This window comes from Rana temporaria, chromosome 6 (assembly GCF_905171775.1).
Source record: "Rana temporaria chromosome 6, aRanTem1.1, whole genome shotgun sequence".
In the NCBI taxonomy this organism is placed as follows: Eukaryota; Metazoa; Chordata; class Amphibia; order Anura; family Ranidae; genus Rana; species Rana temporaria.
This window is the reverse complement of record NC_053494.1, coordinates 97007080-97250872: the sequence shown is the minus strand read 5'-3', so window position 1 is coordinate 97250872 and position 243793 is coordinate 97007080. Positions and strand designations below refer to the sequence as shown.

Genomic DNA, 243793 nt, shown 5'->3' with positions numbered 1-243793 from the left:
GAAAATGATGCAGTGACACCACTGATGCACAGGCATTTCTTTCTGTCCAGTGACACCACCGATGCAAGGGTATTTATTTCTTCATGACTGTCTGACCCATATTTTACTGCCGGACAGTATGTGCATGGCTATTATACTCTTCAGCTAGCTGCACTGTGCCCCAACCATTACATGTTTTGGCACAGCACATGGCTATTGACCCTGCCCCCTGACCCACCCTAAGAGGGGGCACAGTTTAGGATCTTGACCCTGGGTACTGATGACCCTTCCCAGGCACTGTCAGCAATGGGAAACCTATATATTTTTTCACATGACGACTTCCAAGACAGACTCCACATAAACCAGCACAGATTTCTAGGTAGATTATCACACACTAATAAACCCTACAGCTTACTAACTGCACATGTTCCGTAGTGTATCTGTACCACTGCATTGAGTACTCACTGCAAATAAATGACTAGATTATTTACAAAATTACAGATATGTTCCAGTTTCCAAAACCATACTTGGGAAAGCTTGAAGTGTCCTAAAACATTCATTTATAAAAAAAAAAAATATTCTGTGGGCATTCAGCTTTGTTCTTTCACAAAACTGTTCTTGCATCTTTTTTGTTAAATAAATGTGGTTATCCTCAAAGTATGTAGCATGGCATTTAGTGTTATTTTTTCTGAAATCGTTCTTTTCCACTAGTGGCTGGAAAATCTCATCCTGGAGAAATAGCTTTTCATCTCCTCAGTATCGACCTCTTCAGTCCCAAGCCCAATCACTGTTCCATTACTGATATCTTCCTTTACCCTCCTCTTAGATACAGTCAGATTGCCTGGGTTTTCCATCATTTCAGGTCCTGTGATCAGAACATAGCAGGCATGCCGGCTGCGTTCAAACAAAGCCACTTTCGAGACAAAAGTAAAAAAAAGATATATTAATTTGCTTTGCCTAATTTTGCATTGATAAACAGTAACAAAAAGAAAAATAAAACCTTAAAAATGTTAAAGACTATAACTCTTTCCGCAACTCCTGACACTTCTGAAATGTGTGCAGCTTTGCTGGGCTCCCCCACAGCACATCCACATCATTGATTCACATAGATCTGTAAATAAATATACTAAAAGCTCCATCAGCAACCTACTCCATGGAACACAAGCCTGGTGAACACAGCACAAGTAGTCCACTGACACTTCCTCCAGCTTTCGAAATGTTAGTCTGTACCACGGTGCAGACAGGGAGCTGGAGAAAGAGTCTGTAGGATAAAAAAGAAAGAGAGAGCGGGACTTTAAATGAAGCATGTGCAGGGATCAGATTACAATGGATAGGGGGAAAATAATAAATCTGGAATAAGTTATTAATTTCAAGACTTTCAAATAATGCACCGTCCATGACTATATTGCATTATTAAAGAAATTTGGTAAACATATATATATACTTGACAGAAAAAGCTGGGGTATTTAATATAGAAAAAAGGGGGGGTTTACTTGGCTTGCTGATTGGATGGTAAGGAGGAACCTGGTTAGAAATGTTTATTGCTTCACCTGTATTTGAGTTTGTCATCTAATTTATAGCCCCAAATAAACCCCCCCTTTTTTCTATATTAAATACCCCAGCTTTTTCTGTCACGTATATATATATGTTTACCAAATTTCTTTAATAATGCAATATAGTCATGGACGGTGCATTATTTGAAAGTCTTGAAATTAATAACTTATTCCAGATTTATTATTTTCCCCCTATCCATTGTAATTTGATCCCTGCACATGCTTCATTTAAAGTCCCGCTCTCTCTTTCTTTTTTATTATACAACCAGGGATGGAGGTGGTTTACTAACCACCTCATTTAAAGTCCCAAATTTGAACCCCCCCCCTTTATTCCAAAATGATGAGGGATGGAAGCATGCGAGTTGTGGGACTCGATTGTTTAAAACAGGTGTCTGCATTGATTTTATCTATTGCTGCAGTTTCTTTTTGTGGTTTTGTTTTTTCATTTCTTACCAGGCATAGGTGCAGGTGGGGACACACCCCCCAATCACCTGTCCTTCATCCACCCATCAGTTTGTACATGCCTCCATTGAGGAGACTTTAAAAAATGTGTAGTCGGTAGGAGCCTGGCACTGCACCTATGATCCATTGATCTAACTTGTAAATAGTGAACTTACCTTAACCACTTCCCGACCGCCGCATGTATATGTACGTCCACAGAATGGCACGTACAGGCAAATGGGCACACATGTACGTCCTTGCCTTTCCGCGGGTCGGGGGTCCGATCGGGACCCCCCCCGCTACATGCGGCGGTCGGGTTCCCTCGGGGAGCGATCCAGGACGACGGCGCGGCTATTTGTTTATAGCCGCTCCGTCGCGATCGCTCCCCGGAGCTGAAGAACGGGGAGAGCCGTGTGAAAACAGCGCTTCCCCGTGCTTCAATGTGGCGGCGTATCGATTGAGTGATCCCTTATATAAGGGAGACTCGATCGATGATGTCAGTCCTACAGCCACACCCCCCTACAGTTGTAAACACACACTAGGTGTACCCTAACTCCTACAGCGCCCCCTGTGGTTAACTCCCAAACTGCAACTGTCATTTTCACAATAAAGAATGCAATTTAAATGCATTTTTTGCTGTGAAAATGACAATGGTCCCAAAAATGTGTCAAAATTGTCCGAAGTGTCCGCCATAATGTCACAGTCACGACAAAAATCGCTGATCACCGCCATTAGTAGTAAAAAAAAAAAAAATTAATAAAAATGCAATAAAACTATCCCCTATTTTGTAAACGCTATACATTTTGCGCAAACCAATCGATAAACGCTTATTGCGATTTTTTTTACTAAAAATAGGTCGAAGAATACGTATCGGCCTAAAATGAGAGAAATTTTTTTTTATATATATGTTTTTGGGGGATATTTATTATAACAAAAAGTAAAAAATATTGCATTTTTTTCAAAATTGTCGTTTTATTTTTGTTTATAGCGCAAAAAATAAAAACCGCAGAGGTGATCAAATACCACCAAAAGAAAGCTCTATTTGTGGGGAAAAAAGGACGCCAATTTTGTTTGGGAGCCACGTCGCACGACCGCGCAATTGTCTGTTAAAGCGACGCAGTGCCGAATCGCAAAACCTGGCCTGGGCATTTAGCTGCCTAAAGGTCCGGGGCTTAAGTGGTTAAGCATAATACAATAAAAACAATATAATGGGTCACAGCCATTGCCAATGTACACAGCCATTCCTACTATAAGGCCCCTTTCACATGTCTCATCCGCTTGCTCAGCGGGGATAGCTCCGTTGATCCCGGCTGAGCTGGCAGATGACAGGGTGGTCCCCGCACACTGTGCAGGGACCGCCCTATCAGATCTCCGCTCTCCCCTATGGGGGGATCGGATGAACATGGACCGTCTGTCCGTGTTCATTCGATCCACTCTGCAGACGGAGGAAAAATAGGATTTTCCTCCGTCTGCAGAATCAGAGCATAGCGGACACCGATGAGATCGGGTATCAGTGGATGTTCATCCGCTGACACCCACTATCCCATAGGGATACATGTATGTCCGTATTTCATCCGAAAACGGGTGGATGAAATACAGACATACGGTCCGCTGGTGTGAAAGGGCCCTAAGTCTTTCATACTCTCTTCTTATTAATGGTTTCTCTCTACCTTAACTCTTTCCTGCTATCATGTTAACTATGATAGCAGAATATGCCTATTTACAGCACACCAGGTAACCCTTACAGCTGCTGCATTTTTTCCAATTTTTACCTTAAGCAACCATGAATGTTTATGACAGTGGTGCCTGGGAACCAGTCGTACAAATGACTGCAAAGCTGGTTCAAAAAACAAGATCAATATCTTGCTCATGAAACACAAGGCAGTGGCTGTTATACTCTGACATAGGGAAGTATCCAAACTAGGTGTTTGAGGTTTGTATAGGCGATCCCTTAGAGTAGCCTTTTTCAACCAGGGTTCCCTAAGGTTTTTTCAAGGGTGCTTTGGCAAAATGCCTAAAAATTTGTCACAAATTGTATACAAGCCAGCAGGTGCCTTTTAAGTTACACAAAGCCACAGGTTTTCATTATACACCATTACGACTTTCTAGACACTGGCATCCTAACAACTAATGATGTCAACCGTTAATAAGGAGGAGTTTTGTTGCCTCCACAGCATCTTTGTTTGACCCTCTCCCTCAGCACTGGGGTCACATTAGCTGTCTGATGGAGAAAATTGAGGGAGAAGAGAAACATAGGAATACTAGCCAGTACCAGTGTGCAAAAGTGTATTTTCTTTGGAAGAATAAATCACCTTTACGTTGGGTGTCTTACGTGTGGATGTTGCTGCATTATTTGTATATAAAATTTTACATTTTAGAACGGGGTGCCTTGAGACTGTCTATAATTTTAAAGGGTGCCTTGGCTGATAAAAAGGTTGAGAAACACTTCTTTAGTCCATTTAGTCCACTGCTTTAACCATAAACTGAGCCCTTGGGAGTAATGTCTTCAAATAAATGGAGAAGAAAGTGTTAAAAGATTTTACGGTCCATAAAAAAGTTTATTAAATGCAAGTCCTTTTGAAATGCCAACACATTTAAGGATTCAAAGGGTCCCATTCATTAAGGCTACCTATACAATTATAGGTATTTTAATTATAAAACCTGTCTTATATGTCCATGTCGTTGGTCCCTATATGGGTCTAGGTTGTCAGCGTCAAAAGGTGAGCCTACCTCTGGAGAGGTTTTTTCGAGGTCTGGGAGTTTATCACTCTGCAGCTAACTACACACATTGCACTCAGTGCCAAGGTTTGTGACCAAGCAAGATCCAGTGCCCCAAGCAACATCCCAGGGCATCTCCACAGCGTGGGGGTCCAGTTATGGTTTCCAAGGTATAACTAAGGTTACACAAATCCAGATTGAACTGCTTCTAATGTTATAGTAGAAGGCAGTAAAGAGATGTTTTAAGAATCCAAAATAAAAAAAACTAGTTAACCATAGAAAGACTTCTTCATAAGGTAGAAGAGGTCCATCATCCATTGACACTAGCACAAAACGAAGGTCTCACAAAGTGGGGTAGTGCTATAGGCGTATAGAGGGGATTAGCGCATTATACTACTAATATACTGTTTGTTTGATATTGTGCCAGATCTGAGTGTTCCTTCTCTATTTTTCTACATTTTAATTATGCACCTTGGATTACGAGTAATGCGGTTAACGAGCGTTTCGCAATACGAGCACTGTATTTTTAAAAATCCTGACTCGGTTTGCGAGTGTTGACTCGCAAAATGAGCAGGATTCAAGCCACAGTGGTGTGTAGTACCGTGTTTGGCCTGGGGGGGCGTAGCCGATCGGAGCCGTTTGGAAATGCTTGTAAAACTTTAGAAATACTCAGTTCCCGAGCCTTTGAGTTCAGCCTAGCTGTCCTCTGGCCTTTCCGATCGTTTCCAAGGCTCTCCGGCACCCCGCACCTCTGGCCACATGCGGTATTGCATGCCATTGAAGTCAATGTGGAACAAATTATTTTCGTTTCCATTGACTTCTATGGGGAAACTCGCTTTGATATGCGAGTACTTTGGATTCCGAGCATTCTCCATCAACGGATTATGCTTGTAATCCGAGGTTCCACTGTATAATTATCTGACTTTAAAAACAGGAATGTGTTTAAATTGTAGTTTCTTAACTAAAGACGGAATCTACAAAACTGCTAAATATTTCCTATATAAATGTGTCTCTATTCTGATTCACATTTTAAAAACGTTTGCACTTGTAGTATGCAGTGCATTTCTTCTGCATGCAGACCTACAGTACTTAAAGCGGGAGTTCACCCATAAATGCTGTTTTTACCCTTAGATGGATGCTCATTTAGTCTAGGGGAATCGGCTAGTTGTTTTAAAATCCGAGCTGTACTTACCGTTGTAGAGGGCGATCTTCTCTGCCACTTCCGGGTATGGGTCTTCGGGACTGGGCGTTCCTTCTTGATTGACAGTCTTCCGACAGGCTTCCGACGGTCGCATCCATCGCGTCACGAGTAGCCGAAAGAAGCCGAACGTCGGTGCGGCTCTATACTGCGCCTGCGCACCGACGTTCGGCTACTTTCGGGAAAATCGTGACGCGATGGATGCGACCGTCGGAAGCCTGTCAATCAAGAAGGAACGCCCAGTCCCGCAGCCCATACCCGGAAGTGGCGGAGAAGATCGCCCTCTACAACGGTAAGTAATGCTCGGATTTTAAAACAACTAGCCGATTCCCCTAGACTAAATGAGCATCCATCTAAGGGTAAAAACAGCATTTTACTGGTGAACCTCAGCTTTAATATTATTCTCACATTGCCAATATCTAATACTGTATATAAAAGTTGGAGCTCTCATATCATATCAGATAGCAATTTTTTTATGCTCTTGTTGTTGAGCAAATCATAGCATCTCCATTACTACTCATGGATTGTAAAGAAAGCTAGTTTTAAACTTACCACCAAATATGATGATGTTTTCAGTGTGACTGTTTAGATGCACAAGTACTTTTGGCTTTGATGAATGAAACATGTACAGGTTTTCTTTTGGCTCCATCTACAATGAAGAAGGCAGATGTTATTTTTGTCATTTCTAAATATTTGTGCAATATACGGTATTTATTAGACATTTGGGGCCAGATTCAGGTACAAATGCGGCGGCGTAACGTAACCCGTTTACGCTACACCGCCGCAAGTTTTCAGCGCAAGTGCCTGATTCACCAAGCACTTGCGTGTAAACTTACGGCGGTGTAACGTAAACCCGTCCGGCGCAAGCCTGCCCAATTCAAATGGGGCGTGTACCATTTAAATTAGGTGCGCTCCCGCGCCGGAAGTTCTGTGCATGCTCCGTTCGCAATTTTCCCGCCGTGCTTTGCGCGAAATTACGGTGCCCCGACGTGTTTGTGAATGGCGACGTGCGTAACATACTTACGCCAAAAAAAAAATTCAAATTCGACGCGGGAACGACGGCCATACTTTAACATGGAGGAGTAATTTTACACCATGTTAATAGCACTCTTAACTTTACGACGGGAAAAACCAACGAGCGACGACGTAACGAACGCGCGTACCTTTGTGGATCGCCGTAAAAGCTAATTTGCATACCCGACGCTAGAAAACGACGCAAACTCCACCCAGCGGTGCCCGAAGTATTGCATCCTAAGATCCGACAGTGTAAGTCAATTACACCTGTCGGATCTTAGGGCTATCTATGCGGAACTGATTCTATGAATCAGCCGCATAGATACTCTCAGAGATACGACGGCGTATCAGGAGATACGCCGTCTTATCTCTTTTGTGAATCTGGCCCTTAATGATTAAACATGTGAAAATGTGCAGCTATTGTAAATAAAGTAAAATCAAATCACTGTAGAACAAGGTATTTTGCAAACTACTAGACTGCATGCTTGAAACAGTGAAAGTGGCGTTGCTGCTTATACAATCTATGATAGGACAAATTACTTGTAAAGTGAATTATATCAAACAAGTTGTATATCCAAATGTGGAAAAAACTGAAAGCAGTATTAAACTCAAAAGCAAAATCATTTATTATATTGCAGCTTACCAATTCTAATGCCCTGTACACACGATCACTTTTTGTAATGAAATAAAATGACATTTTTAAAAATGTCAATTAAAATGATGGTGTGTGGGCAAAATGTCATTTTATGTCTTCTGAAAAATGACAAAAAAAAAATTCGAACATGCTTAAATTTTTTATGTCATTTTTTAAAATGTCATTTTTTGTGTCATAAAAAATGATCGTGTGTGGGCAAAAATGACGTTTTAAACCCACACATGCCCAGAAGCAAGTTTTGAGACGGGAGGTAAAACTACCATTCATATTGGAGTAAGCACATTCATCACGCTGTAATAGACAAAAAAGCACAAATCGTCTTTTACTGAGGCCCCGTACACACGACCGGATCTATCCGCTGGGATTGATCCGCGGATCAGTTCCAGCGGACAAATCCGGTTGTCTGTACGGCCTAGCGGATATTTATCCGCGGAGATTCCTCGGGCCGATCGATTTCAAGCGGATATAAATTTCTTAGCATGCTAAGAAATCTATCCGCTTGAATCGGCTCCAGCGGATTGATCCGGTGGTCTGTACAGACTCACCGGATCAATCCGTCCGCTCCCCACCCTCGCATGCGTCGTAATGATTCGACGCATGCGTGGAAGTACTTACCTTCCAGCGTCGCGCACGTCATCGTCGCGGCGAGACACGTAACCGCGGATGAATTCCGCACGGATTTGGATCCGATGGTGTGTACAAGCCATCGGATCCAAATCCGGAGGAGGAATCTCCGCTGGAAACGATCCGGCGGATCGTTTCCAGCGGAGATCCGGTGGTGTGTACGTGGCCTAACAAGTAACCAGCTAAAAGCAGCCTCAAGGCGAATAGAACTTCCCCTTTAGAGTGCCGCCGCTTTGTTCATCATTTTTCAAAAACGATGGTGTGTGGGCAACATCATTTTTAATGATGAAGTTGGAAAAATTTCATTTTTTTTCATGATAAAAAATGTCATTTTTTTTCATCACAAAAAGTGATCGTGTGTATGCGGCATCAGATGTGATGGCTCTATTAGTTTCCTTGTTTGATGCCACGTACACACGACTGTCTTTCGGGATGTAAAAAATGACATTTTTAATGGTCTACACACGATCGTGAAAAAAAATGCTCTAGCAAAGCGCGGTGACGTACAACACGTACAACGGCACTATAAAGGGGAAGTTCCATTCGGATGGCGCCACCCTTGGGGCTGCTTTTGCTGATTCCGAGTTAGTAAAAGACGATTTGCGCTTTTCAGTCTGTTACAGCGTGATGAATGTGCTTACTCCATTACGAACGCTAGTTTTACCAGAACGTGCGCTCCCGTCTCATAACTTGCTTCTGAGCATGGGCGTTTTTTTTCACATCGTTAAAGCCTACACACGACCATTTTTTACGACGTTAAAAACGTAGTGAAAAATTAGAGCATGTTCGAAATTTTTAATGCCCATTTTTTACATCGTGAAAAATGCTCTGGAGCCCACACACGATCGTTTTTAATGACATTAAAAAAAAAACGTAATTTTTTACAACCCGAAAAACGGTTGTGTGTACGCGGCATTAGGCTTTCTTTGTTCTATTTTCATCTGATGGTTTTCAACAGCAAATCTGTTTTTCAAAAGCCCAAGCTCTCCAGCAGAATGTATAAGTTTACATGGATGAGACAAACTACTTAAAGCGGTGGTTCACCCTAATAAAACATATTTTTTTTTTCTATATCATTAAATTAGGCATAGTAGCGCAAGCTACAGTATGCCTGTATTTATTTTTTTAGCCCGGTACTCACTGTGCAATCCTAGCGAGACGATTCCGACTCCCCGCGGGGAATGGGCGTTCCTATCCAGAGACAGCATGATTGACGGCCGGCTATGGCGCGTCACGCTTCTCCGGAAATAGCCGAAATAGGACTTGGCGCTTCACGGCGCCTGCGCATAGTCTGTGCGCAGGCGCTGTGAAGAGCCGAGACCTACGGGGAGCGTGACATGCCATAGCCGGCCGTCAATCATGCTCCCTCTGGATAGGAACGCCCATTCCCCGCGGGGAGTCGGAATCATCTCGCTAGGATCCAGAGTTGTGTCTCAGTAATACAGAAGGGGGTAGATTCACGTAGGGAACGCGTATTTGTGTGTGGGCGTAACGTATCCTATTTACGCTATGCCTCCGCAACTTTGACAGGCAAGTGCATTATTCACAAAGCTCCGTAAGTTGCGGCGGCGTAGCGTAAATTGTCCGGCGTAAGCCGGCCTAATTTAAATCTGTAAGATGTGGACGTGTTTTCTGCAAAATCATCGTGACCCCACGTAAATGACGCTTTTGACGAACGGCGCATGCGCCGTCCGTGAAAGTATCCCAGTGCGCATGCTCCAAATGAACCCGCAAAAAGCCAATGCTTTCGACGTGAACGTAAATTACGCCCAGCCCTATTCGCGAACGACTTACGCAAACGACGGAAAATTTGACGCTGGCCCGACGTCAAAACGTAACATTGGCTGCGCCTCATATAGCAGGGGTAACTTTACGCCGGAAAAAGCCTTACGTAAACGGCGTATCTGTACTGCGACGGCCGGGCGTACGTTCGTGAATAGGCGTATCTAGCTGATTTACATATTCTAGGCATAAATCAGCGTACACGCCCCTAGAGGCCAGCGTAAATATGCAGTTAAGATACGACGGCGTAGGAGACTTACGCTGGTCGTATCTTAGAGAAATTCTGGCGTATCTGATTCTTTGAATCAGGCGCCAAGATACGACACCTCACACTCAGAGATACGACGGTGTATCTGGAGATACGCCGTCGTATCTCCTACCTGAATCTGCCCCAAGGTGTTTTACTGGTCATATCACCAGGTGAAAACAAAGGGGAAAAAGCCAAAGAAAACAAAACTACCACCACATCTAATGATTGGTAAATGGTAATATAATCCATTTTTAGTTTTGGGGTTAATGCTGCTTTACTACATTCTTTCATCATCCTCAGTGGTAATTCTATTGATTCAACTAAAACCTTCACATTTAAAGCGGGGTTTCTTTCAAGAACATACTTAAATATACATATATTTAAGAATGGTTTAACCTGCCAAAGTTTTTACCCCTTTAGACAGCACAGCCTTAATATCAATTGGCATTGTAGCAGAAGCTAAGCACAGCTTGTACGTCATATAGAACACTAGTCAAAACATGCCTCAACATCTGCTAGTTGGACAGTAAAGGGGGGGCTGAGTACAGGAATTATATAATAATTAAAAAATATATATAAATTACAAAATTACACCATTACTGATACATGTGAAACATTAAAGCGGTTGTATACCCTCAAAAAATAAAATAAAACCGTAATGCCGCGTACACACGGTCGTTTTTTGTGATGAAAAAAAAAACAACATTTTTAAAAACGTTGTTTTTCAAAATCTCGTCTTTTGTGTCATAAAAAATTACTGTGTGTGGGCTAAAACAACGTTTTTAAACCCGTGCATGCTCAGAAGCAAGTTATGACGCGAGCTTGAATGGAACAGAGTGCCGCCGTAAGTGCTGTACGTAACCGCGCTTTGCTAGAGCTTTTTGAAAAAACGTTGGTTTTTTTCATGATAAAAAACGACGTTTTTTTTTCATCACAAAAAACGACCGTGTGTACGCGGCATCAGGCAAAGGTATAATAAGCACTTAGTAGGCACAGCATACTAGCTCATTGTAAAATACTTACCCTAGAACGGAGCGTCTGCATCGCGTCCCGGTCACCGCAGAGGGAGCCGACATTTCCCCCTCAGTGTTTCTTCCCGGTGCGCGCCTCCGGCGCTGTGAGTGTCCGGAGCTGCAATAACGTCTTTCCTGCGCATGTGCGTGGGAGTCAAAGTTCTGGCAAGAATCTCTGATTTTCCGGCAGCATCCTCCGGACCTTCAGAGCACATGCGCCGCTGACGTCAGCGGCTGCATGGAAGGTGATATTAATTTTATCTACAGGAAAGCCTTATTTTATATAGGCTTACCTGTAGGCAAAAATGTGAAAGCGCAGTATACAACCACTTTAAACATAGTTACTAACTAGATTGATTGTCTTTCAATGGGAGCTGTCATCGCCTTTTGCTACGTAACTATTCTTAATGTCAGAAAAACTAAATACAAAGTCACTCCTCACGTGACGAGAATCTTAAGATTCAAAGACTCAATATTGTAGCGGCTCTTTAGATATGAGACATGACATAAAATTATTAATACAACTGGCATGCACAGCTTCATTATCATCTGCAGAGGTACAGTTTTCAGTTTTGGTTGTACTATTGCATATAGATCTTCTCGGGTTATTCAGTTCTAAATACTGTGGGGCAGATTCACGTAGAATCGCCTTACTCTGCGGCGGCGTAACGTATTACATTTATGTTACACCGCCGCAAGTTTTACGGGCAAGTGCTTGATTCACAAAGCACTTGCCTGTAAAGTTGCGGCGGCGTATCGTAAATCCGCCCGGCGCAGGCCCGCCTTCAAATGGGGCGGGGACCATTTAAATTAGGCGCGTTCCCGCGCCGAACGTACTGTGCATGCTCCGTCCCTAAAATTTCCCGACGTGCATTGCGCTAAATGACATCGCAAGGACGTCATTGGTTTCAACGTTAACGTAAATGGCGTCCAGCGCCAATTACGGACGACTTACGCAAACGACGTGAAATTTCAAATTTCGACGCAGGAACGACGGCCATACTTAACATTGGCTAGACCACCTAGAGAGCAGGTTTAGTTTTACGCCGCGTATCTCTACGGAAACTACGTAAATTTACAGCGACGGGCAAAGCGTACGTTCGTGAATCGGCGTAACTAGTCATTTGCATATTCTACACCGACCGAAATGGAATCGCCACCTAGCGGCCGGCCTAGAATTGCAGCCTAAGATCCGACGGTGTAAGTCACTTACACCTGTCGGATCTTAGGGAGACCTATGCGTAACCTGATTCTATGAATTAGGCGCATAGATACGACCGTCGTATCTCTTTTGTGAATCTGCCCCTGTATACGTGACCAGTTGAACCAGTGCATACAGGTGAAACGTTGCCTATTGTTTTCATCAAAGGACAAGAAAATCTTTTAGTAAAAGGTACACTAATGCCCCGTACACATGATCGGAATTTCTGTCAGGATAAACTCTGACGTATTTTTCCAACGGAATTCTGTTCAAGCTGTCTTGCATACACTCTGTCAGACCAAATTCCGACCGCCAAGAACGTGGTGACGACGAGCCAAAATAAATGAAGTCCAATGCTTCCGAGCATGCGTCGACTTGATTCTGAGCATGCCTGTTCTTTCCTCCATCGGAGTTCCATGCAGGCGAATGGAATTTCCGATAGAATTTTTTTTTACGAAAATAAGAGAACATGTTCTCTTTCTAAGTCCGTCGGAATTTCCGAAGGAAAAACTCAGATGGGGCACACACACGGTCGGAATAGCCGATGAAAAAATTACGTCTGACATTTTTCATCAGAAATTTTGATCGTGTGTACAAGGCAAAGGTCTCCATTCCTAGCCAAACTATACTAGAAACAGTGCAGCTCTAAACCTATGCAGACAAATTATGAGAAATATTACTATACAAAAGTAAGGCTTGTTCACAACCCGCACAGGAAGTGAACACGCCTGAGCTCATTCTTATACAAAAGCACTTAGGTTCAAAGTGAAAAGATCTTTACTATTTTTGCAATTAGTGACAATCACAAGACACAAGACAATCAGTGAAATGACAATACACATATAAGATGTCATTCGTAAAAAATCTCCCAAACCTATATTAATTGTTCATACATGTAGCATAATGTGAACAATCACAATGTGCATAAGTTCACTCTAATAGAACCAGACTTCTTTGACACGCTATGAATGAGTGATCATAAGCGCTTGTGAAATAAACCCCCAAAATATCAGATATCCTTAAAGTATTTGTTAACCCAAAAAAATAAAATACAAATTCTGTTCCCTTAAACCATGTTAAAGCACAGTGCTTGTGCTGTGTAATTTGGCCCCCTGTAACACCTGAAATACCTGGCTGATCCTGCCAGTTTTTGCCCTCCCCTCTGTAGGCTGAGTACGATATATCAGGGCTGCTGAGTCCTGACACCATGGTCAGTGTACATGCCGATGTCACCCGCAGCCTGCTCTCCTGTGTTTCCCTCTGTCCTCCTCCCCCCTCCCTGTTCCCTGCTAGTCAGCTCCTCGATCCTCCCCTCCTGCTCTAAACAAAACTGTACTTTTTTTCTACAGTTCCCACTGATATACAACATTAAGCTCCCCAGTGGATATCATTTATAAAAATATGCGGTATAATAGCTTACTTCAGAGCGCCGTTTGGTGCTTACATGACGGCCCGCCAGTCTCCTCTCCCCTTCCCGGCTGACTTCAGCTAGGGTTTCCCAGAACCTCCCCCTGCAGCTATTGCATCAGGAGAGGAGACCAGCAGCCAGTCAGCTAAGTAAGCTGAAAATATTGTCCGTTTGTTTATATTTTATTGTGAGCTTGGTTCCATATGATTAAAGTGTTGTTAAGGTAAACATTTTTCTTCTATAGTTCCCTTTGATAAGCAACCCAGTGGATGTAATTTATAAAAATGTCCAAATTGGGCCCAAAGTGTCAATATTTTGTGTGGCCACCATTATTTTCCAGCACTGCCTTAACCCTCTTGGGCATGGAGTTCACCAGAGCTTCACAGGTTGCCACTGGAGTCCTCATTTAGATTTACAAAAAACATATATTATGAGGTCAAACCTAAAAACTTTAATTGTTTGTGCAATCAGGCAGGTTGTTGCACTACATGGATGAAAGTAAACGTAAGGGAAATTGAACAAGAAAATTGTATAATGTATGGCCAGCTTTAGTGTAGTTACATTTTTAATTCAGGCACGACTAATTATTTTTATTATCATTCAGGATTTATATAGCGCCAATAGTTTACGCAGCGCTTTACCATCTATCCATCAACTGGCTTGGGTACAAATAGCATGTCGGATTTCTAGCCTTTGATTATTGTCAGCAGCAATAATCATTGTGTTCTCCCCAGAGGGACGGCTCTGAGTCCCCATTAACACTGGCTGTTTTGATGGAAGAGTCAAGCAAATTCCAGGCTGCAGGAAAGAAAATCGCATTATCTGTGGCCACGTAACACCCTCCATGCACATGAGATGTGTGTCAATAGTGTTTGTGGAACCTTAAATTAGATAGGGACATTTAATGGTAAGGCTAGCCCGAGCCTGGAAAATAAATGTGAAAGATGAATCCAGAAACCCTCTCTTGAAAGGTCTAGGCTGTAAGACAGAACCAACAGGCAATTTTCATCTCTTTAATAATTTGTTACCCTGTAGCACAGCAAGTGAACTGACAAGTTTAGCTGTAATTTGCAGAGGGTAACATACTACCGTTTCATAATTTAATATATGGTCTATTTAACCACTTGCCAACCGCCGCCTGTATATACAGTGCCTTGCGAAAGTATTTGGCCCCCTTGAAATTTGCGACCTTTTGCCACATTTCAGGCTTCAAACATAAAGATATAAAACTGTAATTTTTTTTGAAGAATCAACAAGTGGGACACAATCATGAAGTGGAACGAAATGTGTTGGATATTTCAAACTTTTAAAAAAAATAAAAAAAATGAAAAATTGGGCGTGCAAAATTATTCAGCCCCCTTAAGTTAATACTTTGTAGCGCCACCTTTTGCTGCGATTACAGCTGTACGTCGCTTGGGGTATGTCTCTATCAGTTTTGCACATCGAGAGACTGAAATTTTTGCCCATTCCTCCTTGCAAAACAGCTCGAGCTCAGGGAGGTTGGATGGAGAGTGTTTGTGAACAGCAGTTTTCAGTTCTTTCCACAGATTCTCGATTGGATTCAGGTCTGAACTTTGACTTGGCCATTCTAACACCTGGATATGTTTATTTGTGAACCATTCCATTGTAGATTTTGCTTTATGTTTTGGATCATTGTCTTGTTGCAAGACAAATCTCCGTCCCAGTCTCAGGTCTTTTGCAGACTCCATCAGGTTTTCTTCCAGAATGGTCCTGTATTTGGCTCCATCCATCTTCCCATCAATTTTAACCATCTTCCCTGTCCCTGCTGAAGAAAATCAGGCCCAAACCATGATGTTACCCCCACCATGTGTGACAGTGGGGGATGGTGTGTTCAGGGTGATGAGCTGTGTTGCTTTTACGCCAAACTTAACGTTTTGCATTGTTGCCAAAAAGTTCGATTTTGGTTTCATCTGACCAGAGCACCTTCTTCCACATGTTTGGTGTGTCTCCCAGGTAGGTGGCTTGTGGCAAACTTTAAACAACACTTTCTATGGATATCTTTAAGAAATGGCTTTCTTCTTGCCATTCTTCCATAAAGGCCAGATTTGTGCAGTATACGACTGATTGTTGTGGACAGAGTCTCCCACCTCAGCTGTAGATCTCTGCAGTTCATCCAGAGTGATCATGGGCCTCTTGGCTGCATCTCTGATCAGTCTTCTCCTTGTATGAGCTGAAAGTTTAGAGGGACGGGCAGGTCTTCGTAGATTTGCAGTGGTCTGATACTCCTTCCATTTCAATATTATCGCTTGCACAGTGCTCCTTGGGATGTTTAAAGCTTGGGAAATCTTTTTGTATCCAAATCCGGCTTTAAACTTCTCCACAACAGTATTTTGGACCTGCCTGGTGTGTTCCTTGTTCTTTATGATGTTCTCTGCGCTTTAAACGGACCTCTGAGGCCTCGTACTCACGACCAAACATGTCTGCTGAAACTGGTCCGCGGACCAGTTTCAGCGGACATGTTCGTTCGTGTGTAGGCAGTAACGTACAGAATTCCAGCAAACAATCGTCGGCCAGACCGTTTTCCAACGAACAACTGTTTCCTGGTCTTGCTTTAAAACAGTCTGCTGGAATCGTGTCCGTCAGACATGTTCGGTCGTCTGTACACAAAAGCAGCGTACAAAAACCCCGCGCATGCTCAGTCCAAATGAGGAGACGGGAGCGCTCGTTCAGGTAAAACTCGCGTTTCTTTGGGATATGGCACATTCGTCATTAGAAACCTTTTATTCTAGCAAGAGAACAATGTCTTAAAAAGGCGCACTAAACCACATTTTAAAGCCTCGTTTTATTAATTCTTCTCTTGCTAGAATAACCCCGTTCTCTTGCTGATGCAATTTCAATAGAGTTGTCCCATACTGAAATGTCACATTTCTTGCTTGTGATGTAATCCTTTAATAATGTTTTCTATGCCAGACGTGTGTTTTGGTTGGTGGTCCTCCATAATTTAGAGTAGTCATTTTTGTAAAGGAATGTGCATTTTTTTAATTTCTTTTTTTGTTTCTAGTTATGTCACCATTTAAACTTTTTTTTTTTTACATGTTTTTTTAAATTTTTTTTTTTTTTGTTGGTGTTTCATTAGAGAATATTAAACCATGTTGGCACACCAAATGTCCCCCCCCCCCCAAGGAGTGTGTCCTTTGTAAATTACCCATTGTATATTTATTAAAGGTTTGCTGCCTAATAATCCCCACAGTATATCAAACAATAGACATGTTTTCAAATGAAAGCAAAAGGCCTTTTATTCAGGCAAATGTCATCACAAAAAATAAAAAGAACAGCAGCACTAGAATAGATAGCAAACTATATGCAAACTTGCATTTCCAACATGGTGAAGGATAAACTTCCAAGCCTCAGGAGCCAAACACAAAAATATGAAGCAGCAGCACACAAACAAAGGAACCCAAACTGTGGTAGTACAAACAAGATGTCCTTTATGTGGAAGGAAATGGAAGGCAGAAAATCAACGTTTCCTCCTCTTTCCAGCCTTCCCTCCAGGCAGCCTTCCAGCGGATCGAACACGGGGTCTTGCAGGTGGGGTTGATGTGGCAGCAGGAGGATGGTGTTCCGCAAGCCGGGCCGGGTCACATAGCCCAGTGTCTGGGGTCAGCAGGCCCCTCTGCATCCACCAAAGGACCTGGTTCATCAGGGCCTTTGCCAGTCTTCTCTGGTCCTCCTCCCCTTCATTTAAATCATGGGCCAATGAGGCACTGAAGGCCTCTGTGGGGTTGAGGGGGGCCCTCATGATGGCGCTTGCCTCCTGGATCATGCGGAGGCTTGCCTCCTCCACAGGCCTCAACTGCCTCCTTCGGCCTGATGGCCTCACCTGGGGGGGAGAAGACTGGCTGGTGGTGGTTCTCCTGGCCGGGTGGACCTGCTGCAGGCCACTGGGCCCAGCCTCCTCCTGGCTGCCACTGACCCCGGCCTCCTCCTGGCTGCCACTGACCCCGGCCTCCTCCTGGCTGCCACTGACCCCGGCCTCCTCCTGGCTGCCACTGACCCCGGCCTCCTCCTGGCTGACAGACACCTGAGGATCTGCCACCTCCTGGCTGATCTCTTCTTCCTGTGTGGAAAAAAAAAGAATTTTTTTACAATTTCGCTAAATAAAACCACACTCATTTTCATGTTTTTCGTTCAGTATTTTCTGTTCATTATTACTTGAATACACTCTACTTCTGACCCCTGCAGTTGTCATCCCTGACACCTATTTGTCTGTACACCTTTTTGTTTGCTTTTTTCCAGCTTGGTTTTTTTTTTACAATATCTAATCATTAATCCACCAAGAATTATTTACGCCATAAATATCGAGGAAACTACTATACCTCCTCATCGAAGGGTGGCAGATCTGCATCTCTGTCAGCCAGGCCCTCTTCCTCCGACTCTGCAGGGCTGTGGTCATCTGGGGAATGTCCGCTGGAAGGTAGCATGGAGGAAAGGTTGGAAGAAAGACTGGACATCGTTTTCCTGCCTTCCATTTCGTCCCGCAAAAAAGCCATCTGTTTATAATACCACAGTTTGGGTTCCTTTGCTTGTCTTGCTGCTGCTCCCGATTTTTTGATTTTATTAGCTTTGTATGCTCTCCTGTATGTGCTTCTGAGGTTGGCAAGTTTATCCTTCACCATGTTGGCAGTGCATCCTGGCACCCAAGTTTGCATATAATTTGCTAGCTCTTCTAGTGCTGCCGCTCGTACCTCTTTATTGCAATATAACGAGTGTTTTGAATTCCACAGGATGGGCGTGTCCTGGTATTTTTGAAGTAAGGCCTCTATAGATTCCTTGCTTTGTAGGAGGTCCATTGCAATTTTTGCAAAATTATATTTCTTTTTGAGTCTAGATTACAAAAACATAAACCACAGAAAAATAAATATTCCAAAGGATCAGCGTTGACCTTGATCTAATATGTGTCTTCAAATTTATTACCTATATCTAATTCCAAACACAGTCTCTCTTGTTTAAACAATGATTGGCAGCTCGGCCGCATTGCTTGTACCAAACATTGATTTGCTAGATGCAGAGCCATTGTTCACATTGCAGTAAATATTTTAAATATATTAAATTAAACAATGCTTACAAATGACAGTTTTCATCTAGGCACTCTTTCATGTGTAAATCTCATACCCCTGACAATGGATGACATAAAAGACACTTCCTAATGACCTCTGTACAACCAACACTTGAACAATACTTTGCCTGATCTGAATACACCATTCAAAAACTTGTCAATGAGGTACAGCATTGTTCACATCTCTATTTTGTGAGGTGTCCAAAAGCATTTGGATACCAAAATAACATTGTGGTACCCCATAGACAGAATAGCTTAAAAAGGGTGCAACCAACAGCCCAAACCCCCATCCCATGTGTCTACATTTTCAAGGCCTCTGCTGATCACATTTTTAATTTCCTTACCTTCCTGTCTCTCGCTCCTCGTTTCTCACGCTCGCCTAATTACCGCGTAAGATGCGTAATCACGGCGTAAACCTTTTAAACACTCCGCGTATTTATGAAACCCCGCCCTCGTCACCTTTGCGAGGCCCCTAATCAATGAGTTTAGGAAATATGGCGTTAACTGTGTATGTTCTGGATGCGCTCGAAGATTCTCCGCGTAACGGACGTAAACACGTTGTTTGCATTCTCTACACTCCGCGTATGTATTAAACGCCGCCCTCTTCTCCGCCCATGGCGTAAGAATTCATCTTTTCCACGCCCATAATCTCTGTGGGAAAGGAAAGATGGCGATGTCACACGAGCGGGCACGATGCTCTCATGCCACAAGTGAAGGGACAGAGGCAGGGACGTCCCGATCAAGGAAAAGAAGATATAAAGCCACTAATATGCGGTTCCAGGAAATGGTGGAGTTAGTTTACATCATGCGAAAAAAGGACTATGATGGTGAATTAGGGCCATACAAGACCCCTAACCGCCGAAAGGCACATATTATGGACAAGGTGGCGAGGAGAATGCAGAGGATGTTTGGGATCACCAGGTCCAAGGAACAGCTGAGGAAACGCTGGTCAGACTTAAAATTGAGGGAGCCACATCAGATGAAGAAAATACTTAAAATTCTGCGTAAAAGTAAGTAAATATATATTGGGGTTGGGGGGGGGGGGGGTGGTGATTGTCTGCAATAATGTGTTGCCATGTATATTTCACCATCTGCCTCCTTGGCCTGCTTGTAATTTTAAAGACATGTTGTTATTTATTTTTTAGAACATAAATAACTACATATTTACAAACAGTGTTCTTAGTAAACAACGTAACATCACATAGTTTATCAGAAAGGCTCGGTTATTCCAGGAACAACACACCTGGACATGGCTCACTGGCCAAAAACTTTGTTTGTAAACATTGTGTAAAAGCTAGTTCTAGAAATAATATGGTAATAAAGCAGATGTTTTCACATCTGCAATGCAGAGCACCTGTGTCTCCCCAAATCAAAAATGGGTTTTGGTAGGGTCTCCCAGAAATACAGTTTAGGGGGGACATCCATGTGTGTCACTTTGCTAAAAAGGGGCAGGATCAGAGCTTGCCATATAGAAGTAATTGCAAAATGTAGGTTTGGTGAAAGATAAAAGTAACTAAATGAAAGCATCTTCTAAGCAATGTGTGCGATTTATGCTCTCCAATATCTGTGTGCTGATGAGTCTACATTTTTTTTGGTTTATTTCAGGGGAAAGAAGTCGCCAGCATTTGGAGGAGGCAGAGAGGGCCAGACAAGGCCAAAATCTGCCATCTCAACATGTGGAGGAGGAGGAGGATGTGGAAGGAGAAGAGGATGTGGAAGGAGAGGAGGATGTGGAAGGAGAGGAGGATGTGGAAGGAGAGGAGGATGTGGAAGGAGAGGAGAATGTGGAAGGAGAAGAGGATGTGGAAGGAGAGGAGGATGTGGAAGGAGAGGAGGATGTGGAAGGAGAGGAGGAAGGAAGAAAGGAGGAAGGAAGAGAGGAGGAAGAAGTAATTTTGGACTTAGAAGTCATAGCAGATGAAGGGCAAGTGGCGGAAGAACAATTTGGCGAATTGAAAGAAGGTGGATTGATGGATGAAGGAGGAGTCCAAGATGATGGGGAAGTGGTGGAAGAAGGAGGAGTGATTGAAGATGATGGGGAGGTGGTGGAAGAAGGAGGAGTGATAGAAGATGTCGAAGAGGTGGAAAGGAGAAGCCCATCAGGTCAGTGTCACCCTAGCTTGATTCAAAAAAACATATGTAGATAGGCCTCATTGAAAAATAATATTGTAAATGCCATTTTTTTTTTTTGTTTTAGGGGAGGAGGATGGTGTGCCAATATTTTCACGTGCAAGTGCTGCTATAATTATTCAGCAGGTAATGGAGTGCAGCACTGAAATGCACAATATGCGTGAAAGGATGTTTCTCATGGAACAGAATGTAACAAATGTCCTTTTGGAATGCAGCACGGAAATGGACAATATGCGGCAAAGAATGATGGTCATCGAATCTAATTTTAAGAACATTATTGACATGATGGGCCGTGTCAAAGACTGAAACACCCCCCGCCCATCCCCCGCCCCCACAAACATTTTTACAGTTTGAATAATGAATACGCCAAAATTTGAAGATACACACACAGTGTGCCAACATGTGCTATCTGCCATCACAGAATATCTAATGTCTGTGCTTTGTGGGTCCAACCCCCTCCTCCATCCTCAAGTAGTTGAGAGGAAGGGTTTGCTCCCACAAAACACAGACATTGATCACCCATGATGTCAGATAGCACATGTGGCCATTTGTCTGTTGAACCAATGACATTTGGCGAGTTTGCACTGAATGTGTGTATCTTCCAATTTTGGCGTGTTCCAGTGTGAAAGCACACCATGACTGACTGCTGTTGTGAGTTTTTATATTTTTGGAATTGGATTTTGTTACTTTTTGACCATGTTGAACATTTTGGGATACTATAAAGTTTAGACCATAAAGAATAAACAACGCCAAAAATTTTTAAAAATATATATATAGAATTATAAATCTCTCTAATCACTGAATTTAGTGAAGTAGAGATTTGACTCCAAATTCTCACCTAAAAATTGTCTTTTAGAAAAACACACCAAAAACAAAATAAATGGTTAAAAAATTATTGTTTTTTGTGCCTAAAAAATATGGCCAAAAAAAAATTTAAGGCGGTAAACACCCCACCAAATATAATCTATATATATATATATATGTAAACAATAAATCTAACTATATTTGAGTAAAAAAAAAGTGAACTTGTTAATAAATGTATAATCTGCATAATATTTTTGGTTGAATTACCTGAAAAAAAAAAAAAAGTTTAAAAAATTTTTGAAGACTCCTAAGTACAAAAGCAGGGAGTAATGAAAAAAATATAAAATTATTTTTGGGGTCATGAACAAGCAAAAATTAAAAAAACTTGACCTCAACATTTACAAATGGAGTTGCTTCTTATTTCTAGACTCAATACCCTGTTTGTAGATGAGTGAATACTGTGCAAAATGTGGTTAGTTACTAAAAGTGGAGAAATCAATTATGCATTACAATTGAAGAAGTTAGTTAGAGAACCAGGAAGACAGAAAAAGAGAAAAAGCATTAATGACAAACAACTGTATAAAGTCCAATGGTCTAATTATTTATTATTTTTTAGAATATTCCTTTCTTTGGGGGCCGAATTAGAAAGAAATATGATCTGGCATAGCAATGGCCCCCCGACCCATGAAGTACTCAACATATTTGTCGCGTACCTCACGAGCTGATTGGGGGGCCAAGCCAGCGCGACCAGTGTCCAGCCCGGGAAGGGGATCTGAGGGTAGTCTTGCCTCAGAACCGATGTCGGGTAGGTACGTCTGGGAGTGCCTGCGTAAAAAGTTGTGCAAAATGCAGCAGGCAAATACAACGGTGTCCAATTTATATTCCGCCAGATGTATCGATGTCCTGAACAGGCGGAACCGGTTGGTGAGTATCCCAAAGGCATTCTCGACTACCCTCCGAGCCCTGGCCAACCGAAAATTAAACACACTCCTCTCTGAGGTGAGGGTCCTCTGGGGAAAAGGCCGCATGAGGTGAGGACCAAGCCCGAAAGCCTCGTCCGCTAGGAACACAAACGGAAGTCCTTCCACATTATCTTCATCTGGTGGCAATGCCAGACCACCAGCTTGGAGACGATCATAGAAATCAGTCCGTGCGAACACTCCCCCATCAGACATCCGGCCGTTCTTCCCCACGTCCACATATAGAAACTCATACTGTGCCGACACCACCGCCATCAACACAATACTATGATAACCCTTGTAATTATAATAGTAGGACCCCGAGCGGGGTGGGGGCACAATGCGGACGTGTTTCCCATCTATTGCTCCACCGCAGTTTGGAAAATCACACCGCTGGGCAAATTGGGAAGCCACAGACTGCCATTCCTGTGGTGTGGAGGGTAGCTGTGGGGACAAACAAAATTAGAGATTTAGTACTTTGTAACAAATACATCCTACAAGCATCCTTGTGACAGTTCACAGTATTAAAATTGCATTAGAAAAATGTGCATGGAGAATTTGGGAAATGAAATATATAGGGCCACTTCATTAAGAGACTCCACAGCCCTCTGATGGGGACAATAAAAGTTTGAAGGGGGGGACACAAAAACCAAAAAGTCCTGTTTGAAAAAATGGCAAGGTGGGTTTGTCCCTAGGATAGCATGCTGGACAGGTTAATATTGGGTAAGGGACAAATATGCAGGTAGGCCAAGAATAAAACATGTAAAGCTGATATCAACATGCATAGGGAGAAAAGGTAACGTTAGTTAAACACACAGCATATCTGGGAAAATAAAAATAAAGTTATTTGGCCACATTATTAGAGCCAGGAAACTTACCTTAATATACTCCTCATGCATAACTTTGATGATGGCAGCACACGTGTCCGGTATGATGACCCCAAGCGCCTGCGGAGAGATGCCTGTCGAGAACTTGAGGTCCTGCAGGCTCCTCCCAGTCGCCAGGTACCGCAACGTGGCAATAAGCCTCTGCTCGGCCGTGATGGCTTGGCGCATCACAGTGTCCTGCCTCGTGATATAGGGGGACAGAAGATCCAGCAGACGGTTGAATACGGGGTCCGTCATGCGGAGAAAATTCCTAAAGTCATTAGGATTATTCTCCTGGAGTTCCCTAAGCAGAGGCATATGTGAGAACTGGTCACGCTGGCGCAACCAATTCTTGGTCCAGAAACGCCTCCGCCCCCTGTTTCTGGCCAAAGTACTGGACAAATGAACATATCCAGCAGCCATCCCATAAACAGCACCAACTCGCGAAAATTGACGCTGCTGCTCCATCATGGCTTCAAACCGGCCGGCTGGTCAGTCAAGAACACACTGAAACAGAAAGCACTCGCAAATCCAGCACTACCTGCGACAAACGCGTGACAAACAGATACGAGCGCACAGGATGCAACTGCTAAAGCAGAAACAACCTGCTTGCCTATAGCCGAATGACAACTACGTTACCGCAAGCACACGCACTGAACCCGTGAATACACGCTGTCAAAGCCTGGAGACCGAGAAGCGCGAATCAGCTCTAACCAAACCTTCACTAACACGAGCAAACACGTAACTAGCAAAAGAGGAACAGAGGGCGGCGCCATTAACTTTGGTCTTCCCCTTTATAGTGACGTCGTACGTAGTTTACGTGCACGCGTTCCGGTACGACGGGAATTTGGTCCGCTGGTGTGTACACGCCAGCGGAACAAAACACAAATCAGCCTTGTACGCCGGAAACTGTCGGGCAGACAGTTTCCAGCGCACAGATCCGGTCGTGAGTACAAGGCCTGAGACTATCACAGTGCATGTGCATTTATACGGAGACTTGATTACACTTGATTCTATTTATCATCATTAGTCATTTAGGTCAACATTAGATCATTCAGAGATCCTCACTGAACTTCTGGAGAGAGTTTGCTGCACTGAAAGTAAAGGGGCTGAATAATTTTGCACGCCCAATTTTTCAGTTTTGAATTTTTTTTAAAAGTTTGAAATATCCAATAAATTTCGTTCCACTTCAGGATTGTGTCCTACTTGTTGTTGATTCTTCCAAACAAATTACAGTTTTATATCTTTATGTTTGAAGCCTGAAATGTGGCAAAAGGTCGCAAAGTTCAAGGGGGCCGAATACTTTCGCAAGCACTGTATACACATCGGCAGAATGGCATGGCTGTGCAAAGCAACGTACAGGTACGTTGCTTTGAATTTGCCCCTGCCACGAGCTCCGTGACCGCGGGACCCGCGGACTCGATGTTCGTCGGTGTCTCGCAATCGTGTCACGGAGCTGCAGAACAAGGCATTTCCCTGTTCTGCCTTGTGACAGGACACTGATCTACTGCTCCCTGTCATCAGAAGCAGTGATCAATGTTATGTCACTGGTAGCCCAGCCCCCTCACAGTTAGAATCACTCCCTAGGACCCACTTAACCCCTTCCTTGCCCCCTAGTGGTTAACCCCTTCCCTGCCAGTGGCATTTACACAGTAATCAGTGCATTTTTATAGCACTGATCGCTGTATAAATGACAATGGTCCCAAAATATCTTCATGATAGTCATGATAAAAATCGCAGATCGCTGCCATTACTAGTAAAAAAAAATATATATTAATAAAAATGCCATAAATCTATCCCCCATTTTGTAGACGTTATAACTTTTGCGCAAACCAATCAATTTACGCTTATTGCGATTTTTTTTTGTTTACCAAAAATATGTAGAAGAATACATATCAGCCTAAACTGAGAAAGAAATTAGTTTTTTATATATTTTTTGGGGGGTATTTATTATAGCAAGAAGTTTTATTTTGTTTATAGCGCAAAAAATAAAAACCGCAGAGGTGATCCAATAACACCAAAAGAAAGCTCTATTTGTGGCAAAAAAAGCATGTCAACTTTATTTGGGAGCCACATCGCACGTGCAAAATTGTCAGTTAAAGCGACGCAGTGCCCAATTGCAAAAAAAGGCGCCGGACGTGGCATAGATAGCAGTGAGTGGCTCGGCTATCTATGAGTGAAGTGGGAGCAAAATAACTGTATTAGACAGGCATCTGCTCTCCCCTCCCCCTGAAAGGTGCCAAAATGTGACACCGGAGGGGGGGAGGATTCCGAAAAGCGTAAGTTCCATTTTTGGGTGGAACTCCGCTTTAAAAAGAATACTTATAAAATATTTGATAGAACGACTTTTATCAGCAATTCTTTGTAAAAAATATGACGATTGCTCTCTGCTCCTTCTCCTGATCTGACAGCTACAGCGCGAGCGGCTGAGAATCCCCTGCTGTCAGTTGGGAGGAGGAGAGCAGCGAGCAGTCGCATAAGTGTCGCTATGAAATAAGGTACAAATATTTTTTACAAAAAACATACACTTGAGCACAGAATGTTTTCTAACAGCGGGGATTGTATGTACTTTACACAGTTATTTCAGCAGCAGGAGGGGAGGGATGGGAAGTTTACTAGCTGACAGGTGGAAGAGGGGGGGAAGGTTGGAGAGAGGAACACAGAGGAGAGAGTGGATGATGCACGAAGCACGTAAACTGACCATGTTACGGGGGCTCAGGAGTCATGATAAACTGTGGTCAGTTTACAGGGAGGGGGCAGAACCAGGCAGGATCAGCCAGGTATTTCAGGTGATAGAAGGGGCCAAATTACACAGCACAAGCACAGAAATGTGCTGTATAACATGCTTTAACTAATTCTTTATGGGCAGTTCACACCACATGTAGTCCAGTGTGTTTTTTTTCTGCATCAAAAACACATGGAAAGTAGGTAATATGGTTTTTAATGGCATAGTTCACACCAGCGATTGCAGTTCCAGGAAAAAAAAGTAGAATGTGATGAATTTTTCCTGCGCACTGGACTGGAATGCTGTAAAATGCATCAAAAACGGACTGGAATGCACCAAAAAGTACTGGAATACACATGTCCTTATTTAAGGTTAAAGAAAAAAAAGGGGGAAATGCACTGGACTGCATCAAAAACGCACTAGAACTTATCAAAAATGCACATGCAGAAAAGCATCTGGAACACATCCGGACTGCATTTCTATGGTGTGAACTGGTCCTTAAAGCAGGGATCTCCAAACTACGTCACCAGCTGTTGCTGAACTACACATTCCATGAAGCATTGCAAAACTCTGATTCACAGACATGACTAGGCATGATGGTAATTGTATTTCCTGAACAACTTAAGGGACATTTTTTAGGGTTACAAACACTTTAATCACTTAAGGACCGCCTAACGCCGATATACGCTGGCAGAATGGCACAGCTGGGCACAGGCACGTTGCCCTTTAAGTGTCCAGCCGTGGGTCACACGCGCGGGTCACACCCGGTCCGAAGCTCCATGACCGCGCCCGTGGGACAAGCAGGCCCGATCGCCGCCGGTGTCCTGCGATCGGTCACAGGAGCTGAAGAACGGGGAGAGGTGAGTGTAAACACACCTTCCCCGTTCTTCTCTGTGGCAGTGTCACTGATCGTCTGTTCCCTGTTATAGGGAACGGCGATCAATGACGTCACACGTCCAGCCACGCCCCCCTACAGTAAGAATCACTCCGTTAGGGCACACTTAACCCCCTTAGCGCCCCCTAGTGGTTAACCCCTTCACTGCCATTGTCATTTTCACAGTAATCAATGCATTTTTATAGCACTTTTCGCTGTGAAAATGACAATGGTCCCAAAAATGTGTCAAAAGTGTTCGATGTGTCCGCCATAATGTCGCAGTCATGAAAGAAATCGCTGATCGCCGCCATTACTAGTAAAACAAAAAATATTAATAAAAATGCCATAAAACTATCCCCTATTTTGTAAACGCTATAACTTTTGCGCAAACCAATCAATAAACGCTTATTGCGATTTTTTTTACCAAAAATAAGTTGGAAAATATGTTTCGGCCTAAACTGAGGAAAATAATTTTTTTTATTTGTTTTGGGGGGGGGGGGGGGGGGGGATATGTATTATAGCAAAAAGTTAAAAATATAGAATTTTTTTCAAAATTGTTACTCTATTTTTGTTTATAGCGCAAAAATAAAAGCCACAGAGGTGATCAAATACCACCAAAAGAAAGCTCTATTTGTGGGAAAAAACGGACGCCAATTTTGTTTGGGAGCCACGTCGCACGACCGCGCAATTGTCAGTTAAAACAACGCAGTGCCGAATCGCAAAAAAATGGCCAGGTCCTTTACCTGCATAATGGTCTGGGTCTTAGGTGGTTAAGGAACACCCTCTGTGTGTTTATTGGTGTGGATTTGTTAGCTATAGACTCTGACTGGTCACTGGCTACCATTTCAAATATGACTTTAGCTAAAGACAGACCTACAATTTTATCTAGATTTTTTATATCTGAATTAAACAAGGAGATAGTTCTGTAGAAATCAGGTTTGGGGGTCCGTTTGGGCTTTCAGATACCCACAGTAATAACATTGGGAGCATGCCTATTACAAACCACCCCCTGTGTTAGCAGGAGTTGTAGGAGTAGTGCCACAGAATGTCTTATGCCGCGTACAGTCGTTTTTTGTGATGAAAAAAAAACATTTAAAATGATCGTGTGTGGGCAAAACGTCGTTTTATGTCTTCAAAAAAACGACAAAAAAAAAAATTCGAACATGCTTGAATTTTTTGTGTCGTTTTTCAAAACGTCGTTTTTTGTTTCACAGAAATTGACCGTGTGTAGCAAAAAACAACGTTTAAAACGACGTTTTTAAATCGGCGCATGCCCAGAAGCTAGTTATGAAGCAAGCTTCAATGGAAAAAAGTGGTGAAACATAACCTCGCTTTGCTAGAGCATTGTGAAAAAACGATGGTGTGTAGGCAACGTCGTTTTTGAAAATGATGTTTCAAAAACGTTGTTTTATTTCATGATTTAAAACGTCGTTTTTTTTCATCACAAAAAACGACCGTCTGTACACGGCATTAGACCATCTAGCTGTGTCCACGGTTAAAGAATAGGGGCCTAACTCAGAAGCGTGAGTGTGTCTAGGAAAAAGCAGGTTTTTATTGTTGTGTTCTGGGTTTTAGAGGCATAAAGATCTTGATATAAGAAAGGGCATGCAGTTACAATATCCTTTGTAGTGAAGACAATGGTTCCATCTATGCAGAATTCATAAAAATATATATAAACTCACAGTGTTGTTAGAATCGGTTGAATATTCTCCCCAGAAAAGATAAATGGAACGGTGGTCTCCAGTATTCAATATACCAGGATTTTGCCTGGCAGTTCCTACATTCATTTCGATTTCCCACTGCAAAGTTCCACTTTTGCTATCTATAATAACAACCTGCAAAAAATGTAAAGTTTATAATTGAGAAAGGATTATAAAAATCAAAAACAAAAAAGTTAAATCTGCAAGATCATAGGCATTAGAAGGTCATCAAGGCCTCGTGCACATGGACGTCTAGAGGCTACATGAGCATAAATCAGTTTTCCCCAATGTGTCACTTTTGCATTTGCTGAAATATGCCATACAGGCATGGAAGGGTGAACATCAACGCAGAAGTGTTTGACATTAACACAAACACTTCTGCATACTGCCCTTCACTTGTATTGGCAGCTTTACATAGCAACCCGAGGTGGTGCAGGAAGGTGCCAGGAATTTTATGCTAGAAGTCTTGCAGGCTTTAGACATCTGTGCACATGAGGCCTAACAGAGCAAACTAAAAGTTCCATGTACTATCCTGTAAACCTAAATGTAAAAACATTTATGAGTGATTGATATTGTAAGCCAAGCCAGGAAAATATTTCACATTGTAAACAATATTCCCAACCACTTTTGTCACAATATGCTTGCAGGAAAACATAAAGTGGTAGTGAAATCTGTTTTTTCACTATATTAAGGCTTACCTGTAGGTGCAGGGACTATCTCCTAAGGGGCAGGTCCACAAAGAGAGTACGCCGGCGTATCTACTGATACGCCGGCGTACTTTCAAATTTCCCGCGTCGTATCTTTGTTTTGAATCCTCAAAACAAGATACAACGGCATCTGAGTTAGATCCGACAGGCGTACGTCTTCGTACGCCTTCGGATCTTAGATGCAATTCTTCGGCGTCCGCTGGGTGGCGTTCCCGTCGTTTTCCGCGTCGAGTATGCAAATTAGCTATTTCCGACGATCCACGAACGTATGAGCGGCCGTCGCATTTTTTTACGTCGTCTCTAGTCGGCTTTTTTCGGCGAATAGTTAAAGCTGCTATTTGGTGGCGTACGCAATGTTAAATATGGCCGTCCTTCCCGCGTATAATTAAAAAAATAAATAATTCTTTGCGTATGTCGTCCGTGAATCGGGATGGACATCATTTAGCGCAATGCACGGCGGGAAATTTAGGGACGGCGCATGCGCAGTTCGTTCGGCGCGGGGACGCGCTTCATTTAAATGAAACACGCCCCCCTACTCGCCGATTTGAATTACGCGCCATTATGCCGCGAGAGATAGACTACGCCGCCGTAACTTACGGCGCAAATTCTTTATAGATTCAAACCGAAATGAAGTAAGTTACGGCGGCGTAGCGTATCTCAGATACGCTGCGCCGGGGCAGATCTTTGTGGATCTGCCCCTAAATGTGCAGCTTAGGAGATATTCACATTCGCAGCAGCTGGTAACATCACCAGCACACAACGCTCTGAATGGACGACATGCTCATGCATACTAGCACATTAAGACATTAAGGATCAATTAGAAAAGCTTACATGCATCTTTATTAACAGCCATGAGACAGCAATTTTATAATTACACTGGACTTTGCTTATAAAAAATATTTTTGAGAATAAGAATTCTAAACAAACAATATAATGAATCATTTCTATGAATATTTTTCACTACCATGCTTACAGTGCCAAGCTACCATATCAGTGTAAACTAGTAAAGTAGTCAAGATATGCAAATCATTTATGTATTGTTTTAATAGGTGTGTGCAGCCTACTGCATTAGGGTGTTCACACCAAAGTACAAACACACACACACACACACACACACACACTCCCATAAATAAATATAAACAAACATTAAAAGTATATCAAAACATGGACGGTGTCTGTAGGACAGAGGACAGTGTCAATAGGGCATTGGACGTGGTCAGTAGACGTGTTTTTTTTTTGTTTTTACAATTTTACATGAGCCCTGTTAGGGGCTCACTTTTTAGACAGAGAAAGGGACTGGGGACAGAGATTCCCCAGCAGCCTCAGCTGCACTGGACAGTAAATAAATGCTTTGTGCCAAGTGTTTTTTTTTTTAGATGGTTCAGTTATGAATGAACACAGTGGGGGTTATTTACTTAAGGCAAATCCACTTTGTACTACAAGTGCAAACTAAGGGGTAGATCCACGTACAACGGCGCATTAATCCGCCGGGCGTAGCGTATCTAAGATACACTACGCCGCTGTAACTTATCTTTTTTTTTCCGAATCCTCAAAGAATTTGCGCCGTAAGTTACGGCGGCGTAGTGTATCTTTGGCGGCGTAATGGCGCGGCATTCAAATCTCTGTGATGTGGGTGTGTTTTATGTAAATACGTTGTGACTCGACGTAAACAATGTTCTTTTTTAACTGCGCATGCGCCGTCCGTGGGGGTATCCCAGTGCGCATGCTCGAAATGAAACCGGAACAAGCCAATGTTTACGACGAGTGACGTCATTCTACGCAAATCCCTATTCGCAAACGACTTACGCAAACGACGTAAAAAATTCAAAATGCGAGGCGGGAACGACGGCCATACTTAACATTGAGTACGCCTCATAATAGCAGGTTTAACTATATGCCGGAAAAAGCCGAACGCAAACGACATAAAAAAATGCGCCGGCCGGACGTACGTTCGTGGATCGCCGTAACTAGCTAATTTGCATACTCGACGCGGAATTTAACGGAAACGCCACCTAGCGGCCGTCGAAAAATTGCACCTAAGATCCGACGGCGTACGAAGACGTAAGCCTGTCGGATCCATCCGAGATGCCGTCGTATCTTGTTTTGTAGATACAAAACAAAGATACGACACGCAAAATTTGAAATTACGCGGCGTATCAAGAGATACGCCGGCTTAATTCTTCTGTGGATCTGCCCCAAAAAGTGCAAAGTGCACTTGAAATTGCACTGAAAGTGCACTTAGAAGTGCAGTCGCTGTAAATCTGCGGGGTATATCTGAAATGAGGAGAAGCTCTGCTGATTTTATTATCCAATCATGTGCAAGCTAAAATGCTGTTTTTTATATTCCTTGCATGTCCCCCTTGGATCTACAGCGGCTGCACTTTCAGTGCAATTTTAAGTGCACTTGTAGTTTGCACTTGTAGTGCAAAGTGGATTTGCCTTTAGTAATTTTTTTTCTACTCACCTTAAAATCCCCTTCATTGACAGACACAGCACTTCTATTCTTGACCTTAGGGTTATATCACCACCTTCAGGAGTAGGACTAGGCAGTAACAAAAAACAAGCACAGCACCACCTAGCGGCGGTCCTTACTGGTAGTACCCCCCCCCCCCACTCTGCTACCAGCTCAGTTTGTTACAAAGTAGTACAAACACAAAACAGGAGGGGGTGGGTGCTGTGTCCGTCAATGAACTCAGAGAAAGGGATTTTACGGTGAGTAGAAAAAAAATCCTGTTTTCTCTTTCGTTCATTGACGGACACAGCACTTCTATTCTTGACCTTAGGGACGTCCCAAAGCAGTGCCACAATGAGGGGTGGGAAGACAGAAAAAAGGAAAAAAATAACCTCCACCCAAACAGAACCTCCCGCAAGGGGAGCCAAAACCTCAGACGGCCGCCTGCAAAACTTTGCGGCCGGAACACGCAGATGCCAAAACATCCACCCTGTGAATCTTGGTGAAAATGTGTACTGACGACCAGGTAGCCACCTTACACACTTGAGAAAAAGACGCTTGATGTCGGAAGGTCCAGGAAGCACTAACCACCCTGGTAGAATGCGCCCTGACGGGAAAGGGGGGCACCCACCCCCTAATGGCAAAGGGCTGGACAATAGTCTGTCTGGTCAAACGGGAAACAGCGGCCGAATAGGCCGCCAGGCCCTTCCTCGGGCCATCCACATTTACAAACAGGGAATCCGTCTTCTGAAAGGAAGCCGTAACTGACAGATACACACGAGAGCCCGAACCACATCCAAAGAGTGCAAGGCGACCTCCTTGGGGTGATACGGTCAAGGACACAAGGACGGAAGGATAATGTCCTAGTTCAGATGAAAGGCAGATACCACCTTAGGAAGAAACGTGGGATGTGGACGCAGCACCGCCTTATCCTTGTGGAGAACCAAATAGGGAGACTTTCACGACAAGGCCGCCAGCTTAGAAACTCGCCGAGCTGACGTAATGGCCACTAGAAAGACAACCTTCTAGGAGAGCGTGAGTAAAGGGATCTCCCTAATGTTCTCAAATGGTACCGAGAGCACCAGATTTAGATCCCATGGAGGCAGAGGCGAGCGTACTGGGGGTGCCGAACCCCTTGAAAAAAGGTACATAGCAACAAGTGAGCAGCCAACGGCCGCTGAATAAAAGATGGCTAGAACCAATATTTTCCCCTTGATCATGCTCAAAGCTAGCTTCTGATCAACCCCATGCTGCAGCAACACAAGGATCTTGGATACCAAATAGGAACATGGATCCCACCCCACGGCCTCGCACAAAGAGATGTAAGCCTTTCAGGTGCGATGATAAATTCTCCGTGAAGTAGACTTGCGCCTTCAATATAGTGGGAATCACAGAACTCGGCAACCCCCAGTCTCTCAGCACCTGGCTTTAAATAGCCAGGCCGTCAAAGCCAGAGACGGTAAAGCAGGATGGAATAACGGTTGAGACAGGAAGTCCTCCTGCACTGGTAGTCGCCAGGGGGCGTCCGCCACCATCCCTACCACGTCAGCATACCATAGACGCTGAGGCCAATCTGGAGCAATTAGAATAACCATTATCCCCTCGGCCTCTACCCTGCGCAGCAGACGAGGGAGGAGTTTGAGAGGAGGGAAGGCATAAATGAGCTGATAATGCCCCCACGTTGCCACTAGCGTGTCCGATGCATCCGCCAAGGGATCCCTTGTTCTGGCCATGAATCTCTGCACCTTCCAATTGAGAAGGGAGGCCAGAAGATCCATGACCAGCGTACCCCACTGCAGGCAAACAAGACGAAACACCTCCAGATGCAGCGACCACTCCCCCTGATCCAGCAACTGACGGCTGAGGTAGTCCGCCTGCCAGTTTTCTATGCCCCGAATGTAGACAGCGGAGAGAGCCAAAACGTGAAGTTCTGCCCACTTCAGAATGTGAGAGACCTCCCGCGCTGCTGCTGAGCTCCTCGCCCCCCCCTGGTGGTTGACGTAAGCCACCGCCGTGGCATTGTCCGACTGGATCCGGACTGGATGACCGTGCAGCAGCTGCGTCCAACTAGAGAGACATAACCGGATCGCACGCAACTCCAGGACGCTGATTGATAGACAAGACTCTTCCGATTTACAGCGGCCCTGGGCCGATCGAAGGCCCAGAACCCCCCCAGCCAATCAGGCTGGCAAACGTTGTGATCACCGTCCAATGGAGAAGAAGAAACGTCTTCCCGGTCCTTAGGACCTGAGACCGTAGCCACCAAAGGAGCGAGGCCCTGGTCAGCCGGCCCACGCGATTCTAACAATCCAGAGATGCAGGGGATTTGTCCCATTTGGATAAGATCTTCCTCTGCAAGACCCAAGTGTGAAACTGGGCATACGGACCGCCTCGAAGGTGGATACCATGAGGCCCTGAACCCGCATGCAGAAACATAGAGACCACCACTTGCGGGACAGCAGCAACACCAAACTCCTGCAAGGCTTGCATGGCGATCGCCACATTGTCCCTCAGTTCTGAAGCTGACGCCGCTCGCAGGAGGAGATTGTCCAGGTAGCCCACAACTGTGATCGCCCGCTGTCTCAGCAACGCCAGAACCGGTGCTAGCACCTTGGTGAAGACCTGGGGAGCCGAGGCAAGGCCAAAGGGAAATGCCACAAACTGAAACACTGGTACCTGGAAACACTGAGACCAGGAAATCCCCCTGATGAAGCGCAGCCACACACGGGAGCCTTGTTGGGCTGGAAACCGAACCACCGGGCGGATGGAAAAAACGTTTGTGAGCGGAAAAAGAGGGGCCCTGCCTGCGACGGGGGTCCTTGCCTTTTTTGCATGTGGGAGAAAAGTACTCCTCTCCCCCCCCCCAGTAATATCCTTTATAATGTCATTCAGAGTGGCCCCAAATAGCCACCCACCCTGGAAAGGCAAATCCGCCAGAGCCTTCTTAGACATTTGGTCCACAGACAAGCACTTAAGCCAAAGCAACCGGCGAAGCACCATGGCCGACAGATTTTTGAGAGTAACAGGGCCGTGACACAAACAAACTTAAGCCCTTATCACTATAAATGGGAAAAAATTTAAATAAATGGATGAGCGCAATCTCTAGCACACCTAATGTATATAAAATAAAATAGAATGTATTCACTGCTGAGCAGTGTGTGTACCTATCAATGTGTCCCACACAAAAATAAAGTGCAAGTGCAATCTGAATCCACAAAACTCTACAAAGCTATAAATGTGTATTAAACCCCCTCGTACAGTTTTGTGGATACAGTTTCAGATTGCACTTGCACTTTATTTTTGTTTGGGACACATTTATAGGTACACACACTGCTCAGCAGTGAATACATTCTATTTTATTTTATATACAGTACATTAGGTGTGCTAGAGATTGCGCTCATCCATTTATTTTTATTTTTTTCCATTTATAGTGATTTGTACACTTTAGATTCGAGCAGCATTTTCATTTATTTTTACACATCACTTCCCTATTGTAGATTTCCTTTTAGATTAATTTGGCTAGTACAGAAGATTCCCCCTGCTTATTATCACGGATACTTAAGCCCTTGCACTAACTGGTCTGCCAGTTCCACACAGACCGGAGAAACTTGCTCATTACACAACTCGCGGTGTAATATCTTAGTTCACTCAGTAAGCGTCTGTGACACCAGAGCAATAGCCAACACTGGACGAAGGGCCAAACCTGCCATTGTAAACATAGACAGAGCGACCGCCTCAGCCTTTCTGTCAGCAGGGTCCTTGAAGGAAGGGGACCCCTACACCGGAATCATGGTTGCCTTGTTTAACCTAGATACTGGGGGATCCACAACAGGAGGGGAGGACCATTTCTTCAACAGACTCTCCTCAAAAGGGTACCGCACCGAAAAACTCCTTGGGACTGAAAAGGACCGCTGCGGGCATTCCCAATCCTTGTAAAAAAAACTATCGAAATAAGACAGACAGGCTTATGAGACCCAAAGGGGTCCGATACCTCTGCAGACGCCCCCGCCGGATCCTCAATTTTCAAGATATCGCACACCGTTGTAATGAGTGCGCCCACCAGCACTTTGTTATGCGCAGTGACGGATGCAGAGGATTCCTCCTCGCTGTCCAAATGATCAGGGTCTGCATCATCTCAGCCCTCCAGGCAAGGGCCACCCGCTATGGTGGAACCCGACTCTGGATCAGAGTCCTCCCCAGAAGAGGGGGTAGGGGACATTTTTTACCCGCCTTACGCCCGCACGCCACTAAACCCAAGAGATGAAGGAATCCAGGACTCGACCGGACACCGCCAGGGACCGAACACCCACGAGGGAGAGAAAGAAGGGAAAACACCCCCCCTAGCTGCCTGCAGACTGGGGGAACCCCAGAAGGACTCACCACCCCGACTCAACCTCAGAGGAGCAGTGCTGTGTGCCGTCCGTCCTCCTGCAGATAGAAAACACCACGAGGAGATCCGTGCCTGCGCTAGGCGTAACTTCTGGCAGCCAGCAGAAATGTCCCCACGAGGCTACAAGAAAATGGCCGCCGGTCGCACTTCCGCAGATAGAGCCAGAAGCCAGGAATTTCCCCAGACCAAGGCAAAATGAACTCCACGGCTACGATAAAATGGCCGCGGAGTCTGGCCCCAAACAAATGGCGGCTATTACACATGGAGGGGGACACCAGCCACACACCCGCACCTGGAGAGCACAGAGACCACCCAGAGGGGACCCCACAAAAGGTCAGGTAGGGGCCAAACATTTCCTAGAGGAACCTACAGCGAAGGGCAGACAGCACAACAGGGGGCAGGGGGAGGGAGAGGAGGAGATTCCCCAGAACCGACCACCCCAGGGAGTACCCAGCAGCTCCAACCATGCCCAGGCAGGGCCGGTGGAGCCTGTACTTACCCATCAAGCAGGGACTGCGGGTCACACTCCCAAGACAGATCCTCCTCCCGCCTGTTGGCCATGGTGACACTGTCACCCAGACATCAAGTGCCTGGTCATATGTGTCTCTACGAGGCATCTAGCCCACCGGCTTCCCCGGTCCAGGATGGGGCTCGTTGCGGCCGACCCAGCACAGAGCTCAGGTCTGCGCAAGCTCGATGGCCAGGCTGGGGAGACTACCAGGATCTATGATATCCAGCCTGTCACAAAGCCCAGCAGTTGATTGCAGATGAACAAAAGAACACAAAAATAAAAAATAGAAATAAAAAAACAAAGGAACCACAGGTCCCAGCAGGGAGCCAGGTCGTTCTCCTAGACTAGGCAAAAAAAACGGAGATGCGGGTAGCAGAGTGGGGGGTAACTACCAGTAAAGAAAGCCCCTAGGCGGTGCTGTGCTTGTTTTTTGTTTCTGCCTGGTCCTATTCCTGAAGGTGGTGATATAACCCTTAGGTCAAGAACAGCAGTGCTGTGTCCGTCAATGAACGAAAGAGAAAACCCCCAGTGAGTGATCAGTTTGAGGGGGGGGGGGGGCATGGCACACTCCATGCACACGCCTATGATTATTTTACTTCTAGTATGTGCCCCATTTAATTAATGTAATTTAGGACACTATAAATTCAGCAAATAAAGCTTGCAAATATGAGAATTTTTGACTTAGCTTTAAAATCCTTTATTAGAAATATACTCTAAAGCATGGGTTCTCAACCTGTGGCTCTCCAGCTGCAGAATTGCAAGTCCCATCATGTTACTGCTTTTGGGAGTCATGCTTGGCGCTGTCAGCCATGCAATTCCTCATGGGACTTGTAGTTTCGCAACAGCTAGAGGGCCAGAGGTTGCGCACTTATGCTCTACAGAAAAGGATTTTATAGGGAAGTCTAAAGTCCTTATTTCTTAATTGTACAATGTAGGACAGGCTTCCATTTATGTTGCTGCTGAATGCAATATTACCTATTTTCTTGCTCATTCATTGAGGGACACAGGTATCCTTTGGGAGCTCAAAACACAGTACAACTGAGGGATGTGCAACAGAAAACAATTGCTAGCAGGCAATGTAATAAAACTGGCCTGTAGCTCAAATAGCCTTCTGAAAGATCTTATGCCTGAAGCTGGCATCAGATTAGGCAGAACTGTCTAGCTGGTAGAACTTAGGCTGCATTCACACCTAAGCGACAGCCGCGTACGCGTGTAGCGGCAGATTTGCCGCGATTACAAATGTTTCTTTTTTTTTTTTCTAAAGTATTCCCATTGCTGTCTATGGGAAAACGCGCCTGTCGCGTGAAAAAAAGGGTCCGGGACTTTTTTTCAGGCGACAAGCGTTGCGCGTCTATGAGATGTGAACCATCTCCATAGACGGCAATGGGAATTCTCCCCTCTAGCGACAGAAGCGTCCCGCGTCGGGCGTTTTGTCGCTTAGGTGTGAATGCAGCCTTAGAGAACATGTGAACAGAGGACTGGGTGGGAGTCTTGAATGTTAGGAGTACAGAGGTCTGATTTTGAAAAACCCTAAAGGTGCTCACTGCCTCAATGGAGCAAGCCTTAAAGTGGGTGTAAACCTCATTCATGAAATTTGACCTAAGTACATATATCTGTAGTGTTTACTAATCTCTCTCCAAAGCTCTAAGTGCTGTTTCTTTCTGGTGCATTGTTCCTCTGTTATCAGCAGTCACTTCCGACAAGCTCTTCAACACACGAGATATCAGCAGCTTTTGTGTCGGGGAGGGAACTTAGAGGGAGATTAACAGGGAGCGGGTCTATTAACAATACAGCTCTGCATGTTCCTTTGTTCATCTTCCTGTGTGGAGGTGGAAGGGGGGGTTCCTCTCCTCCAATTAGCTCTCATGCAGTGTAAACCCAGACACCCCACCCACTGCTGAAAGTGGAAGAAAGATTTCTAACACGATTCACGCATTCCAAAGAGTGTAGAAAGTGGAAGACAGCAGATATACAAGTAAAACATATGTAGGAGGATTTGTTTCATCTCTGTGTATAATCGGAGGCTATTCACTTCACTGGGTGTATGTGAAGGTTTACAACCACTTTAACTAGAAAGGGGGAAGCCCTATCCTTTAGGCCATAAGCCTGAACAGTATCTAAACAGCTTAAAAATGGTGGAACTTAATGCCGGGGTGCCCTCCTTAGGCTCATCTGGGAAGACAAAAATAAATCAGTTTTTCTAAACGGAGCACTGGCTAAGAGACTTGCACAGCCTGAACCATATCTAGACAATGGAGGGAAATAACCCTTTGATAAACTGAAGTCAGACAGAGATGGGAAATGTCTCTCGGTTAAGGTGAAAAGCAAAGACTACCTTAGGCCAGAAGGAAATTCTGGGCTGTAATACTAACTTGTCCCCCAGACCAAAAAAGGTTCTTTGTGAGATAAGGCTGCCTGCTTAGACACATAAAACAACAATATTATTGTCGTGCCAAGGTACTTCCTAATAAGCGGTGATACAGTTAGGGGAAAATCAATCCTTGGACAAAAAAGGATTGTGTATATAAGGGAAAGGGAAGATATGGTGTAATCCTGGTTTATATATCAAGGAGAAAATCATTTAAAACAAGGATGGGAACATGAATAGTTAAAAAATTACATCTTAAAAATTCGAAATAAAAAATTAATTACAATTAAATTGAAATTAAAATTAATTAAGAGTCCATGTATCCTGGGGGTTGTTGGGGGTGAAGAAGTCCACATAAGAAAGGCTGCTGGCAATAGAGCAGAAGTTACTGTGGTAGTAGGAACAAAAAGATAAACAAAGCAGCGCCAATCTGAGTGCAGTATTAGGAATAAGAAACTTTAATCACAAAACATATGCACTCACTAGAAAGCGTTTGAAAATCAAGGAAGAACATCATGGATAGGCAGCACTGTCCGATGATAGGGGAGTCCAGTTTTACTAAGTAACGATGCGGTCCTGTCAGGCTCGGTGGCGCCGGTGGGCATCTGATGCCTGATGAAGGAGCACGCATGCTCTAAACGCGTGCGTCATCACCCACTACCTTGCAGCAGCTACCACCTGATCTAGTGACGTCCAATTCTACGAGTCCTTCCTGCGCTCTCCACCTCAAGCCCGAGACACCGGAACCCACCGGCGCCACCGAGCCTGACAGGACCGCATCGTTACTTAGTAAAACTGGAATCCCCTATCATCGGACAGTGCTGCCTATCCACAATGTTCATTCTTGATGTGCCCATTTTCAACCACTTTCTAGTGAGTGCATATGTTTTGTGATTAAAGTGTCTTATTCCTAATACTACACTCAGATTGGCGCTGCTTTGTTTATCTTTCTGCTTAGACACATGCCTCACAGATATGATAGCTACAAGGAAAGCAACCTTGTGGGTTAGAGTAATGCATCCAATGGGTTCTAATGGCAGCTTTTGAAGTGCTAAGATTACTAGATTCATATCCCAATGAGTCAAGTGCGAACAGACTGGAGGTTTCACATGGAAGACAGCCTGCACAAATGGTCTTATTCAGATTAACAGTCTCTAAAACATAATCAAAAGTGCAGAGTGTGATAGTGCCAACTGCTAAACATTGATAAAGACCCAACTGTATGAATAGATGCATGAAGGGTGGAAGCCCCTGGACTCACACCAAGAGAAGTATGCCTTCCATGTCTGATGATGGACTTTTCATGAAGTAGATTTCTTATCCCTGAGCATCAGAAGAATCACAGCATCTGTGATGCCCCTTCCCCTTAGAACTCAATAGCTATTCCATCAAACCCAATGACTGTGAAGCAGGAGGGCAAATCAGTACTTAGGACAAATAGATCTGGATGATCTAGCAGGGCCCACAGTGTATCTGCGACAAGTCTTACCAGGTTGGCGTAACACATTTGCCTGGGACAATCCAGAATAATTAGGATCACCGGTATGCTCTCCATCTAATTTCTGCAGAGCAGACAAAGATGAAGTTTCAGGGGAAGAAAAGCATAGATCAGATCCACCATTAGATCTCTAGACTCTTTTTCTTTTTCCTTTTTTTTTTTTTTTTTTTCCCCTGTAATTTTCTATAACGATAATTGGGGGTTGGATGGGGGGGGGGGGGAGGGAGGAGGGAGGGAAGACACGAAACTAGTTGATTTATAAATTATATTATTGCTGTATACATGTATATAGTGTATTAGATAACGTGTATTATCTGCATGTAACTTGATCCCTTTTTTCTTACAAAAAGAAAACGGAAAATAATAAAGAGCAATTATATTAAAAAAAGATCTCTAGACTTGGATACAAAGCTGTCCAGTTTTTTGTTGAACCTGGGGGCCCCAAGGTCCACATCCGGAATCCCTCAAATCTGACAAGAGTCCATTAAAACCTTTGGGTGACCACTTTCCCAGGTCTGCCAATTGTATACGCCTAGAACTTACACTGCTGACAGGCTAAAACAGCAGGCTTAGATCTAACTCTTTTGAATGGCAAGACCGTTGTGGGGTTATCTGACTGAATATGGAGCAAATAGGCCTCCTACAGGTTGGTCCAACACTGAAGAGACAGCTAGGATATGTTTATCGGGAGGACCAAATAACCTGCCAGTGAGCTCAAAATCTTCATATAAAAACAGCCGGAAAAGTTGGTGCAAAGGGAAAGCTCTTAAAAAGGGACCATATATAAGTCTGGAAACAGCACTGGAAGAGACAGCAAGCTGATCCTCTAGCTTCAGGGTGCATGAGTCAAAAGTGGTCTCCTTCAACTTGGACATAATAGCAGAAGACTGTGACACCTAAGTGTTAAAGGAACACTAAAGGTTCGTTTTTGATTAGATCAATTGATTGCTGTAAGCTAGAGCATTTAAATATCACTTACCTCGTTTTTCCTTTTGACCTCCAAAATACAGTAATCCAGGTTTGAAAATGCCATTTCCTGTCTCTCCTCTTCTTGCTTTCCACCAGCATCTGAGCCGTTTTGCATGGTGGAAAGCAGAATGTGCTCCCCCCTCCCTATGACTACAGCCCTGCATGAATATGCTCTCCTATCCCTTATACAGGCATGGAGGCTAAGCCTAATGGGAACTGTAGTTTCCATTAGGTCGTGATGTAGCAAGAATGAATGCGCACCGCAAACCAGGAAGTCAGTGAGAATAATGATTTAGGAGTGACGGGGGTGATTAAAACAGCTCGATTTCAACAGGTATCAAACTAGTTATAATGCAAAACATTACTTTTTACTTTATCAGCTACTGTCAGACTTTAATTTAGGAGGAAAATATTTTTGTCTTTACAACCCCTTTAAGCTCATCTGACAAGGATTTGAGCAACTCAGAATTAGACAAAGCCTCTGCGACCAATGGCTCAGAAGCCCCCTAAGGGCAGTGGTAAATCAGATACAGAATTTGCTGAAGAGGGCATGTATCTATTGATACGCCGCGTAAGTTAAAAGATGTGCCGTCGTATCTATGCCCTGTATTCAGGAACCTAGATACGCCTGAAATATGGCTTCAGCCGACCGACGTAAGTCTTAGTACGCCGTCGTATCTTGGGTGCATATTTACGCTGGCCGCTTCTGTTGATTTACGCGTCGAATATGCAAATTACCTATATACGTCGATTCACAAACGTAGTTCCGTCCGGGGGATCTATATACGCCGTTTACGTAAGGCGTCAGTCCGGCGTAACTTTACCCCTCATAAAGCAGGGGTAAGTCATGTTAAGGTATGGACGTCGGAAACGTATGAACAGCGTCGTATTTTACGTCGTTTGCGTAAGTCGTACGTGAATGGGGCTGGGCGTAGGTTACGTTCACGTCGGAAAGCATTGAGCCGACGTATCTTGGGGAGTATTTGCGACGTGACTCTGAGCATGCGCGCGCATGCGCCATTCGATCGCCTATTCATTTGCATGGGGTCACGGCTCATTTCAATACAACACGCCCACTGCCTGGATCATTTGAATTACGCGGGCTTACGCCGGCCCATATATGCTACGCCGCCGTAACTTCGGGCGCAAATTCTTTCTGAATACACTACTCGCCTGACTAAGTTACGGCGGCGTAGCGCATATGAGATGCGCTACGCCCACCTAATGATACGCGATTCTTTCTGAATCCGGGCCACTATGTTTAACCGATTCTCACGCACATTTACTTCGGCACAATGGCACAGCTGCGAGAAACCTTGTACGGGTTTACATTTAGAGAGCCGCCAGAGGATGTGCACATGCCCGCTCCACGGCGGGGGGACGCGTGTGGCCATTACTAGTATGTAAAAAAAATGCCATAAATCTTTCCCATAGTTTGTAGACGCTATAACTTTTGCGCAAACCAATCAATATACGCTTATTGCGTTTTTTTTTTTCAAAAATATGTAGAAAAATACACATCGGCCAAAACTGATAAAGAAATGTGTTTTTTTAAATGGGTATATTTATTAAAGCAAAAAGTTAAAAAAAAATGTTTTTTTTTTTTTAAATTGGCTTCAAAATTGGTGATCAAAAGAAAGCTCTATTTGTGGGAAAAAAAGGATGCACATTTCATTTGGGTACAACGTCACATGAATGCACAATTGTCAGTTAAATCCATGCAGTAACAAATTGTAAAAAGTGCTCTGGTCAGGAAGGGGGTAAAATCTTCCAGGCCTGAAGTGGTAAACCACTTCCATACAGGGCCTATTCTGGCACTCCTCTCTTACATGAAAAAATCATATATTTTTTGCTAGAAAATTACTCAAAAAAACATATATAATGTTTGGGGGTTCTAACAGACACCCTTAGGAATAAAATGGAGGGGAAAAAAAAGTGAGACTGTGTGCCCAACTATAATTGTATTGGCATTATATGGATTTAAAATGATCACTATTCACTAGATTTTACCAAAATCTGGTTGATTATTGCATAATGTGACTAACCTAAAAACAATACTTCATCTTGGGTTCTAATGGCTACTAAAAAATGTATACATCAAAGCGGCAGTAGAGTGACACAGCTATTGAAACCTGTTGATATATATTTTTTGTTAACCCCCCCCCCCCAAAAGCAAAACAAACAACCAGAAAACAAAAACAAAGCACAAACCTTCTTTCTGTTATGTCCGATTCCAATTTCCATTATTATTGACAAAGTATCTCTCTTGAAATAGCCCAATGCTGGTTTACTATAACAAGAAATACATTTTTTTATTTGAATACAATTAAAGTACGGTATATGTGAATTCTAATCTTGTAAAACAACCCATTCTGTTTAAAATAGAAATTAAAGGAAAACAAAAATGTGCATAGATATAAAAACCATTAGCAATACCTTTTTTCCCTTTTCTATGAGTGATCTTATAACCTCTGGTCTCAGCTACATAAGGAACTCAGAGAGCAGGGGTAGAAGAAGCAGCTGTACACTGGTCTTCCCAGTAAATGGCTGTGTGTGTGTGGGGGATTTTTTGGGCGTCATACAGAAGCCCGTCCTCCTCTGCTACAGCGTGGTGACGTCAGATGACGCTGTAGCAGAGAAGGACGTGCTTCTGTATTCGCCGGCCGGCAAACTTTTAAACTAAACTTTTTATTCTATTAATGTAAGTGCTTTACTTTTTTTTACTTATTAAACTACCTTAAGGTATTATACTATGGTCCGTGTATCTTCCTTCCTTTGAGTTATCGCATTTGGCTAAACGTACCTTTGTGATTGGGTAGAACACATTCAACAGACCTTCTGGCTCTTGGTTCAATCCTGGTTCCTGGTGCAACCCCTGGTTTTTCCACGTGCAAGCCAAAGGCCGCGGCTGGGTCACAGCAGACTGCTTTCTGGGCTTGCCTTCTGGTAAGCGGACATCTTGTTACGGTGGTGGGCACTTTCCTTAATTGTGAATCACCGGGTGATGTGCATGGAATTGGACTTAATATCTGGATTTATTTTCACTACATGCAACATTTGATATTCTATATCATCACTGTGGACATTACTTGATGTAATTGATTGTCACTTGCTAGATTTACAGTCATGCTCATAAGTTTACATACCCTGGCAAAATTGATAATTTCTTGGCCATTTTTCAGAGAATATGAATGATAACACAAAAAAAACATTTCTTTCACTCATGGTTAGTGTTTGGCCGAAGCCATTTATTATCAGTCAATTATGTTTACTCTTTTTATATCATAATGACAACACAAATAAATCAAATGACCCTGATCAAAAGTTTACACACCCTGGTGATTTTGGCCTGATAACATGCACACAAGTTGACATAAAGGGTTTGAATGGCTATTAAAGGTAACCATCCTCCCCTGTAATCTGTTTGCTTGTAATTAGTGTGTGTGTGTGTATAAAAGGTCAATGAGTTTCTGGACTCCTGACAGACCCTTACATCTTTCATCCAGTGTTGCACTGACATTTCTGGATTCTGAGTCATGGGGAAAGTAAAAGAATTGTCAAAGGATCTGCGGGAAAAGGTAGTTGAACTGTATAAAAAACAGGAAAGGGATATACAAAGATATCCAAGAAATTGAGAATGCCAATCAGCAGTGTTCAAACTCCAATCAAGAAGTGGAAAATGAGGGGTTCTGTTGAAACCAAATCACGGTCAGGTAGACCAACTAAAAAAAGAAAAACTAACAAATAACTTCAGGTGAAATACAGTACTCTCTGAAAACATGTGGTTTCAATATGCATGGTTGAGTCGCCAGAAGAAAGCCATTACTAGGCAAATGCCACAAAGTATCCTGCTTACAATATGCCAAACAGCACAGAGACAAGCCTCAAACCTTCTGGCACAAAGTAATTTGGAGTGATGAGATCAAAATTTAGTTTTTTGGTCACAACCATAAATGCTACATTTGGAGAGGCGTCAACAAGGCCTATGATGAAAGGTACTCCATTCCTACTGTGAAACATGGAGGAGAATTGCTGATGTTTTGGGGATGTGTGAGCTACAAAGGCACAGAAATTTGGTCAAAATTGATGGCAAGATGAATGCAGCATGTTATCAACAAATACTGGAGGAACATTTGCATTCATCAGCCAGAAAGCTGCACATGGGACGTACTTGGACATTCCAACATGAAAATGATCCAAAACACAAGGCCAAGTCGACCTGTCATTGGCTGCAGCAGAATAAAGTGAAGGTTCTGGAGTGGCCATCTCATTCTCCTGACCTCAATATCATTGAGCCACTCTGGGGAGATCTCAGACATGCAGTCCATGCAAGACAGCCCAAGAATGTACAGGAACTGGAGGCTTTTTGCCAAAAGGAATGGGCAGCTTTACCATCTGAGAAGATAAAGAGCCTCATCCACAAATACCACAAAAGACTTCAAGCTGTCATTGATGTTAAAGGGGGCAATACACTGTATTAAGAACTGGGGTATGTAAACTTTAGAGCAGGGTCATTTGGGTAGTTTCTGTTATCATTATGATATAAAAAGAGAAAACACAGTTGATTTATAATACATGGATTCAACCAAACACTAACCATGAGTGGAAGAAAGGTTTTTGGGTTATTCATATTCTCTGAAAAATGGCCAAGAAATCATACATTCTGCCAGGGTATGTAAACTTATGATTACAACTGTACCTATCTATCAAAAATACACTTCCCCACAATAGGAATACAGTTCTGTGAACATCCTGGCTGTGTCTCTCAAAAATACAGTTCCACAGAAACACGTTTCCCTCAGTAACAAGACTAAATTCTTCTGCTGGATGTGGGTAGCTGCATCTCAACATTTTCACTGACCCCACATTAGGCATAAAAAATGCTTGTTTAACATACTACACTATAGCCTGTATCCAAGCTTTGCTGTAAATAAAAAAAAAGTATCACCCCCTCCTACTGGGTTGATGATAATAACCCCCGCCAAGCAGTGTGGCTGGGCTAACATTTCAATTTCAGGGTCTGGTCACTGGTGTATGGTGGGATGAAAAATATGTTTTGCGCCAGTCACTTTAGTCTTTTTACCTTTTATTGCTGAACTTAATTCAAGAAGAGAGGGCTTAGGGGTGCAGGATGTCCCCCCCCAAAAAAATAAAATAAAAATAAGACAGCTATTTCGATAGTAGTATAAGGTCCTTTAAGAACAGACACTTGGTAACTACTGACCTGGGAGAGCAACTAGATAGATCTATGACCTTGTAAGAGCAGTCAGAGGGGCAGATCCACAAAAGGATTACGCCAGCGTATCTATAGATACGCCGGCGTAATTTAAAATTTCCTGCGTCGTATCTTTGTTTTGAATCCTCATAACAAGATACGACGGCATCTCGGCTAGATCCGACAGGCGTACGTCTTCGCACGCCGTCGGATCTAAGCTGCAATTTTTTGGCGGTCGCTAGGTGACGTTTCCATCGAAATTCGCATTGAGTATGCAAATTAGCTATTTACGGCGATCCACGAACGTACGTCCGGCCTGTGCATTTTTTTACGTCGTTTGCGTTCGGCTTTTTCCGGCGTATAGTTAAAGCTGCTATTATGAGGCGTACTCAATGTTAAGTATGGCCGTCCTTCTGCGTACAATTTAGAATTTTCTGCGTCGTTTGCGTAAGTCGTTCGCGAATAGGAATTTGCGTAGAATGACGTCACCGTCGTATGCATTGGCTGGTTCCGGTTTAATTTTGAGCATGCGCACTGGGATACCCCCACGGACGGCTCATGCGCAGTTAAAAAAAACGTTGTTTACGTCGGGTCACAACGTATTTACATAAAACACGCCCCCATTACATCCATTTGAATTACGCGCCATTACGCTGGCAAAGATACACTACGCCGCCGTAACTTACGGCGCCGATTCTTTCTGGATTTGAAAAAAAAAAGTAAGTTATAGCAGCGTAGTGTATCTTAGATACGCTACGCCCGGCGCATAAGAGCGCCGCTGTACGAGGATCTGCCCCACAGTCTTTTCTTAAGAGCAATTGATCTAATTCAGTACAGTGGATCTAATCAAGGTGTTCCTTGACCACTTGAGAAATGCTAAAAATAATGCATTACAATTTAACTAAACCCATTCGATTTTAGTCGACTGAAATTTACTGGAGATTTAAGTGGACTAAATGAAAATTGGAATTTATTTTTGTCATAGTTTACATTAATTAATTTAATTCAATTTTTTTTTTCATTTAGTTTTCCTCACTGAAAACATGCAGTTGACGAAAACTATGATGAAAATATTTTCGTCTACGAAATTAACAGTGTGTTTGGGCCTTGTGATTGACTGCTCAGGCCCCAGCACTGTTATGGTCACATGCTCCCTCATACTAGAAAGTCTAACTAAAGCCTAACTGGCAATAGAATGGTGTCCATTTCACATTTTACAAGCAAAAGGCTGCGGCCATTAAACCCCTTTAAAGCTACAATAAAGAATCACTAAGGGAAAAAATGTTTTTTTGCTGAAATGACTGTTTACAGGGTATAGAGACATAAAAGTTAACCGATTCCTTTTAAAAACGATTACAAATAGATACAAATCAATCATATAATGTGCCTCTTAGATGCAAAAACGAAACTGAAAGTAGTTTAGTGTTTGCATGTTATCTTATGCCTCTGTGCTGGACAGTGCCATAGAGAGTCATGGCTAGGAAAACGAAACTAAACTCTCCCATTACTTTTTTCATACGGAGCCAGACAACCAGGAAGTGTCCAGAACAGAACAGTATTACAGCAACATCAGAGCAAAAACGAGCAATGAGGACATGAAACCAGGACTGCAGTAAGGTAAAGGAAGCTATTTAGCTAAAAAAAAAAATTCCTTTAGTGACCCTTTAAGTTATAAAAGCATCTATTGATAGAACATAAAAATAGCTATTGTTTCTTAGTAGATGCCAAAGAGCAGGGTTGCCAATGCAAATTCACCTACATGTTCAGGCAAATATAAAGAAATATATGTAAAACATTTGTGAAACACTATGATCTGAAAAACTCAAACACGGGATGAGTTAGAACACCAAAATAAACAATGTAATTCTGTGGATTTAAATAAAGGTCCCATACGTTTTCTCATGCTGATTTTACCTGCAATAGTCATTCTGATATTCAAGTTTGTCAATATAAAATATAAAAGTCAAGTTATTACCTTAAAATATCCATTGTGTTCACAGACCACAAAGAATGAAACTTTTGTCCATCCAGCAGTTCCGAAACTTCTGATTTCACAACCAAAATGTTGTTGTAATAACTCCCAGGAACATTTAACAAGTAGAGAATTTTGCCTGAGCTGCAATCATAAAAAAATGTGCAGATGCATTCAGGCCATATTGGATAAATACACTAACCTAACTTTGTTACAGTACAAAAAGAACACAAACATTCATATGTGTCATTTGCAAATGTTAGAGCACCTTTTCAACTATTCTCCTAGGGTTATCTTTTTGAAATATCCTGAACTTAAAGTGAATGTAAACCCTTACATATACCCAGTGAAGTGAACAGCCTCAGATTATACACAGAGATAAAACAAATCTCCCTGCATAAGTTTTACATGTATATCTGCTGTCTTCAACTTTAAATATCCTTTAGTACACATCCTGTTACAGATTTTCTTTTCCTGTTCAGCACTGGGAGTGGATTATTGGCATACAGCCAAGACAGCTAATTGTAGGAAAGGCACCCCCCCCCCCCCACACATTGGCAAAGGAAGGAAGTACTGCGCAGAGCTCTGCTGTGAGAAGTCAAGCTCTGTGCTAATCTATCTCCTGTGTTGGAGAACTTATTAGAAGTTGAGCTGCGGCACAGCAGAAAGACACAGGTGTGGGGTGCATTTGTATTCAGCCCCACTGAGTAAATACTTTGTAGAACCACCTTCCACTGCAATTACAGCTGCAAGTCTTTTTGGGTATGTTTCTATCAGCTTTGCACATCTAGAGCGTGACATGTTTGCCCATTCTTCTTAGCAAAATAGCTCAAGCTCTGTCAGATTGGATGGAGAGCCTCTGTGAACAGCAATTTTCAAGTCTTGACACAGATTCTCAATTGGATTCAGGTCTGGACTTTGACTGGGCCATTCTAACACATGAATATGCTTTGATCTTTTCTAAACCATTCCATTATTTCTCTGGCTGTATGTTTAGGATTGTTGTCCTACTGGAAGGTTAACCTCCATCCCAGTCTTAAGTCTTTTGCAGACTCTAATGCCGCGTACACACCATCGTTTTCTGCGATGGAAAAAAACGTCATTTTCAAAAACGTCAATTTAATTGACCGTGTGTGGGCAAAAACGTCGTTTTATGTCTTCTAAAAAACGACAGAAAAAAATTGAAGCATGCTTCAATTTTATGTGTCGTTTTTGGCCGACGTCGTTTTCTGTGTTCTAAACATTGACCGTGTGTACGTAAAAACGTCGATTTAAGCCCGCGCATGCTCAGAAGCAAGTTAGGAGACGGCAGCGCTCATTCATGTAAAACGACTGTTCAGAATGGAATCAGCACATTCGTTAAGGTGTTTTTCAGCTTATAGACAAGAAAAGAAAGCGCTTCTTTAACCCCTGCTTTTAACTGCTACCCAGAAATGGACGTTTGTTGCGGCTGATCTTGTTGCATAGTTATGACAAGCTTTTAATTAGTTTCTTTCTTGTTAGATAATGTTTATGTTTGTGTTCTGTTATTTAGTTGTATCTTCCATCTTAAACATTTTAAATATATATATTGGTCCACCTTTTATTTTTTTTTTAAATTTTTGTCCCCAATTTGATTAGTAATCTCTATTTTGTTTTTATTTAGGAGTGTGTGAAGTGTCTGCAACAACCTAATTTTTTAGTTTACTCACCCACAAGCATGTTTTTTTACCTTGTTAATGTTTGCATTATTTTTTTTGTCATGGGTCTGCCCACTCAATACTGATCTCTCAAATCTACAATAAAGAAACATGTTAAAATTTGGCTGAAAAAATAATTTTTATTTTAGTCTTCATAAAAATTTTCAAAAAAAAAAAGTGGCAACCCAAAAACACAACATAATAAAAACAAAGATGCCAGGGTAGGCAGCACTTTAGAGCATGCTTGTTTTTTTCTGAAAACAAGGGTCCCCGAAGCCACAAATACAGCCTGTGAGTCCACATAACAATTCCATCAGGGGCACCGTATTATTTCTTCGCCCTTTTCTTCCCAGCAGCCTTCCCTGCAGTCTTCCCTGCAGCCTTCCCGGTAGCCCGAGTCCTTGGGGGCTGGGTTCCTGGAGGAGATGAGGTGGCAGGAGCCATAGCAGCCTCATGAGGTGGAGAAGCAGGAGCAGGTGGAGGAGCAGGAGCAGGTGCAGGAGCAGGAGCAGGTGCAGGAGCAGGAGCAGGAGCAGGAGCAGGAGGAGCAGCAAGGACAGGAGGAGCAATCCGCACAATGTGGGTGTCGTCATCGAGCTGCCCCAGGGATGCCATGGTTATGGCTTCGAACATGAGGAGTTCGCAGCGCACACGCTGGCTCTGCTCCAGATTGTACATCTTGGCTGCAATGAGCGCTGCGAACCCCTCAACTTCACTGGGTGGCTCTCGGATGGCTGCAGTAGTTTGGCGAAGCAGGCCCTGGGTCTCCTCCTCCATCTGTCGCATACTCCTGAGCCGTTTATTGGGATTGCGGAATGGAGGGATCCGGGAGATGGTATCCCGCCGGCGTGCCTCCTGGGTCCCACTGGGGCCTGCCACCTCCTGGCTCCCAGTGGGCTCTGCCACCTCCTGCCTTGCAGTTGGCCCTGGCTCCTCCTGGCTCCCTGTGGGCCCTGTCTCTTCCTGGCTCCCTGTGGGCCCTGGCTGTTCCTGGCTTGGGTCTGCCTGTGTATGAAAAAAAGGAACATATGTTATTTGTGTTTGTCATTAATCACACACATTTTTACAATCATGAGTGATGCAAATTGAATGTCAATATATATTACACACAGGGTCGCCATCCTTAATTATGTGGCCCCTTAAACACCTTCAGACATGGTCCCCCTGGAATTATGTGGGTTGTTGCATGCCTAATTTCTTAAATAAGTGGCCTTTTCACCAAAAATTAATTTAATCAATTTAGTGTCAACTAGATAGTACTCAAAAAGGGTGTCTTCCATCTGGGACCCCTTGCAGGTGTATTGCGTTACTCCCCCCCTACTGGCCTATCTGAAAATGCCACCCACTCCTTCATCAACATTATTAATTTGCCCATTTTGACCCCATCATGTTTTCCCACTACTGACTATTGATCCTATCCCTAAACTTACGAGATTCACATAGAATTTAGAACAATAGTAACATACATTTACCATTATTACTATACTTGTCATATACTAACTAAATTCAAACAAAAAACACATACCATTCTCCACGGCTCACAATTGGGGTCCTCCAGGAACTCTTCCTCTTCCTCCGAGCTTGTCTGCTCTTGTCTGCAGGGAAGACTGGAGGATTGGCTGCTGGGAAGCTGGGAGCTACCTCTTGGGGGAAGGGTAGACATGGATGTCCTGGTCTCAATGTGGTCGTCCAGGAACTGCAGCTGACTATAGTACCACAGGGTTGGTTTGTATATGGAGTCAGCTGCAGCCCCAGACCTCATTGAGGCCAGGACTTGGACCCGTTGGGCCCTGTAGGTGCCCCTGATGGAATTGATTTTATTTTTCACAGTGGCTGTTGTGGCGTTGGGGACCCTTGTTTTCACAAAAACAAGCATGCTCTGTCTAGCTTTCTCCCTGGCATCTTTGTTTTTATTTAGTGTGCTTTTGGTTTGCCACAGAACTGGATGTTCCTTCCATTTTTGGATGAAGTCTGTGAGGAAGTCCGCATCCTTGAAGGCATCCATTCTTTCTGCACATGAAACAGAAGCCAAAACATAATGTAATTAAAGGCACTAGCTTACTTCCCCTAACTAGCCCACAAACTCATTCCCTATTCACTATAATAAAGTCGGAATTAAAAACTTACGTCTCGTCGTTAGGAAAGATCGGGAATTACGACTTCTTCCACAGACTATGCAGGCCGTTTCCAAACACGTCCCATCCCTTTTACACTACGCACGCGTGACGCTGCGCACGACACCCCGCCCCTGACGTTCGGTATCGTCCTTTCCACGCCCCTTCTCTGTCGTTTGGTGAGTGAGAAAAGATGGACAACATGGAGGTGTATTCTAGCTCTAGCCAGGAGGCAGGCCAGGCCCAAACACGCCGCAGATTCCGCTGCAGAGCCTCCAACATGAGCTTTAATGAAATGGTGGAGATGGTCACCATATTGAGGAGGGAGGACTATGATGCCAAGCATGGCCCCTACATGCATCCCAATAAAGTAAAAGCCCAAATTATGGAGAAGGTCATCCGTAGGCTCCAGCGGAAGTTTGGGAAAACCAGGAGCAGAGAGCACCTGCGCAAAAGGTGGTCGGATTTGAAAAAAAGGGAACCCCACCAACTTTACCGAATTAATAAGGTGATTCGAAGAAGAAGTAAGTTTTTTCCATGTGTATTTAATTATTTTGGTGTGTTCTTTGTGCCATTTTTTTTTTTGTGCCAGGTTGACCATAAAATGAATATTATGAATGTGGACGCATGATGCAGTCGTCGTAGTCGTCGTTCATTCGGTGACTTTCAATAATCCAATACCATATTAACGAGAAATGGCATCATGCCTAGTTGGCATGTGCAAAGGGGAGTTGAAGCACTGTATCTGAACAAAAATCGTAAATTGAGGAATTGTGGGCGAATGAACGACGACTCCTATGACCAATTAGTCGATACAAATATGAAAGTTGTGACATTTTTGGGGCTTAAAAAAAAGGTGTATTCAATTCTGGAATAGATGGAAATGTGTTTCAGCTTATTTTAGAAGAAACGTAAATACCTTGAGATTCACAAAAAGGAGCGTTTGCTACTCCTTTTTTTATTGAACATGTGTACTCAGTAGCACAATTGTTTGTCACAATCACAACCTATGTTGGGTCACACACAGGGGTGAGCAGATCCAGGGGAGACTTGTTTAGCTTACATATCTAAACTTAACAATTGTGTAAACTGATTTGACATTACTTTGTGAATGGATTAAATATTGGTCTATTTTATTGATAATTGTTTAAAAATCAACAATAGTGACCTTTTGTTTAGCATTTCTTATTTTTTGGGTGTCATTTCAGGCCGCTCGTAATGGTTGAACCTCATGTTTTCCCTTTCTTCAATCTTGTAGGGCACAATGAAGCACAAAGGCAGGAGGCACAAGCCAATCAAGCCACACCCCCGAGGGATGTAGAGGAAGAGGAACCTGCCTCAACATCCGGTAAAGTAACATCTACCACATTTTCTGTGAATATAGATATAGGCATACAATCTTTTAACACATGTTTTGGTTCCACATTTCAGGAGGAAATCGGGCTGGTCAGGGACTGGACACGTATAGTGCCCAGCTCCTCATCGGCGAGGTTCTCACCTGCAGGGCCCAAGTTGAGGACATACGTCTGGCCTGCCGTGAAATACGTCACAAAGCAAAGACGCTGGAACGGCAGCTTAAAAATGTTATTAATGTTTTGGGGAGGGTTTAATTTTTGGTGTATTTTCTTTTTTCCTTGAATTTAAAAAAAAAAAAAAAAAAAAAAAAAAAAAATTATATTTTGTAATAATCAAAAAAGACCAAAAAAAATAAAAAAAATAATTATATTTTGTAATAATCAAAAAAGACCAAAAAAAAATAAAAAAATATTATATTTTGTAATAATCAAAAAAGACCAAAAAAAAATAAAAAAATATTATATTTTGTAATAATCAAAAAAGACCAAAAAAAATAAATAAAATAATTATATTTTGTAATAATCAAAAAAGACCAAAAAAAATAAATAAAATAATTATATTTTGTAATAATCAAAAAAGACCAAAAAAAAATAAAAAATTATTATATTTTGTAATAATCAAAAAAGACCAAAAAAATAAAAATATTGATTTGTTGTACTAATCAAAACTAAAAAAGTAACAAATAAATAACATTTTGGACTCCAAACAATTTGTGTGTAGTTATTGGTATCAATGCAGACTCATTCAATTACTCAGGCATATTTGTAGAGTTATTAAGATTTAACACTCATGTGAATTTATTACATCCCAAACACATGGCTGGATGAGAACCTACGAAAAAGAAACATTACCCCCCAAAACTTACAAATAACTAAAATCAAACAAATAAACACTGTTTCATCAAACAAAAAGTAAATTTATTTTTTTAAACAAGATCAGGCATTGCAATGGCCCCCCTCCCCATAAAATAGTCCACATAGGATTGACGCACTGCACGTGCGGTTTGGGGGGCCAAGCCTCTATGGCTAGCCTGATGTCCCGGCTCCGGAGCCACAAGATCAGCCTCATCAGGCAATACCGTCAGGTACGTTTGAGAATTTCTTTTCAAAAAATTTTGCAAAATGCAACAAGATAGTATAATATAATTCCACTTGTATTCCGCCATGTTTATTGCTGTTAAAAACAATCTGAATCGGCTGGCCATGATTCCAAAGGCATTCTCTACCACACGTCTTGCCCTGGCCAGCCGATAATTAAAAACCCTCCTCTCAGGGGTGAGGGTGCGTACGGCAAATGGCCTCATGAGGTGGGGACCCAAACCAAAAGCCTCATCTGCTACAAACACGAAGGGCAGACCCTCTTCGTTCTCCTCCGCAGGTGGCAATCCTAGGTCCTCCAACCGAAGCCGTTGTGCGAACTCCGTCTCCGCAAAGACACCGCCGTCCGACATCCGGCCATTTTTCCCAACATCCACGTACAAAAACTCATAATTTGCAGAGACCACCGCCATCAAAACAACGCTGTGGAACCCCTTGTAATTGAAGAAATGGGATCCACTATGGGGTGGGGGCACAATGCGGATGTGCTTGCCATCAATGGCTCCTCCGCAGTTCGGAAAGTTCCAACGCTGGGAGAAGTCCGCTGCCACAGTCTGCCATTCCTGTGGCGTGGTGGGGAACTGGATAGAAAGAAAAAATAAAAAACATTAGAACAAAGATTTTAAACAGAATATAGCTAAAATTACAAGGGATCCCACCAACAATTCAACAAAAAAGGTTAGTATAAAAAAAAAACATGTGAACAATTAAGCATATTAATCACCCCCCTCTGATGTTGAAAAAATATATTTAGGGGGAGTGGGGCTCAAGATGAGATGAGAAACAACCCCCCAAAAAATATCTAAATAAGAAAAATAATTATTAGTATGTATTTCAAAAATCTAGGGGGGGGGGGGTTTGGACAATGGAGGCCACAAATAAACGGGGATATAGGGACACACAAAATGCAGCACTACAATGGAGGCCACAAATAAACGGGGATATAGGGACACACAAAATGCAGCACTACAATGGAGGCCACAAATAAACGGGGATATAGGGACACACAAAATGCAGCACTACAATGGAGGCCACAAATAAACGGGGATATAGGGACACACAAAATGCAGCACTACAATGGAGGCCACAAATAAACGGGAATATAGGGACTATGCTAGGTGGGTTTGCCCACAACATAGAATGATGGACAGGTTGGCTAAATTAAATAAACATGTAGGGCTTTACTAATTGTGTAGAACAGCATACATAGAGACAAAGTGAGCATTCTGAGCATATTAGAAAAGTTTTTTTTTTTTTTTTTTTTTTGGGAATTAGTTTGACCATTGAAAGAACACCACTTACCTTAACATAGTCCTCCTGAAGAACCTGAATGATGGCCGAACAGGTCTCAGGGATTATGAGGCCCAGAGCCTGGGGGGAGATGCCCGTCGAGAACTTCAAGTCCTGCAGACTTCTCCCTGTTGCAAGGTAGCGCAACGTAGCAACTAGCCTCTGCTCAGCAGTGATGGCTTCCCGCATAACGGTGTCCTGCCTGGTGATATATGGCGACACCAAAGCCAAAAGCTGCTGAAATACGGGGTCAGACATCCTAAGAAAATTCCTGAAATCATCAGGGTTATTTTCTCGGATCTCCCGCAGCAGAGGCATATGAGAGAACTGGTCCCTGCGTAGCAACCAGTTCTTGGTCCACAACCTCCTCCTCACCCTGTTCATGGACCGTCGCTGGGATGCAGCACACATCCTAACAACAAGCACAGCACGATCTCGGCGACGAGTTCGTACCCGCAACATGGCTAGAAAACGGTCGTCAAATCAGATCAGACTAAAAATTACGCCCTGAAGTAAAGAATGGCCTTTGAAGAACGACCTGCTAAACAGCACCGTGCACACCAAACGTAATGCCTAAACAAATACGTCCTTAGTACAAGCACTGTATCACAGATCCGACAACAAATAGACAAACTGTACGACAGAAAACGAAATTTAAAGCACAGTCACTGAAAATCACGAATCGTATCTCACCAAACTTTTACTAACACGCAGCAACACGATATCAGCAAAAGAGGCCGTCTTCCGCATGGAAACGACCCTTTATAGTGACGTCGTGCGTGATTGACGGAACTGCGCTGTGCTAGAGCGTTGTGAAAAAGCGATGGTGTGTATGCTACGTCGTTGTTCAAATTGAAGTTTGAAAAATGACGTTTTTTTAAAGCACATAAAGCGTCGCATTTTTCCATCGCAGAAAACGATGGTGTGTACGCGGCATAAGGGCGCGTACACACGGTCGATCCATCCGATGAGAATGGTCGGACAGACCGTTTTCATCGGTTCACCGCTGAAGCGGCCTGATGTGCATACACACCATCATTCCAAAAAATGATCGGGTCAGAACGCGGTGACGTAAAACACACGACGTGCTGAAAAAAACGAAGTACAATGCTTCCAAGCATGCGTCGACTTGATTCTGAGCATTCGCAGGTTTTGAACCGATGCTTTTGTGTACTAACCATCGGTTTGGACCTATCGGTCAGCGGTCCATCGGTTCGATTTTAAAGCAAGTTCTCTAATTTTTGTCCGAAGGACAAAAGACCGATGGGCCGTACACATGGTCGGTTTGGACCGATGAAACTGAACTTCGGTCCGTTTTCATCGGTTTGGACAGATGGTGTGTGTACGCAGCCTTACAGATTTTCTTCTAAGATTGTCCTGTATTTATCTCTATTCATTTTCCCATTACCTCTGACCAGCTTCCCTGTCCCTGCTGAAGAAAAGCATCCCCACAACATTATGCTGCCACCACCATGTTTCACAATAGGGATGGCGTGTTCAGGGTGATGTGGCTTCACATGTGGACTCTCTGATCAGAAGTGCATTCTTTGATCAAAAGTGCGAGTTAAAAACCAAGATTTTGAAACAGGAGGTAAGACAGGAGTCTTCATTATTTTTTTTTCAATCACTGATCCAGAACAAGCTTGCAGCTAATAAAGTTGGAACTCTTGCTATATAGATTCAGCGGTGCAGCAGACGCTCTCATCTTAGTCTGCTCACCCCAGGGATAGTGAGAGCAGGACGCTCTCAAACGAGTCGGCTCTCCCCAGGGATAGTGCAGCCAGGCAGGATCCACCACACCCCCTAGCCATTTGATCCAGGGTTGCACCGATCGCCGTTAAGGGGTCAGGAAGGAATTTTTTCCCCCGATCGCTGCAGATTGGCACAGCACGCCTGGGGTTTTTTCGCCTTCCTCTGGACCAATCGGGGAGAGAAGACTCAACGAGTGACGGCTCACTTGGACAGTCTTCCACCCATCACGTCCGGCGTCTCGCGGCTCTTCCCGCATCCGCGCCAGACCGGGCCTCATTCGCGGCCGCCGCAATTAGGAAAGACTGACGATAATGTGACTGGCGACAATGGCTAATCTGCGATACTCTGCGGACTCTATTCGGGGTCTGAGACAATTCGCAACAGCATTACCAGCCGTCACCAAAAAGGTCTTAAAAATAGAGCAACTTTTGAGATTCGATCGACGATCGACCATCAAAAATGTTAACTATTTAACCCAGCTCAAGCACATATCATGTGCTTTGATCAACACAAGATCGGCAGTAAAACACCTATTAGAAATCCACGATTTCTTACTACAAAACGATCTAGACTGCCTCTTTATCACAGAAAGCTGGCTCTCAGACGACTGCAACACCATTCTCGGAGAATTGGTGCCAGAAAACTATCGCATTATAATGGAAAACAGAATAGGGCAAAGAGGAGGAGGCCTGGCGGTGATCCACAAGAATCACATTACAATCACTAAGCCAGCCCTTCAAAATCCTCTTCCATTCATGGAAACCCTTACTCTTCAACTTCAAACTTCCCCCCAGGAGACTGTTCACATTCTCCTCTGCTATAGGCCACCTGGGCCAAAATTGCAGTTTTTGCCATCATAACGGAGTTTATATCCACTTATACCCTTAACAGCAAACACCTTTTGCTGCTCGGGGACTTTAATCTATGGGCCAACTCCGCACAGGATCCCATTGCGGACGCCTGCATTGATCACCTGGAGGGATTAGGGCTACAGCAACTTATATGCGGGCCAACACATGCTTCAGGTCACACACTCGACCTAATTTTCAGACAAAATCTGAAAATAAGCATTTTAGAAAATGAACCATTGCCATGGACAGACCACCATGCAATTAATTTCATAATCTCCAAAATTCCCCCAGTGATAAAAGCACCCAAGCCGGTGACAATACACTGGGCTAGATCTCAGAAGAAGCTCCATTCGGAACTCTTCAAATGTACCTTGGGAAACAGAATCAAAACAATCCATCCACATCAAACAGCCGCAGATACACTGGATGCCATAAACGCAGCCCTGCTACAGTCAGCCGATTTAGTAGCACCGAAACGCAAAGCCTGCATCCGAAAAAGAAAGTCCGGCTGGTTCAACAACCAGCTGTCGCTTCTGAAGCAAGAGCGCAGAAGGGCGGAAGCCGCCTGGAAAAGAAGCCCTGCAGAGGATAACCTCATCATCTACAAGGCAATAACAACACGATATCATAAAGAAATCTTCAAAGCCAAGAAACATCATTTTTCTATGGCGATTAACAGCGCCCTAAACCGCCCCCGCGAACTCTTCAAGATGGTCACCCAGACCATGAATCCAGGATGTCTTGAGGTCCCCAACTCAGACACCCAAGAGTTCTGCAATGAACTATCGGATTTCTTCATCAACAAAATTGAAAGAATCCGGGAAAGCATCATGCAAAACAATACCCCCCTCAACCCCACCGTCAATCAACCACAAAACACCCACAGAAACGCTCTACAATCAACAAAGTTCACTCTGGAACCGATCTCCATCGATACCACAAAAAATATCATTGGTGCTTTGCGGAACAGCACATCGCCCAATGATATCATCCCCACCAAACTGCTGAAGGAATGTGCCGACATCCTGGCACCACCCATCACACAGCTTATAAACCAGTCATTTAAGGAAGGCACAGTGCCATCCCTGTTGAAAGAGGGCACAATCCAGCCCATCTTGAAAAAACCTAACCTGGATCCCAAGGACCCAACTCACCGCCGTCCCATAACAGGCCTAAATGTTCTCTCCAAGATAATGGAGAAAGTAGTGGTACAACAGCTGCAACAGCATCTAGATACCCACAATCTACTGGATCCATTACAATCAGGCTTCCGTCCCGGACACGGGACAGAAACGGCCTTACTCAAAATATGGGACGATGCCCTCGAGGCCGCAGACGAAGGAGAATCTTGTCTCCTGGTTCTGCTGGACCTAAGCGCAGCCTTTGACACGGTAGACCACAAACTGTTACTGATGCGACTAGCCAACGTAGCAGAAGTCGCAGAAGGTGATTTACCATGGTTTTCTTCCTTTCTTGAAAACCGATCACAAACAGTTAAATTGGGTTCTTTCACGTCGGAAAAGCGCACGGTGTCATGTGGAGTCCCCCAAGGATCCCCCCTGTCACCGGTGCTTTTCAACATCTATCTTCGCCCTCTCTTTGTTATTATCAGTAGCCAAGAACTACTCTATCACTCTTATGCAGACGATACGCAACTGTATTTTCGCATCTGCAACAAAAAGGATCATCATCTCAGTTTAGAGAAATGTCTCTCTTCGATAGAAAACTGGATGACTAAGAGTTATCTTAAACTCAACAGTTCAAAAACAGAACTTCTTATGTTTCACGCCAGCCGAAAGAGTCAACTGGCAACAACCTGGACACCGCCGCCCATTCTGGGCCAAATCATCACCCCTAGCTCCAAAGTCAAAAGTCTCGGGGTCATCTTCGACACCTTCATGACAATGGACGCACAAATAGGGTCAGTAGTCAGCGGAGCGCACCATCTGTTGCGCCTACTACGCAGACTTATTCCATTTATCCCCAAAGAAGACGTAGCAGTCGTGGTGGGAACAATTGTGAATTCCAGACTGGACTATGCTAACGCCCTGTACCTCGGACTCCCAAAGTACCAAATCTCCCGTCTGCAAGTCGTTCAGAATACGGCGGCCAGACTGGTGACTGGGAAAAAAAAATGGGAATCAATCTCACCTTCGTTGAGAACCCTTCACTGGCTGCCAGTAAAAGACAGAATTGCATTTAAAGCACTCTGCCTGACACATAAGTGCATCCATGGGAAGGCTCCGCAATATCTTTGCGACAAGATAGAACCTCACAATTCGAATCGCGTTCTGCGATCCACCGACCAAAATCTGGTCAGGGTACCAAAAACCAAATACAAGTCCAAAGGAGAAAGAAGGTTTGCTTTTCAGGGTCCTAGACTATGGAACGCTTTACCAACCAGCATTCGGTTGGAGGAAAACCACCTGACTTTCAGAAGACAGATCAAAACTCTGCTCTTTTGATGTCATGAGACACGAACAACTAGCGCCCAGAAGCGATTCAGTTCGCATGCGCCGCGCTTTATAAGTTTTCATTCATTCATTCATTCATTCATGTGAAGTGTTAGTTTTCCACCACACATAGCGTTTTGCTTTTAGGCCAAAAAAATTTATTTTGGTCTCATCTGACCAGAGCACCTTCTTCCACATGATTGCTATGTCCCCCACACGACTTCTTGCAAACTGCAAATGGGACTTCTTATGGCATTCTCTCAACAATGGCTTTCTTCTGGCTACTCTTCCATAAAAGCCAGATTTATGGATTGCATGACTAACAGTTGTCCTATGCTGTGGATCTCTGCAGCTCCTCCAGAGTTACCATGGGCCTCTTGGCTGCTTCCATGATTAATGCTCTCCAGGGCCAGCCTGTCAGTTTAGGTGGATGGCCATGTTTTGGTAGGTATGCAGCTGTGCAATACTCTTTCCATTTTCGAATGATGGATTGAACAGTGTTCTGTGAAATGTTCAAAGCTTGGGATATTTCTTTATAACCTAACCCTGCTTTAAACTTCTCCACAACTTTTTTTCCTGACCTATCTGGTGTGTTCCTTGGCCTTCATGATGCTTGTACACTATGGTTCTCTAACAAACCTCTGAGGGCTTCACAGAACAGCTTTATACTGAGATTAGATTACACACAAGTGGACTCTATTTACTAATTAGGTGACTTTTGAAGGCAATTGGTTCCACTAGATTTTAGTTTACAGAGTAAAGGCCTGAATACAAAGCACACCACGCTTTTCAGATATTTTGTTGTAAAAAATTTGGAAGACCATTTATCATTTTCCATTCACTTCACAATTGTGTGCCACTTGTGTTACATAGTAGGTGAGGTTGAAAAAAGACACAAGTCCAACCTTTGTGTGTGATTATATGTCAGTATTACATTGTATATTCCTGTATGTTGTGGTCGTTCAGGTGCTTATCTAATAGTTTTTTTAGACCACTGATGCTCCCCACTGAGACCACTGCCTATGGATGGGAATTCCACATCTTTGCCACTCTTACAGTAAAGAACCCTCTATGTAGTTTAACGTTAAACCTCTTTTCTTCTAATTTTAATGAGTGGCCATGTGTCTTGTTAACCTCCATTCCATTGTAGCTCTGGCTAGCTTTTGTAGAAGTGTTCACCAAGAAAAAGTTTTATCCCTATTGTGGGGTCACCAGTATGGTATTTGTAAATTTAAATCATATCCCCTCTCAAGCGTCTCTTCTCCAGAGAATGAGTTCAGTGCTCGCAACCTTTCCTCATAACCGATATCCTCCAGACCCTTTATTAGCTTTATTGTCCTTATTTGTACTCGCTCCATTTCCAGTACATCCTTCCTGAGGACTGGTGCCCAGAACTGGACAGCATACTCTAGGTGCGGACGGACCAGTCTTGTAGAGCGGGAGAATTTGATCTCAGGAGATGATCCCCTTTTTAATGCATGCCAATATTAATGTTTGCTTTGTTAGCAGCAGCTTGGCATTGCTTGCCATTGCTGATTCTATCATCTACTAGGACCCCCAGGTCCTTTTCCATCCTAGATTTCCCCAGAAGTGTTGGTCTATCACATAAAATCCCAATAAAATTCATTGACGTTTTTGGTTATAACATGACAAAATTTCAAGAGGTATGAATACTTTTTCAATGCACTGTATGAAATATACAAATTACTGCAATTGAATATACATTATTATACATGTGAGACAAAAAACTTGCTGATAAAATATTAGGCAGACAGGAGACATTATCCATCTGCTGCTGCTCTTTCACTGTCCAGACATTAGCCTGTATCTCTTCTCGTTGACCATACATGCAACAAAATTCAGCTGGTTGAGCAGAGACTGGCTGAATTTCGATCCATGTATGGGCACTTTGGTTGTACACAAGTCGACTTTTGTGACAACCAGCCTGTCAGATTTTTCCTGACAGATTAGTGCCACCGGCAACACTAATCATTGTGTTCTGCAGAACATAAAAGTACTGCGTTGAAGGGGGAATTGAGCAATTTTCTTTCCTTTCACAGGTGGTGAAAAGAAAATTGCATAATATTTGGCCTGCCTAAATGTTAATGAGAAAGTAGTGTAACCTGCATGGCTATTCCACAGGGATGTTTAAGTCTCAGAATCGATGTACATAAAACAAATCCTTTAGCAAGCAAACAACTCCCTTATATGTATTTCATTTTCACATTTAGTTGTTTATCTGGAGATCAGCTTTAACAAAAATCAGGTCAAGCTACTACCAGAGCCAACAATGACATTTAACACTGGAGCCTTGCACAAATATCTTAATTGGTATCACAACACTTACACTGGTCAAATGGCAATTAACTTCCATCTACAAAACAGGTCAAGGAAACTTACCATTAACCAACGTGATTGCATTAATTCCAACAGAAACTGTAGGTAATGGGTTGCATCATTTTTGAAATCACAGAGTGCAAAGCTAGCAATAAATAAGTCAGAGATTTTGGAAACAAGTTCTGCATTTCACGCTGGATTTTATTGGATTTCAAACATGTCTGCCTTTGATTATCTACTGCAGCCTTTTTCAACCAGGGTGCCTCCAGGTATCTTCAGGGGTGCCTTGGCTAAATGCCTAAAAATGTACCCAAAATTTTATACAAGCTGGTGGGTGGATGAAACCCGCCTTTTAGTTACACAGAGCCACCTCCTCGCCCTGGCCCGCTGACCTGGACTGTGGCAATCTCCTGTTCCGACCCCCGGTATATCCACGTCAGGAATCTGGGGCTTAGAAATCCCCTCGGCATCCAAGCGTCTTCTTTCCAGCTGACAGGACGGGCTATGCGGCTGCTAGTTGGTCGGCGCCGCCCGTGTGACGGCGGTGACCAATTAGAATGCTCAGAAACATCCCTCCGGATGACGTACGTTTTGGACATTTAGCTAAGGGGATTTCTACTCCTGACGCGGACATACCGGGGATTAGAACGGGAGATTGCCGCAGTCCAGGTCAGCAGGGGATGGGATGGGGGGGGGGGCGAGGAGGGGGTCCTGTGTAAGTTCATCTTATTGATTTTACACATTTTATTTACATTCTTATAGCAACTGACTGATAGTCTGTTTAGCAGTGTAGACAACCTTTTATGCTTGCTGGTATGTCAGCAGATTGATATTCACGCCTTCCTCTGCAGCAATGTTCTCAGAGATGAGTAGGAGAATGTGGAAGACGAACAAAAAATAGCAAGTAATTGAAAGAAGGGTGTCTCAATTTAGCATTTGACTATAAACAGTACCTTGATTTTGTACTTTAGATGTTTTGTGGTTATACAAGGATTCCTTACAAGCTGAGTGCTATGTAAGTTTCCAGCACAATTTATATGTAATTACACAGAATACACTGTGTTTGTCAAACAAAACTTGTCTACGACAGTCAATCTACTAGCAATGTGTGGAATTCCCATCAACTCTTATCTTTCTATATCAGTGCAAAATGTTCTGTTCACAGTATTTAGTAGAAGATATATTTTTTACTCCACAAGGTCATACATTCTTGTCTATATAAAGCCGCTGATTTTGGTTTGCTCTGCACAATCATAAAACGACATGACTATGCTTTATTGTCTGACCTTCAAAACAACACACTGGTTAAAAAAATACCTCTCGGATAAGATGGGTATAAAGTCATTCATCTGTGCTTGCCCTTCAGGATCATGTTTGGGGTCTGAAAGTTTACTTGATTGGTCCGCTGTTGTAGCACATAGATCGTTGACAGAATATCCTTTAATAGTGTTATCTGTGAAAATGAAGAAAACTTTGTTAATCTTTTCTGTATATTTTCTTCATATTTAAACACCTAATGGAATGTTCAAAAGGGAATGGATAAAATAACAGACACACGAGAAAGATGAGAATTTTATTGAGAAAAGTGTACATAACGACCTGAGAGGCAACATATATTATTATTTAGGTACTTATATTATTATTATTATTTAGGTACTTATATAGCACCGTCAGTTTACGCAGCGCTTTACATATACATTGTACATTCACATCTGTCCCTACCCTCAAGGAGCTTACAATCTAAGGTCCCTAACTCACATTCATATATACTAGGGCCAATTTAGAACAGAGGCCAATTAACCTAACAGCATGTCTTTGGAGTGTGGGAGGAAACTGGAGTACCCAGAGGAAACCCACCCAGGCACAGGGAGAACATGCAAACTCCAGGCAGGTAGTGTCATGGTTTGGATTCAAACCAGAGACCCTTTTTACTGCTAGGCGAAAGTGCTACCCACTACACCACTTTGCCGCCCATATATATAAATATATCAATAGATATACAGAGGCTTCCATATAAAATAAACTCAAAGTTAATGCCGCGTTTACATATTTTAGAGCCAAGGTGATACTCTAAGCCGGGGCAGAGAATAAGCAACTAAGCAAATAGTACAGGACTTTTAGGTTTATATTGGGCCCAATATAGAGCGTCCACATTTTGTTTGTTTTATTGTGATTTTTTTTTGAATAAAAGACAATGGGGTCAAATATACAGTAAAACCTTGGTTTGAGAGTAACTTGGTTTGAGAACGTTTTACAAGACAAGCAAAATGTTTTCATAAATATTGACTTGATATACAAGCGATATAAAAGTAGCATCATGTCACAACTGAGTATAAAAGAGAAAAGAGGCGCCTCTAAGTGTAGCCATATGGTTACATTTGATGAAGGTACAACATTTAGCAAGTCACATGGTTGATGATTAAAACAGGCACATCTAAGTAAGCAGGCATCCGGGGTAAAACTGTCCACGTAGACCGTCCTCCTCACCGCCATCGACGCCATCCCTACCACACTGCGCTCCATGAGCTCTTCAAGCCTCGCTTTCAGAACACTCTATTGCAAGGTAGTCTTCCTGGTCACGATTGCAGATTGACAGTGGCGAGGAGGAAGGTCTATGTGGACAGCTTTACACCCGATGCCTGCATACTTAGATGTGCCTGTTTTAATCATCAACCATGTGAGTTGCTAAATGTTGTAAGCTTCCCCCTTATGTCAAAGTGAGAGTAAATGGCCATCTATTTGACACAAATGAAATGAGACAGGGGTGCCAACTCCTGTCCAACACAATTTGTCATAACCTTAGAACCCTGCGGCGGTCATGACGTGCGCGGGCACGTGAGGACGCGGGTCGCGCTCTTGGGTGAGGAGGAAGGAGCATGGAAGCAGGACGGAGACAGGACGGATTGTAGCACGGGAGAGAGTGGATGCCCTCCATGTACTCACCGCACGTTGCTCCTCGTCGACTTCCCACGGAGCCGCTGAGTCCAACCCCGCCTTGCCGCATTGAGAGCGCTGTCTGCACTGTCGCGTGAGCTCTGCGGCGCCAGAACGGGATGTTGGATCTCGGGCAATAAACCAGGGGACACTGCAAGCGGAGCAGGCTGAGTGTTGAGAGGATAACATCCACCGTCCGCATCATCTCAGCTCAGATATCCACCCACATACGTGAGTATATGGAGCCAGCGGCATGCTGAGCCCCAAAGGAAAAGCCTGCACCCCCTCCCTATTCCCCCAGAGGACACAGGACGCGAGGTATTTTCTTTTCTCTTATACTTATTAAAAAAAAAGTGATGAGAAAAAATGCTTAAAACTATGCAGTAAAAGACCTGGAAGGAGAGTAAGCTGAAATCTCTGTGGACATTAAGCGCTGTGAAATAATGATAAGAGGGATATATTAGGCTGATCCATAAAGTTTTTCCTTTCGCTTGGTATCCCACATTTTGCCTGTCTTTCCTCAGCACGAGGGAACACGTTTTTATGGGTGTGAAATACGGTCATTGATTGTATTGAGGAAAAAAGCCCTGTAAGATTTAACCGTGCACTGAACTCTTTACAATATTTGACCAGGAGGACCCAATAAACTGGGGGAGCGGAAACTTATGGACAAACAGGTGCATGCCTAGAGTGACCTTGACTAGAGGGGCTGACGGGGACCCTTTAACGGACAAACCGAACCTATAACTGTTAGGCCCCATACTCACGAGCAAACATGTCTGCTGAAACTGGCCCGCAGGCCAGTTTCAGCAGACATGTTTGGTCGTGTGTGGGCGCGAGCGGGCCGAATTCCAGCAAACATTTGCCCGCCGGGCCTTTTCCCAGCAGACAAATATTCCTGGACTTGTTTTAAAACAGTCCGCTGGAATTCAGCCCGCTCGGACATGTACGGTCGTCAGTACAGACCTACCGTACATGTCCAGGCGCCCGCCGTCCCTCGCATGCGTCGAATGACTTCGACGCATGCGTGGAAGCATTTTAAAGGCGGGCCGCCCACGTCGCCGCGTCATTGTCGCGGCGACACCGCGTCATCGACGCGGCGACACCGCGGACACGCCCCGCGTATTGTTTACGCGCGGACTTCTGTACGATGGTGTGTACAACCATCGTACAGAAGCCCTCTGGCAGACATGTATGGTGGAAACGGTCCGACGGACCGCTTTCACCATACATGTTTGTCCGTGTGTACCCGGCCTTACTGGTCAAACAGGACAAAATACATCAAAGAAGCGGAAATAAACAGTAAACAGGCAATATTACAACCTTGCTTAAATATTCGATCCCAAAACCTATATTTAGAAGGGCCTACCCTTCCACTTCTCTCCTGCACCCCCTCCTTTTTTTTTTTTTTCTCTTTGGGGGGTACCCCTGAGAACACGATCTGGATCTCCCTCCCTCCCCCCCTCGAAAATCTCATACTACCCCAGGCCTCTTAAATTACTCCCCTAGCAGACCTAGATAAAAATACTCTTTGAAGTACACTGGGTGACATTTCTAAAAACCAAGGTTAAAACACCTGAAAAGGGAAGGAAAATTATGGGGGAAAAGAAGGGGGTAGTCTAAAAGAGAATAATAAAAATCTTGAAAATCGATCTGAAAATTTGCCACACAAATCCAGGATCACAAATTTTTTGGAATTTGGGTCAAAACCAGAAAATAAACTTAAACATTTAAAAAGGGAAGGAACAAGAAAAAGAGAATATTCTTTTTTTTTTTTTTTTTTGTGGTTTGTTTTACCTAGACACCTTCCACCCATCCCCGCCCTGCGGGCTTTACGTGTTATTATATCAATATCAAGCCCTGGTTTCCCTTTTTTTTTTGGAAACGAAGGGTCAAGCTGGGGAAGAGAATTAGGAGGAAAGAACCCAGCATGAGTAGAATGATAAGTAGATCAACAAAAGGGGGTCCCCCCACTACCCCAAGAAATATAACAGCTACAAGCTCAATAAGGCCCTTCGTGACCAGCGGAGAAAGCCCGCAGGCTCTCGGAGCTCAGGGGACAACAAAGCAACAACAAGGTAACAAAACAAAAAAGAATGAAGATAAGAAGCCCCAGAGCGTAACCTCCGGAGAAACTTCCCTGGAATCAAGAGAGGAGGTGTCATTGAGTTGCGGTCTGGAAAGTAGTAGAATAGACGCACAATCCCCCTCAAAGGGAGAAATGGCAGAGATGTTGCTAAAGCTGGAAAACGCGATAAAGGGGGAAATACAGAACTTGCAGACAGATCTGGGTCACATGCTCGTCAGGATAGAATCAGCAGAGGAGCATATTGAGAAACAAGCCCAAGAATCAAATTTTCTAAAAATTCAGATCGATCAGATTAAATCACAACAGAGGCTTATCCTTTATAAATTAGAAGACCAGGAAAACAGAAACCGGAGACAAAATCTGAGGATAAAATCAATACCAGAGAAGAGGGGGGAGGACCTCAGGATATTAATGCAGACGATATTTAACCCTGTACTGAAGAGATCAGCAGACAACCCTATCATGATTGAAAGGGTACATCGTGTGGGAAATCCGAAAAGAAGGCCATCCGAGCAAACAAGAGATGTTATAATAAGGTTTCGATTTTATGAAGATAAAGAAGAAATATGGAAAAAGCTGAGGGGACAATCCCCGATAGTTTTTGAAGGGGCGGAAATCCGGATCTTTACGGATGTGGCCCCAGAAACCTTGGCGAGGAGATGGTTGTTAAAACCACTCCTAAAACAGATGATTGATCTTAATATTAAATACAACTGGGGATTCCCTGCGTGTTTAATCGGGATGAGAGAGGGAAGATCAGCGACCTTGAGATTCCCCGAGGACTTAAGCGAATTTTGCAGGAAATTGGACATTCCGATCCCTGACTTGCCGGGATGGGTGTAGGGGGGGGCAGGGAGAGAGTGAGAGGGGTTCCCCCTTTGCGGATTCCCCCTATCCTCTCCCTCTCTGCCCACCTGGCCCCGACTTAAGATACAACATGCCTTCCTGGGGCCTTCTATGAGGATGTACCTCCTCTTTGGCTTCGGAGGGGGACACCGGGTGGATACGGGGAGGATGATTGCTATTAGCCCTTCACCCCCTCTTTTGAAGGGAAGGGGGGGGTAGAAGAAGAAATCCTAAAACCTCACCCAGAGCAAACTGAACCAAGAAAGGGAAATTGGTTCAGAGGTCTTTAACCACTTGCTTACTGGGCACTTAAACACCCCTCCTGCCCAGAGCAATTTTCAGCTTTCAGCGCTGTCACACTTTGAATGACAATTACTCAGTCATGCAACACTGTACCCAAATTATTTTTTTGTCCTTTTTTTCCCACAAATAGAGCTTTCTTTTGGTGGTATTTGATCACCTCTGGGTTTTTTATTTTTTGCGCTATTAATGAAAAAAGACCGAAAATTTGGAAAAAAAAAGATTTTTTCTTAGTTTCTGTGATAACATTTTGCAAATTATTAATATTTCTTCATAAATTTTGGCCACAATTTATACTGCTACATGTCTTTGATAAAAATAACCCAAAATTTTTGGAAATTATTTGGTCTGTGTGAAAGTTTTAGAGTCTACAAGCTATAGTGCAAATCATAAAAAATTGTCACATCTGATCACACCTGATGTACTGAAGGCCTATCTCATTTCTTGGGACCCTAATAAGCCAGGAAAGTACAAATGCCCCCAAAATAACCCCTTTTTGGAAAGTAGACATTCCAAGGTATTTATTAAGAGGCATGGTGAGTTATTTGAAGTTGTGTTTTTTTCCCACAATTCTTTGCAAAATTAAGATTTTTATTTTTCATTTAAAAAATTTCTCAAAATTGTCATTGTAATAGCTTATTTCTCTCACATGGCATGTGCATACCACAAATGACACCCCAAAATACATTCTGCTACTCCTCCTGAGTAAAACGATACCCCATGTGTGAGACTTTTTCACTGCCTGGCCACATACGGAGGCCCAACATGCAGGAAGCGCCATCAGGGGTTTTAGGAGCATAAATTGCACATCTAACTAGTTGACTACCTATTACACTTTTGAAGGCCCTGGAACACCAGGACAATGGAATTACCCACAAAGTGACCCCATTTTGGAAAGCTAATACCCCAACGTATAATCTATGAGGCATAATGAGTCTTTTGAACGGTTTATTTTTTTCCAGCAGTTTTTGGAAAATGTGGAAAAAAAATGAAAACGCATTTTTTTTACACAAAGTTGTCCATTGATAAGATATTTCCAACACATAGCATGTACATACCACAAATGACACCCCAAAATACATTCTGCTACTCCTCCTGAGTAAAACGATACCCCATGTGTGAGACTTTTTCACTGCCTGGCCACATACGGAGGCCCAACATGCAGGAAGCGCCATCAGGGGTTTTAGGAGCATAAATTGCACATCTAACTAGTTGACTACCTATTACACTTTTGAAGGCCCTGGAACACCAGGACAATGGAATTACCCACAAAGTGACCCCATTTTGGAAAGCTAATACCCCAACGTATAATCTATGAGGCATAATGAGTCTTTTGAACGGTTTATTTTTTTCCAACAGTTTTTGGAAAATGTGGAAAAAAAATGAAAACGCATTTTTTTTACACAAAGTTGTCCATTGATAAGATATTTCCAACACATAGCATGTACATACCACAAATGACACCCCAAAATACATTCTGCTACTCCTCCTGAGTAAAACGATACCCCATGTGTGAGACTTTTTCACTGCCTGGCCACATACGGAGGCCCAACATGCAGGAAGCGCCATCAGGGGTTTTAGGAGCATAAATTGCACATCTAACTAGTTGACTACCTATTACACTTTTGAAGGCCCTGGAACACCAGGACAATGGAATTACCCACAAAGTGACCCCATTTTGGAAAGCTAATACCCCAACGTATAATCTATGAGGCATAATGAGTCTTTTGAACGGTTTATTTTTTTCCAGCAGTTTTTGGAAAATGTGGAAAAAAAATGAAAACGCATTTTTTTTACACAAAGTTGTCCATTGATAAGATATTTCCAACACATAGCATGTACATACCACAAATGACACCCCAAAATACATTCTGCTACTCCTCCTGAGTAAAACGATACCCCATGTGTGAGACTTTTTCACTGCCTGGCCACATACGGAGGCCCAACATGCAGGAAGCGCCATCAGGGGTTTTAGGAGCATAAATTGCACATCTAACTAGTTGACTACCTATTACACTTTTGAAGGCCCTGGAACACCAGGACAATGGAATTACCCACAAAATGACCCCATTTTGGAAAGCGAACACCCCAACGTATAATCTATGAGGCATAATGAGTCTTTTGAATGGTTCATTTTTTTCCAGAAGTTTTTGGAACATGTGGAAGAAAAATGAAAACGCATTTTTTTTACACAAAGTTGTATGTTTCTAAGATATTTCCAACACATAGCATTTAGATAGCAAAAATTACCCCCAAAAAACATTCTGCTACTCCTCCTGAGTAAAACGATACCCCATGTGTGAGACTTTTTCACTGCCTGGCCACATACGGAGGCCCAACATGCAGGAAGCGCCATCAGGGGTTTTAGGAGCATAAATTGCACATCTAACTAGTTGACTACCTATTACACTTTTGAAGGCCCTGGAACACCAGGACAATGGAATTACCCACAAAATGACCCCATTTTGGAAAGCGAACACCCCAACGTATAATCTATGAGGCATAATGAGTCTTTTGAATGGTTCATTTTTTTCCAGAAGTTTTTGGAACATGTGGAAGAAAAATGAAAACGCATTTTTTTTACACAAAGTTGTATGTTTCTAAGATATTTCCAACACATAGCATTTAGATAGCAAAAATTACACCCCAAAATACATTCTGCTACTCCTCCTGAGTACAACAATACCACATGTGTGAGACTTCTACATAGCCTGACCACATACAGAGATCCAACATGCAAGGAACACCGTCAGGTGTTCCAGAGACACATAGTATGCACATACCAAGAATTACACCTCAAAATACATTATGCTGAGCAAAGCGTAAACAAAAGATTACCTGTGGTAATAGTAGCGCAGTTCTACAGCAGGATAGCACTGGTTCAGGCAGCAGGCAGGGACTTGGTCAGCAACGTCCAGGCAGGGATACTGTCCCGTCAGGGTTAGTGCAGGTGGTCAGTTCATGCAACAGGCAGAGGCATGATGGCATAGGTCCTACAGGCAGCAGGCAGAAGTAGGGCCTCGTTCAGGACAGAATGGGGACAGGGGTAGAGGCTTCTCCCACCCAAATCTCTTTGAAGCCTCCGGGCAACCAGACCCTAATCTAGGATGAGAAAACAAAAAAGTTTTCTTCATCCAGAAAAACTTTTCTGGCGCCCCTCACATATGTGAGACCCCTGTGTTCCCACTAGTTCAGTAGCAGGGTACAAGATCAGTCCATGAGGCAGGCAAAAACATGGTCAAACAGTCCGAGGTCAGTTCCAGATCAGGCAGAGGCAGTACAGAATCGTTAGGCAGAAGAATGGTCGAAAAAACAGTCCAGGGTCAATTCCAAATCGGGCAGAGGCATTACAAAATCGTTAGGCAGAATCGTGGTCAAAAAACAAGCCGGGGTCAGTTCCATATCGGGCAGAGGTATTACAAAATCATTAGGAAGAATCGTGGTCAAAAAACAAGCCGGGGTCAGTTACAGAGCAGGCGGTGGCATAAGGGGTGTGAAGGTGTGTGAAGGCAGGAACGGAGGATTAATACTTTAGTTTGGTGTGGTAACGGCGAAAACAGTTAATTATACAGAGGCCTGGTTGGGAAGGACAATCCACACAATGGAAAGATGTGTCTCGTCTGACTCCATCACTGGCGCATACCTTGCATTTTTTTTGACGTCGTCGGCCTGTTTCTGTGGGAGGGATTTTATCGGGAAAATGACGTTCGGCGAGACGACTTAAAACATCAGATCGGATGGTTTGGGGTGGGCCGTTCGGGAAAATAAGGGCAGTGATAAGGTTCTCTTGGTAGCCAAGGAACTGTTTGGGGTTTTGGGTGGAGTTGCTGTAAATTACATAAGAATTGTATATGGCCAATTGAAAAAAATAAATGGCAACTTTTTTGTACCAATGGTACGTTCTTCTTGTAGCAAGATAGGGTTCAAGCATCTGGTCGTTGAAGTCGACCCCCCCCATAAACAAATTATAGTCCTGGATGCAAGTGGGCTTTCGGATGGTGGTGCCACGCCTTCTGCGGGTTTCAACGACGGTATCATTATGGATGGAAGATAGCATGTACACGTCTCTTCTGTCCTTCCACTTCACCGCCAGAACCGCATTGTTACGCAGACTTGCTGATTCTCCTCTTTTCAGCGTTGTGTTCACCAGGCTTTGAGGAAAGCCTTTCCTATTGTTTCTGACGGTGCCACAAGCCGGGGTCTGCTTCTGGTGCAGGTTGTGGAACAGGGGAAGAGAGGTGTAGAAATTATCTACGTATAGATGATAGCCTTTTTCCAATAGGGGGTTAATGAGTTCCCAAACAATTTTGCCACTTGATCCCAAGTAGTCTGGGCAATTAGGGGGATTGAGCTGGGTGTCCTTGCCTTCGTATACTCTGTAGGCATACAGGTATCCTGTGACTCGGTCACACAATTTGTAGACCTTCACGCCATAGCGGGCTCTTTTGCTGGGCATGAATTGTTTGATTTGGAGTCTGCCACTAAATTTAACAAGCGATTCATCCACACAGATGTGTTGGTCCGGGGTATATAATTGGGGGAATTTTTCTGAAAAATAATTCAGTAAGGGCCGAATTTTGAAAAGTCTGTCATGTTCTGGATGATTTCGGGGATGGCTCTGGGTATTGTCGTTGAAATGTAAGAATCTCATTATGGCAAAGTATCGGGATCTGGGCATTACGCTGGAGAAGATGGGCATGTGGTAGATCGGGTTTTTGGACCAAAAGGCACGGTAAGTGTTTTTTGGGTTGAGTCCCATACAAAATGTTAGGCCTAAAAAAATTTTAAACTCCTCCACCGTAAGGTCTCTCCACTGGAAGGGACGGGCATGGTATGACGTGGGATTATTTGCAATAAATTGCTGTGCAAATCGGTTGCACTGGGCCACAATTTCGGATAGCATGTCTTCTGTGAACATTAGATTGAAATAATCAATTGGGGTGAAATTCTCCGTGTTCACTTGGATTCCTGGCTGGGCCGTGAAAGGGGGAATGTTGGCTTCTCCTGAAGTAGAAGGAAGCCACAAGGGGTTCTGAAGGGCATAGGGAAGGCTGGCATGGGTCCTGGAAGTTTGTTGCCGAGGCACTGCGGTGCTGGCGGATGGCCCTGCAGTGCTGGCGGATGGCCCTGCAGTGCTGGCGGATGGCCCTGCAGTGCTGGCGGATGGCACTGCGGTGCTGGTGGATGGCACTGCTTCCTCACTAGAACGCCTTCGTTTAGCCGGCCGGCTATCTTCCTCCTCTGAGTCACTCAGTGTTCCGCTACTGAGGGCGGGCTCATAATTGACGTCCAACTCAGAATTTGAATTTGAAAGGGACTCTGAAAGAGAGAGCTCCCCGTTGCTCTCGTCGGGGGCAGACATGATTTGGAATGCCTCCTGAAGGGAATAGGACCTTTTGGACCTTTTGGACATGGTTGCTGATGCAACTGCACAGGTGTGTGCTAAGCCTTCACTGATGGGCACTGATGAGGTGGAGAAGATCGGCACTGATGAGGTGGAGCAGATGGGCACTGATTGGCGGAGCAGATGGGCACTGATGAGACGGCACAGATGTGCACTGATAATGCTGCACAGATGTGCACTTATAATGCTACACAGATGGGCACTGATTGGCACAGGTGGGCACTGAGGTGGCACTGATGTGGCGGCACAGGTGGGCACTGATGTGGCGGCACAGGTGGGCACTGATGTGGCGGAACAGGTGGGCACTGATTGGCAGCACAGGTAGGCACTGATAATGCTGCACAGATGTGCACTAATAATGCTGAACAGATGTGCACTGATAATGCTGCACAAATGGGCACTGATTGGCACAGGTGGGCACTGATGTGGCGGCACAGGTGGGCACTGATGTGGCGGCACAGGTGGGCACTGATGTGGCGGCACAGGTGGGCACTGATGTGGCGGCACAGATGTGCACTAATTGGCGGCACAGATGTGCACTGATTGGCGGCACAGGTAGGAACTGATTTGGCGGCACAGGTGGGCACTGATGTGGCGGCACAGGTGGGCACTGATGTGGCGGCACAGGTGGGCACTGATGTGGCGGCACAGGTGGGCACTGATGTGGCGGCACAGGTGGGCACTGATTGGCGGCACAGGTGTGCACTGATTGGCGGCACAGGTAGGAACTGATTGGCGGCACAGGTAGAAACTGATTGGCGGCACAGGTGGGCACTGATGTGGCGGCACAGGTGGGCACTGATGTGGCGGCACAGGTGGGCACTGTTGTGGCGGCACAGGTGGGCACTGATGTGGCGGCACAGGTAGGAACTGATTGGCGGCACAGGTGGGCACTGATTGGCGGCACAGGTAGCAACTGATTGGCGGCACAGGTAGCAACTGATTGGCGGCACAGGTGGGCACTGATTGGCACTGATGAGGTGGCAAAGGGATGGCACTGTATGTTCAACACGGATGGCACTGGGATGGCACTGGGATGGCACAGGGATGGCACTGGGATGGGCACTGGGATGGGCACTGGGATGGGCACTGTAAACGGGCACTTTTTTTCACAGTAATTTACAGTAATCAGACCTTCTCTCTCCTCACACGCGCTGTCTGTGTGAGGAGGGAGAGGCGGCAATGAGAGATGATCTCATATGTTTACATTTGAGATCATCTCTCATTGGCCACACAGATCGCATCGCAAACGGCCACTCTGATTGGCCGTTTGCGGCGATCTGTAATTGGCTGTGTCCAGGGGACACGGCCAACACAGAATTTCCCCGCAGCGCGCTCGGGAGCGCGCGCGGGGAACGAACAAACAGGAGGATGTCAAATGACGTCCTCTTGGATTTTGAGGTCCGCGCTGAAGCCGTCATTCGGCTATAGCGCGGGCCGGAAGTGGTTAAAAGGCCAATTGGGAGGGTGGGAGGGGGGGAGGGAGGGAGGAGAGGGGGGGATGGGACGAGACCAAAAGGGGGGGCGGGAGGAGGGGGGGAAAGGGGGGAGGGGGGAGGGGTGGAGGGAGGGAGGGAGGGAGGGGAGGGAGGGGAGGGGAAGGGAGGGAGGGGGGAAGATATCCTATCTCACCAAAACAATCGGAAGAAACTGTAACCAACAACCAAGATGCCGGTAATTAAATGCCTATCTTATAACGTAAAAGGCCTCAATAGTCCATCAAAGAGACATAAGGTACTAAAGGAATTAAAGAGGTATAGGTCAGATGTTGTCCTCCTGCAGGAAACCCATCTTACATTAGGATCAAACATAAAGCTATATTCCCCTGACTTCCCCATATGGTACTATGGTGACACCATTTCTAAAAGGGCCAGAGGGGTAGCAATAGGGATAGCTAAGGGGATTAGGTTTGTGTTAACGGACCGATTGACAGACCCAGAAGGGAGATTCCTCTTTTTAAGGGGAAAACTAGAGGAGGAGGAATATACTCTTGTAAACATATATGCACCGAATACCCCCGATGAAATACCTCCAGGGAATCCTGGGGAAATTAAAAGATTTCAGGAGGGGAAAGATAATACTGGGAGGAGATTTAAATTTCTGTATGGACACAAAGGCCGACAAAACACATCAAACATTAGAGACTCAAGAAAGGCAATTAAGAAAGGTAAAAGGTAGTCTACATAGAAGCCAATTAGTAGACACATGGAGGATCTTTAACCCAAGCAAACGAGATTATACATTTTATTCTCACGTACATGGAAGTTACTCCCGGATCGATCACATTTTCATTGAGCATAGAATGTTAGATGCGGTGGTCGAGACAAAAATAGAGACCATGACGATTTCCGATCATGCTCCAATTAGTATATCCATAAATATCATAGGCAATCAAAGGACCTATCCAAATTGGAGACTAAATGAGAAACTACTAATAGAAGAGAAAAGTTTAATGAGGGTTAAAAAAGAATTAGAGGAATATTTTAAGATAAACAAGACAGATGAAATTTCGGCAGCAACATTATGGGATGCCCATAAGGCGGTGATTAGAGGGGTGTTAATCTCCGAAGGGGCAAGGAGGAAAAAAGAAATGAACAGTAAGAAGGAAAAATTAGTAGATGAGATCTTCAATTTGGAACTAACACATAAGAAAAACGGTAAACAACGAGATATTTATCTGGACTTAGTTAATAAGCGGAACGAACTTAAAGAACTTATTGATCGGGAAACAAGAAGGGAATTTAACTTGGTGGCAAGGGAGAGATATAGGTGGGGAAATAAAACAAGCAAACATCTGGCCCGGATGGTACAAAAAAAGAAATCAAGGAATTATATAGATAAAATTAAAAACGAAAAAGGAGAGGTCTTGCACACAACAAAAGATATTGCTGAAACATTTAGATTATATTATGAAAAATTATACTCAGTAGAACAAAAAAGTTGGCAAAAAGGGGAGAAAGAAAAAAAAATCTCAGCATTCTTAGAAGAAGCAAGGTTATCAAAAGTCAGTCAAATAGACGCAGAGGGGATGGACAGGCAAATAACGGAAAACGAAATTAGAGCAGCATTATCAAGCTCTGCCTCAGGTAAAAGTCCGGGGCCAGACGGCTTTACAGTAATGTATTACAAAAAATTTAAGGAGATACTTCTGCCAAGGCTATGTCAGTATTATAATGGGCTTGGAAAGGAGTACGAACTAAGTAAAGAGGCATCGGAGGCAACTATCACCGTTATCCCTAAGGAAGGGAAGGACATCGGAAACTGTTCAGGATACCGGCCGATATCTCTGCTCAATACAGATTTAAAACTGTTTGCAAAGGTATTGGCCGGGAGAGTTAGACAGGAAATGGCGAGATTGGTGTACCCGGATCAGACGGGATTTGTCCAGGGAAGAGAGGGGAGAGACAATGGGGTTAGAACACTGTTAATCCTCCGGAAAATGAAGGCGGCGGGGTCCCCAGGTCTACTTCTGTCGATAGACGCAGAAAAAGCGTTTGACAGGGTAGACTGGGGACTCATGTTGCTCACCCTGAAGGAAATGGGGTTTGGACAGAGGATGATGGAGTGGATTGGAACTCTCTACAGGTCCCCCACGGCCAAAATAAAAATAAATGGAAGTCTCTCTCAAACCTTCTTAATGAGAAACGGTACAAGGCAAGGGTGCCCTCTATCGCCATTACTGTTCGTGCTCGCACTGGAACCCCTGCTGGCTAGGATCAGAAACTCTCAAAAAATAAAAGGGGTTAAAATAGGAGAGGAAGAACATAAACTTGCAGCTTTTGCAGACGACGTCCTCTTCTATTTAATGGAACCCAAAACATCAATCCCAAACCTTCTAAACCTTTGTAGCGAATACGGAGAAATCTCAAACTTTAAATTAAACATCACAAAAACGGAGATTATGAGTATAAACATAAGCAAGATAGAAGAACAACTCCTTAAAATGAAGTACAAATTTGCTTGGGTTAAAGAACTCAAATACCTAGGAATACTGCTAGCAAAATCTACTAGGGAGATGTATACGATAAATTTTATCCCCTTATTAAATGAAATTAAGACAGAAACAAAAAGGGTAGAAAACAGGGCAATATCATGGATAGGACGAATTAATTACTGCAAAATGGTCATTCTGCCTAAAATTTTATATAAGTTCCAGATGATCCCCATTGCCCTCCCCAGGACATTGTTCTCGGCCCTTAGAAAATTAATAATGAATTATATATGGAGAAATAAGAAGCACAGGATAGCACTTCAGACCCTAAAACAACCAAAAAAAAAGGGTGGATTAGCGGTCCCCGATGTCAAAAGATACTATGAGGCGGTGATATTAACAAGAGTGGTGGAGTGGGCCAGGGCTAGCAAAGAAAAAAGGTGGGTTAGTGTAGAAAATAAATTGTCACAGGCAAGGTTAGATAAGATAATTTGGAACCCTCCACAATTTAGGATAATAGATAAAAATGCACACGAGATAACTAAAAATGCACTTAAAGTTTGGGACACGGTCTATAAAAAAATCGTGAAAGAGTACAATTCACCCCTTATATCACTGAAGAATAATGATTATTTTGCACCAGGTAAAACACAAGTGGGGGGAAATTGGATTAAAATGGACACTTTACAATTAAGGGACATAATGAAGGAAGGGCACATTTTAACACTACAGGAGTTGAAATTAAAAAACTCTTTCCTGGAAATTAATGAATGGAGATATAGGCAACTAAACCACTTTATCCAAGACCTTCCACACCCACTGAGGTCGGGAGATCAGTTATTGGAATTGGAAAAAATATGCTCTACAAAAAATGCCAGAGGAACTATCTCGGGACTATATAAGATGTTACTGAAGATGGAAGAGCAGAACATACCCCCATTCATTAAAAAATGGGAAAGGGAACTAGGGACACATCAGGATAGGACCACAATAGAGAAAATGCTGACCCTGACACACTCCTCCGCGGTGGATAGCCGCACGGCAGAGATGTGTTTTAAATGCATAGCTGGATGGTACATGACACCAGACAAATTAAAAAAGTTTAAAGAGGGACAGACTGGAGAGTGCTGGAGGGGATGCGGTTTACCAGGAAATATGGCGCACCTGTGGTGGGGATGCCCTAAGGTAAGGAGATACTGGGAAAAAATATTGGCCTGCGTCGAAGAGATTACAAAGAAAAAGATAAAGATGGACCCTTGGGTTGTCCTGTTCCACGGGGGGGAAGAAGGCATTAAAAGTTATAAAAAATCGCTAGTACCACACCTATTGAATGCTGCCAAAAGATTAATTCCAAGGGGCTGGCAAGAGGTGGAATGCCCATCGATCTGGGAATGGATCGATGCGGTTGAAGAAACGTATAGGATGGAGGAACTTCAGGAGGACATGGAGGGTAATAACATATTACAAAATATGAAATGGGAAAATTGGAGAACTTTTAAGAAATCGTGGAGTTACGCGGAAAAATTAAGAGAAGACACTTAAGGCCATTATAGAAAAATCAGAGAGAAGTAGAGGTATAAGGAGATTGTTTTGGTGAGATAGGGGGGGGGGGAGGGACGGGTAAGGGGGGGTGAAGTATTAAGGGAAAACTTTTGTATATGTCCAGTAAAAGAAGTCAAAAATGGACTCAAGAAAATAATATAATATATATATATAATTAAAAAAAAAAAACACAAAAGTGGAAAATAAAACAAAAACAACTAGCATAAAAAACAGAGACACTAATGATGCAAAACCGAAATAGAGATGCAATGGGCTGGTACGCAGAACATGAGCATGTAAATGCACACTCTATGAGGTGGAGTCTGAAGTTTTCTAAAAAAAAAAAAAAAAAAATAACCTTAGAACCCTTCCTTTAGGAGTCTACACACCAATTTGGCGGTGCAGGGAGTCTAAGTGAGAGGCAGAGAGTATTAAAGCGGAGTTCCGGCCACAATTTCACTTTTTAAAGTGAATGTATTCTAGTAAAGTTAGTCTGTAAACTAAGGTCCGTTTTGTTAGGTTGTTACAGCATTTAGATACTTTATAAAATAGAAATTGACTGGGGCAATCTTAAGTGTGTGCATCATGAAGCCAGACTGTATGACTTCCTGGATTTCAGCCTTGCAAATCTCGCACATGCTCAGTGCTGCACAAGCAGTGTCAGATCAGGTTTCAGCACCTGTGCTGTCCAAGTCACATGATTCTTTGAGACTGGGGAATGCAGACTCCTGGAAAGTTACACCCACTACATTCCCAGGAGTCTGTGCGGTGTAGGTTAGGAAGCATTAAGCACCTAGGTGCAAGAAGTGGGAAGATTAACTATTCTGCCTAGCAACAACACTTTGAAGGCATCTAAAAAAAAAATTCGTAAAGGACTAATGACATTTTTTTTAAAACTACTGATGTAATGTTATATTTATGGGTGGAACTCCACTTTAATAAGCTGCCATTGCTGAAGACACTGACTTTCCTGCAAATATCACTTCCTGCAAGAAATGGATCACTACTAGTCTGTTTCACATTTGAAAGTGAACTTCTCCAAATCATACTCTCTTAACACATCTCTGCCCGGAGCAGAGGTGACCAAGAGGGATCCAACTTCCATCAGTCCTGTCAGATCTCTATTGTCACAACTACCAGCCCCTGTTAGTACATTCCAATAAGATCCTAAAGCCTAGGATAAAGCACACTATTCCTGGTTCAGGAGAGCCACACTTTTGAAAATAAATGTTCTATCTTGTTTACTTTACACACTTCAAACAATTTCCTTGCCCACTGCTTTTTTTTCTTCTTTGAAGACCATAATGACTAAAATTTAATGGAAGGGGAGAACTGAAAGAATAAGCATTGTTCCTACAACTCTCCCTAACCAAAAGAAAGACACTGACCTTCTGGATATTTGAAAATATTACTTGGCCTATCATTTAACAAGAATTGTGCACTGGACCCTGCACAAATTGTTTAAAGATTGGAGATCAGTGGAATAATTTTTCTCAACGTTCCCAATGGGTAATGCCCCATACTTATCATCAACTTCATCTCTCCAAGTTCTGAAACCCATCTGCATAAAGGTTTTGCACTCCATGTTTTCCAACTTGCAAGCAATGCCTCTTCCATTTCTTTGGTGAAAGGTCCACTATCGCCACTTAGGTACAATCCAGAATTCCCCTGGGCTGAGTGGAAAATGTATGGAAGAATATTGGCCTAAACCAAACATGTTGGCAGGTAATTTCTTTAAAAGGGGCCACTTCTTGGATCGCACAGTAAGACCTTCTCACTAACCTATTCATCCAGTACCTTTGTGGGCTTACTTCCAAGTCAGGCACTTTTTGAATGCCACAAACCTTTCCCCTTTGAATCAATCTGCATGTCAGGTGCTCCCCAAAAACACGATTTCTTTCAATTATATTAACTTATTCCGAAACGCATCTTCATATTGGAATACAGCAAGCCTAACCAAGTGTGATTGAGATTTGGGTGGTCTATTGTCTGAGAAACATTGGGACTTAATCCACATACAGTTGTATTCAAAATTATTCAACCCCCACTGAAATTGATTGTTTTGCCCAGTGTGACATTGATTTTGATCATTCAGTCAACCTGCTTACAATTAAATCAAAGAGGCACGTGTAGGTCAGAAAAATATAACATAACATTTTTAATGAAATAACCACAAATGTCTATTCTGTGCTCACGTCATTATCAGTTTTATTCAACCCCCAATTGACATTCAATCTTAGTACTTAGTACAACATTCTTTTACAGTTATAACAGCTTTTAAACGTGAAGCATAGCTTGACACAAGTGTCTTGCAGCGATCTACGGGTATCTTCGCCCATTCGTCATGGGCAAAAGCCTCCAGTTCTGTCACATTCTTAGGCTTGCGCACTGCAACTGCTTTCTTTGAGAACCTCTGGTGGGACTTAATCGGATTTAAGTCTGGTGACTGCGATGGCCACTCCAAAATGTTCCAGCCTTTAATCTGCAACCATGCTCTAGTGGACTTGGAGGTATGCTTGGGATCATTGTCCTGTTGAAAGGTCCAACGTCTCCCAAGCCTCAGGTTTGTGACGGACTGCATCACATTGTCATCCAATATCTCCTGGTACTGAAGAGAATTCATGGTACCTTGCACATGCTGAAGCTTCCCTGTACCTGCAGAAGCAAAACAGCCCCAAAGCATGATTGACCCCCCGCCATGCTTCACAGTATGCAAGGTGTTCTTTTCATCATAGGCCTTGTTCTTCCTCCTCCAAACATAGCGTTGATCCATGGGCCCAAACAGTTTCATCAGTCCACAGAACACAATCCCAAAACTTCTGTGGTTTGTCCACATGACTTTTGGCATACTGCAGTCGACCCTTCTTATTCTTTGGAGACAGCAAGGGGGTGCGCCTGGGAGTTCTGGCATGGAGGCCTTCATTACACAGTGTGCGCCGTATTGTCTGAGCAGAAACTTCAGTACCCACATCTGACAAATCTTTTCTCAGTTCCTCAGCAGTCACACGGGGACTTTTCTCCACTCTACGCTTCAGGTAGCGCACAGCAGTCGAAGTCAGCATCTTCTTTCTGCCACGACCAGGTAGCGTTTCAACAGTGCCCTTTGCCTTGAATTTGTGAATGATGCTACCTATGGTGTCTCTTGGTATGTTTAACATCTTTGCAATCTTCTTATAGCCATTGCCCTTCCTGTGAAGAGTAATCACCTCTTCTTTTGTCTTCCCGGACCATTCTCTTGACTTCACCATGTTTGTAACCACACCAGTAAATGTCTAGAAGGAGCTGAGTATCACAGTCATTTTAAAGCTGCCTGATTGGTGCTTATTAGGCTTTATTGCTGCTCCCTGACATCCACAGGTGTTTTCAATACACTTCAATGAACCTCTGTTCTTCAGAGTGGTAGTCTTTAAGGGGTTGAATAATTGTGTAAATGAAGAATTCACAAAATAAACATTTACTACTGTATTACAAAACCAATTGATGTAATTTTAGTTGCATATGGTTCTTTAAGAAGTCCTTGTAGGATTTCATTCTGAATACAATTACAAATGTACACTAAATTCCCTAAAACCCTTTACAGCATTGGGGGGTTGAATAATTTTGAACACAACTGTAAGTTCCTTGCATGTAAATGTGCAGATGTGGGAACCCTGATCCATATTTCATGGAAGTTCCTCTCTCTGCACCATTTCTGCTTGGAGGTTCACCACATAACCTTGTCCATTTTTTGGTTGCTCCTCGGAATCACCCCCCCCCCCAAAGCTTGCTGCATCATACCAGCTTGTCCAAAAGTCAATATTTTAAATCCCTAGCGATGCACATGGTGAACGTGGCCAGACAATGTGTCTCAGTTCACTGGAGAAAACTACAATCACCTACGATTGTTCTTCTCTTGCATTAATAATATTTCAGATATGGAGAAACAGACACATATCACTCAAGATAGAATTACCCATTACATGAAGACTTGGGCTTGCCAATTGCATTATAGATCCACAGTTAAATACACAAATCTGCTACAAGGCAATACTTAGAGAATTGATACAGAAAACGTTTTAATGCTCTTGAGTTAAATCATTTTAGGGAGAATTTTGGATGCTTCTTTGCTAAGATTTTCCATTATTTCCTTCTTTCATTACTCCTCAGGCAAACATGACTATCAGGGGTGACATGTCTCTTTTGGATTTGCAGAGATAACCAATCCCAATATGTTTTCATACTACCGTATACCCATTTCCATCACTGGACTAAATATTGCGAAATGAGACTCATTAATGGAAAGAGTGAAAGTGCTTTTTTTTTTTTACTATGCTAAGGTTATGCAAATACAGTGATACCTATTATAAATAAGGTGCCAAATGTGATATCACATTTGGCACCTTATTTATAATAGGTATCACTGTATTTGCATATTAACTATTTTGGATTCTATAATTTTTAAAGCAGCAGCTCTTGTATATTTATTAATTTATTCATTTATTTTATAAATATCACCAGTGTTCACATTTATTCTCCAGCTATGCTGTACCTTGTTCAGCATGCTTGTTTTTGCCTTGTATGTTGAACTTTCTCAAAAAAAATGAATGGGGGAAAATAAAATGAACGACTCATGAACTGTAAATCTGTAAAGAATTTATGAGAATGCCTTACCTGTGTAGAATAACACATATTCTGCCTTTGTAATATGGGTATAATGACCAATTGTTTTTTCTCCATTAATTTTCCAAGTTTGGCCAATACGGTCACCACTTTTCCCAGAGAACATAGCCCTATGTAGCTAAAAGGAAACACAAAACATCCCTGAAATTTGAATTGCATTTACAGGTAAATCAATTCTATATATTTTTACAAATGGCCATAGAAAACAGTAAATAAAAAGCTCAATGGTCACATACTGTACATATCAAACATGTTTCAACTTTTTTTTTTTAATCAAATAATTTTTTCCTTGACTGCTATCATGTAGTATGTGTCTATGACACATTATATTGTTGTTTTGTAGTGATCAAGGATCCTGTGCATCATATCTAATGCCCTGTACACACGATCAGTTCATCCGATGAAAACGGACCGATGGATTTTTTCATCAGATATCCGATGAAGCTGACTTTTATCAGTCTTGCCTACACACCATCAGTTAAAAATCCGTTCGTGTCCAACGCGGTGACGTAAAACACTACGACATGCTGAGAAAAAGTAAGTTCAATGCTTCCGAGCATGCGTTGACTTGATTCTGAGCATGTGTGGACTTGCGTACAGACGATCGTTTTTTTTTCTATCGGTTTTTTAACCATCAGATAATTTTAAAACAGGTTCTACGTTTTTTCACCGATGGGGAAAAAAAGTGATGGGGCCCACACACAATCGGTTCGTCCGATGAAAACGGTCCATCAGACGAACCGATCGTGTGTACAGGGCATAACACATCATATCCAACACCCATGTTCCAGCTAAAACCAGACCAATATTCAATTGTACCTACATTCTTCAGCAACCCTCCCTCCCACAACACCATCTAAGCTTCTCCATTTACCCACCTCTGCATAAAACAGTAGCTGCAATTATGCATGTCTTATACGTCAAAGTTATGGCAGTAAAATTAAAATGATATCGTTTATAAAGTGATAGAGTCAGGGAGACACTTTGTTGTTTTTTTGAAACTTCAATTTTCAAAAGCAACGTTGCCTACACACCATCGTTTTTTCACAATGCTCTAGCAAAGCGAGGTTACGTTCACCACTTTTTTCCATTGAAGCTCGCTTCATAACTAGCTTCTGGGCATGCGCGGGTTTCAATACGTTGTTTTAAACGTCGTTTTTTGCTACACACTGTCAATTTTTGTGAAACAAAAAACAACATTTGAAAAACGACACATAAAATTGAAGCATGCTTCAATTTTTTTTTGTCGTTTTTCACAAGACATAAAACAACATTTTCCCCCACACACGGTCATTTAAATTGACGTTTTTAAAAATTTCGTTTTTTTTTCATCACATAAAGTGATGGTGTGTACGCGGCATTACGCTATGTGGAGTGTTTTTTTATTTCCTGTACACTACTGCTTATCCTGACTCTTTGGCTGAGTTGGATTACTGTGAAGTCTCTATTAACTAATAAAGGAGTTTATTTTTAACCAATGGACATGCTTCTGGGTTTTATATGAAGATTGTCCTCTTTCATGATGTCAGCTTTTCTAATGTAAAGAGTGTTTACTGACCACACTTATTAGGGGGTCACAAGCACTCTAGTATTCCTTGCATGAGAGTGGATGGTTTCACTTTGGCTATCCTAGGAGTCTTTATATTTCCATCACGGCTTGTGGGACTGAAAATTTGACACGGTCGTTTTTTGTCATGAAAAAAAAATGTAATTTTTAAAAAAGTCATTTAAAATCATTGTGTGTCTTCTGAAAAACGACCAAATTTTTTTTCGAACATGCTGCATTTTTTAATGTCGTGTTTTAAAATGTCGTTTTTCGGGTTGTAAAAAATGATCGTGTGTGGGCTAAAATGACATTTTAAACCCGCGCATGCCCAGAAGCGAGTTATGAGACTGGAGCGCTCGTTCAGGTAAAACTACCGTTCATAATGGAGTAAGCACATTCATCACGCTGTAACAGACAAAAAAGTGCAAATCGTCTTTTACTAACAAGGAATCAGCTAAAAGCAGTCCAAAGGCGAATAGAACTTCCCCTTCAGAGTGCCGTCTTACGTGTTGTACGTCACCGCGCCTTGTTCATCATTTTTAAAAAATGATGGTGTGTGGGCAACGTCGTTTTTAATGATGAAGTTGGAAAAACTTTGTTTTTTGGACATGCTGAAAAATGACGTTTTTTTTTTCATGACGAAAAATGACCATGTGTACGCGGCATGACAGTCACAATTTCATTACGCTGTATGAATTTTACTTGTCACCATAGATGTTTATAGGTCATTAATGACAGTAGTCACAATTGTATTACACTGTTTAGTTTTATTATAGTGGTTGTCATTAATGCTTACAGGGTACTGATAATAGCAAATGGGCTGCACTGGTTGATTTATATACAGCATGACAAGACTGAGCAGAGCAACAAGACACAAGGTAGTTATACTGCATTAGCAAGGCCTCACCCAGACAAAAGATGTCAAAGCAGATGTGCTTTTCACAACATGCTTGCTTCCCTTCAACATCGGAAGACATCCAACAATGCCATCAGCACAGAACTGGCGAGAAACCAGTGGGACCCAGGTACACCCACCTACTGTTTGGAAAAGACTGGTAAGCAGACGTCTTCATGGAAGCATTGCGGGCAAAAAAAAAAAACATACCTCCAACATGGAAACAAGGCTAAGTGACTAACTATTCACAAAAGCATAGAAACTGGGATGCAAAAAAAATGTCAGCAGGTGATCTTGACTGAAATTTCAAGTATTTGGTTGTGGCAGGAATGGCTGGAGAGCCATACAATACTGAATTTCTGCAGGCAACAGCGAAGCATGGTGGAGGTTCCTTGCAAGTTTGGGGCTGCATTTCTGCAAATGGAGATGGAGATTTGGTCAGGATCAATGGTGTTCTCAATGTTGAGAAATACAGGCAGGCCCTTCTTTAACATGCCATACCATCAGGAAGGCATGTGATTGGCCCCAAATTTATTCTGCAGCAGAATAAGGACCCCAAACATACAGTCAATGTCATGAAGAACTATCTTCAGCGTAATGAAGAACAAGGAGTCCAGGAAGTGCTGTTTTGACCCCCACAGAGCCCTGATCCCAACATCATTGGCCCAGATTCAGCATAGCTTGCGCGATATTTGCGGGTGAGCAGGGCAACGATTTTGCCCTGCGCCCCCGCAAATATTTTGCGCTGCCCTCGATTCACGGAGCAGTAGCTCCGTGAACTGCGAGGGCGCGCCGGCAAATTTGCCCGGCATAAGCGCGCGCAAGTTAAATGATCCCGCCGGGGGCGGGAATCATTTAAATTAGGCGCGCTCCCGCGCCGAGCGTACAGCGCATGCTCCATCGGGAAACTTTCCCGACGTGCATTGCGGCAAATGACGTCGCAAGGACGTCATTTGATTCAAAGTGAACGTGAATGGCGTCCAGCGCCATTCACGAATCACTTACGCAAACGCCGTGAAATTCAAATTTCACGGCGCGGGAAGGCCGGCTATACTTTAGCATTGGCTGCCCCTACTATTAGAAGGGGCAACCTTGCGCTAAAGTTGCCGTACGGAAACTCCGTACCTGGCTTGCGCGGGGCCCGCGCAAGCTTGTGAATCAGTGGTAGTATGCAATTTGCATACTACACGCTGATACACAATGGGAGCGCCCCCTAGCGGCCCCCGCAAGAATGCAGCCTAAAATCTGCGAGGCATAAGAGCCTTATGCCGCGCAGATTTTAGGCTGCAGCCGGTGTAACGAGGTTCCTGAATCAGGAGCACTCGTTACACCGGAGCAAGTAAGCAATTGCGCCGTGTAACTTATGGTTACACGGGCGCAATTGCTTCTTGAATCTGGGCCATTGTGTTTGTCTGGGATTACATGAAGAGACAGAAGGATTTTAAGGCAGCCTACATCCACAGATGATCTGTGGTTAGTTATCTGAGATGTCTGAAACAACCAACCTGCCGAGTTCCTTCAAAAACTGTGTGCAAAAAGGATTTATGCTATTTTGAAGGCAAAGGGTGGTCACACCAAATATTGATTTGATTTCGATTTCTCTGCTGTTCATTTACTTTCCATTATTTCCATTTATAAAATGAACTATTAATTTGATTTCTAAAAGCATTCTTGATTTACAGCATTTTTTCGCACCTGCCTAAAACTTTTGCACTGTAGTTTTTTTTTATGGAGTTCATTTCTCCTCATCACAGTCTTTGGCACTCCCTCTACTGACATGCAGTATTGTGGTCCTGGGAATACTCTTGACCACATCCCTCCCACCTACAAATCACCACACATGTGTATACAGTATGTGCCATAGTTCTGCTCTCTTCTATGTACCAAATACTGCATAAGGTGGCTTTTCTTAGCACTTTCAGCAGGAGGGCAGCAAAGACAGCCTGTGTATTTGACTCAGTGGGCACACTTAGTCTGAGTCTAGGGTAGTGAAAAATAGGATTTTTATAACAGCTTACCTGTAAAATCCTTTTCTTGGAGTACAACACAGGACACAGAGCGGCAACTAATAACTATGTGGGTTATAGGCCTACCTTCAGGTGATGGACACTGGCACACCCAAGACAGGAAGTCACCTCCCTTATATAACTCCTCCCATACCGGGAATACCTCAGTTTTGTAGCAAAGCAATATGTACCCCCAAAAAGAGGGGCAGGAGCTCTGTGTCCTGTGATGTACTCCAAGATAAGGATTTTACAGGTAAGCTGTTATAAAAATCCTATTTTCTTTTTCGTACATCACGGGACACAGAGCGGCATAGTAATAACTATGTGGGATGCCCCAAAGCAATGCTGAATGAGGGGAGGGAGACCAAAATACAAAGCAGGGCGCCATCAGACGTGAGGACCTATACTGCAGCCTGCGGCACACTGTGCCCAAAGGCGATATGCTCATGCCTTCTTACATCCAACTGAATTTAGCGAATGTGTGGACTGAAGACCAAATTGCGGCCTTACAGATCTGAGCCATGGAAGCTTGGTGATGCACTGCCCAAGAAGCACTAACTGCTCTGGTAGAGTGTGCTTTAATTTTAAACAGAGGAACCTTCCCCTTCAAACCATAAGCTTGAACAATAACTTACAGAATCCACTTAGAAATAGTAGATTTTGATGCTGCCTGACCCTTCTTGGGCCCTTCTGGCAGTACAAACAAAACATCTGTTTTCCGAATCTGAGCAGTAGTAGCCTTAAGATAGACCTTAACTCTTGGTTCAAATGGAAACTTGATACTACCTTAGGAAGAAAGGTCGGACGAGGGTGTAAAACCACTCTATCCTTATGAATAATCAAATATGGCTCTTTACAGGAAAGAGCAGCTAACTGACACCCTTCTAGCCTAGGATATGGCTACCAAAAAGGCCAATTTCCTAGTCAAAATTACTAAGGAAACATGGAGTAAAGGCTCGAAGGGCTGCTTTTGCAACACAAGGGGGACTTAACCGGTGGATTAATTTGTGTTACCCCTTGCAGGAAGGCTTGAACCAAAGAGTGCGTAGCTAGTGGTCTTTGAAACAATATTGACAAGGCCGAAACCGGACCCTTGATAGTACTTCATGTCTACCCCCAGTTGTAGAAAGTCAAGAATTCTACCTATGACATATTTACGGGGATGCCAACCTCTCGATTGACACCAAGACACATATGCCTTCCAGACTTTTTAGTATATAATTCTGGAGGCCGGCTTTCTTGCATTAATTAGGGTACACACTGCCGAACTAGAGAGGCCCTGACTGTTCAATTTAGAGTTTGTAAGGAAGGATGGAATATTGGGCCTTGTGACAGTAGGTCTGGTCCAAGTGGAAGGGTCCATGGATCTCCCACGTACATTCTTAAAATTTCTGCGTACCAGGACTATCTGGGCCATGCCGCTGCTACAAGAATCACCGGCTTTTTCTCTGTCCTGATCCTGCAAAGGAGGCGTGGCAGTAGTTGCATTGGGGGAAACGCATAAATCAGTAAAAACTGATCCCAAGGGATTACCAACAAATCCGTCCCGTATGCAAGAGGGTCCCTTGTACAGGACACAAAGATGTTCACCTTTTTGTTGAATCTGGACGCCAAGAGATCCACGTCCAGGGTCCCCCATCTTTGACATATGGCCCGGAAGATGTCGGGGTGAAGAGACCATTCCCCTGGAAATAACTGTTGGCAACTTAAAAAGTCTGCCTGCCAATTCTCTATCACAGGAATAAAGATTGCAGATATGCAAGGAACATGCTTTTCTGCCCAGAGAAGGACTTGGTTCACCTCCCTCTAGGCAGCGTGACTTATGGTGCCCCCCTTGGTGATTGATATAGGTATTTTAGGTATTTTGAAACATCCTTGAATGAAATTCAGAATATGGGGCGGCTTCGAATGAGGCCATCATTTTCCCCAATAACCGCATGCAAAGGCGAATGGAGTGAGTGAGTGAGAAACTTATATAGTGCAACAAATGCAAACTGAATCGCCTCCTGTCCTTTTGCCTTCAGAAAAAATGGGTTTTGCAAAGGCGAATAGAGGGATCTCTTTTTGACCTGACTATCTGAATCAGCTCTCTTATGGAAGTGACCTTTGCCTGGGACAGAAAAACCTTCTTTTGGTCTGTATTGATGACCAGACCTAAATATTCCAACCTCTTTACTGGTTATAGGGCTGATTTTTCCAGATTGAGAATCCAACCCAAAGACTCTAGATAATTGACCGTGCTGCGCACAGCCTGGTTTAGATTGGCTACCGACTGATCCACCAGCAGTAGATCGCCCAAGTATGCCATTTTCGTCATGCCCCCGAACCCTTAATCTGGCCAAGAGTGGGGCCAGAATTTTTGTGAACACTCGAGGTGCAGTGGCCAGCCCGAAGTGTAAGGCCACAAACTGATAATGGTTCTACTCCACTTCGAACCGTAGGAACTTTTGATGAGTGGGAAAAATAGGTACGTGCAGATACGCGTCCTTGATGTCGATTGATGCCAGTAGGTCTCCCCCAGTAAGGTGGAGACCATCGACCGGATTGACTCCATGCAAAAGGAGCGGACATTCAGAAACTGGTTTAGACCTTTGAGGTCCAGGATTGGTCTGATGTCCCCGCTTGGTTTTGGCACCATAAAAGGAAATGATTGGAAACCTTATCCCGCGTACACGCGATCGGAAATTACGACAAGAAAAGTCCGATGTGAGCTTTTGGTCAGAAATTCCTACCATGTGTAGGAATTTTTCTGTCCGAATTTCTGCCAAGAAAAATTTGAAAGCTGGTTCTCAAATTTTCAGACGGGAAAAGTTCTTCTCGGAAATTCTGATCGTCTGTATGCAATTCCGATGTGCAAAAAAAACACGCATGCTCAGAATCATTGAACTTAATTTTTCTAAGCTCGTTGTAGTGTTGTATGTCACCGCGTTCTTGACGGTCGGAATTTGGTGTGACCGTGTTTATGCAGGACAAGTTTGAGCCAAGATTCTGTCGGAATAAAATCCGATCGTGTGTACGCGGCATAAGCCGCGTTCCTCTGCAGGTACCTCTATGATCACAATTGCAGGCACCGGGACATCAGACTAGAAAGCGGGCATATCAGACTAGAAAGGCAGGCACATCAGACTGGAAGGCAGGCACATCAGACTGGAAAGCGGACACATCAGACTGGAAGGCGGGGACATCAGACTGGAAGAGAGGCATATCAGACTGGAAGGCAGGCATGTCAGACTGGAGGGCAGGCACCAGGATATCAGACTGGAAGGCAGGCACTGGGACATCAGACTGGAAGGCAGGCACCGGGACATCAGACTGGAAGGCATGCCCCGGGACATCAGACAGGAAAGCAGGCACATCAGATTGCACAACGGGCACTGGAGCATCAAACCGGGCAGCGGGTACTGGAACTTCAGACTGGGCAGCAGGCACAGGAGCTGGCACATCAGGCAGAACAGCAGGTGCTGGCACAACAGGCTGAAAAGCAGGTGCATCGGACTGGATAGCAGGTACTGGAACTTCAAACCAGGCAGCTGGTACTGGAACTTCAGACTGGGCAGCAGGCACAGGTGCTGGCACAACAGGCAAAACAGCAAGTGCTGGCACAACTGGCTGAACAGGCACATCGGACAGGACAGTAGTCACTGGAACGTCAGACTGGAACATGTACACTGGGATGTTAGACTGGGACCTCAGACTGGACAGCGATCACAGGCATTGGCACAACAGGCTAAGTAGCAGACACTGGCACAACAACGGGTGCATTGGACTGGACAGCAGGTACTAGAACCTTCAGACTGAAACATGGGCACAGGAACATCAGGCTGGAACACAGGAACTTCAGGCTGGAACACTGGCACCAAAACTCCAGGCTGGAACGTGGGCATGGAAACATCAGACTGGAACATGGGCACAGGAACACCAGACTGGAACACAGGAACATCAGGCTGGAACACTGGCACCAGAACTTCAGGCTGGACAACAGGCAGAAGTTGGCAGGATTAGGTGGGTCATCAGGTTCAGGATCAGCTGGCATGAAGGCGGACCGAAGCAGGTTGGTTGGCAAGGAATCAGGCTGGAGCAGCTCCGCTGGTATGGGAACAGGCTGAAGCAAGTTGGCTGGAGTGGAGGCAGATTGGGGTAGTGGCAGGATTGAATGGGTTGGAAAAAAACTTCTGTTTCTTTTTTGGTTTAGCCACTGCATATTTGTATATGGATACAGGGCTGTAGGTAGTGAATGCAGCTGGTATAAGCGAAGAACGGAAGGATGGTGAAACAGAGGATGCAGATTTTGAAGGGGGTTTTGGTGAAACTGATGGAGGCAGCCGAGAAGAAGGGTTAAAGGCAGGGTAAGTGCATCAGGAGGAAACCGGGTACTGGTACTTTATTGGTAGCAGTGTGTATTGGTCAGTAACTGTGGTAGTTGGGGGTAAAGGAGAGGAAGACATCCCAGCAGGATGGTGTCTAGACACAGAAATGGGTGGTTGGGAGCAGACAGGGGCTGAGTACAACAAACTTGACCAGACCTGTAATAATGGTTGCTCAAAATTAGGCTTGCACACGGCTCGTCTGACCAGAGATTCTGCAAGCACCTGTTGAGGACAAGCTGAGTACTGATCAAAGAAAAAGGCTGAGTCATCTTCCAACAGCCACACCAAAGACTCTACCTGAGCTGCACTAAAAGGAGGTGTATAATCATGACCTCCACTAAAGGCATCAGACAGGGCCAACTCTGTACAGATCTGAATCAATGGTTGCACATCCTCAAACAGAAAACGCGCCCCTATTGGCTCAACTGTGAGATAGCGTATAGCTACGCGATCTCGCGCAGCCGAGCCAACCTGCCGCCGTATAACTGCGGCGGCTGGTCAGCAAGCAGTTAAACAAGTTTTCAAGAAACACAATTTGTCTAGACATTATGATAAATACCATGATCGACAACTAAAAGGAATAACTTTTATGGCTCTTGATACCATCCGTCCACATTGGAGGGGAACAAATATGGTTAGATCTATCTCAAGACTTGAGACTAGATGGATTTTTAATATGACATTTTTTGTCCCTTTTGGCTTAAATGTTGATTGGGATATTAATTGTTTTATTAACCACTTAACCCCCGGACTATATTGCTGATCAAAGACCAGGCCACTTTTTGCGATTCGGCACTGCGTTGCTTTAACTGACAATTGCGCGGTCGGGCGACGTGGCTCCCAAACAAAATTGGCATCCTTTTTTTCCCACAAATAGAGCTTTCTTTTGGTGGTATTTGATCACCTCTGCGGTTTTTAGTTTTTGCGCTATAAACAAAAATAGAGCGACAATTTTGAAAAAAATGAATATTTTTTACTTTTTGATATAATAAATATCCCCCAAAAATATATAAAAAAATATTTTTTTCCTCAGTTTAAGCCGATATGTATTTGTCTACATATTTTTCGTAAAAAAAAAAAAAAAAAATCACAATAAGCGTTTATTGATTGGTTTGCGCAAAAGTTATAGCGTTTACAAAATAGGGGATAGTTTTATGGCATTTTTCGTAATATTTTTTTTTTTTTACTAGTAATGGCGGCGATCAGCGATTTTTATCGGTACTGCGACATTATGGCGGACACTTTTGACACATTTTTGGGACCATTGGCATTTTTATAGCGATCAGTGCTATAAAAATGCATTGATTACTATAAAAATGACACTGGCAGTGAAGGGGTTAACACTAGGGGGCGAGGAAGGGGTTAATCATGTTCCCTGGGTGTGTTCTAACTGAAGGGGGGGTGGACTGACATGGGGAAATGACAAATCGCTGTTCATACATTGTATGAACAGACGATAGGTAATTTCCCCCCCTGACAAGACCAGGGGGTGATCGCGACCGCCGGGCACGCGCGTCGGCGTCAGGGGCGAGCGTGCGCCACTATTGGCTGCTCGGCGAGGTGACGTATAGCTACGTGCTCTCGCCCAGCAAAATCAACCTGCCGCCGTATAACTGCGGCGGCTGGTCGGCAAGCAGTTAATAATTTATAATATTGACCCCTTTTTTATTGCTCGTATTTAGTTTTAATATATTAATTTCTTTCTATGCATATATAGATTTTACTTTTTCTATTATAATTTTTCTATTCAATTTTAATAACGTATTCATTATATGTACATTATTGTTGGAATTTAAACTTATTAATGTCCTGGTTTACCTGATTGTTGTTATATTTGCATTAAGCTGGAGGCATCACTATTATTCCAATGCTTGTCCCATTCCTTTATTAGTCATCCACTTTTAGCATTATGTTTTTTTTTGCCACTAGATGGCATTATTATCTACTTTCGTTATTCTCCTATTCCTGTCAGTGGCCAATATTTAAAATGGTGGAGCCGCCGTTTTCGTCCATTATACATCTATTGTTGCCAGTAGTCAAAATGGCGCTGTGGGCATATATAACCATCCAGAGTGATGACGCATCTATTCGGCCAATCCTCAGTTGAAGTCCGCTTGTGACGAAACGCGTAGGGTGCTGGTGAAGTCATCACGCTATTCCTTTCCGAGACGGTGGTGTAATGAATAATACAGGAAGTAGGGAGAAGCATATAGAAACACTGCGGCTCTCATATGATTATACCGCTGAACATTTTACTTTGCTTCTGTAAGTGTAATATATTCTTTTATTAAATTATTTGAATCAACTTCCTGCACTATGGAAGTTCTTGTTCTTTATTTTTGAGCAACATTGGAATACTAGCTGCTGCTTTGGGTACTATATTGGTTTTGAGGAGACCTAATTTCCCTGGGCTTGGTGAGACTGATATCAGCAGTCACGTTTTTTTGGCACGCAGGCTACCATACACTTGGGTGTTTGTTCCGAACACACGTTCGATTTATGGTAAGATTGGTGTCACTACCTGCCTTTTCTACAATTCACTTTGGCGTACTTTGGAAGTTAACTCTTCACTGGCTATTTCAGAATCTGAATGGGACTCTGCTTTAGTTTTCTGTTTTACAACACTTTTTTTTATATATTTCTTCTTTTTTGGTTCTAGGTTTTAAAGGATTTTATTAATCACTTAATTTTTACACAAGTATGGTAATTAGTCTTAGCGTTGCTATTATATACAACTATATTACTTCTCGAGGTTCATAATAAATGTACTGGTCTTTTTCAGACATGTCGACGCATCCGCCCCTGATGAGTGTTTCTTACCATGAAACGTGTCGGGCCTATTCAGGATGCAGTCATGACTTCAATTCACCATGTTTTTATTATATTTTTTATAACCTTTACCATTATTATCCCTTATTAATCAAGTGGAGCCACACATATCGGCCACCAGCATGTGCCTTGACACCAATGTAATATATGGGTGTACATTGATTTAATGAATTTATGTTTTTGTACATATATCAATTCTGCATGTATATAATATGTGCTAGATATACTCTTTGATAATAAATACTTTGATATTCCTACACATTTTATGGTTTGTCAAATATTTCATTTAAAGTCCTGAACTTTCTCGCTTTGTAACCAGTATAGGGATAGAGACATGTCTTTTGTGCCTCATAAAGTCCCGCCCATTTTCCTTTTTCGCACTTTAACATCAATAGTATTTGGTATGATACAGTGCTTTGAAAAAGTATTCATACCATTTGAAATTTTCCACAATAAGTCATGTTACAACCAAAAACAAATTAATTGTATTGGGATTTTATGTGATAAGATCAACACAAGTGGCAAGTAATTGTGAAGTGCAAGGAAAATTATAAATGGTTTTCAACAATAAATATGTGAAAAGTGTGGTGTGCATTTGTATTCAGCCCCCTTTACTCTGATACCCCTAAAAAAAATAAAGTGGAACCTATTGCCTATAGAAGTCACCTGTGTGTAATTTAATCTCAGTATAAATACAGCTGTTCTGTGAAGCTCTCAGTGGTTTGTTAGAGAACCTTAGTGAATGAATGCCAAAGAACACACCAGACAGATCAGGGACAAAGTTGTGGAGAAGTTTAAAGCAGGGCTAAGTTCTAATAAAATATCCCAAGCTTTGAACATCTCATGGAGCACTGTTCAATCCATCATTGGAAAATGGAAAGAGTATTGCACAACTGAATACCTAAAAAAACATGGCCATCCACCTAAACTGACAGGCCGAGCACGGAGAGCATTAATCAGAGAAGCAAGAGGCCCATGTTAACTCGGCAGGAACTGCAGAAATCCACAGCTCAGGTGGGAGAATCTGTCCATAGAACAACTATTAGTTGTGCACTCCACAGATCTGGCCTTCATTGAAAAGTGGCAAAAAGAAAGCCATTGTTGAAAGAAAGCCATACAAAGTCATATTTGCAGTTTGCAAGAAGCCAGGTGGGGGACACAGCAAACAAGTGGAAGAAGGTGCTCTGGTCAGATGAGACCAAAATTTAACTTTTTAGCCTAAAAGCTGAACGCTCTGTTTGGTGGAAAACTAACACTGCACATCCCCACCGTGAAACATGGTGGTGGTAACATCATGTTGTGTGGATGCTTTTCTTCAGCAGAGACAGAGAAGCTGGTCAGAGTTGATGGGAAGATAAACAGAGCCAAATACAGAGAAATATTAGAAGAAAACCTGTTAAGAGTCTGCAAACGACTTGAGACTGGGGCGGAGGTTCACCTTTCAGCAACTCTAAACATACAGCCAAAGCTACAATCAAATGTTTTAGATTAAAACATATTCATGCGTTAGAATGGTCCAGATCAAGTCCAGGCCTAAAACCAATTGAGAATCTGTGGCAAGACTTGAAAATTGCTGTTCACATACGCCCTCCATCCAATCTGACAGAGCCTGAGCTATTTTTCAAAGAAGAATGGGCAAAAATGTCACGCTCTAGTAGCTGGATTTAGGCAAGTACATGATTCACAAAGTACTTGCCTGCTAAGTTACGGCGGCGTAGCGTAAATCGGGCGGGCGTAAGGGCGGCTAATTCAAATTTGGCTGAGGGGGCGTGTTTTATGTTAATGGGGGGTGACCTGACGTGATTGACGTATTTTACGAATGGCGCATGCGCCGTCCGTGTACATATCCCAGTGTGCATTGCGGCAAAGTACGCCGCACGGTCCTATTGGTTTCGTAGTGGACATAAATGACGTAAATCCCTATTCGCGGACGACAGCCATACTTAACATTATTATTCCAGCTATTTGATGGAATAACTTTAGGCCTGAAAGTGCGTTACGTAAACGGCGTATCTTTACTGCGTCGGGCAAGCGTACGTTCGTGAATCGGCGTATCTACTCATTTACATATTCTAGGCTGACTGCAATGAAATCGCCACCTAGCGGTCAGCCTAAAAAGTACACTTTAGGATACGACGGTGTAAGACACTTACGCCGCTCGTATCTGAGCCTAATTTAAGCATATCTGGTTACCAGAATACGCTTAAATTAGAGTCGGCGCAGATTCTGACTTAGGCTGGCGTATCTACTGATACGCCAGCCTAAGTCTTTCTGAATCCACCTATAGATGTGCAAAGCTGATAGAGACATTCCCAAAAAGACTTGCAGCTGTAATTGCAGTGAAAGGTGGTTCTACAAAGTATTGACTGTAAAAAACAAATTGAAAACCATTTATCATTTTCCTTCCACTTCACAATTATGTGCCACTTTGTGTTGATCTATCACATAAAGTCCCAATAAGATACATTTATGTTTTTGGTTGTAACATGACATATTGTGGCAAAACATTAAGGGGTGTGAATACTTTTTCAAGGCACTGTATTATACCAAATACTATTGATGTTAAAGTGCATGTGTTGGAGATTATTTACCGTCCATATCTATGGTTTTATTTTTTTGGAGAAGCTCTTTTCATGGTTTGTTTTCTCTATATCATGTTCAAAAACCCTGTTTTTTAGAGATATAAATAACTCAAGGTGAAGAACTGAATGACTTATCATACTGATCAAAAAACAAATAAAATACATTTACATTTTTGCTTGTAACATGACAAAATGTGGAAAATGTCAAGGCACTGTAACAATACAGAATAAAACTATATAAGCCAATACATTCATCTGTTTTCTTTGCATTATATATACACTTCTCAAACAAATTAAAGGAACACTTTTGAATCAGAACTCCTGGGATATTGATCTGGTCAGTTAAGTAGCAGAGGGGGAGGGGTGTATACGGAGGGGGTTGTGAATCAGTTTCAGCTGCTTTGCTGTTAGTTGAAATTAACAACAGGTGCACTAGATGGGCAACAATGAGACAACCTCCAAAACAGGAATGGTTTTTCAGGTGGCGGTGTCTGACATTTTGTTCCCCTACTCATCTTTTCTGACTGTTTTTCACTAGTTTTGCATTTGGCTAGGGTCAGTGTCACTACTGGTAGCACGAGGCGATACTTGGACCCTATAAAGGTTGCACAGGCAGTCCAACTCCTTCAGGATGGCACATCAATACGTGTCATTGCCAGAAGGTTTGCCGTGTCTCCCAGCACAGTTTTAAGAGCATGTAGGAGATTCCAGGTGACAGACAGTTACTCTAGGAAAGCTGGACAGAGCCGTAGAAGGTCCTTAACCCATCAGCAGGACAGGGTTCTTCTCCTTTGTGCAAGGAGGAACAGGATGAGCACTGCCAGAACCCTACAAAATGACCTCCAGCAGGCCACTGATGTGAATGTCTCTGACCAAACAATCAGAAACAGACTTCATGGGGGTGGCCTGAGGGCCCGACGTCCTCTAGTGTGCTCTGTGCTCACTGCCGGACACTGTGGAGCTCGATTGGCATTTTCCATTGAACACCAGTATTGGCAGGTCCACTACTGGTGCCCCATGCTTTTCACAGATGAGAGCATGACTAAAAGCAGAAACTTAAATTTCAATACATTCCTCAATAACTACAAAGGAAATAAATCCACTTTGTGAGCTCCAAATGACATTGCAAACCCAAAAGTAGCAGTTACATCAATGTGCTGTCCATTCCTGTGTAGAAAGCAGAGCTATGGGAGGGACTCAGCAGACTCCACTCACTACAGGTGGGGATGACAACAGGACCAGTCACAAAGAGAGAACAGCAGTAACCAGTCTTTATTACAGGAAGCTCCTGCAGAAAGGCAACTTTTCCCACTGGATGATTCTTCGAGACTGGGGAGTGCACAGACTCCTGGAAAGTTACACCCACTACATTCCCAGGAGTCTGTGCGGTGTAGGTTAGGAAGCTTAAGCACCTAGGTGCAGGAAGAGGGAAGATTAACTATTCTGCCTAGCAACAACACTTTGAAGGCATCTAAAAAAAAAAAAAAAAATTCTTAAAGGACTAATGACATTTTTTTAAAACTACTGATGTAATGTTATATTTATGGGTGGAACTCCACTTTAAGGTGAATCTGTTTGTAATTTGGAACAGGTTCATTATTTAAGTGTAGCTCTAGACAAAAAAATCTATTTTTAAGCTTTTTGGATAGCATAGGGGAGGGTTATCACCCCTGTAACATATGTTTTGCTGTCTGTGCCCCTGTTCAGAAGATTTCACCTCACTTTCTTTCCCAAGGGCAATTGTATTTAGAAAAATTTGGGTTATTGGGGAAACAAGGATTGGTGATAAAGCATCAGTGGAGACATCTTTTTCCCATATTGCCTCGTACACCCGACCGGTTTTCCCGTCGGATAAAAAAACGATGGTTTTCCCGACGGAATACATCTCAACCCTGCCTTGCACACATACACACAGTGAACTTTTGACTGCCAAGAACACGGTGACGTAAAAGACTACGATGAGCAAACAAAATAAAGTTCTATGCTTCCGAGCTTCTATGCTTGCGATGGAGCATACATGCGGTCGGAATTCCTGGCCAAAAGCTCTCATTGCAGTTTTTCTGATGGGAAAACCGGTCGTGTGTACGAGCATTACAGGAGAGAATTTTCCTTCCTAGGGGTAGATTTCCTCTCACTTCCTGTTGTCTCCCTCCGTTTGTAAGTAGATGTAATTTGTAAGTCGGATGTTTGTAAGTAGGGGACCACGTGTATATAGACAATATTTGCTTATCCTAAAGTCAAGCTTTAAGGTTTACGCTATGGAATTTATCTTACTTCCTGTTCAATCGTTAAAAAAATCATCAGGTCTTCTACACCATCCTCATCCATATCTGGGATTTTCAGTGAAGGCTTTATAACCACTGAGTTTAATGCAAATCCAGTTGGTTTGCTCCATAAAATATTTCCTGTAATATAAAGAGGTTATCAGAATTTTTTTTAAGGTTCCAGAAAATAACAGATGTAAATATAGCAAGGACTGCATGCATGAGAACTCTGATGTCTCCAGCAAAAACTTAAAGCAGTTGTAAACCGCAGGGTGCTTTTTTTTCTGAGCTGCAAGGCATAATGTGCTAGTATGCATCGCCATTTTCACTCGTCAAGAGCAGCTGCTTGTCAAGAGCCCATTTGGAGCAGAACATTTTGATGCATTTGCTGCACTTGGGGGGCCTTTAACATGTAAGTACAACACAAACACAATGCACATTTACAGGATTTCTGAAATGCACATATTTTCTGTGTGGTTTTCCATTTGTTTAGAGACACACAGATGTGAAAGGAGATTAATTGTTCTTGTGTACATGCACCAATTTCACTTTCAAGCCTCATTCATGCATTTTTTTGGCCTGTTTTTTCAGTAAAACACAAAGGTGCAGCCTGTTAATTTATTTTTATGAAGAGGTAAGTAAAACCTTGGACAGAGGGGTGGCTGTGGACGTGGTATACTTGGATTTTGCAAAAGCGTTCGATACAGTTCTGCACACACTGCTCATGTGTAAGGTTCGGAAATATCAGTGTGTAAATGGATAGAAAACTGGCTAAAAGACAGAATTCAGAGAGTAGTGGTTAATGATTCTTACTCTGAATGGTCTAAGGTTATCAGTGGTGTACCCCAAGGTTCAGTGTTGGGACCCTTACTTTTTAACATCTTTATAAATGATATTGGGTCTGGGATTAAAAGTACCATTTCAGTCTTTGCAGATGACACCAAGCTATGCAGTGGAATAATGTCCTTAGTAAGACCTCATCTGGAATATGCAGTTCAGTATTAGGCACCAGTTCTCAAAAAGGATATCGGGGAACTGGAGAAAGTGCAGTGAAGGCCAACCAAACTGATAAGAGGCATGGAGAAGCTCAGCTATTAGGAAAGATTAGAGGAACTGAATTTATTGTCTCTTGAGAAGAGGCGATTAAGAGGGGATATGATCAACACGTATAAATACATAAGAGGTCCATATAGTGAACTCGGTGTTGAGTTATTCACATTAAAGGGTAACTAAACCTTTGTTTAAAAAAAAAAAAATTAACAAACATGTCATACTTACCTCCTCTGTGCAGTTGGTTTTGCACAGTGGCCCCGATACTCCTCTTCTGGGGTTCCTCAGTGGAGCTCCTGGCAAATATGCAAAAATATAAGGACACTTACCTGTCCAGGGATCCAGCGGTGTCCTCACCCAAACTGATTCTTCAATTGGCTTTGGATGCAGGCACTGACGTCTCTAGCTTTCACACTCACAGCGCTATTTTTAATGGCGCTTTACCGAAGTTTTTTCTGTGCTTTTTGTCTGCTAGCGGGGTGCTTTTAACCCCCGCTAGCGGGTGAAAAAGGGTTAAAAGCAATACAGCGGCGCTTTGCCGGTGCTGCCCATTGATTTCAATGGGCAGGGGCGCTTTAGGAGCGGTGTATTCACCGCTCCTTATGTGCTGCAAAGAAGCTGCTGGCAGGACTTTTTCTGATGCCCTGTCAGCGCACCGCTCCAGGGAGCGGCTCTTTCATGGCGCTTTGCAGGAGCTATTTTTAGCACTATAGCGCCTGCAAAGCGCCTCAATGTGAAAGTGGTCTAAGGGAAACAGAAAGTGAAGCCTTGCAGCTTCACATGCTGTTTACTACTGCACATGCGCAAGTCGTGCTGTGCCTTGTGAATGGTCCCATAGTTTTCTTGGACCTGTGATGTGTCCCAGAAGACTTTCGGGGGAAAGGAGGGGGCCGAACTTCCGGGCTTAGATCACTACAGCGGTCAAAAGCCGGAACCCGCTCCCCCCAAAAAGTGGAAGGGTGAAAACAATCGTCGCTTCCCCTTTTGGGTAGAGCTCCACTTTAAGTCGGGGGTCAGACTAGACCCCGCAAGGACACTCACCATTTTCTACTTCAACCACTGTGTGGTCATTTTTTATGTGTGTTTTGTGTCATTTTCATGTTGGAAGGTAAACCTTCTCATTGACAAATTTCTGGCATAGAGCAGCATATTTTCCTCAAGAATGTGATGGTATTTTGCCCCATCCATTTTTCTTCTATCCTTGTGCTGTTCTCAATTATTTGTACATTGCATTTTCAATCTTTATTTCTCCATGTTTGTTTTCATGCATCTCTTGTGCTGCTGCCATCTGCTGGCCAGAATTTGCATGCCACACGTCTCTGTTCTTGTTAGTAACGTTTTTTGTATCGGAGGCGTGGACTCTAGCTGGGCTGGCCTCTTCACTGGGGGCAGCCATCTCAGTTTTTCTCATGGCTGTGTGACTAGACACTCCACATTTTTTGGGCTCGAGAAGGCATCAGCTTTTTGACCAGCAGCAGCTCAGAAGCCACAGCAACTAGCCTCAGGACATATACCAACAAGTCAGCATTGATACCACTACTACAGAACAGTATTGTATCTCGGTTTATTGCTTTATCTCGATTGAATAAACCCACGTTGATTTCATCTTCATGTCTGAGTCTGGATCCATCTAACCCGAGCATCTGCCGGTCCTGTCTGCCCCACTGCTTGGATACGAAGGTAGGAAGTCACACAGCAATTATCAGTTATACCTTCATTCGCCTTCATGTGGGAACAGAACAGTCAAAAAGCTGCCTTAATGTCCACACCTCGGCCGCAGATTACCTCAGAGTAACCACACTAAGGAATCTCCCTTGCAACAGGCCCATCTGCAGCGAACCTGCCCGGCTACGGTGCATGTTCCACAAGTCTAAGGGCAAGCACCGCATGTCCACAGTATCTTTACTGTCGCCTGGAAATCCTCCACAACTCATCAAGCCGTTTTCTATACCCTATACAACCTTTGCTCGCATAGCAGAACTGTTAACGCACACGGGGTCCCTCTCTAACCTAAACCCCCGCAAATCACTTAAAACACCTGAGGAACCTTGCCAGAGTGCCCCAGCGCAGCCGCACTGCAATTTTCAGCCCCCAATTCAAAAGTTTATTTTCTTAAAGAGACAGCGCACCTTAAATCAAAATGGACGAAAAGGACCTTGCACAGTTCCCCAGTGATGAAACAAAGCTAATGCAGCCTGATACTGATCACCAAGAAGAACAAGAAGCAGAACCCACACTTCCAGCAGACCAAGTCGTGCGACCAAGACGCTCCCTCAAACCAAAAATAAAGGTCAGGGAAAATGATCAAACCACAAAAGACGAGCTATGCGATAACCTGGAAGAGCTATGGGAACGAGTTTCCTCCCTCATGTCAGGACTTAAATCCTCTGGTGATACCACAAGCTTACAAGTTGCCATCAGGCGGCTGAACACAGCTCATGAAGGATACAAGAGACTGTCCACAAGGTATATAACCTTTCTAAAAAATGCTAATAATGATGAAGCCCTTTCAGAACTGAGCAAGGCAGAATCAATAGACATTCAAAGAGACACCATGGTGCTGCTTGCTAAAGATAAAGCGGAACTCCGCATCTCCCATTTGCAAGAAACTAGATCACAAAGATCAAATTCATCCAAACATTTCTCTCAGTCATACAGATCATCATGCTCAAGAAGCTCAGCCCTAAGCGACAGACTACTAGAGGCCTGCATAAATGCACAGCAATCCAAAGTCAGACGTTCCTTCACCGAAAAAGAAGCAGAAGCAGACGCCAAGAGGGCAGAAGCAGAGGCTCAAGTAAAGATTCTTAAATCAGAGATGGAAGAGGAAATTGCATTAGCTAAAGTAAGACTACTTGAGCAAGCATTAAGCCAAGCTCTTGATCCAGTCTGCTCGCTACCACAGGAGCTAGAAGATCCAGCTGACCGCACCAGCGACTATGTACTGGAACAATTAACTGCATCACCCCCAGTATGCAGTACTGTCCAAGCCGACAACACCGAAACCTCCAAGTAATCTCCACCTACAGTGCCAGTGTCACTTACAGCACCCGAGCAACCTGATGGTGTTCACCCAGATGTGCCTTCTCAAGGACAGTTATTACGAAAAATACAAAAAGGGCCATCAGGCGTTTCCTGGCTAACCCCCACAGCTCAAGCAGCAGTCATCACGATCTACAGAGGCTAGATCACAGCTCAACCCTGCAGAAACATCATTCTACCTGGATGCATCTCACCCTTTCACGCCACAAAGCCTACACGCCCCGGCGGCACCACAGGTTGTACAAACAGTGAGAAATCAGATATGTCTGAGTTTGCCAGGATTATGGCGAGCAGAGAGCCAATTAACACAAGTCTCTCAAAATTTGATGACCGTGCAGAGAGCTACAGTGCTTGGAAGGCAACTTTCAAGGCCGCCATTGCCAACCTCAAACTAACCGCAGAGCAGGAGCTCGACCTCCTGATCCAATGGCTGGGCCCAAGCTCCACAAACCGCATCAAGAGCCTCAGAACTGTCTATGTGGAACAAGCAGAAGCAGGTCTCGCTGCCGCCTGGCAGAGACTCGAATGTACCTTCGGCAGTGCGGAAGCAATAGAGAAGGCCCTATTCAAGAGACTGCAGAACATCCCAAAGATCAATCTTAAGGACGTCCATAAGCTTCAGGATTAGAGTGACCTGCTCATGGAACTAGAGCTTGCCAAAAGAGACCCACGTCTGATCGGGCTGTGCTACCTGGATACAGCCCATGGAGTGAACCCAATTGTCGTGAAACTACCATACAGTCTGAAAGAAAAGTGGGCGGCATCAGTCTCAAGGTACAAAAGGGTGCATGACGTCACCTTTCCCCCATTTATTCATTTCTGCAGATTCATTGATGAACAGTCCCACATGAGGAATGACCCCAGCCTCGATTTCCTGGAGTTCAACACTACAGCTCCAGCGACACCATCACCAAGGTATGAAAGCGCCATGCATAAACACAGAGGCCCAGATTCTGAAAGGGCTTACGACGGCGCAACGCCATGTGCGCAGTCGTAAGTCCTAATCTGGGCCGTCGTATCTATGCGACTGATTCTTAGAATCAGTTACACATAGATAACCATTAGATCTGACAGGCGTAAGGCTCCTACGCTGTCGGATCTTAAATGCAATTTTTTTTTCGCCGCTAGGTGTCGCCGACGTAGTTTTCCCGATCGAGTATGCAAATTAGCAAAATATGCGAATTCCCGAACGTATGCCTGACCGATGCAGTGAAGTTACGACGTTTACGTAAGATTTGCGACGCGTAAAGTTGCGTTGGGTATATGAGGTGCAGTCAATGTTAAGTATGGCCGTCGTTCCCGCGTCGAAATTCGAAAATTTACGTAGTTTGCGTAAGTCGTCCGTGAATGGCGCTGGACGCCTTTTTTACGTTAACGTTGAAACCAATGACGTCCTTGCGACGTTATTTAGCGCAATGCACGTCGGGAAATTTTAGGGACGGCGCATGCGCAGTACGTTCAGCGCGGGAACACCCCTACCCGGATCATTTGAATTAGGAGGATTTACGCTACGCCGCCGCAACTTTACAGGCAAGTGCTTTGTGAATCAAGCACTTGCCCGTAAAACGTGCGGCGGTGTAACGTAAATGAGATACGTTACGCCGCCGCAAAGATGCGGCGATCTACAAGAATCTGGCCCAGAGACTTTAAGAGCAGCGTGAGTGTTAGAAAGACTAACCTACCGTCTTCTGCAGCACCCACGGGTAGACAGTACAATACCTCATCAGGAGACAAGTCCTTCAATCGTGAATGTCCCATTCATAAAAAAACACACTCACTGAATAAATGCAGGGGGTTTAGATCCAAACCCATACAGGAGCGCAAGAAGGTCCTCAGCGAGCTTGGGGTATGTTTCAGATGCTGCGCTTCATTGGAGCACATGGCTAAGGACTGTAAATCCATCATCAAGTGTGAGGAGTGTCATAGTGAAAGACATGCCTCAGCTATGCACCCAGTTCCACTGCCCAGAGACTCACCAGCTGCCATCACCACCAGTCCCGCTCCAAGTCATGGCGGGGCGCCCCAGAACCACGCCAACACAGTCGCTGCTGTTTCCTGCTCATGTTTGGAAGTATGTGGTGAGGGCTGGGGTGATAAATGTTGTGCCCGAATATGCCTAATCAAGGTCTATCCAGAGGGACTACCAGAAAGGGCAGTAAAAATGTATGCCATCATCGACGACCAAAGCAACCGGTCCCTAGCAGGACCTAAATTCTTTGAAGCCTTTGGGATAAAGGGACCATCAGAACCCTACATCTTAAACACCTGCTCAGGCCGCATAGAGACTAGCGGCAGGAGGGCGCAAGGATTCATTGCTTCCCCCATCAGTGGGAATACAGAAATACCCTTACCAACGCTGATTGAATGCGATCAAATACCCAACTATAGGGATGAGATTCCTACCCCAGAAGCTGCATCTCACCAACCGCACCTAAGGCACCTAGCCAACGTTATCCCACCTATGGACAACAATGCTGAGATTCTACTCCTGCTTGGCAGAGACAATCTAAGGGTGCACAAAGTGCGCCAACAGTGTAATGGTCCCGACTACGCACCATATGCCCAGAGGCTGGACCTGGGATGGGTAGTCAAAGGAAATGTATGCCTGGATCAACCAGTAATCGACTCCTTCAAAACGTACGTGCGTGGAGATGGACGCACAACTTGCATTAAGCCGTGTCCTCATCACTATGAAGTGAAGGAGAAGTCTCCAGACCTCGTACAACCACCTCATTTCTCCCCTCTTTGCTGACGACTTGGGGAGATCAGTCTTTCGCACAACCAAGGATGACGATAAAGGAGCCTTATCAGTAGAAGACAGAGCACCCTTTAAAGACGAAACCAATCACTGGGTTTCTCCATTACCCTTCCGAACCACCAGGGTAAGACTCCTGGACAATCAGGAGCAAGCGCTATCCAGATCTAACTCTCTTCAGCGTACCATGAACAGCAAGCCTGAAACGAGAGAACACATTGTCGTACCATCCGAACTTAAAGCGGTAGTTCACCCTCACTTGCATCATTTTTCCATCGAGACAGGCATTCCATCGAGACACGCAAACATTTTTTTTTTTTTCTGCTACCATAAAATCAGGCATTGTAGCGCGAGCTACAGTATGCCTGTCCCGATTTTTTTACCCCCGTACTCACTGTGTACTTGTACATTAAAGATTTCGGCTCCCGCGGGGAATGAGCGTGCCTATGGAGAGGGAGGATGATTGACGGCCGGCCCTGGCACGTCACTCTCCCCGAAGACAGCCGGAGTAGGTCTTGGCTCTTTACGGTGCCTGCGCACAGGCTATGCGCAGGCGCCGTGAAGAGCCAAGCCTATTTCGGCTATTTCCGGAGAAGCGTGACGCGCCAGAGCCGGCCGTCAATCATCCTCCGTCTCCATAGGCACGCCCATTCCCCGGTATCTTCGATGTACGAGTACAAGGTGAGTACGGGGTAAAAAAATCGGGACAGGCATACTGTAGCTCGCGCTACAATGCCTGATTTTATGGTAGCAGAAAAAAAAAAAAATTTGCGTTCATAGGGTGAACCCCCGCTTTAATCCAGCAGATCGCGCCACCAGGCCTACGTCTGTGGGTTCCTTTGCTAAATCTACTTGGCTTACAGGCCCAGAGTTTCTGCTAGGACGAGCAGACAAATGTGAACAGGAAGTTTTCAGCATCCAGGATCCGGATAATGATCCAGAAATCCGCGCCGAAGTTAGCGCATTAGTCACTGAAACCAAGCAGACCTCCAGGCCTGACTGCCATCGTTTTGAACATTTCTCCAGTTGGATGAGACTTGTCAGAACCATTGCAAGGTTAGTGCACATCGCCAGATGTTATCACAATACTCAGGAAGATAAAGATTGTCATGGTTGGCACGTCTGCCATAAACCATTCTCTGCTGAGGACATTTCTCATAGCGAGTCTCTCATAATACGTCATGTCCAGCAGGAGGAATTTAACGCAGAATAGAAGTGCTTGAACAACAGACAGCAGATTCCTATAAAAAGTCCTCTTGCCAACTTAAATCCAATTATGGACACTTTTGGCCTGCTTAGAGTTGGTGGTCGTTTGAATCAAGCCCACCTAGGAGTTGCAGAGCAAAATCCTGTCATTATTCCCAGCAAACATCATATCACCACGTTGCCGATCCGACATTACCACAAAAGGATTGAACACCAGGGCAGACAAATCACTGGGGTAGATTCAGAAAGCAATTGCGTCTGCGTAACCATAGTTACGCAGCGCAATTGCTTAGTTGCGCCGGCGTATCGACTGCTCCTGATTCAGAGAGCTCGATACGCCGACTGCAGCCTAAGATATGACTGGCATAAGGCTCTTATGCCGTCGTATCGTAGGCTGCATTCTTACGCTGGCCGCTGGGTGGCGTTCCCATAGTGGTCAGTGTAGAGTATGCAAATTGCATACTAACGCCGGTTCACAACCGTACGCGCTCCCTACGTACGCAGTTTACGTCGTTTACGTTCGTCGGGTTCCGCGTAAGGCTGCTCCTGCTATTAGCAGGGGCAGCCAATGCTAAGTATACCCGTCGTTCCCGCGTCGCGATGTTTAAAAATTACGTTGTTTGCGTAAGTGAATCGTGAATGGCGCTGGACGCCATTTACGTTCACGTTGAAGCAAATGACGTCCTTGCAACGTCATTTGCCGCAATGCACGTCGGGAAAGTTTCCAGACGGAGCATGCGCACTACGTTCGGCGCGGGAACGCGCCTAATTTAAATGATCCACGCCCCCTACGGGATCATTTAAATTACGCGCCCTTACGCCGGGCATTTTTAAGGAGCGCCCGCGCAAATTACGTAGCTACTGCTTCATGAATGAAGCGTAGCGCACGTAATTTACGGAGGCGCAGCGTTAAAACGGTACGCTGCGCCTCCGTAAGAGGGCGCAATTCGTACCTGAATCCACCCCACTGAGGGCAAGTTAAGGTCTGCGGGTCTTTGGATTATAGGTATGAAGAAACGTGTAGCCCAACTACTGCACGACTGTATGCACTGTCGTAAAGCCGGAGGAAAACAGCTACACCAACAAATGGCCGACTTGCCCGTGGATAGACTATGTACAGAGCCGCCCTTCACCTACACTTGCCTGGACGTCTTTGGACCATGGATGTGTCCGCACGTAGAACCGTGGCGGTCACGCAAACAGTAAACGTTGGGCCGTGCTATTTACTTGCATGAGTGTGCGAGCCGTTCATATAGAGGTGATAGAGTCTATGGACACATCCAGCCTCATTAATGCCTTAAGATGGTTCTTTGCCATCAGAGGACCAGTGAAACAGTTGAGGTCAGACCAGGGAAGTTACTTTATCGGAGCCTGTAGAGAACTGAACATCGACACTAAACCCATCCAAGATCAGTTGGCAGAGAAAGGTTGCACCTGGATTTTTAATCCTCCTCATAGATCCCACATGGGGGGTTCCTGGGAGAGAATGATCGGGATCTCACGCAACATCTTAAATTCTATGTTGATGGATGTAAACTCTTCAAGACTTACACACGAGACTCTCGTCACTCTTCTCGCTGAAGTTTCAGCTATTATCAATTCAAGACCCCTTGTGCCAGTATCTATGGATCCTGAAACACCAGCCATACTGTCTCCGGCTATTCTACTTACCCAAAAAAATGACAATATGCTAACGCCTAGTGGAGAATTTACTCATGGGAATATCTACCAAAAACACTGGAAACGTGTACAACACCTGGCAGATTACTTCTGGAACAGATGGCGAAAAGAGTATCTCAATATTCTTCAAGGAAAGAGGAAATGGCAACATCAAAAACCAAACTTGAAAGAAGGAGACCTCATATTGATGAAGGAGCAACAAACCGAAGGATCGCCTGGCCTATGGGACTAATTTCAAAGGTTCTTCCTAGCAAGGATGGCAAGGTCCGAAAGGTGGAGCTGAAGATCTTTAGGAAGGGTGAGCTTAAAATGTTTGCAAGGCCAATTAACGAACTCATTCTAATATTACCCATTGAGAACGTTCCTGAAGGATGAAAAGGACTGAACTTGAAATTCACAGTTCTACCCCGTTATGGGTCAGCCAACCCACTATGTCATGTTTATTGCATTTCACATGTTCTTTGTTACATGTTTGTATCATATTTTTATGGACATTCGTCATAGTGAAATCTCCTTACGGAAATTTCAGACGGGGAGTGTGCTGTTCTCAGTTATTTGTACATTGCATTTTCAATCTTTATTTCTCCATGTTTGTTTTCATGCATCTCTTGTCCTGCTGCCATCTGCTGGCCAGAATTTGCATGCCACACGTCTCTGTTCTTGTTAGTAACGTTTTTTGTAATGGAGGCGTGGACTCTAGCTGGGCTGGCCTCTTCACTGGGGGCAGCCATCTCAGTTTTTCAAGTCACACAGCAATTATCAGTTATACCTTCATTCGCCTTCATGTGGGAACAGAACAATCCTGCTCTAGAGAAACACCCCCATAACATTATACTACCACCTCAATGCTTTACTGTAGGAATGGTGTTATTTGAATGGTGAGCTGTATTGGATTTCCAGCAGACATAACGTTTTGTGTAGAGGCCAAATAATTAAATTTTAATCTGGCCATAACACCTTTTTCCATGTGGCCTCAGAATCTTCAAGGTGCATTTTGGCAAAGCTCAGTCGTTACTGCATGTGGCCTTCTTGATGAGTGGCTTTATTCTTGCAACCCTCCCATACAAGCCACAATCGTGGCAAATTTGTGATATTGTCACATGTACACAATGACCACTCTTTGTCATAAATTCCTGCAACTGCTTCAGTGTTTCAGTAGGCTTCTTGGTAGCCTCTCTGATCAGTTTCCTCCTGGCTCTTTCATCCAGTTTGGAGCAACGTCTTGATCCAGGGAGGGTCTGTGTTGTTTACCGAATACCTTCCACTTTGTAATAATAGACTTCACTGTGCTTCTAGGCATTGATAAAGCTTTTGAAATGGTTTTGTATCCATCTCCTGACTTGTGCTTGTCCCCAACTTTATCCTGGAGATCTTTTGACAGTGCCTTACCACCCATAGTTGATTGTTTGCTTCAATTGCACTACCAGGGACTGAAATGCTCAAGGAAAGCTCTTTTCATACTGAGCTAATCAAAATGACCACAGCCGATCACAGTTGAAATTCAAATGGCTTTGTGTGCTATTGAGAAGGTGAATAGCTACAGCTAATTGAGATTACAAGTCATTATTATTAGGAGGAGGGCGGCGATTCCTTTTTCAACTCTGTGATTCTGTTTTTGAATATTTTTTTTGCTGGTGTTATATCTTTCAAAATACAGCTGGATAAAACAAAAACTGTCTGTCTTCATTTCAGGCTGTAAAGCAACAAAATGTGATTATTTTAAAGGGGGTGATTATTTTCTATACCCACTGTATATAGATGAATCGGGACCTCCATATGTCTAGTGGTGATCCCTCTAGTGATGCATCCTAGAATGCCATTTGCTTATCCCACGACCTGGTCACACTGTTTCCACATTTTGCAATCATCTGAAATAAGTACTCACAAATCTTTTACCTCTATAGTGCTGGCCAACATTGTACCCCCAATGTTGTACTCTCTAAGGGATTATTTTTCCCTAGGTGCATTATTTTACATTTAGAAACATTGAACATACGAAAAACGCAACAATAATATGTGCATTAATATTTGTACATGATGTTATATAACTGTAGTCAATGCCATCGCATTCACCTATATTCATTATCCATAAATCCATATGATGCCGCCAATCCTCAGCTGCAGGCCCAGCAAACTGATATACACAGATCTCTAAAGTTCCACAGGAGCGGGATCTGCAGCCAGCGGAAACCATAAAACTGTCACAGATATACCCGTCACTGGCTGAATAGAAATATTCAAATGAAAGCTTGACAGCACTAACACCACCCTCCTCATCCCAGTGGTATACACCAAATACCACAGAAGGGCAGGGGGTGGGAGATGACCAGGATTGATATTTCCAATATACCCACTTTCTGGCTACAGCCAAAAACAACAAAGTCAATAAATCCAAACAGTCTATGCAGATGAGAAGATCCTATAAACCTACATCACAAGCTCTACTCATATGTAACCAAAGTTTGAAACAATTGTTACAATGAAAATTACAAAATAGCAACAAACCAAAAATACAGTAAATAAGAGAAAAGTAAGCAGAAATTCATGCAAAAACAGTAGACCTATTCTATATTCACAAGCTAGAGGAATAGTCCCCAGTTAGAAATTACAAACTGTGGAGGCAGGGGCCTCCAATATGTGCACCATATGTCAAAATATTAGACATCCGGTTTCTTCATATCTGTCAATATCTATATGCTACATCAAATTGTGTGTGAAGGGAATGTGCATTTCCCACTGCCACAGCCAAGGAATATTGAGCATCTGAAACAAGCCCAAACCTGAAGGCAAATTCTAACAGGTTAATCTTAATCCTCTGATATAGAAACATTATACATCATATTGATGTATTGATCATCATCAGGAAATAAGAGGGTCCTGTTCGATATACTTGGTTGGGGAGGGGAGATGAGCAGATGTGCTGAGTGAACACTCTCTCTCTTCTATCTTCTTCAAGATCCCAGGCTGAGAGAGGCGCCAAGAGCGACTGCTGACGATCGAACTAGTCACCTGACCATGACGTCACACAGACGTCAACCAGCTGGAGGGGGTCGGAGCTCGACTGGAGGAATTCGGGCTATGGAGCCAGGACGCCAAGCAGGGAGACAAGAGGAGAGGAAGCGTGGTGCCTCAGATGCCAATGGAAGCCGTGTGAACTGAGCGAATCACGGATCCCTAACTCCAGGTCGTGCATCCAGGCAGCAGATCAGGGTCCCCCGGAATACGGTAGGGGATTGCCAGTAACAGGACGGGGGAGGAAAGCCCCTGAACAGGACACTTTAACATTAGGGCAAAGCCCACGGAGAGTGTGAGAGGACCGGGGGGCTCCTGAGCAGGGTTGCTTGGTGGCCGACGGGGGGTCCCCAAGAGCAGAGACTGGCCTTCAAGGGCAGACAGACAGTCTACTAATCAGTAATCAAGACCCCCTGGCACAAGACCATGGCAATTTGAGGTCCCTAAAGACTGATTGTGTGAGACTAGGGTGCACAACCCCTGGGAAGATTATGTTGGTGATGAGCAGAGGTGTCCAACTCCAGAGGGGGGTCATGTGGCCACTGATGGAAAAGTACTGGCTCCACAGTCAACAGGCTCCTTTTCAATATGGGGGGATAGGCTGTCCCCAAGGTCAACCGGGGGTATGGAAGACACAGAGATGGACATTAGGGAACTTTTAAGGGCTCTCCCTACTAAGACAAACATTCAGCAACTGATAAATACAGTAAAACAGTCATGCCAACAAGCAGTTGAGGGCCTAAGAGAAGACACGCGGGCATTGGGACCAAGGGTGGAGAGTTTGGAAAATAGTCACGAGGCAATGGTACAGGGGGTGGCGGATGTTCAGGACATCACCAAAAATCATGAAGAAGTTTTAAACTTAGGGACAGATGGCAGAATATCCACATAAGGGGGCTACCCAAACAATCCGGGCGCTCAAATTGGCTTTAACAGCTCAAAATGTATTTTGCCAGATTATGGGGGACTCTGCACCTGAGTTTATAGAGATAGAATGGGCTCATCGGATTCCATCTTATGCTATTCAAAATATGGAAAAACCAAGAGACGTTATATGTAGATTACACAAATATGCAGTAAAAGAAACCATTATAAAAATTGCTCGTAGCAAGCCCGAAATTGTTTTTGATGGTAACCAGCTCTCAATTTTTTGCTGTCAGAAATTCCGACAGAAAATGTGGCCTACACACGGGGCACAATGGGGCCTACACACGGTCGGAATTTCCGAACCAAAAGCTGACATCGAACATTTCTTGTCGGAATTTCCGATCGTGTGTACGCGGCATAAGACCCATTGAATTTACACCCGTACACTTTCTATTTCACGGGGTTCCTGGATCTATTAAATCTTATAAGAAGAGTATTACACTGCATTTATTGAATGCAGCCAATTTATTAATACCATGGTTCTGGAAACAGACCCTTTGCCCTACTCTGTTGGATTGGAAAAAGGAGGTTAACATAATAATGGAAGCGGAAAGATGGGTTTATGCAGTGAAGGGCCAACAGGATACATTTGAGAAGATATGGGCAGGTTGGGTGTACTATGCCCCAGAGATAGGTAGAGAGGAAAGTGCCCTGGACTAGGTGGACATGAAGCATGGTGTGCCTTCCATGTCCTCTGCATGGTACTTTTGGAAGTTGTTATAGAAGTTGAAATTTTGAATATTGACCCATGTCTTTGGCCTCGTACATACGATCAGTCCATCCGATGAGAACGGTCCGAAGGACCGGTGTCATTGGTTAACCGATGAAGCTGACTGATGGTCTGATGTGCCTACACACCATAGGTTAAAAAAACGATCGTGTCAGAACGCGGGGAGACGTAAAACACGACGTGCTGAAAAAAAACGAAGTTCAATGCTTCCAAGCATGTGTCGACTTGATTCTGAGCATGCGTGGATTTTTAACCGATGCTTTTGCATACTAACGATCGGTTTTGACCTATCGGTTAGGCATCCATTGGTTCAATTTTAAAGCAAGTTCTCATTTTTTTGACCGAAGGTTAACTAACCGATGGGGCCCACACACGATCGGTTTGGACCGATGAGAACGGTCCATCAGACCATTCTCATCGGATGTACTGAATGTGTGTAAGCGGCCTTTCACTTCTCTTCTTTTTTTTCTCCCCTCTCCCTAGAGGTACGGGTGTATGGGAGCGCGGATACCTGTGCACATGTGAGGGGGGGGGGGGAGTAGGTGACGAGGGTGGCTCCGTTACTACATTGATGGTAGAATGCATTGTTTGGGATAGGAGAGGTGGTAAGAAGGCAGTGTTAAGTGGGGGGAATGTGGACACATAAGGATTGAAGTAATGGAGAGTGATAGACATGGTAGCTAAGGGCCAGGGTAATTCACAGGGTCATTTGAATCACTTTAGTTAGGGAACCACTCAATACATGTTGGGTGTGATAGTGTGGCTATTAGAAGCCTCTTACACTTGGAGGGGGGGGGGGTCTTTCTTTTAAATGGGAGGAGAGAGAAAGGGAGGGGACTTAAATGGCAATTATTTAGGGAATGGAATGGAGGAAGGGATCGGGGAGCATCGAATATTCAACGTCTTTATGCACAGGTGTATAGGGGGGTGGGGTATGGTGGCAGAATCAAGGGACACTAGGAATTTGAGTAGAAAGAGCTGGGTCCCCAGGAATTGAAGCGACAGAGCCAACCCAATTTCTTTATAAATAAGGCATGTGCAAAAGGGGGAGTTAATTGGGGTTTTCTTTTATTTTTCTTGTTTCTCCCTTTTCTTTTTTTTTCCTTGTAGTCTTTTTTTTTCTACCTAAGTTGGGTGTGTCACTCGTATCAGTTTTTAGAATATAATATTTTGGAATGTTTTATATTTAGGTAGTTTATTTTATGATATTATAGAATATAAGGTTGTATGGCTTGATATGTTGAACTTTAATAAAATAAAAATGAACAAAAATGTATTGATCATCAATAAACTCCCAATTGACTGATAAAAATGTGTCAAGTGGCATTCAAAATTGAGTCCCTCAGGAATTCTTGTTCTTAGATAAAAAATCCAGTGTAGTTTGCGTTTGCACAGCAAACCAAAAGTGTCGATACCTCTCTTCGGACAAGTCACCTTTTCAATACCTTGAATACATATGGCTGTTATATCACCCCCGTGACACTCAAAATGACATGCAACACTCATATCATGTTTATTAATGCTGTCATATATATGGTAACGGAGATGTCTTCTGGTGGCACAACACATATATTGTATCGCACATCCAGAGCAAGTAAAAATGTACACCACATTTTTAGTGTTACAATTCTTTACCACTTACGGTGGACCTAAACTTGTTCTGCCTTACGATTCTGGGACAACATGGACAACCAGTCTCCCCACATTTAAAGTTCCTTCTAATCCACAACCAACCTGCATTATCTGTCACTGGAGGTGAAAACAAGCTTGGGGACAAATACTGTCCCAATGTCAGGGCCAGTCTTGACACTGACTAGATACTCTTTGTACCTTGGCAAATGTACCTTTGTACAAAATAGGGATATATCTCTCAATAATCTTCTTAACGTTTGGGTACTCCTCTCAAGGGCCCTCATCCCTAATAAAAGCAGTGGTTTGCTTGGGAGGAGTTATGCAAATATTAAAATAACTTGAGTGGATATCAGTCTGGAGGAGTAGGCATTCCTCGATAGTAGAGCTGCAGGATTCTGGCTAAAATGAGAACCACAACTTTTTTGATTAGAATAAAGATCACGATTCTCACGGTGTAACATCATCTTTCACATTATACAAAAAATTGGGCTAACTTTACTGCTTTTTTTCATTGAAGAGTATTTTTTCCCCAAAAATGTGTTTGAAAGACCACTGCGCAAATACAGTGTGACATAAAATATTGCAACAACCACCATTTTATTCTCTTGGATCCCCGCTAAAAATATATATATATGTATATACAGAGCTTTTTTTCTCAGAAAATAGGTGCAGGAACTCAACCACGACCCCGTTCAGATTTCACAAACAGTAGAAGGGTCTTAAAGGGGCATTAAATACCACACGGCGTGCAGAGCTGTCACTTGTAAACACAGAAACCAGACTTCTGTGTTTACAAGTGATTGTGGTGAGCAGGCACCAAAGGGTCTGAGCCAGAGGTGGTGGAACTGAGTTCCCCCTGAAAAAAAAGCCCTGTGTATATATATATATATGGGGGATTGTTCAGCTCAGTAGTAGATGCATTTTGGTGTAGGGAGTCCACATCATTTATAGTTAAGGGCCTGGTAGCCCATGTTTATTAAATGAAAAAACAAACAAAAATGTCCACTCAGGAATCCCACGCAGGGGTTTAAACGTAATTCGGACATAGCTGAAAAAGCTAGCCCACGTGGCTACTCTTCAACAGCACTGATGCTATAGATACTGGTCCCTCAAACCACCATCTCTTCCAGGCCCACAGTCTTGGATGCACACAGCTTTGGGCTCCTTAACCACTTAAAACTCGGACCATTACGCAGGTAAAGGACCTGGCCAGTTTTTATGATTCGGCACTGCATTGCTTTAACTAACAACTGCGCAGTCGTGCGATGTGGCTCCCAAACAAAATTGGCGTCCTTTTTTTCCCACAAATAGAGCTTTCTTTTGGTGGTATTTGATCACCTCCGCGGTTTTTATTTTTTGTGCTATAAACAAAAATAGAGCGACAATTTTGAAAAAAAAAACCAATATTTTTTACTTTTTGCTATAATAAATACCCCCCAAAAAATATATTCTCAGTTTAGGACGATACGTATTCTTGTACATATTTTTGGTTAAAAAAAAAAAATCGCAATAAGCGTTTAACGATTGGTTTGCGCAAAATTTATAGCGTTTACAAAATAGGGGATAGTTTTATGGCATTTTTATTAATATTTATTTTTTTACTACTAATGGCGGTGATCAGCGATTTTTTTCGTGACTGCGGCATTATGGGGACATATCGGACAATTTTGACACATTTTTGGAACTATTGTCATTTTCACAGCAAAAATTGCTATAAAAATGCATTGTTTACTGTGAAAATGACAATTGCAGTTTAGGAGTTAACCAATAGGGGGCGCTGTAGGGGTTATGTGTGACCTCATATGTGTTTCTAACTGTAGGGGGCGGGGCTGGACGTGTGACGTCACTGATCGCCTTTCCCTATATCAGGGAACAGACGATCAGTGACATTGCCAATGTGAAGAATGGGGAAGGTGTGTTCCTTGGGCAATGTCAGTACAGGAGAGGAGCCTGTAAACCAGGGGTAGGCAACTTCGGCCTTCCAGCTGTTTTGAAACTACAAGTCCCATGAGACATTGGAAGACCCTGACAATCATGACTCAAAGGCCTCGTACACACGACCGAACATGTCTGCTGAAACTGGTCCGGCGGACCGTTTTCATCGGACTGTCCGCTCGTCTGTACGGGGCCCTAGAGGCAGAGGCATGATGGGATTTGTAGTTCCACCACAGCTGGAGGGCAGAGGTTGCCTACCCCTGCTGTAAACTATGCACTACTGAAGGCAAGGCTGGAGTTCAGCTCCAAATACCCAAGGGGCAGAAAACAAAGTATGCTTTAGGTAGGCTTCATTATAATATTTATTATACATTTTTATATGGAAACTGGAAGTATAAATCAGCCATCAGACACAAAGTCCACATGCTTCAATCTGATAAAAGAGATATTTATACACTAGAAATGGACTTACCCGATTTTGAATCAACTGCTAATATGACTTCTGAATTTCCAATTAATAGACAACCAGAATGTCCTGCACCACCAAGGTTATGGATTCCACACTGCACTAACTGAATATTGTCATCATCACTAACAGGGATGACCCACAAAGTGCTCCCATTTGTCCCGGACAAGGCAGATAAAAAGAAGCATGGAGACTTAAAACCTGTAAAGAGAAAAATACATAACTGAATTTGAGAGGTTGTAAACATCTTATTAATTCAGCATAGCTACAATACTGTACTTGTAATAATGCCCATCAGTATCGCCCACTATAGTTAAATCGGTAGTTAACCTCCCTGGCGGTATGATTCTGTCTGGAATTACGTACCAAAAGCGGTACAATTATTTTGCAAGGAAATTTGGCGTTTTATACGGTAGGTCTGTAATTTTTAGGAATAACTCACTTAAATCTGACCAAGCAAGAGTCTTGTAGGCATCCCGGGTATGATTTTTTTTTTTAAAACAAAATTATAAATTATAATATAATAAATAATTATAAATAATTATAACAAATAATAATATAATTATAATAAAAATTATTCAATAATGTAATCAACTCAAAATCACAGAAATTTGCTCAGTTGAAGAATTGTCGCTGTCATTATTTTTATATGACGAATTTCCCCACAAATCGCTATCGCACATTTCTGCAAGTGATTATAATTTATTATCGCTGTTTTCTAGCTGATCTAAAACAATTTTTGACATAAAGGGACACTTTTGGACAATCTACAGTTTTTAGGCAGAAAGAACATTTTTTATTATATAAAAGTACATGCAGGGCACTGGGCAGACCACTAGGGACAAGGGGTGTGTGTATTTTTTACATACAGTACTGTAATCTATAAGATTACAGTATACTGTATGTAAAGTGTTTGTTTACTTTTTTGAATTTGGCGCCGTTCTCCGCCCCCGTGCGTCGTAACGTCGCAGGGAACGGAGATCGGCGGCACACGGGGACACTGTGTGAATCGAGCGAGGAGGTCCCGCTCGCTCACACAGCGGGGTGGCATCGCTAGATCCAGGGACAAGGTAAGTAACTTGCCTGTGGATCCAGCGAGAAGGTAAGCCGCGCCGCTGCACACTCTGCACGTCCACCCCGAGCGTGACTCGGGGATACCGATCCTAACATTGGAAACCTACCCCGAGTCACGCTCGGGTTTACCGCCAAGGGGGTTAAAAAAAAAAAAAAAAATGAACCCTCGGGTGGTTTAAGCCATAAACGTGCTAGTATGCACTGCATACTAGCACATTATGACAGACTTACTGTACCTGTCTAAAAAAAAAGTCCTCCAGCGCTGTGATTTCAGTGCTCAGACACTTCCATCTTCACACGGTCTACCTTCTGTGTTCTGTCTGTTTGGCCTGTTGAATAGCCAGGCTGTGATGACGTCCTTTCCAGAATGCATATGGCAGTCACATCCCTTTGGCACAGATCTGGTGCCGTTTGCTAAGCTGCATGGCTTAGCGAACATGAGGCAGGAGGAAGCCTTTAAAGCAGAAGAGACTGATATCCCACAGTCCCCCATTCAAGTGCAAGTGCAGTAATTAGATCGGACACAACCAAAAATTACTCTGTAGGGAGAAGTGCAACTTTCAGAGGGATAATATCCCTAAGGATAGGCTGCCACTAAAGTAGGAAGTTGAGATTCCATGGGGCGGGGAACTCAAACAAATCAGGGAAGGTGCACAAAGGGGTGCTTTGAAAAGACATGCTGCACCACATAGTGGAAAACAACTAGGCCTAATATGAAGAAATACCTTGCATACTCATAGTTCAAAGGGTCAGTTCCCTCCAGCCTTAACTGTTAAGCCTCGTACACACGATAGGATAGCCAAAAGGACAGCGGTCTGAAGGACCGTTGTCTTAGGCCCCGTACACACGGTCGAACATGTCCGCTGAAACTGGTCCGCGGACCAGTTTCCGCGGACATGTCCGACCGTGTGTATGGCCTAGCGGACAGGTTTCCAGCAGACAAAAGTTTCTTAGCAAGCTAAGAAACTTGTCCGCTGGAAACATGTCCGTCGGACATGTCCGATGGTTAGTACACCTAATCGGACATGTTCCGCTGGTTATGACGTGTAACCAGCGTCCCGAAATCCTGCGCATGCGTCTCATTGATTCAACGCATGCGTGGAAGCATTGCACTTCCGTGTTTGAGAACGTCGGTGTCTTCTACGTCACCGCGTTCTCTGTCCGCAGGGATTTTGGTCTGATGGTGTGTACACACATCAGACCAAAAGCTCCCAGGAGACATATACGATGAAAACGGTCCGTGGACCGTTTTCATCGGACATGTCTCCTTGTGTGTACGGGGCCTACACACCTATGAAGCTGACTGATGGTCCGTTGTGCATACACACCATCAGTTAAAAAAACGATCGGGCCAGAACGCGGTGACGTAAAACACAACGAAGTGCTGAAAAAAAACGAAGTTCAATGCTTCCAAGCATGCGTCAACTTGATTCTGAGCATGCGCAGGTTTTTAACGATGCTTTTGTATACTAACGATCGGTTTTGACCTATCGGTTAGGCGTCCATCGGTTAAATTTTAAAGCAAGTTCTCATTTTTTTGACCGAAGGTTAAATAACCTATGGGGACTACACACGATCGATTTGGACCAATGAAAACGGTCCTTCAGACCGTTGTCCTCTGGCGATCCTATCGTGTGTACGAGGCCTTACTATAGTATAAGCGTGGAAGCAGGACTTTTAAAATGGAGTCCAACAGTACCAACAATGAGGTAGCATCAGTTCTTCAGCCTGACCGAGAGTAGGTCACACTAGACTAGAGGTTGTGCAGGAACTCAAGATCTGGAAAATGCTTGGCAGCTAACACACTACACAGGTCTGTAAAACACCACAATGCAGCGCTTACTGCAAAAAGGTCACATTCCAGGCTAGCCCAGCAATCTTTAGTCCAGTGAGTTCTGGGTATGGCCTTCAAAAATGTTGCCGAGTGTACACTGATCCGGATAGTTGCTGCGTAAAGACTAGCTCACACATCGTTTTTGATGTCTTGGTTAAAGTCATTGCAGAAAAAAAAAAATATCCATGGTGTATTGCGTATCTTGATCGAAGAAAAAAAAAAAGTGAAAAAAAAAAAGCTAACAAACTATAGTTAGACTTATCAGCAAAACTGAAGAAAAGTTGTCCACCCTCATAGGGCACTAGCAAAAAATGGAGGCATGATGGTTAGAGGTAGGGTTAAACAGGGCTGGCATAAAAAATAAATTGTGTTTGCCAAACACATGCCAGTGGCAGTATAACCAAACTATTTAGGAATTCCTAAATGACTTTGGCTCTCAGTGGAGGATGAAGATAGATACTTTCAGGCCCCATACACACCATAGAATCTATCCGCAGATAAATCCCATCAAATGGGTTTCTGCGGATAGATCCTATGGTGTGTACACTCCGTCGGATATCTATCCGCAGATAAATCTCCCCTGGAATGGATTTCCAGCAGATAAATATTTGTCGACATGCACAGAATATCTATCTGCTGGAATCCATTCCAACGGATGGATCCGCTCGTCTGTACAGACTTACCGGATCCATCCGTCCAAAGGGATTCCCCGCACGCGCCGTAATGAATAGACGCATGCGTGGAATTCCTTATATGACAGTGTCGCGCCCGTCGCCGCGTCATAATAGCGGCGACGGCGCGACACGTCATCGGCAGAGGATTTCAGCGCGGATTTCAATGCGATGGTGTGTACACGCCATCGCATTGAAATCCTCTGAAATCTTAGAGAGGATTTATCCGCGGATACGGTCCGCTGAACCGTATCTGCGGATAAATTCTATCGTGTGTATGGGGCCTCAGACAATTCTGGAAGGTATGCATGGCTGGGAATACTATAAATAGGTCAGTGGGGGAGCAGAAAGTCAGTTCAGGATTAGAATCAAAGGGGGTTATTTACGAAAGGCAGATTCACTTTGCACTCAAAGTGCACTTGGAAGTGCAGTCGCTCTAAATCTAATGCCGTGTACACACGTTTTTAATGGCATGGAAAAAAACAACGTTTTTCTCTACGTGATTCTTGTCAAGCCTGCCTTGCATACACACGATCGTGAAAAAAAATGCTCGAGCAAAGCGCGGTGACGTACAACACGTAGGACGGCACTATAAAGGGGAAGTACCATTCGGATGGCGCCACCCTTCGGGCTGCTTTTGCTAATTTAGTTTTAGTAAAAGTTTGGCGAGAGACGATTCGCGCTTTTCAGTCTTCGTGCTTTTCAGTCTGTTACAGCGTGACGAATGTGCTATCTCCATTACAAACACTCGTTTTACCAGAAGGAGTGCTCCCGTCTCATAACTTGCTTCTGAGCATGCGCGTTTTTTTTCCCAGTCGTTAAAGCCTACACGACCGTTTTCACGGCGTGAAAAACAACAAGAAAAATTAGAGCATGTTCTAAATTTTTAATGCCCATTTTTCACGTCGAGAAAAATGCTCTGGAGCCCACACACGATCGTTTTTACTGACCAATTAAAAAAATTGCATTTTTCTCGTCATGAAAAACGGTCGTGCATAAGGAGTAGATCTGAAATGAGGGGAAGCTTTGCTGATGTCATCATCCAATCATGTTCAAGCTAAAATTTTGTTTTTTATTTTCCTTGCATGTCCCTCTCTGATCTACAGCGACTTTAATTCCAAGTGCACTTGTAGTGCAAAGTGAATTTGTATTTAGTAAACATTTATTAAACCAAAAATGTTCTCTATTCTGTATTTTGTTGCAGAAGCTTTGATATCCATGTTTTCCAGATTTATAAATACCTAGATTATCCTGCCTTTTCCACTGCCCCACATAACTCTTTTTGTTAGCTCAAGGGGCAGCTTCCTCATATTAAATGACATGCCGTACATATGTTTGCTTCATCATTAAAGTTGTACTTGCACCTTTGATAAGATCACACAGTGCGGTGGGAAGTGAGTAACATGTCAGGTGACCACAGTATACGGAAGAAACAAATTGGTATTTGAGGCACTTATTTTCATGTAAGCTGCATACGCTTGATTAGACTGCATTTGGTGATGATTCATGTGTAGTTGGAAATATGGATTTAATGACACTAATGCCTCGTACACACGACCGGTTTTCCCTTCGGGAAAACTGCCATGACGGCTTTTGGCTGGGAAAACCGGCCGTGTGTATGCTTTATCGCAGTTTTCCCGACAGGAAAAAAGAGAACATGTTTTTGTTCATATCGTGAAAACCGGTCGTGTGTATGCTTTATCGCAGTTTTCCCGACAGGAAAAAAGAGAACATGTTTTTGTTCATATCGTGAAAACCGGTCGTGTGTATGCTTTTTCGAGGGGAAAAAACCGTGCATGCTCAGAATCAATGAGACGGGAGCCAATGAGACAGGAGCGCTCGTTCTGGTAAAACGGATTGAAAAGCACGAAGACTGAAAAGCACGAATCTCTCACCAAAACTTTTACTAACACTAGGATCAGCAAAAGCAGCCCAAAGGGTGGCGCCGTTTGAATGGAACTTCCCCCCTATAGTCCCGTTGTACGTGGTGTACATCACCGCGCTTTGGAAGGGTGGTATTTGCCTGAACGTGTGTATGCAAGGCAGGCTTGAGAGGAATCCGTCAGGAAAAATTTGTGTGTACGAGGCATAAGGATTTTGGGGTTTGGAAGTATAACAACTTTTATTGGCAGGTGACTGAACCCAGATGAGGAGCGGTTGAAGGGGTAGATACATCTTCTAAAAGCTATAAAAGAATGACAGTGAGGTAAGTCTTGTTGGTGGAAAATGGACAAGATGTTTAAGCAGGTCAGGCAAAGAAATGAGGAGGGTATGCATTAGGACTTTGGTCGCCTGAGTAAGGCATGGAGGTAATATGGATATGGTCCCATGTAAAAGGTGCATATGTGAGGAATTAAGAAGTGGGCTGAGTTAAAGGGATACTAAGGCAGCAAAGATCTGGAGAAGTGGTGCATAATAATGGGTGAAGATAATTAACCTGGTTTATCAAAATGATACCAAATATACTGCCAGTGGTAATGCTTCTGGCCACACTTTCCTTACAGTTCAAGGTACATAAAAAAAAGTTTTTTAAATAATGTGATACAATTTGTATGGTGGCATTATTTTTAGATCTTAGTGGTTATATTTTTTCCTCAACATTGACTTTTCTTAACTTCATGTCACACCTCTTTTTTTTCGTTTACTTATGCCTTTTTTGTGGTTCATCAGCTCATCAGTCCAGCAATGTCCTAGGTATTTCTCTGCGGTCCTTACTTCTGAACAGTGTGGTGCTCATGTGAGTGCCTCACTGTCCAGGAGAAACGGGAGCACTGGCTGGTGTAAAAATGCCCCCTCAGGGGGCATTAAAGACGGACTCCCAGAAAAGAAATGGGTTGGATGATGATGGGCGTCACTCTTTCCAGAAGAGGAATGACGCTGGGTTTTAGAGTGGTGGGCCTGCAAGGAAAAGTGCTGAAGAGGACACAAGTTTTGCAACCAGAGCTTCATTTTTGAATCTTAAATGGTTTTTATTTTTTTTAACCAAAAGATGAAGTCAGGGCCCTTTCACACAGTATGTCCGTATTTCCTATTTATCCGCTGACACCCGATCTCATCAGTCCCCGCTATGGTCCGATTTTGCAGACGGAGGAAAATCCTATTTTTCCATCTGTCTGCGGATCGGATCAGGTGAACACAAATAGACGGTCCGTGTTCATCCAATCCCCCCATAGAGGAGAGCGGTCATCTGCCGGCTCAGCGGGGCTGAGCAAGCGGATGAGACATGTACGGATCCTCACGGGATCTGTACATGTGAAAGGGGCCTAAGGCTATAATCATTTTATTATGTAACATGTCTACACAATGTAATATGATATTGGATACTTTTATAATCTAGTAGAAAAAAGGCTAAAACACTTTCTGACTAACCAATAACGGGCAAAAAACTGAAGGGCAAAGCTGTGGATACTGCTTTTCTTTTGCATTTGAACTATAGCTGATACATAATGGGTCATGCCTGCTCCCCATAGGTATTCCACAATGTTTTTTCTCCTTTCAGTGGTTTTGCAATATTTACATAAGAGGTTAATAAAAACTTGCACATGCAAACAAGCAAGATGTAAAATATATACCTCCATCTTCACAGGATACATTCATGTTGCTGGAATTATCGGTTTTAAAAAGAAAAAGAACATCCTGCACACTATCCCCATTCACATCTTCAGTGGCAAGGAACGTGTAGCCAACTGCATCAAAACAAACAAAAAGAAAGGACATCATACAGTACTGTGTGAAAAACATATGTACATTGTTCTATACTGCTACTTTAGAATTAATCCAAATCTTTTATTTTATATCTAAACCCAAGTACAGATGTGCAATACATTGCAGCTCACAACTCCTAGGATGTAACAGCTGCAACCGTTTTCATTTTTACAGCTAAAGTCATTTTCATTAACGTGCTACTAAAATATGTTTTTTTTTTTTTTTTAAATAACAAACATGTTATACTTACCTGCTCTGTGTAGTGGAATTGCACAGAGTGGCCCCCATCCTCCTCTACTGGGGTCCCTGGAGATGATCTTGGCTCCTCTTCTTCTTTTTACCTCCACCATAACCAGCCGCTCCCTACCTGTGTGTCTATGGAGCTTTATAGACTTACACAGCAAGACTTAGGCCTGACCCCCACTTCCTCTTCACTGCATTTGATTCATAGCAGCAAGAGCCAATGGCTCCTGCTGCTTCTTGAATGCTGTGTGAAGAGGAAGTAAGGGGAGAATAGATGCAACCCTGCACAGCACTGATCTCTTCTCCCTCTTATGCCGCGTACAGACGGTCGTTTTTTGTAATGAAAATAAAACGACGTTTTAAAAAACGTAATTTAAAATGATAGTGTGTGGGCAAAACAACGTTTTATGTCTTCAAAAAAAACGACAATTTTTTTTTTCGAACATGCTTGAATTTTTTATGTCGTTTTTCAAAACGTGTGTGGGAAAAACAACATTTTTAAACCCGCGCATGCTCAGAAGCAAGTTAGGACGTGAGTTTGAATGGAACAGAGTGCCGTCGTACGTGCTGAACGTAACCGCGCTCTGCTAGAGCTTTTGGAAAAAACGATGGTGTGTATGCTCCGTCGTTTTTGAAAATGAAGTTTCAAAAACGTCGTTTTATTTCATGATTTAAAACGTCGTTTTTTTTCATCACAAAAAACGACCGTCTGTACGCGGCATTACACTTCACACAGTGAAGGGGGGCACAGGGGAATTGACAAGTTTTGTTTACCTTAATGAAAACAATGCATTATGGTAAAAAAAAAACGTTTTTAGGTTTAGTAACGCTTTAAATACAGACACACCTTATGATCTTTACGGTGAGGTGAACTTAAAGTGGTTGTAAAGTCAGAAGGTTTTTAATCTTAATGCATTCTTTTCTTTTCCAATTTTTTATTAAAGATCAAATGACAGAGTACAGAAACAATTATTTGAATGTTACCACACAAATGAATACATACTGGTACAATCCCCCAGAGGCAAATATCAGCTTAAAGACGATTACAGAATATATAAGGCGTGGAGGGTCAAAATACAAAATGAGGATTGTCAAGTATATCTCGGAAAGATGAAAGGTTAATGCATTCTTTTCAATAGGATAAAAAGCCTTATGTGTGCAGCAGCTCTTGTCAGCACCCCCTAATACTTACCGGAGCCCTATCTCTGTCCAGTGATGTCCAAAAGTGTCTTGGGTGTCCTAGACTCTCCATCCTGATTGGCTGAGTCTTGCTGCTGTCAAAGTCAGTTAGCCAATCAGGAAAGAGAGAGGGGGCGGGGTTGAACGACAGCTCTGTGTATGAATTGACACATGGAGCTGCAGCTCGGCTTGGTTGCCCCCATAGCAAGCTGCTTGCTGTGGGGGGCACTCAACAGGAGGAAGGGGCCAGGAGCACAGAAGAGGCACCTGAGAAGAGGAGGATCTGGGCTGCTAACCTATGTGTCCATGCACACATGGATGTTTTTAGCAGTTTAGTAGCAGGGGAGTTTAGAGGATTAGAGGAGGGTTTTCTGTATGCCTAAAAATTACGTTCAGAAGAGGCAATTTTGACCACAAAAAAAACGTTGAACGCTTTTAAACTCACATAAACGCTAGTCCCATTCAGCACTTCAGCATTTATTTATTTCAATGGCCAGAATAAATTAAAATACTGGCCAATGAAATAAATTTCACATCAAAACTCCAAAGATTTTCTCCTGTCAGGATAAACCATGTGTACAAGAAATCGGTGTGCATGAGGCCCTGCTGTGTTTTTTCCGGTTGGATGATACAACCTTTATCTACAACGCAATCACAAGGGGAAAGCAAAGTGTTTAGAGCCTAGCTAAGCAGCATGTGATCTATGAGAAAATACTTTAGTTCCCACAAGTTATGGAAAGCCACAGAGGGAAGTGAGAGGAATTGTTCTGACTGACACACAGTTGTACAGTTAGGGCACTATGCACGATCATGGATATGAAGTTTCCTGGATGGTGACATGAAGATACAGGAAGTCAGGGCTCAGAATGCAGAAATGTTTGAAATTCTGAACAGGGAAGGCTGCTATAGACAAGGACAGTGATGGCGAACCTTGGCACCCCAGATGTTTTGAAACAACATTTCCCATGATGCTCAACTACACAGCAGAGTGCATGAGCGTCATGTCAAATGTAGTTCCAAAACATCTGGGGTGCCAAGGTTCGCCATCACTGGACTAGGGGTTGGTGCTTTCTAAACAAAGCAAGGTTTCTCTGAGCCACTAGCCTTGAGGGTCTATCTGATTAGCGCAATTTGACCTTTGCATAGTGGGGGTCTGTTAATCTCATATTGATGGTGGAGCAGTTCACAGCACAAGTGGTGAAAGAATGTGAAAGTTGAATGCACCATTGGATTTGTAATTCACAGATGGACCTGTGCACTATTATTACTTTTTATGGACTTACGAGTTATTGCATCTATATAATTGCTATTATGAGAAGGCAATAGAGCAGTGGTTCTCAACCTGGGGGTCGGGACCCCCTTGGGGGTCAAATGATGATTTGCCAGGGGTCACCAAATCCTGGGCTGTTCCTGAAGCCCGCACAGCTCTCCCAGGAAGGGAGATGATAAGAGGGGGAGGAACAAAAAAAAGGGAGAGAAAGAAAAAAAAGAGAGAGCAAAAAAGACAGTTAGAGGGAGGGATGGGGGGAAAAACAAGGAATTAGGATAGAGAGAGATGAAAGGGAAAGAAAGTTGAACAAAGAAAGAAAGGTACATCCTAAAATGTACTGTAAGGGGTTTTAATATTGTACCAATAGAAAGCACTCAGGGAGCGCTAAATGTCCGCGGTTTAGGGGCGCAAATTACTTGTCTTGCCTTGGGTGCTTTCAACCCACGCTATGAAAATAATTTTACTGTTAAGAGTCTCCACAACTTGGGAAATTTTATCAAGGGGTCACGGCACTAGAAGGTTGAGAACCACTGCAATAGAGTATCACACCCAACAGAAGTTTCATTCACTGTGTTTTTTGTCTTCTTTTAATGTCCTTCTTAAAGCGGGGGTTCCGCGGGATATCTTTTTTTTTTTTTTTTGCATTGCTCCTGTTTTCTTACCTGTACTACAGCACTACCAGGGTGTCCCACCCCTTTAGCCGGCGTCATCGCTGTAATGGAGCAAAGGATATTTTAGATAATCATCCGAAGGACGTTTCCATTTTACCTGTGGGCACTGTGAAGCCGACAGGGTATTCTTCTGGGATACGGTGAATGCTGGCCTCCCAGCATTCACCGCTCTATCCCGCGCATGTGCAGTGTTGACGGCGAGCCGCGCCGTCAACACTGCACAACTCAGGTGGGCGGGCGGAGGCGGAGAAGGAGTCTAAATTACATTATCTCCAGCACCGCCTCCAGCCCCGTCCCTAAAGCAGGTCTGTGAAAAACATAGACTCAGGTGGGCGGGCGGAGGCGGAGCAACATTCTGAATGACATTATCGCCAGCACCGCCTCCAGCCCCGTCCCTAACAGACACTAGCCTGCTGCTGAGAGCGGAGGAGGAGAATGAACATACACGCCCACTCCCCGCGGTGGATTTTGATTGACAGTGCAGAAACGGCAGCAGAAAAAGGGTAAGGATCAAGGAGAAAAAATTAAAAAAAGGGATTAGTTACTGTCTATGGCTAGCAGTTTCATTGAGCTAAAGTGAAAATTTAAGCTTTTAGCTTTAAGCTTCTTTCCCTTGTGTTTGTTTGGAACAAGTAGTGTACCCTAGTTACAGTCACTTGTACTGCTCTATGAACACTGTGCATACCATAGTCCATATCAGGAGAAAGCGAGGGAAGATCGTTACATCTCTACATGCAGTAGGACCATGGAGAACAAACACAACCACCTTCTGACAGGAAGTCAGATAACAGCAGCAAGAACAAAATGAGGAGGCTTAGAGCAACAAAATGAGAAGGCTTAGACCAATAGAATAAAGTTTGGGGGGGGGGTGAATTACAACCAGCCTTGAGCCTTGCCCCCTCTCCTTTTAACAGTTGCTAAGTCCTCATCTATGCTCTTTAGCTTACACAAAATCTGGAGCTGCAGCCCAGTGCCGATCCTGACCTCCCTGGGGCCCTAAGCAAAATGACATGGCACATTAAAAATGAGAAGCGGGGGGCGCTGACGACAGTGACATGTCACATTAAAGCGGGGGTTCACCCTGTTAAAAAAAAAAATTATTTTTTTTTTAATTATACCATTACATTCGGCATCGTAGCGCGAGCTACGGTATGCCGGTCTTACATTTTTTATCCCCGTACTCACTGTGCTATGGCTCATTGAAGATTCCGGGGAATGGGCGTTCCTATGGTGAGAGAAGGTGATTGACGGCCGGCCCTGGCGCGTCACGCTTCTCCGGAAATAGCCGAAATAGGCTTGGCTATTCACGGCGCCTGCGCATAGCCTGTGCGCAGGCGCCGTGAAGAGCCGAGACCTACTCCGGCTGTCTTCGGGGAGCGTGACGTGCCAGAGCCGGCCGTCAATCATCCTCCCTCTCCATAGGCACGCCCATTCCCCGCGGGAGTCGGATTCTTCAATGATCGATAGCACAGTGAGTACGGGGATTAAAAATTTAAGACCGGCATACCGTAGCTCGCGCTACGATGCCGAATGTAATGGTATAATGATGTGAAGGAGGGTGAACCACCGCTTTAAAGAAAGTTGAGAAGCGGGGGGGTGGGGGTGTTCTGCTGTGGGAAATGACTCGGCCAGCGAGTTTAGAAGCGGGTCAGGGGGTGAAAATGACTTCTCACCAGGCGGGGGCTTTGGTAATTTGGGGGGCCCTTTGCAGCTTTGCGGGGCCCTAAGCGGCTTGCATAATGAGCCTATAGGGAGGATCGGCCCTGCTGCAGCCTGCTATTCAGGGAACAGAGGGAGTGGAAGCTATCAGCTTGTGTCATGAACAATTGCAGCTCGGGACGGCCACTTTGGTTTACAAAAGCACAAGCTGACAGTAACACAAGCCAAGTACTATACTAAAATAGTGAAAAAATATATAATCAGCGCAAAAAACAATGTGATTGTGAAAATAAAAATAAAAATAAAATAATCAATATAATGGTCTATTAATAGGCTTGACCTATTTGCTGCCCACACCACTTAGAGTGTATCCACTTGTGACTCTGAATAAGTAATAAACAAAACATGATAAATATAGTGTAGCGCAACCAAAAATCAAGTCCAAATATTTGTCAAAATTCCACCATAGTGCAACTTTCAGTGACAGTTCATTAATATCCAGTAACCTCAGTGACCACCTCTAGCTGGAAGGCCTGCTCACCTCCCAATGTTGACACCACTACAGAGTCACACACGCCTGTAGTAATATCTCTCAGGATCAGGGCAGCCATCACAAATTTTGGGGCCCCTAACACAGCTTTAGGCAGCCCCCCCCTGGAGCAGAGAACGGGGGGTGTGCTGATGAAAAAAACAAATGTAATCTCTTCTCTCCTGACGCAAGATAATAAGCCGGGGGGGGGGGGGGGGGGGGGGAACATGGGGAGCATCAGGCCCCTTACAGGTGTATTGCAAAAAAATAAAAAGATTAAAAAATAAAAAACAGGAGGGGGCCGGCCGAGCCCCTGGGGACCATCAGGTCCCTTACAAATGCCTGTATCCCCCTGATGGCGGCCCTGCTCAGGATGCCTCCTCCTGGTGTTCCTGGACAAGACAGACCACCTTCCGGGTTCTCACGATATGGACCCCACTACAGGGGAAAAGGGAATAGCCGCTCCAGATGGGAACCCAGATGAATATCCTCCGTTGCAGACAACTCAGGTGCAGGCAATGCACTTAGCAAAGCAGGAACAAAGATTGTCTCTGGACAGCCGCACTCTGAACAAATTGTAGCCTTTTATTAAAAGGACAGCACTATAAGTCACAGCAAGATAAAATAAAACCTGACCCTGACGCGTTTCGCACTAAAACTAGTGCTTAGTCATAGCTATGGTGAAATAGCTCTCAGGATACCTCATCACACTGCACCTGGACAGTTCAGACCTCCTTCCCCCAGGATCTCATTCAGTCATGTGTAGCCAAATAACACAAAGGCAAACCATAGTGCTCTCTGCTAATAACATTTAATAAAACTTAACTCAGGGATAAAATACTCACATACAAATGTGAAAAACATGCATATCATCAATATTGATTAAAACTGAGAAAAACTTCCTGAATGGAAGCACCTCGTCTGTACGCATTACACTCTCTAATGAGCTTCTTCAGCAGGTGAGGTGCCGTCAGAAATGAGAGGAATACCTATCATCAATCATCACACAATTACGGACACCTGTATACTCATCTGAGGGGGATCATCATGGGTAAGGCCCTTTTCACACTACAAAATAAATCCGTTTTAATAATCCGTATTAAAATCCGTCAGATAATGTTAAAAAACTGAAGTTATACGTCCTTTATAAAATATCATTAAAGTCTATGGGATTTTTTTATGTTCCGTAAAGATCCGTAATAGTCCGTTATAACGTACGGACGTTAGTTATAACGGAATATGTGACGGGTCTTGCACTATTTTTTGTCCATTTTTTGTCCGTTGCAAGTAATGGATATATTAACGTCCCTTATATTTTAACATTGAAGTCTATGGCGCACGAACGTTAGTAAATGTCTCCGTAAATGTCCGTTATGTTAACGGACGTTAATTTTACTGAGCATGCTCAGTAAAGACTTCTGGAGCTGGACTTCAAGAAAGGGTGAAATGGTTTTTATTAACGGACGTTAGAAAGGAATGATATAACGGATGTATACGGATATATACGGATAAACATTATCCGTTTTCAATAAAGGAAGAATGGTAAAATATTTATCCGTATGTATCCGTTATTAAATCCGTTAATAAACGTCCGTTAATAGGTGTAATACGGATATTATAAAACGGACATACAATCCATAGTGTGAAAGAAGCCTAACACTGGATGTTTTGTCACATGACATCATATCCTCTTTCTCCCTGCTTGGTGTCTAACGTTATGGGGACTTCGGCCAACACGTGGCATCATATCCTCTTCCTCCCTGCTTAGTGTCTACCTTGTGGGCACGTCCACCCTACTCCTGAACAGGAAGTGACATATCTAAGAGGTGAACCAATCACTCAGGGCTAAGAGAAAAAACTGAAATGATGGGACCGGAAGTGACATTCCAGACCTGACTAAAACCAAAAAGCACTTACACTCTGTAGTGGGGTCAACACTGGGAGGTGAGCAGGCATTCCAGCTAGAGGTGGTGGTCACTGAATTTCAATGAACTCTCACTGAAAGATGCACTACGCTACGTGGAATTTTATTAAATATTTGGACTTGATTTATGAGTTTTTGGTTGCACTACACTATATTAATCATATTTTGTCAAGTACTATACTAGTCAGAGTCAGCCTAGTGTAGTATCTGGCTTGTGCTGTTGACATTATGGCCCGGATTCACAAAGCACTTACACCGGCGTATCTCGAGATGCGCCGCGTAAGTGCAAATATGCGCCATCGTATCTATGCGCCGTGCTCACAAACCGAGATACGCCTAAAAATAGGCTTCATCCGACCGACGTAACTTGCCTACGCTGGCGTATTGTGGGCACATATTCATGCTGTTTGCAAGTGGCGCTCCCATTGATTTCCTATTCAAATATGGAAATGAGGGAGATACGTCGATTCACGAACGTACTTGCGCCCGGCGCATAATATACGCGGTTTGCGTAAGTCGTACGTCCGGCGTAATGTTATTCCCCATATAGGAGGCGCAACCCATGCAAAGGTATGGACCAGGGAACACAAGCCGTTGTATCTTATGTCGTTTACGTTGTACGTGAATATGACTAGGCGTAGGTTACGTTCACGTCGTATCTTAGGGAGTAGTTCCGACGTTATTCTGAGCATGCGCAGTGGGATGCGTCCACGGGACGGTGCATGCGCCGTTCGTTATTCGTATCTTTATGGCGCTCGGCCCATCATTTGCATGGGGTCACACCTCATTTGCATGGCTCACCCCCACTTACGACGACTTACGCATAGGAAACCCGGCGCAGATTTGGCAGCACTGGCTTTGTGAATCCAGTGCTTGCCTCTCTGCGCTACGTCGGCGTAGCGTATATGAGATACGCTACGGTGGCATAAATATGCACCAATGTATGTGAATCCGGGCCTTTGTGTTTTTGTTAACAGTTTCCACTCTCTCTCTCTCTCTATTCCTCTGAATAGACTTCAGCTTTGGACTCTGGATGAGGAGACAGAACAGTGTTGATCTGTGTTGTTGGATAGCTAGGAGGGTGGGAGGGGTTGGCTTTCAAATAACATAGCTCAGCAACCCCTGAATGGATTTAGAATTGGACAAGTGCTATATGCACTGCATTCCCGGAAGTCTTTTTTTCTGCTGATAAATCATGTTTAAACTTTGGATCATGTGGTCCAAGCTGAGTGTGGCTATAACCTGTCAGCTGGTTTATTTTTGCTGTGTTCCATTGTGAAGATTTCCTTTTTATGTCTTGTACTAGAGATAAGCAAAAGCATTAGGAAATCTTTCCTAAGTGAGGGAAAACCCACCCTTGGTTGTCATTGGAACCAGGGTCTCCATTGAAAAATTCCCCCTTCATTTCTTTTGTGGTGACAACTGTGACATTTTGGATGTTACATCACTGTCTGAGCAGCGTCAATAGGAAAAAAACGATAGGGTGAACCCATATGGGGCATAAAAAAACTGGCAGGGGTTTCATCACTACAGGTAAGCCTAGATTTAGGCTCACCTGTAGGTACAAGAAATATCTCCTAAACCCACACGGTTAAGGAGTTATTCCCAAGAAAGACGATACCGATGTCTACCGCGCATGTGCCATAGACAACGGCGCGCAGGCGCACTGAGCGTGCCGCTACTAACGGGATCATGCTGCTCCGGGTATCACTCCGGGTATCATGGCGGCGACGGAGGAGGTGACCGAGGACCACTACGGGGGCTTCGTTTTCATGTAAGTAATTCATATGCATACTAGCTCATTATGCCTTTGTCTTGCAGGTTTTTTTTTTCTTTAACCACTTCCATACCAGGCACTTACGCATCTTCCGCCCAAGCCAATTTTCAGCTTTCAGCACTGTCGCACTTTGAATGGCAATTGCGCGGTCATGCTACACTGTACCCAAACAAAATTGGCGTCCTTTTTTTCCCACAAATAGAGCTTTCTTTTGGTGGTATTTGATCACCTCTGCGATTTTTTTTGCGCAACAACTAAAAAAAGACTGAAAATTTTGAAAAAAAAAATTCTTTTTTATTTTTTTCTTAATTTTTTTGTAAATAAGTAAGTTTTCTCTTTCAATTACGGGCACTGATATGGCGGCACTGATGAGATGGCACTGATGGACATCGATGAGGTAGTACTGACGGGCACAGATGAGGTGGCACTGATTGGCGGCACTGATGGGCACTCATAGGTGGCACTGATGGGCACACATAGGCGGCACTGATGGGCACACATAGGCGGCACTGATGGGCACTCATGGGCGGCACTGATGAGCACTGATGGGCGGCACTGATGGGCACTCATGGGCGGCACTGATGGGCACTCATGGGCGGCACTGGGCACTCATAGGCGGCACAGATGGGCACTCATGGGCGGCACTTATGGGTGGCACAGATGGGCACTGTGGGGTGGCACAGATGGGCACTGTGGGGTGGCACAGATGGGCACTGTGGGGCGGCACTGATGGACACTGTGGGCGGCACTGATGGAAACTGTGGGGCGGCACTGATTTACTTATGTTGCCAGTCAGTGCCCATTTGTGGGCACTGATTGGCATCTTTTTTTTTTCCAGACTTTTTTTTTTTTTTTACTTTTTTTTGCCCCCCCCCCCCCCTTTTTTTTTTTTCCTGGTGGTCCATGTGGCGATCCGAGGGGGGGGTGCGCTGATAAACAATCAGCGCAAATCCCCCCTGTCAGGAGAGCCGCCGATCGGCTCTCCTCTACTCGCGTCTGTCAGACGCGAGTGAGGAAGAGCCATCAACGGCTCTTCCTGTTTACATCGTGATCAGCCGTCATTGGACACGGCTGATCACGTGGTAAAGAGCCTCCGTGAGAGACTCTTTACCGAGATCGGTGTTGCGGGGTGTCAGAGTGACACCCCGCAACAACGATCGCCGCGATGCGCGCCCCCGGGGGCGCACAGCGGCTCAGAATCCTGAGGACGTCATATGACGTCCAGTCAGGATTCTACAACCACTTTGCCTACAACCACTTTGCTCAATCTGTCATTGGCGGGCGGCAAGTGGTTAAAGAGAGGGTTTACTTCCTTTTTCAAAACAAACAAAAAAGTTGCACTTGCATTATGTACCTTGCAATATAAGGATAACCATATAATATAAACTTACCAGCATTATCGTACTGTACACTCCATGTTCTCCGGGAAAAGGGTCTCACTGGGCAAGGAATGATAAATGAAAAAGCAAACACTACTGTAAGACAAAGAAATATCGCCCCAAAAAAGGCGCCTGTGCGTAATCGAGATAAGCGTATCATTTTATTCTTCTTTTTAATATGTACATCATTTTCTCCGCTTGCATCATTGTTGTCCAGAGATTTGACATCATTTTTTAGCGGGTTGTCTTCCGCATCCAGATCTTTATTGTACATGATGGCCAAACAAGACACAAAAATCTACAAAAGAGAAAAGGAGTAAATTAGCAATCCTTGATATTACCATGAAGAAAACTACAGACATAGGCAGTACACAAAAGAACACATAATGATTTTCTGTGTAAACTTCGCTGCTTGGAACAAATTATATATTTTAAAGCCAAACTGCAATAACATCTACTTTATATCTGTTATGTTCCTATTAAAATATATATATATATATATATATATATATATATATATATATATATATATATATATATATACACACACAGCGGGTAAAAAAACTATTTAACATGTTATCATTTTTCTCTGTAAATTTATTTCTAAAGGTGCTATTGACTTGAAATTTTCACCAAATGTCGGTAACAGCCCATGCAATCCATACATACAAAGAAACCAAAACAAAAAATTTCCGAAATTAAGTTATGTATAATAAAATGGAATGGCACAGGGAAAAGAGTATTGAACACGCTAACTGAGATTTTTTTAATACTTTGTACAAAATCCTTTGTTGGTAATAACAGCTGTGAGTTTTTCTTTGTATCCCGAATAATTCTTCTGGCTGTTGTAGCTGCAATTTTTTCTTGGTCTACCTGACCATGGCTTGGTATCAAGAGATCCCTGAATTATTCACTTCTTACTAGGCGATTGAACAGTACTGACTGGCATTTGATATCTTTTTTATGCTTTTCCATCTTTATAAAAGTTCCATTACCGCAGGTCTTTTGACAGTTCTTTTCTGCTCCCCATGGCTCAGTATCTAGCCTGCTCAGTGCATCCATATGAGAGTTAACAAACTCATTGGGGGAGATTTACTAAAACTGGAGCACTCAGAATCCGGAGCAGCTGTGCATGGTAGCCAATCAGCTTCTAACTTCAGCTTGTTCAATTTAACCAGGGGTGAGCTGGTGCAGGGGGCAGGCATGCAATTGCCCCCTGGGCTGCTCTGATAGGCTGTGCAAAGGCCGCTGTATCACAGGCTCAGAACCGCATATGCACAGTTGGTCAAGTGCGGAAGCTCCATCCAGTGAGCCAGCGATGTTTTCTCCACAGAGCTAAGCTGCCAGTCTGTGTTACAGCGCACAGCATAGCCCCGCCCAGACCCTCCCTACGAATGGCTGGCAGAAGCTGGACCTGCTCTGTTGCCCACACTCCCAGCAGCCTGTGTTGTACAGAGAGGATGTGTGGGCAGGAAAGTTCAATCTGAGCAGTCGGCTCAAATCCAGTGAGACTCCTGGAGGATGGGACTGGCCTAGTAAGTGAACTTCTCCTCCCTCCCCCTCTCTGCAGCTAAAGATTTTTTTTATCTAGCAGCCTGTGTCACTACCATGCCCTCCTAGATGTTGTGAAGTGGGCTCACACTGGCATGCTGCTGTTTGGCTGCAGGGTTGGTGTACTGGCAGTCTTCCTGCATGTTGCCCCTGGCTCCATAGAGGTTGCATTTTTACTTCATGTTCTGAAAGTGCACAGAATGTCCTGCATGCTGCATCTTTGGTACACTTTCAGAAAATGCAACAAAAATGTGCAACCTAAAAGTCTGAGGGACTGCGGCTAAGGAAACCCGCCAGTACACCAGCACTGCAGCCAAACCGCAGCACACCAGTGTGAGCCCAAAGGCTTGTATTCGCTTGCAGCAGGCACTGCCACTCCTCTGAAAAGTGATCCATGCTCAGGTCACGTTTCAGAGGCATTTGACAGGCAGCGAGTTGATATTACATGTCCTGCCTGTTTTAACCATCTAAATGTCAATCCCTCCAGGTAATAGCAAGGCTCACTTTGAACTCCATATTTCCGATACTCTCTGTAGGTATTAGATGTGCTCTCACCTTATTGTTTGCACATCTAATACCTAAGGGTTCTTTCACACTGGGGTGGTAGCGGTAAAGCGATGCTAGTTTTAGCGGTGCTTTACCGTGCTGCATTCATTTCAATGGGCCGCACAGTTTGGGAGTGGTGTATGCAGCAATCCCAAACTGCCACAAAGATGCTGCTTGCAGGACTTTTCAGAACGTCCTGCAAGCGCACCGCTCCAATGCGAAAGTACTCAGGTTTTCACACTTGGGTGGCATGAGAGGCAGTTTACAGGCACTATTTTTAACGCTAAAATGCCTGTAAAGCACCTTCAGTGTGAAAGTACTCTAAAGAGAGTTCTGGAAATATGATGGAGCTCAAAGTGAATTTCTACACCTAGGTGGAGCATCCCTTTCAGAAGATTTGAGGATATTATTAAACCCAGAGACTGGTGGACTTAGGCCACCATAGACAGACTGAAATTCTGCCGGTTCAGCAGAAATTTCAATCTATCTATGTGCAGACTGGTTGTACAGAATTTGATCTATCAACTGACTTCGGTACAACCAGCTTCTCTTCTCTTTTTTTTGGCGATCACTGCTGGCTGCTATAGCTGCTGGAAGTGATCACTGTATTCTGATGACTTGAAAACTTTCATCTAAGAGCACACACCGACACACAGCTCCTACGGAAGCTTGGTAAATCAAATGCCAGGCTTCCCTAGCATTATACCTGTGGGGCTGTGGCCAAGCTTGGGCACAAGTCAGCACAGGCTCCTGGAAACACAGGAGGGTGGCCATTGAGAGGAGAGCTGGGATATGACATTACTTACCTCATGTCCCTGCCACTCCTAAACCTGGTCCACTGCAGGCCCCCGATTCGATGGTTCAATGGGCCAGTCTATGGTTTTAGTAAATAACCCCAATTGACTATTTATATACAGACACTAATTGCAATTTAAAAAGCCACAGATGAGGGAAATGAACCTTTAATTGACATTTTAACCTGTGTGTGTCACCTTGTGTGTCTGTACCAAGGCCAAACATTCAGGGGTGTGAAAACTTTTGATCAGGGCAATTTGGGTGATTTCTGTTAATGTGATGATAAATGGCTTCATATGAGCACTAACCTTAAAGTGGCTGTAAAGGCAGAAGGCTTTTTACCTTCATGCTCCCCCACAGCCCCCCTAATGCTCACCTGAGCCCCCTCTCAATCCAGCGATGCGCATGAGAGCATCGTCTGTCCTGGGACTCCCTTTTCTCATTGATTGAGATGGCAGCGGGAGTGATTGGCTCAATCACAGCCAGTGAGCCAATGAGGAGAGAGCAGGGGGCGGGGTCGAGCTGCATCTTTATGGGGATTATTTACTAAAACTGGAGAATACAAAATCTGGTGCGGCTCTGCACAGAAACCAATCAGCTTTCAAGTTTTATGGCTAAAGCTCAACCTCCCTGGCGGTAAACCCGGGCGTGACTCGGGGTGGATTTTTTATGCTATTATCGGTATGGGGGCGGATGTGCAGAGTGTGCAGCGGTTTACCTTCTCGCTGGATCCACAGGCAAGTTACTTACCTTGTCCCTGGATCCAGCGATGCCACCGCGCTGTGTGAGCGAGCGGGTCCTCCTCGCTCGATTCACACAGTGTCCCCGTGTGCCGCCGATCTCCGTTCCCTGCGACGTTACGACGCACGGGGGCGGAGAACGGCGCCAAATTCAAAAAAGTAAACAAACACAATACCATACAGTATACTGTAATCTTATAGATTACAGTACTGTATGTAAAAAATACACACCCCCCTTGTCCCTAGTGGTCTGCCCAGTGCCCTACATGTTCTTTTATATAATAAAAACTGTTCTTTCTCCCTGCAAACTGTAGATTGTCCAAAAGTGTCCCTTTATGTCAAAAATGGTTTTAGATCAGCTAGAAAACAGCGATAATAAATTATAATCACTTGCAGAATTGTGTGATAGCGATTTGTGGGGAAATTCGTCATAAAAAAATAAAAGTAATGACAACGACAATTCTGCAACTGAGCAAATTTCAGTGATTTTGAATAATTTTTATTATAATTATATTATTATTTGTTATAATTATTTATTATATTATAATTTATAATTTTGTTTTTTAAAAAAAATCATACCCGGGATGCCTATTAGATTCTTGTTTGGTCAGATTTAAGTGAGTTATTCCTAAGAATTACAGACCTACAGTATAAAACGCCAAATTTCCTTGCAAATAATTGTACCGCTTTTGGTACGTAATTCCAGACAGAATCATACCGCCAGGGAGGTTAATAGAACAGGCTGAAGTTAGAAGCTGGTTTGGTTACTATGCACAGTTGCACCAGATTCTGTGTACATCAGTTTGAGTAAATTTCCACCTAGGTGTCTTAAAGGTGCATAAAGCAGGTCTCAGGAGCGAGCATGCACCAGTGGCCCCATAGCAATCGGCTTTCTATTGGGGGCACTGGTCAAGGGGGAGGTGCCAGGGGCGCCGGTCGGGGACCCAAGAAGGGGGGATCAGGATGTTCTGTGCAAAACCACTACACAGAGCAGGTAAGTATGACTTTTTTTGAAAGCCAAACCTGTAAAACCACTTTAAATAAAAGACAGTTTTTTGGCAAGATCATTTTCAATATCATTGCCAAAATGTCATCATTTCTGCAAACTTTTGTACTGTATGTACTGTAGATCAAAGTTTGACAAATTTGCTTGGAATCTAGGAGCCAGCTAAAAAAGTTAGGAGACAGAAAACGCGCCCCGTCCCGCCGAGCTCGCGCGCAGAAGCGAACACATATGTGAGTAGCACCCGCATATGTAAACGGTATTCAAACCACACATGTGAGGTATCGCCGCGATTGGTAGAGTGAGAGCAATAATTCTAGCCCTAGACCTCCTCTTGTATATTGTTGTAGCCCTTATGGGAGAGAGATAGGTTTCTGCCCCCAAAAAATGTTGGCTGTTTTTTTTTTTTTTTGTGTAAACCAATAACTTAATTTGGACTCTTTTAGCCTTCGGTCTGGCACCCCATTTATTGGTGAATGTTTTTCTGTTAACTTGCTGCGTACCTATTGGAGGGTAGCCTTGTCTTTTGTTAACAGCTTAACCTGAGCCAGTGAGCTCAGCCGCAGCCTCAATTAGCGGCCATCGCGGCAGCGCGAGATTGCAGGTGGGAGCGGGCAGGATACCCCAGCTCTGCTGCCCCGGGCGCCAGGTCGATAATTCTAGGCGCAACGGCGACCTGGCGCCCGGTATTTGTCGAACCCTGCTGTAGATAATGATACATTTAAAGTATTTGCAATTTTACATGGAGGAACATTATTCTGAAATAGTTCAACAATTTTTAGATGCAGCTTTTCACAGATTGGAGGACATCTGCCCATCTTTACTTCTGAGACATTCTGACTCTCTAAGATGCTCTTTTTATGCCCAATCATGATACTGACCTGCTGCCAATTAACCTTAGTTGCAAAATGTTGTTCCAGCCCTTCCTTGTTACTACCACCTAAGCCTAGTACAAATGTCGGGTGGCATTGGCTGGTTCAATAGAAAACGGGGATATGTATGTGAGCCCCTCAGGATGTATGGGAATTAAGTCCTGTCCCCTCCCCCCCACCTGTGAGTGCTGGCCAGGAAGGGATATCATTTGTTTTGATCATCTAAATTTGCTGTCCCCTCAAAATTACTCAACACACAACCATTAATGTCTAAACTGCTGGCAACAAAAGTGAGTACACCCCTAAGTGAAAATGTCCAAATTGGGCCCAATTAGCCATTTTTCCCTCCCCGGTGTCATGTGACTCAACGCGATTGGTACTGCGCTGACAAGCCATTCACCTCTGCAGCTAGGGGTTCAGATCCCGGTCTCAGCTACATGTGAATTGAGTTTGGTGGTCTCAGCCCGGGTCAGGGGGGGGGGGGGTTCTACGCGAGGTAAGCCTGCGCTTAGTACACCCACCCCCCCCCACAAAAACGACCACACTTACACGCACTCTAAATTGGGTTAACATGCACGCACTTTGACCACGCGTTCTCTAAAAAGAGAGGCGAAGGACTAACGGGGCTGGTTGAGCGGGCTAGATCCTCTCACTCCCTTATAGGGAGTCCCTCTGCCCCGTTGGGCTTCAAGCAGGTAGGGCGGGCTGTGTGGGAGGACCCCCTCACACACCCGCCATTGCCACCCGGGGGAAGGAGAAAGGTGGCAAATTGCCTCTGGGGGAGGCCTGCCTACTCCCAACTCCTGCAGTCCGGCTCCTCTCTCGAGTTCACGCACAAAATACACTTTAAAAAAAAAAAAATGTGACTCATTAGGGTTAGAAGGTCTCAGCTGTGAATGGGGAGCAGGTGTGTTACATTTGGTGTTATCGCTCTCACTCTCTCATACTGGTCACTGGAAGTTCAACATGGCACCTCATGGTAAAGAACTCTCTGAGGATCTGAAAAAAAAGAATTGTTGCTCTACATAAAGATGGCCTAGGCTATAAGAAGATTGCCAGGACCCTGAAACTGAGCTGCAGCACAGTGGTCAAGACCATACAGCGGTTTAACAAGACAAGTTCCACTCAGAACAGGCCTCACCATGGTTGACCAAAGAAGTTGAGTGCACATGCTCAGCATCATATCCAGGAGGTTGTCTTTGGGAAATAGACGTATGAGTGCTGCAGGGGTTGGGGCTCAGACCATACACTGCACACTGCATCAAATTGGTCTGCATGGCTGTAATCCCAGAAGGAAGCCTCTTCTAAAGATGATGCACAAGAAAGCCCGCAAACAGTTTGCTGAAGACAAGCAGACTAAGGAGATGGATTACAGGAACCATGTCCTGTGGTCTGATGAGACCAAGATAAACTTATTTGGTACAGATGGTGTCAAGCGTAAGTGGCGGCAAAGAGGTGAGGAGTACAAAGACAAGTGTGCCCTGCCTACAGTCAAGCATTGTGGTGCGAGTGTCATGGTCTGGGGCTGCGTGAATGCTGCCGGTACCAGGGAGCTACAGATCATTGAGGGAACCATGAATGCCAACATGTACTGTGACATACTGAAGCAGAGCATGATCCCCTCCCTTCAGAGACTGGGCTGCAGGGCAGTATTCAATCATGATAACGACCCCAAACACACCTCCAAGACGACCACTGCCTTGCTAAAGAAGATGAGGGTAAAGGTCAAGCATGTCACCTGACCTAAACCCTATTGAGCATTTGCAGGGCATCTTCAAACAGAAGGTGAAGGGGCACAAGGTCTCTAACATCCACCAGCTCTGTGATGTCTTCATGGAGGAGTAGAAGAGGACTCCAATGACAACCTGTGAAGTTATTTTAAGGGGACGTCTTATTTATTCACGGTATGTACAAAAATGTTCCTGTGTCGTGACTTATCTCCCCTCTCCCTGTCAGCTTTATAAACTTCTGTAATCCCAAAAATAAACCTTAGATAATGTGCAGTATGTCTCCTTGTGTAACTTTATTGTGGAAAATACCTTTACAGCACCGCTGAGCGCTCAGGTGACCCACCGGAGCTTTTCTTCTCCACTCCGAGCACTGCAGAGGGAGAGACCGCTGATGTCAGCCAGGAGAAGAGCTCCAGCGGGTCACGTGAGCGCCCAGCGGTGCTGTAAAGGTATTTTTTTACAATAAAGTTACACAAGGAGACACACTGCACATAATCTTTTACAGAACTGATTACATGATTTTACAAGGACTTTAACTAGAACTTATTTTCGGGTAGGGCTTATATTGCAGCCATCCCAAAAACTCAAGGAAGGGCTTATTTTTGGGGGGAAAACTGTATATGTGATGATGAGGGGACACAGGTATATCCGGGTAGAATGTGAGGAAGACGGGACATCCAGGTAGAATGTGATGATGAGGGGACATCCGGGTAGAATGTGATGATGAGGGGACATCCGGGTAGAATGTGAGGAAGAGGGGACATCCGGGTAGAATGTGATGATGAGGGGACATCAGGGTAGAATGTGATGATGAGGGGACATCCGGGTAGAATGTGAGGAAGAGGGGACATCCGGGTAGAATGTGATGATGAGGGGACATCAGGGTAGAATGTGATGATGAGGGGACATCCGGGTAGAATGTGATGATGAGGGGACATCCGGGTAGAATGTGAGGAAGAGGGGACATCCGGGTAGAATGTGATGATGAGGGGACATCCGGGTAGAATGTGAGGAAGAGGGGACATCTGGGTAGAATGTGAGGAAGAGGGGACATCTGGGTAGAATGTGAGGAAGAGGGGACATCTGGGTAGAATGTGAGGAAGAGGGGACATCTGGGTAGAATGTGAGGAAGAGGGGACATCTGGGTAGAATGTGATGATGAGGGGACATCTGGGTAGAATGTGAGGAAGAGGGGACATATGGGTAGAATGTGATGATGAGGGGACATCCGGGTAGAATGTGATGATGAGGGGACATCCGGGTAGAATGTGATGATGAGGGGACATCTGGGTAGAATGTGATGATGAGGGGACATCCGGGTAGAATGTGATGATGAGGGGACATCCAGGTAGAATGTGATGATGAGGGGACATCCAGGTAGAATGTGATGATGAGGGGACATCCAGGTAGAATGTGATGATGAGGGGACATCCGGGTAGAATGTCATGATGAGGGAACATCCAGGTAGAATGTGATGATGAGGGAACATCCAGGTAGAATGTGATCAGGGCTCAAGTCCAGTGGGAACGCATGGGAACGAAGTCCCTGCACTTTTTTCACAGCAGGAACTCAGTTTCCTTTGCAGGACTAGAGCAGCCGGGAGCAGCCGAGCCAATCCTTCACTAAGCGGCGATGCCCAGCTCGAGGGCAGGCGAACCTTAGTAATCCTTTATGTTACTGGCCGCTTCCTGTATATGGATTCATCGGGTAGTGTGCGGGTATTCCGTCACTTCTTCGATTCCGCAATGTCTCCTGGGAGCTTTTGTCATTGTTCCCAGGAGACATTGCGGAAGTCTGCCGCAATTTATCGCGGGATTTAGAAAGAACTTGCGTCTTTCTAAATCCCGTGATAACTCGCTGCAGACCTCCGCAATGTCTCCTGGGAACAATGACAAAAGCTCCCAGGAGACATTGCGGCATCGAGGAAGTGACGGAATACCCGCACACTACCCAATGAATCCATATACAGGAAGCGGCCAGTAACATAAAGGATTACTAAGGTACAGTGGATCGGAAAAAAAAACATGCAGTTTAGTAATTATGCATATGAGCGTATCATTTTTTTTTTTTTTTTGGTGGGGGAGTGGATCTTGGGTGGGAGTTCCCACACTTTCACTTTTTTCCCCAGGACTTGACCCCTGAATGTGATGAAGAGGGGACATCCGGGTAGAATGTGATGAAGAGGGGACATCTGGGTAGAATGTGATGAAGAGGGGACATACGGGTAGAATGTGATGATGAGGGGACATCTGGGTAGAATGTGATGATGAGGGGACATCTGGGTAGAATGTGATGATGAGGGGACATCCGGGTAGAATGTGATGATGAGGGGACATCCAGGTAGAATGTGATGATGAGGGGACATCCAGGTAGAATGTGAGGAAGAGGGGACATCCAGGTAGAATGTGATGATGAGGGGACATCTGGGTAGAATGTGAGGAAGAGGGGACATCCGGGTAGAATGTGATGATGAGGGGACATCCTGTGATGATGAGGGGACATCCGGGTAGAATGTGATGAAGAGGGGACATCCGGGTAGAATGTGATGATGTGGGGACATCCTGTGATGATGAGGGGACATCCGGGTAGAATGTGATGAAGAGGGGACATCCGGGTAGAATGTGATGATGTGGGGACATCTGGGTAGAATGTGATGAAGAGGGGACATACGGGTAGAATGTGATGATGAGGGGACATCCAGGTAGAATGTGATGATGAGGGGACATCCAGGTAGAATGTGATGATGAGGGGACATCCAGGTAGAATGTGAGGAAGAGGGGACATCCAGGTAGAATGTGATGATGAGGGGACATCTGGGTAGAATGTGAGGAAGAGGGGACATCCGGGTAGAATGTGATGATGAGGGGACATCTGGGTAGAATGTGAGGAAGAGGGGACATCCGGGTAGAATGTGATGATGAGGGGACATCTGGGTAGAATGTGAGGAAGAGGGGACATCCGGGTAGAATGTGATGATGAGGGGACATCTGGGTAGAATGTGAGGAAGAGGGGACATCCAGGTAGAATGTGAGGAAGACGGGACATCCAGGTAGAATGTGAGGAAGAGGGGACATCCGGGTAGAATGTGATGATGAGGGGACATCCGGGTAGAATGTGATGATGTGGGGACATCTGGGTAGAATGTGAGGAAGAGGGGACATCCAGGTAGAATGTGAGGAAGAGGGGACATCCGGGTAGAATGTGATGATGAGGGGACATCCGGGTAGAATGTGATGATGAGGGGACATCCAGGTACAAAGACACTATGGGGCTAACTAGGGAACACACAGAAGAGAAATCCGTGTGCCAGAACAATTGTGTGGAATTGGTGATCGTTGTATTTTGTGTGGAATTGGTGATCGTTATATCGTGTGTGGAATTGGTGATTGTTGTATCGTGTGTGGAATTGGTGATCATTGTATTTTGTGTGGAATTGGTGATCGTTGTATCGTGTGTCGAATTGGTGATCGTTGTATCTTGTGTGGAATTGGTGATCGTTGTATTTTGTGTGGAATTGGTGATTGTTGTATTGTGTGTGGAATTGGTGATCGTTGTATGTTGTGTGGAATTGGTGATCGTTGTATTTTGTGTGGAATTGGTGATCGTTGTATTTTGTGTGGAATTGGTGATCGTTGTATGTTGTGTGGAATTGGTGATCGCTGTATCGTGTGTGGAATTGGTGATCGTTGTATTTTGTGTGGAATTGGTGATCGTTGTATTTTGTGTGGAATTGGTGATCGTTGTATCGTGTGTGGAATTGGTGATCGTTGTATCGTGTGTAGACAATCACACTGGACTTCCTGTAAGATTTCATAGCTCTGCCATCAGGCGCACCATGGTGATCCCCATGCCCAGTGCTGCCAGTCTCCTGTGTACACACCACCATGACCCCATTCTCTAGATTTACCATCCCCACCCCATCTGCAGTGTCAGCCAACCTCCCCGATCATGTGACCTGTCACCCAGAAGAATTGACCCCATAGTGGGTCTGCCCTGCCCGATCACACTCTGTATACAGAACTAGAAGAGTGTATGGTGACTCGCTCGGAGAACGTCATCAGTCGTACCTGATCAGGTCCTCCAGGGCCGCCGTCCGCACACACACACACACGAGCGCCTGTCCCTCACACTCTCTGCGGCTACAAAGTGACTGACAATGTGAACTCCGGTGGAGGAGAAACTACCAGCAGGCGGAGCTGTCCGATTTACCAGGAGGCGGAGCTACTCAGCCTACTACCATGGCGCCTCTGCAGAACTACATATCCCAGAGTGCACTGCGCCGCCAGATTTCGCCCGAAGCGTTATCCGCCGTAAAATAGAAAGAAGTGAGAGTTTAACGATGTCACGTGGGCGGTTCGGTGATATCCCTCCGCTCAGTGATATTAGAAGGTGTGAGGGGGTGAAATTGTAGTCTCACAGACACCAGTATTGGGCGGTGTGACCCCGCCATTGCATTCTATTGGAACAATGACTCTGTGACACATTGTAGTGAACCAGGACGCCGTCCCGCCCCCATCCGCCTCGCCGCCCGGGACCCTGCATGGCCTAGAAGCACTACTTCCGCTCTTTCCGTCCTCCCACAATCCTTTAGCGTCGCTTTGCTGAGCGGGCTGCCGGGAGAATAGTGGTCGGTGAGGGCGCTGTGAGGTGCCCCGGGCAAGCAGCAGCGGATCATAATGTCGGCTCAGGCCCAGATGAGAGCTTTGCTGGACCAGCTGATGGGAACGGCCCGTGATGGTGAGTGAGGGAGGGAAGGTGGCGGGATTAGACAGGCCTGGACGGGGCGCATGGAGGCCATGGCGGTATGACGAGCGGCCTGTATGGAGGGCTGAGGGGGCACCGAGGAGGATGTGCCCCGGGGATGGAGGCGCTCTTATCACAATGGGCACCCATTATAGGGCAGCTCCATTTTGTGGGGAAATAATGTAGCATATGGCATTGCTGCAGGAGCCATATTGTAACTTTGTACAGCAGTGTTGTCATTTTTATCACATTCAATGCAATATGGCGACCTGGAGGCCCCCCATACACAAGTGATGTACAGAGCTGACCATACTAAGCACCCCCTAAATGGCTTGGCTCAAGACTCTCACTAATTACAATAGATGGCAGCTTACCAACCATTAGATGTGCTGGATGCATTGGCTTTCCTTTTGCCTTCCTGTTTTCACCGGATCTGAGCAGTAACACACCACCTGTATTGGTAAACAATGACTCTGGAGGAGTGGGAATAGGAGGCACATCAGCACTGTGTGTGGGAGGGGTGGTAACTGTATTAGCAGATGTAGATTTGCTAACAAAGTGTTAAAGCAGAACTTCACTGCATCTGAGCCCCACAAACTATTTGTTTTTAATATTCAAAGTAACCCCCCCATCCACCCACAAGCCGATGCTTTATTTTGTGGAGAGCCCCCCCCCCAAAAAAAATCATTTCTGGCCAGCTTGAGTAGGGGGGCAGATGATTCATGTAGTTTCTGGAATCCATCTGCCCTTCACTCATGCATGCAGGGGAGTGTGCTTAGCTGAAGACTCCTGGGATGAGCTCAGGCGTGTTCACAACCCGCAGAGCCCACCAGGAAGTCGGCACTGCATGGCGCTAATCACAGGCACTCAAACCTTTCTCCATCTCTGCAGCCGCTGATCGGGAAAATATCTCGCTGCCTGTGATTAGCGCTTTGCAGCGCCAACTTCCTGGCGGGCTGTGCGTGTTGCGAACACTCCTGAGCTCATCCTTGTGTATGACATTTGCCTAGGCAAAAAAACAGGAAATTACTAAAATTAAAAAAAATGTTAACCCACTTCTATTAAATGCCCCAATCCGCTCTGTACCAGTATAATGACTGTGCCTGTGTTCGTTGTCACAATTGTACCTAATATGAGCGCCGTTCAACTCATTCCTATCCTCTGGCTCACAGCTGGAGTGGGCGGGGCCAAGCCCTCCCACTGACGTCACCTGGGGAGGAGGGGGGATAGGAGAGAAAGCGCCAAGCTGCGCGGTGGGAGAGGAGCACATACAGGTATAATCGGGCAGATTTTGTTCTAGAATACAGTCACAGGGACAATTATTATAATGGTGCAGAGAGGATGGGGGTATTTAAAAGAAGATATGAGAGCAGTGGGGGGTTAACTGGTATGAGAAGACGGGCAGAGAGGGGTGAAGAACACAAAAACCAGATTGTAAGCTGCAGGAGCCGGAATCACGCGGACTGACCACGATGTCGGGGCTCAGCAGCCATGATTATTGTGGTCAGTTTGCAGAGGGAGGGTATAGCCAGGTATTTCAGGTGATAGGGGGTCCAAATGGCAGCACAAGCACTGTGCCGTATAACATGCTTTACGGGAACAGGATCCTTATATTTTTGGGGTTAAATGCTTTAATGATAAAGTTTAAAAAAAAAAAAGAAGCTGATTGGGGAAGTGAAGTTTCACTTTAATTGGTGTATCTCATCCCTGTAAACAATGGGTGCTCAACCTGTTGCGGAACTACAAGTCCCATCATGTCTCTGCCTTTGGGAATCATAGTTGTAACTGTCAGGGGCTTGTAATGCCTCATGGGACTTGTGACCCTCCAGCTGTTGCTGAACCACAGGTTGAGCACCCATGCTGTAAACCAATACATTCTGCTGGAGAACTTGTGCTGTGAAAAACAGACTTTCTGACTGGATTACCAGACAAAAAATAGAAGAGAGCCTAAGGCCCCATGTACACGGGACGCTGCTAAACATACCTTCAGAGGCAGTTGGATGCTTTTTTTTTCAGCTGCCCCTGAACTCATTCAATGTTCTCCTATGTGACCATGTACACAGTCTCGTTTATTGGCGTTTTTAGGCAGTTGCGTTTAACAGCGTTTCTTTGAAAGCAAAAAAATGCGTTCAGACGCCGAAGACTTCAACGTTTTAGACGCCAAACGCGGTAACCCGCATTTAGCAGCGTTTCGTTTATAGGCGTTTATCGTTTTTCGCCATTAAAAAAATAAATATATATATTTTTTAAACGCGGCAAAACAGACGTTTTAAACATGGGTTACTATCTGTCAAGTTTTATCATTTAGGAGCAGTTGTAAAAACGTCCCGTGTACATGGAGCCTAAAAAGAAAACAAATGCATTCCTCACATCTAAGGCTGCATTCACACCTAGGCGACAAAACGCCTGAAGCGCGACGCTACAATACGATGGAGGGGAGAAATAACATGATTCTCTATGGAGATGGTTCACATCTCCACGCCGAACGCCTGAAGCTCAAACAAGTTCCCTTTTTTGTTGCGGCATATCGGGCGGCTTCGGCGTTCTCCATACCCGACAATGACCTATACAAAACCGTGGTAAAAAACGCTGCGTTTTGTCGCGGCAAATCATGGTAAAAAACGCTGCAAATCGCCTACGCCTAGATGTGAATGCAGCCTAAGAATTGCTACGCTGCAGTATGTTTGCTTTTGGGTTTAATACCCCTTTATAGAGGTTGTGAACAAAGAAACCTAAAGACAAAGTCATAATGAGCTAGTATGCATCATTATGAAATACTTGCCTTAGAACGAAGCCTTCCTGCGGCGCCACCACACCGCTGAGACGGCTGACATTTTCCTTGGAGTTTCTTCTGGGTTCGGAACGTGTATTCTTTCTGAAATCTTGGTGTACTTTGTGGATTTTTACCAGATCTGTGCAGTCATTCAGCTTAAGGCCCCTTTCACACCACTGCGACTTCAGGGAATGCCTGTGTTGGTGGCATCAAAATCTGACCAATGTAGTGCAGGGACTACTTTGAGTGGTTGTCATTGGAAATCATGGGGAGCAACTTGTCATGCTACTTTGCCATCACAAATCGTATAAGTGTGAAAGGGGCCTTAAAGAGGAGTTCCACCCAAATTTGGAACTTCCTCTTAACCCACTCCTCTCCCCCTTGCATGCCACATTTGGCATGTAATTTTTTTGGGGGGGAGTGGGGGCTTCAGCACGAGTGGGACTTCCTGTCCCACTTCCTCCTTCCTGTAGGCGACTAAGCTTAATCGCCTTCAGGAAGGGGCTGCTGTAGGCGATCGCCTAGGACACGTCACAGGTCCTAGGCGATCTCCTGGGCAATTACACGGCGCCGCTCGCGCATGCGCAGTGGGTGCCCGGCCGTGAAGCCGAAAGCTGTCACGGCCGGGTGCCCACACTGAAAATGAAGACGCCGGCCGGGGAGGGGGGGAGAGGAGCTGAGCCCCGGCCGGCGCGTCGCTGGAGCAGGTAAGTGCCTGTTTATTAAAAGCCAGCAGCTACACTTTTTGTTGCTGCTGACTTTTAATAAACGTACAAATGGCTGGAACTCCCCTTTAAACTTTGCCTCTGTGCAGCAGCTTCCTGTAATAAAGACTGGTCACTGCAGAGTTGTCTTGTATCTGCCCCCCCCCCCCCCTCCCTGTAGTGGGTGGGGCCTGCTGGGTCTCCCATATTTCTGTTCTCGGCAAAGAATGTGTGTAGTATGGTGGTGATGTGACTGCTTTTACGAGGGATTACAAAGTGGCAAATATTTGTGGTTACAGAATATATTTAAATCAAAATATTTGCTCCGAGTTCACGCTTTAAGGTTGAAAAAAGACTCGCCAGGTGAAAATAAAGAGGGGGTGGGAGCCAAAAATCTAAAACGAATGCAGCCACCACAGGTAATGATTTTTAAGCTGCAATGTATTACGTTTTTGGGTTCATTACCGCTTTAAATATTGCTGGTGTTGTATTAAATAGTTTGGTATATTTTTCAAATTTTACCTATATGTATACTTTTTTTAAACTTAAAGCGGTGTTCCGCCCAAAAAAAACAAAAACATTAGGAGCCAGCAGCTACACATACTGCAGCTGCTGGCTTTTAATAAATGGACACTTACCTGTTCAGGAGTCCAGCGATACCGACACCGCAGTTGATGTTTCCATCAGCTATCCGGGTGCTGCTGTCATTGCTTCACGCCGGGAACCCTACTGCGCATTCCAGAGGCCCCGCTCCTCTCACCCGGCGGCCAGAGGAGGGAGCCCCACGCTGACGTCACTGGCCACGGCCTGGACTCCCGGAAGTGGGAAAGGAACTTTAACATGGAGGAACCCTTAAAATAACTTCCAGATCTCAGGGAAACTCTGCTGATACCCTCATCTACAGTCACAGTGCATGAGTGTACATGGTGGGGAGGGGAGATAGAATAAAGAGTGTGACATACTTGGTGTATTTGTCACCAAGGGGTGCCCTATATAACAAAATAATTTGCTGTTGGTGGTCAATGTAAAGCCCCTTCAATTGGTTGCCAATGAATCGTTTTATGTCAGTGGCAATACATGGTGTTGATTTACTAAATGCAAATCCACTGTGCACTACAAGCTTTGCCTTTAGTAAATAAACCCCATGGTCTTTACGTCGGTGGCCGGTGGCATTGTGTGGTCTTTGCATCGGTGGGTAGGACGCCCCTCTTGCAGGTACATCAATGATGTTAGTGGTTATTTATCTGAGAGGCAGAACCTGCTCATTGCTCAAGGAATCCTGATCAGCCTCTGGAGGAACCCTAAGGTTCCACGGAAGCTCAGGTTGAGAAACCCGTTTTTATTTTTTGTTATAAAAATTTGCAAACAGGTAATTTTCTCCTTCATTGATGTACGCTGATGAGGTGGCACTGGCACCACTGGTGGGCATTGTTGGGTGGCAATAGAAGGCATTGATAGGTGGCACTGATGAGGCGGCACTGGTGGGTGCTAGGTGGCACTGTTTTGCACTGGTGGGTGCTAGGTGGCACTGTTTTGCACTGGTGGGTGCTAGGTGGCACTGTTTTGCACTGGTGGGTGCTAGGTGGCACTGTTTTGCACTGGTGGGTGCTAGGTAGCACTGTTTTGCACTGATGAGGCGGATGTGCCTCTTCCACTGGGGACCGATGTCCCTTACACAAAAGCCAGTGATCAGCGTGAGGAGAAAAAAATGATGTGCAGAAAGATCACAAGGTTTATAAGCTGTTTAGAAGTTTTCACTTTTACTGCTTGTCCTTCCTCCTCACACTTAGAGCCTGGTAGAGATGCATTTCTCTTCAAACAATCATACAGTTTGTAGTGTACATAGATTTGTAAAACAATGGAATAAAGCAGTATGTTATGTTTTATCTGATGGTTACTGTTAAATTGTGTGAGTGCTTCAATGCGGTGCATTTTATCTCGGCTTGCAGAGCTTGAATTCATTGAATGAGTTTTACCAGAAATGGAAATATTGCATAATATACAGCCTCATGCTACATAACTAAGCTCAATTTCTTTCTGAATAAACTAAATTATGAATGTATCTTGTATGGGAAAACTATCTTTAGCATTTTAATTTTATTTTGATAAACTTTTTATTTTTTATTTATTTTTTAATCAAAGATTTTTTTTTAATAGAGATGCACCAAAACATTTTGTCTAAAAATGGTGTTATTGGCATTCGGCCATGGTGCCGATTAAACAACGCCCAGTGATTTTTACCGTGCTGTGCTTGTAGAGTTTTTCATAGGTCATGTGACTCAAAAACATAAGACGGATGCGTTAATGATGCGTTCTTGCTGCATTTTCAATGCATTTGAACTGTCCAAAGATGCAGCAAGCAGGATTTTTAACACCTTAATGGAATGGCAATGGGCCAGTGTGAAGATATGCATAGAATTTAAAGGGATACATTTTTCTTGCGCTTTTCTTGCTAAAAGTGCCAATAATGGGCGACTATCAATTCATTTAAATAGATGATGATAATTTAAAAAGTCGAATATAATACAATGCTATATAAATATTTTTTAAAAACTAGTTTTCGGCCAAGTGCATCCTGCAGCTTAAGTACTAAAATTTCCATTTGGCACACCTATATTTTTATCCACCCTGCTATTGGCCGAATTGTCAAACCATCAAATGGCTGGTGTCATAACTGATCATATGTGCAGCACCAAGGCAACTGCAGATCAGAAGCTAAGGTGGGAGCTTCCAGTATCACTTTAAAATGGAACTTTAGTTAGAAAATTAAAGTGGTTGTAAAACGACCCATTCAGTTTAAAATGAGAATAAAAGGCAAACCATTTTTGTATAGATATAAAAAAAAAAAAGTACACTGCGCTTCCCAGGGAATGGCCGTGCAATGGGAGCATGTCATAAGAGGAGCGCATTTCCCAGCATGGATAGAGAACTGACCACAGTGTACTATACTGCTTGGTGTTATCCGCAGGATCACCAGGGATTTCACATGAAGAAAACAATACAAATAGAACAGGAAATCTTCTCATACAAGTACCTGGTGCAGAAGGCACATATCGGGAATATGAGGTGTTGGGGTAACAAATGCTTTTAAGTCCGCTAGATCACTTCAGGCTGGTCCCTTTTGCAGGTATCGCTATGTAAAACATAACAAATAAGTGTCTGTACTGTTTAAAATCCAGTAACACTCTTACCCTGCTCTGCACATGCTCAGTTGCTCTTTATTTTTTGACACTGTACCGAAATTGTAGAGGCCGTTGTGCTGAGAGTCGAAAGATTTACTGCTGCTTTGGGCTTCAGCAAAATGGCAGCCTTTAGCATGAATAACCAGGAGCAATGCTGGAGGCGATTTACAGCACACACCATTTTGACAGCATAATTATTAATGTGGAATGTATGTTCCTTGCTAAAGATTATTTTTATCAAGTTATTATGGGTAAAGTTCTGCTTCAAGCTTTCATAAAACGTAATTTCCGGAATCCCTCTGCTTTCTCTGATCTGTACAAAGTAGCAGCAAGGAATATTGAGTACAGTACTTTGTTCCACGTTTTTGAATGGTGACCAGATGAGCGACCACACAGCGAAACATTAAAAGGCCGCAGATTTTTATGATTTTTTTTTTCTTTTTTAGATGTCATTTTAAACTGATCCTGAAAAGGGCTACAACTAACAATGCTGCTGAATTGCAGGATAGTAACCTTACCAAAATATGGAAACTAACCTTGATGGAAACCTTTTAAAGACTTTGCAGTATAGAAAAGAATCACATTTTGTTGCTTTGCAGCCAGAAATTAAGGCAGAGATTTGGTTTTATCCAGCTTTATTTACTCCTTGTAATATGTCGGGGAAAAATAAGAAATTATATATAAAAACACACTTCTGTCACTCCAAGATCAGCAGATTGAGTGCAATCTCGGGCTCCTGCAGACTCCCAGCATAGCTGTCTGCTCATACCTTGTATGGGAAGGTAGGTAACTGAGAGCAGGAAGAATCCACCTGCTACAGCGCTCACCAATGCCCTTGTAGTTCATTGTGAACTATAAGCTGTCTGCGGCAATGGCTGATGGTATTTGTGGGCATTCATTTACAGAAAACTTGATGAATACCACTGCTATGTGGGCAGAGCCTTGCATGTCTGTGCTGTTTTCAAATTGTGACAGAGGGTACAGGGAAAGGATTCCCCCGGCCATTGTCTCATGGGGAGAGAGGAGCTGCAGATGCTAGAACATGTTCCACCTTAAACAGGTAGAACTTGAAATATGTACCAAAGGTGAATTTATCCTTTAATTCCAGTGTAACTTTGTCTCTCAGCCACATTGGACTCTGCTGGGAGTGTGGTAGGTTGAGCTGGATCATCTTTAAAAATATGAGGTAATACGAAGGTTGCCTTTTAAGTTCTGCTGTCCGTTTTCAAGAAAACTGGTAGCGCGGCTCAGTGTTATTTCTGCAAAGCCCTCCTCCCTCCTAGGAGACATGCAGGAAGGTAGAGATGCATTAGTCCACTGTGCAGTGTGTCTGAAATGTTATCTGTCTAAAGGATTGAGAAGGAAACCTTACCTGAGCTCCCATCACAATAGGCCGTATCCACAGTATGCAGCACAACAGTTAAATGTGTTAACTTGCATATCTAAAGTTAAAGGGTCACTAAAGGAAAAAAAAATGTTGCTGAAATTACTGTTTACAGGGTATAGAGACATAAAAGTTAACTGATTCATTTTAAAAATGATTACAAATAGATACAAATCAATCATATAATGTGCCTGTAGGTTAGTTTCACTTTTAAGCTGGTTTCATGTTCCTGTGAACTAGAGAGAGACACAGAACAAAAACAAACAAATCCAGGGCAGTGTTTTGTTTTTAAAATTAATCTGATTGGTTCTGTTAAGTTTTAGACACACAGTAATGACAGCTTGCTTAGACCACAGTGAAAATCTCCCAGTATGATGGTTATAAGGAAACAAACAACCAGGAAGTGTGGAGATCACAGCAGAATTACAGCTACTTCAAAGCAAAAACAAACAATAAGGACATGAAACCAGTACTGCAGTAAGGTAAAGGAAGCTATTTAGCAAAAAAAAAATCCTTTAGTGATCCTTTAAGTTTCAGATTATGTGGCTATTTATTTTTTCCAACTTTTACAAATTTTCTCTTGGTAATCCTGAAAATACATCTGCCTGTGTGGCTATCTATAGTGAGTCCACTATCTATGGAGAGAGCAGTAGGTGCCACCCCAGCTGGCCTTGTGCCTTTTTTCATCTTCATTATGTAGGGGCTGATGCAGAATAAAGATGTTTTATGCTCTCAGTTCAGCTTTCAGGAAATGATCTAAAGATGATGCACTAAAAATGTTGGGCAGAAAAAGAGAGCCAATGCTGCTTACTAGTCCTAGGTGGTGGCGGCGGCAATATCCTATGTTGTTGGGTTTAGTTATCCTTCAAGAATGTAAAAAGCTCTGTTGTACTTTGGCGTTCTGTGGCACAGGGAATGTTGTGTATCTATTTTGTCATGTCCTGAAAGCTATGTCCCACAGTTGGTGATTAAAACTTAAAGCGGGAGTTCACCCGGAATTTTTTTTTTTTAACATTAGATTAATGGCCAAAAACGAAGCAGTACTTTCCGTTTTAGAGAGCGATCTTCTCCGCCGCTTCCGGGTATGGTCTTCGGGACTGGGTGTTCCTATTTTGATTGACAGTCTTCCGAAAGGCTTCCGAAGGTCGCATCTATCGCGTCACGAGTAGCCGAAAGAAGCCGAACGTCGGTGCGGCTCTATATGGCGCCTGCGCACCGACGTTCGGCTACTTTCGGAAAATCGTGATGCGATAGATGCGACCGTCGGAAGACTGTCAATCAAGAAGGAACGCCCAGTCCCGCAGCCCATACCCAGAAGCGGCGGAGAAGATCGCTCTCTAAAACGGTAAGTACTGCTTCGTTTTTAAAAAAAAACTACCCGATTCCCCTTGACAAAATGAGCATGAATCTAAGGGTAAAAATTTACATTTCCGGGTGAACCTCCACTTTAAGCCAAGACAGTCGTCTTGAATAAAACTCAAATTCAAGAAATGATAAAGTACAAATGTAGGCAGGTATAAGACTGCTATGCTATCCAGTTAAGTGTTAATAAAAAATAGGTAAATGTCTGTACTGGTCTTCTGCAATCCCCTGCATGTCAGCATTCAGATAACAAAGAAAGCCAATCGTTCTTTACAATCTAAAAAGTAGAACTTTCTGTTTATAAGTGAGAGTGCAGATATTGGCTGATCAGTGACCTGCAGTTTATTTGCAATCACAATTTGCTGGTATACACGAGTAGAATTTGATTTGAAGTAAGTTTGTTTGAACAATCTTACAATATGGCTGTAAATAAATAAGGCCCCTTTTATTTGATATTGTAAGACAGGGGGTGTTTACAAACTTTTCAAACAAAAGGGCAGTTTACTGTCCTTCAGCCTTTAGGGGGGTGGGATTGTGACCAGTGAGGGTAGAAAATGTCCCGGGCACAGCATTGGTGAGAATAAACAAGGCCTCAGGGTTTGTGGTCAGTCATTAGGAGGAAGTGCCCCATTGTTGTTGGTGAAAGTAATACCCATCGTTGGTGGGAAAAATATTGACTCATATCATTGGCTGGCATAGTGCCCCAAGGGCCTGATAAAGGCTAGGAAATGGTCGCAGTTTGGAGACCCCTGTTGTAAGACAGTGTGAAGTCCTAGGTGACTTTGTGTGTGTGCGCAGATGTGTCCCTGAATGCAGGTAATCACTCCATATACAATTGCATGTAAATAGCTGCAACAGGGTCAGCTGGTCATGGAGTTGTACAGGCCAAGAGCCCTTTCACACTTGCAGCGCTGGCGGGAAAGCGCCGCTAGTTTAAGCGACCCTTCATCATTTTAGAAGCGCGTTAGTGGGGCGTTTTTGTAATTCTTTTTTTTTTATCCCCCCCCCCCCCCTATTAGTGGCCAAATAAAGGGTTAAAAGCGCAGAGGCGCTTTGGCGGCCCTGCTCATTGATTTCAATCAGCAGCGGTGCTTTAAGAGCGGTGTATACACTGCTCCTAAAGCGCCCTAAAGATGCTGCTTGCAGACCTTTTTTTTATTTTTACGTCCTGCCAGCGCAGCACCCCAGTGTGGCAAGTACTCTGGCTTTCACATTGAGACTGCAGATGAGGCATTTATAAGGTACTTTACAGGCGCTATTTTTTTAACGCTAAAGCGCCTGAAAAACGCATTCCAGTGTGAAAGGGGGTCTTGCTGTCTGCTAAATGGAAACACCTTACCGTACCTGCCACAGATATACAATGATCTCGGCACTGTACAGCCCTAATCGTGCATAAGCCCTTCCTTTTGTAGTTCTTATATTGGAATACATTTTTTATTAGGATATACTGTATTTATCGGCGTATAACACGCACAGGTTTACTATTGCCATGAATGCAGCCTTACCATTGCCATGAATGCAGCCTTACCATTGCCATGAATGCAGCCTTACCATTGCCATGAATGCAGCCTTACCATTGCTCGAATGCAGCCTCGCATGTGCCATGAACAGGGGCAGATTGACTATTGAGGCACTCGGGCACTGCCCGAGTGGGCCCCATGCCACTAGGGGGCCCCCATCAGGGTTACCAGGCTCATTAAAACCAGGGACAGTATGTAAAAATCTTTATTTTTTTTTTTTTTTACATCTGTCCCTGATATGTCCAAAACCGACATGCTTTTGATGTGAAAATCTTGAGATTTTAGCTGCCCCGCCCCTGTATTGCCTCCTGGCTTGGTGGCCATCTGTAAGCCCGGGGGCCCCATAATCTTCTATTGCCCGGGGGCCCCATGAGTTGTCAGTCCGCCCCTGGCCACGAGTGCAGCCTCACCATTGCTACGAGTGCAGCCTGATTGATGCCCATCTGCAGCCTTGGAGGGAGAATTTCTTGTTTACTCGGTTACCTCTTTAATACAAAGTCCCGCCTCCTATGATAGACAGAACAGTCATCCAATGTTATACCAGGAGACGGGACTTCCTATTACAGACGCCGCTGAGTAAACAGGAGATTCTCTTCATGTAATCTGATAGCGCTCGTCCTGCCCCCTCCCTGTCCCCTCCGAGGCAGTGCCGATAAATACTGTATATATCTTTTGTGGCCCTATCCAAATCCCTAGGAGGGCCATATTAAATCACCAGGGGGCCGCAATTGGCCCTCAGGCCGGACTTTGGACATGCCTGGCTTAGTGGTTGTTAACCCACTTTTGTTAAGTGCTGCCTTCCTCTCTGCACTGTTTATAATGGTGCCTGTGCTCTGTAAAAAAAAAAAACTGCATGATTGTACCTGTATGAGCCCTGCTCCCGGTGTTCTGACGAGAAATGTCGAAAAATGCCTGCCTGGTACTGCGCTTGCGCAGTAAGGAGCCTTTGAACATCGGAATTTACGATCAGCTGTAGACGGCGCCTGCCAACATTGTGCCACACGCTCCCGATGCTCATGCAAGGGGCGGATTCTTCATGATGGGCACATGTGAGGGGCGGATGCCTACAGATTGGGGCCTATTTTGAAATGATGGGTAGTACTGTTAAGATGGGGGGGCGTAATTTTTCATGAGACTCAAACACATCTCCTAAACAAATATATCTCTGCTATTCTTCCTACACGTCCCTTCCTACTGTGTGTGTATCTTTGAAATCCGCCCCTTGCAGCGTTACACGAGCATTTAGAGCTTGTGGCACAATGTCGGCTATTTTACACAGGTGCCATCTATAGCTGATCCTAAATTCCGATTCTCGATGGTTCCGTGCTGCGCATGCGCAGTACCAGTTGGGCATTATTCGACAGGGGACATTTCTCGACAGGACACTGGCACTCAGCTGACTTCTCTCCTGCCTTGTCTCCCCGGCTCACAGCTGCAGTGGGCGGGGTCGAGACCCTCCTGCTGAAGTCGGCGGATGAGAGAGAGGAGACAGATCGCCAAACCACGAGAATCCAGTAGAGGAGCCCATACGGGTAGTAAGCAGTGATGATTAATTTTTCCATCTACAAGGGGGGGTCCGTCACACTTGGTTATTTACCAGCCTTTAATGGCTTCAAGGAGTTGGATTCCATAACCGTATCCCTATATGCATATGAGAAGTTGTCTTTGCCTTTTTTAAGTGGTTTCCTTTATCACTTTTGACCTCTAATCCAACAGATACTTATCTATTTGTTGAAATACATTTGCCTTCCTCTCCCCTGATTTGATATCCTCCCTCTCTGGAGTGAATTCAGCGACAGCATTTGCTGGTTGGAATATATGAGCAATTGGCTCCTTTTGTAGAATTCAGACATTATCTATATCATTGGATACGATTTATTTTTTCTTTTTTGCATTTCTATGGCCAAGATAAATCTTTTCCCATAAGATGGTGTTACCCATTTTTTTTTTCTTTCCAACGATTCCTGATTGTGTCCTAACGAAGCCTAGCGGTGAAACGTGTTGACGCAGAGGGGCTCACTCTGTATCATATATTCGCTATATATGTTTTTAATTCTCCTAAATGTTTTTATGTACCATGTATAAATTTAAAATGCATTTTGTAATATTTTGATATTTTTTCACTGTTTGTGCCTCCTAAAGTCCAATAGTCACTATATAGTGTCCCTTCCCTTATCAAAGTCCTTAGAGGTGTGGCTATATGAGAGCTTTTTCCTAATTTACAGACCTTAGAGAAGTTCATTGTAAGGGTGTCCATACCCTTTAATGGGGCACATGCAAATATGTCTGTAGTACTGTATGTGCTTTCTAGGTCCGGGTACAATTGTTCTAATGAAAACCTTTCTAATGTTTTATAGGTGATGAGACTCGTCAGCGTGTAAAATTTACAGACGATCGTGTCTGCAAAAGTCATCTTCTGGATTGTTGTCCACATGACATTCTTGCAGGAACGGTAATTAACAAGTTTTCAAATTAATTGTTTTCGATTTTCAAGATTAAGTATGAATCCTGACACCATTTTGTTTTTCAAAATATTTCTTGATCTACCAGTTTCTGTAAATTGTAGTGAAGTATGTAGAACATAACGGGATTTCATATGGTGATTGGACATCACATTAATAAATGGCTCATGCCTGTGGGTTTTTTTTTTTTTTATATATATATATATATATATATATATATATAATATATATATATATATATATATATATATATAATATATTCCTGCACATTAGAATAGTGTAAAGCCACTAACACATGGGCTGAATGTTGGCTGGCTTCTGTCAGAATGGCTGCCCTATACATGGGTCTAAGGTCAGCCGGTTCAATAGAAACGTTTTAACCACTTGGACCCCTTTCACACTGAAGGCGGTGGTTTAGCTCTAAAAATTGTGCATGTAAAGCGCCTGGAAAGACTCCTCCCATGCCTCTCCAGTGTGAAAGCCTGAGTGCTTTTACACTGGGGCGGTGCGTTTGCTGGACGTTAGAAAAAGTCCTGCAAGCAGCGGTTTGGGAGCGCTGTATACATGCCTTAGGGCTCTTTTTAGCCCTTTATTTGGCCGCTACCAGGTGTGAAAAGTGCAGCTAAAACTAACAACGCTTTACCGCGAATGCACTACAGTGTGAAAGGGGGTCTTCAAGACAGGCCTACATTTTATATATATGTTAAACAGAAACCCTAGAGCAGGGGTTCTTAAACCATGGCCCTCCAGTTGTTCAAGAACTACAATTCCCATCATGCCTAGTCATGTCTGTGAATGTCAGTTTTACAATGCCTCATGGGACTTGTAGTTCTGAAACAGCTGGAGGGCTGTAGTTTGGAGATCCCTGCCCTAGAGTATAAAATGACAGTTGTTGGAATATTTTATGTTGCGCTATATTTGCTCAGCGGTCTTTTAAACGCAATTTTTTGGGGGGAAAATACACATCAATGAATTTAAGAAAATAAACAGAAGTTGGCCCAATGTCTCTGTATAATGTGAAAGATGTTGTCCTGAGAATCGTGGTCTTCTAAGCAAAAAAAAATCATGATTCTCGTTTTATCCAAAATTGTGAAGCTCTGCGTACAGAACCCTATTTTAGTTAGTTTTTATAGCTTGCCTTAAATGTTTCTAATGCATTTATGTTTGTCTTTTTAAACAGCGGATGGATTTGGGTGAGTGCACCAAGATTCATGATTTGGCACTACGAGCGGACTATGAGATTGCAAGCAAGGAGAAAGAGCTGTTTTTTGAGCTTGATGTGAGTTTTTTTCCTTTATTTTGTATTTTATTGCACCAATGCCTGACCATTCCCTGGATAGTGTGGGGCTTATTTACTAAAGGAATACAGTGCTCACATTGCAAAGTGAATATTTTCTGAGCTTGGTGATGAAGGCATAGCTGCTTTCACTCAATCAACCAGTATACTGGTTCACGAACAAAATTCACGATGTTACGCCCCTCTTCCATGATTGTGTTTTTCAGATGAACATTCATTTTGTTATGTCAACAGCCTCTACTCAATTAGTAAATCGACCCCATTTTTCTACACTTACAATCTCAGTATATTTTTAAGGAGTACATTGTTTTTTTTTTGTATTGTTTGCCTCCGGCATTGTTCAAAATTTCATGTTTTTTTTTTTTTTTTATCAAATCCGTCTGAGCATACAGATTCATAGAGCCATGAACAGTAAAGCACCATCGCTGTGCTGCAATGAGTGGGAAACTTGGCATGCGTTTTAATGTTTCCGTATGAGAATTGCATAGAAATGAATGTTAAATGATCATTTGAAAACGTTAAAATATTAAGATTCATGGCTCTGGTCACAATCGCATATACAATAAAAATCTAAAACATAAGTTCCCTTTTTATTTGCATGTGAAAGACATTTATTGGCTATCCTAATTTGCTATGCAGTTGCCCATATATGCTTGGTTCAAAATACCAGCTGACAATCTCTCAGAACTGATAGACAAATGTCACAAAGCATAATTTTGTGCACTTGGCGTATTCTCCCCAAAACCCCCCCCCCCCTTTTTTTTTTTTTCGTTCATGTTTAAGCCTAGGTTTAGATTAGTGTGATCTCAGGCATCACATGTGAGTCGTACCTGCAGTGCCGATCACAAATGCAATGTCTGAGCAGTTGTATGGCTGAACTCTCATTGTTTTTTCCCCCCGCACTGGAATCGAAGCGCATGGGTGTTCTCACCCATGCGAATTCACAGTTCGCACTGCAATATGTGAACCATTATGGGGGCGTCATTACCATTGTATTCCCGCATCGCACTAGTCTGATCCTAGGCCAAGTCCTTGTTTTATAAGCTTACATACCGCTAATTAACCAGACACCTGTAACTGTCAGATACACCTGTAACAGGATGATGGGGCCCCATATAGTGCTACGGCAAACAAATGTGCACTTTATAGTAAATGTGCATTGGATGATTATTCATGACTTGCATGTGCATCCAAGTGGCAAGTCTTTCTAAATGCACCACTATTCATTTATTTATTTATTTTAAGGAGGGAGGGGGGCGACTTAAGGGAGATGAAACCCAACTCATTTACTAATATATATATATATATATATATATATATATATATATATATATATATATATATGTGTTTTCTCTAACAAGATTTATTTTGAATGAAAATAAAAATCTAGTTTCTTAATGTCTTGAATTGTATTCACTATTAGAGTGACCAGAGCACTTTATTCTGGGGTATTCTCATGCCTCAGGTCTCACATTTTCACTTAAGGCCTCTTGCACACAAGGGTAAAAAAAGCCTGATCTGAAGACCGGTGCATTGTTGGGAAAGTGCATCCAGCTGTGTAAAGATCAGTAATAATGCAGTGAACACAGAACCGTAAAACAAATATTTTAAGTTTGAGTGCAGTCATTTATGCGCTTTTGTGTGTGTGTGTGTGTGTATATATGGCATGTATACATGTTTATTGCAACACTGGCAACTAGAAGAGGAGGATGAAGAATGTTACGCATGTATACACATACGCACGTTTACACACCAACAAGATCCTGAGCATAAACATCAGTAATTTATTATGTCCGTGTGCACAAGGCCTGATTGTATTTTTCTGGTGGACACATTATTGCTTTACTTCTTTACTTTGACTCAATACTGAATAAGGCAAATTAGGAAAATGGGCATGGTTGCAGCAAAAACTCTTCTAGACTCTAGTTACTAGACCTGAATTATTATTTTTTTAGACTGTGGTTGGGGGGCACAGAGTAACAAGTCAAAGTGGGTCCCCCAAATCTGTATCTCCAGCCAAATATAATGTTTTTGAATGAGTGGGGGATAGAAAAGAACATCGCTCAAGTTTTTTACTGCTTTCCATGACTGTTACAGAGATCACTTATCTTGACGACGTTGTCACCAGGACAAGTGAGGGGAAACTCCAACACAGACACAGCAATACATTTCTACAGAGATGGTGGAAGGCTAGAACTTGTGTCAGCTTTCTTTTGCTCTCGTTATGTTCCCATTTTTAGATTTGTCCCTTTTTTTTTTTTTTTTTTCTTCAAAGCTGGGCTCAATCCCCCCCCCCCCCCCCACCTCTCCAAAAATAGTCAGCAGCTACAAATACTGTGGCTGCTGACTTTTAATATTAGGACTCTGATTTGTCCAGGGATCCTGCAATGTCAACACCCCAGCCCATTTTCGCATTGTCTCTCGGGTGCTGCCACCATTCGTGGTAAGGGAGACTGGCAGTAAAGCCTGACTTCACGGACAGTTACCTGCTGCAAATGCATAAAGCGCGCTGTGCTTTCTTACTGGCGTGGAGGAAGGAGGAGGTGGCTGTACTTCCGGGGGGACCTCGCTGCAGCCAGGTCTCCTGGAGTGGGGACAGGTACATGTGTCGTCGTCCCCCCCCCCCCCCAAAAAAAAACAGTGGTCATCAACCCTGTTCTCAGGACCCACGAACAGGCCAGGTTTCCAAGATAACTGAAACACATGACAGGTGATATAATTTGCTGCTCAGTGATTGCAGTATTCTAGTCTGCATCTCCCCAAGGTAATGCATAAAACCTGGCCTGTTAGTCGGCCTTGAGGGCAGGGTTGATGACCACTGCCCTAAAAGGTTCCAATTGTGGCACCAGAGGGTGGGAGGAAGCAAACAAGCGGAGCTTTCACTTTTGTGTGGAACTCTGCTTTAAGTGCATATTATAAAAGATTTGGCTGGCATCTGGCATTGACACTTTTCATGATCTAGCAGAGCTAAGTGATTGTGCTTGGCTTTAGAAAAGTGTAAGTAGTTTTGTGGTAGGCAACAGGAAGAAGCAGTTATAAATCTCTTGGCCTTAGTTCATACTGATACAATGTGGCGAACCACTTGTCATTTGGACAGGAATCGCACCACATTCCTGTTCAAATAACACGCAATTTTTATTTTTTGCCGTGCAATTTGAGCCCATTCATTTTGTGTGTCTCAAACTGACCCACACGCAACAGGTGCATACACCTTTTTGCCGCACTGGAATCGGATTGCATGGGTGTTCACACCCATATGATCTGATTCTGCCAATTGCACTGCGTTTTGCAAACCGTTTTTGGGGTGCCGTTAACTTTGACACCTAGTGCGATTTGTGATGGGTGCAGGAAATGCACAGGAATCCGTGTGAACCTAGGTGCATGCACAACGGTTGTAACATTGTAGCTTTTTTTGCATCTCACCGGGTGAGGGAGCAGTAGGGGGCTGATGTGCGAGATGTGAGTTATCACTGGGCCACCATCTTCCTTCTGGAAGTACATGTTGGTCCTGGCTGATGCCTAAACATAAAGACTCTTACCTCCTGAGGGAAAGACTAGATTGACATGTTTTCAGGGGGTAGATCTGCTTCTCTATGAAAGGTAATAACCTGCACATGTTACATTTACACATAACTGCTTCCGCTTGCTGACCACCACAGCTTCACCAAACTTGTGATTTGCAGAAAAAGCTGTCAGTCAGCATTATGCTGGAGTATTTGTGGTTTTTGGTAAATGATCTATCATTATTTACATTTGGAATGTAATTCTTTGAAAAATGTAGTTTTACTTTGTAATAATGCCCACTATTTTAATGACTATATATTGCAGTGTCAGTTTAATACACAATACTTTATACTGATTATTTTATGACTTCTGTGTCATTAGTGAACAGTTAACAGATGCTGCAAATGCAAAAGGACATTCATATGGCCAGTATACATGTGCACTATTATGTGAGTAAAAGCAGCCTGTATGTAAGTACACTTCCCTTACAGCTATTACTGTTTTATCTATCAGAGGATTTGCAGTCACTATCTGGAATTTTGACTGTCACTAATTCTAGAGATGGTAGGGGTGAAAGTTTTCTACTAAGACAAACCACGCAGTCCGAAGATCATAGTATGAAAATGTGCCATTGACTGCCAGGAAGAGAACGGTAACCCTAAAGCCAAGATGTGATTAGTGAGCATGAATCCTAGTACCTTGAGCAGTCAAGTGCCATAGCATAAAAAATGGATTTGCCTCAAGTGAATGTTTGTTTTTCTGCTGGCTACAAAATGTTACCCATATAGTTGAAATCTGCTAAAATGCTTTAATCTTTTTGGGTGTTTTGTATTAATAACTTCAGTGTAAACAAAAAAACACGTTATATTTTTTTATTTATGTTGAGTTGCTTAGAATTTTAAATCTGACCTAAATAAATGTCTCCCTTTCTAAACCTAAGAAAGCTGCTGAGATGCAGCTTAAATATGACTATGCCCATCCTGCTTTTGAGATCGTTAGGTTTCAGTGGAAGCCATGCTGTGTATATGCTTGTCCACACCATTGCATCATCATAACTGATTTTGTAAACCATAGGAAGACAAATTTGTGCATGACTGTGAAGAGCTATCTGTAGCCATTAATATTATGCCATAGCATGGGTGGTTGTTTTTCTGAAATTGTAACAGTTACATTAGTTGAGCAGTTTAGGTGCAAAGAGCACTTATGAAGAGGTTTTTGTTCTTTTTTTAGGCTATGGATCATTTGGAGTCATTTATTGCGGAGTGTGACAGGAGAACTGAACTTGCGAAAAAACGACTTGCTGAAACACAAGAAGAAATAAGTGCAGAAGTTGCTGTAAAGGTATTTAGACTAGCCACTCTTATGTGCAGCGCACATTTATTCTTGTGATGGCATGGCAGTGGTGATCCAATTTATTGTGAAGGATGCTGGTAGCATTAATAAAATGCCAGTTAAGGTATTGGTTTCATTGGCTAGTAGGCCACAACCCAGGGACAAAAATGCAGTCAATGAATTCTTAACGTGGAACTTTAGTGAGAAAATGAAGTCCTGCTAGATCACTTCAGACCCCCCCCTTTTTCAGGTATAGCTATGTAAAACATTAAGTGTCTATACTGTTTTAAAATTCAGTAATGCACTCTCACCCTGCTCTGCACATGCTCAGTAGCTCTCCATTTTTAGGCACTGACAAATGTGTAGAGACCGATCTGCTGACAGCCATAAAGCAGAATTAAACCGTCCTATCATTTACAGACACAGAAGCTGCTTCTTGTTTGTTCTGTAGCTACCATGGTTGTGCACATGTGATCAATTTTGACACCAGCCATTTGCTGGTTTGGCTGAGAACACAAGAGAATAGGACTGCAATCCTGGTATTGCAGAAATGTAACCGGTTTTTAGAACCGTTAAATCAATGGGTTTAGTTGCTTTATGATTTACTGCTGTTCAGAGGAGCTGGGTTTCAGCAAAATGGTAAGTCTCCAACAGAAAGAAAATGGAGCAATGCTGAAGGCAATTTATAGCACACTACTAATTTTGGTAGCATAATTGTTTCCTTGCTAAAGAATATGTATTAATAAATATATATATATATGAGCATGTTACACATTACGCCCTAAATACAGGTGTAACGTGCTTCAAAAGGGACCTTCACATTTTAAATAGTTAGCTTGCGCCAAGCTAGTTTCCCATCCCTTTACAGCTTGACAAGTCCGAAAGTTTGTTTTAGGAAGAGAGGTTTTAGATACAGTAAACACTTTTACTAGTCCTTGGCATGATCTGGTGCACATGGAAGCAGATCACAGATCTGAATAAATAGACTGTCCTGTGAAACCTCGCATCTAAGGAGGAAGATTATTAACTTCTCTCTACCTCGTTCAGACCCCCCAACACTGTAACCATGTTCCCCTGTAATATTTGTGTAAATATATATATATATATATATATATATATATATATATATATATATATATATATATATATATATATATATATAATGACACAGACTTTTTTTTTTTTTTTACATGAATATATAGCTCAAATAATTAAAGGAACACTTTGAAAACATATCAGATCTCAACGGCAAAATCTCATGCTGGATATCTAATACTGATATGGACTGGGTAATGTGTTGGGAATGAAAGGATGGCACATCATTTGATGGAAATAAAAATTATCCACCTACAGAGGGCCGAAACAAAGTGAAAAAATTATGCAGCAAGTCCATTTTGCTGAAATTTCATTGCAACAGCTCAAAATGGCCCCCAAGTGCTTGTATGCATGCCTGACAACATCAGGGCATGCTCCTAATGAGACGGATGGTGTCTTGGGGTATTTTCTCCCAGATCTGGACCAGAGCATCACTGAGCTCCTGAACAGACTGAGGTGCAACCTGGCGGCGCCGGATGGACCAAAACATAATGTCCCAGAGGTGTTCTTTTGATTTTAGGTCAGGTAAATGTGGGGGGCATTCAATGGTATCAATTTCTTCATCCTCCAGGAACTGGCTGCATGCTCTCGCCACATGAGGCCGGGCATTGTCGTGCACCAGGAGGAACCCAGGACCCACTGCACCAGCGTAGGGTCTGACAATGGGTCCAATGATTTCATCCCGATACCTAATGGCAGTCGGGTGCCATTGTGTAGCCTGTAGAGGTCTGCGTCCCTCCATGGATATGCCTCCCCAGACATCACTGTCCCACCACCAACCGGTCATGCTGAATGATGTTACAGGCAGCATAACGTTCTCTGTGGCTTCTCCAGACCCTTTCACATCTGTCGCATATGCTCAGGGTGAACCTGCTCTCGTCTGTGAAAAGCATGGGGCACAAGTGGCGGACCTGCCAATTCTGGTGTTCAATGGAAAATGCCAATCGAGCTCCACTGTGTCCCGGCAGTGAGTACAGAGCACACTAGATGGCCACCTCAGGCCACCCCCATGAAGTCTGTTTCTGATTGTTTGGTCAGACATTCACACCAGTGGCCTGCTGGAGGTCATTTTGTAGGGCTCTGGCAGTGCTAATCCCAGTAGTGTATTTAGGCTATGTGCTGCCCTAGGCCTGACTAAACTTTTGCACCTCCTAATTTAAATCTGACTCACCCCTTCCTGTCAAGGCCACACCCTGTTTTTTAAGACCCACCCTAAAATTTTCGGGGGCGCGGGACACTAATTCTGAGGGCCCTGGGGGTGGGCAATGGATTCCCTTAATTTGCATCGTTTTTCTCTCACTTCCTGTTTGGCTATGGGGCATGAAGTGGAGGGAAATCTCTGCAGTGGGACAGGGATGGTAAAAAATAAACTGACGGGCTATAACCCTCCCTTACTCTATCCAAAATGAGGGGGGGGGGGTGTTGATTATAGTTCTACTTTAAGCACAAATTTCTGATAATTTTATTGAGAGGACTAAGAAAATATAACCATGCCAATGGTGCAACAGAAACGTAGCACAGTGAAGGTTTGTGGTCCAGGATGATAGGACAGTCAAAATTAGAATCCACACCCCCCCCCCCCCACACACACACAGTTGCGGAATGCCTGGCGGAAGCAGAACGACCGCTTTATGGGGGCGCTAGACTAATTTGCCTAACCAGTGTAGTGCAAGCCGGCGGGGACTTCTTTTTTTTTTTTTTTTTTTTTTGCTGCCCCCCCCTGAAAAGTGCTGCCCTAGGCCAGGTTACAGCGTTGGCTCATCCTGTTCCTCCTTGCACAAAGAAGCAGATACTGGTCCTGCTGATAGGTCAAGGACCTTCTACGGCTCTGTCCAGCTCTCCTAGAGTAACTGCCTGTCTCCTGGAATTTCTTCCATGCTCTTGAACCTGAAAAACCATTCCTGTTTTGGAGGTCGTCTCATTGTTGCCCATCTAGTGCACCTGTTGTTAATTTCAATTAACAGCAAAGCAGCTGAAACTGATTCACAACCCCCTCTCTATACACTCCTCCCCCTCTGCTACTTAACTGACCAGATCAATATCCCAGGAGTTCTGATTCAAAAGTGTTCCTTTAATTTTTTTTGAGCAGTGTATTATGTATGGGGACTCGTTATTTTAATAACATTAACCACGCCGTCTGTCAGTGTACCGAGCAGTTATAATTTTTCACTGCGTAAAGAGGAAGTATACCCTGATGGGGTTTACTTCCTCTGTCTCCCTGCAAAGGTTAAGCATAATGGGCTACTATGCATCGCATAGTCCATTATGTGACACCTGCAGGAGAACCCCATGATGTCCGTCTTCCTCCATGGCAGCGAGCATCCATTCTTCACACCTCTTCTTCTGGGGGCCGCCAACTCCGTCACCGTGACTAGTCTGAGTCACGTGACGTCAATCCTGCTAATGCGCCGTCTTTAACGGCATGACCCCGGCTTGAAACGGCACATTGTGCCTGTTGAAGGCATCACTTGGGGAAATTGCAAATATCTCAGACCGTGTAGGTCTCAGATATTGCAAGCACCTACAGGTAAGCCTTAATCTAGGCCTACCTGGAGGTGTAAGTTCGCCCTGAGGGTTTACAACCACTTTAATAAACTGACATCTGTGTTTCTGTGAATTTCTGGTACTGTAATCTCGTAGAGTCTCACAAGATTCCAGTATCGGGGGCCATTCTCCAGTGTTTTAAGCATTGGTAGATCGCTTCACTCTTCCAAAGGTGAAGCGATCTACTCTGCTTCATAAACAGGCACACAGAGGAGAAAGATCTCCTCTGTGAATGCCACCGAATGAAGCAGTGAATATATTTCACTACATTATAAACAGACATAAAGTTGAAACAGAATGTGTGGAACACTCATATTCCACTGACGTACTGTGCTCACCTACCCCTTGCCAAACAGCTGCAGAAAAAAATGCAGTAACATGATTGCCTTTCCCTTTGCTTCTCCCTGCATTGATAAGGTGAGAGATGTCACTTCTTCTGGCAAGATCCCCAGACAATGCTAGTAGCACAAGAAGCTCCATGTGCTGTGTGTGAACACACATCTTGATTTAGGTTGCCATATGCAATGTGACCCCCCCCCCCCCCTGCAGTACAGAGCCCAGGAGAAGGGCAAGTATCATTTTTTTTCCTACATGTTTTTGACAATTTTATTTTTTTTGCATCATTTGGGACGGGGTAAAAAGTAAATGAGCCAACTTTTCCTGTAGAGTAAATTCCAGTTATTGTACCATGCCCAACTGCTGCATGTCGTTGTGAATATAGTAATTTACTGTGGGCACCAAACTTGGTCAAAGCTTTAGTACAGTTGTCATAGTAAGTTGCTTGTACAAAACCTCAGCCATTTACTTATTGTCATGTATTCTTTTCACAAACTACAAGCCATTCTGTGAATAGAGGCAATGGAGAGCATCACATTTAATTCAGACCCCTCCCCATTGTCCATTCACAGAATGCTTTGTATGCTGTAAAAGGGACTATGAATAGTTAAAGCGTAGTTCCACCCAAAAGTGGAACTTCCGCTCATCTTATTCCCCCCCCCCCCCCCTCCGGTGCCACAATTGGCACCTTTTTGACAGGTATTCTTTCCCTCTTACGGGAGTCCCTACCGCAGAGCCATGACTTCAACGCGGGGCTCCCTCCTCCTCCCCCGGCCGCTAGGCCAATAGGGTTCCCGGCGTGAAGCCGAAAGGCTACACTGCTGGGTTTCTGTACCCGCAATGGCGGCAGAGCACCCGATGGCTGATGGAAACAAAAAATCTATCCAAAACTGAACTTATTTTTCCTCCCCTACAACTATAAGCCCATCCCCCGCATGCCAAGGTCCTAGGTGTAGTCCTGGACTCTGAACTCTCCTTTAAGCCCCATGTCAAAATCTTGCCGCCTCAACATTCGCAACATCTCTAAAATACGCCGCTTTCTAACCAATGACACAACAAAGCTCTTAATTCACTAACTGGTCATCTCTCGCCTCGACTGCTGCCACTCCCTTTACATTGGCTTACCTCTACATAGTCTACCCCCTCCTTCAATCCATCATGAGTGCTGATGCCAGACTCTCCATCTTTAAGAAAAAAAACGCTCTGTGTCTGCTTTTCCTCTGTCAATCCCTTTACTGGCTTCTGCTCACCCAACAAATTAAATTCAAAATACTAACAACTAATTTACAAAGCAGTCCAACGCCGCCCCCCCCCCCAGCTACATCACTAGCCTAGTCCCAAAATGCCAACCTAATTGTTCTTTGTCTCTCTCTCAAGACCTCCTGCTCTCTAGCTCCCTCCTCCCATGCTCGCCTCCAGGAGTTTTTTCCAGAGCTTCTCCAATACTATGGAACTCCTTACCCCCAATCTGTCAGATTTATCTCCTACTCTATCCTACAACTTTATTTTCATTTTCTCCATCAGCTTATCCCCCACAGTTGTTATCTTGTTTCACTTGACCCCCTCTTCTAGATTGTAAGCTCTAACGAGCGAGGCCCTCTGATTTCTCCTGCACTGTCTGTCCTCATGTTGTAAAGCGTTTTTGGCGCTATATACATCCTATATAATACAGCATTTTCACCAAAGCTGCAACAATTTTAGAGTCCTCATTTGACCTGGTTTGGAGATCGGTCTACTAAAAAAAGTCATATGCAGAGTGGCATGGGACTACATGAGAGCGGTCTTGCAGGCAATAGGCCTGGGTCCACTCTTATCCCCGACCTAATCCTTTCACTATACGTGGGCCCATCGGCTAAAGTCTGGGTAAACAACACTGTCGAATGTCTTCCCCATACGGAACAAGACAAGGGTGCCCCCTATCCCCCATTCTCTTTGTGCTCACGCTCGAACCATTCCTCCGTAAACTGAGGTTCAACCCAGATATTCAGGGAATCCGAGCGCCCACGAAGGAATGTAAGTATGCCGCTTTTGCAGACAACATATTGCTATTCCTAACAAACCCAGTGACTACTTTACTGATGCTATTGTCAAAATACATTTTTTAACATATTTTTACCTCAATCTCTAGTAGCCCAATGCAAAAACATTTCTAATTCCAATGGAAATGTGAATCAATCGCATACCTGGGTATACAGCTTCCATCCAAGCTCTCAGACTTGTATACTGCGAACCATCTCCCCCTCCTTAATAGACTGACTTCCGACCTCAAATCCTGGAACAAACCAATATTCTCTTGGTTTGACAGAGTGGCAATACTAAAAATGAACGCTCTACCGAGAATGCTCTACATATTAGACCATTTCTGTACAGCTCCCACCTGCCTTCTTCAAAACGTACAGAAGTATTTGTTCCAGATTCCTCTGGGGAGAACGAAAACCCAGAATAAGTTACTACTAACCCGTCCAAAGCGACTTTGAGGCATAGGCCTCCCAGACTTCCTAAACCAGGGATCCTCAAACTACGGCCCTCCAGCTGTTGTAGAACTACACATCCCATGAGGCATTGTAACACACTGACATTCACAGACCTGACTAGGCATGATGGGAATTGTAGTTCCTGAAAAACTGGAGGGCCGTAGTTTGATGACCCATGTCCTAAACTATCACACAGCTACCCACCTCACAAGGATAGTGGACTAGAATGTACTCACTTCAAAAAGACTGGGTTTCCCTGGAAGCATCTTTCACAAACCTGCGACTGGACTCTCTCCCATGGATCTCCCCATGACACATCCCTCCAGTTGTACAAAACCACCTCTTAATAGGACATAACCTTGACTGCTTTCGCTGGGCATGTCACAAAACTTCCATCTCTTCTGTTCCCAGACCGCTCACACCGGTTAAATTAAACCCTGACTTCCCACCAGGAATGCATGGCCATTTTCTCAGACAATTGGCCACATGATCACATGAGGACACATCAGTTCTTTCACCAGAATAAACTCCTATCCACTTCCCAGCTATCCACCCAATTGGAAAAACCACATATCCCCCTTCTCCACCACTCACCCATACCACATAACTCCTAGCACAAATCACTAGTGATGCATATGATCAACGCAGCAAAACTGTGTATTCCCTTTATACTGGAACTCAACTCGAACACCCACACTCAAAGAATGGTTCCTCATCCTCAGAATCCACAAAGTGGCGGAAATGGAAAAACGTATCCACATCGCACGTGACACCACGAAATTTACCAAAAATTAGGTTGTTGGTCACACTACCCGACAACACCTGAATACACTAACATACTGAACCCATCTACTCGACAACCTGAACGGTAATAGACCTCACCCATTGTACATCGTTTCCCACTTCCACCATTCTCCACTCCCCTTTCTGTCACTCCTCCCCCTCTCGAGCCACTTAACAACACACACTTATCCACTAAGTAGGAGCTCCCCCTCAAAACGTGCACAACCACGGGAAGTCAGACGTCCTCCCTTCCCTGCCCCCAATATCCCTCATCAATCCCACCCCCCCCCCCCTCATTCCTTCAAGACAGCATTTTACTCCTTTTAGGTCTTCCGCCTACTTACCCACACACAAACACCACCTATCTAAATCATGCTATGCCAATCCTCCTTTCCCAATTACAAGGCCCTGGACCAAGACATGGCTCTCTACCTTACTTCTGACCACACTTCCAATCATTTGAAAGTACGCTACATTGATACCTCACGTCAGACTAGACTCATCTCCATAACACAGATCTTGGAAACAAAGCTCTTATTGCACCGTCTCTAGTTCTCCCTCTAAGTTTTTGTTCTCTGCTAAATTTCAATATGCCTAGACTAACAAGTTGGGGCCTAACCCCTTACCACACACATAACTTTGTAGTGTACGCTGTTTTTTACTGTGATAGTCTTTGGCCTTGTAATTCCCCAATGTGTACCTGTTGTTCAAGATAATTGTCAATGCTTCTTATTTTTCAATGAAATACATTTCCGGGGAAACAGTCGTATGGCAATTTCCACAGCTGTGTTTGCTGCTGGATGTTACTTTGTAGTATCTGCAGAAGTGTGTTTTTTTTTTCTTGACTGCAAACTATTTGAATCCCACAACAGGAAGTTCTACATATTTTCAAACCCTTTCTTCTGTTTTTTCCCCCCACCCTTAAAATAGTGTTGCACACAACTTAAGCACTTTAAAAACAAAAAGAATCCAGTAAAGCAGGAATTCTTTAAAGAATGCCATGAATAGTTGTTAGTAATATTACTTCTAAAAAAGTGAACAGGAAAAAGTAAATTAAAATTGATAATCCAGGGCTAGTGTCGCTGGCAAGTCACATTTTGAAGGATGCAGGAAAGAAACAAAAAATTAATAGATAGTGGTTAATAGCCTGAATAAACTGGGGATGGATTAGCCATTAGACGTGAAGCCAAGCCATGGATAAAACGGTATCGTTTGTTGTCCACAATATAAAATAAAGTTGAGTTAAAGGCAAACTATACTACTCTGGTGATCCTGGGCATTGATGAGCTATAGACATTCAGTCCAACAACTGCTTAGTGCTTACTGTTTAGTTCTTTCAGTTGATGTAGGTGTATGGTGGTGACCGTTTACAACACTACCAAAGCACAAGTATAGAGGGAGAAAAGTGGCCCACTGAGAATTGCATATAAAGGGGCGGCAAGGACTGGCACATGTCTGAACCTAGTCTTACTGTGCAAGAATAGCAGCCTACTTACGCTAAACTTGGCGGGCAATAAGGAGGTGATATGTAAATGCGGTTGTGTCCATTGCATGTGGTATGCTTGTGAAACTGCATTTACCAGTAAACGTAATTTCTGTTTTTTATTTGCTGGAAATTGAAGAAAAAAAATTAGAGGTTGTATTGGTTACTCAACTATTTTAATGTTTTTTTGTATTTGTTTTCTTTCCAGGCAGAAAAAGTTCATGAATTGAATGAAGAGATTGGAAAACTGTTGGCCAAAGCTGAACAGCTGGGAGCTGAAGGAAATGTTGAAGACTCCCAAAGAATTCTGTTGGAAATGGAAAGAGTTAAGGCTAGGAAAAGAGAGGCTGAGGTTGGTAATCAATTATAAATGTATACATAGCTTCATAATTGGCTTGGTTGAATTGAGATCAGTTTTCGTTACACACCACCTGGATTTTTCAAAGCAAAGCTGTGTGGGGTCCCCCCCCCCAGGGGCCAATAGTTATACATGTTGCATATTCTTCTTGTTCACACATCAAATGTCTCATAGTGCCATGGCTACTATAGAGATATACTCTCTATCTTTATGACCACGTACTATACATGTTAAGTTGAATAACAATGATCATCTTGCTGCAATGGCATCTGAAAGTTAGTGGGATATATTAGGCATCAAGTAAACATGTCTCCTGAAGTTTTGAAAGCAGAAAAAATGGGCATCACCGTTTTGTGTATGGGGGCTGCATGGCTACAGATTAGTCAGGATGCCCATGCTGACCCGTGTCCACAGCTAGAAGCGCCTACAATGGGCAAGTAAGTATCAGAACTGGACAATGGAAGAAAGTGGCCTGGTCTGAGGGTAACAGGAATTGAGATATAGATAAAGTGTTTGTGCTGTTTCATCTTAAAGGATCACTTTTTTTTAGCTAAATAGCTTCCTTTACCTTACCTGCAGTACTGGTTTTTATGTCCTCATTGTTCGTTTTTGCTTTGAAGTAGCTGTAATTCTGCTGTGATCTCCACATTTCCTGCTTGTCTGGCTCCTTATGGAAAATTTCATGGCAGCTTTTCACTGTGGTCCAAGCTGTGTGTCTAAAATTCCTCAGAACCAATCAGATTCATTTTAAAAACAAAACACTGCCCTGGATTTGTTTGTTTTTGTTCTGTGGGTCTCTTTACTTCACAGAAACATAAAACCAGTTTAAAAACGAAAGTAAAACTACAGGCACATTATATGATTGAATTTAATCTATTTTTAATCATTTTTAAAAGGAATCAGTTAACTATTATGTCTCTATACCCTGTAAACAGTCATTTCAGCAAAAAAAATGTTTTCCTTTAGTGACCCTTTAATGCACACTTTAATACTTTAGCCAATAAAAAAACTATTTCCTTTTGTGCTTTCTGAAACTTTCATATTGTATGTTTTTGAAAGTGTAACTTTTCACTGCCTGATCTGCTCAGCACTTGGGTGCATCAAATTGGAGTTTCATATGACCATTGTACTCTATAACTGGGCCCACTCACATGGGCATTCATTCTGTCAGTTTTTCAGACCGATCCAGACTGAACCACAATGTATGTTTATGGGTGGGCGGATGTAAACAGATCTGTTTTTTTATTTAATTTTTTCTACTTTTTCTTTCTTTTTCCTTCATTTGATTTTTGAGTAGTTGTTGAAGAAACCAATCTTGGGTGACAAAATAACAAAACAACTTTGCTTATAATGGATATCTTTCTAAATAGGAAAGGATGCAGCCTTACAGATCTCAATGAATACTGATATAGGCAGATAAAAACAGATGATCATTAGTTTACATCCGCCTACCCATACAATGTGCTCCAATCTGGTACTGACCGCCTATGTGGAAGGGCCCTAATGGGAATCCACTTGTGTTCTTCGCAAAAACCTAACTGAAGTGATGACACTTGTGAAAGGGTACTTGGAGATCTGTTATAAAATGGCATCTTCCAAGCAGCCAACCGGTTTTTGTAGAAGAAGCCTGGAGTGCTAGCAGGGGACCCCAGAAGATGAGGTTTTGCACAGAGCAGGGAAGTATACCATGTTTATTTATTTTAATAGCAAAATCAGGACATTACAATCACTTTAAGCATTACAATGTGTACTTGTGTGGCCTGTTAAAGGGGTTGTAAACCCTTGTGTATTTTCACCTAAATGCTTCCTATGCATTCAGGTGAAAAAAAAAACACCTGGCAGTGACCGGCCATCCGCCCCACTTTTTCCTTACCTGAGCTATGTATTTCTGTTGGCAGAGACGTGATTGTCCTCTCTCCACGGGCCCCGTCTCTTGATTGGATAGATTGATGGCAGCGCAACCATTGGCTCCCACTGCTGTCAATCAAATCCAATGTCTCGTGGGGGGGGCAGGTTCAAGTCCGGCATTCGTGTCTATAGTCCCAAATGCTGAACTCGGGAGAGCGCCCGAAAGGTAACCCCTCAGGAGCGTTATAACTAATTTCTCATAATATAGTGGATTGAACTCATTTTGTGTATGCCATTTGAAAACCATAGCTGGCTGTGAATTCAAATTAATATTTTTGAGCAGCGTTCCGTGCCTACATGACTTTTATATCATGAAATCCACCTTTTCTTGGGAACCGCTCTGCGTTTAAAGCTTTTTTGACTTGAAACCTCAACATTTCTGGTATTTAGATTTAACACTTTTTCAATATAATTGGTAAGGCTGTCCATAAACTTGAATGTAATTTTGGGACACACGGGCATGATTCAAATTCTGTTCGGGGATTTCAGCATGTTGCACACCTGCAAGCTTTAAATTATTTTTTTTGGATAGCGTAGGGAAGGGTTAACACCCCCTGTAGCGTTTTGTTTTGCTGTGTCCCTGTTCAGAAGATTTCACCTCACTTTCTGTCCCATGACAATTGGATTTTTAAATTTTGGGTTGTTGTGGAAACAAGGATTGGTGATAAAGCATCAGTGGAGGTACCTTTTCCCCATCATTTTTTACGGGAGTGAATTTCCCTTCCTAGGGGTAGATTTCCTCTCGCTTCCTGTTGTCTCCTTCCGTATGTAAGTAGGAGATGTTTGTAACTAGGGGACCGCCTGTAAAGTGAAGATTCCCAGTGCCGAGCTGCTTCTTTGATGCTTTAAAAATTAAAATAAAAATTAATAATTCACATTGAGCAGGTATGCAGATGAAAACCTTTGTCAGACTTTCGTTGTGTGCATACATTTCCAAGGTCAGTACCTCACAATATTGAAGCCAGAAGGTACAATCGGTTAACTGATAAAGCAATTGCAACCATTTCACATATAAGCACAGTCATTTTCTGGAGGAGACCAGCAATTGCAGCCCACACTTTTCTATTATGTAGCCTGTGCAGACTCCATCTGACTGGTAGGAAGACATATTGGTTGTCAAGTTGCAATACTGATGCTACTAGATTTGGTTTCAATGATTATTGGTTAGGAAAGGTTAAGACTCGGGCTAAATCACCTGTATGATCTTTCTCTGTTTACATAAACTGCTGGATTTAACAAGAGAGTAAGCTCTGTGTTTATGTATGGTAACCTTGCCAGCCTTAACCTCCTCCTCCTTTTTTCTTCTTTTTTTTTCTTTACATATGCAGGATGAATATCGCAATTCAATGCCTGCCTCCAGCTTCCAGCAGCAGAAGCTTCGTGTTTGTGAAGTGTGTTCTGCATACCTTGGACTGCATGACAATGATCGTCGACTTGCAGATCACTTTGGTGGGAAGCTTCACCTAGGATTTATACTGATTAGAGAAAAACTTGATCAAATGAGAGTAAGTATGTACTCAAATAAGTGAAACCGAAAAGTGTAACCCGAGAAAGTTCGGCTATACGCAATGTAATGGAAACTTTGTGGGGGGGAGTATCTAGAATCTCCTGAGGTTAGATTGCTGTTTGTGGTTTCTTCCAATTTCCAATTGCCTGCGTTCTCAATTTCTTTGCTGTTTATGCCTGTTTCATCTGTCAACAGATGGGTGAAAAATTAACAAGCGGAACTTCCATGTGAATTTGGGCCTTACTGTGATAAAAAAGGCAAGATGAAATCTGTGCAATAAAATCATAAACGGCAATAAAAATCTAATCTAGCTTATACCCCTTCCCAGGGATCGACAAATCCCGGGCGCCAGGTCGCCATGGCGACTAGAAATAGTGTCCTGGCGACTTGGCTTGGAAGGTGGGCTGGTGCCATCTGGTGGTGAGCTGTTGGTATTACAAGTTATTACCACCAGATGTGAGCTGGCGCCATCTGGTGGTGGCCGTTGGTATTACAAGTTAAGCATTACAAGTTAAACAGCAATTCTAATGTCATTTTTCACTATTTTCACTGCCATCTTCTTCCCTCTAATTAGAACCCCCAAACATTATATATATTTTTTATCCTAACACCCTAGAGAATAAAATGGCGATCGTTGCAATACTTTCTGTCACGCCGTATTTGCGCAGCGGTCTTACAAGCGCACTTTTTTTGGGGAAAAAATTACACTTTTTTTTAGACTACAGTAAAGTTATCCCCATTTTTTTTAATATATTATGAAAGATAATGTTACGCCGAGTAAATTCATACCCAACATGTCACGCTTCAAAATTGCGTTTGACCACCGTTTACATATGCGGGCGCTGCTCACGTATGTGTTCGCTTCTGCGCGCAAGCTCGTCGGGACGGGGTGCGTTTTCTGGCTCCTAACTTTTTTAGCTGGCTCCTAGATTCCAAGCAAATTTGTCAACCCCTGCCTCTTCCCCACTCTTTTCAAAACAAAAAAGGGTTGTCGGGAGTAGAGTGTTGATCAATACTGGAACAGCTTTTTTTTTTTTTTTTTTTTTTTTTTTTTTTACTTTACTACAGTTCGGCACAATTTGTATATATTCCGCAGGTCAAGTGGTTAAAGCATATAAGAATAAGGGAATATCTATGCTGACCCATTTTCAGACAGTCTTGGTCATAGCAAAATATTGAAAGCTTCTACTTTTATAAGCCTACACTTGGGTTAGGCAACTTTTGAGCGCAGTGTGGCAAAATGTTTTCAAAGAAATTGAGCATGCTCATTTTTATAAAATGTCAACTTCACTCTCTCAATTGCGAAAAGGATTTTTTATAAAGAAAATGCTGTAAACTACTTTGGTAGTGAGAAAATAACATCCTGTACTCTCGCGTCTCAGATTGGCTCCATCTCAAGCAACTCTGCACCTCAGTTGAGCCCCAATTCATGCACTTTTACACCTCGGATCACTGTCCCCCCTGCAAATCTGTTTCACCACTGTAACCCCCTGTACCTCTGGCCCACCACTGTACCCACCTGCTTTTCTGTTCCACATCTGAACCCCTCCTGCGCTTCTGTTTCACCGCTGTACCCTTTTCTGAGCTATGATGTGCAGAGTGGTGGAAGGAAGCATCTAGCTATATTGGCAGACTCATCCGGCTAATCCACCTCTCGCATCCAGCACACATGCTTGTATGTAATGTCACATACCAGCATATGTATTGGATAGGCAATGATGAGCTCAGGTCAGGGGCATGTTCTGAAAGCAGTGGGCCTGTTTGCAGGACCATAAGTTGGGCCCCTGCAGCTGAGAAAAAGTGTTTGGGTGTGAATTTTTCTTTTTTTATTGCACTGAAAACGGTCTGTGGCTTAAAGGGACACAGAGTGCAGGGGTTCCATAGTAAGTAAAGCAAAGATTCAGGAGTAATTTCAACGTTTCCCGAAGCTCAACAGTAATTCCACAAACTGACACCTGATTTGTGGGTTTTCTCAATCACAGTGAAATCCCTTCCTCCTTTCTAAGATTGGTAGTGGCAACCAAGCGGATCATCTTCCTCCAGATTGTGGACGGGGCTTGCAGGACTGTGATTGGCTTTAGCAGTGGCCAAGACAGTTGTCGTCATCCTGGAAACAGGGACTGCCCCCCCTTAGCAGAACAGCACCCAATCTCTTCCCTATCACAAAAGCTGACGATCGCAGCTACAGCAGAGTTTAAGAACCAAACAATGTTTCCTGTCTTTTACAGTGCCTCCCTCTCAGTGCAGGAGCAGTTTGGGGAATTCTGAAATTGGAATGAATTAGTGTCTCACTGACACTTCCCTGCGCTGCTCTGCTGATGGGGAAGGAGTCAAGTGCTGGCAAAAGAGGCTTTGCTGGCGGCACCAGTACCGGGGGTTGCCTACACCAGACACAAGCTTGCCTGCTCTGTGTAATGTAGAGCAGCTCCAATCCTCCTCCTAGAGCCCCTCATTGGAGCTCCTGGCCCCTCAATCCTGCCAAGTGAACCCACAGCAAGCAGATTGCTATGGGGGCACCCAAGCTGCTGCTCTGTGTGCCCACGGAGCCGAGGCCCGGCCCCTCCCCCTTTCTCCTCATTGGCTCACTGACTTTTACGCCAATGGCGCCTACTGCTGTTTTAGCCAATGAGGGAGAGTCCCGAACATCACTGGATCTAGAGGGGGCTTGGGTAGGTATGAGGGGGGGGGGGGGATTGCTGTGCACAGAAGGTGTTTTTGAGATGGTCACATAGATCTACCGTGTTTTCTTGTCTTTCTCCAAAGCCCTATGTCTAGTAGCTGTCTCTGGCTGCGTTCCTCTGTTATCACCCTGACATAAGAGCAGCCAGAGTTTGCAGTTGGGGGAGGTTGCTATAAATTGGCACAGCTCTGGATCATACAACAGAGACAGCCGAGAGTCTCTACCTATGTGTAGAGGGGATGTGTGCCTTTCCTCCAATCGGCTGTCTTGGATGTGTGCTCAGGCTTCTCGGCAGATATGCATGTAATGCTTATATAGGGATTTTATTTTTTATTTCTGTGTATCATCTGAGGCAGTTAACCTCAATGTGAGGGTTTCATCTACTTTAAAATTGGCATTCTTTTTTCCCCACAAATAGAGCTTTCTTTTGGTGGTATTGATCATCTCTGCGTTTTTTTTTTTGTTTTGTTTTTTCACGATAAACAGAGCCACAATTTTGAAAAAAAACCCACTATTTTGTACTTTTTGCTAGAATATCCCCATATTTTTTTAAATATTTAAAGCTCCATTTTCTCAGTTTAGGGCAAAATGTATTCTACATATTTTTGGTGATAAAAATCACAGTAAGCGTGTATTGATTGGTTTGTGCAAAAGTTTTTTCATATCGTCTACAAAATAGGGGATAGATTTATTGCCTTTTTTTTTTTTTCCCACTAGTAATGGCGGCGATCTGTGATTTTTATCGGGACTGCGACATTATGGCTGACACTTTTGACACATTTTGGTGGTCATTGGCATTTATACAGCGATCAGTGCAGACTGACCTAGAGGAAATGGCAGATCGTGGTTCCTAGCTATTAGGAATTCGCAATCTGTCATTCCTAACAGAACAGGCGGTTGTGTGTTTACCCGCTTAAGGACCCCCTTTCCTAGTGTCAGTGATCGTCTGTTCCTTGTCATAGGGAATGAGTATCAGTGACGTGCCAGGCCACGCCCCCCTACAGTAATAATCGCACACTGGGCACACTTGACCCCTATAGTGCAGCCTAGTGGTTAACCCCCTTCACTGCCACTGGCATTTTCACAGTAATCGGTGCATTTTTATAGCACTGATCGCTGTAAAAATGACAATGGTCTCAAAAATGTGTCAAGTGTCTGCCTTAATGTCGCAGTCACGATAAAAATCGCTGATCGCCGCCATTACTAGTAAAAAAAATTAAAATATAAAAAATACCATAAAACTATCCCCTATTTTGTAGACGCTATAACTTTTGCGAAAACTGATCAATAAACGCTTATTGCGATTTTATTTAAAAAAAAAATTAACAAAAATGTGTCGAATAAATATCGGCCTAAACTGAGGAAAAAAAAAATTTTTATATCATTTTTTGGGGGATATTTATTATGGCAAAAAGTAAAAAATATAGTTTTTTTTTTTTGTTTTTTTTTTCAAACTTGACACGATTTTTGTTTATAGCACAACAAATAAAAACCGCAGAGTTGATCAAATGCCACCCAAAGAAGGCTCTATTTGTGGGGAAAAAAGGACGCCAATTTTGTTTGGGAGCCACGTCGCACGACGCAATTGTCAGTTGAAGCGACGCAGTGCCGAATCGCAAAAAGTGGCCTGGTCCTTTGGCTAGAAAATGGTCCGGGGCTTAAGAGCTTACACAAACATGCGCGTCCCTGTTCTGCCTCTCGTGCCCACGGCTGGCACTCACTGCCGGTTACAAGGATTCGCACCCCCGCGATGCAGCTTGTGCTTGCTATCCCACTTAAAGGAGCCGACGTACCACTATGACGGCTCGCAGGATCGTGCCGACCTGCCACTGTATTACGGCGGCTGGTTAGCAAGCGGTTAATGGAAATTTTCACAGGTAAGTGTACATTTTTTTATTTTTTTAAGTTGGCAGCTGCAGTATTTGTAGCTGCTGGCTTTTAAAAAAATAAATAAATTCTGATGAACCCCCTCTTTAAAAATGGCATGGGCAGGAAGGAGGTGAAAGTGTCCGGTATTGAGGTGGTTAAAGCGAAACTAAACCCATCAATTTAAGTTTCAAAAAAACGTTATGGAAAATTATCACACTGCTCGTGCTGTCAACCAAACTGTCAATCAAGTAGCTGGTGTCATAACTGATCACAAATGGCAGTTCCAGATCAGAAGCGAAGATGGCAGCTTCTGGTAAGTATAAGGAGGGTTTACTTCTAATTGTATGCTAAATGTGTACGTGTGTTGCTTGCCCTTCTTAGTAACACTTGTAAACACTTGTGCTGAAAAATCTAGTCTGCCATTACTAAACTGTTCTACAACTGCTATTATGTAGCTGTTGTGCTATTTCTTTTCGCAAATATTTCCTCAATTACCAGTAACAAGTATGCAAGTCAGATGTTCTGATTTCCCTGGCTGCATGCTTGTCTGAGTGCATTGACATCTAAAATACTTGCATTTCATGAAGTCTGCCTTTTTAGATTTATCACGGTACATACGATATATACTATAGTAATTTGGTATTGTTGAATGACCAAACGTAGAAAGTAGGGTTGTCCTGATACCGAGCATTTGCCCGAGTACTTGTACTTGGGCAAATGCTCCCGATGCTTCACCCGATACTTGTACAGTCAGCGGGTGATCAGTGCGTGGGGAAGTTACAAACACAGATCACCGCTGTATAGATTTAAAAGTCATTTCTCTGTTTTGCTGCAGTTTCTCTCCCTCTGTGTCCCCCTCGGTGTTTCCTTCTCCCTCTGTGTCCCCCTCGGTGTTTCCTTCTCCCTCTGTGTCCCCCTCGGTGTTTCCTTCTCCCTCTGTGTCCCCCTCGGTGTTTCCTTCTCCCTCTGTGTCCCCCTCGGTGTTTCCTTCTCCCTCTGTATCCCCCTCGGTGTTTCCTTCTCCCTCTGTGTCCCCCTCGGTGTTTCCTTCTCCCTCTGTGTCCCCCTCGGTGTTTCCTTCTCCCTCTGTGTCCCCCTCGGTGTTTCCTTCTCCCTCTGTGTCCCCCTCGGTGTTTCCTTCTCCCTCTGTGTCCCCCTCGGTGTTTCCTTCTCCCTCTGTGTCCCCCTCGGTGTTTCCTTCTCCCTCTGTGTCCCCCTCGGTGTTTCCTTCTCCCTCTGTGTCCCCCTCGGTGTTTCCTTCTCCCTCTGTGTCCCCCTCGGTGTTTCCTTCTCCCTCTGTGTCCCCCTCGGTGTTTCCTTCTCCCTCTGTACTCCTCCTCCACCCCCTGGAACTGTCAGGATGGAGAGCGGAGGTAAATCCGGCTCCTTACTGTTCCGAATGGACAGAGTCGGTGATTACTGACTCTGTCCATTCACATAACTGAAACATCGTAAACTGTCCATTCATTTTCAGTGCAGCGGATGCTGCTGAGAAAGGGACTGGGGAATATGTGTCCCTTTCCCCGTCTCAGAGGGGAGATGTCAGAGATCTGTTAAAACCCCACCAAAGCCCCCCAACAGGGCTGATAAAAAAAAAATTGCAATAAATTAAAAAAATAAAATGTAAATAATAAACGAACACACTGACAATCCACTACCCCCCCCCCCCCCAAAAAAAGAATATCACTGTAAAAAAAAACAGCGCCACTGTCACGTGAAAAAAAAAAGTGTCGGTATTCGGTATCGGCGAGTACTTGAAAAAAAGTATCGGTACTTGTACTCGGTCTCAAAGTGGTATCGGGACAACCCTAGTAGAAAGCATCATTATAATTTCTGATTTATCATAGTTTATAAATGGTTGTGAACTACCATTTTATAGAAGTAAGTGAAAGCTGTTAAATATATTTTTTTCACAAATTTAGAAAGCTGTCGCAAGCAAGCAGGAGAAACGAAACCAGGAACGCTTGAAGAGACGAGAGGAGCGGGAAAAGGAAGAGCGAGGGGGAAAGAGGTTAGTAGTTCAAAACATTGTGTAATTTTGTTTTTAATAGAAGTGTTAAGCCAAAACTACAACCCAATAAAATGAAGACTTTAATGGGGTTTTGTAGTTTCTGTACGTTATCCAGTCACTTCAAACGGAGTAAAACTTTTTCACATTTTTATGCTACAGTCTTATTCTATTATTTTCCTTAAAATTATACAAACTATTCCCCATAATGACAACGTGAAAGAAGTTTGTTTAAAATCTTTGCAAATTTAAAAATGAAAAAATCCACATGTACACAAGTATTCACATATGCTCTATTTTGTTGAAGCACCAGTGGCACATATTGCAGCCTCAAGTCTTTTGGAGTATGATGCTACAAGCTTGGCACACTGATTTTTGGACAGTTTCTCCCATTCTTCTTTGCAGGACCTCTCAAGCTCCATCGTTGGATGGGGTGCGTTGGTGCACAGCCATTTTCAGATCTCTTTAGAGATGTACAATCGCATTCAAGTCTGTGCTCTGGCTGGGCCTCTCGAGGACATTCAGAGTTGCTCCTAGCCACTCATGTTGACTGTGTGGTTAGGGTCTTTGTCCCAGTCCGAGGTTCAGAGTGCTCTGGAGCAGGTTTTTATCGAGGATGTCTCTGTACATTGCTGCATTCATATTTTCCTTGATCCTGACTAAAGCTGCACGATTCTGGAAAAAATGAGAATCGCAATTTTTTTATATATATATATATATATATATATATATATATATATATATATATATATATATATATATATATATATATATATATATATATATATATATATATATATATATAATGAAGATCATGATTCTCTCGCGATTCTCAACATTTTATTCCGTTATTTTCAACACAAAGCGGAGCTTATGTGGTTAAATACAGTATATGTAAATCTAACAGACTGTTTACATGTTAAATTTTAAAAGCCGCAGCAAACCTGTTGACCTTACATGGTTGCTAATGTGAAAGAACTCTGATTTTTACATTTAACTAACTAAATATGAAAATCAGAGGTGTTCTGTCACATTTGCAAGCATGTAAGGTTTGCTGCTGCTTTTAAAATTTAACAGCTCTAATCCTGACTAGTCTTCCAGTCCCTGCTGCTGAAAATCCCCACAGCATGATGCTGCCACCACCATGCTTCACTGTAGGGATGGCATTGGCCAGGTGATGAGTGGTGCCTGGTTTCCTCCAGACATGACACTTGCCTTTCTGGCCTAAAGAGTTACATTTTTGTTTCATCACACCTGAGATTTTTTTTCTCATGGTCTGAGTCCTTCAGGTGCCTTTTGGCAAACTCCAGGAGGGGTTTCCGTCTGGCAACTCTACCATACAAACCTGATTGGTGGAGTGCTGCAGAGATGGTGGTTCTTCTGGAAGGTTCTTACAAACTTTTTTTCTTTTTACGAAAGATGGCGGCCATTGTGCTCATTGGGATCTTCAATGCTGCAGAAATTTTTCTGTGCCTTGATACAATTCATGACTTGATTTGTGCTCCGACATGCACTGTTACCTGTGGGAACTTGTATAGACAGGTGTGTGCCTTTCCAAATCTTTTTCTTTTTCAATCAACTGAATTTACCACAGGCGGACTCCAAGTTGTATCAACAACTCCAAGGATGATCAGTGGAAACGGGATGCATCAGAGTTTAATTTTGAGTCAAAACTGAATACTTATGTACATGAGATTTATTTTTGTGTGATTGCGTTTTTATCTTTGAAAATGTATAAACAAACTTCTTTCACGTTGTCATTATGGAATATTGTTAGTAGAATTTTGAGGAAAATATTGAATTTAAAGCGGAGTTCCGGCCACAATTTCACTTTTTAAATATAAATACCCCTGTAATACACAAGCTTAATGTATTCTAGTAAAGTTAGTCTGTAAACTAAGGTCCGTTTTGTTAGGTTGTTACAGCATTTAGACACTTTATAAAATAGAAATTGACTGGGGCCATCTTAAGTGTGGGCATCATGAAGCCAGACTGTATAACTTCCTGGATTTCAGCCTTGCAGATCTCGCACATGCTCAGTGCTGCACAAGCAACGTAATAGTTTTCAGATCAGGTTTCAGCACCTGTACTGTCCAAGTCACATGATTCTTCGAGACTGGGGAGTGCACAGACTCATGGAAAGTGACACCCACTACATTCCCAGGAGTCTGTGCGGTGAAGCTTAAGCACCTAGGTGCAGGAAGTGGGAAGATTAACTATTCTGCCTAGCAACAACACTTTGAAGGCATCTAAAAAAAAAAAAAAAAATTCTTAAAGGACTAATGACATTTTTTTAAAACTACTGATGTAATGTTATATTTATGGGTGGAACTCCACTTTAATCAATTTTGGAATAAGGCTGTAACATAAAAAAATGTGAAGCTCTGTTTTTTGTTGTAGTGAAGTCTGATTGCGGCACTTAACCACTTCATTACTGGGCACTTAAACCCCCTTCCTGCCCAGACCATTTTTCAGCTTTCAGCGCTGACTCATTTTGAATGACAATTGCGCGGTCATACAACACTGTACCCAAATTATATTTTTATAAATTTTTTCCCCACAAATAGAGCTTTATTTTGGTGGTATTTGATCATCTCTGCGATTTTTTTTATTTTTTGCGCTATAAACAAAAAAATACTGAAAATTTTGAGAAAAAAAACACAATATTCTTGACTTTTTGTTATATTATCCCAATTTTTTTTCTTCAAAAAATAGATTTTTCCTAGGTTTAGGCCGATACGTATGCTTCTACATATTTTTGCTACAAAATTGCAATAAGCGTATATTGATTGGTTTGCGCAAAAGTTATAGCGCCTACAAAAAAGAGGATGGATTTTTTTTTTTTTTTTTACAAGTAATGGTGGCGATCTGCGTATATTTTTGTTTTTTTTAGTTAGGCCTGCGATATTGCGGCAGACATATCGGACACTTTTGGGACCATTCACATTTATACAGCGATCAGTGCTATAAAAATGCACTAATTACTGTATAAATGTGACTGGCAGGGAAGGGGTTACATGTATTCCCTGGGTGTGTTCTACTGTGTGGGGGGAGGGGACTGACTGGGGGAGGTGACCGATGCTGTGTCCCTATGTACAAGGGACACAGCATCGGTCTCTCTCCCTGACAGGACGTGGAGCTCTGTGTTTACACACAGAGCTCCACGTCCCTGCTGTCACCGCCGGTCGCGTGTACCTGGCCGCCAGGCACGCGCATCTCAGCGGTGCGCCGGGCAGTTGAGAGCTGCGCTGTGGACATCTTTCGTCTACAGCGCGGGTCTCAAGTGGTTAAGAACCCTTGTTCTTTAGGCACAGCTGAATTTGTTACTTGGTATGATGTCTCTGTAACTTTGAAATGGATGATTTGCTGTGAACAATGCACTATTCAACTTCTATAAACTTACTGTAATGTCACAGTCAGCCTTTATACATCTGCTATAACTTATTGTTTTTATGCTTTAAAATTGCGCACACTTGTGGAATGGCGCCAAACTTTGGTACTTGGGTTTAGGTAAATGTGAATGCAAAATGTAATGTTTATTATAATAAGGTTTGAACATGCACTATAGAAACGGATTTTCAAGTCATAGTCTTGACTAATGCCATTTTAGTAGACTAAATTAACACGGCTAATCGGCCACTCTGTTTGATATTGGATGTGGGATGGGAATAGACAGCACTGGTAAAATTGAGCACTGTAACTGATCAGTGCCATGTTACAGCATAAATTGCATGTTCAGTGTATGTGATCTGCTAGCAATGTTCCATGGAGAAGATTTAGTACTGGTATGTTTAGCACTGTAAAATGTGTGCACCTGAAAGTTCCTTTCCAAAGCTGAGCAGTGAATCATTGGCCTTGGGTATAGCTGTGTATTGGTGTGCAATAATAGGCGTGAACATGCACTCACAAACACTGACATAAAGAAGTTCCATTTAAAGATGACAATTTGCAGCTTCAATGTCCCAGGCCCTGGAGTACCTAAATTGGCTTGGCTCATGCTGTGTCATTTTCCCATACTATGGGGTTGATTTACTAAAACTGGAGAGTGCAAAATCTAGTGCAGCTGTACATAGAAGCCAACCGGCCTCCATTTTTTTGTCAAAGCTTCGTTGAAAATGCTGACATTAGAAGCTGATTGGCTACCATGTGAAGCTGCACCCTTTAGTAAATCAGTTCCTGTGTGTCCACTTTAGCTGTCTGTCAAAGAACAACCTAGCTACCACAAGTGCTCTCGGAGCAGAAAGTTGCTATTGCAGATTAGGGTGCTTTAATTTAGTAGTTCACGTTGTGAGTAATGCAAGGCAGCTGCAAGCATTTAATTAGTAATATAGGGTGTTTTTTACATTTCATATACTTTGCTCTGAAACGCAATGTGTTTCTCTCCTAGATCGCGTTCAAGGGATCGGCGACGACGAAGATCACGATCCACTTCTCGTGACAAACGAAGATCAAGATCAAGGGACCGACACAGGCGACATCGTAGTCGATCAGGAAGTCGTAACAAAGGTTACCATGGCAGTTCTAGAGATAAGGATAAGGAGAGGGCAAAAAAATAACTACTGCAAGAGGATTGCAAAGGTAATGTGCAACACATAAACCTAATGGGCTTTGCTTATAAACTGAGAGGTGTTGTTCTACAAATTATGATTAAAAGTTAATGGTTTCCCTCACCTGGATGCATCGGTAATATCTGATTTTATACTAGGTACAAAAGGCAGTACATGGATACTGACCCACCTCCCATATGTACATTACACCCTTAACCAGTTCAGGCCCACCCACCGCACTTATACCGCCCACCCCAGCACAAGACGATGAGCGGGTCCCGGACAATGATTTATGGCTGGGACACGCTGAGTGAATGACAGAAGAACTCTATTGGCAAACACAGGGCTCTCTACTGAGTACAGTGATGTGGCTTTTTTTTCTACCTGTATAAAGCAGGGAGATAAAACTCTTACGTTGCTTAGTAACAGTTAACCATTTGATTTCTCCTGGCTGTAAACCCCTTTCCAACCAGTGTCATTGTACTAATGACAATGTATTGGCACTGATCATTTCACTGGTGATATCGGTGTCGCTGCACTATCAGTCCCACTATAAGTTGCTGATCACTGCCATTACTAGTATATATAAAACCAAATTTCAGTATTTATACTATAGTTTGTAAACACTAGAACTTTCAATCAAGACAATTAAACAGGGACTGCAGTCTGCTTACATAATTTGTACTAAAAACATCTTTGCCATTCTGAAGCTTCCTTCCAACCACTTTGCATATTTGATATATACTGTGATACTATACTTGCCAAATATGCTGCAGAAATCGCCTCGCTAAATCTGGCTGCATCCATTTTAACTCCAGCTCTGCGGTCCTCATTGGCCCTCTTATGACTCATGTGAGAGAGTGCTGTGTGCATGAGGCCATAACCCCTAGGCCTTTTTACCAGACAAACAGGAATTGGGCTGTATAAGGTATTTACTGGCAGAAAAAAAAAAATGAATATCCGAAGTTAAAACCACAAGGGCAGAAGATTTAATAGATGGAAAGATGAAAAAAATTAAGTTCCACTTTAATATAAGATTTTTGGTATTATTTGTTTTTTTGTTTTTTACCAAAGACATGAAGCAGAATATATTTTCGATTACATTTTATGAAGAAACTAGAAAATTGTTTGGGCATGTTTTTTATAGCAGAAAGTGTAAAAAAAAAAAAAAAACACTTTAATTTGGGAACAGCATTGCATGGCCACACAATTGCCAATTAAACTAGTGCAGTGCTGAATAGCAAAAAAACGCCCTGGTCATGGAGTAGGTAAAACCTTCTGGAGCTGTGGTGGTTAAAATACTAAAACAAATTTTTAGGGTTATTTATCTAAATTTTTCATTGTCAAAGAGCCTTGAGGTCATTCCAGCGATATCCTGGGAATGGCAAGTAGTCACAATTGTGGGGAAAAAAGTAGCTTCTGAAAATGTTGGCTTGTCTGAGAAAATTTTGAAGTCTATATAAAGTGTGTGTGTGTGTGTGTGTGTGTGTGTGTGTGTGTGTGTGTATGTATGTATGTGTGTGTGTGTGTGTGTGTGTGTATGTGTATATATATATATATATATATATATATATATATATATGTATATATATATGTATATATATATATATATATATATATATATATATATGTATATATATATGTATATATATGTATATATATATATATATATATATATATGTATATATATATGTATATATATATATGTATGTATATATATATATATATATATATATATATATATATATATATATATATATATATATATATATATATATATATATATATATATTCTCTGTACAAACCAAAAGTTTGGACACACCTTCTCATTCAAAGAGTTTTCTTTATTTTCATGACTATAAAAATTGTAGATTTACACTGAAGGCATCAAAACTATGAATTAACACATGTGGAATTATACATAACAAAAAAGTGTGAAACAACTGAAAATATATTTCATATTCTAGGTTCTTCAAAGTAGCCATCTTTTGCTTTGATTACTGCTTGGCACACTCTTGGCATTCTCTTGATGAGCTTCAAGAGGTAGTCACCTGGCGCAGCACCCCATCACTCTCCTTCTTGGTCAAATAACCCTTACACAGCCTGGAGGTGTGTTGGGGTCATTGTCCTGTTGAAAAATAAATTATGGTCCAACTAAACGCAAACCGGATGGAATAGCATGCCACTGCAAGATGCTGTGGTAGCCATGCTGGTTCAGTATGCCTTCAATTTTGATTAAATCCCCAACAGTGTCACCAGCAAAGCACCCCCATACCATCACACCTCCTCCATGCTTCACGGTGGGAACCAGGCATGTAGAGTTCATCCGTTTACCTTTTCTGCGTCGCACAAAGACACGGGGGTTGGAACCAAAGATCTCAAGTTTGGACTCATCAGACCAAAGCACAGATTTCCACTGGTCTAATGTCCATTCCTTGTGTTCTTTAGCCAAAACAAGTCTCTTCTGCTTGTTGCCTTTCTTTAGCAGTGGTTTCCTAGCAGATATTCTAACATGAAGGCCTGATTCACACAGTCTCCTCTTACCAGTTCTAGAGATGTGTCTGCTGCAAAAGGTGGCTACTTTGAAGAACCTAGAATATAAAAAAATTTCAGTTGTTTCACACTTTTTTGTTATGTATAATTCCACATGTGTTCATAGTTTTGATGCCTTCAGTGTAAATCTACAATTTTCAGAGTCATGAAAATAAAGAAAACTCCTTGAATGAGGTGTGTGTCCAAACTTTTGGTCTGTACTGTATGTATGCGTGTATAATAGATAGAGATAGATAGATAGATATATATATATCTATCTATCTCTATCTCTATCACACACATTTTTAATGTTGCACAAAGATAACCCTAAGACCACTTTCACACTGAGGCACTTTTAAGGCGCTTTCATGCTAAAAACAGCCCCTCAAAACCCCACAAACTTATTTCCATTAAAATCAATACATGTTTTCACACTGGGGCAGTGTGCTGGCAGGGCTGTGAAAAACTCCCCTCTCCATTGAAATGAATGGAAAGCTCTTCAAAAGCGCTCAGTGTTTTTACTGGAAGTTTAGAAGCACTTTATGTGTTTAAGGTAGCCTAAGTAAATTCAAAATGCCATTTTTAAATTATTTAATTTAAGAGAAAAATCTATCCAAACCTGCCTAGCCCAATGTGAAAGTTCACTTTAGCACACAGGCCTGATTACTGCCAGACCTGTTGAATCAAGAAATCGCTTAAATGGAAAATGCCTGAAAAAGTGAAAAGATCTCAAAGCAACACACACCACGATCAAAATAAATTCAAGTACAGATGAGAGACAAAGTAATTGACATGTATCAGTATGGAAAGGGTTAAAAAAGCCATTTCTAAGGCTTTGGGATTCCAGCGAACCATGATGAGAGCCTTTATCCGCAAATTGAGAAAACTTGGAACAGTGGTGAACCCTCTCAGGAGTGGCCAGCCTACCAAAATCGCTCGAGGAGCACGACTACTGATCCAGGAGGTCATAAAAGAACTAACATCTAAAGAACTGCAAGCCTCACTTTCCTTTAGTAAGGTCAGTGTTCATGATTCAACAATAATAGAGACTGGGCAAAAATGGCATTCGTGGTGAAAGCCCCTGCTGACCAAAAAGAACAATGGCCCTTCTCGCATTTGCCAAAAAACATCTGTATTATCCCCAACATGGAAGAGAACAGCAGGACGTCCAGGGACATCCACCCGGCAGTTCAGGTCTGCGCTGCGGCCGTCTTTCGGTCATAGTGCGGATCTGAAGTGGTTAATTATTAATTTTAAATTCATATGAATCTATTGGTCATTATTGGCACCTTTTTTAGTGCAAGTAAAGCTCAAGAAAATGCAGTCTCTACCCATCTTTTGTATCATGTCTTCAATCTCTTGCCTAAACGTAAACACGCTGCTAATGGTATTTACAAAATTTCCATTTGGTGCACCTGTAGCAGACCTGATACAGGAGATGGTCAGACTGCAGGCATGATGCAATTAGATCAATGTGGCCTCACCAGTGTGCCCAACAGATGCAGCATCATCAGTGCCCGGATCAGATCGGTGCTCTTCTCCTTTGTCACGGAGCTGAATTTGAATTGCCTGGGACGGGCGGCCGTAGTAACAAAGTTCTGCCTCCAATGATGCATGTTGCACTGATTCAGTTTTCCGGCATTGGATCAGTGTGCCATCTCACAGGAGGCTGGACTTTGTTACAGTGGCTGTTGAACAATTCAGCTCCATGACACAGCGGGAGATCGCCACTCTGCATCACAAGGAGAGGAGGAGGGAGGGGAGGGCTCTGACTGGGGCACTCCAGGATGACGCCCCCACAATGTGCGGCACCCAGGTCGGACCGTCCCCCTCTTCGGTGCCATTATTGTAGGGCCGAAACAACAAATCGATTAATCGACAACTAATCGATTATGAAATTAATCGATTACCATTTTCATAATCGATTAATCGGCCAGTAACATAATGGGGTTAAAAAAAAATAGCCCTTTATAGTACAAAAAGAGAAAATCCCCACTGTAAATATTACTTTCATTGTCCCACAGTAAAAAAATGAACCCCTTACAGTAGCGATTTGCTCTTTTTGTACTCATTTTAGTTTTTTTAACCCCCGTTATGTTACTAAACATCTCAGGCCTGGGTCACACCTCTGTGCTTTTTGCAGAAACACACTACAGTTCATTTACATGGTTTCACATCCATGATTTTTTAAGCTGTTGCGTATTTGGAAAGGGCAAGGATTTTTTTTAACGCAAAACGGTGCCATTTTATTTTTTTGGGTTCAATATACTTCAATAGAGAAGCTGCAGAAAAACATTTTTGTGGCAATTTGTGTTTTCTAATCTGCCCAAAAAAATAAAAAATGCAAATCGCAGCAATTATTAATTTTATTTTTTTTAAAGGTTATTAACCGATTATTCGATTAATCGAAACAATAATCGGTCAACTAATCGATTATGAAAATGATCGTTAGTTGCAGCCCTACATTATTGCCACCTTTTTGTCTTTCGACCAAATGAACGCCATTTTCGGACAATATGTTTTGGCGGCCGGGAATTTCAGTGTACCTCCTACTTTTCACACATTTCTTTGTAAAAAAAAAAAAAGTTTGAAGACCATTTTTTTTTTCTTCCACTTCACAATTCTATGCCACTTCGTGTTGGTCTATCACATAAAATTCCAATAAAATAGATTTGTTTTTGGTTGTAACATGACAATGTGGAAATGTCAAAGGGTATGAATACCTTTTCAAGGCACTATATATGCTCACTCCATCATTCAGTGTGATAATGACACGGCTGGTACAGTTTTGGGAAATGTTGATGCTTGCACAGCAGCCTTTGTTATTGCCTGTACTGCTGCATCGCTCTGTGCTGCTAGAAAGTAGCGTTACAACTGTCCAAGTCGGCAATGACTGATGGAGGGGAGAGTAAAGACGTTCGTCTGCCGCAGTGATGAGATTCTACTTTCTGTATACTCGTCTCAGTCCTTAGCACAGTCATCTGGCTAAGTGTTTAATGTCTGCTTTTTATTATGCTTGTAATGTATATCCAAAATAAGAATTGAGGTCCAAATTAAACAGTTTTCTCTCCAGCCAGATGGTGGAGCTCTAGGCTTTTTTATCCATTGAACTGCACACTTTCCCTTAACAGTGATAGAAAATGCTTGTTTGCCGAGATCAGTAGATCTTTGTACTGAAGTAGTAGGTAAGCCAAATTTACCACATAAAATGTTAATGATCTTTTTTTATATTGTTTTGGGGTTTACTGGCCCATTTAATATGTATCTATTTTTAAACTATTGTTGCTCTGTAAATGTAACTGTATGCATCTTTTTCTTGTAGATCAGCAGGGATCACACAGCAACGATAACGAAGTCTTTTGACTTTGCATCTGGAGAAAACCTGCACTGCATCAGATAACATACTTTGTGTTGTATTTTTAATCAATCGAGCAATGTTCTATAAATGACAATAAAGCTTTTTTTCTTACTGAAAGCTCACATTTGATAAATCCAATTTTTTTATTGTTTGAAAATAGCAATGTTATTAATTATATTCTGCTTGCCCTCCGTTGAAAGTAGTTGGTATACAATTAAATCATTTGTTTAGTGTACTCATTTTGTTTGTTGTGTTTTTTAGGGGACATGGATGGGGAAGTTGCATACGAAAAACTGTTAATGTAGTTTCATGTGATTTCAAGCTTATGTATTATCTGTTGAAATGTTTTGTCAATAGGAATATGCTTGCTGTAATAGATCAGCTACTCTTTACCTTTTTAAAAATGTACATTTAAGGTATGTTGAACAAGTTTGTCCAAGTATTTTTCAGGTTAAATCCATGCAAAATAAAAATACATGTGGGCAGTGTTTATGGAGGCAACAATGTTGTATGTTTCCTATGTTATCTATGGTGATTCAGAAAGATTCTGCAATACATTTACACATGTGTAAAACTGGTTCATAAACCTAGTGTATCTAAAGCCAAAATCATTTTCAATAGAATGTGAAAAGCTTGGAACACCCGTCAGGTTTTTTTATTGGAGGGATTTACCCTCTTGGTGATCATTGTCCCTGGCACTGTGAGGGTTTTTGAGTTCTCACCGGGACAGGAATAGGTCTTATGCTTGTTGCGGTGACAGCTGTTTGGGTTTTTTTTTTGTCTTTGGGACCGGAAATGAACAGTCATCCCAATGGGATGGCAAAATATAAACTTGACAGGTACCACCCCTGTGTCATCCCACGTCCTACTCTATCCAAAATGGGGAACAATGTTTTGGCCTTACATATACTTTAATGATCCGTAGATGCATCGGATAGAATGTTTGTGTGGTAGAGAATTGAATGGTGTTTTTGAATGGAAGCCTCAGTTATATCCTATACGCTAATGTAAGGATTACCACCACTACAGCAGTAATGCTAATGTGGCTTGCTTTACACATCATGAAGTATCTTAAGTAAAACACCAACATTTCTACACAGATTTGTTTTTGTTTTTATCTTGGTGCATTTATCTACTATATGAACTTGTACTTGTGGGTTTTTAGCTTTTAAGAGTATATATACCGTACATCCATCTTTTACCAAGCCTTTGCAAAGATTTAATTTGGTTTTGAGCATCTTTCTTATGTAGCTGGGCTGAAAGACACAAGTACAGGGTTCATTGTCCATGTACAGAACTCTACCCACGGTTTGATCCAATGGAAGGCAAAAAAAACAGTATAAACCACATATAAAATGTGGAAAAACAATCTATGGTAATGGGCAATTCCATTCTGTGCTTTTAGGAATGCATCCAGCTTTTTTTTAGCGTTTGTGTAAAAAGAATCAAAAATTTGGGTTGGGGGGGGAGGGGGTGTGGCTTGGGATCTACTGGGATGGCTAGAACTAGTTAAAGAGGTAGTCTGCCACAGTCTCAATTTACTGTTAGACTGCTTTCCGTATGCTAATCAGACGGATGGACAGAACCTCTATAATATATTTAGGCAGCTATGACTGCTGAACAGTGATTACATCCAACCAGCTCAAGCCATTTTTAAATCTTTGTCCAGGGTGGAAGTGGTAAAAACGGATGCCATTGTTGCAGACTCAAACTGACTTGTTTCAGTCCCTGCTTACTGTGCTTCCTTTCTGCCATTAGATAGATAAGTTGTTGCAATAAAAGTCTAGGGAGTAGGGTTGAGCGAACCCGAACTGTAAAGGTCTTTCTTCTTCTTGGGCTTACCCAGTGACGTAGCAGAGGGTATGTCAGAGGGGGCGGGGTCACGTGACGGGTGGCTCTGCCTTCTCTATATAAGAAATGTCACAGCTTCAGCCGCTCATTCGCTGGGCTGTGCCCAGTGGTGAGAGGAGGTCTGGGATGCTGCTGCGCTGGATGAATGGATGTTCTCATCGCCGGAGCGGAGATCACCTGACGCATGATCTTCTCATCGCGGGAGATCACCCGCAGCCGTCGCAGGATCAAGACAACGCAGGAAGCCGGAAACGAGTGGATTTCTCACCGCTGGATTTTTTTTTTTTTTTTTTTTTAAATAAAGGACTTTATTCTTTGGTGTCAGTGTGTTTTTTTTTTTTTTTACAAGACTTTACACTTCCTTCGTGAAATGGTAGAGGTACAGTGTACCCCATTACCATTTCACACAGGAGGGGGTCAGGATCTGGGGGTCCCCTTTGTTAAAGTGGTCTTCCAGATTCTGATAAACCTCCTGCCCACATACCCCCTCAACCACCAGGTAAGGGTTGTGGGGATGAGACCCTTGTCCCCATCAACATGGGGACATCCTCCCCATGTTGAGGGCATGTGGCCTGGTGCGGTTCAGGAGAGGGGGGGGCCGCACTCTGTCCCCCCCTCTTTTCTGCGGCCGGCCAGGTCAACGTGCTCGGATAACGGGTCTGGTTATGGATATTTAGGGGGAACCGCACGTCATTTTTGTTTTAAATTGACGGCGGGGTTCCCCTGAATATCCATACCTGACCTAAAGGGTCTGGTTATTGAATTTGCGGGGACCTCCGCACATTTTTTTTTCTAAAAGTCTGTGTCCCATTGACTACAATGGGGTTCGGAGTTCGGGTTCCCGAACCCGAACTTTTTTTTTTTAAAGTTCGGACCCGAACCCGAACATCCAGGTGTCCGCTCAACTCTACTAGGGAGCCCTGTCTTTGCGGCAAATACTTCCTTTGAAATATTGTCAGGGCTTGGGAGCAGTCTGCATGCAGTACTGTTAAGCTATTTGTTCTTTGGACAGCTGTATCCCAAAGAGGACAGTGCAGCAGTAAATATAAAGACAATACGCTTGCTTCAGTCTATTCTGAATATTCTTTAATTCTCCATGTTTTAAAAAAAAAAAAAATTCTAATGCGTGCTGTCCATTTAGACATGTCTCAGTCTATTTGAAACATGTCGATAATATCCAGTTAGAAGCTAGTTTGAGGTTACAGATCATATTCTTATAATGTTCCCAAATCACGACTGAAGGTTTTTTTTTTTTTTTTTTTTTTTTAAGGCTTCAAGAAAGATGTCTAAGAACTGGCAGAAACTTTGCTAATGCTTTGAAAAATGTGCTTTATACAGTACACTGTGCTTGTGCAAGTTGAGTTTCACAAAAATGAAATGTGAACCCAATACACCACACCCTCCCTGGTCCTTGATGCATTTACCTCCTGGATGCTTTGCTTTCACTGCTCACGCAGCCGGTGCAGTGGTGTTGGGATTTGAAAGCCAGTCATCTTCTACTTCTTTAGCAGGGACCAGAGGGTGTAGTGCCTTAGGTAACCATTTTGTTTTTAAGAGGTGAACTTGCACTTAAAAGCTTGCATGTAGAAAGCCTATGACTAAGATGGTTTTAAAGGGTAAAGTCTAGTCAGCACAACTAATTTGCATGACCAATATAACAAAGAATAAAATCCTACATAGTCGGGTTGAAAAAAGTCCAAAAAAAATATACAATCCCATATACACAAACCTATACCCACAGTTGATAAAGAGGAAGGCAAAAATAAAAAAAAACTGCAAAGCATGACCCATTTGCTACTGATGGGGGGGGGGGGGAATTCCTTCCTGGAGAGGCAATCGGATTTTCCCTGGATTAGCTTTACCTATAAATGTTGGTACACAGTTATATTATGTACATTTAGGAAAAATCCAGGCCTTTTTAAAGCAATCTACTGAGCTGGCCAGAAACACGTCTGGAGGGAGTTTGGTCCACAATTTCACAACTCTTTCTGTGAAGAAACCTTTCTGTATTTGGAGATAAACATTTCTCTGTGCCCCCTTGTCCTCTGTGATGACCTTTTTAAAGTGAATAACTCAATGCCAAGTTCACTATATGGTCCAATGTATTTGTACATGTTAATCATATCCCCCTTAAAGCGGAGGTTCCACCGTGTTTTTTTTTTAAAACCCAGCAGCTACAAATATGGCAGCTGCTGACGTTAAAAAAAAAAAAAAATGGACACTTACCTGTCTAGTGCGCCCATGATGTTAGCAGCCGAGGCTGCTTCCGCCGTCATCCTCGTGAGGGAATCGGGCAGTGAAGCCTTGCATTTTCACTGCCCGATTCCTTAGTGCGCGAGGATCGCGGCGCGCCGTCACTGGTCCACGCTCTCTCCTGGGAACAGTGTTTCCCAGAAAACAGCGGGGGGTGACGTAAAAAAGCTTAGATTCCCCGCGGGAGTCAGAACCCGGAAGTGGGTGCAAATACCTGTCTCAGACAGGTATCTGCACCCCCCCTCCCCCCTGAAAGGTGCCAAATGTGACACCGGAGGGATCCAAAAAGCAGAGATTCACTTTTTGTGTGAACCTCCGCTTTAACCACTTCAGCCCCGGAACATTTTGCTGGTCAATGACCAGGCCATTTTTTGCGATTCGGCACTGCACCGCTTTAACTGACAATTGCGCTGTCGTGCGACGTGGCTCCCAAACAAAATTGGCGTCCTTTTTTTCCCACAAATGGAGCTTTCTTTTGGTTGTATTTTGATCACCTCCTGCAGTTTTTATTATATATATATATATATATATATATATATATATATATATATATATATATATATATATACACATATATATATATATATATATATATACACATATATATATATATATATATATATATATATATATATATACAAAAATAGAGCGAAATTTAGAAAAAAAAATTATATTTTTTGCTGTAATAAATATCCCCAAAAATATATATAAAAAAAAATTCCTCAGTTTAGACCGTTAAGAGATTTTTTTTTACGAAAAATATGAAAAATACATAAGTGTTTATTGATTTGTTTGAGCAAAAGTTATAGCGTCTACAAAATAGGTGATAGTTTTATGGCATTTTTTATTAATAATTTTTTTTTTTATCGGCACTACGACCTTACGGCGGACACGTTTGACACATTTTTGGGACCGTTGGCATTTTTTTAAGCGATCAGTGCTATAAAAATGTCAGGGGAAGGGTTTAACACTAGGGGGCGAGGAAGGGGTTAATTTTGTTCCCTAGGTGTGTTCTAACTGAAGGGGGGTGGTACTGACTAGGGGAAATGACAGATCGCTGTTCATACATTGTATGAACATGCGATCAGTCATTTCTCCCCCTGACAGGACCGGGAGCTGTGTGTTTACACACACACATCGCTCCCTGTTCTCACTCTGTAACGAGCGATTTGGGTGCCCAGCGGTGATCGTGCCCGCCCCTAGTGGCTGAAATGCAAAATCACGTGATTTCGCGCAGTCGAGCCGACCTGCCGCCGTAAAACTGCCGCCGCTGGTCGGCAACTGGTTAAGCTCCATGTCTCAAGAGGGAATAGATTAATTTGCTCTAATATTTCCTCATGGCTGACCCGAACCCCTCCATCCTTAGTTTGGTTGCCCTTCTCTGCACCTTCTCAAGTCCCCCGATATCCCTTTTGAGAACTGGTGCCCAAAACTGAACTGCATGTTTCAGATGAGGTCTTACTAATGATTTGCACAGGGGCAAAATGATATCTCTCTGGAGTGCATACCTCGCAATACAAGAAAGGACTTTGCTCGCTTTGCAAACTGCAGCTTGGCATTGCATGCTATTATTGAGCTTATGATCTACCAAAACCCCCAGAGCCTTCTCTCCCTAGTATGTATGATACATGCATATTCTTGGCCTTCAAGTGCATAACTTTACATTTATCAACATTAAACCTCATTTGCCACTTAGTTGCCCAATTACTGCATTGATGTCCGCTTGTAAAGTGGAGGCATCCTGTAAGGACATTGTTCCACTGCATAGCTTGGTGTCATCTGCAAAGACAGAAATTGTACTTTTAATCCCAGACCCAATATCATTTATACAGATCTAAAAAAAAATAAGGGTCCCAGCACTTGGAGTACACAACTGATCACCTTAGACCATTCAGAGTAAGAGTCCTTAACCACTACTCTCCCAAATTCTGTCATTTAGCCAGTTTTCTATCCATTTACAAATCGATCTTTCCAAGCCTGTAGACTTTACCTTACACATTAGATGTGATCTGTTGCACACAATGCAGTAAGAATATTAATCACAAATCGTATTCTCCTGGGTTCTAGTTGGATGTTGGCAGCAGAGTATACCTACTTGGACTTGTCCATCTTCTGGTAACCACTTGCCAGCCCGCCAAAGGAAATATACTGTGCCAGGGTGGTGTGTGCAGATAAAATCACGCATATGTACGTCATTGTGCCTGCTTCGGGGTTAGGAGTGCTCAGCGCACCCCTCCTGTATGCTCAGTGACCACATAACAATGTAAACCTGTCATGAATGGCTTTCCATTTGTAAACGGCTTGCTTACTGTTGTGATCTGGCCCACAGAAATTACATGCTACTGTACATCTACCATTTGATTGGCTGTAGCCAATTACACAGATCACAAAAGCGAACTGTTCATGAATGGTTAACCATTCATGACGGCTAAAACTATTGCTTATACAGTGATCTTTGCAGAAAAAGCAATAACGGGGGGGATTACTCACCACAAATAGAATATAAAAAACACACACACTTGTGCTCATAAGGTTAGATACCATGGCAGAATTTGATTTCTTGGCCATTTTTCAGAAAATATGAATAATGAAACAAACTTCACTCATGGTTTGTGTTTGGCTGAAGCCATTTATTATAAATCGCGTTTGCCATTATGATTTATAAAAAAAAAAAAAGCAATGGAAACTCCCATAACGGCGATTTACTGCCGCACCTTTCATTGTAGGCCTTGTTGACTCCTCTCCAAATGTAGAGCGTTTATGGTTGTGGCCATTTTTCTTTTATTTCATTTCTTCATTGTCCAAAATGTGACATTCAAAAACTTGCCATGCCTCTTACTAAATACCTTTGACTGTTTACTTTCCAAAAAGGGGGTATTTGTACTGTCTGGACAAAGCAGATACTGGCTGGAAAAAGCGCCCAGAGGCGATTCAGTTTGCATGCGTTGCGCTATACAAGTCATTTATTTAGGGCCTCAAGAAATGAGTCGGTACATCATGATTGATACATTTTCAAGTATATAATCTTAGTTTGTAGACACAACTTTCACAAAAACCAATATACACTTATTGGGATTTTATTTTTTCGACAAAGCGATATAGCAGAATACATTTCAGCCTAAATTTATGAAGAAATTGTTGGGTGTATTATAACAAAGTAGAAAATCTATTTATTTATTTTTTTAATTGTTGGTCTTTTAGGTTTTTATTATATTAAAAAAAAAAACACGGGTGATTAAATATCACCATAAGAAAGCTCTATTTGTGTAAAAAATATACATTTCATTTGTGTATAGTGTTGCATGATTGCACAATTACCAGGTAAAGTAGCATGGTGATTGAAAACCATAAATGCCCTGGTCATGAAGAGGGTAAAAACCACCTGGCGCTTAATTGGTTAAAATATGATCTACATCTACACAATTGTTCTTGGAAAACTGTGAAAAGTTAGGCTCCTTTTGCTGTAAGAGCAATGTCAATTCTGTGTACAAGGAGTTGGCGGTACTCATTTTTGATTTAAAGTGGCTAGTGAGAACTGTTTGTACATAGCATGCACACTGTATGTAACACACTCCTGACACTATACATAGCGCTCTCCTGATCTCTACACTCTGTAGACCACACACTCCTAAATCCTGCAATCAGTACACCGCCCACTCCTAAATCCTGCACTCCCTACACCGCGCACTTCTAAATCCTGCATTTAGTACACCGCGCACTTCTAAATCCTGCATTCAGTACACCACGCACTCCTAAATCCTGCACTCCCTACTCCGCGTACTCCTAAATCCTTCACTCTGTACTACGCCTAATTTTAAATCCTGCACTCTTTACACCATGCTCTCCTCTTTCTTTTTCTCTCTTTCCGTCCCTCCTTCCTTTCTTTTTTCTTTCTCCCTCCAGCCCCCTTTCTTTCTTTATTTTGTCCCTCACTCCATCCCTCTCTCTTTCTCCCTCCCCCAGCACTCTTTCTTTCTCCCTCCATCTCTCTATTTCTTTTTTTTTTCTCCCTCTCTCCATCTCTTTTTTTTTTTTTCTATCCCTTTCCTTTCAGACCAGGATCCCCCAGTTTCACTCCAGTTCTCTACCCATGCCTCATCTTCTACCCCTTCTCCTCTACCCCATGGTTCCCATCCCCATGTTTTTAGGGGCTAAGGAAGAACCTTGAGGCAAAGCATCTTATTACTGCTGCTGCTTGTGTGGTGGGATGTTTACTGTGCCAATCTCTGCTGACCCCCCTCTCCTATTCATCCCATGTAATTGGCGCAGTACACATCTCACCCACACAAGCAGCAGCAGTAATAAGGTGCTCCGCCTCGGGGTTCTTCCCTAACCCCTGCAAAGGGCTTGAGTGGGGCCTCGTGTCTAAGCTTAGAGCCACCTCTGCGGCCAGCCTTAAAAGGCTAAGTTCACCTCTTTCTTTTCACCCGTATTTCGGATGGATCCTTGATCCCCTCTTCCCTGCGACAACATGATCTTCTTTCTGTGTCTGCTGTCACAATTTAGAGTCAGACTTGCAGGGCTCTGCCCACACAGTGGTGACATTCATTTACAGAGTTCTGTGAATGAATGAACTACAAGTACTGTTGGCCACCACAGCCGATGACTTGTAGTTCATTCAATCTTCCTGCAATTCAGTATGTGCCTGCCCATATGGGAGGTACAGGCAAACCTCCCATTATTAAAAAACAAAAAGGCACCCCCCCCATGAAAATCCATTGTCAATCATGCCGCACCCGTAAAAAAAAAAAAAAAATACTCCTGCTTTTTATGAAGGCTAGCTGCCTACTGCAGACTCCGCTGTATTGCGAGTCAATTTAAGTGTGATTTGACTTGTTTTTCTTTCTTTAGAAATTTCTTTTTTGCTGCAGCATGTTCTACATATAGGGGCTGATTTACTATGAACAATGCACTGCGCCGGTTCATGCCTCAATTGGTTCGCCGGATAAATTATTAATTGAGCTTGTGAACTGGCGCAGCAGCAGGCGCAATGCAATAATAAATATGTAAACGGTAGAAGCCGTGGAACACCCTTTAGAAGTCTATGGGAGAAATCAAAAGTGTTAATTTGAAAGGTTAACCACTTGCTGCCGGCCGTACGACTTTCTACGTTGGCAGTGTGGATCCCAATTGCCAGGAGGCCGTCTATATACGGCCTCCAGCCACTGGGGGGCGCGCGTGCCCACCGCATTACTTAGATGCCGATGCGCGTGCCTGGCAGCTGCGATGTCCGCCAGGCACCCGCGATCGGCGGTTACACAGACAAGGATGTGGATCTGTGTGTGTAAACACACAGATCCACGTCCTGTCAGGGAGAGAGGAGACCGATGCTGTGTCCCTTGTACATAGGGACACAGATCAGTCAACTCCCCCAGTCAGTCCCCTTCCCCCAGAGTTACAAACACTATGCAGGGTACACATTTAACCCCTTCCTCGCCCCTAGTGTTAATTCCTTCCCTGCCAGTCACATTTATACAGTAATTAGTGCATATTTATAGCACTAATCGCAGTATAAATGTGAATGGTGTTAAAAGTGTCCGATGTGTCTGCCATAATGTCGCAGTCCCAATAAAAATCGCAGATCGCCGCCATTACTAGTAAAAAATAATAATAATAATAATTCTGTCCCCTATTTTGTAGGCGCTATAACTTTTGCGCAAACCAGTCGCTTATTGCGTTTTATTTTTTTTTTACCAAAAATATGTAGAAGAATACGTATCGGCCTAGACTGAGAACATTTAATTTTTTTTTTAAATATTGATTTTTTTTCCAAAATTGTCGCTCTTTTTTTGTTTATAGCACAAAAAATAAAAACCGCAGAGGTGATCAAATACCACCAAAAGAAAGCTCTACTTGTGGGGAAAAAAGGACGTGAATTTTGTTTGGGAGCCACGTCGCACAACCGCGCAATTGTTAGTTAAAACGACGCAGTGCCGGAAGGTGAAATTTCACCTGGGCAGGAGGGGGGTATATGTGCCCAGTAAGCAGTGGTTAATATGCACGTTTTTGTCATAAAAAATGTTTGGGGACCTGAGTCCTGCCCCAGGGGACATGTATCAATGCAAAAAAAGTTTTAAAAACGTCTGTTTTTCCGGGAACAGTGAATTTAATAGCGCTTAAAGTGAAACAATAAAAGTGAAATATTCCTTTTAATTTCGTACCTGGGGGGGTGTATAGTATGCCTGTAAATTAGCAATAGTTTCCCATGCTTAGAACTGTCCCTGCACAAAATGACATTCTGAAGGAAAAAAAGTCATTTTAGGACACTCGCGGCTATAATGAATTGTCGGCTCCCGGCAATACAAAGAACAGTCATTGCTAAAAAATAAAAATAAAGCGTGGGGGTCCCCCCAAATTCAATTACCAGGCCCTTCAGGTCTGGTATGAATATTAAGGGGAACCCCACCGACAAATTAAAAACAAAATGACGTGGGGTTCCCCCCAAATATCCATACCAGGCCCTTCAGGTCTGGTATGGATTTTAAGGGGAACTCCACCCCAAATAAAAAAAAATGGTGTGGAGTTCCCCCCAAAAATCCACACCAGACCCCTTATCCGAGCACGCAACCTGGCCATCCGCAGGAAAAGAGGGGGGGACAAGAGAACGCCCCCCCTCCTGAACCATACCAGGCCACATGCCCTCACCATGGGGAAGGTGCTTTGGGGTCCCCCCCAAAGCACCTTGTCCCCATGTTGATGGGGACAAGGGCCTCATCCCCACAACCCTTGTCCTGTGGTTGTGGGGGTCTGTGCATCAGAGGGGGAGGGGTGCATCAGAGGGGGGAGGGGTCCCCCGGGTGACGCTGCATCCTCAGTGATAAAAGAACTGTCATAAGAACAGAAGCGTCATACAGCAGGAACTTCAATTGGAAGCGGGTCGTCCGGAGAACCAAGCGGGGAAGAAGAAGCCGGATGAGAAGACCGAAGTAAGAAGCAGAGGAAGAACAAGATGGAGAAAGAAACCCGAATGCAGAAAAGAAGAAGCCGGTGCAAGATGCGGATGAGAAGACCGAATGAAGAAGCATAGGAAGAACAAGATGGAGCAAGAAACCCAAATGCAGAAAAGAAGAAGATGGGAGAAGAAGCGCGGAAAGAAGACATTAATAAAGGAATTGTCAAAAACCGGCTATTGTCTTTTTTTTACATTTTTGACACTTTTTTTGTGAAATGGTAGCGGTACAATGTACCCCATTACCATTTTACACGGGGGGCGGGATCTGGGGGTCCCCTTTGTTAAAGGGGTCTTCCAGATTCCGATTTGTTTTTTCAATTAATTTATTTTTCAATTTTTTTTTCATTTATTCCCAGCAAAAAGGAATAACATGGATCTTAACACAAAGTCACAATAAACATTCGATCATCTTTACATAATCTAAACGTAGCCTCTCATTTTATATTAAACAAATAGTGAAAAAAAAGAGAATAATAGGCGCTCCTTCTGATTCCTTCCACCCCACTGCGCCAATGACTGTGCGAACAAAACAAAAAAAAGCAGCTACTTAAATAATAATAATGTGTACCAAAAATTCTGAATGAACAAAATAGTAGCGCTAAAAAAATAACTAAACGTTTCTAAATATTAAACAATACATTCGTGATACAAAAAATATTGTGAGGAATGCAGGAATATATAAATAAAGTGAAAAAATTTTATAAATATATATGTGAAAAAGCTTCCACATAGAAAATCCAAGGTGATAATATTCCAGGTGAAAACAATTAAAGTGTCCAAAGAAAAACAAATCTTCAAAAAATCTTCTTAATATGAGACCTTTCACCACACCAAAGTGCTCAGTGACTCCACACCCATAAGAATTGCGCTTACCAATGCGATATGCCTTGCATTCTCATGCTTGGCACAAACAGCAAAATATTTCTCCACACGAACTGACCAATTCCACCATTGATTCTCACAAGCCGAATCGTTGTTCCACATGAAAGGTAAAGTGACTCCAATGGTGAAGTATATTAAATTAGTTTATTTAAAATCAGTAAAAAAGTTTCACACATTGCACTCACATTTGATACAGCAAATCAAGGCACTTCGATAGTGAACTAAGCAGCGGGTTCCTCACAGGTGATTATCTTGTTGCATTATGGTCACAGTAGACCTAAATAAAAACCGTCAGCCTCACTCCCTGCCCCGTTCGTCTCACTCGTCACTTTAAAAACACACTACACATGCGATGGTCGGTACTCGGACGCTTCCTTGGTGTACCGTGTAACTTTCCCTAGACTAGTTTCGTCGCTCTGGACTTCTTCACGCAGGGTTGGTTACACGGACTCATAACTTCCCTTTTATCAATGGGCTGACCTCTGACACGCATCATGTTACGCCCACACGTCCGCCCGTCAGTCCAAATGTGAATCACACTCTGTTAATTACAAATGCTAATCAGTCCATCCACCTGTCTGTTCCACAGAACCTACATCACATTATGTCAGCACTCAATGCGTGTCCCCATGACCACAATGCAACAAGTGTCTACAAACAGGAAATGGTTGCAATCCATCAATAATTTACAATACATCGCAATTATACATATTATGACATTGCTATTTGATTACTCTCGGTGTACAATGGTTCTATGTATTAAATAGATAATGCAAAGCCTTAAATGAAAAAAAAAAACACCATAACTAAAAAAATCAAATAAAATAATGCACTCATCTGAGTGCATAATAACATGCCTCTCTGGGTTGGAAAAAATGTGTGTATATATGCCACTAACCACGTCCATATATGAATGTGAGTGATCATACTTCCACATAAATTCTACCTTATTAAATACGTATCTGGTCAAGCAAAAAAAACCCTAACATGTATATACCCCCGTCATATCTGAAAAAAATATATACAGGTCCTTCTCAAAAAATTAGCATATTGTGATAAAGTTCATTATTTTCTGTAATGTACTGATAAACATTAGACTTTCATATATTTTAGATTCATTACACACAACTGAAGTAGTTCAAGCCTTTTATTGTTTTAATATTGATGATTTTGGCATACAGCTCATGAAAACCCCAAATTCCTATCTCAAAAAATTAGCATATTTCATCCGACCAATAAAAGAAAAGTGTTTTTAATAAAAAAAAAGTCAACCTTCAAATAATTATGTTCAGTTATGCACTCAATACTTGGTCGGGAATCCTTTTGCAGAAATTATTGCTTCAATGCGGCGTGGCATAGAGGCAATCAGCCTGTGGCACTGCTGAGGTGTTATGGAGGCCCAGGATGCTTCGGTAGCGGCCTTAACCACTTCCCGCCCGGCCTATGGCCGATTTACGTCCGGGAAGTGGTTATGAAATCCTGACAGGACGTTCTAGAACGTCCTGCAGGATTTCATGCCGCGCGCGCCCGTGGGGGCGTGCATCGCGGCGATCGGTGATGCGGGGTGTCAGTCTGACACCCTGCATCTCCGATCTCGGTAAAGAGCCTCCGGCGGAGACTCTTTACCACGTGATCAGCCGTGTCCAACCACGGCTGATCACGATGTAAACAGGAAGAGCCGTTGATGGCTCTTCCTCACTCGCGTCTGACAGACGCGAGTAGAGGATAGCCGATCGGCGGCTCTCCTGACAGGGGGGTTCGCGCTGATTGTTTATCAGCGCAGCCCCCCCTCGGATCGCCACACTGGACCACCAGGGATGCCCACCCTGGAGCACCAGGGTGGGCAAAAAAAAAAAAAAAAGCCAAAAAAAAAAAAAAAAAAGCCTAAAAAATAAATAAAAAAAAAGCATAAAGAAAAAAGATGCCAGTCAGTGCCCACAAATGGGCACTGACTGGCAACCTGGCAAAAATCAGTGCTGCCACCCCAGTGTCCATCAGCGCCACCCCAGTGTCCATCAGTGCCACCCCAGTGTTCATTAGTGCCACCCCACAGTGCCCATCCATGCCCAGTGCCCACCTATCAGTGCCCATCTGTGCCACCCATAAGTATCCATCAGTGCCGCCCATGAGTGCCCATCTGTGCCGCCTATGAGTGCCCAGTGCCGCCCATGAGTGCCCATCAGTGCCGCCCATGTGTGCCCATCAGTGCCGCCTATGTGTGTCCATCAGTGCCGCCTATGTGTGCCCATCAGTGTCGCATACCAGCGCCGCCAATCAGTGCCACCTCATCTGTGCCCGTCAGTACTACCTCATCGATGTCCATCAGTGCCATCTCATCGGTGCCCATTAGTGCCGCCATATCAGTGCCCATAATTGAAAGAGAAAACTTATTTACAAAAAAATTAACAGAAAAAAATAAAAACGTAATTTTTTTTCCAAATTTTCAGCCTTTTTTTAGTTGTTGCGCAAAAAAAAAAAATCGCAGAGGTGATCAAATACCACCAAAAGAAAGCTCTATTTGTGGGGAAAAAAGGACGCCAATTTTGTTTGGGTACAGTGTAGCATGACCGCGCAATTGCCATTCAAAGTGCGACAGTGCTGAAAGCTGAAAATTGGCTTGGGCGGGAAGCTGCGTAAGTACCTGGTATGGAAGTGGTTAAACTCATCCAGAGTGTTGGGTCTTGCGTCTCTCAACTTTCTCTTCCCAATATCCCACAGATTCTCTATGGGGTTCAGGTCAGGAGAGTTGACAGGCCAATTGAGCACAATAATACCATGGTCAGTAAACCATTTACCAGTGGTTTTGGCACTGTGAGCAGGTGCCAGGTCGTGCTGAAAAATGAAATCTTTATCTCCATAAAGCTTTTCAGCAGATGGAAGCATGAAGTGCTCCAAAATCTCCTGATAGCTAGCTGCATTCACCCTGCCCTTGATAAAACACAGTGGACCAACACCAGCAGCTGACATGGCACCCCAGACCATCACTGACTGTGGGTACTTGACACTGGACTTCAGGCATTTTGGCATTTCCCTCTCCCCAGTCTTCCTCCAGACTCTGGCACCTTGATTACCGAATGACATGCAAAATTTGCTTTCATCCGAAAAAAGTACTTTGGACCACTGAGCAACAGTCCAGTGTTGCTTCTCTGTAGCCCAGGTCAGGCGCTTCTGCCGCTGTTTCTGGTTCAAAAGTGGCTTGGCCTGGGGAATGCGGCACCTGTAGCCCATTTCCTGCACACGCCTGTACACGGTGGCTCTGGATGTTTCTATTCCAGACTCAGTCCACTGCTTCCGCAGGTCCCCCAAGGTCTGGAATCGGTCCTTCTCCACAATCTTCCTCAGGGTCCGGTCACCTCTTCTCGTTGTGCAGCGTTTTCTGCCACACTTTTTCCTTCCCATAGACTTCCCACTGAGGTGCCTTGATACAGCACTCTGGGAACAGCCTATTCGTTCAGAAATTTCTTTCTGTGTCTTACCCTCTTGCTTGAGGGTGTCAATGATGGCCTTCTGGACAGCAGTCAGGTCGGCAGTCTTACCCATGATTGCGGTTTGGAGTAATGAACCAGGCTGGGAGTTTTTAAAAGCCTCAGGAATCTTTTGCAGGTGTTTAGAGTTAATTAGTTGATTCAGATGATTAGGTTAAGAGCTCGTTTAGAGAACCTTTTCATGATATGCTAATTTTTTGAGATATGAATTTGGGGTTTTCATGAGCTGTATGCCAAAATCATCAATATTAAAACAATAAAAGGCTTGAACTACTTCAGTTGTGTGTAATGAATCTAAAATATATGAAAGTCTAATGTTTATCAGTACATTACAGAAAATAATGAACTTTATCACAATATGCAAATTTTTTGAGAATGACCTGTATATGCTTCTGTTGGATCGTTCGCCAATGTCTTATACGCCGTTTTATCACTTAGAAGTTGTAATAATTGATTGTGATAAAAGGATTTCTCCAGTATCACCACCCCTCCCCCCTTATCCGCTGGGCGGATGATAATTTCCTTTCTATCCTCCAGGGATTTTATTCCCTCTCGGATATATTCGGGGTTAATACGTTTTTTTAGGGGGAGTTACTCAATGTCTCTAATTACCATATTTTTGAATACTTCTACAAAGTGATTGTTGGCGTTCTGGGGGTTAAAAACTGATTTATTCCGCAGACCACTATCTATTTTAGTAGAGGTTCTCACTATCTGTTTGGATGTGTCACTTGGATGATTTAAAAAATATTTTTTCATATTTAGTGTACGAATAAATTTATGTGTGTCAATAAACACATCAAATTTATTCATTTGTTTTTTCGGGGCACATTTTAAACCCAAATCCAAAATGTTCTTTTCACTATCACTTAAAACAACATTACTGAGGTTATAAATTCCAGTTTCTAATTGACCCTCCTTCTTTTTCTGGGATTGTATGCGTTTGTCTGCCCTACAACCTCTCCTCCCCTTTGGGGCAGCGGCATTTCCCTGTTGGGGTAATACGGGTCAGGGTTCCTTTCTCCCCCTCTGTTGTTTCCATACTGGGGTGGATTGTACGGAGTACCCCCTCCCCTCCCCCCCCCCGGGTGGTCTAAAAAAGACTGTTGATACCCTCCATTTCTTCCACACTCTTCATATTCCAAAGCTTGATATCTATTCTGCACAGGGATCTGATAGCCCTGATCCATATATTGGGCAGGGACTTGTTGATTCCAGTACCGATAATCAGCCTGAGAGTATAGGGCAAAACCCCCTCTAATTTTGAGCCCTCGGGAATCTCTCAAATTTACCACCATCATATTGCTCTCTAGTTCCTCCGTTTCCATTGTTCCTAGGGGTGTTATGAGTCTTCCCTTTTAATAGTGTTATTCCTTCCTTTTTTCACGGATGGGACAATCTTCTCACTAGTGTCAGTGCCCCCAGTAACCTCAAGACTGGTGAGCCTGGTGGCATCGACACCTTGCGATATATAAACTTTTTTATTTTTAAAATCATTGGAATCCCGATTAAACTTTTTGATCTTCTTTTTTTTAATGTCCCTGTCTAATTTTTCCAATCTTTTCCGCATATTAATGTTAAAATCCTTGACCTGTTTGGATTCATTATGAGGCACCATTTTAGCCTGTAAATTAGCGATGCCCTCATTAAGCAATTCCAACTTGATACGTTTCCTCTTTAAAACCAACCCATGGAGTTCTCTACCCGCCCTATTAAAAAATTCCAACCACTTCTCCATGTATTTGGACAGTTAGACCATCCTGGGGGGACACCTCCCACCTCAAACTTCTGAAAAGAATATCTTCCTTCTGATAATGTTCGAATGTGAGGATGTCCCACCAGGTTTTCAATTGTTTTTCCAAAAGTGTCTTTAGTGTCCCTGTGAGATCCTCTTCACACTCTGTCATTTCCTTATTAGAGGAAAAGATGCACTCAAGATTTAACTGTCTGCTAGATAAAAAATTGATGACATCCATGGCTGCACGTGGTAAACCAACTCAAACTATTAAACAAATAGTGAAAAAAAAGAGAATAATAGGCGCTCCTTCTGATTCCTTCCACCCCACTGCGCCAATGACTGTGCGAACAACAACAAAAAAAGCAGCTACTTAACCGCTTAATGACCACCGCATGTACATATACGTCGGCAAAATGGCACGGACAGGCAGAATGACGTGCTCGCACGTCGCTGCCTTTCCGCGGGTCGGGGGTCCGATCGGGACCCCCCCGGTACATGCGGCGGTCGGTAAGCCTCAGGGAGCGATCCAGGATGAGGGCCCAGCTAATCGTTTCTCGCCGCCCCCTCGCGATCGCTCCCCAGAGCTGAAGAACGGGGAGAGCCATATGTAAACAGGGCTTCCCCGTGCTTCACTGTGGCGGCTGCATCAATCGAGTCATCCCTTTTATAGGGAGACTCGATCGATGACGTCAGACCTACAGCCACACCCCCCTACAGTTGTAAACACACACTAGGTGAAGCATAACTCCTTCAGCGCCCCCTGTGGTTAACTCCCAAACTGCAACTGTCATTTTCACAATAAACAATGCAATTTAAATGCATTTTTTGCTGTGAAAATGACAATGGTCCCAAAAATGTGTCAAAATTGTCCGAAGTGTCCGCCATAATGTCGCAGTCATGAAAAAAATTGCTGATCGCCACCATTAGTAGTAAAAAAAAAAAAAATAATAAAAATGCAATAAAACTATCCCCTATTTTGTAAACGCTATAAATTGTGCGCAAACCAATCGATAAACGCTTATTGCGATTTTTTTTAACAAAAATCGGTAGAAGAATACGTATCGGCCTAAACTGAGGAAATTTTTTTTTTATATATGTTTTTTGGGGATATTTATTATAGCAAAAAGAAAAAAAATATAGAATTTTTTTCAAAATTGTCGCTCTATTTTTGTTTATAGCGCAAAAAATAAAAACCGCAGAGGCGATCAGATACCACCAAAAGAAAGCTCTATTTGTGGGAAAAAAAGGACGTAAATTTTGTTTCGAAGCCACGTCGCACAACCACGCAATTGTCAGTTAAAGCGACGCAGTGCCGAATCGCAAAACCTGGCCTGGGCATTTAGCTGCCTAAAGGTCCGGGGCTTAAGTGGTTAAATAATAATAATGTGTACCAAAAATTCTGAATGAACAAAATAGTAGTGCTAAAAAAATAACTAAACGTTTCTAAATATTAAACAATACATTCGTGATACAAAAAATATTGTGAGGAATGCAGGAATATATATCATTTTATGTATCAACAAAAGAGAGAAAAAAACATTGAGACCATTAATTCACCCCAATCCCATTAACTCCCACCTTTCCAAGATAATCTTCAGAGGTAAAGGTGGGGTAATGGGCCATTAAGTCCCAATATTGAGCCATTGCGAGGGAGGGCAGGAGAGAAGAAAACAATGGTCAGCCAGAAACTACTTCCCAGTCTCTCCCTCTCGCCCCCTCTCCCAATGTCCGGTACATCCCTTGTAATAGGAATAGTGTGTGACAGGTCCTCTTTATGGAGAGAGGCAAGGTCAATAAGACCCCACATCTGTCCTCCAGGCTGGAAAGCATGAGATCGGGGAAAAAAAATTCACTGATCCCATGCTTTCAGCCACGATTGCGGCTTTGTTTATGTTTTTAAATCTCTATGCTCTTCATTCGGCAGCGGACGATTAGTTCTCTGGGCCTCCGATAGCACGGGAGAGCCCGGAGATGCATTGGATGGTGGCAGGAGGGGGGATGTCCCCTCCCGCCGCCTGTAAGAACGATCAAGCGGCGGAACCGCCGATATTATCATTCTTATGGTGCGAACAATCGCCGCCTGTAAAAAAGGATATCTGAATGATGCCTCATTCAGATATCCCCCACTGAAGTCCAGGACGTCATATGACGTCCTACGGTATGGAAGTGGTTAAGCATTATTAAAATCACTGCTTCTGAAAAAAATGCAGTTTTTCAAACCTTTTTTTTGCATTGATACATGTCCCCTGGGGCAGGACCCAGGTCACCAAACAATAACTTGCATATTAACCTTTAAAATGAACATCCTATCATTCTCTCCCATAGACTTTTAAAGGGTGTTCTGCTGCTTTTTGAATTTGCCGCAAACACCCCAAATTGTTCGCTGTTCATATAGCTCATCCCTACCGGGGGGGGGGTGTGTTTGGTTCGTCCCAAGCCATGATCCACTTGTATTTTCACAAGTGGACACAAGAACCTACATCTCTAGATACATGTTCGTTCAGCACAGTGGTGTAGTGGATAGCACTTTCACCTCGCAACAAAAAGGGTCGCTGGTTCGAATCCCGCCCGTGACACCATCTGCCTGGAGTTTGCATGTTCTCCCTGTGCCTGCGTAGGTTTCCTCCCACAATCTAAAAAAATGCTGTAACTCGGATCCTGTCTAAAGAAGCCCTAATATGCAGTAGTATATTTAGGTTTTGTGCTGCCCTAGGCTTGACTAAACTTCTGCACCTCCTAATTGAAATATGACCCACCCCTTCCTGTCAAGGCCACACCCTGTGTTTTTAGGACCCGCCCAGAAATGTTTAGGGGGGGAAACACTAGTTCTGAGGGGCCTGGGTGAGGGGGCATTGGATTCCTTTAATTTGCATGTTTTTTCTCTCACTTTCTGTTTGACTATGGGGCAGGAAGTGAAGGGAAATCTCCGCAATTGGACAGGGATGGTACAAAATAAACTGTCAGGGGCTATAACCCTCCCCTACTCCATCCAAAAAAAAAAAAAAGTGTTGATTATAGTTCTACTTTAAGCACAAATTTCTGATAATTTTATTGAGAGGACTAAGAAAATATAACCATGCCAATAGGCCAGGATACAGCGTTGCTAATATGTATGAATGTGTGTTAGGGACCCCCCACAAACACCACCCAATGTTAAATAAACAATTTTCTTCATTTGCAAATAAGTATCATATCTTCCTCAGAGAACTTAGCAGCAGTACAACCAACTTCCTGTAGGGGCGTGATGTCATACCCGTGTGCTGGCCACCGTTTTCCGAGAACCAAATATGCGTATATCCAATACACGGTGATCACGCATCTACGTGCAGGAACCCAATTTTTAGGGAAAGTGATAGTAAAGCAAATGCAGATTTCCACGATTGGACTAACAAATGTTTCTAGTAAAAGGCAACTGGTGTTTTATATTAAACAAGGGCTATATGGGCCATTGACATGCATCACAGTTGATCTGAGGAATGTGTCTTTGCAAATTTAACCCATTCCTTACCGAGCCATAGTCAAATGACCTCGGCAGGAACCTTCCTTCCCTCCGGGTGGACGTCATATGACGTCCAACGCTTCTCGCCGCTACTGCGGGACACTGGCTGTGTTGCAGAAGAAGAAACATGTGGAAGTATACAGGGGATCCAGTGGGGTTTAACCCTTTTCACAAGTGCATTTAAACTCTTTATAATATAACGATCATATATTTCTGGAAAGAAGCTGGCACTTTTGGTGGTTTGGAGAGTTGTGAGCACCAAATGTTTGACTTCAACACACAAGTGCTATATTATGTTTTAGCATTATTTCTCTATGTTGGTCTTTTTTCCTAAAACACCTGAAATGAGCTGTGCATTTTAGTGTATTTGACAGTGTATTACAGAAGGAGAAATACATAGAAACAGACAGTGGCCCGGATTCACAAAGGAGTTACGACGGCGTATCTCCAGATACGCCGTCGTAAATCTGAGTGTGAGGCGTCGCATCTCCGCGCCTGATTCATAGAATCAGATACGCCTCACAGTTGCCTAGATACGAGCGGCGTAAGTCTCCTACGCCGTCGTATCTTAGGGTGCATATTTACGCTGGCCGCTAGGGGCGCTTCCATATATTTCCGTGTAGAATATGCAAATTAGCTAGATACGCCGATTCACGAACGTACGTGCGCCCGGTGTATCAAGATACGTTGTTTACGTAAGGCGTCGGACCCACGACATGCCTACTTTGAATTACGCCCGCTTACGCCGGGCCATTTACGCTACGCCACCGTAACTTAGGACGCAAGTGCTTTGTGAATGCTGCACTTTCCTCTCTAAGTTGCGGCGGCGTAGCGTAAAGAAGATACGCTACGCCCGCACAAAGTTACGCCGCCCTACGTGAATCTGGGCCCCAGGGTGTGGACTTTATGTTTGACATAATTTTTTGAACAACTGTATGAGTTAACTTTTGATTGTGCTTAATATTGGTGTAATCAGTGATTTAAAAAAAAAATATATATTTTATTGATGTACACAGAGCGGAAATATATTTTGTTGTGCACAGGTATATTCAATCACTGAGTGTTTTTCATGTGGTTTTGCACACTTTCTTGGTTTTCTTGATTTTACCATTGATAGAACTGGCTTCCTAATTGAAAGATACTATTATTTTGGTGACAACCAAAAAGCTGTTTTTCACTATCAGGTTATTTTATTTTACTTTATGTGGATCTGTAAATGCTTTTACAGTAATCAGAATATTTAGAATGTATAGAGGAAAAGGGGTGTAGAAAACATGATGCAGCACTTTTTTTCTTTCTATTATCACAGAGATCTCTAGTAAAAAAGAAGAAGAAAAAAAAAAAACCGCACAGTTGTCACGTAGCTGTTTCTTGGGATATGTGCAAGTTAGAGAGTTTTAAACACTGTGCTTCAAATGATATTTGTGACTTTTTCATCCAAAGTGACAACAAAATGCGCTCACCAGATAGCTCTGGCCAGCAGGTGACCTTTAAGCATGAAATAGCTCCTCAATCCCCAAAAAACTTTCAACGATCTCCTTTCGATCGATTGTTCACATGTGTGGTGACTGTGATTGCATGAACCAGGAAACCACCAGCTCCAATCCTTTGTGTATATCCTCCGCTCCACACATTTGCATCTGCAAAGCAAGCTCTGCCAAAAAGAGCCAGGGAAGGAAGATATAGTTCAGTATTGCTTGTTTATTATTAAACAAGTTTTCCAACAGGGGAGTGTATCAGCATGTGAGGAACAACCTAAAGCAGTGGAAGTCCATCAGACAGCTGACCAGCAATGTAAACTATGCATTAGACAACCCCCGGCGGAAGTGACGTTGTGTGCGTGTCAGACCTAGATTCTATGCATTTCGCGTTCCAGCACACGTCATCAGGAAATAGGTCTGACACCATTTTGTTGTAGCTTAAATAGCAAACCAAACGACACGATTGGTCCAATCCAAATGTAGATTAAGTGACTATGAAGCCTAAAACAATTCTCTTAAAAGCTTAAAAATGTAACCCCCTTTTACTCAGCTCCTCACCGCACGCACTCCCGGATAGACTATTCCTTTGTCAACAACAGCTCTTAGACAAACTCAGGCAGCCCAGATCCTCCCAATATCCTGGTCAGACCATGCATCGGTCCTACTGACTGTAGCATTAGACGCCCCCACCCGCAAGCCGTGTACTTGGCGACTGAATACATTCCTTCTACAACAACCCCCCTCAAAAACCGAATTAGACTCCACCATAAAGTATTACTTTATGGTGGACACACCAGACGTCAACCCTCCCATCTTGTGGGAAGCCCACAAGGCGGTTGTACGAGGCAAATGTTTGGCCCTATCGGCCTCCATGAGGAAAGACGCACAGGCCCTGAAAACACGGACTGAGGGGGAGCTCAGGGTGTTGGAGGGCCAATTGCAGAGCGCTCCCACCCTGGCGCTTCTCAAAAAGATCACCTCCCTACGGGCGACCCTGAGTGACCTGGCCGTGGGACGGGTTGAAAAGGCCTTAGTCAGATTACGGCAGCTGTTCTACGATAAAGGGAACAAGGCCCACTCCCTCCTGGCTCGGAAGCTGCGGGACAGCACCCAAGCCTCGACACCTCATCAAATTAAATCTGACTCGGGTCCCTTACTTACCCACCCAAGAGACATAGTCCCCTGACGTAGCCCAACGCATGGCCCAGTATCTTGAGAACAGTTAAGTCTCCCGGCTGAGGCCTGAGGATCTATCCTCTCTTAATGCCCCGATCACAGAAGAGGAACTAGAGTCCACCATTAAATCCCTCCCCTCTAGCAAGGCCCCGGGACCGGACGGCTTCCCCTACTAATATTATAAGACATTTCACCCTATCCTGCTCCCCTATATGTGCAAACTATTTAATGCATTCCTCCGTTAAACCCCCCCCCCCGTCCCAGTTGATATGCAGCGGTCCTTTATCACAGTGATACTGAAACCAGAAAAAGACCCCTCACTCTGTGCCAACTACAGGCCTATCTTCACTAAATTACTTTCTGTTTGCCTGGACGCAGTACTCCCTTCCCTTATCCATAAAGACCAAGTGGGCTTTGTCCCCCTCCGCCAAGCGGGGGACAACACCAGAAAAATAGTTGACCTAGTGGAGGTGGCAAACAGGGAGGGCCCGCAGTCCCTGCTGTTTAGCCTGGATGCAGAAAAGGCCTTTGATCGCCTGGGGTGGCCCTTCCGGTTTGCCACGCTACAGCACGTGGGATTTCGGGGACCCTTTCTGCAAGCAATTCGACATCTATACGCAAACCCATCCTCCCAAGTTAAGACTCCCTTTGCCTTTTCCTCCCCATTCCCAGTGACAAATGGTACTAGGCAGGGCTGTCCGCTCTCTCCCCTACTGTTTGCCCTCTGCGTAGAACCCCTGGCCGCCACTATTCGAAGAAACACCAACATTAAGGGCATCATGGTCAGGGACCGGGAGTTTAAAATCTCGCTATTCGCGGACGATGTAATTTTAACCCTGATCCAGCCTAGAACATCCCTCCCAAACCTCCATGCGGAGCTCGACCGTTACGGCGCCCTCTCGGGATACAAAATCAATGCATCCAAATCAGAAGCGCTCCCACTTAATATGCCGGTGAGCGAGGCGATCCACTTGCAGACATACTTCCCATATACGTGGAAGACCACTGCTCTGAAGTACCTGGGAATACATATTACTCCCAGCTTTGGCACACTCTATCAGGAAAATTCCCCCCCTCTTCCGCCCTATCAGAGCCCTTCTCTTACAATGGAAAAAAAACCCATATATCCCTCCTAGGGAGAGGTGTCAGTGAAAATGACTGCCCTCCCAAACGCTACCCATCCCAGGCCCGACTTGTTGCAGTTCACCTGGAACTACAAGCACCATAGGATACCGCGTTCGGTCCTATTGGCGGCGCAATCGGATGGAGGTCTGGCTTTTCCGGACCTCGTTAGATACTACCAGGCAGCCCAACTGCAGGCCGTAGCATCCTGGTTCACATTGCGTTCGTATAACAAGTGGACGGAAATTGAGAAATTATGGCTGGCCCGGTCCACCCCAACAATCTATTGTGGAGCGCAAACACGGAGGTAGATCCTGAACGCATGCTCAGCCCGATGACAGTGCTCCGACGGGTGTGGCGTAATCTGACGCCCCATCATAAGCTGACCTCTGATAGTTCACTCCTGACCTCCTTTGCCTGCAACCCTAAGGTGCCAGACAGACTTACTCGCCGCATGTCACATCCGTGGACATCGCGGAACCTTTTCCACTTTGGAAATCTAGTGGATCCCATGTCCCGTAAATTACGCCCTTTTGCCGAACTACAGACCCGATACGATCTCCCAAGCCGGGAGTTCTACGGGTATCTCCAAATACGCCATTATGCCTTAACGATAGCACAGAAACTACAGTTTTCTCCCCTGACTCCATTTGAATGCTTGATTCTGGCGGGCTCAGCCCAGAGGGGATTGATTTCAGGGATATACGCAATACTGAATGCCTGGCTCATGGAGGTCAAAAGCAAACATGCATATATGATCAAATGGGAAAAGGCCCTAGGCGAGGAGATCCCCGTGGAACAACGGCATGAGATCTGGGTACAGACGGCTAAGAGTTCGATTTGCACGTTATACAAAGAAAACATCTACAAAATCCTTTGTTTTTGGTACATGACCCCGGACGTCCTCCACGCCATATATCCCTCTAGCTCGGACCGCTGCTGGCGCTGTTTGGGGGCGAAGAGCACCCTCCTTCATATTTACTGGAGCTGCCCGCTGATTGTCCCCTTTTGGGACTCAGTCCGACAGTTGCTGGAGCGACTCCTAGAGAGGCAGATCCCCCCCACCCCAAAATATTTTATCCTGGGCCTCCCACCGATACGGCTCCCGTCCCTATATAAGAAATTGGCCCGACACATCCTCACGGCAGCTCGATGCCTGGTGGTGTTACATTGGAAACGCTGATCCCCCTTCCCCCTGAGGCCCTATACGCTAGGATCAAGGATGTGGAGATTATGGAGAAAATGACCGCCAAAATGAGGGACCGACTGGAGGCACACGACGCGGTCTGGGAGTTGTGGCACCACCGGGAGGACACACCCTGAGAAGGTACGTGGAACGACTTGATGACACTTTCTCTCTGCTCTACTCTCTCTTTCCTTTCCTCTCTCTCCCTCCTTTCCTCCCCCTGGAGACCCCTAGTGTCTCCGGCTGCTATAATACTTAAGAATTAGAACTGTTGTTCAAGTTAGCCACAGAACGCAAAAGACCCAGGCATAGTGATGTATATCATGCACAGATATTGGACATTCCCCACTCTATGGTTATTGTACTTTTTCCTGTTTTGTTTGATGCTTGTCAACTGTACCAAACGGCTGTAAGTCTTGTAAACTTGAACCAATGACCAATAAAACTGTTATTGATAAAAAAAAATGTAACCCCATGTGATCCACTGACTTCTATAGCTATTAAGGAGTTCCTTTTCATTACAAAGGTTTCAACAATTATGCATTCCAAAAAAAAGGGAATAGTTATTAGACATAAGGACGGAGGGCTGGTAGTGCTCAAGAACTCAGACTATAAAGTAGGAATGAATAGGATAGTGAATGATAAAGACACATACAAAAAACTTTCGGGAAATCCCTAATGTAAATTAAAAAGAAGCTGGAGGAGTGGTTGAAAAAGGGTGTCAAGAAGGAAATTTTGGATAAAAAGGAAGCAAAATATCGAAATTGCACAAAAACCCGGTTTCGCCACTGGGTAGACCTATCATCAGTGGTATTAATTCCTTATATTCCTGGATTGGTGAGTATCTTGACACCTTTTTTCAACCTATAACAGCAAAAAAAAAAAAGGCTTTTCTAAAGGATGGCAAGGAACTAAAGAAATTATTAAAGGATGTTTGCGTGGATCGATCATCTTTTGGTGACAGCGGACGTTGAGTCCCTCTACACTAACATTAGACAGGTTGATGCATTGGACACAGTCAAATAGTCCCTGCATAAATATGCCAACCTGAGATCCTCTCAGATTAAGTTTTTGGTAGAAGGGCTAGAGATGGCCATGTCCAACAATTTCTTCTGGTATGGTGGGGATTTCTTCAATCAGGTGAAAGGTGTTGCCATGGGGGCTAAGTATGCCCCCAGTGTGGCTAACATCTTTCTAAACAAAATGGGAGGATGAAGATATTTTGACAGGTGACTGGCCACAATTAAAACTCTACCGAAGATATATAGACAATTCGTTTTTAATATGGGAAGGGACTTTAGAGGACCTAGAAGATTTTATGTCCCATATGAATCAGAATCGATACAATCGATAGTAACAAAACGCATCAAAAATGCACTGAAACACACCTAAACACACCAAAAACACACTAAAACATACATGTCCTTTATTTAAGGTTAAGAAAATAGAGGGAGAAAAAATGCACTGGACTGCATAACAAGTGCACTGGAACGCATCAAAACGTTGGGCTACCTGGGAGCGGGGGGCAGCACCTCCGGCTGGTGGGGTTGATCAGGAGCTATTCTCCCAGTGATTGCCCCAGAGAAAGAGAGCATGGAGGAAGAAGAGAGCCACGGGATCACAGAACGGGATAGCCATCTGTTACAGCTTACATTACAATCGCCATCATACACAGCCCCGCCTCCTCCTGACCTGGAGCTTGTGATAGACAGAACGCATCCCAGCATTGGACCAGCATTCTGTCTATCACAGGCTCTGGGTCAGGGGGAGGTGGGGCTGTGTATGACAGCCAGCGGAGCAAAGGCAATTGTATTGTAAGCTGTAACAGTGGGCTATCCTGCTCAGGGGCTGATCCAGGGGGCAACGGGGCAATTGCCCCCTTGAGAATGCGGGTGAGAGAGCAGACGGCTCCACGGGTGACAGTGGGGGTGACTCCGCAGGTGACAGTGCTGGCGGCTCTGCGGGTGACAGTGTGGGCGGCTCCGCGGGTGAGAGCGCGGGCGACTCGGTTGGTGAGTGGACGCAGGGCGATGCGTGGAGCGGCCCAGCGCCCACCCTGCATTCCTGCAGTTCTGCCCTCACTGTGCAGGCAGCTGTGGGCAGCAGAGAGATTACATCATCTCTCTGCTGCCTGACTGGTAATCTGCTGCCTGACACTGGGACACAGCAAGAGACCGCCTAAGCAGGAAAGTGACACAGCAGGTGACAATCTGCAACATGTGACAGGTGATGTGGCAAGTGACCATCTGCATCTGGTGGCAGGCAACGTGGCAAGTTACAATCCGCAACATGTGGCAAGTGACAATTCACAGCGTGTGGCAGGTGACGTGGCAAGTGACAATCTGCATCCGGGGACAGGTGACGTGGCAAATTACAATCCGCATTTGGTGGCAGGCGACGTGGAAAGTGACACGCTCAGGGCTCCCACTGATTCTGCATTATGGTGAGTTGAACTATGTAATAACAGAAATAATGCGCTTCAATCCTGACACCATAATAACCATTGGTGCCTTGATGATTGAAGCGCCAACACCAGCCATTTCCCCGATAAATTGCCCCCAAAAAAGGGTATTTTCGGTATTTTCTGGCAGTGCCCCCCCGAGACTAGACTCTGGATCTGCCCATGATCCCGCTCTGTGATCACGCAGCTCTCCTCTTCCTCTGCCCAGATAAGGCTGCAATGGTGGGCACAGTGAGGCTGCAATGGTGGACACAGGTGAGGCTGCAATGGTGGACACAGGTGAGGCTGCAATGGTGGGCACAGTAAGGCTGCAATGGTGAGCAAAGGTAGGTAGCAATATTGGGCACTGGTGAGGCTGCAATGGTGGGCACTGGTGAGGCTGCAATTGTGGCTCAGGTGAGGCTGCAATGGTGGGCACAGGTGAGGCTGCAATGGTGGGCACAGGTAAGGCAGCATTGGTGGGCACAGGTCAGGCTGCATTGATGGTCACTGACGAGGCTGCATTGATGGGCACTGGTGAGGCTGTGCTGAGGGGCACTGATAAAGTTCTAAGAAGAAAAATGTTACTGCGCTGATCTAATTATCCAGAGGTATTTAATCTCTGGGAATATGGACATAAGTGAAATATCAGGGCCACAATGTACCCAATCTTAAGTGTGAATAACCTGAATAACAAACAATAAAAAATATAAGAAATATATGAGTCATACAAATGTGACACAGTGATTTCAAACTTGAATCATATATCTAGATCAGTGTGTCAGCATACAATCCATATGCCACAGTGCTTCTATGAGAAAAATGGCTGTTGCTGCTACTGACCAACCAAATAGTGAAAACAATACGAAAGATATTACAAAAAAAAAAAAAAATATTATATATATATATATATATATGTGTGTGTAAAAACCCAATATGCAGTACGCCAACTGCACCGTGAGTTGTCCAATAACCAATATTGGAACAAAATAAAATAAATATCAATAAAAGTGAAATAATTATCAAAGAACCATACAAATGTGCAATGTGCTGGCTGCACTTAAAAATAGTCCAAATGACAGGCAATCTTGCTCTTATACAATAGGTTCCAGCAAACACAAGGTTCAATGTTGGTAATGCTGTGTACAGGAAAGTGCCGCTATCTCTTCCACCCGACAAAGATGTGCCACCATCACCAATGGTTAAAATCAACACTCACCAGACCCCAGATATTATTAGGCTCCAAAGTGGTGTCTTTTCTTTGTCGGTCAGTGGGTGTTGCCTCCTTTTCCCTTTTACAAGGTGTCATCAATTCCTCAAAAACAAGGGGCTCATCATGGTGTAGTATATTAAAATATGTATTTATTTAAAAAAGGTAAAAAAATATAACACTTACAATATATTTTTTTACCTTTTTTAAATAAATACATATTTTAATATACTACACCATGATGAGCCCCTTGTTTTTGAGGAATTGATGACACCTTGTAAAAGGGAAAAGGAGGCAACACCCACTGACCGACAAAGAAAAGACACCACTTTGGAGCCTAATAATATCTGGGGTCTGGTGAGTGTTGATTTTAACCATTGGTGATGGTGGCACATCTTTGTCGGGTGGAAGAGATAGCGGCACTTTCCTGTACACAGCATTACCAACATTGAACCTTGTGTTTGCTGGAACCTATTGTATAAGAGCAAGATTGCCTGTCATTTGGACTATTTTTAAGTGCAGCCAGCACATTGCACATTTGTATGGTTGTTTGATAATTATTTCACTTTTATTGATATTTATTTTATTTTGTTCCAATATCGGTTATTGGACAACTCACGGTGCAGTTGGCGTACTGCATATTGGGTTTTTACACACACATATATATATATATATAATATTTTTATTTTTTTTATTTTTTTTTGTAATATCTTTCGTATTGTTTTCACTATTTGGTTGGTCAGTAGCAGCAACAGCCATTTTTCTCATAGAAGCACTGTGGCATATGGATTGTATGCTGACACACTGATCTAGATATATGATTCAAGTTTGAAATCATTGTGTCACGTTTGTATGACTCATATATTTCTTATATTTTTTATTGTTTGTTATTCAGGTTATTCACACTTAAGATTGGGTACATTGTGGCCCTGATATTTCACTTATGTCCATATTCCCAGAGATTAAATACCTCTGGATAATTAGATTAGCGCAGTAACATTTTTCTTCTTAGAGCACTATTGACCCCCACTAAGGGCACACAGTACTGCAGCAGATCACAGTTCACATTTATTTATTTATTTATTTCCTTTTGCGCCGGTGACACTCACAACCAATTGTTTTCTCACTGATAAAGTTGTTGTTAATATTTATTTTTGTAACTTAATTCTGCATAAAACATTGTCATTGTCAGGACGTGAATAGAGGCAGAATTTGGGCCGGGGCAGGGTAGGGGTTGGGTGGTGTAACTGGTGGCGAGTAACCCTTGGGGCCTGGCTAGTAGCTCAGGACTTGAAATTTTGAGCCCCGTTGTAAGTTATACGGTCGGCAAGCGGTTAAACCAATATAATAAATATTTTTTTCTACATTCATAATGATTTGCATTTTTATGTCTTTGTTACACAAATAGTTTAGTTCAAGGTTCATGTCTGTGACGGTATTACATATGAAATACATATGTATGCATACAATATGTAATACATATTGTGTAGTGTATAGTGTGTAGTGTTTAGGAAGAGTTTTGGTCTGATCCTGCATTTATAACAATTTCAGCTTATAGATATTTTTTGGATGTGTTGTGGTATACTTTGTTTTTTGATATTTTTTTTTTTTAAACCCATGATTTCCACAGACTCCTGGTAGATACGGTATATATTAATAATAAAATATTAATATTATATAAAGAGAAAACATTTGATTTATGAATGGAAAGCTTTATTGAAAATGAACAAATCACAGAAGCATTTGTTGCCAATAATGTCAAGTCTCAGTGTTTTGAGGATTTAGTAGTATCCATGGCTGAGAGCGGCCACCAAAACGTTGTTGAATTTCTCCCAGGCAGCCTGGATTTGAGGGGTGAAGGCAGTTCCCAGCCTGGTAGCCAAGACAATTACCAGCACTTCGGCAAGACGCTGTGGAAACAGAAAAGCCATTTACTAAATTACCTTTTATTCTATCATACCCTATTGTTCATCATAGCCAAATAAGTTACCAGTAACATAGCTCACGTAAGACCAGATCTCCTGCCTAATACTTGAAAAGGAACGATTTGCCAAAATCAGTTATCTTGTATTCATACCAGACTGGCAAAGTAAGATAAATGCATTTTTCCTATACTTTTCTTAGTCTGACTGTGTGTTTAATGTTGAACACAGCTTTGTGGATCAGGCATTTAGTAATTTATCACAAATTTTTATGCACCTGATTTACATAATTTATGGGTTTTAAGTTGTTGGTTCGAGTTAACAAAACATAGTAGGAAAATATGGTATTTTAACATTATTCATTATGTTGGGATATTTAAGGACACTGGAAAGTCACCATCTATCTTTTCCAAAAAAAAAATATTTTATTACATATAACATTCTAAAATTATATTTCATTTGAGCAAAAAAAAAAAAAAATTCATGCAGCTATGTACTGTACATCTTTTTAGTTTCGGTTCAGCACCGACACCAATAGTTCAGTAGTAGTAGAACAGGCAACTCAAATGCAAATAAATATTAAACTAAAAGAAGTTTAAAAATGCTTTACTCAGCTAAAATACACATAATACAATTTTTATGTAATAAAAGAAAAACAACAGTTTTAGAAAAAATAGATGGTGTTGTGACTTTTCAGTATACTTAAAAATCACATTATACTTAAAGTAGAACTATAAGAAAACTTTTTTTTTTATTCCGGATAGAGCAAGGGGGTGTTATAACCCCTGTCAGATTATTATTTTTTGCCATCTATGTCCCATTGTGGAGATTGTACCTTATTATCCTGACCCATAGCTGAACAGGAAGTGAGAGAAAATCCCTGCAAAGGAAATTCCTTGGGGCTACTCACGTCCCCAGTACTAGTGTCTTCATTGGAAGATTTTCCCTCTATTACTTTTTTGGGGACAACCCAAAATGTGGGATTTTCTTTTACTTTCAATGAAAACGGTAAACAGGACAAATAGAGAAGGTGAATCTCTATAATGGGGACACAATCAGCAATCCCTCTCCACTCTCTATCCATAACTAAAAACCAAAAATCTATAATTTCTGCTATAACAGCATTGCAATAAACTTACCCTAAAGTTCTCAGGATCCACATGGAGCTCAGTAGCATGCTCTTTGCTGAGTTGAGCCAGATTGCCTTTCACATCATCCAGATGCAGAATAGCTTTGCCAATAGCTCCGAGCACCTTCTTGCCATGAGCGCGGACTTTGGCATTACTAGAGATGGCACTAGCACTGGAGAATTTTCCAAAGCTGCTGAAATACCTCTGGGTCCAGGGGTACACGAGAAATAGCCTAAAGGGTAGGTAAATGATTGGTTTATTATTGTCATGTTCATCAATTATTTATTAGCTACAATTTTTGCAAATTATTTGAACCTCCCATATAGCAGTATGTTACAAAGATCAAAGGTTTATGTGAGCAAAATGTATGAAAGAAATTTTACATTTGTGTTTAATTTGGGTTTAAACAGTTTAGTTGTTACAATTTTTAATTACAGCTATAGAAAGAGTTAGGTGAAGAGATTAGGTAAAAGATAAATAATTAGCTTACCTGGTCAGGGCTTCAGCACCATCATTCTCAATGCTGACCTTTGCCCATGTTGAGGTGATAGCAGCTCTCTCATTGGCTGTCCAGTGGACCATTTTGGCGATGAGGTTTAGCTGTTGCTGAGGATTCAAATGAGAAGTTTAGTAACTCTTCTGCTCGTTCACAATTTTAACCCTGATTTATAGTCAACTTTGCCAAGTCACACCCAGTATGATTTTTGCTGTGTCATGTTAACTCCACGCGGCTCTTCATATCTGATGAGTATAAATCATTTTCTTCTGTAAATTCTTAATAATTTTTTTTAAACATCTAACAATAGCTTGCAGATAATAATTTTGTACATATTTTTTTTAATGTATGTTGTTATTTTGAATGCATAATAATCATAATTTTTAAAGTGACATGAAAATATTTTTTTGTAAAAAGAACTTACATGAATTTAATGCTTTCTTTTCAAACTTTCCTCTGCCACATTGCAAGAAACCTGCTGTGTTGGTGTCCCCTTTGCCTGCTGGAATCCCGCAGGAGTTATCTTTACTTTTTTTTACTTTTTTACTTTACTCCAGCAACTTCAATGTTATGTGCAACCGATCACATCACCACACACAAAGGCAGTGCAAAATGAACAGCTATCCCTCTCCTCCACACAAATGAATGAAAATCTATCCAAATTGATGGGAAGTCTCGCCTTTACCAGTTGTAACTAGGACTGGCTTCCCAGCCCTCCTCCTTTCATTGTCTTTCCATAGCTAAGGCTGGCTTCCCAGTCCCACTCCTTTCATTGTCTTACCATAGCTAAGGCTGGCTTCCCAGTTCTCTTCCTTTCATTGTCTTATCATAGCTAAGGCTGGTTTCTCAGTTCCCCTCCTTTCATTGTCTTACTATAGCTAAGGCTGGCTTCCCAGTCCCCCTCCTTTCATTGTCTTTCCATAGCTAAGGCTGGCTTCCCAGTCCCACTCCTTTCATTGTCTTTCCATAGCTAAGGCTGGCTTCCCAATTCCCTTCCTTTCATTGTCTTACCATAGCTAAGGCTGGCTTCCCAGTCCCACTCCTTTCATTGTCTTACCATAGCTAAGGCTGGCTTCCCAGTCCCACTCCTTTCATTGTCTTACCATAGCTAAGGCTGGCTTCCCAGTCCCCCTCCTTTCATTGTCTTTCCATAGCTAAGGCTGGCTTCCCAGTCCCCCTCCTTTCATTGTCTTTCCATAGCTAAGGCTGGCTTCCCAGTTCCCCTCCTTCCATTGTCTTACCATAGCTAAGGCTGGCTTCCCAGTTCCCTTCCTTTCATTGTCTTACCATAGCTAAGGCTGGCTTCCCAGTCCCCCTCCTTTCATTGTCTTACCATAGCTAAGGCTGGCTTCCCAGTTCCCCTCCTTTCGTTGTCTTATCATAGCTAAGGCTGGCTTCCCAGTCCCCCTCCTTTCATTGTCTTACCATAGCTAAGGCTGGCTTCCCAGTTCCCTTCCTTTCATTGTCTTACCATAGCTAAGGCTGGCTTCCCAGTCCCACTCCTTCCATTGTCTTACCATAGCTAAGGCTGGCTTCCCAGTTCCCTTCATTTCATTGTCTTACCATAGCTAAGGCTGGCTTCCCAGTTGAAAGATACTAACCAGAAAGCTGCTTCTGGAGCTGTAAATGTTTTTACAGGGATAAGAATATTTAGAAAGTATAGGTGAATACGGGTGTACAAAACATGATGCAGCATTTTTTTTCTTGCTATTGTAACATCTGGTAATAAATGAAAAAAAGCACAGTTGTTTACTTGCTGTTTCTTGGGATATTTGCGGGTTAAGGCTGGTACACACGGGCCGAATATCGGTCGGAATCAGCTAGTTCAACAGAACCTTGCTGACTTTCGGCCCGTGTGTACATCAGCCTGTCTAACAGCCAGTATCTGTCCAACAGCAATGCTTGAAAACCAGCATTCAATCAGCACTGGCAGAGTGTTCTGGTGGGGGGGGGGGGGGGGGGGGCATGTGTTTATATGGCAAACTGAAAGTCTGTACCAACATTTTGCTTCTCCACCACCTGTCAAATGCCTCTGAAAAGCACACGCACACACAAGTACACACACACATACAAACATGTAATTTCAAACACATACAAACACATGTACACACACATACAAACACATACAAACACATATACATACACACACACCAACACATGTACACACATACAAACACATGTACACACAAACACAAACACATGTACACGCACACACAAACGTGCACATACACACACACAAACACTTGCACACACATACACAAACCCCCGTGAGGGCCGCTTAAAGGATTTGTACCCCACTGGTTGCCCTAACCTTGCAAGTCCTCCGACACCTCTGACACCCTGGGTTCAGACATCTTGTTGTGACCAAAAAAATATGCTTAAAGACACACACAATTGAATGAAACAGTTGAATCTTATTTACTGAGGTTTCAAAAGAATTAGAATTCAGTAACATAAACTTGCCACTTGCAGAAGGTTTACTATGACAACTAACCCTGATGGCAGAAAGAACACTCAAAAGAGACAATACTGGATTGCAATATATATGTGATGAGTACCTACACAAGATCAACAAAATTAGCTTGAATTGGGCTCTGTGGGCCAGATCCTCAAAAGGGATACGCCGGTGTATCTACTGATACGCCGTCGTATCCCTGTTTCTATCTTTGGAACTGATCCACAGAATCAGTTTCCCAAAGATAGGCAGAAGATCCGGCATGTGTAAGGGACTTACACTGCCGGATCTTAGGATGCAGTACCGCATCCGCCGCTGGGGGCATTTCGAGTCGAAATGCCGCTTCGCGTATGCAAATGAGCACTTACGGAGATCCACAAAGCGGTTTAGCTTAGTGAAATCTCCGTAAATACTTACGTTGCAATCGTAAAATTAGGGCTGCTTTTACAAAGTGTAAACTGGTTACACCTTGTAAAAGTAGACCCTTCTTTGCAGTGACGCTGTTTTTTTTTTATATATTTTTTTTTTTTTTTGCCGTATCTTTTTTTTTTCCCGACGCAACTTTTTTTACCCGGCGCGATTCACAAAACACAGCGTAACGTAATTTTGCGCTATGCCCATCGGGAAAATGACGTCACGAGCATGCGCAGTAGGTCCGGCCCCGCCCCATTTGACTCGCCCCATTTGAATTGGGAACGCCTTGCGCCGTCCGGATTTAAGTTACACAGCCGAAAATTTCTAGGTAAGTGCTTTGTGGATAGGGCACTTAGGTAGAAATTTTCGGCCAGTGTAACTTAAATCCAAATATTTAAGTTACGGCGGCTGGCTGTGGATCTGGCCCTGTGTGTCCAGGCAGGTGGAGAGAAGGGGAATGACCCGCTCAAGTCAGACCACTCCCTTCGGTAGCCCAACACCACAGGTCTAGAAAAAAATATAACACTGTATATAATTCAATGCAAACAAACTAACCTTTAAGGCCCCGTACACACGACCAAACATGTATGCTGAAACTGGTCCGCGGGCCAGTTTCAGCATACATGTTCGGTCGTGTGTGGGCGCGAGCGGGCCGAATTCCAGCAAACATCCTGCCCGCTCGGACATGTACGGTCGTCAGTACAGACCTACCGTACATGTCCGAGCGCCCGCCGTCCCTCGCATGCGTCGAATGACTTCGACGCATGCGTGGAAGCCTTTAAATGGCAGGCCCGCCCACGTCTCCGCGTCATCGTCGCGGCGACGACGCGGACACGCCCCACGTAGTGTTTACGCGCGGACTTCTGTACGATGGTTAGTACAACCATCGTACAGAAGCCCTCTGGCAGGCATGTACTGTGAAAACGGTCCGACGGACCGGTTTCACCGTACATGTTTGCTCGTGTGTACCGGGCCTTAGTCTTAATCTTAAACCTGCTTACTTAGACCCCTTTCACACTGGGGTATTTTTCAGGTGCTTTGGGGCCAAAAATAGCGCCTGAAAAACGGCTCCCCTGGAGTCTCAGTCTCAGTGTGAAAGCCTAAGTGCTTTCACACTGAGGCGATGTGCTGGCAGGACGTTAAAAAAACTCCTGCAAGCAGCATCTTTGGAGCGGTGAAGGAGCAGTGTGTACACTGCTCCTCCACCGCTCCTGCCCATTGAAATGAATTACCGCTGACGCCGCCCCACCCCAGTGTGAAAGAAGCCTTAGTAAATAGAGTCCTGGGTAAGAGTAGGGCCTTATGGCACCAAAGGCGGTAATCCCTTGGTGGGGGGATGGGGGGGGGCGATATGTTGTAGTTGCTCAAAAGAGGAAGAAGGCCTTGCGTCTTCAGCTTGCTTTTTAGTGGCATACTGGAAATATCCTGAGCAGAGTGAAGCGAGTTAGTCTGCTGTGTCCTGGCGAGCAGGGTGATGTAAAGTGTGGGTTGTGGTGTCCTAAAGCAAGATGAACACTGTCACTGCTTGCAGGGGGTAAGTGTAGCACAAGGTCCCACAGGTTTAGGCAAAAGAACAAGACAATGCAAAGCACACTGTTACTCTGCCCCATTGCCGACACTTCAGCCAGGATTTCAGAGCTGTTGGCTGGTACTTCCTGATAGCCCCAGGCAAAGAAAGCCATGCCCTGCTGCTGAGTAGAGTCTAGCAGCCATCTGTAGAAGATCTCCAGCTCTTATTCCTGAACAGCTAGAAACTCCAAATCTTCCTGTGCCCAGAGCACTTCTGAGAAGTTCAGCATCTGGTCTCTGTACTCCATGATTTTCTTTGAATGCCACTCCAGATCGTTCTCAAAGTCAGAGTCCTTGGACAGCCTTCAGTACAACAGCCCCACACTGCCATAGCCAAAGCCTCCTGTAGCACCCTCTACCTTTAGGTAGGTGCTAGAATAGGATGTTTAAAGTGGAGTTCCACCCATAAATATAACATTACATCAGTAGTTTTAAAAAAAATGTCATTAGTCCTTTAACCACTTGGGATCCGCCTGCCGTCAATTGACGGCTGCAGTGCGGATCCCAATTTCCAAACTGCCGTCAATTGACGGCCGCCCCTTTGGGCGTTCCCCGCGCGCGCTCCAGAGCGCGCTGCGGGGAAAATCTGTTTTGGCCGTGTCCCTCGGACACAGCCAATTACAGATCGCCGCGAACGGCCAATCAGAGTGGCCGTTCGCGAGGCGATCTGTGCGGCCAATGAGAGAGGATCTCATATGTAAACATATGAGATCATCTCTCATTGCCGTTTTACACAGAGACAGCGGTGCTGTCTCTGGAGAGGAGACCGATCTGTGTCTCTTGTACATAGAGACACAGATCGGTCACCCCCCCAGTCACCCCCCCCCTCCACCTACAGTTAGAACACTAAGCAGGGATACATTTAACCCCTTCCTCACCCCCTAATGTTAACCCCTTCAATGCCAGTCACATTTATACTGTAATTAGTGCATATTTATAGCACTGATCGCAGTATAAATGTGAATGGCGCCAAAAATGTGTCCGATGTGTCCGATGTGTCCGCCATAACGTCGCAGTCCCATTAAAAATCGCAGATCGCCGCCATTTCTAGTAAAAAAAAATAATTAAAAAAAAATAATTCTGTCCCCTATTTTGTAAGCGCTATAACTTTTGCGCAAACCAGTCGCTTATTGCGATTTTTTTTTTTTTTTACCAAAAATATGTAGAAGAATACGTATCGGCCTAAACTGAGAAAAAAAAATGTTTTTTTTTTTTTAAATTGGGATATTTATTATAGCAAGAAGTAAAAAATATTGTATTTTTTTCAAAATTGTCTCGCTTCTTTGTTTATAGCGCAAAAAATAAAAACCGCACAGGCGATCAAATACCACCAAAAGAAAGCTCTACTTGTGGGGAAAAAAGGACGTCAATTTTGTTTGGGAGCCACGTCGCACGACCGCGCAATTGTTAGTTAAAGCGATGCAGTGCCGAAAGCTGAAATTTCACCTGGGCAGGAGGGGGGTATATGTGCCCAGTAAGCAAGTGGTTAAGAATTTTTTTTTATTATTTTTTTTTAGATGCCTTCAAAGTGTTGTTGCTAGGCAGAATAGTTAATCTTCCCTCTTCCTGCACCTAAGTGCTTAAGCTTCCTAACCTACACCGCACAGACTCCTGGGAATGTAGTGGGTGTAACTTTCCAGGAGTCTGTGCACTCCCCAGTCTCGAAGAATCATGTGACTTGGACAGTACAGGTGCTGAAACCTGATCTGAAACCTATTACACTGCTTGTGCAGCACTGAGCATGTGCGAGATCTGCAAGGCTGAAATCCAGGAAGTCATACAGTCTGGCTTCATGAAGCCCACACTTAAGATGGCCCCAGTCAATTTCTATTTTATAAAGTGTCTAAATGCTGTAACAACCTAACAAAACGGACCTTAGTTTACAGACTAACTTTACTAGAATACATTAAGCTTGTGTATTACAGGGGTATTTATATTTTAAAAGTGAAATTGTGGCCGGAACTCCGCTTTAACCTATCAGTGCAGGCAAATTTAAACAGGCCTGTGCTTTAGGCTAAACCTGTTTGTTTTGATCTGGGGCTGGGAGTGATTAGTGTAGCAGTGGGTGTGATTACCTGTGCTTTGGCTCTGAGGCGCCTCCCCTGCTTGCAGGAAGATTGTTCTGGAATAGAGGTTGGACCTGAAGCTGGAGTGGCAGGCAGATCATGTGAGGAGCTCTGATCAATCCCCATTCAGTATTGGCAGGGGGCAGGCCTCCCATATAAGCTGAGGTCATATGCTGCTGGGGTGAATTCTGGTGGGCTAGAGAAAAGAGGATGGAGTTTTAGACAGCTGCTACAGGGCGTCCCCACGTGGGGGACGTGCCCGAATGCGAAGGAGGAACAGAGGAACTTCTGAGTTATCATGGACTTGGTACAGGAGAAGGTCAGTGAGCATACTACAGTGGAGAACTGGAGCAAGAATTAGGCAGCGGAGAGTAGTGCAGATTGCTGTGGCCGGAGAACGCAGTAATTGCAGTTTGGACATGCTGGGATCAGTAGTCCGTTTATTGCCGGGTGCTGCCAAGTTGCTAGGCCATCGGGGAGAGGTACTGCATATCTCTGGCCTAGTAAAGCACTCGGGTAATATCATCCAAGAGACTGTGTAGCTACCAAGAATCACCGAGCCGCCGGGGAGAGGTACTGTACACCTCTGGCTTAGCGATTTGCCCCAGCAACATCATTCAGAGACTTTGTGACAGTAATGACTTTACAACCAGCAAGCTGGGATTATTCAGAGTGAGAGAAGTGCAAGGGTGTGATACTCTGCAGGAGCCAGTGCAGAGGAGGAGGAGCAATAGTGCAGTGGTGATATGCAGGGGAAGAGACTGTGAATGTGAGAAGTGCATTGTTTTCAGGGCTGAATTTACTAGTCAATGCTCCATAAATGTGATGGCAAATAAATAAGTGCTATGGGCATCCCATATCTTCCTTTACCCCAACCAAGTTGTATCCCACAATAAACAAAGCAAAGCAATGCAAATTACTGCTCATTGTCTTAGAAGTGATAGATGGGGGTCTGGCAGCAGGGTGATTTGGTGGATGTTTGCTACTAGTAGCAACCCATGGCTACACTCCCATTTGGCTGTCGTCCACTGTCCATGGGCACACTTGGGCTAAATACCAGTGGTGGGCTCTGTAGCTCTCATCCAGCCACATCTCTGCCTTGACCAGCCTGCTTAACTCAGCTGTCCACTCCTTGTGCGGTTGTTTGCCCAATAACAGCATTCGCACTTTGTACCTTTCCTGGATGGAGGGGATCATTTTTCCCTGGTGGCACTACTCACAGGCCAGCGCTTCCTTCCAGAGTTGCCAGCAGACAGAGTCGTTCCATCCCAGCAGGACCTGCACTGATACTGATCCCCTGTTCTGTATCTGCATCGCCCGTAGCCTCCTTCCGAATTCCTCTTCCATGGTGGCTGGTATCTGTACCTCTCCTCTTCTGCTATCTGGACTTCGGATCCCGGTGGTGGTTTGGATGTTCCAGACTGCAGGAAGCATAGGACTGCTGCCACCAAATGTGAGGGAACCGCTTTACCACCCCGCTTGGATGCCTCCTTCCGCCAAACAGTGCCTCCTGCTCTCCAAACCACTCCAAGCAGACTGAGAGCTAATACCAGCTGTGTTTACCCTAAGCATTGAACACAGACAAGATGTTGAGATAAAACTCATACTTTATACCCCACAGGAGGACATTGCTCTCTTGAGGATATTAGCATATCAATGCAAACTTCAAACACCAATCCAATTAACAGCTAACAATGATCTTAATTAAACAGCAATCTAATAATACCTTCTCTCACTATGTTACACTTATTCCTCTATTGAGTAATCCTGGAAGGTCCTACCAGTATTGTATGTACACGTTAATATTATTATATACCATTGTATCTCCGTAATTGTTTTATGCGGAAAAGTTTATTTTTCTTTCTACTCTGTACTCTTTATTTTTACAATAAAAAATTTGAACAGAAACAGCAATCTAATTAAACAGTAAGTTAATCAACAAACATACAGTATCTCACAAAAGTGAGTATACCCCATGACCATTCGGACTTACGACCAGCTCTCCCACTCTCCTGACCCACGTGCACGACATCATGTCATCACTCTGAATCAGCCTCGTTCTCACTCCCGGCCTGCTGCATCGACAGCATATCAAGCCATAATAACTAGGCAGCGGAAAGCCCTCATTCATGAAATGGAGAAATTGCTGGCGATATGGATTGACGCAAATAGAAAAAAGAATGGCAATGACTTTTATTGATTCAAACAAAAGCACGCAGTATTTTTGAGAATTTGAAAGTGAACAAAGAAGAAGATTCGACTGAAACATTTACAGCAAGCCATGGATGGTTTCCTAGGTTTCGTCAAAGATTCAACCTCCATAATTGGAGTATCAGTGGGGAGGCTGCAAGTGCAGATGTGAAAGCAGCTAAAAAATTTGTGGTGGAGTTTGATAAAATCATCGAAAATGGTGGCTACTGTCCAGAGCAGATAGTTAACGTGGATGAAACTGAACTGTTTTGGAAAAAAGTGCCTGAAAGGTCCTACATACACAAAGATGATAAAACAATGCCTGGTCCTAAGGCTTTTAAAATTGCTGGGTTCAAGTTAAAGCCTCTCGTCATCTATCGTTCACAGAACCCACGTGCATTGAAGCAGGTTAGTAAGCACACACTGCCTGTTTATTAACGTGCAAATAACAAAGCATGCAGGGGTCAAGTCCTGGGGAAAAAAGTGTGGGAACTCGCACCCAAGATCCACTCCCCCACCAAAAAAAAAAAAATGATACGCTCATATGCATAATTACTAAACCGCATGTTTTTTTTTCCGATCCACTGTACCTTAGTAATCCTTTATGTTACTGGCCGCTTCCTGTATATGGATTAATCGGGTAGTGAAGTTCTTTCTAAATCCCGCGATAACTCGCGGCAGACCTCCGCAATGTCTCCTGGTAACAATGACAAAAGCTCCCAGGAGACATTGCGGCATCGAGGAAGTGAAGGAATACCCGCACACTACCCGATGAATCCATATACAGGAAGCGGCCAGTAACATAAAGGATTACTAAGGTTCGCCTTTCCCTGACAGTGACTCGAGCTGCATCGCCGCTTAGTGAAGGATTGGCTCAGGCGGCTCGGCTGCTCTAGTCCTGCAAAGGGAACTGAGTTCCTGCTGTGAAAAAAGTGCAGGAACTCCGTTCCCACGCGTTCCCGCAGGACTTGAGCCCTGAAAGCATGGATGACACAAGCTTTATTTGATGACTGGTTCACCAACTGTTTCATACCCTCGGTCAAGCATTATTGTGAACAAAAGGGTGTTATCCTCCTGCTTGACAATGCCCCAGGCCACACCCAGCATCTTGATGACCTACATCCAGACCTAAATGTTGTGTATCTGCCTAAAAACACAACTTCTATCCTACAACCCATGGCTCAGGGTTCAATAGCAACATTCAAGGTCTACTATTTGCACAACACCTTTTCCAAAGCTGTAGCAGCAACTGAAAATGATGAAGTTACCCATCGTGATTTTTGGAAAGCTTACAACATTTTACACTGCATAAAAAACATTGCCTCAGCTTTGGAGCGAGTAACAGAAAAGTGTATGCAGGGTATATGAAAAAAACTCTTAAAGCGTTTTTTGAACAATAGCGAAGAGTTTGATGAAACAGGTGTTGAAGTTATAAATCAAAAAAGTGTGCAACTTGCTAACATGCTTGATTTAGATGTTGAAGTAACCGATATTATAGAATTAGTGGAATTTGTTGAGGGAGAGCTAAGTAATAGAAGTACAAAAGAAGTTCACAGTCACGGGGTTAGCTGGCATGTTCTCAAAAGTGAATGCAGCTTTATTACAAAATGGAAAGTTAAAGTGATCAAGACACAGGTTCAAATGCTTGGCACCATCGTCCCTTGAAAGAGAAATGAAGAAAAAACATATTTGGGAAATATTGGACTTTAAAGGTGCTTTTTAAAATAAAATAAATCACAATAACTTTTATAAAAAAGGGTATTTTATTACACAGAGAAAAAGATAACATTAAAATAGTAATTTCCTTCATATAATTTTCCACACATTCATTCTACTTTATTTTTCAACTTGAGGCTTCTTCAGGAAAATGTGTGGACATTCGTACTAATAAATAGATACAAGTGTAAATTAGCGTGACGCTAAGGGGAGGGGTATAAATAGATACATGTGGCGTCTCGTATGCTGTTGGAGTTTCTGGGAGCCATATATCTCACGCAGCTGTGAGCAGGTAAATTGATCTAACCTATTGACAATACCATTTATGTGCACTGTTGTTGCAGTGCACTATACAGCATTAAGAGGTTGGATATATTACTTTCTTGTTTTCTTATTCATTTCTACCTGCAGATATCTTTATTTGTGGTCATTTTTTCATTCTGCCCCGCTTGGGAGTCTATGTTCTCACGGACTAAAATAGCATGTGTAGGCAGGTGCCTTTTTTGTTACTCTAATGATAGAAGAGTTTAGCTCATTGCATATACAATGACGTTTTTAAAAATCACACCGGATCTCTTTTATGTCTTTGATATTGTTTTAGTCTTGGAAATTTGATCTCTGCTATATACAGCTCACACAATAATGGCTACCAGCTGCAAGATAACATATTTATTTAAAAGGAATTCTTTATGTAAGTGTCACGAAAGGAGATTCCGCAATCCTGTCAACGTCAGGGGAATTCAGCCCCAGCGCGTGCGCATTGGCGCGCGTTTGCACGCGCATGCGCGCGTGCGTGTGCACGAGGTGCGCGGCGCGGGAGCGCGCGCGCCCGCTGACGGCGTTTTGGCGCCAAGGAAACGCTATTTAAACTGGTCAGTCCCTCACCATCTTGCTGACCAGTCTACAGCGTTTACCTGAGAATCTGCATCTGCTACCTGTTGATCACCTGTTTACCTGACCCGGCTTTCCTTGACCTTCCCTGTCTGCAACCTGCCTTTGACCCCGGCTTCATCTGACTACGGCTCCTGCTTAATCCCTGGCTTTGTCGCTGC

General features: G+C 43.5%; 3 protein-coding genes across 3 annotated transcripts; 1 reads left to right on the top strand and 2 right to left on the bottom strand.

The window, feature by feature from the left end:
- Positions 1-555: 555 nt before the first annotated feature.
- Positions 556-150031, bottom strand: FAM234A (family with sequence similarity 234 member A). The gene is made up of 12 exons (XM_040357037.1): positions 149831-150031; positions 138539-138824; positions 127763-127876; positions 120618-120812; positions 102187-102317; positions 85679-85805; positions 65300-65435; positions 49057-49197; positions 44078-44156; positions 28954-29106; positions 6442-6538; positions 556-892 (listed from the first exon to the last, which is right to left on the bottom strand). The coding sequence occupies exons 2-12, from the start codon at positions 138798-138800 to the stop codon at positions 687-689; spliced, it is 1641 nt and encodes a 546-aa protein (XP_040212971.1). The 5' UTR covers positions 138801-138824; positions 149831-150031; the 3' UTR covers positions 556-686.
- Positions 150032-150269: 238 nt separating this feature from the next.
- Positions 150270-199743, top strand: LUC7L (LUC7 like). Its single transcript, XM_040357038.1, has 9 exons — positions 150270-150500; positions 163789-163883; positions 165074-165172; positions 169925-170035; positions 178950-179093; positions 182336-182512; positions 188986-189074; positions 193459-193649; positions 199473-199743. Exons 1-8 carry the CDS (start codon positions 150440-150442, stop codon positions 193625-193627), a joined length of 945 nt encoding a protein of 314 aa, XP_040212972.1. The 5' UTR covers positions 150270-150439; the 3' UTR covers positions 193628-193649; positions 199473-199743.
- A 30731-nt stretch (positions 199744-230474) lies between these two features.
- LOC120942654 (hemoglobin subunit beta-2-like) lies at positions 230475-232491 on the bottom strand. Its single transcript, XM_040355605.1, has 3 exons — positions 232326-232491; positions 231845-232067; positions 230475-230693 (listed from the first exon to the last, which is right to left on the bottom strand). The coding sequence occupies exons 1-3, from the start codon at positions 232415-232417 to the stop codon at positions 230565-230567; spliced, it is 444 nt and encodes a 147-aa protein (XP_040211539.1). The 5' UTR covers positions 232418-232491; the 3' UTR covers positions 230475-230564.
- Positions 232492-243793: the final 11302 nt, after the last annotated feature.

Bases quoted from the DNA above. Each gene is read 5' to 3' on its own strand.
- LUC7L (XM_040357038.1), top strand. From the start codon at position 150,440: ATGTCGGCTCAGGCCCAGATGAGAGCTTTGCTGGACCAGCTGATGGGA. The intron at 165,173-169,924 runs GTGAGTTTTTTT...TTCTTTTTTTAG, and splicing joins AGCTGTTTTTTGAGCTTGAT to GCTATGGATCATTTGGAGTC. The intron at 189,075-193,458 runs GTTAGTAGTTCA...TTTCTCTCCTAG, and splicing joins GAAGAGCGAGGGGGAAAGAG to ATCGCGTTCAAGGGATCGGC.
- LOC120942654 (XM_040355605.1), bottom strand. From the start codon at position 232,417: ATGGTCCACTGGACAGCCAATGAGAGAGCTGCTATCACCTCAACATGG. The intron at 232,068-232,325 runs GTAAGCTAATTA...CCTACCCTTTAG, and splicing joins GGTGCTGAAGCCCTGACCAG to GCTATTTCTCGTGTACCCCT. The intron at 230,694-231,844 runs GTAAGTTTATTG...CTGTTTCCACAG, and splicing joins TGGATCCTGAGAACTTTAGG to CGTCTTGCCGAAGTGCTGGT.
- FAM234A (XM_040357037.1), bottom strand. From the start codon at position 138,800: ATGTACAATAAAGATCTGGATGCGGAAGACAACCCGCTAAAAAATGAT. The intron at 120,813-127,762 runs GTATATATTTTA...TTCTCTTTACAG, and splicing joins TGTATCCTGTGAAGATGGAG to GTTTTAAGTCTCCATGCTTC. The intron at 44,157-49,056 runs GTAATAACTTGA...TTCTTGTTATAG, and splicing joins AACACAATGGATATTTTAAG to TAAACCAGCATTGGGCTATT.